Raw genomic sequence first — 288,358 nt, 5'->3', positions numbered from 1 at the left:
TGCAATCCTCTCACCAATTGTAGGCATTGCAATCATCCCCTCCACTTACTGATAAAGATGTGAAATCCAGAGCACTTAAATGCATGCCCAAGGCTGTGCTGTTAATAAGCTCAGCAGGAATCTGAACCTGGGCAGCTTGGCACCAGGTTGCTCTAAACACACAATCTGCTGCAGCTTTGGATCTCTGGCTATAGGATTCCATGGGAAATGGCCAACGATCTGTGTGTTCTAAAAAAGAACCAGCAAAACTAATTACCTGCATGAAGATCTCAACTTTCAAATGTGCAACATTAGAAAGCAGAGCACATAACCAAAGCCTCATACACAGGACAGCATGACCCTCTAAGAATAATTTAACAGGGCAAAAGCCCCAACGGGCCTTAGGTTCACTCATGCAGTGAATTAAAATTTAGACGCTTTGACTCAGATGTGCAGAAATGGACTTTTAATTCCCCGTGCTCTTGAGCCCCCATTTCCCTCTGCCTGCCCCTTGAAAGGCTTCCAAGCAATCACTTGTGATTTAAAGCAGTCTCCTTCGAGGGAATGCTTAGTGCATTTGAAATTTGTTCCTTTACCATCCACCCTGACGACTTGCTACTGGCTGAGGAGCCCTGATACACAGAAACCTGGAGACAGGATCCCGCAGTTCATGATAACCCTTGAGGTCAAGTGTTCTTTGGCTATATCTGGCTAGTGGCTACTGTGACTGCATAGGTGGACACATATCACAAAACAATCCTATATAAGGCAAGTGTGAGCATATTCTCGTTTGTCTATAAGAAATTTACAGGCATATTATACAACAGGGCATTGAATGAACTACTGAACTGAGACTTCCATGGTATGGCACAGGGTGGTTGGCAGAAGACCCTAAGACAAGGATGGAGGGAAATTAACAGGGGTGGTGGTGGAACACTGTATGAATGAAACTCCCTCATGGACAGTATTGTAAATCATGATGCTTCAAATAAAAATCAAATAAAAACTAACAGTGAGAAGTTCCAAGCTTTGTAGAATCAAGCTCTGCCAACAAGTGGCAACTGGAGTTTAAACAAAGTTTGTAATCCCCCCGCCTGAGTTGCTTTTGTTTTTAAAGTAGAAATTAAAATAAAAGGATCCCCAACAACCCTCTCAAGTGGCTGCTATGATCACAAGAGCCACTGTGTAGAATTATTTTCGAAAATGCAAGAGAGCGCCAAAATTTAGACATTATTATTCCTATTCTAATCAGGATCACAGGCCTGCTGAAGTGCTTGTGTTCTGCTGAAATTTCTATGTGGAAACCTCTCCTGCCTGGAGTGATTTTAAAAGGTAAGACCTTTGGCAGCCAGTTAGTTCATGAGAGTGAAGCCATCTGCATGGAATTCAGGCTTTAATAAAAGTGACTCCAGGAAATTGTTTTGCTTCATGCAAGGACACAAAAGAAGACAGTCACCAAGCAACCCAGATGCCAATCCTGCCAATGTGCTATTTCTCTAGATTTCCCATCCTCTAGAACTGAGAAAAAAAAAAACATTTGTCTTTAAGCCATTTGATACATCATGACAGCCCAAAGTAATTTAATACAAATCATTATTTTATTTTTAAAAGAGGAAAAATAAGCATGCTGCGAAACCCAAACCAATTATTATATCCTGCTAAGGAAATCTGTACTGCTATCTCAGTTATTCTACATTAACAAGACGAAATTACAAAGGGTAGACAGTGGATTAGAGGACCAAAGGAGTATTTCTTGGGTCTTACAAAGGAAAAAAAGAATAATTTACGAAATAATCATTACACATCAATTCCTAGATAATTAGAACACACTTTGTAACACAAGATGTTCAAATATTCATGACAAAATATATTTGTTAATAATGCAAACAATATGAAAGAAAAAAGTAAAGGAAAATGCCTGCTCCAGAAGTAGATGGGGAAGATAGGTGAGAGAAAAGAGGGCATCAGGGAAAGTGACAAGGTATTGGGAACATTGGTGGTGGGAAATGCACACTGATGAATGGTTTGTACATTGTATGGCTGTAATTCAATCATGAACAACTTTATCTGTGGAAAAAATACTGGAGTATGAACAACTTGTAACCATAGTATTTAAATAAAAAATGTAAAAATAAAAATAAAGAATGCAAACAATATCTTGATTTCAGCAAAATATTTAACATTCCCCCAAAGTGTACCTGAGATGATAATGGTGAAATACAGTGTGATTAAATTTCTGTTTGAAAAACTTCCCCTAAGAAGAGTTGAATATGTGTTCAGAGTTAGCTTGAAAGAGGGAGGTGGAAAATACTGTCCTTGGAACTAATTTGGAGCACATTTTTGACAATGATTGATGCTCTGAAAGGGAAATTCTTTGCATATAATGACACCAGAGAACAATTCAACTTTGAAGAGACACACTCCAAAAGGGTGTGGCAGACAGGCAACTTTAGCCCTGGACAGGAAGCTACATACCCAGACACAACATTATGTTCTGCTCAACTGCAACACACACACACACACACACACACACACACACACACACACACACACTCTATTATGTTCGGCCAAACTGCAACCATGCAAAGGATAATTATTATTCACCTCTCCTATGAATTAAGGAAGCTGGACATTAGAGTGGTTAAGTGAATTATGCTAGGTTGCAGGATCAATCAGCAACACAACTGGACTTTCAGCCCTGGCTTTCTTACTTGCAGGTCTGTCTCCTGATTTCCTGCTCCCTTTTATGAACACATAGCTGCTGTTGACTGTCTTCACTCCCAACATTGCACAAATCTTTGCTGACACTTTTCTCAGACATTTTTCTCTTTTGCATTTCTTTTATTTCTTCTTTCTTCTCTCCTTTCTTCATTGCTTTCTTTTTTCCTTTCCTAGATCTCTCTTCCTTCCTCCTTCCTTCCTTCTTTTTTCTCTTTTTTCCTCTTTCCCTTCCTCACTTTGTCCTCTTTCTCTCTATCTTCTCCCTCCCTCCTTATCTCCTTCCTTTCCTCCTTTCTCCTTTTTTCCTTATGTCCTCTTTTCTTTTATCTGCTCTTTTATTTATTTATTTTTATTTTAGGCATCATGATTTACAAAACAATACAGAAAAGTGTTGGAATAGATAAGTAAGAGGCACAGAAAGATTTGACCAACTGTGGTGTTTATTGGGGAGGGCTCCCAGGTGAGGTCTGACTGTTCACCAAGACTACCAGAGCCAAGCCAGCCTGAAGCCTGCAGTAAGGTTATATAGCTGCATCTGGTGAGAAAGAGTATAGAGGCTGATAAGGTATATGCTGAGTGTTTTTGGCTAAATTGTAAATTCTCCATTGACCCTGCAAATATTTCTGTTGGGGGTTCACCATGGTCAGTCCTCATAATTTATGTCTGGACAAATATCCTGTTTTTCTTTCTAGGCTTTTTTTTTTTTTAACCCTTGTCTGGTGTCTTTTCTGACTGACTTTTCTGGTGGGGGTGGGTCCTGCCTGATTTTTAGCCACTGCAAGCCTTACAATTACTAAGCTTCATGCATAACGCAATCAGCACCACTCCTCTTAGAGTGTCCACTTTTCTCCACCATTGTCCCAATGCCCCCCCCCCATCTTTGCTCCCTGGTGGTGTAAGTCCTATTCTTAACCTGATTCCCAGTAGTTGACTTCTGCCTAGTTTCTTGTCTAAGCTGGTTTAGTTCCACTAACCTCCTTTAAGAAAAAAGCTATCTCTTTTAAGATGGGCTGATTCCTGCTCCAGAAAATTATGTTTATGTTTTCCCAAAGACAAAATGACTAGATATCCCAAAACACTGCTGGGAGTGACCCATAATTTACTGTTGATCCCATTTGAAATGCCATTGGGACAAATAATTAGCCCAAAGAATGTGGGGAAAAAAAATCTGTCTTTGTATAAAGTGGTTTATAAGGCACCTATGTCTGTGTATAAGGTAGATACATAAGGCAGTAGAGAGGACATAAGGAAGGCCTAGTGGGAGAGAAAGAAGAAAAAAGAAAGTCTCCACTTCTGAACTTTACAGTTGAAAACTGCTGGATCAATCATATTCTGCCCAATAGCAGTCTGAAAGCGTGACCTCTTTCACCTAACACTCATGCACCATCAGATATCTAATAACCTCTATTTTCAATACTTGACACCAGAACCCGAATATTATCATTCACATCTTATGCGTGCTCTTTTATCTTCACAACAGTTCTGTCTCTGAGTGGAAGAAAAAAATATTATTATCCCATTTAAAAAAAAAAAGTCTTCAAGTCAGAGAATGTCAGTTATCAAATGTGAAAAGAATTAAATTTCCTAGCCTCTAAATCTGGAGTCCCTGGCTTCCAGCTTGCTCTAATCTCAGGAGGCTCCTTTTGAGCATTGCTAGAAAAAAATAATAAAATCATCCCTCTTCTTACCAGGGTCTTTTTGCAGAAATACAAATTTGCACCCTACAGGTAGGAGGAGGATGAGTTAAATGGATATAAATTATTCTTCTTTTAAATTATAAAGGAAAGGGGAAAAGAATAAGAACAAAACCTCCCACCACTTCAAATGTAGCTATCAACAGCTTTATGCTAAGAGAAACATTTACATGCAATTACAGAGACAAAGGTCTTGACAGCAGGATCCTGCAGCCAGACCAGCATAGGAGGCAGTCTAATGGGTCCTTGAAGATAATGACCATAATCAAAGATAGCCACTTAGTGCTGTCTAATCCCCAAGCTCTATACATAGGAATAGTATGTGTTTTCCCTTGTTTACTTAGTCTCCAACCCTAAGAGATAACTATTTTTACCACCCCATTTTACAGATGAGAAAAAAATTCTTTAAGTTCACCTTCTGTTTGTGGGCCACACTCAGTAGTGCTCAGGGTTACTCCTGCTCTGTGTTGTTCATGAATCACTACTTGTGGGGTTTGCAGACTGCACATATTCTAAGGGATGGAATTCAGATCTGTCACCTGCAAAACAAGCATCCTATCCGCTATACTATCTCTCCAGCCCTACTTTCATTCTTAATCTCCAGAACACCACCAAAGGATTGTTTGCTTAGTATCATTTTATAGATAATAAACCAAGAATCAAAAATGTTATGAATACACTATGTAACACAGGTGGACTCCAGCTAGTGCTAGGGAGCAAGTTTTTCAGCAATACAGAGCATGTCTTCACACCCTCCTGCATTCTGACCATCCATCATAAAGCAGTTAAAATTGGAACCTAAAGGCGACACTATACAAATACACCCAAGACTGGCTCGTGTAGTACCCCTGTGAAAAAAGGCCAGCATCAAACCCTGAGGAAATCAAGAGTTAGTAATTCAAAATGTAGACATGAGTTTATCACAAAAGCAACCTTAACCGTCAGGGGGTGAAAAAAAGTGGGAGCAATTTCACAAGAAGGGAGTATTTAAAAGAAAAACAGAGAATGGATGGCTTTTGAAAGGTAAAGTTATGGCAACGGGTAATAAATCCTGAACATAAATTAAGGCTGAAAAGATTTTTGAACCTGGGCAGCGTTATTCTGGATACACTACCACCATCTTGTGGTTAGAACAAAGAAACTCACAGGCCTTTGCTAAGGGGTTAAAACAAAGTTGCATAACAAATCTCTAGACCCTGGAATTTCTTTCACTATAACAACATTGGCTATTTTTGCTTTGTTTGGCCACATCCAGTGGTGTATAAAGGCAACACTCAGATCTACTCAGAGTCATTCTACAGGCTCAAGGGCTCTGAACTGAACTAAAAAGAGTTGCATGCAAGACAAGTGTTAGCACCCTAGGCTATCTCTCTGGAACAATGGATAGCAATTTTGACCATAAAAAAAAATTCCCAGTAGCACCACAAAGCAGTACTGCATTCTCAGACCCTTCCATGAAACCATCTATCCAGTAGGCAAAAAATTACTGAGAGGGGCCCCTAGGCCTCCAGGAAATTTTTGAGAAGTCCTTTCCCTACCAAAAATGTGCCTTGGGAAATCATAGAAGGCAAAATGTAAAATAAGCTTTAACCCTGATATTCCTCGGAAATCTCACACACACACACACACACACACACACACACACACACACACACACACACACACACACATATATATATACATATACATATATGAATGTTGATTTTAAAAATAAAGTCTTACATTGCTCTGTTTTCAGAGACATCATCTCTATGATTTAAACAATACCATATCAGGCAATTTATCACAATTTAAAGATGTCCTCTTGAGGTTTGTGTTGTATGAATTCTGAAATCAGTTGTAAAATAATGTGTGAAGTTTCAAAAAATAACTAAGAGATGAATAAAATATGAATTGAAACTGCAGAGGAACTGGGGGTTTTGGAAAGGTGAGTATGCTGGAAAGGCCAAAGCATGGAGAATCAGGAGTCAATCAAGTAAAGGGTCCATTCACTTTCAAATGACATCTGAAGACTTGATGTTTCAGCAGTGAAGAAATGCTGAAAATAGAAACTCCACAAGCCCAAGTTGCCCAAAGACTGCTTATTCTTTTTTGTACACACACACACACACACACACACACACACACACACACACACACACACACACACACACACACACACACACACACACACACAAAGAGACATTTTCATCTTCTCTTGGGCTGAGTCCAGGAATTCATTCCATATAGCTGAGAATAGTTCTGTATGTAATTTTCCTACAAGGTCTCTGGTCCTGGTCATAGCAGGATGATTCACTTGTCAATGTTTCGGGGCTTCGCATTTTGCAGGAAGTGGGTGTACAGATGAGTTTTTCTCCTGCCTTATCCAAAAGCTGCTTTACTCAATTTCTTACTTTTGAGTATTTTTATGAGACATTTGGAGGAACATTTTGTGTGTCAGCATTAATTTCATTGATTTTAAATGTCAATTAATCAAATCTATTATAAACATGCTGAAAAGATGTGTGTACATTAATCTTTATCCACATTCTAAATTATTCTTATTATTTACTTTTTTTGAAGGAAAGGATGTAACACTTGCCAAAGTTATTTCAAATTCAGTTTGAAGAAATGAACAAACCAGATTATCCTTCTTAAATATCTTTTAAATGAAAGTAAGCAATTTTATATCTGGTTACTACATTGTAGATGACAAATATTTTTATTTGTATACTGTTTATCTTTTAACTTTATGGTAAAAATAGCTGATATAGAGTACAAGAAGTAGAGGAATTGCATGTATGGTCAAGAATCAAATATTCTCCCTGATAGCCCCAAATTAATGGTTTCCTTTTTTGCTTATTTGTTTGTTTTTGATTTTGTTTCTTGTTTTTGGCCCACACCTAGCAGTTCTCAGATTTATTTATTAAATAATTATAAATCTGTATTTATTCCTGGCTCTGTGCTTTTAGAAGTGATTCCTTATGGTACTCAGGGACCATATGTGGTAGTGGGTATTCAAACCTGAGTCATGATCTCTGCAGTCACAGGCAAGGGAAATGGCTTACCTCCTTTGTAATATTTTCAGTATCTGGTTTTGAAAGCCTCTGCTACTAGACAATTTTGTTAACAAAGACTATTTTCTACTCATGATATCATTAAGAAATCATTAGAGGGGCCAGAGAGATAACATGGAGGTGAGCATTTGCCTTACATGCAGAAGGATGGTGGTTTGAATCCCGGTATCCATATGATTCCCTGAGCCTGCCGGAGTGATTTCTGAGTGTAGAGCCAGAAGTCACCCCTGAGCACTGCCAGGTGTGACCCAAGAACCAAAAAAAAAAAAAAAAAAAAAAACCAAGAAAAGAAAAAGAAATTATTAGAGCATCTGTCCATGCCTGGGTGAGAGCAGGGAGGCTTCTGTCCTAGTCCCCTCCACCAAGCTCAAACGAGGCATCCTTTCCAACCTCTGGGTTCCGGTACCATCACTGTTCATCTTTTCTTTGGGACCAACCAGGTTAGTATCGAGGAGAGAATAGGGAACCTCATGCCTTAATTCCTTCCATCAAATTCAAGCAGGGCTGTCATTTTGGATCTTTCCCAGCATCTTTCCTTTCTTCCCATCAGTTCCCATTTTCCCAAACCTCGAGTCCTTGTGAAGTCTTTTCAATTTATTTCATAAACTTCCTGTCATATTGAATCTAGTAGTTCTTTCAACACCCTGCGAATCCAGCACTCTAAAGCACTAAATGCAAAGATCAATGGAGAAGCTAAAGAAGACACCCATTTTGGGGAATACGGAGAGAAATTCTAGCAAATTTCCAAATCCACTCAAACGCTCGAACCTTACAGATGAGGACCTAAAATCAACACCCAATGGTTTAGCAATGAAAATCAAGAGTCACTAGCTTGAGAAATTAAGAAATCTATAGATGAACAATTCAACCAACTCAAAGAAGAACTCTCTTAAAAAATGAGAGAATCCATACAAATGAAACTCAAGAAACTAAAAAGCATGTTAGCAAGCCATAATAGTAAAATTACTATTATGGTGAAGAATTGCATTGAAGAACTTGAAGACAAATTACAAGCCAGCTGGGACAAAGAAGTTAAAAAAGAAAGGAGAGAGAAAACCCTGGGAAAAAATGTAAGGTACTTAATGAACAAAGACAGGAAATAATAATCGAATTATAGGAATTCCAGAAGGAAGAAAACAGAAAAGGGAAAGGACAAGTAGTGAGGGAGATCATAGCAGAGAATTCCCTGCCCTCAGGAAAGAGGTTTCTCTACAATTCCAAGAGGCAAAAAGAGTGTCAAACAAAATTACCGTAACAGAACAATAGCAAGACATTTAATAATTCAAATGTCAAAAAACAAAGAGAGAGGTCAACTCTTTAAAGCAGTAAGGAAGAAAAAAAACCTCAAGTATAAGGGAAACAATGTAAGAATCAAACCAGATCTTCCATTTGAAACAATCCAGGCAAGAAAAGAGTGCAATGACATATTCAAACTACTGAATTAAAGAAACTTTCAACCTAGAATCTACTACCCAGCAAAACTCTCATTTACATGGGAAGGAGGGATAAAAAATTTTCAGACAAAAAAAGAACTCACAATATTTGTGCTAAACAAACTGACCCTAAACTAGCTACTCAAAGAAAAATCACACAAATTAAACCCCCAATTGTAACAACGACCCTACACAATATAGTGGTAAACAGCCCTTTCTGTCAATAATTTCCTTAAATGTTAATGGATCTTAGACTCAGAAGAAAGGGCTCAATTTATGATAATGTCACGACAAAAATTCTAATCCATTCATTTTTTACTTGAATATGCCTGATAATATAATCTAATGTTATGTCCACAATGCAGCTGCATAGCATGAACTCCTGTTACAGAACTAATTCATTGAGTATGTTATTGTAATATGTTTTCAATTGTAGGTATTTTACCATGATAATATGATGCATAATGATTTTAGATTGCTTTTAGGAAAGGAAACTGGATGCTCATGACCCACTAGACAATACTTCATGATTTAGACTCCTCTTACAGTCCTCATTACCATAATCACTTAATTTTCTAGACTTGAAAATTATGAATACAAGAATGCTCTATACAAAATCGAACCCACACAGCCTTTGTTCAGATCAATCCTTAGTGTCTATGTATACACATGAGTGTATGTGTTGGCCATCTCAATGTTTGTCTAAATTCTGTCTGCAATATGCATAATGTCTGTCTATATGTTGTATATTGTCCTTACCCCTGTTATATATGACCCCTCCTTATCCCTTTGCTTACCACCTTTCAAACTCATTTCTAGCCCTCCACTCTCTCAACCCCCCATTAACCCTTTTTACCCTCAGTTCCAGCCAGTTGCGAACCAGCTCCCAAAGTGAAAAGACAAGTTCTCAGCCTGAAAAGAAGCTGACACTGCTGCTGCTGCTGCTGCTGCTGAATTACTCTCAGTGGTCCCTTTTCCCCCATCTACCTTTGCTGTGTACTGTTACTCACTATCAGATTCAGTTTCTGAGAAGACCCTGGCTCGAAAACATATCCTGATATGTGACTACTGGGAGCCATATTTTTAGACTCGACAAAACCAAATCACAAGTTGAATCTGCGTGCTGTATTTTACCTCCCCCTAATCTATTTCAAAAGACTTAAAGGGGATATGTATATCTCCTTTGAAGCTTTGTGTTTTGTGCTTTGTGTTTTGTGCTTTGTGTTTCCTTAATAGGTGTAGCCCCTATTACTATCTTTTTACGTAGTGGCAATTTTCCCCATTTTTGGGATCAGTTTTGTAGGGAATTCTAGTAGATAAGTTTCTTTAGTGTTTTGTATTCATGCTAGAACCAGGTTATAGGTATTGCTAAGCTTGTTATCTTTGCCCCCATATGGACCAATAGTACTAGTGGCATTGTTCCTTTTTGTATGGACACATTAAACTGAAGAAATCTTGTGTGTGCAAATAAGTTCTTATCTAATAAAGATAGGAACACATAAATGTTATACTTCAGTGGGGTCTTTTATTCTGAAGACTTGTCATAGTGACTAAGGCTTTGGAAGTTGGGCATTGACCATTCACCCCTGAACCTTGGATCCCATCTATGAAACAACCATGTTTTTCTACACCAAAACTAGGAATTGGACTTCTACCAGGGTAAGCCCTATTGCTGACCTGGCATCAACTTACTCCAGAGTGGGTTCTTATAATACCCTGATGAGTTGGTAACAGCAGCAACCTGCTTTTAGGGCAGAGATCTCTGTATTGCCACCTAATAATGATGTGAAACAAGAAGACCCTGACATAAACATAAGATCTATACAGAAACCAGGATTTCTAACTACAGAAACCTGACAGCAACACCTATATTGTGAAGAGCTTTTACAGGGACCACAAATAAAGACTTTGGAGTTGGACGTCTTAGTATTCCTGGAGCCTGGAGTTGTTCTTATGCCAGGATATTTTATGGGTAAGGTCTCCCTACTTTTAGGCCAAAAGATTTTACTTCCCATATTTTGCTGTGCCTATATAAACAACATCAACTGCCACACACACACACACACACACACACACACACACACACCTTTTATATTATATTTTTTTATCTCTTATCTTTGTGTGTGTGTGTGTGTGTGTGTGTGTGTGTGTGGTTTTTGGGTCACACCGGCCAGTGCTCAGGGGTTATTCCTGGCTCCAGGCTCAGAAATTGCTCCTGGCAGGCACGGGGAACCATATGGGACACCGGGATTTGAACCGATGACCTCCTGCATGAAAGGCAAATGCCTTACCTCCATACTATCTCTTCAGCCCCTTATCTCTTATCTTTAAAATAAAAAGAGCCTGCTAAACCTTCTGCTATTGTATTAATGACTTTATTGGAGATACAAGAGTTTTCACATATATACTTGGCTACTGAAATTTTTCTTCTTTCTTTTTTCATCTTTTTTATTTTTATTTTATTTATATTTTTTAATAATTTTGCTTTTCCTCATCTTGAAATAAATGTATTATGATCATTTATGTCAACTGTGTGATGCATTCTTTTTAAATAAAAATTATATTAAAAAGATCATTAGATTTCTCCTTGAATTGTTTCAAAGGCCTGAGCCAAACTGCGCGCACGCACACACACACACACACACACACACACACACAAACACAGAAACACAGAATTAATGGTCTAAATACAAGTACAGTCACTTTCTTAGAATAAGACTTATATGCCTGTTTGCCTCTCCCTGAGAGGTTACAGGCTCCTCTATAAAACTTCAAGCATGATTAATAGAAATGATATTCAATGAAAAATTTCATTTTATCAATAGGTACCAAGAAGGTGTCTTCCTCTAAGTAGATACTACCAAGTAGTAAACACTTGGGTGACAGAATATAATAGGAATCAAATAAACATCTCAGGTATGTGTTTTCATTGCTATAGTATATATGTACAATATATGATATATTGTTATAATATGTATAAATTATATATTATATTTATGTGTATTATAATGTATACATACATGTATAGATATGGATAGTGTGTATATAATGTGTATTTATATTCACACATACATATATATATTTATATACAGTGTCTCAAGAGTAATTGAGATCTCATTGTTTACAGATAAAAGCTACATTTCCAGAGATAGGCTGAGAAATCCAGTGACATATAGTCACAATTATCTAAGAGTCTAAGATTATCAGGTCAAATGATATGTAAAATATTAAGGAAAGAGATACTTCAAAGAATATTTTGATAAAACAAAAAAAAATCAGTAATAATAAATTAAAAATTTGTTGGGTTCTTAACAAGAAAAAAATCTAATTCCATCAAAAAATGGGGAGAAGAAAAGAACAGGCACTTTCTCCAAGAAAAAATACAAATAGCCAAAAGGCATATAAAAAATGCTCCATATCACTAATCATCAAGGAGATGCAAATCAAAACAACAAAGAGGTACCATCTCACACCATAGAGACTGGCACACATCACAAAGAACAGTAATCAGTGCTGGTGGGGGATGTGGAGAGAAAGGAACTCTCATTCACTGCTGGTGGCTATGCCATCTAGTCCAGCCTTAAAGAAAATAATGTGGAGATTCCTCAAAAAATTGGAAATTGAGATCCCATATAATCCAGTTATACTGGATATACCCTAGGAGAACAAAGACACAATACAAAAATGCTCTCTGTATACTTGTATTCATTGTAGCACTATTTACAATAACCAGAATATGGGTGGGGGAACAGTTGTCAAGAGAGATAAAGTCATAAAATCTTCCTATAGATGGATGGACATGGAAACTATTATGCTAAGTGAAATAAGTGAGAGGGAGACAGACACAGAATAGTCTCACTCTTCTATGAGATTTAAGAAAAATAGACATTATTTTAATAATTCCCAGAGACAATAGAGATGAGTGCTAGAAGGACCTGCTCATATGGAGCTTACCACAAAGAGTGGTGAGTGCAGTTAGAGAAATAACTATATTAACATCTATCATGACAATGTTAATGAATGACAAGTAGAATGACTGTCTCAAATAAAGGCAGGGGGTGGGCAAGGAGGGAGGTAGGGGACATTGGTGGTGGGAATGCTGTATGCTGAAGTACTATCATTGAATTATATTCTTATGTACGCAGAATGTCCATTTTGTACTCTGCCCTTTTGCATACCCCTTCATAAGATCATATTTCTCTTTAACTTCCTTAACTCCTATCATCATTACTCCTTATTTACCCTTTCTAACTTAAGTATTGTAGAGTCCTAAGTCACAGAACAAAGTGGTGCCCTGGAGTTAACACCCACCCAACTATTTTAAAAGGCATAAAAAGGACACTTATGTCTTTTCAACATTTTATGGGTGTTTTCTTTGAGGGGTATTTTTTTATGACAGCAACCCAACTACAAGCATGTCTGTAATCATAGTGCTTAGATAAAGATATTATTCAGAGTGGAAATGAAATAAAATAAAACCTGTTGAACATGATGCAAGTAGTAGAATACAGGTTGACACAACCTGGATTTGTTATCAGCACCACATAACCCTTCAGCAACTGGGAAATTTTAGACAATTGAAAAATTTAAAAATATAGCAATATAAAGAATAAGTAAAGTATTAGCCAGGTTCAGGCCAGGGAGGTAACAGTAACACAGTTACTGTGCTTGCCTTGCACATAGCTGACCCAAGTTCTGTCCATAGTACCACATATGATCCCCAAACCTTGCCAGGAGTAATCCTTCAACACAGAGACAATATTAAGCTTCAGCTGAGCACACCTAAGTGTGAATCATAAACCTAAAAAAAATTAAGTCATTTCAAAAAATTAGATATAGCTATGAGTACAAGAAATTATCACTGGCTTCTCAGGATATATGCTAAATAAAAATTGCTATAATTCATAAACTTAAATTATCTCAACAATAAGTTACTATTTTCTATCAAGCTAGAAAAGATTAAAATACAATATAAAGTCCCTACTGTCCAGAAGAAATTATACCTTTTATATTATAATGGCTCTACCACTGCAAAAGCACTGATACAATATTTATCAAAGGTCTTAAAATAGCCTTTGACCTAGCAATTTCAGTTTTAAATTACCACTGAAGGAAATAATCAAAAATAGAGAAAATTTTATGTGCAAATATGCTCATTATAGTATTATTCATTATAGTAGCAAAGGAAACAATAAAAATGTTCAATAAAAACTGCTGAAATAAATAACAGCCATACAAATATGCACAATGTGGACTGTTACACTATCATTAAAAATCACACTTACAGGGAATTTTGAATAATATAGAAAATGCTTATGATGCACAAAGTAAAATAATATATAAAGCTATTTATGTGGCATAACTTGTTTGCTCTTTTTTATTTTATTTTATTTTATTTTTTTGGTTTCTGGGTCAAACCCAGTGATGCTCAGGGTTTACTGCTGGCTATGCGCTCAGAAATCACTCCTGGCTTGGGCAACCATATGGGACACTGGGGGATTAAACTGTGGTCCATCCTACATTAGCTGCTTGCAAGGCAAACACATGACTATTGCAACACTGCTCAGGACCCTGTTTGCTCTTTTTAAAGTGAGATTGTATGCAGAGGAAAAGGATAAAATACCAAAACATGAACAATTTGTGAGTTTACAGCAGATTTTTATTTAATTCTTTATATAACTTGTTTCCTGATTTTTCATGAGTATGTATTAATTTAATAGTTAAAGAGAATATTCATTTCAATTACTTTCCATAAAGGTTGCATAGAGCATTCATCAGGCTCAGAGCTCAATATCTGGCATTGCATATGCCACCCATAACATCAGTGGTTGATGCCCCAGTCCTGCATGCCTGAACAGCACTGCTGACCTGAAAAGCAGAATCATTGGGCTTGAGCACTGAAATGTCAAGTGACACCAGGAGTGGCTCAAGAGGAGGCCCCTTCCCCAAACACACACACACACACACACACACACACACACACACACACACACACACACACAAACAGACAGACATCAATAAAGTACCTTCCCTAGCATGACATTCAAGTTCCTGGAAAGGTCCTTCCAATTACTCTCTTCCATCCCTGATTGTTTGCAAAACACAAAAAAGCATTTCCATATCGCTCTGCTTTTCTTCTTAAATTTCCTACTGCCCAAGTCCTTACAGAACTTAAAAGCTAGTACTCCTAGCTAACATTCTATGAAGTCCCAGTAAGAAGTGGCTGTTGTCTCATTCTTGTGGTTGTAATATGCCATTTACCAAGTTAAAAAATATTGATTTTTGTTCCTGTTTCAACATCTTAAAAACTTTGAAAATATATGTCTTTAACTCCATGTATCATTCTTACATTTTATAAACACTAAACATAAATGAAAAAGGAAGGAAGGAAGAAGGAAGGAAGGAAAGGAGGAAGGAGGAGGAAGGAAGGAAGGAAGGAAGGAAGGAAGGAAGGAAGGAAGGAAGGAAGGAAGGAAGGAAGGAAGGAAGGAAGGAAGGAAGGAAGGAAGGAAAGAAAGAAGGAAGGAAGGGAGGGAGGGAGGGAGGGAGGGAGGGAGGGAGGGAGGAAGGGAGGTAGAGAGGGAGGGAGAAAGGGAGGAAGGGAGAGAGGAAGGAAAGGAGGGAGGGAGGAAGGATGGGAGGGAGGGAGGAAGAAAAGAGAAAAAGGAAGGAAGAGAGGGGAAGAAAGAACACATGAAAGTCTTTCTAAGGGTTAAGTCATCTGGTAATTCTTTCACATATTTAGGTGCATACATGCTGCAGATAACACAAAAAAGCATCGTTCTGTGTACCACTAAGACAAGTTGAGCTATAATTGCCTTATAATAAAACTGATTTTTTTTCTAGTTGAAACAACAAATTTGTGATCCTGGTTTACAGTAAATGGCTTTATACAAAGAATATCCACATTCTATTTTATTATTAAAACCCATTCCAATAAAAGATATGCTGAAAAATTATTGCAATTTCTACTAATTAAAAACTAATTAAGTCATTTGCTGAATAATACATGTACCCTACTTGCATTATCTAGGAGCATGCTCTTCACTTACAAATATTTGTCTCCATTTCATTAAAGTAATTAAACTGCTCCAAGTACAGTTATTTTTACAAGCATTTTATAACCAACTCTCAATTTTCCATACCAATGGAGAAGCATAATTAAAATATTTAAAACTGAATAACAGATAATTCAGAACCTCCCCATAGCTTTCCTCCTCCAGTCAAAAAAACAACAAAAACAACTGACTTGAGTCTTACTTCTATTCTCTCACTCCCACTCTAGTCGCCTGAACAAAAAATAATTGCACATAAACAGTACAATCAAATTCCTGTGCACGCAGGTCTCCTTCCCACCCCTATCTTTTTCCACCCCTCCCTATCTCTTAATGCATGTGATAAGGGCAAAATAAGGGATGATGGAGTTTATTCTCTCAGGGAAGAGGGATCATCCCAAATCAGCAGCAGAATTAATTGCAATCTCTCTCTCTCTCTCTCTCTCTCTCTCTTTCTCCCACCACATAGCCCATAGTTTCTCCCTAATAATTATGACAGTTCCTTAAATTCCTAGAAAAATAATACTGCATAAAGCACAAAAAATTTAGTATCAGAATAATAATGGAGATGCTGAGTGAAGGTGTCAGCAGCATGTGTGGTAGGGTAGCGGCTGCAACGTTGTTTGCTGTTTTAAAATGAGGGGAATTGTGTGCATCCTGTGCAGGATGGGAGGGAACATCATTATGAAGGGGCAGAGAATAAATATAAGTTGGATGCATCTAATTACATATATTGAGGAACGTGACAAGAAAACATATATTGTAAATGGGATTGACAATCCATTTACTATAATAGGCACTTTGTCAGGGATAAACAGAATAGTGTTCTTATAACACTTTAATGCCTGTTTTCACCCTAAATGAAGTTGATTGCCTGGTGGAGATAAATAGGGATGTTCAGAGAAAGCATCAACTGAGGCAAAGGGTCCTGCAGAGCAGACAGCCAGGAACAGACGTGGTAGGAAGACAGGAGGGTGGTCAGAATGCAGACAGGTGCTGGGTCCAGAAAGGATGAATCCCACTACATGGAAGCTACGAACTTGACAGAAAATAGGTAAGAAACAGATAGATTATGATAGATACATAGAATGTTAAGTGTGAGAAGTAGACAAATATATCAATAAGTATATGTACAGGAAGGATAATATTTGGGACCCCTCCCTAGCATGCAAGATGTGTCATACAAACGTGCTAAGGCTTCAGGTCCCCCCAATCTTTGCTTTCTAAGTGTAAAGACACAAAACAGTTTGAGAGATAGGAGGGAGGACAGAGAGTTTTCACTCTTGCTTTGTTTCTTTTTTTAACACGCTTCAGAGATGGCCCCCAAATGTATTCCCAAGGTTTAAAATGAATTTCACTCAGACTTTCCATGTTAAATGCCATCTCCTTTATTCTAGCCTTTCCCTGCTTAAATTCCTTACTTTAAATTCTATTGGATTTTAATCGGAGACTATCTGATGAAAGGCTCTGAATTTAGTTTAGAATGTAGCATATACAGCAGCTAAATGAGAGAGTGGACAACTGAATCACATAATGGAATATAAAAGAGATTATAAAAGGAATAAATCTGTAGCAAATAGAGGGGCTCTCTTTCCCCCCTCCTTCTTTCTCTCTCCTACTCCTCTTCTTTTTCCTCCTCCTTCCTCTCTTTTCTCTCTTTCCTCCCTTTCATCATTCAGTCTGGTTCCACATAGACTTGCATCTTGAAGAATGGTGTCTGGTAATATGTGGGCTTATCCAGATTCTCTATGAATTTTAATCCTACTCTCATATGCCAGACAAATTATTGATCATTCATAACACAGTTCTCCACCACATGACTCAAGTAAGGTGAGCGATGGTGAAGATGGGACTCAGTTCTCATGAAGCTTTAGGGAATACATATGAGATCAGAAAAAGAAACCAGAAATACTCCTCTCTTTTCCTCTTCCTCCTCCTCTTCCCCCCCACCCTCTCTCTTTCATTTAGTAATTCAACATCTGTTCTAGGGAGAGCACCCATAACTAATGTCTACATCTTCCTTAGCAGACTGTTTCCTTAAGAAATTCCATTGTTGTTCTAACCTGGTCAAAGAATCCTTGCCAAAACAGACTTTCACTTTGGCATTGTCCTCACCCTCCTGCTCACATCCACATTCAAGTCGTCTTGACTCATTCTCTCCAATCTACTCTCCTCTATAACCTGATCTCCTTTTTCCAGACTGCATCCTAATTTTTGCCACAATACTCTTTTTTTATTTATTTAAACACCTTGATTACATACATGATTGTGTTTGGGTTTCAGTCATGTAAAGAACACCACCCATCACCAGTGCAACATTCCCATCACCAATGTCCCAAGTCTCCCTCCTCCCCACCCGACCCCGCCTGTACTCTAAACAGGCTCTCCATTTCCCTCATACATTCTCATTATTAGGACAGTTCAAAATGTAGTTATTTCTCTAACTAAACTCATCACTCTTTGTGGTGAGCTTCCTGAGGTGAGCTGGAATTTCCAGCTCTTTTCTCTTTTGTGTCTGAAAATTATTATTGCAAGAATGTCTTTCATTTTTCTTAAAACCCATAGATGAGTGAGACCATTCTGTGTTTTTCTCTCTCTCTCTGACTTATTTCACTCAGCATAATAGATTCCGTGTACATCCATGTATAGGAAAATTTCATGACTTCATCTCTCCTGACAGCTGCATAATATTCCATTGTGTATATGTACCACAGTTTCTTTAGCCATTCGTCTGTTGAAGGGCATCTTGGTTGTTTCCAGAGTCTTGCTATGGTAAATAGTGCTGCAATGAATATAGGTGTAAGGAAGGGGGTTTTGTATTGTATTTTTGTGTTCCTAGGGTATATTCCTAGGAGTGGTATAGCTGGATCATATGGGAGCTCGATTTCAAGTTTTTGGAGGAATCTCCATATCGCTTTCCATAAAGGTTGAACTAGACGGCATTTCCACCAGCAGTGGATAAGAGTTCCTTTCTCTCCACATCCCCGCCAACACTGTTTATTCTCATTCTTTGTGATGTGTGCCATTCTCTGTGGTGTGAGGTGGTATCTCATCATTGTTTTGATTTGCATCTCCCTGATGATTAGTGATGTGGAGCACTTTTTCATGTGTCTTTTGGCCATTTGTATTTCTTCTTTGTCAAAGTGTCTGTTCATTTCTTCTCCCCATTTTTTGATGAGGTTAGATGTTTTTTTCTTGTAAAGTTCTGTCAGTGCCTTGTATATTTTGGAGATTAGCCCCTTATCTGATGGGTATTGGGTGAATAGTTTCTCCCATTCAGTGGGTGGCTCTTGTATCCTGGGCACTATTTCCTTTGAGGTGCAGAAGCTTCTCAGCTTAATATATTCCCATCTGTTAATCTCTGCTTTCACTTGCTTGGAGAGTGCAGTTTCCTCCTTGAAGATGCCTGTAATGTCCTGGAGTGTCTTGCCTATGTGCTGTTCTATATATCTTATGGTTCTGGGGCTGATATCGAGGTCTTTCATCCATTTGGATTTTACCTTCGTACATCATGTTAGCTGGGGGTCTAAGTTCAATTTTTTGCAAGCAGCTATCCAATTGTGCCAACACCATTTGTTGAAGAGGCTTTCCCTGCTCCATTTAGGGTTTCCTGCTCCTTTATCAAAAATTAGGTGATTGTATGTCTGGGGAACATTTTCTGAGTATTCAAGCCTATTCCACTGATCTGAGGACGTGTCCTTATTCCAATACCATGCTGTTTTGATAACTATTGCTTTGTAGTACAGTTTAAAGTTGGGGAAAGTAATTCCTCCCATATTCTTTTTCCCAATGATTGCTTTAGCTATTCGAGAGTGTTTATTGTTCCAAATGAATTTCAAAAGTGCCTGATCCACTTCTTTGAAGAATGTCATGGGTATCTTTAGAGGGATAGCTTTAAATCTGTATAATGCCTTGGGGAGTATTGCCATTTTGATGATGTTAATCCTGCCAATCCACGAGCAGGGTATGCGTTTCCATTTCCGCATGTCCTCTCTTATTTCTTGGAGCAGAGTTTTATAATTTTCTTTGTATAGGTCCTTCACATTTTTAGTCAAGTTGATTCCAAGATATTTGAGTTTGTGTAGCACTATTGTTGCCACAATACTCTTTCCTGGACCAGAGCAATAGTCCCCTAACTGTGGTCACAACTTCACTATTATTCACATATATCCATTCTCTAGTCCAGCAAGCCTAATACTCCCTTGATGAGGACAATGCATTGTGAATAAAATTTCCACTGAAGTGCATGATTGAATCTATCATTTTCCTTGAACTTCATCTTCCTCCCTCTGGCCTCCAGCTTGATTTATGTCCTCTAAGTACCCACACTCTTTGCCATCTTATGATCATTATACCTTCTCATTATTTTTCTGTTGAATGTTTCTTGATCATACTTTCTTTAAATTTATGCCTAAATAGATTATCTTCTTCATGTGTGAGACTTCAAAGAAACACAGCAAGATAGCAATAAAGTGTCAAAGACAACACAACAGAAGATTAGTACACACAACTGAGCTTGGGGAGGCTGAATAAGAGGTTTGGAGGGAAGTAGGTACACTGGTGATGGTGTGATGTTGGAATTTATGTATACCGGGAAGTTATCATTTACAAAATTATAAATTACTGAACTTAAATCAATAGAATAGAGGTAGAGTAGGTGAGGGCTATTTTTCTTAAATGAACATATAAATAAGTCTTATCAAGCCAAACACATGTTCCAAAACAACTCAACTTAGAATCAGTAAAAATGTAGAAAATCTTATTAGAAAGAGAAATGTCCCATAAATTTTATTTCTACTGAAAAAGTTCTTAATTTCAGATTATTAGCCCCAGGTAGTCAAGTCCAGAAAGTGCCATGCATGTTTGCCTACCAGGAAGACAGGAAAGAGGAAGGGGTCTGTGCTCAAGAGGCCCTGATGTAGGCAAGCTCCAGGTCAAATATAGGAACTTGGGGAAGAAGATATCTCAGAAATGGGGGTTGTGGGGGTTGTTAAATGCTGCACAGACTGAGAGCCTTTCTAATGGGGAAGGACCTGGATAGGACACTGGGAGCCTGACTGATCCATAACAAGCAGCTGAGACAAGGGGGGGAAAAAGTGGAACCAACACTCTCACAGACCAAAGCCCCAAAGAGCAAGCCTTTTATGTTTCAGTGACAGTGATTTTGGACAAATTATAATTTCCTAAGTCTCAATGTTTCTCTATGTAAAGAACACAATAATTTCTGCTACCAGGAATTACTGGTGGTTTAAATCCAATAATAAGTGTGAAAATACAGATACTAGAAACATAACCAAATATAGAACAATTATATCCTCATTATAGGTAATCATTGAGGACCTACCATGTGCCAACCACTGGGCAAAGTACTTTAGTCATTAGATTGTGTAAATCTTCCAAAAATTAGTTCAATGTCTATTTTATAGTTAGAATTCCAGGGAAACAAATGTCTTTGCCCAGAAGAAGACAGGGAGAAGGCTTATGAGTGAGTAGCTGAATACAGAAAATGTTTCCATTCCCATCTATCTTTCAAACACTGATGCAGAGAAGTGGCAGAGAGTCACAGGGAGGCTGGATGAATACTGTAGCAGTCAACAGCCCCTTCTGGGGTCAGTTTAACAAGCATAATCCTTTGATTTCAATTTGCACACTCTGCTTGAGGCAGACAAATAACTAGAAATCCTGTCAAGAGTCCTAGTAGTCCTCACTGTGGATGGCAGAAGAGCTCAGCTAGGTGCTAGTAGCCAGAGGAATGGGGATCACCATCAGAGTTGGCCATGGAATGCTTATGATGACCTGAAGGACAGGCTCTCCCTCTGGGTCCTCAGCTAGAACTCCATAAAGTAGGGAGTCAATGCATTCCATGCCAGTTGTGGGAGATTTCAACTTCAGGTGGTGATTAGCTACAGGAACAGGAATCCTCATTATTAGTCCTTCTAGCCTGTTCGTGCAACAGCCCTTGGCAATCCAGAGGAAAGATTTCCTGGGTGGAGATTAAATCTTGGGAAGGAGATTGTCCCAGTTGGAAATAGATTAACAGAGCTGGCCAGCCCTAAGCAACATTAAAGAAAACCAGTGAAGGCTATAAGCAGTGAGAATGTCCAGAAGAGAGATAGAGAGAGAGAGAGAGATTCTTATTAAATTTACTTGAGTGCAGGGGAGCACTAACAAGAGCCAGTTCTATAGAGTTCTATAGTCCCAGTATCCCAGAATAGCTGGGAGAAGAGATCAAGGAAGAATTGAGGTGAAGCCAAGGTATGCATCACAGCCTCTGGTGAAGTCAGTGAGGTATGCTGAAGGATCTGAAAATTATTTGAAGCTAGCACAGGAAATAGGAAGGAGTTTTAGGTGTTAGGTGTTATTGATAGGTTCTGGCCCCTAATCCATCTGGGTTATAAAATTCAGGAGAGGAAAGAAGAAAAGACAAAAAAAATGAAGGCATGAAGAAAGAAGGCAATTCCTAAATTAAAGAAAGTCCCATAGTCTATGAAATTTTATGACTAAGTCCTGCATATATATGCATATAAAAGATCAATTTATTCTGTTGCTCAAGTTTTAAATATGTATAGTTTTAGAGTAATACTGTCAAACTTTTGGGTAAGTCTACTCTTCATTATAGCTTTAATTCTTGTAATAAAGCAGAGGAAAAGGGTTTAAAATTAAACGCACATGATGAAAAACTCAAAAATTTTCAAGTCAAATTTCATTAACTGATAAAGGTCTACCCTGAGCCCTAGGCAAGGGCAGTGGAAGGGATTTGGTTAAATTGTGAGATTAAAGACATTTTGAATAATTGAGGCCACATTAGAAGGAGACACTTTAGTTTGAATGACATGCCAAGGTCAGAAGACTGAAGAGCTAAGTCCTTATCCAAAAACACCAAGTTAACCTTTTGAACAGGAAAAATTCAAGCTATTGTGGCCTTGAACTTCAATGACTGATAAACAAGAAACAGACAATATAAATTGGTAATCTACCTGTTTATACATAGATTTATCTTTCCTTTGCTTAAGGAATCTGACCAGTAGAGTCTTGAATATTTTAAGGTGTTCTGTATAAGGTAATGCGTTATCTTGACAGTTTATTAGCAACAAAGTCAAGAAGGTCAAAACTGAAGACTCCTTCTATAATTTTATTTCTGCTCTGCTTACATCTTAATAAAAGGTGTCTCCTGCAACAGTAAACAGAAACCAATCTGCATTTGCAGGTTCAGAAAAGGTGCTTTAAAATATATTATAAGCAGAGAATGATATGAGTTTATTGGGACCTGCATTACTCAATGCTCTTTGGACCTTGGCAAAATACAAAGCAGTCTATTTTTTTTCTCCAGGCTAGACATTAAAAAGTCTAGACAAAACTAAACACATTAAAGCAATGATAAGTTTTGCTGTTGATGATTATACTATTATTACTAAGAAATGGCAACATATACATAAGCTTCTAGTGCTTCCCTCCATTAGTTGAAGCCATATTGGATGAAGTCATGAGTGTCAGAGCAGGCTGTGTCTGAATATTTCATTCTCTCATGCCATCATACTCTAAATGAGGACCTTGGTTTCATTAAACATAGAAATTGAATATCCACAGACAAAGTTGGTGGTTTTTAATCTTCAAGCTTACTATAATAAGCACCATGATGGATAATATAGCCTTCATTCCCATTCCCCCTCCACTAGGTATGAATGGAGCTTTCTATTTTGAAATCTATACCCTGCCCACTGCAACTTTCAGACCAGGCCAGCTGTCTGATGTGGAACATGTAGGAAAGAAATTTTGTTCTGACCTCAATTCCCTGTTCCAGGTGGGATATGACACAATTCAAGTCATTGAAATTATACACAACAGTTTTAGGGACATCTAAAGAGAAATATGTTTTCTATTTCCCCAAATCCTCTAGAGGGAACTAAAGCTATAATACTTGTTATAGTACCTGCAGAGTACTCTACTAGGTAAAGTGCTTGCTTTGATGCAACCAGCATGGATTTAATCCCCAACATCCCTATTGATTCCCTAAGCTCCACAAGGAGTGATCCTTAATTCCTGAGCGCCTCAGGTGTGGCCCCAATACAAAACAAAGAATCTCTAAATGATTCCCAAAGAAGGATTTCTAAAGAATGCAGGCATCAGATAGAGACAAAGATGATAAATTATTCCTGGAGATAGGTAGAAAAGAAGAGAGAGGAAAAGAAACATTATTTTAATAACTCTATGGGCTGCTGAATCACACTAGTCACAAATACAATTACATAAGCTAGTAAATTCTTTTACTTAGGTGAATTCAATAAGGGTTTTCTGTCCTTTTCTGTTGATCACACCCTGTGTGAGGTGATCGGTCAAGTGTTCTTTATTTATTTCAGAGATGAGAAGATTAAAGATAGAAGGTCTTATGTAAAATGAGGGCACAGAGCAAGTAACTTATGAAACCAAGGCTCAAATTGGCACCCTCAGATTCCACGTCCAGTGCACATTATTGCCACATGCTATTCCCATAATGTCTTTCCAGAAATCGCTTTCAGATTTATTATTCCCACGAAGTCTGAATCTGAACACCCTTATATTATACCAGCAAAGTTTAAAACTACAAGTGTTGATTTTTTTAATTTGCTATTAAAAAGTAATAGTATGCTTTTTTATTGTAAGAATTTATTCAAGAGACAAAATTGATTAACATAATGAGGTAAGCTAACATAACAAAATATAGCGACATAACATAACATATAATATAATTGATATAATAATAATACATGTAAGTCAAAGAAAGTTTCTGATTAAAAACATATTTTTTTCCATAATGGCTTACATATCTTTCACAGTAGTATTTTAGATACATAATAACATTGAGTCAGGGGAATACCCATCACCAACTGTGTCCTCCCCCCATTCCAGTTCCCTTTCTACAACCCATATACCCCACCATCACCCCCCGGGGCTGCTAGAGTAGGTGGACCCCTCTTTGTCTGGCTTACTATTAGTGATCTCATATCTGTTTAGTCCTGGAACCCTCGTTTCCCCTTCTATTTAAGAGGCAGAGCTAGAAAAATTGAGTTATGTGGTTTTGTTTGAAGGCAAGAAAAGCAACAGAATGGGGTACAAAATAAGAGAAAGAGAAAAAAAGAAGTCAAAAGTCAAAAGTCAAATACGCTGAAAATGGGCTGAGTCTCTCTAGAGGCTTCCAACCTCAGTTTGAGAGAGGATGTGAAAAAGGTAATTGAAGTACCACAATACAGAAAAAATTATCGAATTAAATAACCGGTGAGCACTACAGCAATAAAGATAGGCACCACACAATAGTCTCGGTTCTGAAATCAACTCATGCTCAAATGCAATAAGAAAGAAAAAAGACAAAACAAAATAAAATAAAATAATATTGGAGACATCAACCGTAATCTCCACACCAAAATAAAGACGTCAAAAGAACCAGCAATATAATGTAGCACCACTTCCTCCTGCAAAGACATATTAAACAAAGGGGAAATTGTACTTAATAAAACAAGCTCTTATCTACTAGGGATAAGAACTCATACTTGTTTACAACACAGGGACATCTCCCACCTTGAATGTATGTCATGTGGAAACAACTTAGGGTCCAGGGAACTAGACACTGGCCGTTCAGCCTTAACTCCTGGATCCCAGACATAGATACGACAGAATTCTACGCAACAGCTCAAGGAACCAAATCCCCTCCAGGGCATTTACAACGCTGCTCTGACACCAACATGAGCCAGTCCTAAATTGATAACCTGACAATGAGGAAATGGGAACAACTTGATCTAAGAGCAAGTTGTCCTCCCTCATCAGCTATCAATAAGACAAAATCAGAAAACAAGTCACCCTTTGATATGTGCAAAAGCCAAGATCGCTATATACTGGTTGTTGCAACCAAGACTGGACAGTACACATCCAGGGACCAACAACAACAACAACAGCAACAAAAAGCTCTAGCCTAGCTTTTGGAATACGATCTGTTCAACAAACAAGAGCTCCAATTCCAGAAGGTTGAATGAGACAACCGCAACTGAACGTGTCTTCCGGAAACATAATAGTATGCTTTTTAACACAAAGTTCATACCTGGCAATGTTCAGAAAGCAGAACCAGCAGTATTTGGGGCCAGTGGTGGGGTGGGGTAAGGCATGTTATACAACTTAGGTCTTACAAATACTTAGTATATGATTTATCACTTGAGTTATTTTCCCTATCCCTTAACAGTAATTTTTCATTTTAATCTTTTACAGCGTTTTAAAATGCTGTAGGGTGTTGAATGCTATGTTACTGAAACTCAATCATGTACAACTTTGCAACTGTTAAAATCCAATTGTATTGGGCCCGGAGCAGTGGCACAAGCGGTAAGGTGTTTGCCTTGTGTGCTCTAGCCTAGGATGGACTGCGGTTCTATCCCCCTGGTGTCCCATGTGGTCCCCCAAGCCAGGAGCGGTTTCTGAGCACATAGCCAGGAGTAACCCTTGAGCATCACTGGGTGTGGCCCAAAACACCCCCACCAAAAAAATTGTATTATGAGCAGTCTTATAAATCATGTTGTTTAAATAAAGTAGTAAAACATAAAATTCTGGAAAAAAATTTTATTTTTAATTACACATCATGAAGTTTTGTAAACTGTTCTGTAAACTTTAGCAGTTTTGTAAGCATTAAATAATGTTTCTGGAGTACAAAATTGCTACCACCATACCCACTACAAAGAATCTGCATCATTCCACCAAGGTCTCTGGAATTGAATCACCACCTACTTGTGACCACATTGTACAGCCTTCTAACAGGACCATTCATATCAGCACTATCAACACCAACCTGAAAACATAAGTATTAGTTAGATGGTCTTATTGGACATACTATAAAAATATATTAAGAGAGAATGTCTAGTATAGCTCATTAACAGCAGTTCACAAAGTAGGGCAGACAGTGTAGAGTTGTAAATATAACTTCTGCCCTTAAGAGACAGTGTTCCATTGGGAGGAGAGACAATGTGATCCTTTCTCCCTTTGCTACCTCTTCCCCTTTAGGGGGGAACCCTATGGGATATCAGGGCTCAAACCCAGGTTAGCCACATGCAAGGCAAATGCCCTTCCTGCTGTGTTATCACTCAGTTAGACCTTTTAGGTTGCTGTGCCCCTGGCCTAAGTGAAACTGTTTTTATTCCTGTGCTGAGCAATTATGTGTGAATCAGGAATTTTCCTATTTCTCATAAAGAGAAATTAGAGAGTTGAGCTTCAGGGTTATATTTATATTCAGAGTATATTCAGGATTATGATTATATAAATGTAAGTTCAGGCAGAAATACAGAAAGAAGCAGGTTGGTAGAAAGTAAGGTGATTCATTTTCTAAAGACTTATCGTGGGTTTCCAAAGAGTAAACATTAATTGAACCAAATGAGAAAAAAAATCAAACCATCTAGCAATAAATTATTAATTTAAAATGTGATTTTATTAAAACTAATTCATGGGGCCGGGCGGTGGCGCTGGAGGTAAGGTGCCTGCCTTACCTGCGCTAGCCTAGGAGACGGACCGCAGTTCGATCCCCCGGCGTCCCATATGGTCCCCCAAGCCAGGAGCGACTTCTGAGCGCATAGCCAGGAGTAACCCCTGAGCGTTACCGGGTGTGGCCCAAAAACCAAAAAAAAAAAAAAAAAACTAATTCATAACTCAGTTTCATAAAACTAATTTCTAACTGTTACAGAAGACTGGAAATTAGGCAGTTATAAACAAAGAAGGGCTTATCCTTTTCCTCCCACTTAAAATCTGGACTTCTTGCCTACATGGTGAGAAAGTCAAAAATAGTGCTTAAGAGTTCTAGTATTAAAACAGACCTTGATTCTATAATCCATTCCAGTCTTTGCTAACTATGTAACCCTATGAGTAAATCATTGAACTTATTTTAAACAATTTTCTCATTTATAAAATGGGTTTTTGTAAGGATTAAGATAATACATGTCAGTACTTAAGACAGTGTTAAATGTAAGTATTAAATATTAGATAGTATTTATTTTAATTCATACACTAACTATCCTTCAAAACTTTGATGCATTCTTAATTGCAGCCCCATCTTTCCCTGGCATCCAATGAACCCTTATTATTTGACTTACAGCTGCCACTGGAGATATGAGTCTCTCCTAAATGCTCTGGCAGTCACAGTATTAACTCTTCACTGTCCAGGACCAATCCTTCTTAGATTGCCCTGCAGACACTCAGTAGTATCATGCCTCCACATCATGGTCTTATCTTGTTTCTAGCTTATCTGGGCAGTCTTAAAATTAGAAATACATTAGAGTACTCTAGAAATATACAATCCTGGTGAACCAAACTATCTTCCCAAATGGTTGTCAATGGGAACAAATGTAAAGGGCCAGAATCATATGGACCATTTTCTTTTTTTTTTTTTTTTTTTGTCACACCAGGCAGTGCTCAGGGGTTATTCCTGGCTCCAGGCTCAGAAATTGCTCCTGGCAGGCACGGGGGACCATATGGGACGCCGGGATTTGAACCGATGACCTCCTGCATGAAAGGCAAACGCTTTACCTCCATGCTATCTCTCCAGCCCCATATGGACCATTTTCATAAAAAAAAAAAAAATAAATAACAGGGGACCCAAGATAGTGAAATGTATAAAACAAAGCTCAGAGTCTCAGTGACCAGAGAAATAGTACCTTCCCTGTGGCAGACCTTGGTTCAATCCATAATCCATCACTCCATATAGACCCCTGAACCCACAAGAATGGTATCTAGGAGCAGAGCCAGAAGGAAGCCCCAATCTTAGCCAGATGTATGCCCAAAACAAAATAAAAATAAAAGATTCAGAGTCTCATGAACTCCTATGTTGGTTTTGTCTAAAAACCTTTACTGTAATACAAGCTCAGGTAACTTCTTACATAATTTAAGTTGGTTAGGAAACAGAAGAAATTAAAATAAAAAACATTATAATAATTATATAGTTATTAATAAGAAAAATAAATAAAAGAACATTCCAGTACCACAGAGGTATCAAAAGTAAAAAAAAAAAAAGAAAACTACCATCATATTATCCCAGGAGGCCAGAGGATCAAAGGTATTTGTAATTTTTAAAACTAAGATAAGAACAATAAAATGCCTTTGAGAAAGCATTCAGTCTTGAGAGAGAAGAGTGTGGATTGATGGACACTTATGACACAGAGGGCAACAAAGAGACTGTTTCTCCAAAATTATGGAAAACTATAATGCAAATTTAGCTGCTGCAGAAAAGAATTGCTGCTACTAGAATGAAGAGGTTTTTCTTCAGGGCACTTAGAGAGAAAAAAGAAAAAAAAAAGAAGCCCCATCTTCCTCCTCTGGTCTATCTGTCTCTCTATGTCCTCTACTGACAAATCCTACTCAGAAATGAGCTGGCAAATGAGGGAGGGAGTGAGGAATGGGAAGAAAATAGAAGGAAAAGAAAGGGAAGGGAAGGATAGATAACAGGGTAAAATGGGAAAGTAAACCCATTTTTATTACCAGAAGCTGTTTGCTCTAAATCCTAATGTAGTCCTCGATAACTCTATTGAAAAGAAGACTCCTTTAGCCTAAGAGGCATATAAATATAGAAGGAAAAGATGGTTTATTTGACCCTTTCCTCTAAATTCTCACTCAAATATTAAAATCCTCATGTAATGCTTCTCTAGTAGAAAAAAGAACATCATTCAAATAGAGAGAGAGAGAGAGAAATAAAGTTTCTTCCTCCTCCTATCAAGACTCATCTCTATGGAATACAGGCCCATTTTTACCTGAAACTTGCTGGGCACACAAAATAGAAGGGAAAACTTCCCAGGATGAGTAATGAGCTTCCAATAGATTGAAATTACCCTAAATGTTCTTTCTTTCCCCACTACAATTACATAGCCACAAGGAATAATTCCCTAATGTGCATGAACATCCCAGAGGAAGCCTTTATGGAATCATAATTTCCATCCTTCATCCTGTTCAATAAATCTACTTTAAACCTAAAGGATTGAGAGATGAGTATAAAAAAGGAGCATAATCACCAGGAACATATGAAGTGGCTCATACAGAATGCTAAACTGACCCCAAAAAACAACTTTTGTATAAGACTGAGGTCATTCCTTGTTTAACTGATATATCTTCCTGCCTACATCACTAGGATTCATTAATCAATGAATCACTTGCTAGTGGTCCATTTAATACAACTCTTGCAATATTAGCTGTACTTAACTACTTAACTTATCTTCACCCTCTATGCTATTTCCCTTTGTTCTAGCAAAATTGATGATTGAAATGTTTACGTATATTTTATTTCCATTTATTTGTTTAAAATTTTATCTTAGTTTCCCTCCAATTTTTAGGCAGAATATTTTAAGCTCTTTAAACCTTCTACAAGAAAGCAGAGATAAATCAAGAGAACGAAAGAGAAGAATAAAGGCATTCTGGGACATGTTCCCCCACCTCTATTTAGAAAATCTGCTCCACCCATCCTAATTAGTTGTTGATGGGCAGATAAATGTAAGATCAGTCTTGTGCATCAATCCATGTGTAAAAGAGCAAGTCAATAGGATATCTGAAAGGATAAAAGGTGATCAAAGCTAGGTAATCATTGGATTACCTTGAAGGATCTTGGTCACCAGAGATTTTCACTCTCCTAAGATTAAAGCTAACACTGACCTCCTATTAACTGTCACACTGTCTCCAGAAAACAAGGCATACTAACTATAGGGTTAAAGTCTACCAGGCCTCACATGAGAACAATGTGTGCTATTTAGAGACAGGTCCATCTTCCAAAGATTTCATACTGCTTTTTTCCTCTCCACCATCCCACAGGACAGAAATAACACCTTTTACTACAATCAGGATTGCTGCCACAAGGGATACTCTAAATTACCAGATCTGAGTCTCAGTGACATTTAAAGGAAAATAAAAACATATCTAAAAGCTCCAGAGAAGACAAGATTACAAATATATATATTTATATATATGAATATATATATACATACACACACACACACACACACACCAGACAAAGTAGTACTTCCAGAGGAAACAGATGACAATTGACAACTATTTATACCAAAAGCAATTTCATGAAATTCAAGTACAGTTTACAGGCACACACTAAAATTCTAGAATTGAGGGCCTAGAGTTATTGCACAGCAGGAAAGGCACTTGCACTGTGCACAGCTTCACTGGTTTCTATTCCGAGCATCTTATATGGTCCCCAAACACCCCTAAGAGTAATCTCTGAGTGTAGAACCAGGAGTAACCCATGAGCATTGCCAGGTGACACAAAAACAAGCCAAAGAAAAGGAAACAATTTAGAACTAACAGCAGTGGATTCTCAAATGAAATATTTCAGTGAGTTAATTGACAGGAAACACTAAGAATCAAATTAGGGTTCTGGAAGTCCAATTCAAACAATACAAGTAAGGAGAAGGACACTGTCAGAAAAACTTTGAAGAAGAAACTCAGAGGAATTAAGTATCAAAGTATAATGGCGAGACTAATCATTAACTTATAAATAAAGTTTCCAGGGGCCGGGGCTGTGGAACAACGGTTGGGCATTTGCCTTGCATGCAGCTGACCTAGGACTGATCGAGTTTTGATCCCCGGCATCCCATATGGTTCCTCAAGCCAGGAGTGATTTCTAAGCGCATAGCCACTAGTAACCCCTGAGCGTGACTGGGTGTGGCCCAAAAAACAAAGAGTAAACAAACAAACAAAAAAAAACCCAAAGCTTCAAGCAAATTCCAAGTTTTCAGATTAAATAGATAAAAATAAATATCACCCTGAGCACAACTTTCTAAAATTCCTGAACTCCAAGTATAGTAAAAATTGACTCCCACAACAACAAAAATGTTTTCTACTCAGAATTGTTATAACAGATTGATTTCATCACATTGCAAATTTTAAAATATTGGAATATTAGTAATCCTTAGCACACTTCTGGTGCCACTGCAAAGAGTATAACCTGATATTCTGAATGTTGCATTTTAAAACATCTAATCCCATAGATAAAGAGATTAGAACTTTGAAAGAAGTAATTTTTAATACAGAATCATAAAATGCTCATGATATATATGTATATGTCATATATATGTATGATATATATCATGATATATATGTAAGGATACTATGTATAGTATTCTTCAATAATATGGAAGTATCACTTAAAAACTTTATTTTTTTTAAATAATCTTTATTTAAGCACCATGATTACAAACATATTTGTAGTTGGGTTCCAGTCATAAACAGAACACCCCTCCTTCACCAATGCAACATTCCCACCACCAATGGCCCCTTCTTCCTTCTCCCCAACCCATGCCTGTATTCGAGACAGGCATTCTACTTCTCTCACTCATTAACATTGCTAATGATAGTTGCTAATGTAGTTATTTATCTAACTGCACTCACCACATATCATATCATAAGCCTGGGTTAGATGTGGAAGATTATAAGAGTACAAGAATTTATAATTTTTTCCAGGTTCTCATGTTTCATAGCATAGAATTTCACAAAGTAGCTTATGGTTACCCTTTGAATCTGCAATATCTGTAGTGATCTCCCCCTTTTCATTTCTAATTTGGTTTATTAAGTTTCTCTCTGTGTGTTTCTTTGTGAGTTTTGCTAGTGGTTTATCAATTTTGTTCAGTTTTTCAAAGAACCAACTTTTGCTTTCATTGATCTTTCAGGTCATTTTTTGGATTTCCACTTCATTGATTTCTGTCCAAGCTATGTTATTTCCTTCTGCCTACCTATTTTTGGTTTCTTTTATTGATCATTTTCTAATTTTATAAGCTGGTCATTAAGCTTTTTATATAGGCCCCTTCTTCTTTTCTGCTGTGTGCTTGCAAAGTTATATATTTTCTTCTTAGTACTACTTTTGCTGTGTCCCACTAATTCTGATAATTTGTATCTTTGTTCTCATTTGCTTCCAGGAATCTATTGATTTCCTCTTCAATTTAATCTCTGACCTACTGGTTTTTCAGTAGTGAGCTGTTTAAATCCAGGTGTTAAAGTTTTTCTTCTGTGTCCCTTTGTAGTTCTTGTGGTGCCTACAGAAGGTAGTCTGTATGATTTCTATCCTCTTGACTTTATGAAGATAGTTTTATGGGCCAGTATGTGGTCTATCCTGGAAAACAACCCATGTGCATTGGAGAAGTTTTCTGGGGATGGAGTGCCCAATATATATCTACTAGTTCACTTTATTCCATTTCTCTTTTCAGAGCTTTTATATTTTCGTTGGGTTTTCTGTCAAGGGGCGACCTGGCAGAGTTAAGGTATCCCACTATTATTGTGTTGCTATAGATGTCTTCTTTCAGATTTGTCAACAATTATATTAAATATTTTGCTGGTCGCTCATTGGGTGTGTATATGTTTAGGAGTGTGATTTCTTCCTGTTTTGCATATCCCTTGATGAGTACAAAATGTCCATCTTTGTCCCTTATAACTTTTCTGAGTCTGAAGTTTGTGTCATCTGATATGAATATGGCCACTTCAGCTTTTTAAGGGAGTTGTTTGCTTGGATGATTTTCCACCAGCCTTTGATTTTGAGTCAGTTTGTTTTGATTATTCAAATGTATTTCTTGTAGGCAGCAGAATGTTGGATTCGGCTTTTTGATCCACTTTGCCACTCTGTCTCTCTTAATAGCTGCATTCAGTCCATTGATATTGAGAGAGATAATAGTCTTGGGATTTACTGTCATCTTTGTGTCGAAGTTTGGTGTGTCTGTTGGTCATTCTTGTCCTAAAGTAGATCTTTCAGTTTTTTATTAAGACTGATTTGAACCTGTCAAGTTTCTGAAATGGTGTTTATCTGTGAAACTATGCACACTTCTTTCCAACCTGAAAGTGAGTCTTGCTGGGTGCAGTATTCTAGGGAAAGCATTCATTTCATTGAGTTTTTCACTATATCCCACCACTGCCTTCTGGCCTTGAGGGTTTCTTGTAACAAATCTGTGGTAAATCTTAGTTTAGGCATGTTCCTTAGAATGTATTTTTCCCCATTTTGATCTTTCTGCTTTCAGTATTCTATCCTTATCTGTGGGATTTGTCATTTTTATTAGGATGTGTCTTACGGTGCTTTGCTTCATGTCTCTTTTAGCTGGAACTCCAGACATTTGGTTGCATGCAATCTAGCTCTGGGAGATTCTCCGCAATGATGTCCTTGACTGTTGATTCTTCCTGGGGGTTTTCTTCCTGTGTCTATGGGACTCCAATGATTCTTATGTTGTTTCTGTTGAGTTTATCAAAGACTTCTATTTTTCATCTGTTCACATTCTTTGAGTATGTTTTCCATTGTCTGATCATTTGCTTTAAGACTCTATTCCAGTCTTTTGTTATACATCTCATCTTCCAGCCACTGATTCTATCCTCAGCTGCTGTTACCCTGTTGGAGAGACTTTCCATTGCTCCTTTGGCTCAACCCTTTGTGATCTGGACAGCTCACCTCTGAAAAGAGCCCTAAGGGAACAATGGGCAGAGAGGATCTAAGTTCAGGCCACAGGACAGCAGAGAGGCAAAATACAAGACATCTGCTTGTGTCTGTTAGAGCAGCACACAGCAGCACTCAGCTACACCCTGTCACTTAAAAACCTTAAATGGCCAGATTTACCAGTTAACATAGAATTATGCTACATGTTCTAATTTTAAATCAGTGAAAAAAATTACACTCAAGTATAAAATGTCCTAAACTTTTTCAACAAAACTCAGAGGGAGGGGCCAGAGCAATAGCACAGCAGTAGGGTATTTGCATTGCACGCAGCAGACCCAGGACAAACCTGGGTTCAATCCAGGCACCCCATGTTGTTCCCCCAAAATCAGGAGCAATTTCTGAGCACATAGCCAGGAGGTAACCTCTGTGTGTCACTGGGTGTGACTCCAAAACAAACAAAACAAAAACCCCTGTGAGGTAGAGTAAAAGAAAATAAACTTTTAATAATCTCATAGGTCTAAGGCTTTGAGTTTTAAAAAAAAAAAGTGAAGAAATCGCTTACTGCTGGTGGGAATGCATCTGGTTCAGATTTTATGTAAAACAATATGAAGATTCTTCAACAAATGTAAATTGAGTTCCCATATGATCCAGCTATACCACTCCTAAGGATATACGTTAGAACACAAAAACCCGATACAAAAATGCCTTCTGCACACCTATATTCATTACAACAATATTGACAATAGCCAGAAACTGGAAACAAACCAGATGCCCAACAACAGATCAGTGGCTAAAGAAACTGTGGTACATATACACAATAGAACACTATGCAGTGTCAGGATAAATAAGTCATGAAATTTTCCTATACACAGGTGGACTTGGAAACTATTATACTGAGTGAAATTAGTCGGAGGGAGAGAAATAGACACAGAATAGTCTCATTCAAAAAAAAAAAAAAAGAAAAAGAATAGTCTCATTCTGTGACTCCACCCTGGATTTAGGTGTATCTACCTGAGACCCACCCATTTTTGGGAGGGGTCTTGGGAAGCAGATATTACTTTATCTTTACCTGCAAGACCCCGCCCATTCCTGGGAGTGGTCTTAGGAAGGGGAGATAAGGCCTTGGGGCCAAGGGAAGAGGCCTTTTTGGTCTTTGGCCAGGATGGAGAGGAATTGGCATTTACCTGGATTGAAAGCTATGGCTAAGGGAGAAGCGAGAATGCAGGGCTGAATGCATAAATGGTTAGCAGCCACATCTGTTTGCTACGGCTGAATAAAGATGTTATCTCTCTGGAAGCCTGCCCGTGAGTGAGTTCAATACCCGTCACCTTCCTGGACCCAGACCCGCAGGTTAATGTGGGATGGAACCACATGGCTGGGGCCTAAGGACAAAGGCCTCCATCTCCACCATCCAAGCCCATCTTAAGGGCTGTAACTCTACATCATTCATCTATAGCAGGGGTCTCAAACTTGTGGCCCACAGGCCATTTGTGGCCCTCCATACATCCTCCTGCAGCCGGCCTTCAAATATCGCAGTATTTGCGATTATTCGCTTACTGAATAATCGCAATAAAAATCAGCCAGGAGTAACACATGAGCAACCAAAAACCAAAAAAAAAAAAAAATCGCATTAAACATCCACAAACCCCGAGCAGATCCATTCGGGGTATGCAAATGTTTAATGCAATTTTTTGCGATATTTTTTCTTACTAATGCGATTTTTTATTGCGAATATTCGGTAAGCGAAATTCCTTATGCGGCCCTGCCTCACCCTGACTTTGCCTCGTGTGGCTCCCAGGTAAATTGAGTTTGAGACGCCTGATCTATAGGGTTTAAGAAAAATAAAAGACAGTGTTGTAATAAAAACCCAGAGACTATAGAGATGAGGGCTGGAAAAACCAGACCATGATATAAAGCTTACCACAAAGAATGGTGAGTTTAGTTAGAGAAATAACTACACAACAACCATCATGACAATGGTAGTAAGTGAGAGATATAGGATGCCTGTCTCGAATACAGGAAGAGGGTGGGGAAAAGAAAAATGGGGCCATTGGTGTTAGAAATGTTGCACTGATAAAGGGAGGTATTCTTTTTAATAACTAAAACCCAACTGCAAACATGTTTGTAATCATGGTACTTAAATAAACATATTAATTTTTTAAAAAGTGAAGGTATTAAAGTCTGAATTTATGGGACCAGAGAGTTAATACAGAAGATAAGGCCTTGCATGCACTTAACCCAGGTTTGATCCCTGGCACCACATATGACAGTGATCCCTGAGTACAGAGCCAGGAGTGAGACCTGGCATCACTGCCTACGTGCCTCCCCTGACCCCCACTAAAAGAAAATGTTTGACCCAAGTTGGTGATGGGAATGTTGCACTGGTGATGGGGGGTGTTCTTTACATGACTGAAACCCAAACACAATCATGTATGTAATCAAGGTGTTTAAATAAAAAAAAAATTATTACAAAATACAAAAAAATAAAAATAAAAATAAAGAATTGTGTGACTGAAAAAAAAAGAAAATGTTTGATAAAAATTATTCTATTATTTTAGTGAGTAATGAGGCAAAATAAAATTTTTATTATAGCACAGTGATTTACAGTTATTCATGTTTGAGTTTTAGACATACAATGTCAAGTAAAAGGTAAGTAAACAGGGATCAAAGAGATAGAACAGAGGGCAGGGTGCTTGCATTGTATGGACAATCAAGGTTTGATTCCCAGGTACTATATATATATAAATATATAAATATAGTGCCTGGGAATAATATATTTTATATACTTATATATAAGCTTGAGTTTCAAACATATTCAAACTTCCAAAATAACAAACCAGTTAAAAGAGATATAATTTTAAAAAACATTTTAGCTATTGAAATATTTTTAATATTTATTTTAATTTATCTATTGACTTTTGGACCATATATCTTTCTCCTTGCTTTTTTTCATGACTGCTCTAGACTAGATTACAATATAAACATTTGATCTTATCTTCTAAATCTAATTAGAGCTCATTTTGAGGAAAAGTACAACAATCAAATAGACAAAGACAACAAAACATGAGATCTGGTCTGTGGGGGGATAAGGTGAGAAAATAGAGAATGGGAAAAGAAGGGGTGAATTTTGAAGGTGTCAATCTGATGGAAAGTTTGGTGTATACATAAAACTCTATCCTTAATGGTATGGCAAATCACAGTGCCTACATTTTTGAAAAAAATTTAAAAAGGAAAAATTAAAAATTCACACAAGCTTTCCTATAAACCCTTATGGGGTGGTTAACATGTGTTGAACCTTCATACACCAAGAATCCCACAAAATTTTGTTGGGAGAGCATCGAACTATGCCCAGAGGTGCTCAGGAGTGAACTCTGGTGGTGCTAAATAACTAGGAATTCAAAGAGGGCCAGATGCTTTCAAAGCAAACACCTTAAACCATGTAACATCTCTCTAAACCATTTTTGAATTATTATTCATATATATTTTTATAAAAAATATTTTCTACCCACTCAGATAGTTGCTATTTCTATTGCTCAACCTTAGTTCCTAAAGAACATTTCATCCTGAATCCATCCTGGGCATTTCTTACAGAGTTGTTCTGCTGATGATTTCTTCTAACACTCTTACTTCTGAGGGAAAAAAAAGTCTTCATTTTTGCCTTCACTCCTGGTGAACATTTTCACTGGACACAGATTTTAGGTTGATGGTTCATTTCTTTCAGGATTTGAAGTTGATTCACTCTCTTCTGGCCTGCGTGGATTTTGATGAAAAATCCACAGTCATTCTAATCACTGCTTTCCTGCAAGTAATGTATCACTTTTCTCTCCCTGCCTTCACGACATTATTTTTTATATCCAGTTTAATCTATGAAGTTTTAGTTTAACTCTGATGTATGTACATGCAACTTTCATTTGGGTTTTTATTCTATTTAAGTTTCACTGAGATTTCTGAGACTGTAAATATGTGTATTTCCAAAATATCTGGCAAGTTTCAGTTATTATTTTTTAAAACATGTTTCTGTTTCTATATCTTTCTCTCTTGGTCTAGGACTCCCTCACGTGTGATAAGCCTTAGAATATTGTTCCATGGGTCTCTAAGGTAATATGAAATAGTTCTGTCTTTCATTTTCTTGTTTCTCAGATGATATCATCTCCTTCCTTGTTTCTCCATATTCTCCACAATGTTACAATTTTAATATATAGTTCTTGCTATCCTATTCTCCTATGTATTTGAAGTTTGTCTAAACATCCTGGAGGACAGTTTCCACAGGTGCTTAACAACTTTTATAATTACAACATATGATGTATTTCTGAGCCATATATTTACTATCTTTTCCCTTGAGAACTTGTCACATTTTCTTAGTTCTTTGTATATCAAGTGACTTGACAAGAAGAATATCTTATCTTGTGGACTCGGGGTCCTATAACAATCCTAAGTGTTGGTTATGATGTGGAAATGAAATACTTATACACTGAAGCTCATATTGGTAAAAGGGTATAAACACTAGAAAAAAGTTGACAGTGTCTTTTAAAGATAAACATCTACTATATAACCAACCAATTCACTCCTACATATTTACCCAAGAGAAATGAAAGCATATGAACATAAAATCTTCTACATATTACTAACTTTTTCTTTTTTTCCAGAACCTGTAACAAATATCCATAATATATCATTAGATAAAATTTTGGTAAATCTGTACAATGGCCAAAAAAATAACTGAACTACTGTTATACACATAATTTGCATAAATGTCAAAATTATTTTGCCGCTTGAAAGAAATAAAGGCAAAAATGGTTATTTACCTTATAGCCCTATTCAGATACATTTTTTAAAAGTCTCAATATAATTTATATGAACAAAAACCAAAAGTTTATCTGATCTCAGAAATAAAGGAAAGGGTGGAGCACAGGAATAAAAAGGACTTTGGCAGGTGATAGGAAAGATATCTTGTTTGAAAATTTTTATGAACGAATATAGAGATAATTGATAGGTATTAAAAGTGACTGAATAGAACCACTTTAAGCCTGTGTAATTATGTGAGCCAACTGTCCGTCATTAAGTTTTATAAGTAAAATAGAGGCCTCAGTCAGGTAAATTAACATAAAGCAAAGCAAGAAAGATGGAAAATTAATAAGTATTCACTGACTGTATGTCTGAATTTTCTCATCAAAAGATAGAAATTAAAATTCGGGTTGTTTTTTTTTTGTTTTTTTTTTTTTTTGTCATACCCAGAATGCTAAGGAGTTATTATTCCTGGCTCTGCACTCAGGAATTTCTCCTAGAGGTGCTTAAGGAACTGTATGGGACCCTGCGGATTCGAACTCGGGTCTCCTGTGTGCAAAGAAGCTCCATACCCATTATACTACTGCTGTTCCAAAAATCAAAATTTTTTATAAATTAATAATAAAATATTTAAACAAATATATATAGATATATATTGGAAAATAAAAGGAAAGTGAAAGCATGGAACATTACAAACTATTAAAAAGGCAAGAGATTTTCTGTAATAATAAGCCACTATTTATAAAAAGATACTACACTACCAAAATAATACAGCTGACAAATATGTAAATAAATAAGCATTTGAAATTCAAATTAAAATAAAAATATATTAAGACAATTCAAACTGCCAATTTAAAAAAGAGCAGGGGCCAAAGAGGTGGTACAATATATAAGATGTTCTGCTGGACTCTGGCATGGGGTCCCCCAACGAGGCCGATGCAAGGGTGGGTAAGGGTCTCTTCCAGCCTGTAGCCTCTAAGGCTAGACTTGGGGGGCGGGAGGAAGACTGCGAGTCACAGACCACTCTCAGGGAAGCATTGCCAGAGCAATAGACTTCATTTATTGAACGTAGGAACAAGGCTTTTAAAGGAAAACTTTAAGCAGGAAACAATGTGGGTAATACAGCTAAGGCATTACAGCAATAAGATGGTATGTGAAGTCAACAGACACAAGGTACATGGCATCATTGATTCAGGTGGTATGCAAAGATAGTGGTGACAATCCGCATGGCCATCATTAAATCAGGAAGTTGTAAAAATAGCGGTTGCAATATTTATGGCACTATTAGGCTAGATATTCTGTCCTGGATGTCTTTCTCCTTAGCTTATCCTGCACTCATAACAACTGGAAACACAAGTCTCTGCACTCAGAACAACTGGAAACACAGAGACTTTCTTTTATATTCAAGGCCAGCTTGCAGAATTCACCTTATTTCTCGGCTTCTTTCCCCACAGTGTTCATCTTGCAAAGAGACATTCCAGGAGTGATCACTGAGCACAGAATCACTGACAATGTGATCAAAATCCCCTTTCCCCACCAAAAAAAAAATGCCAGTTACTTAGAGAATATTCATAGTCTAATAAATGAGTATTTTAAGTACTAAATGCTTTAACTATATTAACAATATAGCTCAAAATTGAGAATATCTATGTTTTTATTATGTTCAAGAAATATTTACCCTCCCAATTAAGCTGAACTTAGTTTTTTTAATTACTTAATTTAAATACCATAGTTTACAATGCTGTTTATAATATAGTTGTTTTTTTTCAAAGTTACAAAGTTATTCATGATTCACTTTCAGTCATATAGTATACAACACCCTTCACCAGTGCATATTTCCCAACCCCAATATCCCCAGTATTCCTCCCTCCCTATCCCGTACCCTCTCCCCTACCTGCCTCTATAGCAGATATTTTCTTCTCTCTCTTCCTTATTTTTTTAGACAATGTTGCTTGCAATATTGTTACTGGAGGTATATCATGCATCTCACTTTATCTCCTTTCATCATTCAGTTCTTGTCCAGAGTTATCCTTTCATGTTAGGAAGTTTGCCACAAATAGTGTGGGAAGAGAAGGGACTGCTATGTCAATGATAGTAAGAAATGAACTTAGATTTTTTTAAAAATACATTCAATAAAAGTTGACCGGCTACATTTGTGTGCATTTTAAATTACAAATAAAATATAAAGTGGCTCACTGAAGTAGCTCCAGGACTTTTGGAAGGCTCAAATGATCACCTAGCAATGATTCTGATATATTATTTGTAGAAAGAAAGCTTGGGATCAAATCCCACACTGCTTGTTGCTGTGACTTGGGGTGTTTCACAATCCTCTGAGATCCCGACTCCTACAGATAGCTTCTACTTATAAGTTATAAAATGACTTCTTGCCCAAACTTTCATGAAAGCTATCACTAGAAATAAAGCCAACTATGGTCATGACAATAAAAGAATTTTTCAAATTATATTTCTCTCTTTGAGAAACTGCTTCGGAAAAGAAGAAATCAAAATGCCGTCATGCAAAGGTTGTGCACTGCTAGGGAATTAGAAAATAGAATTAGGAATGTCTTTCTCTGTTAAGGTCTACCTGAATGTGCATGGAAAGGTCTCTTTAAAGAAATGTAGTATGAGCCATACATACTTGGGTAGCAGGAACTGTAGCAACTTACAATGATAACTTGTTATCAACTTATAAGGAGAAAAGTCTCCCAGATAGGAGCTACTTAAATATTTGATGACTAATAAATTAAATGTTAATTAAATACTTCAGCAATTTTCTTCCCTGACCAGCATATAATTAACATTTAATTTGTGATAAAATATTTAAAGTTATGAAATATCCTATGACATCTAAAATGTCTCCATTGTCAAAGCATCTTGAGACAATGTGTCAAGGGTACAAGAGGTTAGACTGGCATTTAAAACTCAGGAGACAGAACATAAAAAGTGCCTTTTGTGACTTTCTCACAAAAAGAAATTGCGAATGAGATCAAGAGAATTTCATTTTCCAGCTGAGTCTAACCCAGGCGCTTATAACTAAGTTTTCTAAGGGAATATAGAATAAATTAAACTAAGAATGAGAAACTCTTCTAATTTTAAAAGTAGAATGTCATGAAAGTTGCAACCACTTTAATAGTAAATGGGAAACATGATTAAAGGTTAGTTTTGGGAAATGTACATTCACTTTGGCCTCCTTAAATTGAAAATACCTCTGAGAAATAAATGAGGAGGAAAAGTGAACAAAGTGTAGTCTAGTAAAAACAATGAGTGATATGATGACATCCTACCCTTTAGTCTGCCCCCAAGCAACTTTCTGGAGTCCCAGAGAGAAATATAATTCCCCAAAGGTTTTAAGATAATCCTAGAAAGTGACTGGGATTATAAATGGCTAGGTTTGGTCTAGAAGGACAAAGAGAGTTTGTCAAAACATGTAGCCATGGGGCCAGAGCAATAGCACAGTGAGTGGTAGGGCATTTGCCTTGACGCAGCTGACCCAGGATGGACCTCGGTTTGATTCCTGGCATCCTATATGGCCCCCCAAGTAGGAGCGATTTCTGAGTGCACAGCCAGGAGTAACCCCTGAAACAATCAAACAAACAAAAACATGTAGCCAGTAAGGAGTAAAAGATTTTGTATAAATTGGGCTATAGCCAGTTAGACATAAATATATGTGTCATACTTGTTCAGTCTTTTAACTACATTCTTAGTCCTTTAAATAACATCATACAGAAGTAGACCCCAAAAAGCAATTCTCAGGTGAATAACCAGTAGAGGTATGTGATAAACCAGGCTTACAATCACCTAAAAGAAAGCTTTCCTTACACAGCCTCAACATGAAAGGAAATGGTGGCGGTACCATTTACAAAGATCATGATTGAGGACTCTAGACTACCTTTCCTTTTATTCTGTGTGCCTGAATAGTATTCAACATAGGCCTAGTACAGTGATTCAAAGTATAATGAGTGTTCTGTCAGAGGTGAGATAAAGATAACTCATCTATCAGACCCAGATTTCAACCTTCACATAGTCTGGTCCCAAGTGGTTCCCAATCCCCTAAATCTGTTATAAAAGGCATTGACGGACAGCCTAACAAAAATTTTTGATGTATGCTTGCTCTTCCACATCATCTTTTAAAGATATTAATTCTAAACCACAGCTTATCCCCAAGGAATACTTTCTTCTCAGTACAACATATGCCAATCATGGAAATGGGTATTCCAGTTCTCAATAATTAATTGAGGAGTAAATGGGAGTTTAGTTCTTCCCAAAGATATATGAGGAGAGTCTACTAGAACTTTCTCAACTATGAAGAGGGAGAATTTGAGAAAGAGTGATATCATAATCCTTTGAGCTTCCTTTTTTGTTTTTTACCAATTTTATTCAGAGGCTATGATTTAAAATACTGTTCATGATAGTTTTATACATGCATAAATTTCAGCTCCACTACAGGAGTGTCTACTTCCCTCCATCAATGTCCCAAAGACAATTCCCATTCACTTTCCCACTCACATCAACTCAGTTTTGTAGATAAACTTTCATGTTCTATTTTAGGTATAAGAGAAGGCACTCTGGAACAGTGGCAGCCATACTGACACCACAGGAGAATTCATTTCGAGAAGGCACCTTGTCTTCCAAGGTGAAAAACAAGGAAGGATGGAAGAAACAGACATGTCTAAAAGTAGTGAATGACTGATTTAATCTACTTCAAAATGCTCTACTTCTGAATTTCTCAAACCATGTTTCCCTTTTCATATCTGCTCTTCCAAAACTAAGTCTTTATTTTATTGCTGCTATCCCTATTGATTTAACTTTTAAATCACTCTCCCACCTTCAGAATCAGGATACTACTTGGTTCACACTCCAGATTATTTTATTGAGTGCCATAAAATACCCTGGTGTTTGGAGGTCACACATAGGACTATTTCTAGTTATGAAGATCTAAATCAGTTCCTGGTACATGCTACACATGTGTTCTACTATGTTCGCTATTTACCATGCCCATCAATACAAAAAATATTTATAGTATCTATTTATTGTGTGCTGAGCACTATGCTTGGTGCTACAGTAAAAATCATATTGATGCTTTCACTTTAAGAAATTGATACTTTTGAATCAATGCATAAATTATGATAACTCCTATATTAATAGTGAATCCATCAAGATGTGACTTTCTTTTAGTGCTCTCAACTCCTATTCCATCCTCTCCCCTTGCAAGTCATTTCATTCCCTTCAAGTTTCAGGTCCAGAGGCATCCACTATTGGAAATATAATCGATTTAGCAAGAAACATCTACAAACTCTCAAACTGATGACTTCGGTAAATAGCCTAATTTTGCTTTTTTACCTTCTGAATGTCTGAAGAAATTCAATTTCTAACTCTTTCCATCAAAGTAGGTCACTCAGTTGTTTTGATTTCCTGTATTCCCAGGTTTTGACCAGTCTCCTACTTCACCTTGACTTGGTTCTCATGACTGACACTACTACCATTTCTCGCCTTGATCATTCATCAGCGTCACAAGAACACTGGCTGTTTAGCCCCATAATAAATCAGTCATCCAGAACTCTGATATATAACAGATAGGGAGGAACATGCTTGCACCTATCAAGGATAGGGAGGCACATGCCTGTAAACAATGTTCAACATACTGATAAAACTATATGGCAAGGAACAAGTTACTTTCCATTGGAACAATGATGGGACAATACAAAGAGAATTAAAATAGTGACATATGCATCCAAAAAAAATGTATGCAGAGGCTTATCAATATACTCAAATTTATAAGAGACCAAAGAATGGTCAACAATGGGGAAAACAATGTATGTAGGGGGGAATGTAAAATAAAATATGAGGAAAAATTCATGTGATGTATAATCATAGAAAACATTAAACAAGAATGAAGGAATACATTACACTTTTTCAGACGAGGAACATTTTCTCTTTTGTTTTTAGCCTATCTATGGAAAACTCAGTAGCTGAGCTAAAAACAATGAACTGCTTTGGCAGTGTCAAGCACTGGGTGGATAAACAGCAGCATTAGAGCTCTCATTTGTCAGTGATTCCTGAATCACACAAGAGCCTGTGCAGCAACATTAGATGTGGCGATAGCTGAAAGTTTTCTTACAATGTCAGAAGATGGTTATGTGTTGGAACGGCTTCTGACCATGCCATTTAACTCTCTGACGAGCCCACCACAATGACAAAGCTCTCCATCTCCCTAGACTGGCAGGGAACATCAGTGTCGTACATAATTATCATCCTCAGAGAAAAGAGTCCATTAATGATCCAGGGTGAAACTAGGTCTGAATACTAATGAAATGGTGGCCTTCTAGGATATTAATTAGGGGTGACACTTTCAGGGCAGGCTTGACTTTTCTTCCTAGGATTCTAGTGGATGTGAGTAAAATGTCGATTAGAGTAAGGAGGAAAAGAAGAAACAGTGAAAGAAAATAAACCACAGAAATCAAGTTAGAAAAGTTTCTGTTCTAATATCCAAAATAGTAATTCATGCCCTACAACTTAGGTGCCATCTGTCCTCTCCTGATGTGAATTCTAATAAAACTAATCATGTCCTTCTTCCTAAAGTTCTTTTGGGCACTCTAAAACTCTCTGCTAATATATTCTCTAGCTTATATTTTAATCATTTATCTAGAGTTTTCACTGTACAGAGGAACAAAGATTTTTCACCTCTTTCAGATTATCACCTCAGTGTTCTTCAGTATTTTCACACCTGTGACCAGCACTAGTCTGTGGACTATCATTTGAAAACCACTACCCTCAGAGATTTTTCTATCTACTCTGGTAGAGATTGACTTATTTTCTTTCCTTTTTTTTTTTTTTTTTTTTTTTGGTTTTTGGGCTAGACCCAGTGATGCTCAGGAGTTACTCCTGGCTATGCACTCAGAAATCACTCCTGGGTTGGGGGACCATATAGGAAGTCAGGAAATTAAACCATGGTAAGAATTGAAGATATATATGTGTAGATAGAAATTGGGGGAAACTTCTCATTAGAAAATCTGCTTTTGTGAGAAAAGCTCACATATTGCTAAGAATTCACAAGTCCATTTCGATAGGGTCACTTGGCCCAGGGTCCTGAAAGGAGATCTATCGGTCCAGCAACTCAGATGGTAATTTGATAACTTGCTTCTGATAAATAGAAGATTATTATTAAAGCATATTCCAATAAACTAGAGTTCCTATTTGCCTCAGGATGAATGTTTTTAATTTTGAATGCTACTCTGAATTGCTTATCGTGAAAATGTTTAATAATGCAATGTGGCTGCAATATAGAAACAACACACAGAGAGGGGCAGAGGCTGAATAATTGACTGGGAAAAGCCTTTCAGCTACATACCAGCAGGAGCACACCAGTCAGTAAAGGAAACATGGCAGTGGAGAGTTGAAGAAAATAGCCCAAGAAAAACAAGAAGAATCAAAGCTTGAGTCACACAGAGAAAAGGAATTTCTGTACCTTTGTCTTTTAATTCCTCAGAGAAGGCCAAGAAAGCCACCCTTTCCTCAGGCTCTTGTACTGAACCACAGAAAGGTTGGCTGACTTTTTCTGGTTGGGCCCCAAAGCCTACTATTGTGTGGGCAGTTCCCCCCCCCACACACACACACACACAAAATAAATTTAAAAAATTCCCTTGCTATCTTGAAGGCATAAGACTTTAAGTTCAACCCCTTAATTTACCCCATGTGTACTGCCTTTGTGATATCCAGCACCCCAACAGTGTTCAATCTTCAGTGAACTGCAAGGAAGCATAAATACTGCAAATGAAAGTCTGGGACTGCTGGCAAATAATGACCTAATGTGCACGTAGGATGTTCAGTAACAACTTTGTCATCTTTGGCTTACAGAACCCTCCTTTCTCCCATTTTATTTATATTAACCACATATCAAAGGAGATCATGTGGGAGGAGGTTTTGGGCCTCCCCCTCCCTTCTCTCTCCTTTGTTATAGATATTGAAATAACTGGCAGTGGCTCTCCCACACTCCACAACCTAGTGTGTAACCCCTGCTAAGTACCACAGCCAAATGTACAAGCTCTGCAACTAAGTATGTGAGACCAATAGCAACCACAAAGAAAAGGAGGAAGGGTAGGGGGACTGCAATAAATACAATTGTATGTATTCTCTCCTTTGACGTTTAGGTTTTCATAAATAATATGGAAATAACTATGCCTTTTGTAAGCCAAAGAAGACCATTTAAAATTGCTACTAACTGTCACATGAGCCCAGAGTTTCGGGACAGCATAAAAAACATAAAAGGAATTATCACCCCTAAGGCCCTTTGCTAGAACAATTACACAAATTCACCAACTTGTCTAGTAGGGAAGACTGGGTAGACAGGGATGTATTTTCTTTGTAAAGAGCCTCTGGAAAAAGCATCTCTGCATGACAGTGAATAACCATGTTGGTTCTCTATGGGAATTAAGTAGCTGCACTATATGAATCTATAATTCCAGGGAGGTGACAGCCCCGTCACCCCAAAGGGTAGAAGCTTTAGAGAGGCAAAGTCACTATTAATCCCTATGAGGCTTCCAACAAAGAATATGCTGGCAGCTGTAACAAGCCCAGGGGCTACTGGCTTGAAGTTTTAGGTCTTTACTACAGAAACAAGAGTTTTCTTGTGCCCTTTTGTGACTCTCGGGATTGATGATGCTTATTTCATCTCTTTCTGTGAAGAACTGAATCCTGCCTCAGTTGAAGGTCTATCCAAGCACAAGGACTAGGCAAGGATCCTGTTGTTATTTTTGACCTAAGAATTGGGGAATACAGAGGGAAGTCAGCTCAAGAAAGTGCAACTCAAGGGTTTCAGGTCAATACAGTGACAAGTTCAGAGCCAAATGTGACAAATTAGCAAAACTCCAAAGACAAAATTTGTTTGCTAAAATGTTTGAGAGATTTTCTCCAGAGATAAGGACACAAAGTCAAATTCCTGAAGAAGAAGTTCAGGATCCAGAAAGATAACGAAACAGGATATAGGCTTGTGAGTTTAATAACAAACTTCTTAAGCTAAATAAACTACCAAACTCTTTATAAAGTTTTCTTCTCAACATCACTTCTAGTACAAAAGGGAGGCAGCTCACACTACAGGGTGTGACAATAAGTAATATCAAACTAATCTTTTCAGCATCTGACCATCTGTAAGATTGAAAAAAAAAGTAATTTTTTTAGATGTTGAGAAACAAGCAGCATACAAAATAAAGTGGAAGAAATTAAGATAAACCTATCCTATGATCCCCTTGGCTTTCTATATGACAGCAATTTCTGAGCCATAGTGCAGAGAGGTAAACTCATGCAGAGCACAATAGGGGTATAATTTGGATCTAGCTTGGAGTTTAAGACCTCAGGAAGTTTGGTATTTATGGAACCATGTACAAAGAAGAGAACTTCACAGAGGGGGAGATAAAGAAGTCAGCAAAGGTATCTTCTTAACACTTGGAATAATGATGAAGTTGTATATATACAGAATGAAGCATGAAGAGGAATAACAGCTACAGGAGATGGAGACTGTGCATAGAATGGAGACACAAAGTTTATAGAGATCATTTGGTGTTTCAACCAGTCAATTTTAAAACCTCCCTGCACACTAGAAGAATCAATAAATAAGTTGCCTTATTCTAGTTATAGAGTAAAACCTTCTATAGAAATATCCTAACACAGCTTTAAAATGAGCCTTGAAGCATCAAACAGATCATCCACTAAATTAGAACAAACCCTAAAACTTTTTAAAGGCAACAAAGTAGGTTTTTTTTTTTTAAATGTAGCATCTATAGTGCCTGGTACACAAAACTGGCAGACATGAAAAATAAGAAAATATGATGCAAGCCAAAAAGATATCACAAAGGTTAAGACACTTTGCACACAGCTGACCCAGTTTGATCCGAAGTGTTCCCCAAGTAAGCCCCATGCACTGCTAGGTGTGGCCCAAAGTAAAAAAAAAAAATGTTATTTAAGAAAAACAATCAATAAAATCACTTGTAAGATCTTACAATTAGAAACCTATATAAATAACTATAAATGCTATAATAGGTTCTTAAAATATAAATAGAATTATGCATACATAAGACTCTAAGTAATAGGTAGATCCAAAATAAAAGAATTAAATAAAATTACTTAAAATAGAGCTGAAAGTAAGTAAAATATGAACTAAATAGAACTAATAATTACTGGATGATGAAATATTAAAAATTAATGAAAATAGCATCAGGATGATAAAAACTATCCAAACTGAAATACAAAGTAAAGGAAGGAAAAGAAGGGTGCTAGAAAAGTGAATCAAAACACCTCAATGAACACTAAGAAGACTTGACAACAGCGATGACCTGCTTACAGGACAGGACTCTCTCCATTGCCCTTTAATTGTGAGGTGAAACTAGAGGACACTCCACACCATCCTGACTGCAATGTAGGATTTGCAGATTCCAGGATCTTAAATATAGAAACATGATACCAACAACAGAGACTGTGTAAAAAATAAAAGTGTATTGGCACTACAGACAATGACTTGGACAAATAGTTTGCCTGGAGCCTAGTCTTATGCCAGGAAACTTCAGGGGTAGGGTCTCCTTGTATTTAGGCCAGTGCTTTTCCTTTCCATGTCCCTCATATTTTGGTGGGCCTATGCAAACAATAATTGCCACTCTAACACCGTTTTTACTGTGCTCCTTTGACTCTAATCCTTAAAAAAAAAACCACTTAAACTTTTGAGGTTAACTTAAACTAATATGCATGTGCATGGAAATGTAAAAAAATACTATGCTTTCAATGTTTAAGAAGTTACATAAGTTTTATGGCTTCAGATTGCTTTGTGTACTGCTAAGAAATATTATAATGTACTACAATCTGGGGACTTGAGGGACAAAGTAATTGTACATGGGTTCTGTTTTATTTTTCTTAATGTTCTTTGGCTGAAAGTTCAAAATTAAGTTATCAGCAAGGGGACTTCTGAGAATTCTGTTTATGGATGATTGTCCTTCCACTATAACTTTACCTTGTCGTCTTTCTTTGCATCTTTGTTTAATTTAATTTTTTAATTTAAAAAATTAAAAAAAAACACCTCAATGACCTTATGGGACTATAAAAACTGTCAGTATAAATTATTGGGTTTCCAGTGAGTAAGAGATAATGTGACAAAAAGAGAAAGAACGATAAAAAGGGGAAGAGAATGGGGCCAGAGAGATAGTGAAGTGATAGGGCATTTGCCTTGCATGCAGCTGACCCCAGGATGGACCTGGGTTCAATCCCCAGCGTTCCATATGGTCTCCCAAGTCAGGAGTAATTTCTGAGCACATAGCCAGGAGTAACCCCTGAGAGTCACAGGGTGTGCTGGGAATAAATAAAAAAGGAGTAAGAGGGAGAAAGAGAAACAGAAATGCAAAGCAACCCTCAGGCAATCCCTGGTGCTATTTGATCAGTAATATGTCCCAGGGCCTCAGATTGAACCACTGAACAAATAGGCTAGGAATAGCCAGGAGTGAGGCTTCATCTTTTTGTACCATATAAGAGCCCCTCCAAAAAGAAAAGAAAATTAGGCACCACTGTTGCCAATACAAATATTGAGTAAGAGATTTCAGATCGCTGCTGTATTTTATAATAGTGTTTATGGTAAAGAAAGACTCAAAATTTCAGTGAAGCATTGAATCTATTATATACAAATTCTGATTTTTTAATTATGTAAAACTTATTTTTCTATAATAATATAATACAATGTTATTCAATAAATATATATATTAAGTATTCCTTTAAAAAGTAAGCAGATATGTTAAGTCATAAAATGCCAAAAATCACTCATTAAAAATAGAGTAAGTGGGACTGGTGGACATAGTACAGGGTTATGGTAAATAAACTATAAGTTGCCTTGCCACCATATATGGTCCTCTGAACACCACCAAAAATTATCTCTGAACACAGAGACAGGAGTAAACTCTGTGTACAGCTGGATGTGGCCCAATAAACAAACAAACTATAAAGAAAGATGGGGAACAAAGATGTCAGGGTATAGTTAAATGACTAAGAGAGATTTTTATTTAATATAATGTCCAGTTTAAGCCCTGGTGCCAACATATATGCATAGTACCATGCCAATAACTCTGCTCTTTGCGCCTAGCAGCTCTGTTAACTTCAAGTTGAATCAATTCCTAAATATTGCAACCTTAACAAAAATACCAATATATTGTTTTCTGTGTTAAGGCAGTTTAGTTATAAAGTTCTTTTGGGAGTATAAGTATAAGAATTCAGAAAAATCTAGATAACTAGATATCCATTGGAAAACAAAATAAAATTTTTCTCATTTACACACCAAAGGTAATTTCAATGTTTGTCATATACTTACTTATTAGCAAATAGAATAATCTGAGAACTTAAAGATTAAAAGAAAAAGAACTAAGATATAAATAAGAACATTCTTTTGAATTTGAAAAGAAAATTTTTTCTAGATTACCTAAGTTTCAAAAGCAATAGAAGTTTATCTATTTGGCTATATACTATATACTTTTTTAAAAGAAATTTTTACATTAAAACATAATAAATACAAATGAATATATTGGGTAAAGTAAAATTTACATTAAAAATTTCAATACTCTTGTAAACATATGTTCCCTCAACTGAAAACTAATAAAAATAATAATATGATCTATTTTTAAAAAAGGCAATGTGAAAATTAAGTACTGTTTTTAAATTTCTTGTACACATGGAAATGTAAAACAGTACTTTGCCTTCAATGTTTAAGGAGTTACATAAGTTTTATGGCTTTAGATTGCTTTGTGTGTTGCTAAGAAATATTATGTATTACAATCTGGGGAATTGAGGGACAAAGTAATTGTTACATGGGTTCTGTCTTATTTTTCTTAATGTTCTTTGGCTGAAAGTTCAAAGTTAAGATATCAGCAATGGGACTACTGAGAATTCTGTTTATGGGTGATTGTCCTTCCACTGTAACTTTACCTTGTCCTCTTTCTTTGCATCTTTGTTCTCATAATTAAAATTAAAAAATTAGAAAAAGTAAACCATGTAGTATAAAAATACTATCATGGTAAATAGAAGCATAAAAATTTCTTGTACATAAAAAGAATACATAATATCTTTAAAAATGTATTCATAGTAAAGTTTCTTTAAAAGCATTCTAGCACATAGAGCCAGAGCAATAGTTTAGACTGGGGTCTCAAACTCAATTTACCTGGGGGCCGCAGGAGGCAAAGTCGGGGTGAGGCAGTGCCGCATAAGAGATTTCGTTTGTCGAATATTAGCAATAAAAAATCGCATTAGTAAGAAAAAAAAAACCCACAAAAAATCGCATTAAACATTTGCATACCCAAACGGAATTGCTTGGGTTATGCGAATGTTTAATGCAATTTTTTTCTTACTAACGCGATTTTTATTGCGATTATTTGGTAAGTGAATAATCGCGAATACTGCGATATTTGAAGGCCGGCCACGGGCCACAAAATGTTCTACGGAAGGCCGCAAACGGCCCGTGGGCCGCGAGTTTGAGACCCCTGGTTTAGACAGTAGGGTAGAGCACTTGACTTACCTAGAGCTAACCTGGGTTCAGTCCCTGGGACCCAAAATGCACCAAAAGAGATCCCTGAGCACAGAGCCAGGAGTAACCCCTGAGCATAGCCAGGTGTGGCACCAAAACAAAACATTCTAGCATAAAAAATCTAAAACTTTCTGAATAAAATGAAGGCAACGGTTACTAACAAATAAATTCACAATAAGAAAGTCTTCTCTAAAATATTAAAATATATATTTTAAGTTAAGATATGAGAAAACACTTGTTTATAATTCTCAACTGACACATGGGTTAATGGCAACTTCTAGTAAAAGTATACCTGTATTTATCCAACCTGCATTTTTTTAACTATTATTAGTGACACCTGTTTTTAACTGGAAACATTTTACCAACCCTTTTTATAATCAGGAATAGTTGAAAAATAATTGTTTCATCCTCCCCATATTTTTTAGTCAGAGAAAAGTTAATCTTGTATTTGCCTTCTCTAATGATACAGAACATTGGGGTGGACAGGTAGAGCTCTGCCCTGTAACTCCAGTCCAAAAAGGCTTTCAAATGCTGACACATAGTGCTGTATACTTGAGCATATCAAGTTTAAAAAACTCTTGAGAGTCATCAAAACAAATAACTTAAATTTTTAGGCTTCTCAAATCTCATACAACAATGGAAGATAATTCAATATCAGTGGCAGGTTAAGATGGAAAAAGATGATAAAACATACTGTACGTCAGGCTTTTATATAACAATGGGCTGCAAGCCAAATCCAGTCAATAGCCAGCCCTATTTTTAAAAACGAACTTTTGTTGAAACATAGCCAGGATCATTCATTTCTATATTGTTTATGGATGCTTTTTATGGTACAAGGGCAGAGTTGAGTGGCTGCATGGAAACTGATCCATTAAGCCTAAAATATTTACTATTGACTCTTCACAAGGAAGTGTGGCAAGTACTGCTCTAAAGATCTTTGAACTTTGCAAAATTCTGGGCATGTTTAGTGCTGTGAATGGGCCCTCATGGTTACCTTCTCCTAATACAGTGAATCAGCAACACAAAAAACTCAGAATTCTGATATAAAGAGAGTCAACCAGCCTGCATTGTCTCAGAAAACCTGTGCCTTCAGATGTACCAACTAACTACAAGATATCCAGGATTGGTTCCTGTACTCCTACAGTTCTGAGACAAGTGTAGTGTGATCCTGAGGACTAGTTGAACTCTGAAATATGGGCTTAATTAATTGATTAACCTCTATATCCAAGCAAAATAAGATTCACAAACACTCTTCTCTCAAAAGGATTTGCCTATCCTACATGGAGTAAATTCCAATCACAACAAATGTAGATGTGGGTCTTCAGGAATGTGAGAACTCTAAAAATTCGATACCTAGGATATATGCCCAGTGTGTTCTGGCTAAGGCAGAAAAACTATTCCTATTTCTCTTCTTCATGCCTAAGCTTCACATAGAGTTAGATACTAACACTCCTCTACCACAGGGACCCTCAATTCCTCCCACACCAATCTCTAAACTCATGTTCACTCTCCAATTGTGTCTGGTCTCTGAGACACAAAGCCTCTATAAAGGTTATGTTATATGGGGCTCATTCAACAACTAAACAGGTCTTGCCTTCATTCCATCTACTGGATCTCCATATGAAGAAGAAAGAAACTCATCTGGGCCATATAATTTACTTCCCCAGATATTCATGTAGTCTTATATCCATGGGTGAGGAACACTCTTAAGGGTTTCCTTACCTGTACTATAACAAAGGGCCCTTGTGTCCACTATAGGATTACATTGAATTGGGACACTCAGTTCTATGAAAGTGTTCTCACAGTGTGACCTGCTTTGTATAAAAGTCTTAGGAAGTGTTGTTGATGTATATTCACTTTAAGAGTAGTTTAGTTTTTGTTTTATTATTATTATAATAATTTTTATTTTGACCAAAGTGGATTAACAGTAATCTTTCACAGTAATATTTTAGGTACATATTAACATTGAATCAGGGGAATTTCCATCACCAAAGTTGTCCTCCCTTCACCCCCGTTCCCAGCTTGCATTCCATATCCCCCTCCCTTACACCCCAGGCTGCTAGTATAAGTGGTCCCCTCTGTGTCTAGCTTGTTGTAGATTGGGCATCAATTCTGTTGTCATTGGCTTTGTGTTTAAGTCCAATCATTTTTATTACTACTTAGTGATCATACAACTGTTTGGTCTTGGTACCCTCCATTATTTCCTCCTCAATTTGAGCGGCAGAACAAGATGGTTCAAGTTACGTGGTTCTGTTTGAAGAAAATAAAAGAAATAAAATGGGGTAAAAATCAAACAAGCTGAAAATGGGCAGTCCTTAGAGGCTCCAAACATCAGTTTGAGAGAAGAAAGGGAAAAAGGAAGAGAAACACCACAACAATACAAAAAGAAAAATCAAACAAAAAATCCAATGAGGACTACAGCAAAAAAGACAAGCACCACATAATAATCACGGTCCTGAAATAAAAACAAAACAGAGCACAAAAAATGAAAACAACAACAATAACAAAACCAAAAATTATTTTGTTCTGCTTTTTTTTTCTGTATAGGCTCAGTAAATTAATTGTAATTGGGGAAATTAGAAAGGGAATTCCCTTGCCCTAAGAGATGCAGGGTTTCTCCGCCCTTGAAGTATACTATCATGGGAATAACTACAGAATCCTTGTATGTTCATTTGCTCTCCCCTAGGTCCTTTTGTGTTGGATGGAAGACTTTTGCTTCGTCATGGGTGATAAAATCAGCCCTCTGTATCTAGAGATCTTGGTATCTGCACAGTTCAAAGAATGGAGCCTATGATGAAGTCTTTCTTTACGGTTCTAGAGTTCTGTTCCTTCTCATTCCCTTTGTTTTTTGTGATCTAACAACTTAAAAAAATAAATACCCCACTCGATTAGTGCACTCCTACTCATCTTTCATTTATTTTCCTCAAATATCCCTAACTAGTATAAATATGCTGATTAAGATTTTACTCCATTACATCTTTCATTCACTTGAAGAAAGGCTGATTATGGGGAGCATACTTAGAACCAGCTACTACTCAAAGTGTTTCAGCCCAAGAGTCTCACTGGGTGGCATTCTTCAGCTGGGTTATCTAGCAATTAGATTACACCAAAAAGGAGTGCAATATAATATATGTCGTCAAACAGACTTACTTTATTCTCATCTCCAGGATCAAATACCAAGTCACCTTCCTCCAAAACCTGTGACTGGAAAATACCACTTAAAACTTTAAGGTCTTTCACAGCAATAAACCAGAAAACCAATAGTAAATGTACTCCACTAATAATATATATTTGGGTTCATGTAGTATATCCGTAGCTCATCTATGCATGTGAATTTCTCGGTCTCTTTTCCACCCTCCAACATCCTTCCTCATATATCCGTCAGCCCACATCATTTGCTAACCCCCTCTATAACACTATCTTTAAGCTTTCCTAATTTCATAAACTTGGGTAAGTTTTAAAATGTGAAACTAAGCTCCTGCCTAGTTAAAACACTAGAACCAACTTAACTTAACTTAGAACTAACTTATATTACAAATTCTTCCTTTCCTGACAGAGTTCTTGGATGAGTTATTATGTTGAAATTCACCTTTATTGTCAATAAAGCAAATTTTACCTCTGACCCCCTCAGGGCTGGAGAAACTGTATTCTTCCTCTTATACTTGGTAGATGGAGAATATCTGATCACCAATAGTTTGTCAAGTCTTTCCTCTGGCCATCTCTTTCCAGTCTCCTAAGCCCCATAATCACATTAGACCTAAGTCTTCATTCCTTTCTGTCATTGCCTATTACAACTATACTGTCAAGGAGCAAGAAGGCTTTTTCAGCAAAAAATATTCCCAATACTAACTTGGTCCTTTTAATGCACTAAACTTTAAATTTAAAATCCATATGTTGAAACCCAAGCTCCAATATTGCTATATTTTAGGAGAAATGCCTTTTGGGAAGTAATTAAGATTAAAAGAGATCATAAGGGTGAGCTCTTGTGTGATAGGGTTGGTATTCTTAGAAAAGAAAGAGAAGACATGAAAAGCATCATGGCAGCATGGTTCTTTTTGTTTTCTCTCTCTCTTTCAATTTACAACTAATCAAGAACCAACCAACAATAACAACAAAAGTGCTAATGCAGTACAGAGATACAAGAAAGCCAATTATCTGTGTAGCTAAAAATGGGTGGACAAGATTGAAGAGAAGGCTGTAGTGAGAGCAACAGTACATAAAGCAAAGGCAGTAACAACAAAAGAGGACAGCAGCTCCAGCAGTGAGGCAGGATGATCTCTCTGGCAATGGTAAAGAGGTGAGTCGGAGTCTATGTGAGCAAAATGGCTGCAGTTGTCGAGACCTGTTGCTCTATCTGCAGAAAAGATATCGCATTGACTGTGGGAGGAAAAAGGAAATGTCAGTGTACAAAGAAATATGTCTTAAGGGAAGTGTCTTTCTGCCATTTGCCACAGAATTCTGTCACATGAATGTTTGAGATTTCTACACACACACACACACACACACACACACACACACACACACACACACACACACACACACACACACAGTCGTCCTCCAGGGCCTTGGTTTGCACAAAGTATCAAGTACTCAGAACATCTCCTTTCACTGTTACTCCTTTTCTTTTTTGCCAGCTTTTATATTCCAATTCCCAACCTTAGTAGTTAGTCAGCTGGTTTTAAAAATAATAAAACTTGTGACATAGCACCATCTTCTGGAAAACAAAAAGAAAACTCATAATTACCAACCTGTTGAACAGTTAGAATCAAAGTAAACAAAGATTTCTATAAATAAAGCATTTCTTATTTTAAGTGCAATTGCAGAACCACATTTCATATAATGCCAAGTACTGCTAGGAGTAATCCCTGATTACACTGATAGGGCTAGAATGATAGCACATCAGTAGGGCATTTGCCTTGCATGTGGCTGACTCAGGATGATCCCAGGAAAATCCCAGAGTTCCATATGGTTTCCTGAGGCAGGAGCGATTTCTGAGCACAGAGCCATGAGTAACCCCTGAGAATCACTGGTGTGTCCCCTAAACAAAAGAAAATAACAAAAAATAAATAAAAATTAAAAGGTATGGTAAGTAAAGATCTACAAAGAACTTCCTATTGAATTACTAGAAGACTTCTCAGCAGATATTCAATAGGAAAATAAAATTATATTAAAAATTTAAAAGATATCGAGCGATTAGAGTAAACAAAGCCCAGCCAGTAGACTTGGAAGTCCTGTTCCTTCTGACTGTCCAAGTTGGCCAAGGTTTTCCCACAGTTCCTGCTTGTGGCATGTGAGACTTCTCTTTATAGATGGAGAAAATGAGGCAACAGAGAGGTGGACACGATGATGATGAGGTGACTGCTAGGAAAGTGGATACAAGGAGACCCCTATGCACACACTCTCTTTCCACCTCTGTTCTGCCTAAACCTTCCCTCTTGAATCTAAACTCCAGATCCCTGAAAGTGAGAGTAAGCTTGGTCCTTTCCCTGCCAGCCCTTCTCCCCAAGTTCCAGGGGAGTCCCTGGACCTGTTTCTAGATCTATCTCCCCCTCCCACAGCCCAGGATGAAAACCAAAAATCACATATGGTTCTAATTACCACTGAGACACTTTTTTTTTTAATTTTTATTTTGATCATAGTGGCTTACATATCTTTCACAGTAGTATTTTAGGTGCATATTAACATTGAATCAGGGGAATACCCACCACCAAATTTGTCCTCCCCGCTTCCCCGTTCCCTTTCTGCAACCCATATCCCCCACCATCACCCCCCCCCAGGCTGCTAGAGTAGGTGGTCCCCTCTTTTTCTAGCTTACTATCAGTGATTATACATCTGTTTGGTCCTGGTGCCCTCCCTTGTCTCTCCCTCTATTTGAGAGGCTAAGCTAGATAAATCAAGTTATGTGGTTTTGTTTGAGGGAAAGAAAAGCAATAGAATGGGATCAAGATTAAGCAAAATAATAATAATAATAATAATAATATGCTGAAAATGAACGGAGTCCTTCTAGTGGCTATCAGCCTCAGTTTGAGAGAGGACTTGAAAAAGGTAATTGAAACACCATAACAATACAAAAATAAATTTCAAATTAAATATCCAGTGAGCCCTACAACAATAAAGAGAAGCACCACACAATAGTCCCGGTTCTGAATTCAAATCATGCCAGAGTGCAAAAAGAGAAAGAGAAAGATAAGATAAAATAATATAAAATTAAAAAGGAGACATCAACTTCAATATCTACACCAAAATAAGGACGTCAAAAAAAAACAATCAATAAATAAATATATATGTGGAAAAATGATTATTTTGTGCTTTTCTTTTCCTTTTTTTTCCCTTTTCCCCCTACATAGACACAGTAACTATTGGGGATATTGTAGAGGGAATTCCCTTGGCCTAGGAGATACAGGGTTTCTCCATCCCTGAAGTATACTCTTGTGGGGTTAACTATAGACTCCTTGCATGATCATTTACTCTCCCCTTGGTGCTTTTGTGGTGTATGGAAGACTTCTGCTTCATCATGGATGGTAAAATTAGTCCTCTGTATCTAGAGATCTTGGTGACTGTGCAGCTCAAGGAATGGAGCTAATGATGAAGGCTTTCTTTGTGGTTCTAGCAGTTATGCTTCTTCAGTGTCGTTTTAATCTATCTTCTGTAGTTGGTGGTATTGGTCATTATGTTCCTCCTAGGATGGAGCCTGGGACAGTCTTTCATTATATTTCTGGAAGACCCGTTCACTTGCGGTTGAGACGAACACTCTTAAACCTTCCATAAAGTACAGTGTGCATGGCTTTGTGTATACAACTGTGTGCAGTAATGTGTATCTAGGTAGACAAAATGTGGACAGCCACATACAGTGGACCATAAAAAGAACATCAACCTCATATAAGTATATCATTTATGAATTTTGGGGGAGTAAAAAAATTTAAAAGACATATTTTTGTTGTTTTGATTTGCATCTCCCTGATGTAGAATATTTTTTCATGTACCTTTTGGTCATCTCTATTTTGTTTTTCAAGAAGTTTATGCTCATTTCTTCTCCCCATTATCTGGATGGTATTAGATGCATTTTTATTCCCTTGTTAAAAAAAGTATCTTTTTTATTAGATATTAACCCCAAAGTTTCTTAATTTAATGTAGCCCCATGTGTTAATCTTTGCTTTTGACTTGCTTGGTCAGTGTTGTTTCATCTTTGTGGATACCTATAGTTTCAATAACATGAAGAGTTTTGCCTACATTTTCTTACAATGTACCTTATGGTTTCAGGTCTGATATCAAGGACCTTAATTCATTTTTATTTGACTTTTGTGAGTCTAGCATACATCAAAAAGAACAACCAATACTAGTGCCAATGTAGAAAGAAAGTGCTAGTGTGAATGTTGACTGATCCAGCCATTGTGAAAGAAAAAAAATAAAACCTAGAAATTGAGCTCCCACACAATTGAGCAATGCCACTCCTTGATATATATAACCTAGGAACACAGAAACACAATACAAAAAGCCCTCTGTATGCCTATGTTGATCGCAGCACTATTTAAAATAGCACAATCTGGAAACAACCCAGGTGCCTGACAACAGATAAGAGACTAAAGAAACTATATTATATGTACACCATGGAATACTACTATGCAATTGTTTGGAAAATTAAGTCAGGGAATTTGCTTATACATGGATGAATATGTATAGAGAGTACTATGATCATCAAAAGGAGTAAGAAAAGGATAGACATAGAATTATCACACTCAATTGTAGGATATTAAATATTTATAGTATGTTATTATACCCAGAAACAATAAAGATAAAGGCCAGGAGGACCAGAATATGGTAGGAAGCTTGACACAAATAACGGGGAAGTGCAGTTAGGGCAGAGAAGAGACAATGATAGTTCTAAATAATCACTCTGGACAAACACTGGATGCCGAAAAGAAATGAAGTGATACGCAAATAATCAGATCTATCAAGTAAGACCCCACAGACCAGAAGAAAATGAGGAATATAGTAAAAAAAATTAATGCAACTCTATGAAAACCTCACCAAGAATAATTTATTCAGCTGTATTATCACTTAGATTGAAGAAATAAAAAGTGTTATGGATAAGCAGCAGCATATAAATTTCATAGCCTTGAAACTAGTTTTTCAAGAAGCACAAGAAGGGCTTACTTAAAAGATAAAATTGACTTTAAGTATACATATAACTATACATTCATTTATCTCTTTAATCTCACTCAATTTAAATGGCCTGAATTCACCAACCAAGAAACACAGGATGGCAGAATGAATCAGAAAACTTAATCCAACTTTCTGATACCTACAAAAACCACATTTGAACACTCAAGGTAAACATGGGCTCAGGTTCAAAAGGCTAGAATATAATCTTATAGGCAAACAATTCCCGTAGAAATGAAGGATGGTCATTCTGACAACACAGAATTTAAAATTTAAAAGTTTATAAGGTACAGGGAAGGTCATTTCTTGATGGTCTTGAGAGCTATACATCAAATAGAACTTACATATGTATCTAATGATGCACCATCAAAATACCAGAACTTATAAACTTACAACAATAGAGACAGAACAAGGGTCAAGGTATGTACATTAATTGTGGTTGATCAACCATATGGTCCCTCAAACACCACTAAAAGTTACCTTTAACACAGTTAAGACTAATCTCTGAGCACAACCAGGAAATGGCAATATATATATAAAATAAATTGTATAACTTAACAACTGAAAACAGCAAATCAAAGACTTCATCAAAATGAATAGTGAGTACATAGAAAGGTTCTCAACTTCACTAATTATCAGTGGAATTCAAATCAAAAGCAAAGCTCACACCTGTTATCATCAAGATGTGATAATGGTTATTATCAACAAGAAATAAACAACAGGTGCTGGCAATAATGTGGTGAAAAGGGAGGCACATACATTTTTTGTTGGAATGCAAGTTGGCCAGGCCACTATGGAAATTCATATGATAATTTCACAAAAGTTTAAAACAGGTGTACCATAAAGTTCAAAAATTCACATGCTCAGAGGAAATCAAATTTAGATTTCAAAAAGATATATGCAGAGCATATTTATCACAACATTGTTCATAATAGCTGAGATATGGAAACAACTCAAATGCCCATTAACAGCTGAGTGGATAAAATTGTTTTGAATACATATATAATAGAATGTTATTCAGGCATGAGAAAGAGCATTTCTTTCATTTGTGACAATATACACGGACTATTAACCCATTATCTAAGCAAAATAAGGCAAACAGAAAGGCAATGATGGTATGGTATCATTTAGTTGTGGAATCTCAGGGCAGAGAGATACCATAAGTAGCATGTGATCCCTGGGCACCATCAGGGTGGTCTTGGGCTGGAGTGATAGTACAATGGTTAGGGTATTTACCTCACATGTGACTGACCAGAACTTAATCCCCAGCATCCCATATGGTCTCCCAAGCACCACCAGGAGTAATTTCTGAGTTCAGAGCCCAGAAACTGAGTACCACTTATTGGCTCCAACCCCCCACCCCAAATCAAAACAATAACCTCAGGTTGGCACCCATAACTGTAGGAGACCTGAGCACCACAACATCTTCTAGTCCTGGTGTTACTTAGTCCAATTGTCCAAGTATCAATAGAATTAACCCCAAAGCCCCCTGAGTACTGCTTGGGCTATAACAAAATAGATTAATTAATAAACATTAAGGACTAAATTAAAATTAAACATATAAAAGGGAGAATATTATAATGGTTACCAGAGGAAAGCTTGGTAGGACAAGATAGGGCAAAGGTACAAACTTGAAACAAATAGTAAATAAGCCACAGAAGACTGAATATAAGCAGTGCTGTACTACTATGATGCAATATGATAAATGATGCTAGGTTGGCAATATATTAAAATAAATAAAATGCCGTGGTATCAATTTACTTCTAAAAGTTACACAATGTTACAGGACAAACTTAATTAATAGGGGTATGAGGTCAAGTGATTTTCAGAAGCCCCCAGAGTTTCTCTTTGAATGGGCAAGGATGCAACATTTTGTAGGCTCTATGACTCTGTCAGTGCCCACATATCTACCAGAACCACACTCAGTAGTGTTTAGATGCATCAGGGCTTCATTGGTGATGCCCAAGAGTCTGCCTGTGCCAAAAATGGAATAGAGGTTGTCTGTATATTAAAGCATAAGCATGTACCTTAATTCCTGTACTACAACTCAGACCTAGTCAATTTATTTTTTGAAAGAGCTCTATATTAAAACTCTACATACTATATTAATAGTGAAAAAAGAACTTTTTTTCTAAGGCAGGAAGAGAGGCTTCATCTGAAACCAACCTTACTGACACTTTGCTCTTGGCCTTCTAATTTCCAAAACTATAAGAAAATTAATTGGTTGTTTAAAACACGTGGTGCAACAATTTTGTTGAAGCAGCTTGAGTAGATTAACACTCTCAAATAGGATGAACATGTCACTAGCTTCTGAAATACTGCAAATAATAATCATGGACGTCTATTCCCAGTTACTGTCCCTTCACCAGGAGGCTCCCAGCTGACTGTATCTAAGTCTCAAGTACCTTAATGATAAACATCACTTATTGAACCCAAAGCAATCGATACCACACTATCAGCCTAGTCCTGTCCAAAGTCTTAGTTGGTAATGTCAGCTTAGAAGATCCATTAAGTCATCCTCAAAAGGACCCAACTCAAGCCTAGAAATTCTAAAAATCTTTCCTGAAAAATAAAGATGAACTCTAGGTCAGAGCAATAGTACAGTAGATAGGGCTTTACCCTTTCACACAACCAACCCGGGTTCCATCCTCAGCATCTCATAAATGTCCCTGAGTTTGCCAGTAATTTCCAATTGCAAAGCAGGAGTAACCCCTGAGCAATACAGGCAGGTATGGCCCCCAAACAAAACAAAACAAATAAAACAGATAAAACTCTGCAGAGCTCTTATTCTGAATTATGACCTTTATTTACAATTTAAAGGTATCTTTCCTGGAGCCAAAATGATGGAACAGAGCTTAAAACACTATCCTTGTACTTGCCGACCCGAATTTGGTCTCTAACACCACATACTGTCTCCCTAGCACCATGAGGAGTGACTCTGATAGAGAACCAAAAATAAGCCTGGGGGCCCGGAGAGATAGCGGCGTTTGCCTTGCAAGCAGCCGATCCAGGACCAAAGGTGGTTGGTTCGAATCCCGATGTCCCATATGGATCCCGTGCCTGCCAGGAGCTATTTCTGAGCAGACAGCCAGGAGTAACCCCTGAGCAACGCTGTGTGTGGCCCAAAAACAAACAAACAAAAAAACAAAACAAAACAAAACAAAAAAAATAAGCCTGGTTACAACCAGATATGGCCTTCAAATAAACCAGAATTAAGAAAAAAAGTAAAGTATTTTTCCTTGCCAGAAAAATAGTGTACACTTTTATATACCTTTGTTATATCATCCCAGGCCCCTTGAGCACCAAATATAGCCTCCACAAAAGCATAAATAAATAAATAAATAAATAAATAAATAAATAAATAAATAAATAGTCTTTTTCAATATGCATCTCTGTGTTTCTCATTCTTTTCTTGTCTTTAATCCCTATTATTCTCTATTACCTATTTTTGAGGTTTATTTTGTGTCTTTTTTTCTCTGACTTTCTTTTCTTTCACCTCTAAATTGAAATACACTTTTTATTATTTTCAAGTGTATAAGATTTGCTTTTTATTAATCTGATAAGTGTGTCAAATGTCATATAAAAACAAAAATACATATAATTGGTTTAATTCTCGACTATTCTTTGTTTAAGTGAATGTCTTCAACTAGTGCTATAGACCAACATGTGTGGTACCACAAGCAAACAATTTAATCACTCGGATCACTTAATTCCGAAGTTGTAACACTAAAGATCAGAGTAGATGGCCAGAGTCTTTCTCATGGAAAAGACAGAAAGCAGCTGCCAAAGTTGCCACTGTTTGCTGCCCTTGGCTAGGAGATCTTTGATAGGTAAAAAACATGAAGAAAGATAAAACTGGATTTCAGACTATTCTGAATCAGTTTTTAGGTCTATAAATTGAACTGACACCCACTGGGGAATTAAAAGTTTATTTTGATCCACAATTTTTTGTTGTTGAAAAACAAAAAAATGGGTTAGAATTGGATAAGGCCTAAGATTACCTCAAATTTAGAATTACTAAAGTAATTTGGAGAATTATTGACCAGCAGGTCTTGATTATTTAGTATAAACATGATGACTTTGTAGTATCATAAATCTCAAGGAGACAATTGGGTGAATTTATTTTTTATTTTATGCCTAGCACTAGGAAGACAGGTGAAGGAAGGCTGCAATTGAAGATCACAGAAGCCAAATACGTGTAGATGAAAGATGTAGAGCATGATATTCTGCCTTGTGTTCCCATAGCTGTTAAGTTGAAGCCAATATATGTCTCTCTTAACTCTTTCATTTATGAGTGACAAAACTAAATTGGGGAAGGGACCCCCAAACAGTGATCAGGGGCATAGTGACCAGTTCTTTTGATTCTCCACCACATAATTGGTAATTGAATTATAGGACCTAAGGATACAGTACTTTCAGGGTACTGAGGTGCCAGTAATTACATACCCAGAACTTCCAGGACCACATTCAGCCTCAATATGATGATGCTAGGGGGACCATGTAATGCTGGAGATCAAATACTGTAGGTAAAATACAATGCATGTGTTTTAAACTCTGCATTATCTCTCTTGTTCCCCAAAACACTAAACTTAAATAAGAATCAGTTCAAAAAAAAAAAAAAGAGAAGCATTTATTCTCTACTCTAATTGAGTATGCAAAAGTGGTAAACAACAGAGAAGAGTAGTATGTGAAATACATATATTATCTAAAATTTGTTAACAAATATATTAAACGCTTAGAAAATATAGATAATTCTAATGAACACGTTTAATAAATCTATCATCAAAATCATCTACTTCCTACATGTAATCAAGGTTAAAATTACTGAGACATTTTACTATTTCTCTTATTGTCTTCCAACTCTGGTATGTAATTTATAATTTGAGGACATTTCAATTTAGATTAGTCAACTTCATGTGCTTGGTACCACATGTGCTAGACAGAAGACAACCCTCTAGATATGGGTAAAGGATATCCCTAAAGAGGCTGGTCAACCAAACCTCAATCACAGACTCAAGAACAGTGTGTTCCCAAATACATCTATTTAACTGCCTCTTGTGAACATAAATGCCCCAAGATTTGTAAGGTCACTATTAACAGCTGCATATTTACTCATACCTTGTAGAAGCTCTTCTTTTCCCGTGTACAGCATGGTCATTCTGTCACAAAGCTTAATTACACTGGATTACCATTCCTGGATTAGCAAACTTTTTTAGCTAGTCTCTCAGTACCTGTGGCTGGATCTCTCCTGAGGTGATCTTCATAGGACTTCTCTAATACTGTTCCAACTCTGTTCCTCCATTCCATACTTAGAACTTGGTTCACTATGGTTACCTGTTTTCTACTTCATGAATAGGTGCACCATCTAGAACTCACACTTGTTCTGATGTTGACTCTCAATCATAGCTCTTTCACGCAACTTCTTTGTCCTTGAAAAATAATTTCTGTCACCAAACTCCAACAACAGCAAAAAACTATAAGCCAAGCCAAGGAGATAGCAAGTGCTCCATTCCAGTAAGTTCAGGGCACCACATTGCCACATGGCTCCTAGAATATCACAGTGTGTGTGTATTGGGTAGTGAGGTGGGACTGGGGTGGGGTCCCCTGCTGTTTTCTGATAATAAAGAGCCCATGTGCATCACTCCCCAGAATCCTCACAATGTCACAATGGGTCATTGGGTTGGTTAGTCAAGTATCACTGGGGTGAGGCCCAAGAGATAGCATGGAGGTAAGGCTTTAGCTTTGCATGCATAAGGACGGTGATTTGAATCCCAGCATCTCATATGGTTCCCCGAGTCTGCCAGGAGCTATTTCTGAGCGTAGAGCCAGGAGTAACCCCTGAACACTGCCGGGTGTGATCCCCCCCCAAAAAAAAATGTATCACTGGGTTGTGATGGCTGAAAGCACCTTTTAGGAGTCCCTCCTCCCAAAAGAATAAGTAGGAAAATCTAAAACACATATTTGCAGAAAATGTATAAGGCAAAGACACTGTAACTGGAGCTAAGATTTAAATTCTAATTCTACCATTAGGCTCATCAACTTACTTAACCTTTCAATGCCTTAATTTTATCATCTTCAAACTGTGGGAAGACGAGGACTTACTTCCCAGGCTCGTGCTGCAAATTAGATTTACAAACATGTGACATTCACATTCACAAACATGTGACAATACCAGGAGAGTCCCTATGAATTGGGTATCATGAAAGGTTCCATCAAATAAGGTAATTATTGTGATTGATGTAAAATAAAGAGTATAAATAGGGATTGGATTCTACAAAAGTGACTTTGAAAAATTAGGCCAATACTGATTACATGGAGAAAGTTGACGGGTCAAAAAAAAAAGTATCTAATCAAGTTACCTAGAGAAACAATAAAGAATTTTGTTGCAGACAAACATTGTGGAAAAACTAGAACCTACTACCATCTCTCACTGTATTTAATCCACACTTTGACAGTAAATAAGAAGAAAAACAAACTACAGGCCCTGAAAGATGGTACTACAGTAGGGTTCCTGCTGTCCTTCAGGATCCAATTTGATTCCCAGCACTGCATATGCCCCTGAGCCACACCAGAAATGATCCCTCAGGGCAGGGCCAGGTGTAAACCCTGAGTAAACCCTGTAAACCCCATCCGCATCATCCCCTAAAGCGGGGGTCTCAAACTCAATTTACCCGGGGGCCGCAGGAGGCAAAGTCGGGGTGAGGCAGGGCCGCATAAGGAATTTCACACAAAAAAAGTCCTCAAACATCATTATTAACAGTTTTAATTATTTCTTCTGAACATGAATAGAACATTGAGTGAAGATCATGAACAGTTCTTCTGAACATGGCATCTTTTGCCTATTCCTTGCTGCCAGAGACTTGATAGTGCTTCTTCTCACAAATCTGAATCACATTTGGCTTTAGAGAGGAAGCAGTTGAGACCCTCAGTATGGCTTGAAGATGATCATCATTAAGTCTAGACCTGTACTTTGACTTATTGAAGTTCAATGTGGAGAATAACTTTTCACACAAATATGTGCTCCCAAAAAGGCACATGGTGCGCTTGAATTCGGGAAAGCTCAGGGAAGCTGGGGGGGGGGGGCAATTCTCTCAAAAATTGCCCATGCATGTCTGATTTTCCACTAATCTCCCTGAACTTGGCTTTGAGATCAAAGTTGTATTGCAGGTCAATGAGCTCCATTTGAAGTACAGGAGGGGCATCTTGCACATCAAAGGAAAAGGGGTCCACAAAAATATGGAAAGTGGCTCTGTGCTTTTTGAAGTCTGCAAATCTGTGATCAAATTCCTTCTCTAGCTTAAAAATAGCATCAACCTATTTCTCACCACTGAATGGTATGCCTGCATCCACAAGTTCCTTTCATGCTGGGAAATGGCAAAGGTTTGTCTGAGAGAGCTGGGATTTCCATAACACAAGTTTTGTGGAGAATGCTCTCACGTTGTCATAGGCATTACTGATAAGCTGCCCGGGCCTTGTAACATCTTGTTTAGTACATTCAGCTTATGTGTGATGTCAACAAGAAAAGCTAAGTCCATAAGCCATTTGTGATTACTCAACTCAGAAACAGCATTCCCATCCTTCTCCATGAAGGCTTTCACTTCTCTCAACTCAAAAACTCTTTTCAGGACATTTCCCCTGCTGAGCCAACGTACCTTGGTGAAATAGAGCACATCTCCATATTCTGACTCCATTTCTTCTAAAAAAGCACGGAACCTCCTGTGCTTTAAGCCCCTGGATCTGATTTGGTTGATGCATTTCACAACAACAGACATCACATTGTCACACGGCAGGCATTTACTGCAAAGGGCCTGCTGATGGATAATGCAGTGAAGAGCAATGCTTTCTCTACACCCTCCTCTTCAAGTTTTTTTTTTTTTTGAACAAGTGCCACCAGTCCATTTTTCCTCCGTCATTGATGGCGATCCATCACTTATTATTCCAACAAACATCTTCCATGGCAAACCTGCATTCTCAATGGCATCACACAGATGCCGAAATAGCTCATTAGCAGTGGTCTGGCCATGCATCGGAATTATTGTGAGCAGCTACCCTGTCAATTCAAAATTGCAATCAACACCACGGGCATAAATTGTGAGCTGTGCAGTGTCTGTTATATCTGTGCCCTCGTCAAGAGCAACTGAGTATGCATCAAAATATTTGGCTTTTTCACACAGTTGATGATAAATGTCACTTGACATGTCAGAAATGCGCTCTGCCACAGTATTGGCAGAAAGGCTGATTTTGCTAAACTGACCTTTTCCGGACAGATAATACTTGCAGCCTGTAACACGCATCTTTTAACAAACTCTCCTTTTGTGAATGGTTTACTTAGCAATCATCTCACTAACCATGTAACTAGCTTCGACTGATGCAACATTCTTTTTGGTTGCTTTCTTGAAGAAATCTTGTTGCCTCTTTAGACATGCTTTAAGACTGGCAACTCGCTTGGCTCTCTCATTTCCTTGATATTTTGCACATTCCTCAGCATGTTTAGTTGAATAATGGCGTTGTATTCCTTATGCACTGCAACTTTCTCGGAGCAAATAAGACAGGTGGGGATGCCCCTGTGCTCAACAAAGAAATACTGCATCTCCCACTTTTCCTGAAATTGTCTGTGCTCGTCATCAATCTTTCTCTTCACTGCAGGCTTTGATGAAGTCATGATGAAGGTATGACAAAATCTTATTCTGTAATAAACATCTCTCCCTTCTCTCCCTTAGGTCTCCGATAATGCAAGGGACAGCTGACAAGAGCAGTGGAAATGACGTCTGTGCTAGGAGCAAAGTATTCGCGATTATTCGCTTACCAAATATTCGCAATAAAAAATCACATTAGTAAGAAAAAAATTGCAAAAATCGCATTAAACATTTGCATACCCCGAACGAAACTTCTCGGGGTATGCGAATGTTTAATGTGATTTTTTTCTTACTAATGCTATTTTTATTGCGATTATTTGGTAAGCGATTAATCGCGAATACTGTGATATTTGAAGGCCCGCTGCGGGCCACAAAATGTTGTACGGAGGGCCGTAAATGGCCCGTGGGAAGCGAGTTTGCCCTAAAGGAAGCATCAGAAAACTGCTCACGGATCTTCAGGAAGCAGAAAGAGTTAGCCTCAGCCCCAGGTGCAATTTGTTTCCAAATCCTCCAACTCAAGTTCTCAGCCACAGCAGGAGGCCTTGGGACAGCATGACCTTGGAACAGTTTCTGTTCCATCTGCTCCAAGGGCTAAGACTTCAAATGGCGTGGAACTTCTCCGTGTCCAACTCTAAATCCATAACTTAAAAGGAAAGAAACTTGGAGGTTTATCAAGTTCCAGCTGAACTAAAATGCCACGTGAAAAAAAATCTTTCACAAAGTGTTAGTTATTATTATTCTTCCTGCTATGAGCTTGTGTTGTCATTATGTATATTGGCCATACTACCTTCCCCAAGAGTTTAAGGTGAGGGTGTCTTCGTCTGACCTCTTTATGACATATAGGAGGTGTCAGAGACATGTATTTGGTTTCACATTACAACCCAATAGTGGTCAAGAGAGATTTTATTGGTACACAGAAAAGTGCCAAAACTGGTGACAAGGCTGTAAAAACCAAGGGCAGGTCTTTGTAGTTTTATTTCCTCAACACCACAAGGTGGCAGCACCAAGTTCAGTGCTGGCAATCAAGAGCAAATATTAAATATAAATATTACTCGCTTTCTAATATCAGGTACATACCAATGAAACAAAAAAAGTAGTGTTCTGTGACTGAAATTTTAGTTTTTACCGGAGGTTTGTAGTAGCAATATCATTTCAACCCATCACATCTCATATTCCTGCAGAACTCGAATACTTTATTTCTAAGGGATGCAGTTTCAACAATTTACAGCAAGTGTCACCCCAGAGCTACAAAAACCATGATGCATGAGAGAAAGTATTAAGAAAAAAGTCCAAGGCGACAGTGTAAAACATGTCAGGTAAAACTGTTGACAGTTTTAACCCAGACAAGATAGTCTAAAAGACAAAAGAAATCCATTTTTCTATTTCATGCTGACAATGAAGTAACAATTTATTTAGTACAGTATTTCTCTCCACTCTACCTTAACTTCACTGCCCATCCATCCATTAGGAAATATCTTTAGGACATCTATACACTAAAATGTTGGCGAGGGACAGAATGTTCAAATAGTTTCCAAATTTTGGAAACTATTTGAACATTCTGTCCCTCGCCAACATTTTAGTCATTTTCTATTATACTTACTACTCAGATTGTGAATGAATTTTAGGAGGATATGCTTCTTCTTTGCTCTTTTGCAGAATCAACAGTGATAATGCATCTTAATGTTATACACAAGCTTTCAGATCATTCAGATACTAAAGATCAAACATATAAAAGATAATTCAGACAATAGCCTTATATTGTTTTAAAGATTTAAATTCCAATTCTACCATTATGCTCTTGTAATCCTCAAGTATTTTTTATAACTGTAGTCTTTAAAACATATAACTCCATCATACAATGAATGGGAGATAGAGATAGATTTTGAAAGTGTAGAGCTTCTTTGAAAGGGCTAGAGAGAGAAATCAAGTGACAAAGCACATGAATAGTGAGTTCAGACCCCAAATTCAATTCTCAACATCACAGACACCACCTAATCCCATTGCACGCCAGCCCATTTGGCCCCCAGCACTATTAGGTCCTAAGCACCACTGCTGTGGCCTTATCAAAATTTTAATTAAAAATAAAAATAAACTTGAGTTACCTCATCTTTTATTCTTTCTTTCATGTAGAACTAGGATGGAGAAGTGAAATCAACTGGCCAAGGCTAAACAGAAGATCTCTTGAGTACAATATCCTAAATCCAGAATCCAGTCCATCACACACTCTTCTATAGTTAAGAGGAACCAAAATCAAATATACATGTCAGCATAACTGAGTAATGTCCCTTTCTAGTATGTTTTTAACTGAGAAAAAATAATCACCTTTCAGTAACTTCACTAGCCATAAAACTATCTGTTCATCTTAACAATATCATAGAAAGATAAAGCATAGAACTTGCTAATCAATGGAGAGACTGATATGATGATACTCCTAGGGAAGTTTCACTAACACTGATGTATACTACAATCTCCAGAATATGTTTCTTTGAAGGGAGAAATGTTGTTGCTCTAACACCTTCAGCAAGTAGGAAAGTACAAGGCACATAGAAAAGGCCCAATATTCAATGAAGAAAGGGATCAAATCTTAGAAAAATTTAAGAGAGCACAACATTGTGGTGTCATTTTATAATTTTTTTAATAAAATGTTTAAGTTTGTCACAATATCAGTGGATAAATATCTTCCATTTTACGTCTTAGTCCATTCAACAAAATGAACTATGGAATAAGAAACTGAGTCATTTCATAGTAGGTATACCTGCCTTTACTCTGTGTCTGTTATTTCCCTAAACATTTATAAATTCAAAATCACATATTAACGTTGTTCAAAATCTTTCTCTAAGTCAAAGACATATCCAATGTCAAAATTTCCCCACCAAAACTATTTAGGCTTTGTCCTTTAGAAATACTATTCTTGGGGCCGGAGAGATAGCATGGAGGTAAGGCGTTTGCCTTTCATGCAGAAGGTCATTGGTTCGAATCCCGGCATCCCATATGGTCCCCTGAGCCTGCCAGGAGCGATTTCTGAGCATGTAAATAGGAGTAACCCCTGAGCGCTACCGGGTGTGAAACCCCCCCCCCCCATAAAAAAGAAATACTATCCTTTTATTTTAAGGAGAATATTGGAGCAGGATTAATGATAGAATGTTTCTGTTTTGGGACTATATCCTATCCTATGCCACCTCATTATCAATTGTTCCAGAAATAGCCATCCCAGACCATGTAATATTTTAACTACTGCTCAGACCAGAAGCTGGAACACACACTAGGATCCCATAAGACATCAGGCAGATTATCTGGTGATGGCTCCATTGGGTTCCATGGCACCTAACAGGTAGACTAAGATATCAATGTTATGGCTAATCTGAGACAAATCTGGTGTCCAGCTCTATTATTGACAACATATTTTCTGATGATTAACTCCCCAGCTATTTGCTTCAATCTAAGAAGTATCTCTCAAACAGGAATGCTCCTTTGTACTCCATTTGTGTGACTCTCCATTCCTCAGCTCTAATCTATATTATTAAAAGATGCTAAATAGCATCTAAAGTTAGTTTCTCTTCCATTTGTCCTTCTGTAACATACTTCTCATCTTATCCTTTATTCTCTATTTTCAAATCTTATGGCTATCCAGTTCCCAAGGAATAAAATCTAAAAACTTAGCAAAGCATCAAAAGCTTTGCTACATTTCAACCCTTTTTCTTTCTAACATGTTGGTTCCTCTACTTTTTTTTCAACTTTTTCCAATTTTATTGAGATAAAATTGACAAGTAGCATTGTATTAGTTTAAGGAGTACAACATAATAATTTAACATATATATTTGATGTGTTTACAACTGTCACAGTAAATTTATGTAAGATCCATGGAGTTACAATGTTCTTTCCTTGAGTGAAAAATTTAAATATTTTCACTCCTAGTAATTTTCAAATATGCTATATATATAGTTAACTATAGTGATGTTAAGCAGTTACTTTCATAGAATGTATTAATTTTTTAAACTGGTGATATGTGCCTTTGATCACCTTTATCCTTTCCACACACACCCTCATGCCTTGTCTCTGTCAACCATAATATGATTTGTTTCTTGAGTCTATTAGTGTCCCCATTGAGTGAGATCATCTGTATATTTGTATCTGGCTATTTCTAATCCTTAACTGAAGACAACCATGCACAACACTGCCCTCTATTTCTTCTAATTGCTAGGAATTCTAGAGCCCCACCCAAATTCCATTTATGATTTAGTTTTTGGCCTGGGATGTGCTTTTTTCCCTCAGCTAATGTTTGGGGATATTCATTACTCTGATTACTACTCTGTGCTCAGTTTTAAAAAGCCACATGAATATTCCTGACATTATTGCCAGTGGCATAGGTTTCAATCTTTTTAAAAAATAATTTTGAAAAACGTGAAAAATCTAAACATATATGCTTTAATCAAAGTTTGCCATATCTAATTTTATAGCCAAAACAATTCATAATAAATTCATTATATTGCTAGTTGCAAAATAAAAAATATATATACAAATGTCCTCTTATTGCAGAATGCTTAAAACAGTCGTTTCTATACTTTTCATTTGAGGGGGTCTCATAAGCAGTGTTCAAGAGACCCTGAAAAGGGGACCTCAGGGTTCTTAGCCAGCTCGACCAGCAGTTTAATGCTTGGCCCATGTCATGCCTCAGATTACTCTAGTGGTGCTTGGGCATTTGGGGCTACATCTGGTGATGGTCAGGAGATCATGTGGGCCAGAAATTGACCCCAGGACCGTCATATGCAAAGCATGTGCCTTTACCTCTATACTATCTATCTGGTCCTGAACTACTTTTTTCCAACTTTCTCTTTTTATTTACAAGCTCAATTCATATATATAAATATATATATGTCTGTATGTTTAACATATATTACCTGAAATAAATTTTTATGATGCAATATATAAAATCCACTCATTTTTAAATGCCAACTGTTTCCTACTATACCTACCCATAATTGTCTATAAGCCATAGTTTGAAAATAATTAGATCACACTGGTGAAGGCAGGTGTTCTTTTCATGACTGTAATCATACAACTATAATCATATTTGTAATCATGGTGTTTAAATAAAAATAATTAAAAAAAAGAAAATAATTAGATAAAATAAAACAATGCAATGCAACATTATGTATAATCATATTTATTAAAAGAAGAAAGTTAATATAGAAGGTATCATGATGAGTGAAGTGAATAAAGGTAAAATAATAATTTATCTCACTCAGATGCGGACTATAAAGAAACAGGGTAATGAATTAAACAATACTCAGTTATAACAGACCATGAAAGTCTGTCTACAGACTTATTTTTAAGTGGCTTTGAGGGTGAGAGGATGACAGCAGTGGAGGGATTTTGGTACTCTGGTGATGCAACAACATTGTATTCCCAAAACATTAATATGAGTAATATTTTAAATTATGGTGTCTAAGTAAAAAAATAAGACATTACTGATATAATATCACGCATAGGGCTGGGGCAATGGCACAGCAATAGGGCATTTGCCTTGCGCATGGCTGACCCAGGATGGACCGAGGTTTGATCCCCCAGCATCCATTATGGTCCCCAAGCCAGGAGCAATTTCTGAGCACATAGACAGGAGTAACCCCTGAACACCATCGCGTATGGCCCCCTAAAAGAAACCACATCACACAGTAAAAGAAAATAATCATCTATAGTCCATTTATTTATTTAATCTGGGGACCATACTCAGCAGTGCTCAGGGCTATTGGCAGGCCTTATTGAATTATATGGGATACTGGCAATCAAACCCAGCAAGAGTCCTGTCTTTATTTCTATAGTCTGTGCCATCTTTTCAACCTCCATAGTCAACTTAAAATTTATTTTATTTTATTTACTTAAAGAAAATACAATACTTAGTTAAAATAGCTGAGCATAATATATCTGTTTCCAGATAAGTAAAAGCAAAGTTATTGAAAAATTAAATTAAATGGAAGAGGAGAAAAAGGAAAGAAAAAATAAAAATACAAGTTCATTTCTAAAAATTATTGTGTCACCAATGAAGCCATTAATACAGTGGCAGAAGGTTTAGTAAACTATTGTTGTTATATGTCCAGACTGTTAAAATTTGGTGTTCCTTTAAGGATGATAGCATCAAACAAATAAAGTTGTTCCGAAATTCAGAGCTACAAATTTTAGAGGCATATACTCAGCTGATAGGCCTTCTCCTTGAAGAAGGCCAGGTTAGAAATGGCAATTGCATTTGTTGGCATGGTTACATCTACCAGGCTTTCTAGAAAAGAAGGAAAATATAGGGGAAGGTACCTGCACTCACTCAAAAAAAACAGAAACAAATATTCAAAAATCCCTTCCTCACTTATATTTATTGCAGCACTATTTACAATAGCCAGACTCTGAAACAACCAAGATGCCCTTCAACAGATGAGTGGCTAAAGAAATTGTGGTACATATACACAATGGAATATTATGCAGGCATCAGGAGAGATGAAGTCATAAAATTTTCCTATACATGGATGTACATGAAATCTATTATGCTATGTGAAATAAGTCAGAGGGAGAGAGATAGACACAGAATAGTCTCACTTATCTATGGGTTTTAAGAAAATTAAGGACATTATTATTATTATTATTATTATTATTATCATTTTTATTATTATTATTATTGTAATAATCTTCAGAGACAGTAGAGATGAGGGCTGGAAGGACCGGCTCACAATATGAAGCTCACCACAAAGAGTAATGGTGCAGTTAGGGAAATAACTACACTAACAACTATCATGACAATGAGTGAGAGAAGTACAATGCTTGTCTCAAATACAAGCAAGGGTTAGGAAGGAGGGGGGACACTGGTGGTGGTAATGTTGCACGAATGGAGGGGGGGGTGTTATGTTTATGACTGAAACCCAACTACAATCATGCTTGTAATCATGGTGCTTAAATAAAGATTTAATAAAGATTTAAATTTAATAATTTAATAAAGGTATATATATAAACTCTGGTGATAGCAGCCCAACAAATAGTAAACTTAAAGTGTGGTCAGATCAGTGTCCCTGCAGGAAATCATAAAGGGTCAATGATGAGGAAGACCATCGATGAATCGGTGATTCTGGGTGGAGGAAGCAAGTATGGCTTCAGCAGTGCTGGGGCTTGACCCACCCTTTCCTCCTGAGATGGTCAACTTTGTGCTGTGTGGGCCAGTGCAGCCATAATCTTTCACGGCTCGGCTTGATCTTGTTCAAAGAAAGTGTGAGTCTATGAAGCTGGCCCTGTTCGATCATAGCAATTATATTAAATTTTTAAACAAGTATGCATTGGGGTGGTTCTCTGGGGTTGTTCCTTATATCCAAACTTTTCATAATATTAAGAAAACAATTTTAATTAACACTGAGTTACATGATTTTGCATGTTTTGTCCATGTGCTTGCACCCTCTGAAGAGAAATCAGATAAGCAAGGTAGTTCAGGAATAAAACTTTATCATAAAGGATGTTTTATGGACAAAAAGGAGGAAGCAAGGGAGACAGAACCTCAACTGACTCCAGTTTTACTGAATCTTTTATGATCATATTCAATTGCATGCAGACCATGAGTTTGAATCCTAAGGAGCAGGAGATTTTTTCCCCAAGAAGTATGGTTCCACCATTTCAGATGCCTAAAGAGTCCTGGAATTGCTGTGGGAACAATAAAGAATGCAGGTAAGTATATCATTGACATGCTAATATATTATAATTAGGATAAAACGTGGAAAGTCATGCAGTGAAGAAAGGTGATTGTGCAGTTGTCTCTAGATGCCATCTTGGATTTTTTTGGGATTGACAGATGTGAAACCCACATTCTGAGATCTGCCAGAGTGTCAGAAGAACCCATGTGAGATTTTATTGACAGCAAGCTAGTTCCATGTCTCAACTTCTCACTTCTCTTCAAAAGTAATGTCATACCACACCCACAACCAAAGTGCTGAAATCCCTCCATCTCCATCTGTTGGGCTCCCTACACTCTTTGTCAATCTGTCTAATATTTCTGCCATAGTTACTTACAGGGAGCAGAATAACATAAGATTATGCACAATCATTGTTAATTGCAAGGTGTAATTATTTGTTATTTATTTTTGGATCACATCTGGCTATGCTCAGGGCTTGCTCCTGGCTTTGTTCTCAGAGGTCATTCCTGGCAGTATTCAGAGTACAATATGGAGTGCCAGGGCTTGAAATCAGGCCAGCTACATGCAAGACAATTACCCTACCCTTGTACTATCTCTCTTATCTCAAGTGTCTTCCTTGTATTTCACAACCACATAATGATCATAAATACTGTGTGATTAATACTGCAAATGTACTTCAAATCTACGTGTAAAGGCAGATATTTAAATATCTATTTTTAAGGAGGTGATTGCTGAGTGATTAAAGATGTATTTCCTGCAAAAGTCAAGGAAGGGGAGAACTAGTTTGACTGGAGCAGATACTAAAATAGGAGGCAAGAACCCTGCCAATCACTATGGATCCTGTATGTTATGCCAAAAAGCTCAACAGTTCACTGAATCCTAGAGGTTGCACATCCTTATTGTCTGTGCAGTTTTCAAAACTACAAGTACTAGCCCACTTTTAGTAACACTGACTAGTTGATCTTTACTAAAATCTACCATTTGAAAAATTTTATTCCACCTCTTTCTGTATATAACAAGGGATATAAAAGAATTGCACTAAATGGAGGTATGATATCACATTTTTTATGCTGCAACAGTATAAGGAATGATCAGGAAGTGGACAGATTGAATTAAGTAAGTCCAACTAAAGAGATCATTATGATAGTCCAAGTACATAAGAAAGAAACACAAACTAACAGATAAAACAGTTGGCATGAAGAGGCGGGAAAGAATATTGAAATGTCAAGTTGACAGACTGGAGGCAGTGTCTTCTATGAAAGCAGAGGTAATATGTGGAGGTGCTGGGAGGATAACCTCTCCCTTCATCCTGCAGCCTTTTTAAATTAACAACTTTGCGGTGCTAACAGAGTTACACTTTCCACTTCCCTTACTCTACCTTGCTTCAGACTTTCCAACTCACTAATAACTCTAAGCTACATTTCTTGCTTAGAAGCCACAGTTTCCTGTGGGGGTGAAGAATAAGGCCATGGAAGTAGAGGGGAATTAAGGATGACTGCCTTTCTCTAACACCTCTGGAAAAATAATACTTACCTCATGGAGTTGAAGTGAGAATAAATAAGATAATGTATGGATGGTGTCTGGCAGATGGCATGCTGTCTATAAATCACTTTTTTTCTGGACTTGATTAACCCCTTAGCCCTTCTCTTATCTGACCAAAATTCTCAATCCAATCCTTTTTCCTCTCTTAAACTTATTTTAAGTTTCCTAGTGCAAGACTGAAATGACAAGTTTTCACTCCCTTTTTCAGACTAGATAAATTTTAATCATATGGAATAAAGTAGGTGCTAGGTCATAGATTCCCCCACTCCACCCCCGGTGAGGCTGTGTTTCATCAACTGAGAAGAAATTCTCTTTCCTGATAATCCACCTTGAAATTTAGCATTCTTTTCACCCTTATCCTTTATGAAAAAAAAAAAGTGTTAGCAGCAACACATCTGAAGAAGTACCCATCTAAAAGTTAATTTCTTTTCAGTGCTTTGCACTGAAACTAAGAAATGCTACACCTTAAAAAAAAAAAAAAAAAGCTGCAGAGGTCTCTTTTAAAGTTGTTCTTTTTATAAAGTGCAATCACAAATCAATGCATTGTTAATGAAGAGTTTTCTGCTGTAGGCTTGTACAGTAATGCAGAGGGTTCAGACTTGCTCAGGACTCCACTCTTGGGGGAGGGTGGCAGAGAGTTAACACAATGGGGACTTTCAGCTCAATTTACTGAAGAACACAGATGCCAGATCAGTAGTTTCCCACTCCACTGCAATGTAAACTCTACTTGTTATGGGAACTGGGGAAAGGGTCTACTGAATTACATTATTTAAAATGTCTCTTAATTTTAAAGTTATCATAAAATACACCTTGCCTTCAGCTGCTGTAAGCAAAAGCATCAACATATTTATGGAGGCTAGAGAGAAAGATTAAGGTGTCTACCCTACATGTACCAAGCTGGGTTCAAACCTGGCAATATATATGATTCCCTGAGCCTCACAGGACATGACCCACACCTCTCAGTTCCTCCCCAAAGAACTCATTCATTTATATAAAAATCAAAACTCAGATTGCCAACATTTAAAGTTTGGTCTCAGATTTGACACTCATTGTCACTTCATTGCTTGGACCTCTTTTCCTCCTCTGTAAAACAATTATAGTGCATACCCGAGAATTGGTTCAGAAAATAATTGGTGATGAGAATGTTGCACTGGTGAAGGGAGGCGGGTGTTCTTTTTATGACTGAAACCCAACTACAGTCAGGTGCTTAAATATTTTGTTTGTTTTTGTTTTGGGGTCACACCTGGCAGCACACCAGGGGTTCCTTCTGGTTCTATGCTCAGAAATTGCTCCTGGCAGATTTGGGGACCATATGGGATGCGGGAATTTGAACCACCGTTCTTCTGCATGAAAGGCAAATGCCTTACCTCCCTGCTGTCTCTCCAACCCCAAATAAAGATTTTTTTAAAAAGCATTGGCAAGGCCATGTTCCCTCCACAGTGCAAGGGAAAGCTAATCTTCCATTTGTCTCTTCTCATTCCAAATGGCTGTGAACATTCCTCAGTCACTGGATATGCATCCCCAATAAATCAATGAATGCTTCAGAAAAATAGACTTAAAATCCTTAGAACATCTGAAACATAGTTCCTGATCCATGGCTACTGTTCACCAGAAAGCTCAAGGCTGGCTTGACCCATGCACCCACCAAGGAATGATCTGTTCTATCACAGAGATTGTGGTACTGACTACTAATGGGTTGTAGTGTACCTAAGACCCACCCATTTCTGGGAGGGGTCTTGGGAACTGAATATTAGGTGTAACCTTACCTGCAAGACCCTCCCATTCCTGGGAGAGGTCTTGGAAAAGTTAGATAAGGCTGGGACCGAGGGAATTCGGCCTTTTTGGCAGTTTCCTTTGGCCCTGAAGATGGCTGAAGTGAGTTAAGACGCAGGGCTAGCCAAGAATGGCTGAATGCTTGAAAGGTTATGAGTAGGCCACCCACACACGTGGTGGATAGGGCATGAATAAAATTGTTGCTTCCTGACGCCTGCCTGTGAGTGAGTGATTACGCCGATTACTTGGGCCTGGAACCCGCTGGCTAAATGGGGATGCGGAGCCACATGGCCTGGGATGGCAGAAAGAAATCTATCGCCATCCACCACCATCCAGCCCCATCCTTAATTATGTAATGCAAGAATGGGTCAACTATGTCCACAGTCACACAGAAATCACATAAACAGAGATAAACTTTAAAAAACAAGTAAGCTACCTACACACAATTAAGGAATAATACAAATCAGCATTTCTAGTTTTTTATTTTTTTTAAACTTGAAGTAGTGTTGCATAATTTTACCAGCATGTGTTCCTGGCATCCAGACTTAATAATGACATAAATATATATACATATATGATATATGTAATTATATATACATAATATAATTCAAGAAACCTGTCAGCCAGGGTCAAGTAACTCTTGGTAGAAACTAGTTGCTGTTAACCTCTGGTGTAGTATTAATTCTATAAACTACTACAGCCCACCTAACTCAATTCTCATGTACTTAGCCTCTGTAAACATTTGAGATTGAAATATGAATAAAAAGGTGATTTTATGCATGGGAAACTATCAAGAACTTTGTAAATCAGGGCTGGTGTGATACACAGCTGAGAGGGTGCTTGCCTTCAACAATTCTGTATATCATAAGAATTCAATGTTAATAGTTTAAAAATGAACAAAAACCAAAATCAAAAAATCAGTAAGGATTTATTCCAAATCAAAGGGTCTTGGGCTCAGAAAATCAGTTGTCTGTAAAGTCAAAGGAGTGAGCATGCTTGAATTTGATGACTAGCTGAAGGGAAGAAAATTGTCAACAGCAAGTGTGGGAAGCTCAGATCTTCTGTAAGTCCCTACACTGGAATTTTCCTTTACTGCATCCAATAAATGATTTATGAAATAAAATCTGACCTATATTTTAAAGAAATATGTCATTTTACATATATGAATACTTCTCTGATCAAGTAAAAATATTATCATTTTATAGCTGAACATAAGGCACAGAAGAGTTCAAAATAAAGCTCAAAATATCTAAACCACTTGCTATTTTCCCCCAATAGTTTGCAATAGCACTTTTCTCCAAACTCACAACTACTTGAAGAGAGTTCTTTGCCTCTTTCAGAGCTTCGTCCCTAAAAGCATGTCCTCAAATTCACATGCTCTCAAAATAGATCTGACTACTGTGTTAATAGTAGTGGGACAACTAGAGCCATTTATGCAAGTATGGTTGGGAAAACACATCCTCTTGGGCCAGAGTGATAGCACAGCAGGTAGGGAGGGCATTTGCCTTGCACATGACAGACCTGAGTTCTATCCCAGGCATCCCATATGATCCCTTGAGCCTGCCAAAAGTAATTTCTTAGTAGAGAGACATGAGTAACCCCTGAGAGCCACCATGTGTGGCCCCAAAACAAACAAGCAAAAAAACCCACATCTTTTTGCAGTTCTTTGCCCTGAACTTGAGATGGTGTCAATACTTAATTTTTTTAAATTTAGGCACTGCAGTTTACAGTATTGTAAGTGGTAGGGTTTCATGCATACTATATTTCAACACCATATCCTTCACCACTGTCTCAGAACACCACTCCCTTTTCCTACCTCCTCCTTCACCTAGCCGCCTTTCCATGATAAACTCATTTCCTAGATTCTGTTGCTTTTGGGCATTTGTTATTTCCTCATTGTGTTATATTCCATATGACTGTCAAGAATTTTATGGGGCCGGCGAGGTGGCGCTAGAGGTAAGGTGTCTGCCTTGCGAGCCCTAGCCAAGGAAGGACTGCAGTTAGATCCCCCGGTGTCCCATATGGTCCCCCCTAAGCCAGGGGCATTTCTGAGCGTTTAGTAACTGTAACCACCCTGTTGTGGCAACATATGATCTCTATAAGTTACCAACTGTGTGACTTTGAGCAAATTACTTCCTTTATCTAGCCTCAGTTTCCTCATCTAAAAAATGCCATTATACCAAACTTATAAGTGCACTACTCTAATCAAATGGGATTCATGCCAAGTGATATACTTGCTGTCTAACATACAGGTGTTCTAAATGTGTTTTCCATCTTTTTAACTCTCCTCAGTTACTTAAAATTGATAGTAATTAGACATGAATCTGTTATTTTAGAATAAAAATAGGAATATGAGACGATTTGGCAGACATAATAATTACTGAGTCTTCTTGCTCTTAAACAAAGTCTTGAAGAACTATTTTATTTGCATCAGCACTCAAATAATACATATAGCAAGAAGAGTTGGATTGCTGAGTAGGTTGTAAATGATTTAGCTGCTGTCTAGAACTTTAAAGTTTCAGAAGTATAACCAATGACTGATACTGAGTGTTCCTTTAAATGTGAATGGATATAGTCTTATTCACTGCTTTATTTCATTTAGTCCTCACAATTATGATCGCATTACCTTCATTTTGTAGTTGAAAGTAAGTCCTAGGGAATTTTTTAAACTGGTTTCCATCTGTGTACAAATAAATGAGCCTAATGATTTTTAAGTACTAAATTAAACGCTTCTGTAAATATGACAAATTTGGGAGCAATTTGTGGGTGGTAGAGAAATGGGGTTGAACATAATTTTAAGCTAAATTACCTAATTAAGATATCAACCTGTTAATCAAATATAAACTAAACACAGGGTTAAATACACAATAGGCATTTAGATGTATTTTTTTATTTAATAATTTTTCTATTGATATGTCTTATGATTAAGTCAGAAGTTTGTACCCTCAGCTTTAGCAGAAACTGGAAAATAACCTATTCACATGGGAACTAGAAGGACAAGCTATAAATAACTATATAAACATAGACTTTATTAGCCATCTTTCCTCTAGATTCTCATATTTTTCTGTAATATGTGTATTATTTTTCTGTCACCAATGGTGCTTTGAAGGAGTAGAATCAGAAGGCAAAATAAGGTGAGGAATATCACTCGAGGTAGAGAGCTTGCTTTGCATTTTTGAGAACCTGGATTTGAATGCCAGTTTACAATATATATATATGGAAGAAGATAAGGCAAAAATGAGCAAAAAACCTGTACCTCAGATCTCCATATATTGGCTACTGACTCAGGAGAACATACTGAGAAAAACAATTGGCAAAATACTGTCTGGTCAAATTGCTTAACCACTCAGCACAATACCATTTCTGGTTATGTAATGATTTGATGACATCTATTACACAAAATTATAATTAGTTGAATGAATTAATGATGGAATGCATTTTTGGAGGAATATTTGGGCCACACTCAGCTTTGCTCAGGGCTTACTCCATGCTCTGTGCTCAGGGATCAGTCAATCCTGGCAGGATTCAGGAGGCAATAGGGGATGCAAGGAATCTAACACAGATTGGCTTCCTGCAAAAAGTTTCTTATAAGTTCCTGCCACAAATTTTGTATTTACAAACAATTAATAGATATTTTGTGTACATTTCATGCTAATCCAATGTTCTTCCAAATCACCACATGTTGCTTGTTATTTCTATAGTTAATACACACACACACACACACACACACACACACACACACACACACACACACACATTTAGCCTCATTAATGTGATTTTTAGATGCCAAATGCCCAGATGTCATTTGCCTCTTGGGAATAGCTCTGATCAGTAATCTCTGTGATTTTTTTTATATTTGATTATTGCTTTCAACACATGAGAAAAAGAGGCCAATCAGATTATTTTATTTCATCAATTTAACACACTCTTCGTGGAATTTCTCTGAGTAAAACAGTGTGCTAATTATTCTAGCCACAATGAAAATATAGAGAAGACAATGCTGTCTCCTTGAACTTGCACAAACATCCATTTGTATACTTAAGTTATGTGTTTATATACGTACACTGATTTTTAAAAATGCACACTTGTAACTCACAGAAGGTCACTACATAGTATTGCTTCTAAAAATAAAACAAAATGCATAAACAGAAGGGAGATTATCCCCCCACGCCTTGAATAATTACTGATTATTTTGAAAAGTAGTGTCTAGCATTTCTAGCTCTGACCAAGATGTCAATACAGCCTCTTCTAAGATCTTCCCTGCAATAAAAACAAATACAAAAGCCCTACCTGAACATAATAAACAAGCATAGGAAAACTGAACAGTAGAAAGAGATTTTATAGGACTTGTTACTTTCCCAGGGAACGAACTGAGGGTTGGGTTCCTAAGTTTGTACCTCAGAAGAAGACACAGTATAAACTCTACTTCTATCAAATAAATTCTAGTGGAATCCAGCAGAAAAAAAACGAACCCCCAGGTGATTCCCATTGGATGCTTCAATAAAGGTAATGGCAGCTAAAATAATACTTAAAAGTGTTTAGTCTCATTATATCTTATCCATAATGTTTAGGAATTTTTTTTTACAAAAAGAATTAACCAGCCCAGGAACCAGGAAAATTACAACTTAAATGAGAAAAGACCATCAATTGAATGGAATTTATCAATTACCCGGCAAGAGTTTTAAAGCAGATATAGTGAATATTATTTCATCAATACTTATGAAATATCTTAAAACCAACTAAAAATTAGAAAAGCTGAGTATAAAGGAATGAAATTGGACTATGCTATAATGTGGATGAACATAAAAGACATGCCAAGTGAATTAAACCAGTTATACCCACACAAGCCCACATGCTTTGTATGAAAGTATTTATATTAACTATTCACAGAAGGCAAAAATATAAAGACAAAAAGTAGTTTGTGTTTGCCTGGGGCAGAAGGTGGTATATGAAATAAGGAATTAGTGTTGCTACAAGCTTCTGTTGTGGGTGATGAAAGCATTTTAAAATTAGATTATGGTGATGCTGTGTAACTATGTAACCACATTTAAAATTTAAATTGTACATTTAGAGTGTAGAACTTCACATTATAACAAATAACTAAGTTTATGTTAATCTTTTTATTTTTAAAATAATAAAATACAATCTATCAAACAAAATAATACCTACGTAAAATTTAAAAAGTTTACTAAGTACGTTCAGTAATAAAGTGGGAATGCCAACGAACAGAAATCAGCAAAACTGGACAGATTAATAGAATTCATCCAGAACAACTGAGAGAAAATAGACGGGAAACTGAACAGTATCTGAGCCCTGTGAAACAACAATAAAAGATGCATCATCTGAGTCCCAGAAAGAAATAAAAGAGTGGAGCCAAAAGAGTATTTTAAGAAACAATGGCTGTATACTTTCCAATTTCTCAAGTGTTGAAAGAACTGTCAACCATGAGAACTATATCTAGAAAGGGATAAAAAGGAAATAAAGGCATCCTCTGACAAAAGACAAATAGACCTTGTTACAAGAAAGCCTATCCTTACAAACAGGCGGAAAAAAGTCCTTCAAACAGAAAGAAAATAATATAGTAAGGAGCCTAGAACCATTGCAAAGAAGAATAATAAAAATATCCAGAAATGAAGATACGTACAATTCAATTTTTAAAATAAGTTTTAGAATTATTTGAAGACTAAAATACAATATTATGACTTCATAAAAATACACTGTAGGGTAGAAAAGTAAAATGGTAAATATATAATTTTAATACAATTTTATAATTATAAAATTATATATATAAGAAGTTTTTATATATTCCTCAAGTGGTAAGATGTTATAAGTAGACTGTAGCATGCTACTTATGCTTATTCTAATGTCTAAACACAAAAATATATACAGCTCATTTTTAATAAACTTATTTATTATTATTTTATATTTTTAATAAATATATCAGTAAGGTTTCTGGAAATCTTGTTCAATTAACTCAGAAAAATAAAAATAAAAGAAATTTAATAAAGGTATACTACAAAATGAAGTGAAGTAGTGGAACTATACCCTAAACATTTTAATTGTGTTAAATTTAAATGATATAAACATACCAATTAAAATACATATTTGTATACCAAATACAAAAACATTATTCAACAATTTATCTTTTGGTTTTGGGGGCCACACCTTATGATGCTCAGGGCTTACTCCTGGCTGTTCTCAGGCTTCACTTCTGGTGGTAATCAGGGGAGTATATGAGGTACTGGGGATTAAACCAATATCGGTTACATGAAAGCTAAGTGCCTTAACCCTACACCATCTCTGACCCTAAGTCAACAATATGCTATTTCATTTCAAATATTTCAAACATGCAAGTAGGAGTATGTGATGGAAAAGCATATAATACAAGTATAAAATTTTAAAACACAGCAGGAACCAAGAGAAAGCTCAAGTGATAGAGCATAAGCCTAGCACATGTCAGATCCTATGTACTATTCCTAGCATTACAGAAGACCCCTTTCCCCAAGCAATTTTAAGTTTAGCCTGAGTAGACCTGTAGCTTAGCACTATCTTGCCCAAGCAGCACTGTACTACTGGATTTAGAATCAAGTTATCAGACCTGCACTTCTAGGTGGAACACTGCTGTGAAGGACCCTATGAAGAAAAAGTAGGCCGGAAAGGGGGAAACCGCTTAACTCTGCTGGAACTCAGATGCCAGCACCTATCTCTGTCTCCTGTGCAGTTCTGCATTCTTGGCCTGATTTCATCCTGTGTGTGGCTTCATCTGCACATGGCTAGCCTTGCCTAGAACCTGATTTCATCCAGTGTATGGCTTCATCTGCACATGGCTAGCCTTCCCTGGAGCCTTCCCTGGAGCTGAGTTGATACACCCAGAGAGGGAGGAACCAGAGGAGCGGCCGCACACTTCATTTAACCAATGAATACAACCACAACACGTAGAAAACCCACAATACAAGTGTGACAATACAAGCGCCAGACATAGAGAATGAAGAGAGCAACTCAGATGACCAGAACATGGCCAACCATCTATAAGTCTCTTAGATAAGGAGTTTAGAGTCAAAATATGAAAGATGTTCAAAGAACTCAAATAAAGTATGAAAGAGAACACTAATAAGAATCAAGAGAATATGAAGGCAAAAATGAGAAAACTCCAAACTGAAATTTCAGGTCAAATAACAGGTCTCAAACACTCAGTAGATGAACTGAAGAAAAACATGGATGAGCTTTCCCACGGGTTAACAGCAGCTGAGGATAGAATTAGTACACTGGAAGATGAGATGAATAACAACTCCATACAGCAGAAGAGACTTAAAGCAAATGATCAAACAATGGAAAAAATTACTCAAAGAATGGGAACAAATGAAAATAGAAGTCTATGATAAACTCAACAGAAACAATTTATGAATCATTGGAGTCCCAGGGACCCAGAAAGAAAATTTCCAGGAAGAATCAACTATCAAGAACATCATTAAAGAGAAACTACCACAGCTAAAGAATACATGCGATCAAATCCTGCATGCCCAGAGTACCAACTAAAAGAGACTCCAGAAAAAACACCCTGAGACACATTGTAGTCACAATGACGAATCCCACAGTTAGACACAGAATTCTGAAAGCAGCAAGATTGAAAAGAGAATTACATTCAAGGGAACATCCTTGAGATTTACTGCAGACCTGTCACCTGAAACACTCAAGGAGAGTAAGCAGTGGTGGGACATAGTGACGAAACTCAATGAAATAAATGCTTCGCCTAGAATACTGCACCCAGCAAAACTCATTTTCAGGTTTGAAGAAACAATACATGGTTTCACAGACAAACAGCTCAGAAACTTCACAGACTCAAAACCAATCTTAAAAGAAAAACTGAAAGACCTACTTTAAGACAAGACTGACCAACAGACACACCAAACTTTGATATAAAGATGGCACTAAATCCCAGGACAATTCCTTCTCTCAATGTCAATGGACTAAATGCACCAGTTAAGAGACACAGAGTGGCTAAATGGATTAAAAAACTCAATCCAATTTTCTGCTGCCTACAAGAAACACACCTTAATAGTCAGAACAAACATACACTCAAAATAAAAGGCTGGAGGAAAATCATCCAAGCAAACAACACCCATAAAAAAGCTGGAGTGGCCATACTAATATCAGATGATGCAAACTTTATACTCAGGAAAGTTGTAAGGGATAAAGATGGACATTTTGTATTAATCAAGGGATATGGACAGCAGGAAGAAATCACTCTCCTAAAAATATATGCACCAAATAAGGGGCCAGCAAAATATTTAATACAATTGTTGACAAATCCATCCCCAGAAACCAGGATACACATTCTTCTCTAATGTACATGGGACATTCTCCAGGATAGACTACATGCTAGCACACAAAACATACCTCCATAATACCAAGAGGACATAAATTTTGCAGGCTACCTTAGCTGACCACAAGGCCCTAAAATTATATGTGAACTACAAAGGGACACAGAAGAAAAACTTTAATACCTGGAAGTTAAATAGCCTAATACTGAATAACCAGTGAGTCCGAGATGAAATCAAAGAGGAAATCAAAACCTTCCTCGAAACAAATGACAATGGAGGCACAAACTATCAGAACCTATGGGACACAGCAAAAGCGGTCGTGAGAGGAAAATTTATAGCTTTGCAAGCACACATCAGGAAAGAAGAGGCATACCTGAACAGCTTAATGATGAGCTCATAGAATTAGAAAGTGCTCAACAAAAGGAACCAAAAAAAGGGAGACATAAGAAAATAAAGCTGTGAGCAGAAATCAATGAAGTGGAAAGCCAAAAAACAATCTGAAAGATCAACGAAAGCAGAAGTTGGTTCTTAGAAAAAATAAACAAGATTGATAGACAACTGGCAAAACTAACAAAGAAAGAGAGAGAGAAACTTGATAACTCGTATTAGGAATGAAAAAGGAGAGATCACTACTGATATGGCAGAGATTCAAAGGTAATCAGAAACTACTTTGAGAAACTCTATGCCACTAAAAATGAGAACCTGGAAGAAATAGATATATTCTTGGACTCTTATAATCTTTCACAGATGAATGAAGAGGATGTAGCATATCTAAGCACTCCCATCACTATTGAGAAAATTAAGACAGTAATCAAATGTCTGCCCAAAAACAAAAGCCCAGGCCCAGATGGATTCACTAATGAATTCTTTCAAACCTTTCAAGAGGAACTACTACCAATCCTGGGAATACTCTTTCATAACATCGAAAAAAACAGGAACACTTCCAAATAGCTTTTATGAAGCCAACATCACCTTGATACCTAAACCAGGCAGAGATGTTACAAAAAAAAAAGAAAATTACAGACCATTATTGCTGATGAACACAGATGCAAAAATCCTCAACAAAATCATGGCAAATAGGATTCAATGCCTCATTAAGAAGATCATCCACTAGGATCAAGTAGGTTTCATCCCAGGAATGCAAGGCTGGTTTAACATCTGTAAATCTATCAACATAATACACAACATCAACAACAACAAGAAAAATAAAAATCACATAATCTTATCAATAGACACAGACAAAGCATTTGATAAGGTCCAACACCCATCCTTGATCAAAACTCTCAGCAAGATGGGACTGGAAGGAACCTTTCTCAATATAGTTAAGGCCATCTACCACAAGCCAGAAGCAAATATTGTCCTCAATGGAGGAAAAACTAAAAGCCTTCCCTCTAAATTCTGGCACAAGACAAGGCTGTCCTCTCTCACCACTCCTATTCAACATAGCACTGGAAGTACTTGGTATAGCGATTAGGTAAGAAAAAGATATCAAGGAAATCCAGATAGGAAAGGAAGAAGTCAAGCTCTCGCTGTTTGCAGGTTACATGATACTCTACTTAGAAAACCCTAAAGACTCTACCAAAAAGCTTCTAGAAATAATAAACTCATATAGCAATGTGGCAGGTTACAAAATTAAGACACAAAAATCAATGGCCTTTCTATACATCAATAATAATAGGGAAGAAATGGACATTAAGAAAGCAACCCCCGCCCAAAAAAAAAAAAACCCCAAAAAAAGAGAACAACCCCATTCACAATAGTGCCACACAAACTCAAATATCTTGGAATCAACTTAACTAAAAATGTGAAGGACCTATACAAAGAAAACTATAAAACTCTGCTATAAGAAACGAGAGAGGACACGTGGAAATGGAAGCACATGCCCTGCTCATGGATTGGCAGGATTAACATCATCAAAATTGCAATACTCCCCAAAGCATTGTACAGATTTAATGCGATCCCTCAAAAGATAACCATGACATTCTTCAAAGAAATGGATCAGGCACTTTTGAAATTCATTTGGAACAATAAACACCCTAAAATAGCTAAAACAATCATTGGGAAAAAGAATATAGGAGGAATTACTTTCCCCAAGTTTAAACTGTACTACAAAGCAGTAGTTCTCAAAACAGTGTGGTATTGGAATAAAGACAGGACCTCAGATCAGTGGAATAGACTTAAATACTCAGAGAATGTTCCCCAGACATACAATCACCTAATTTTTGATAAAGAAGCAAGAAATCCTAAATGGAGCAAAGAAAGCCTCTTCAACAAGTGGTATTGGCACAACTGGCTAGCCACTTGCAAAAAATTGAACTTAGACCCCCCCCCCAGTTAACATCATGTACGATGGTAAAATCCAAATGGATTAAAGACCTCGGTATCAGACCCAAAACCATAAGATATATAGAACAACACGTAGGTAAAACACTCCAGGACATTGAGACTAAAGGCATCTTCAAGGAGGAAACTGCACTCTCCAAGCAAGTGAAAGCAGAGATTAACAGATGGGAATATATTAAGCTGAGAAGCTTCTGCACCTCAAAGGAAATAGCGCCCAGGATACAAGAGCAACCCACTGAGTGGGAGAAACTATTCACCCAATACCCATCAGATAAGGGGCTAATCTCCAAAATATACAAGGCACAGACAGAAATTTACAAGAAAAAAAATATCTAATCCCATCAAAAAATGGGGAGAAGAAATGGACAGACACTTTGACAAAGAAGAAATACAAATGGCCAAAAGACACATGAAAAAATGCTCCATATCACTAATCATCAGGAAGATGCAAATCAAAACAACTATGAGGTACCACCTCACAACACAGAGATTGGCACACATCACAAAGAATGAGAACAAACAGTGTTGGCGGGGATGTGGAGAGAAAGGAACTCTTATCCACTGCTGGTGGGAATGCCGTCTAGTTCAACCTTTATGGAAAGTGATATGGAGATTCCTTCAAAAACTGGAAATCGAGCTCCCATACGATCCAGCTATACCACTCCTAGGAATATACCCTAGGAACACAAAAATACAATACAAAAATCCCTTCCTTACACCTATATTCACTGCAGCACTATTTACCATAGCAAGACTCTGGAAACCAAGATGCCCTTCAACAGACGAATGGCTAAAGAAACTGTGGTACATATACACAATGGAATATTATGCAGCTGTCAGGAGTGATGAAGTCATGAACTTTTCCTATACATGGATGTACAAGGAATCTATTATGCTGAGTGAAATAAGTCAGAGAGAGAAAGATGTAGAATGGTCTCACTCATTTATGGGTTTTAAGAAAAATAAAAGACATTCTTGCAATAATAATTTTCAGACACAAAAGAGAGGAGGGCTGGAAGTTACAGCCTACCTCATGAAGCTCACCAGTTTAGTTAGAGAAATAACTACATTGTGAACTATCCTAACAATGAAGATGTATGAGGGAAATAGAAAGCCTGTCTAGAGTACAGGTGGGGTTAGTGTGGGGAGGAGGGAGATTTGGGACATTGGAGCTGGGAATGTGGCACTGGTGATGGGTGGTGTTCTTTACATTGCTGAAACCTAAACACAATCATGTATGTAATCAAGTTGTTTAAATAAAATATATATTAAAAAAAAGGAAAAAAAGGTAAAGCAGGAGTGGTAAATTAGTAAATTTTAAATATAAAATTGTAATTTTCAGGTGTAGATTTAGAAAATTCTATGTACTTACACATAAAAACTTCAATAATAATAAATTAAGTCCTTAAACATTTAAAGTAACTATTCAACATGATCAACTGAAATTCCAGGTACACATGGGTGGTTCAATATTTGAAAATTACTCAAGTAATATACATATCAATAAACTAATGAAAATATACCACAGGAGCTTGTCAGTAGATAAAAAAATAAATTTGGGAAAATCTACCATCATGTATAATATTTTTCCTCTAATGAGTAAACTTTAAAAAGATTAAAAGTAGGACCAGAGAGACAGTACAGGGATAAGATTTTATTCCATATATTCTACTCAGCTTAATCCCTGGCACCACATATAGTTCCCTGAGACTGCCAGAAATAACTGAACACACTACCAAGAGTAGTAACTGAGCCCAGAGCCTTGAGTATTGAATGGTATAGCTCTAAAACAAATAACAAAAAAAAATCATTTAGAGACATATATAAATATATAAAACATACATGATGGTTAAGTAATTAATGCTTCCCTCCCCAAGGATGAGGACAGAGAAATAATATCACACTCATACTTTGTTTAGCACAGTACCATAAGTCTTGATTATCATAATAAGGCAATAAAAAGAAAAAACACCTCAGAAAAAGAAATAAAATTGTCCTTATTTTTAGATAACATGATTTGTATGTGGAAAATCTAAAGAAATGTATGAAATCTCAAGAAAAACAAAAAACTGGAGAGCTTAGTTCAGATTCAGAGTACTAGGTTAACACAAAAATTGAATCAAATACCTATTAACAACAGCATATGTTATATAACTATGATTTTCATTTCAGACCATGTATGCATGTGCATTTACTTTGTATAAATATACTCTCTGATGGTTTTATCGTTAAAAAATGACGCAATTCTCATAAAATATCCTCATCAACTGAGGTATGTTTACATATAAAATGTAAATATTAAATATTTGCATTTCTCCATAAAAAATAAATTCTCAGGTATAAATCCCACAAAATATATGTAGATATGATCTTCCTAAATTATAAACTCTGCTAGTGAAATAAATCAAGAAAACCTAAGTGGAAAGTCTTTGATTAGATGGCAAGATATTGGAAATGACATTTCTTCCCAACTTAATCTACAGTTCATATAATTCCTATTAAAATAGCAAAATATTTTTATAGAGACAAACCATCTTGTCAAAGTTTTCTGGAAAGACACACACATGTGTAAAGGCAAACAACTGAAAATAAATATAGTAGGAGTCAATTTTCCAGATGCTAAATCTTATTGTTGTAGGGAAGATACAAAGATCTGTAGAACAGCCCTAAGAATTCAGAAGGAGATCCACACAATAACTAATAAATGAATGTTTTCAAAGATGTAAAGCTATTCATTGGAGGAAGCAATATCAATAAATTTCAAATGACACTGGAACAATTACAAATTATATATTCATCTCAGAGAAATGAAAACATTTTCCACGTAAAAACCTGCACAAAATGTTCATAGCAGCTTTACTTGTAATAGCCCTATATTGAAAATACTTTACCTTATTCTATAAACAAATGATAACACTGCAACTTCCTTTCATGAAACACTATTCAGCAATAAAATTGGATGATTGATATGTGCGAAAACTTAGATGTGCCATAACACTGTTCTGAGTGGAAAAAGCCAATGCAGTACACAATGTGTTCATATATAAGACAAAATTATAGAGATGGATAAGCTAGCTAGGAATTTCAGACTTGAAGGAAAGTGTGGTGGCTATGGTATTGAGAATGATAGCACAAGACATGAATCTACATGATAAATTGAATGTAAATGTAACTAAAAAAATGACAAAAAAAAAAAACTGCACAAAAGTGTAAATAATTGCTAAACTCTGAATAAAGTTGATAAACTCTGTAATAGTTATGCAAGATGTTACTAAAGGGAGAAGTTAGACACAGGTTATATGGGAAACTATAATTTTTTATCATTACATATTAATATAAAATGATTGAAAATAAAATAAAACAAAGTAATGTCTAACAATTCAAAAGTACTACCATAGGGGCTGGAGCGGTGGCACAGCAGTAGAGTGTTTTGCCTTACACGTGGCTGACCTAGGACAGATTGCAGTTCAATCCCCTGGTTCCCATACAGTCCCCCAAGCCAGGAGTGATTTCTGAGTGCATAGCCAGTAGAAACCCCTGATATTACTGGGTGTGGCTCCAAAACTAAAAAACAAATAAACAAAAGAAAACAAAAAAAAAAAAACCAACCATGAAAGTACTACTATCATATCTTTCTAAGAGATCTCTAAGAGATCGCATTATTATACCTATGTCAGGCATTATGCTAGGTGATAAGGGTATAAAAAGGCAATCATGGGGCTAGAGCAATAGCATAGTGGATAAGGTATTTGCCTTGCATGTGGCCAATGAGGTCTCAATCCTTGGCATCCCATCTGGTCAGTCTTCTAGGCCTGCCAGGAGCAATTTCTGAGGACAGAGTCAGGAGTAACTTCTGAGTGCTGCTGGATATGGTCCCCCAAAACAACACAATCACCAATATTTTTTACAAATATTACTTTTATAAACAAGTAAATGCAAAGATAATGTAATATTTGAAAAGTGATAAGTATGAAAACTGGACTCAAACTTTATTTTGTGGTGGGCAGACTAAGTAGGCTAACCCTGCTTTTGCACTTAGGAATCACACCTGGTAGGCTCAGAGGACCATATATGATGCCAGGGGGAAAGAACTCAGGTTAGCCATGTACAAGGCAAATACCCTATCCACTGCACTATTTTTCTGGGCTCTTAATTCAAATTTCTAACAGTAAGGGTAAAAATTTCTCCAATATTGTGAATATTAAAATGATCACAAGTACTATAACAAAAGGGAAATGTTTGTAACAACATGAAGGGAAACACCAAATACATAAACACATTTTTATTAGCATATGATAATTAAAGACAAATTGTTTTATATGAATAAATTTTTATTGAAGTTTAGATAATTAGAAAGAATAAAGAATTGCAAGATAAATGCTCTCTAAACATCTGATAGAATCTTTTGTGTCATAATATTTTCATTTTTCTTTATAAAAAGTATAAACATTCATTTAAATTTTTACAAAGTCAAGAACCATCAAATGAAGAAAAATAAGTAATGTTAAATAAATTCAACTTTTCTGTCATTATTGGAATTGTTAGGCTCTGCGCTTAGCCCTCTTAGAAAAAGAGCATATACAGCAGCTGATGTTTTCTGAGTATTTATAAATATATACTCACGTATATATGTGAAAATCAGGAGGCTACTTATCCCTGCATGACCTTGCTTGCAGGAAAAGAGGGCAAACCGCATAGTGTGAAGAGGGAGTGAGAGAACATCAGCAAAGAAAAGATTCTCTTATCAAAACTTCAAAAATGATATCATAAATAATTTATGACACAATTCTGGCAAGAAATTGTTTGTGGTTGCTTAAGGTGTGAATTCAGGCACACAGTCACCAGTACAAGTAAGTCCAGATCTACACTGCACAAAATGGGAGTTTGTAAAACACCCGATGAAGGCCAGAGCCATCCAAGTCAGGTTAAACACAATGGAGTCTCTTTACAATGATGTAAAATGCATTTGAACAAAATTACAACCCTGAGCTGTGACAAAGGTAGGGCAGACCCTCTCATAAGCATACCTGAAAATAGCTATTTTATCTCTTTAACTGAAATAATCGTTGTGGGCAGAGGAAGGAAGAAAACAAAACAATTCCCATCCTCTGTATAACTGCCTACTACCCTCCACTTGTCATATAAAATAGTGCAGAAGGCTTCAGACACTGCCTTCCTTACAGAATATGATAGTGAGGGTGTCCTGGTGGATAGACTGTCAGTTACTTATAACTGCCATCCTGCTCCTGTGTTACACAAACACCCTCACTCTCCCATGATGGGCCACCTGTAGGGTCAGTGAACACAAATTCTGAATAGGATATAGTGAAAGGGACTGACCAGTCTTTTCTTCCTTAGCCCAATGCCTCTCATGTATTTTTTTTTAAACCCAAAGCTTTCTTTTGAAAGTATTTTCCCAGGAAATAATGAACTAAAATTGTCATGAACCAACAATAGGCCCTAGAAAAACACAGACAGGCAAGATAGGCAATTGGTCAATACAGCAATATTCCAAATATGAAATTCGTGGTTTGGAAAGAGAAATGATATCAATATGAAAGGGTTTCACGAGTTTCTTTTGCCTTTCCCCCACTTCTGAATTTTATTTGTGTAAAAATGATACAAGAACCAGCCTTGTTGGGACTAGCATTAGTGATTTATGCCATGAGCCCTCTGCACAGAGAGGGAGTTGGAGAAGCAGAACATATCATCGGGTTGCTCATTATTATTCCTAAAGACACCTATCTTTTTAAAATAATATCATTATATAAACTGGCACTTTAGTCTTTTTGGAAATAATGAAGTTAGGCGTGAATTAAAGAGCAAGCCCATCTGGACTGCAGTCTTAACTTTCAAGTATTATTCTGCTTTTATATCTTTTTTCCTTGGCTTGGCACATCTTTGTAATCCAGCTTTGTGAATAGAATGGTGGGACATGGCAGTGGCAAAACTAGTCTTCATGATGGAATACTCACTTCAGAGATCTTAGTGGCCAGGAAACCACATTGTCTCCTTTTCTGTGCTTTTTGCTTTTGTTATCAGTGATGTGTTTCTTTTCCAGTACTTGCTTACCCCAGTATCCCCCTTGTCTATGAGCATTACATATATTCCTTCTTTAACACTCTGCTCATATCCTATACCAGGGACCCAGCCCGACTCTGGGCTGGCACCATAACCGGAACAGCACCAATTCTCTCCAGGGTTGCTTGACTGACTGTGTAAGTTTGTGTGTGTAGAGGTCGAGGCTTCCTGCTGACGGAACCATTGCTCCTGGAAACAATTTGGGATGATGACCCTCTGTTGGCTGTCACTACCAGAGTCTTCTGTGACGCTGGGGCCAAATGGTTCCCATTAGCATAGATGGATGGTATAGTAGCATTGCCGGAGTGCAAAGAGAAAGACTGGTGCAAGTCACTGAAGTTATTGAATGATTCTGTGTTTCTATGAATTTTTGGATTATTGCTCCAGTATCGACTGTTGTAGGTATTGGAAGAAGTCAATGTGTTGTTCTCTGAGGAGGATACCTCGGTATGTAATGCTTTGGCTGAAGAACATTTAGGTGGAAGATCATCCTCTCTGAAAGGGAAAAAAAGTAGTTATTGTTAGGCTTGTGTCCCTCACTTTTATTTGGGGATTTCAGTGAAGGCTCTTTTAGCTCTACTCAAGGTTTATTCCTGACTCTATATACTCAGGGACTTTTCTTGCCAGCACCTGGGGGATCATATACAGTACCAGACAGACAGGTCAGCTATGTATAAGACAAGTAACTTTCCTCTCTCCAATCCCTGTTGTTAGGCTTCTGTCCAGGACTATCTTTTACATTGTTGATACTAATATGTCTATGACATACAAATTCTCAGGACAACTCAAACAGAAAGCAAAGAAGATCCTTGAACCTCTGTTCTGACAAGTTATTCCCTTTGAGACATTACACACCAAAATATTTCTCTATTTTCAGTCACAAATAGACAAGGTATTATCTCTTAAAAATAATTTCTCAATATGAATGATATAAAGTGTGTACATGTATATAAACATGTAAATATACATATATATGTATAATTTATTTGTAAATAAAGCTATAACTTTTGGAGCAATATATGTAATTTTTCACTTCAAAAATAGATAATTTTTTTTAAAACTCAAAATAGGAAAATAGTTTATATAGAAATCTCCTGAGGAATTTGCTAAAAGTACTTAGTATATCAAGCTCTGGGTAAAGGAAAATTCAAAACAAAATTTGACTTTTCTTTTGTTGCAGGGGCCCACATCCGGTGATGCTCAGGGGTTACTCCTGGCTGTGCGCCCAGAAATCTCTTCTGGCTTGAGGGAGCATATGGAATGCTGGGGATAGAACTGAAGTCTGTCCTGGGTCAGCCACGTGCAAGGCAAACATCCTACCATTGCACTATCACTTCAGCTGCCAAAATTAGACTCTTCTATTAAAAAGGAAAAAATATTATGCAAACAGAACTGAACCTCAACCCTCAAATCTCCACAATATACCTAAAGGGTCTTTTCTTTCAATTACATTCTGACAATGGTTTCTTAAGATATTAATTTTCCAAGCTTTCTTTTACTCCAAGCCACAATGCTTTGCCCTAGCAGTGTACAGAAATTTTTATGCTATTGTGATATTCCTCTGATTTTAAATTCTCCTCTGTTTTAGATTCTAATGTAAAGCATGTATTCTAAATAAGCTATTCTACAGTGGCAGTACCTAACTGTCTATGTTACATAGAGTGGTAAAAGGATAAGGGAAAATTTTTCACTTGTGTCTTTCTAGTTGAGCAGGAAGATGTTGGATCCTTCTCAGCTCTAATGATCTATTAATGAACATTGGACAGATTTATGAAAAAGTGAGTTATACAACATAACAGAAAATATAATTTTAATCTAATATCTGTGAAATTATAGTCATATGTTTAGAAAAGAAGGCTTAACTACCCAAAAATATATAGACATTGGTTATACAAATCTGATGCACACACCTTATTTCATTAGGAATTTCTTCTTCTTCCTCCTCTTTATTTTTGCTTCTCCAATAGAAGAATACTCCTAAAATTAGTGCAATGCAAAAAATGATAATAACTGCACCCGTGCCAATGGCTCCTGCAATTAGTCCAAAATTCCTGGGTTGTGCTGAAAAATATAGTTAAGTCATATTTAAAGATGAGAGATAGCATACATAAGTCACGAAACTTTATAAATGTAAATTTAAATAATATTCTTAAAATATATAAAAATTGTCTAAATATTTGTATTCATATGAAGTCCAATCTCAACTTTCTGCATTTCCAGAGGCAGGATTGATATATAGTAGATACACAATTACTTACTGGTCAAATGATCAATGAAAGCATTCACAGCAATAGGGGGCCACATCTATAGGAGAGTAGGAAAAAGAAGGTGCCTGTCTAACCTATCAAAGCCCCTCAGAATCCTTGACATTTAGTGAGATGATTTATCACCTCATTCCAGCTAGAAGACTCCATTGCTTTTTCTAATAAAATGAAAATAACCTAGAATTTTCAACCAAAGAGAAATACTTAAAATTCTACCAAAATTGCAATTCTTCCATTACCTTTATGACCCATACACACAACTATTACAAAGATGTAAGGGATTAGGGAAAAGTACAAAATGGTCTTTCAATAGGTATAGGTTATTACAATGGTCTATAATAGCACTCTATAATCAAATTTGATGAGACACTGAGGAAAATTCTATTTTTCTATAACTAAAAAAATCACAGAGGCTAAAATACACTAATAGTGTCATCAAATATTTTACATAAATTACCAAAAGTAAGAAAAAAATCACTTACAGATCTGACAACCTAAAAACAACTCTTAAGTCCTTATATTCACATCCAGAGTAAACATGAACATTTTATAAAGACTTACGGGAAATAACCTGGAGATCCAAAAGACAAGTGCTGGTTCCAATGGCATTAGAAGCCACACATTGGTACAGACCTGAAGACAGAGCACTGATGTTCCGGATGGTGACTGTTCCCTGCACCTGGTCTGTCACAAAAAAAATCAGTAAAGACTTAAGGGAAAAAACAAAGAGCAATAAAAGTCAATAGATAAAAAATATAAACTCTAAAGAGCTGCCATTAATTTTTTTTAGAGTTTTTGACTCCTCATGACATCATATGAAGAATTATTCCAAGTTAAGGGAAAACCTTACAATTTGTTCTACATGTAGTTCTAAATGTTAGTAGCCTTCCCTGAGAAAGTGTGGCTTACATCATTACTAGAGACTTTTTGATAAGTAACACTGAATTTAATTCAAAGGAAATGAAAAAAACACAAAGCTGAACACTGTTCATCTCTATAGAAATGTTCACTTAATAACTGCAGTGGAAAATACTTCCTCTGTGCTTAAGGTTATAAACTCTTACTTCGTTCCAACGACTATTATAACATTGTGTAAATCCAGATCTTATGTAAACAGTCTGCACAACACCCCAGTAAAGAAAATGGCGAGAAAGCTAGAGAAGGGGGTAAAGGTGTGGGGAGCCAGAGACTACAGTGCTACAGCACAAGTCTGGTTGCTGTGAAAGTGAGAGGGAAAAAAAAGGAAAAGTCAGATAAGGTGTGTTTTTCTCACTGTAACACAAATTTAGAGAAGTTTCCACAAGATTGTTAGAGAATTTCTGAGCAAAAACCACTTTAAGGATTAGGCTTCCATTAACTATCCACTGTGTCTAGTCACTGGTTAAGAATAGCATAGAAATCTGCCCAATCCTGGAGGGAGCAGTTGGGGTTATCAGCTGTTTCCCAGAGCTGAGGATCTGAGCAGAGCACATTCAAGGCCACCAAATACATTTTTCAAAAAAATCCAGAGGGCCACATTTTTGCAATAATCAATATTGATGACCTACTTTTACCTTGCAAATAAAAATTAAAGATAATTGTTACTATTTATATCAATACTCTGGTATTATCTCTATTTATACAATAACCATATGAAGTATTGTTAATCCCTTTGAATATGAAGAGACTGAGGCTTTCAATGGGTATTAAGATTACACAGCTATTTATACATAATTAGAATTGGGTGATGACTGTCTCACCTCTAAGCTCAAAGGCTTCACAGTCTTCCTTAAGCAGAACAAAATACATTCAGTCACCCTAAGCACTCAAAATAACTGCAAATCTAAGAGTAAATAGAAAAGTCTTCAACTAACACATGTCTGGCACAATCTGGCCAACACATAGAGCTATTTCCATCCTGAACTGGCTTACTTTTAAATAGCACTAAGGTTTAGTTAGCATTATTCTGATGGACCCCTCAAGTTCTACAAAGATTTGTAGAAGCAGAGAAGAGTGGTGAGCAAATATGTCAGAGACATCACATCCATACACTTACTCATTGAAAAAATATTTATTGTGCAACCTTTCTGCAAGTTATGTAACTTTTAAAGACAAAGCCACGCCCTATATTAATGAGGGTGATAGGCAAACAACCACGTTAAGTAGGATAGGAGTAGTAGAGTATATGGTCTGAAGTAGACATGTAAGTCTATAAAGAGGATGAGTACATTCTGAAGGGGCTCAGGACATTTACAGTACACTGTAGTATAAGGTATGCCTCTTTGTAGATGATTAGAGTGTGGCAACATATGTTTCAAAGGGATAGGAAAATATACCCCTAAAACACAGACATGTAAGAATGGCCTCAAAAGGGCCAGAGCAATAGTATGATGAATAGAGAACTTGTTTGGCAAGGTTCAATCCTGGGCAACACAAGTGGTCCCCGTTACCTCAGAGCAGAGTCAAGAGTAAGACCTGAACACAGCCGAATGTGATCCCCCAAAACAAACAAACAAACAGAATGACCTCAAACATGAGTTGAAGTGATATAGGGCAGTGGGCTGCCTTGCATACAGCATGCAATCACTGGCACCCTCGTTGGTCCTCTGAGCCCTGCCAAAAAAGACTCCTGAGCACAATTCCAGGACTATGCTCTAAGTACTGTCAACAGTGACACCACAACCACCACCACCCAAAAAAATAAAAAACAATATTGAGTGCTTGAAGCTATCTCTCAAACTTCACACAGAATATCCCCCAAACATATATGAAAATTCACTTCAATATATAGGCCAAAAAACAGATTTTTTGTTCTGTTTCTATTTTTTTAACAAAAGAATTTAAAGTGTAAATCCCATGGTAGATGGATATTTTATTTAATAATAACATAATACTAGATGAATTTAAGATATTTGGTTTATACTGTATACACTTAGTAGTACTTAGTTTGTACTGTCTTATTTTCTGTTTTTATTTTTAAACAAGCTCCAGTGCTATAAATATGAGATAAATTTTCAGTGAATTCAGATAATTGGACGATGGAAACTTCATTCACCTCTGGTGTGGTCTATTATTACATAACTCCTTCTTAGAGACCTTCTTATGTGCTTTCTAGTACCCTATATAAGTAAATAAGTGGGGCACTTACCCCACTTACTGAAAATTCTCATTTACTTTTCTTATTAAGATAAGGGACCAAGCTGTCTTATTTATTCTTATATCATTCTCAAAAATTACCCAGTATACAGAAAAGTGACTAATAAAGGAAGTTCCCTTCACTTAAGTGTCTATAAGAATTTTTCACATTTCTCATCTAATTTTTATGAGTTTATATATTTCTATAACTCAAATAATAAAAACCCCTCTGAGAAACTATGCAACCTATGCAATCTGTCCAAGATCACAAAGAACACAATGAGTAGCAGTCAATAAAATCAGGCACTTTCATATACAAAGCTGATAATTACTATATATGTCTTTAAAACCAAAATATTCTGGGGCCAGGAAGAAAGTACAATGGATAGAGCCTTGGATTGCATGAGATTGACTGGGTATTTTATCTCTGGCACCTTATTGGTCATCTGAGCACCCAAGGAATGATTCCTGAATGCTAAGTCAGGAAAAAACCCTGAGCATCTTTTGGTGTAGTCCCCAAGCAAACAAAAACATGAAAATACTAACAGAGTGTGCCTAGACATTTTCTAAACATACAATGCTTCCATGCTTAAACTAAGCCATCTTCCTCACAAACTTTAATATATATCATTGTGACATAAATCAAGAAAATAGTAATCTCTGGATAATTAACCTCACAACTCCACACTCAGTATTGCTGCTTTCTTTGTTTTACCAAGTCCTAAAATTCTAAGAATTTGATTGGCTTACATCAGACCAGAAATTTTCATGACACTTCGATATAGATATAAATAAATTAATACATTTTTAAACAACTGATCTAAGCAGCATTCTGACATGTAGAAAGAGGTAGAATTTAAGAATTCTTGTTTTAAAAAGTTATTTTTGAAATGAAAAATAACTTTTCTTCCTTTTAACTCTTAGATAAAGATACCAAGAGCAGACTACTATAAAGCTGTATTCTCAAATGATACTGACATACTATTATTGATAAAGCAAAATTGGAATTCAATTTGGAAATGAGACAAGCACAGTGATAAGAGAGCACTACAAGAACCCAAACCAAGCTCTTTACACAGTCAATGTCAAACAGAACACAGTCAGAAAGCACTTGTGTTTTCAGCCACAAGCTTAGCCATTTCCAAAATGAAAAAATACAGCTTTCTTACAAAACTGATTAGAAGAGCATTTGTGGAATTCAATAAAATATACTATATATACCTTAAAACTGCCATCACAAGAAAACCCACGCCTGCTTGGGACAGAAAGGCTAATCATTTTTTAAAACACCCTGAAACTCCCAGCACTCCAACCTACCCAATGCAAAGAACAACATGGAAACTAAGGAAGACACCAGCAGCTGGGGATATGGACAGAAATTCTAACAAATTTTCAAGTCCTCCAAAGTGCACAAACCCTATAGATAAGACCTAAAAAATCATCATTTAATGTCCTAGCAATGGAATTCAAAGAATCACTAGCCAAAGAAATTAGAAATCCATAGGCAAACAATTCAACCAAGTCAAAGAAGAACTCTATCAGAAGATGAGAGAATCCATACAAATGGGACTAAGAGAACTAAAAAACATGCTATCAAGTCATAATAGCAAAATTATACACAGAGAAACGCATGAATGAACTTGAAGACAAAATACAAGCCAACAAGAAATCAACAAAGAAATGAGAGAAAAACATTGGAAGAAAATGTAAGATATCTAAAAAAAGACAAAAGATGAATAATAGGAATACCAGAGGGGAGGAAAAGAGGAAAGGGAAAGAACTAGGAGTGAGAAAAATAATAGCTAAGAATTTTTCCACTCTCTGGAAAGAGGCACCTGTACAAATCCAAGAGGCAAAAAAGAGTATCAAACAAAATAGACCCTAACAGATCATTGCTAAGACATAGAGCCATCCAAATGGCAATAAACAAAAAAAGAGATGAATTCTACAAAGCAATAAGGGAGAAAAAAATCTCAAGTATAAAGGAAGAAACATAAGAATCCAACCAGACTTCCCATTTGAAACCATTTAGGCAAGAAGACAATGAATGACATATATAATTACTGAATGAAAGAAACTTCCAACCTAGAGTCCATAACCTGGCAAAACTCTCATTTACATGGGAGGGAGGGATAAAAACTTTCTCAGAGATAAATTACACAACCCAAACTCCCAATTGTAAAAATAAAAAAACAGACACAATATAACAGCAGAACAACCATCTTTGTTGATAATTTCCATAAATGTCAATGGACTAAACTACCCCATTATAAGATACAGAGTAGAGGCTTGTATCAGAAAACAAAGAGCAGATATAACTGCTGCCTCAAGAAACATGCCTACAAGATCAGGATAGATACAGACTTAGAATAAAAGGATGGAAATAAATTATACAAGCCACTGGAGAACAAAAAAAGCTGGGACAGTCACAATTATATCAGATCAAATTTCATTTAGCCTCAAGAAAGTGCTCAGAGACAAACATGGACACTACTTACTGATCATGGGAACATTAGACCAAGAAGTACTAACTCTGATCAACATTTATGCATGAAATCTGGAGTGAGGAAAACATGTAGGCTTTTGCTCACAAACCTGTTAACTTTTCCCATTTTTATGTGCCAATGCAAAAGGGGACAGTGTCATAGGGAGTTACTAGTGTGTATAGTAACACACACTTTCTTATTTGGGAACAAATATATAATGGTCAACTATGTCAACATATGATACATTTTTGATAAATAAAGTAAATTAAAAAATTAAGTTGCCAGCCACATCTTTTAAGGAAAAGTTTTGCAAGAATTATTAAAGAAGATTTTCAAAAGGCAAGGTAAGTATCACAATTATGTATAAATTCTACAAAAATCTGACAATAAATTTCTTCATCTCAATAATTTCACTCAATGTCAGTGGGGATGAACACACAATAAAGAGACAAAGAGTGAAAGGACGTATCATAAATTGAACAGATATCTAGCTTAATAGTCAAGATATACACAGTTTTAAAGTCAAAGGCTGAAAAGCACTCTTACAGGCAAATAATGGCCAAGAAAGCCATACATAATATCAGACAACATAGTCTTCAACTTTCAAAAGATTATTAAGGGAGAAGAATAGCTATTTCTTAACGATCAAGGAATCAATAAATTAATACACACTTCTAAACATATTTGCTTCTATTGCTGATACATTAAAATAGTTAAAAAAAACAATCAGGGGCCATATAGATCGTTGAGAAAACGGAGCACTTGCTTTTAATGCAGCCAACCAAGATTTGATCCATGGTACCCCATTTGGTCCCCAAGGATATCCAGGAGTGATCACTAAGTGTTGAGCCAGAAGTAAGCCTGGAGCATCACCAAGTGCAACCCCAAAACAAACTCTCTCATATATATGTATATAATTCTAAATAACAGCTAAATAATATGAAGGAAAGCACTGACAGTAACAGAACAGAAGCAGGAGACTTCTCTTTCACCATTGGAAAAAAGTTCAACAAAGAAACAACGGCCTTGACAGAAGAAATGGAAGACTTGACTAACAGACAAATATAGGATTCTCATCTCTCAGAAGTTGAGAACACATTCTTCTCTAGTGAACATTGGTCCTCCAAAAGAGACCACATATTGGGTCACAAAACATTTTTCCATAAAATCCATAAAAATGGAAATTAAACTACTAGTGAACAACCAATGTATCAAATAGGAAATCAGAAATGAAATACAGATTCCTGGAAACAATCGTGGATAAAAATACAAGCTATCAGATCATATACAGGAGAAAGCAAAAGTGGTGCTAAGAGGAAAGTTTATACCAATGCAAGTGTTCATTAGAAAGCCAGAATGTGTCACATAAATAATCTAAGCTATAAGCTTAAACTGTAAGCTTAAAAAGCTAGAAAAATAAAATTTAAAATGACCTGAAACAAGCAGAAAAATGAAAATAAACCTAAGATCAGAAATTAATAAAATGGAAACTACAAAAACAACTCAAAATATCAACTAAACCAAGAGTTGATTCACTGGAAGAATAAACAAGAACAACAAAATATTAGGTTCACAAAGAAAAAGAAAGAAAAAGACTCTAGAAAAGTCAATCGTACCTGAAAGGGAATATATCACAACAGATACCACAAAAAAAAAAACAAATGATCATCAGAGGTTACTTTAAATATATTTATGAAGCAAAATTGAAGAACCTAGAGAAATGATACATTTTTGCATTCTTTTTATAAGATATTAATAATTTTTATTAAGTCAAACATAAATAAACCAAGATTAATGAAAATTAATTGTAACATTGACAGGGTATTAATTTGACAAGCTTTTCACATTGGGCAAGTGAGGGCATAGCAATGCTGTAGAAAGCATAGAAACTTTAAAGTGGAATCTTTTGTTTTGTTTTGTTTGTTTGTTTGGTTTTTGGATCACACCCAGCAGTGCTCAGGAGCTACTCCTTGCTCTATGCTCAGAAATCACTCCTGGCCGGCTTGGGGGACCATATGGGTTGCTGGGATTCAAACCATCGTCCTTCTGCATGCAAGGCAAACACCCTACCCTCCATGCTATCTCTCTGGCCCCATGATGTGGAATCTTTTTATGATTGAAACCCAATTACAATCCTGGTGCTTAAATAAAAAAAAGAAAGAGGAGGGAATAAAAAGAGTAACAACAACAAAAAGAAAATATTGAAAGAATAAATTTTGAGTCCACAAAGTGAAACTGCTAGGATTCCTAGGATCTAGGCTGGCTCTTCCAGCTGTCTATAGATATATCACACAGGGCAAGCAAACTGTTATCCCCATAGAGCTTTTCTGAATGTGGTTATAAGGAACCTGAGAAGGTATGTTGACATTGTATGCAGCAAGAAGTACATGCATGTCACAATCTCCAAGCTGCTTCTTTATGTTAGATTTAAGTCCCTTACTATCTCTTCTAGATTATGGCAAATTCGCATATTATGGAACTAGGGGCCTGTACTGGTGCCTGAACTTTCTTCACTAATCATGGAAAATATTGGCCTTATGTCTGCACACTGGAATCCAAGGTGAATTTAGAGTCTGCTTGAGGAGCAGGCAAAAAAAATATTTTTCCCTCACTAACTAAATGTATACCTTGGACCAACAGTTTATCTATGATAAATTAATTTTGTTTCAGCATAAAGACCCTTCCTACTATTGCTCCACTAATTAGAATAAGCACCCCGCAAGTCATACTTATAACCTATCAATGTTATATGAACTGAAAAGATCAATTATTATCAAGGAAATCAAAACATGAATGAAAAGTCTCCCTTCCAAAGCAATTTTCCAGCCCAGACTAGTGAGTTCTTCCCAATAAAAAATTTGGAAAATTGTTAAAAAACAAGATACACTCCCAATTCTTTTCAGGCTCTTAGAAAGTTTAAGATACAGAAATCTTCCCAAACAGCTTCTATGAGGCAAACATTATTCTGATAGTGGATAGAGGAATATGTAGAAAGGGACAGGAAACAATGGGACAATGGTGGGAGGGAAGATGACATTCTGGTGGAAGATGTAATGATGGAATACCTTGTGCACACATCTTATTATTAACAATATTGTAAATCACTACCTTTAAAATTTAAAGAATAAACAAAATAATATGGCAATTCTACAAAGGCATCAACTAAGCTTCAACTTATTATACTGTTTGAGAGAAATCAAAAAGAAGAAAAAGCTGCCTAACCCATTTCAAGGGACATTATATCATATGATACTAAAACTCAACCAGAACAACAAAAGACAAAAATAATAAATATGCTGACATATGATTATAAATGCAAAAATTCTATTCTAATATGAGAATACCAAATGAAGCAATTTATCAAAATATAATCACAATCAAATAGTCTTTCCTCTAGAAGTGCTAGAATATTTTAACATTAGAAAAATTTATTAATGTAATTCACTTGTTAACATTGGGGCTGAATAATTCTTTGTTGTGGGCCATCACATACTTTATAGAAAATTTCACAGGTTCATGCCCTCTACCCATCGCCAGAGCACCATTCTATCAGTTGTGACAATCAAGAAAATCCCCAGATGTTGCTAAATGATTCTGTAATCAGTTGATAACCAATGACATAATCTAGTGAACTCTGTCTCCAGCTTTTTGTTACCACTTAATAGAATCTGGCTATGCTCAGTATATATTAAACTACTACATTTTGTTTCAAGTACCAATATTAAGTATATTTTTCAGTTATAATAGAGTTCAAAGGGACTGTATACCAAAAAAACAACACTAAGTCCACTCTACTATTCCTCTGTATAAAAATGAGGCACAATTCACAGGATCTTGCTTTTATGATCCTACCTTCATTCAAGTCTTGATTATCAATATAAAAATTATGTAAAAACATTTTAGCAATTTTCATTTAGATCACTTTAAACCTCCTAATAATCTATAATCTTGTATAATCTACTCCAATTTTTGGTATTATTTATATGTTTCTAACTGGTCTATCAGTTTTCAATTAAATTCCAAATATTTTTAGGACTCTTAAGAGAAGATGTATTTCTTTTTTTTTTTAATATAATTTTTATTTTGATCATAGTGTCTTACATATTGTTGACAATAACATTTTAGGTACATATTTACATAAAATCAGGGGGGATTCCCATCCCCAAATTGTCCTCCCTACCCCTCCGTTGTTGTCCTACCTCCCATTTCCTCTTCCCTCACCCCCAGGGCGGCTAGAATATGTGGTCCCCTCTGTATCCAACCCACTACTTAGTAGTCTTGCACCTGTTTGGTCTTGATGCCTCCCTTATCTCCCCCTCTAACTGTAGGCAGGACTAGCTAGTTCAAGTTGCGTGGTTTTGCCTGAGAAGGAGAAGATAAATAAACTGGGGTAAGAGTCTAATACTCCCAAAATGGGTGGAATCCTTCTAGAGGCTCTCATCATCGATTTGGGAGATGAAGGAGAGAAAGAAGGTGAAACACTCCACCAGTACCAAAAAAAGTGTCAATTATCCAGTGAGGACTCCAGCTATATCGATAAGCACCACAAAAAAACAGCCGAAAAACAAAGAAAAACAGACAGACAAACAAACAAACAAAAAACAACAAAAACAAGCAAACAAACCAAAAACACGCCATGGTCCTGAAATAAGAAACATGGCATAGCACATAACGAGGGAAAAGAAAAGAATAGAAAAAAATAAGTATAATTGGGGACGACGATTTCAATAATCACACCCAAACAGAGAAATCGACCAAAATAGATAGGTAAATAAAAATAATAATAACAATAATAAATGAAGGTAAAAGATATATATGTATATATATATACACACACACACATATATACATATATATAAAATACTAAGTTTTTGTGCTTTTTGTATTTTTGTTTTTTCCCCTCCTGCCCTGGCACAGTAAATATTGGGGTCATTCGAAAAGGAATTCACATGGCCTAAGAAATATGGGGTTTCTCCGTCCTTGGTGTATACTGTCATGGGATCAGCTCCAGACTTTGCTCAGGATCATTTATTCTCCTGGTGGTGTTTTTTGGCGTGTGGAAGACTTCTGTTCTGTCCAGGGTGATACACTCAGAGCTCTGTGTTTAGAGGTCTCAGTATCTGTACAGATCCTGAGGTAGGACTTATGGTGAGGTCAGTCTTTGTGGTTCTAGAGGTTCTGTTACCTCAGTGTCGTTTTAGTCCATCTTCTGTGGTTGGTGACCTTGGTCTTTGCACTGAACCTAGGATGGCACCTAGGTTAGCGTCTTTCTTTGTGCTTCCAGAAGGCCCATTCTGTTGCAGTTGTCTCTGTCAGACCTTTGGGACTGGGGGTCATGCTTATTGTGCAAGTCATAGTTCAAACCCTAAACTAGGGCTTTTTTATTGGTCCCAAGATGTATACTGTCTGATCGTGGTTCTAGTAGCCAGTCATCTGTAAGTCACGATCTTGGCTTTTGGACCTACCAAAGGGTGCCGAGTCTTCTGGTTTTGTCTTGTCGTTAGCTGGTAAGGTAGGCTAATCTGCTCTAAGGTCAAGTTGTTCACATTTTCCTCTTTGTCAGGATATCATGTTAGAGCTGGTCCTTGTTGTTGACCCCGCAGTATTAAGGCTGTTCCGGATGGAGTTTGTTTCCTGTAGCTGTTGTGAAGAGCTGTGCCGATTCTATGTCTGGGATCCAGGGTTCAAGGCTGGATGAATGGCATCTAATCATCTGAGGTCTAAGTGATTCCACATGACATATTTTCAAGGTAGGAGATACCCCTGTATTGTAAACAACTATGAGTTCCCATCTCTAGTAGATAAGAGCTCTTTTTTTTATATGTAAGGTTTCCCCATTATTTAGTGTGTCTTTGCAGGGGGAGGTGGAGCCACATTGTATTGTTGGTGTGGTTGGGGGTGGACAGAGGGGATAACAGACACAGGTCACATACCCAAAAATGATAAAAAAAATATATAATAATAATAATAATAAAAATAAAATAAAATAAAATAAATAAAAACGTATGTGCTCACAAATGTATATATAGGACCAACATTTAAAAAAATAAATAAATAAATTTAAGAGGAAAAAAAAAAAAAAGAACGAAAATGAGTTAGCGAAGTTTTTAAAGGACCAAAGTGGTGCAAAAGACTACCTTACATTTGGGGGAGAGCAGATAACGAAGTGGTGTATTACAGGTCTTATGCCTATGTTGGAAGTACAGTTTTTCCCATTGTCTTTTGGGTTTTTCTTGTGATGTGTGGGTTCCCAGGCATCTTCCTATCACACCCCCTGACCTTCTTCAGGTTGGTAAAAATTTGCGGCAGGGAGGTCTTGGAAGAGTCCTTGCATTGGGGATACTTTTGGACCTAGGTCCGGTTTCAAGAAACAGTCCATGTTAGGGGGAGTTGGTAGGGAGGGCCTCACAGCATGAGTCCGCAGGGGAGTTGGCTGTCTTTTCTTGCCCGGGACGAGGTGTGGGTTTGACTGGGTGTCCCTTCTCTTGGGTGCTGGGTACTGGTTCGTTGGGGTAGGAGGTCGATCTTGTTGCCTAATAGATTAAGGACTGAGGGTGAAGTGTTTTAATATAGAGGGAGGTGTGGATGGGATTGAGGGGTGGAGGGATAGTTCCAGAGGGGGGAAAGGGTAAGGTGTATGGAAGGGGTAGGGAGGGAGAAAAGAGAAAAATACATTAGAAAGAAAGGGAGAAGAGAAAGGATAGAAAGTAAAGAAAAGAATAGAAAAGAAAAAAATAACCAAGAAAGTGGTGAGAAGAGAGGAGAAAATAGCAAGGGAATGCTGGTTTGCTTGAATGTGTTCAGTGAATACAGCATGTAGTTTGGGTCTGTACGTCGCTGTTACTGCTTCGGTGGTCTGACTGGTCATGTGCTTGAAACCCTAAAAGAAGGTAAACCTAGGGATAAAGTGTATGTTAAAGAGTTTTCTCAGGGCCAACTCGTAGTGCAAACTGGGTATGGTATCTCGTGTGGTATCCCGAGTTGCCATCTTAGCTTGTCCGCCCTTTGTATCCAAGAATGCCTGTGGACAGAAAAGCTGAGAGGTTATTTTAAATATAGTAAGATAGAGGCATTAATACGTAGTTTTATGGGATGTTTCCATTGGAGCCAGTGGTTTGCCTTGGTATTCTTTACCTGTGTTCCTGTATACAATCTCTACATGATTATTATGGGCCATTATTGTAGAAGGTTAATTACGTACCGGTTCTCTCTATGCTGCTGTTCTGGTGTTGCTGTTTTCTTTGTGGTATAATGTGTAGTCGCGAGTTTGTGTTGTTCCTTTTTCATGTGTTTTGGGCACTGTTCCGAGGTATATGTTGACTATTACAGTGGTTGGAGTTTCTACCCTGTTAGACCCTGTTATTTGATTGTTAAGTATTAGTTGTGATTGAGATGTATGTTCTATGTGCTTCAGAATAGTGCTACCATTCTGTGTTTATCTTTTGTCTTCTGACTTACTTCGTTTAACATAACATGATCTAAGTCCATCCACGTTGCTGCAAAATCTGTGATTGTATCATTTCTGACTGCCATGTAATATTCCATTGTGTATAGATACCACATCTTAATGATCCATTCATCTGTTGTTGGACATCGCGGGTGGTTCCAAGATTTGGCTATTATACTGAGTGCTGCGATAAATAGTGGGGTGCACACGTATTTTGGAATGAATGTTCTTCCAACTTGGGGGTATATACCTAGGAGTGCAATTGCTGGGTCAAAAGGGAGCTCAATTCTGAGTTCTTTGAGTACTCTCCAGACTGTTCTCCATAGATGTTGGACTAGGGGGCATTCCCACCAGCAGTGGATGAGAGTTCCCTTCATACCGCATCCACGCCAACAAAGATTGTTCTCAGTATTTTTGATGTGAGCCATCCTCACTGGTGTAAGGTGGTATCTCATTGTTGTCTTGATTTGGATCTCTCTGATGATGAGTGAAGGTGAGCATGTTTTCATGTGTTTGTTAGCCATCCTTCTGTCATCCTCAGAGAAGTGTCTATTCATTTCTTCTCCCCATTTTTTTATGGCTTTGTTTGGTTTTGAGGGGCTCAGTTTTCTGAGTGCTTTGTAAGTTCTAGATATCAGCCCTTTATCTGATATGTCTAGTGAAAAGATTTTTTCCCATTCTGTTAACTGTCTTCTTGCATTAAGTAAGGTTTCTTTCGCCATGCAGAAGCTTTTTAGTTTGATGTAGTCCCATTTGTTTATGTTTGCTGCTAAGGTTCTTGCCATTGGTGCTCCATTCTCAAAGACCTTTTTGATATATAGGTCTTCGAGTGTTCTCCCTATTTTATTCTCAATAAACTTTATAGATTCGGGTCTGATTTCAAGGTCTTTGATCCATTTTGAGTTGACTTTTGTATAAGGAGTGAGGTATGGGTTGATTTTCACTTTCGTACATGTGGTTTTCCAGTTGTGCCAACACCATTTGTTGAATAGGCTTTCTTTGTTCCATTTCAGATTCTTGCCTCTTTTATCAAATATTAGTTGGCTGTATATCTGGGGGTTTATGTCTGGGAATTCTGTCCTGACCCACTGGTCTGAAGTCCTGTCTCTGTTCCAGTACCATGCTGTTTTGATTACTATGGCTTTATAGTATAGTTTCAAGTTAGGTAAGGAGATTCCACCCAGCTTCTTATTTTTCAGTATGTGTTTGGCTATCCTGGGTCTTTTGTGGTTCCAGATGAATTTTGTTAATGATTGTTCTAATTCTTTAAAGAATTGTGTCTGGATTTGGATAGGGATTGCATTAAATCTATATAGGAGTTTGGGTAGGATAGTCATTTTGATTATGTTAATTCTACCTATCCATGAGCATGGGATGTTCTTCCATTTCTTTAGATCGTCTTCAATTTCTTTCTGGAGTGTTTTGAAGTTTTCCTGGTATAGGTCTTTCACTTCTCTTGTAAGGTTGATTCCTAGATACCTGATATTTTTTGATACTATCTTAAATGGAATTGTATTTTTAATCTCTCTCTCCTCAACTTCATTTTTTGTATATAGAAACGCTACTGTCTTTTGTGTATTGACTTTGTATCCAGCCACTTTGCTGTATTGGCTGATTGTTTCTAGGAGTTTTACTGTGGACTCTTTAGGGTTTTTAATGTATATCATCATATCGTCGGCAAATAGAGATAGCTTGTGTTCCTCTTTCCCTATTTGAATTCCTTTGATTCCCTTCTCTTGTCGGATTGCTATTGCTAGGACTTCTAAGGTTATATTGAATAAGAGTGGACAGCCTTGTCTAGTTCCTGACCTTAGTGGGAATGCTTCTAGTTTCTCGCCATTAAGTATAATGTTGGCTGTTGGCTTTTCATATATAGCTGTAACTATCTTGAGAAAAGTTCCTTCTAACCCTATTTTGCTGAGTGTCTTTAACATGAAAGGATGTTGGATTTTGTCAAATGCCTTCTCTGCATCGATTGATATGATCATGTGGTTTTTGTCTTTCGTGTTGTTGATGTGATGTATCAAATTGATTGATTTGCGTATGTTGAACCAACCTTGCATTCCTGGTATGAATCCCACTTGGTCGTGATGTATGATCTTTTTGATGAAGTGCTGAATTCGGTTTGCTAAGATTTTGTTAAGTATCTTTGCATCTATGTTCATTAGTGAGATTGGTCTGTAGTTTTCTTTTTTGGTGGTGTCTTTGCCTTCTTTGGGAATGAGTGTGATATTAGCCTCATAAAAAGAGTTGGGGAGGATTCCTGTTTTTTCTATGGTTTGGAAAAGCCTATGGAAAAGTGGTAGTAAGTCTTCTTGAAATGTTTGATAGAATTCACTTGTAAATCCATCTGGGCCTGGGCTTTTGTTCTTAGGGAGTTTTTTAATTACGTCTTCAATTTCCTCTGAGGTGATTGGTCTGTTTAGGCTTTCTAGATCTTCCTTTTCCAGTCTTGGAAGAGGGTGTTTGTCTAAGAATCTGTCGATTTCTACTGGATTCTCTAGCCTAGTTGAGTATAGTTGTTCATAGTATGATCTCATGATATGTTGTATTTCTTGGGGTTCTGTTGTAATCTCTCCCCTTTCATTTGTGATCCTGTTGATTTGGGTGTTTTCCCTCTTTTTTTTGGTGAGTTTTGCCAATGGTTTGTCTATCTTGTTTATTTTTTTCGAAAAACCAACTCCTGGTCTCATTGATTTTTTGTATTGTTTTCTTGGTTTCGATGTTGTTTACTTCTGCTCTGGTTTTTATTATTTCTTGCCTTCTGGTTGTCGTTGGATTTCTCTGTTGCTGTTGTTCCAATTCTTTGAGGTGATCTTTTAAACTGTTGGTTTTGTTATTTTCCTGTTTCTTGACATAGGCCTCTATTGCTATGAGTTTCCCCCTAATTACTGCTTTTGCTGTGTCCCATAAATTTTGACATGTTGTCTCTTCATTGTCATTTGTCTCAAGGAATCTTTTTATTTCTTCCTTGAGTTGTTCTTTGATCCAGCTGTTGTTGAGCAGGATGTTGTTTAATCTCCAGGTACTAGTTTTTCTCCATTGCTTCTTCTTGACATCAATTTTAACCTCTGTTGCATAGTGATCTGAAAGGGTACTTCTTATGATCCTTACCTTTGTGGTCTTATATAGGTTGGCTTTGTATCCTAATACATGGTCTATTCTGGAGAAGGTTCCATGTGGGTTTGAGAAGAATGTGTATTCTGCTTTCTGGGGATGGAGGGCTCTATATAAATCTATTAGCCCTAAATCTTCTAATTTTTCATTTAGAGCTCTTATTTCTTTGTTATTTTTCTGTTTGGTGGATCTGTCCAGTGGTGATAGTGGAGTATTGAGGTCCCCTACTATTATCACATTTCCCTTCATGTGTTTCTCCAGGTTTGCCAGTAGTTGCCCCACATATTTTGCTGACTCTACATTAGGTGCATAGATATTGATCAGGGTTAGTGTTTCTTGATCTAATGTTCCCCTGATCAGTAAGTAGTGTCCCTCTTTGTCTCTGATCACTTTCTTGAGGTTGAATACAATTTGGTCTGATATAAGAATGGCTGTCCCTGCTCTTTTTTGTTTTCCATTGGCCTGAATAATTACTTTCCATCCTTTTATTCTAAGCCTGTGCTTATCCTGTAGCTGTAGGTGTGTTTCTTGCAGACAGCAGAAGTCCGGTTTATTTTTCCTAACCCAGTTCTCTACTATGTGTCTTTTAAATGGAGAGTTTAGTCCGTTCACATTTAGGGAAATTATTGATAGAGAGGACTGTTGTGCAGTTGTATTGTGTGCAGTGGTTGTTGTTACAATCAGGGGTTTGGATTGTGTAATTCATCTCTGAGTAAGTCGCTTAGGATCGGCTTAGTTTGCACAAATAGTTCAAGTTCGTTCATGTTTGAGAATGTTTTTAGTCTGCCCTCCCATATGAATGATAGTTTTGCTGGGTATTGGACCCTGGGTTGGAAGTTTCTTTCATTCAGTCGTGTAAATATGTCATTCCACTGTCTTCTTGCTTGAATTATTTCAAATGGAAGATCCGGTTTGATTCTTATGTCCTTTCCTTTGTACTTGAGGTTTTTTTTCTCCCTTATTGCTTTTAGGAGTTCCTCTTTCTCTTTGTTTTTTGCCATTTGGATTATTATGTGTCTTGGTGTGGGTTTATTAGGGTCTATTTTATTAGGGACTCTCTTGACTTCCTGGATTTGTCCTGAAGTGTCTTTCCAGAGTGTGGGGAAGTTCTCTGTGATTATCTCCCTGACTACCTGTTCTGCCCCCTTCCCTATTTCCTCCCCTTCTGGTATACCCACAATTCTTAGATTGTTTCTTTTGTCTTTGTTCATTAGATATTGGATTTTTCCTTCCAGTGCTTTGCCTTTTATTTCTTTGTTGGTTTCTTGATCTTTTTTTGATTGTAGTTTTCCTTCGAGTTCTTCGATGTGCTTCTCCAACTCTGTGTTTCTGCTCATAAGACTTGCTACTTTGTCTTTTAAGTCCTTCACTTCTTTTTGTATGGAATCTCTCATGTTCTTTGACATTTCTTCTTTAATTTGGCTGACTCGTTCGTCCATGGATTTCTTATACTCGGCTGCTAGGGTTTCTTTCAATTCTTTTATTAATTCTTGCATTTCCTTCCTCATGACAGCTTTTAGGTCTTCTTCCCGTGGATCTGTGCGTTTTGGTGGACTTGGAAATTTGATAGGGTTTGTCATGGTGTCTCCAGTTATTAGCGATTTCCTTGCTTTACGCATTGTTCTTTGTATTTAATGGTGTATTTTGGAGTGCTGTGGCTTCTAATTTTGGCCTGCTTTGACCCCTTCCTGAAGGTGTTTCTAGAGGGGCCTGTTGGGTGAGTTTGTTGAGCCTAGCCCTTTCTCCTCCCCTTTGCTACCTAGAGTTCAGCCTTCCTGCTGTGGGTCTTTTCCCTTTTCTGCTCCTTATTTCTGTCAGCGGTGCAGTTCCACTCCTGGCCACAATGGTTACTGGCGCTGTTGAGCCTAGCTCTCAATCCCCCCTCCTTTCTCTGGGAGTCAATGGATTTCCGCCCCCTCCAAACCTCCCTTGAAGGAGTTCCCTCAGTCTACCCTTTCAGGCTCTGCCCTCACCCTTGGGGAGTCCCTGATCCACTCCAGGGCCCAAGGGGGTGGATTGCTCTAGGTCACCTGAGAGTCCAGATAGCTGGCCCTATCTCCCCCGACTATTCCGGTTGCTCAACTTGCCTTTCCAGGCGCCCACCCGGGGGAAGGGACTCACCGGGGGGGGGGGGGGGGGAGTCGGTCCTGACGACAAGGAAACAAAGTCTCACCCAAGCCGCACAGGAAACAAAGTCTCCCCCAGGCCGCACAAGGGAGCAAAATCTCACCCAAGCCGCACAGAAAACCCTGTCTCCCCCGAGCCGCACAAGGGAGCAAAACTCTCACCCAAGCCCCACAGGGAACCAAGTTTCTTCCGAGCCGCACAAGGGAGCAAAACACTCACCCAAGCCGCACAGAAAACCCTGTCTCCCCCGAGCCGCACAAGGGAGCAAAACTCTCACCCAAGCCCCACAGGGAACCAAGTTTCCTCCGAGCCGCACAAGGGAGCAAAACACTCACCCAAGCCGCACAGAAAACCCTGTCTCCCCCGAGCCGCACAAGGGAGCAAAACTCTCACCCAAGCCGCACAGGGAACCGAGTTTCCCCCAAGCCGCACAAGGGAGCAAAACTCTCACCCAAGCCGCACAGGGAACCAAGTTTCCCCCAAGCCGCACAAGGGAGCAAAACTCACACCCAAGCCGCACAGAAAACCCTGTCTCCCCCGAGCCGCACAAGGGAGCAAAACTCTCACCCAAGCCGCACAGGGAACCGAGTTTCCCCCAAGCCGCACAAGGGAGCAAAACTCTCACCCAAGCCGCACAGAAAGCCCTGTCTCCCCCGAGCCGCACAAGGGAGCAAAACTCTCACCCAAGCCCCACAGGGAACCAAGTTTCCTCCGAGCCGCACAAGGGAGCAAAACACTCACCCAAGCCGCACAGAAAACCCTGTCTCCCCCGAGCCGCACAAGGGAGCAAAAAAACCCAAGAAGATGTATTTCTTTACCACTAAGTACTTAGTGTTGCCTAAGAAATTATTTTTGTTTTGTTCTAAAAGGAAATCTCCTCAGTGGCAATGGAGGTACCAGACCTATAACTAGTTATTCTTTGTAGGTTGTCTGGTGCTGCAGATTGAACTAAGAGACCTATGCATGCCAGACATACTCTCCTGTCTTCTGAGCAATCTCTCCCAGAACCCAAGATAGACATTCCTTATATAACTGCAATGCAAGTAATAAAGTAAAAAAAATTAACATTGAACCAACAATATTGTCTAATATAATTTACATTCAGATATATCATTATATAAATTGTTCTAATAATATCCACTGTATTTAATTCTTCTCTCCAGATTGTTGATCCAGATTTTTATTCTGAATTTTTCTTTTTGGTATTTTTTCATATGTATGTGGGATTGGGGGGGGGTATCTTTTCTCAATTTGTTACACTCTAGGATTCACTTCCCAGATACACTACTTTTATTTATTTATTTTTTACTACTTTTATTTTTCTTTTCTTTATTTTTTGTTTGTTTTTGAGCCACACCCAAAGGCATTCAGGTGTTACTCCTGGTTCTGTGCTCAGAAATAATCTCTGGAGGGCTGGTGGACCATATTGGATGCCGGAGATCAAAACTGGGTTGCCTGCATGCAAGGCAAATGTCCTACTTGCTGTGCTTGTGCCCTGGCCCCATGTATTTTTTTTAAACTGAAATATTTTTTCCATGTCAATATAAGGTATCTAGCATGTTAAGAGGATACCATTATATCCTGTAATATGATTGTGAGAATGCAACATTCAGGGCTGCTTACCATATATACTCGAGTCTAAGCCAACCTGAGTATAAGTCGACCCTCCCCAATTTTACCCTAAAAACTGGGAAAACTTAGTGACTCAAGTATAAACTGAAATGGAAAAATGCAGCAGCTACTGGTAAGCTTCAAAAATAAAAATATATACCCAAAACACAATACTTGAGGAATCAGTAAATAAGTAAATAAATAAATACATGATTACATTTACAATACATGATTGATATACTGTATACCATTAACATACCACATTAACCTGTAGTATTTAATGGAAACTTAAATAAAGTGAATAAATCATTTAAGACAGTAAAGCATTGTAAATAAATGGTTAAAAATCCTTATACTCCCAAACCCCTTATTATAAGGATTCAGAATTTAAAAACATTTATTTACACGACTTTACTGTCTTAAATAGGTTTTTCACTTAATTAAATGTGCCACTGAATATTGTGGGTTAAATAATTCAATGGCATACAGTTCAGTTCAGCCACCTATCTCTTCAGCTCAGCTGTGACTTGTGGACTAAGCTGAAGCACCGCCCCCTCCAGCAGACGGCAGAATACAACTGGCGACTACATGCATTTCATTCGGTGCACATGCACCAAATCAAATAACCTATATGACCCGAGTATAAGCCGAGTTTGGGTTTTGGGCACAAAATTTTGGCTTATACTCGAGTATATATGGTAATTTCATTTCTTAAAATGAAAACTTTCTAGAAGATGCTATAATTTTCACTCATTTTATTTCATAAAATATTTATAGACTGTTAAATATGTTTCCATTAATATAAAGTTGAGATTGCTGGATTTACATATAGAATACCGTTGACAATACTTTGTCATATAATCTCCACCTCCCCTTCTTACTTTGTGTTTGGTTTTTTTTTTTGAGATGGGCAGGGGGTTCCTTTTAGTTTGTTGGGTGAGCACGCTTTAGTAATTGTGTTTGTACACACATTTGATTTTGGTATGCAAGAGAACACACACATTTGTAGTGTTAGATATCTAAACAGCAGGGCCACCAAGATCATACTTGAGGTATGGGACAATGATAGAGACACAAACTAGAATCCTCACTACTGCAAGTCAAGAACACTGACACTGAGCTATTTTCAGATCCATTTCTCCTCTATTTTTACTTGTTAGTGTGATAAATTCCCAGTCTCCAGGATTTGTGGACTTTTCCTGTTCTCTTTCCTATCTTTCTTTTCTAATTAAACATCAGATTTAAAAAATGATGGTTACCCTATTTTGACCATACTGATACTAGAATATTCAGTTGGGTCTCGAAAAAAATATATTCTCAGTTACAGTTTTTAAGGATTATCTTAGTTAATAACATCAAATAGTTACCAGTTAGATTTTAAACCTTGACCTGAACCGAAAAGATTTTCCATTGATTGTCATTGTAAAAGGAACTTATTTCATAAAGGCAGACATGACTTATTTCATAAAGGCAGACATGACTGAAAACACAAAACTAGTCAAATAGTTTTTACAGTAGTCACAAATACTGTGGTGTTTTTTAATCTAATAAAGTAGAGTACTTTCTGAACCTTAAATCAAAATTTTCCATAATAATTTATTAAATATAGTAAAGAAGCACCATACATACCCTGAGTGGCTGTTGGAGGTAGTTTAAGGGTATTATCTAATTTCTCCCAAAGGTAAGTTGGTCGAGGAATGCCTTCTTCTGAGCTACAGAGAAGGATGACATCACTACCAATATCCTGGGATCCTTGAATTTGGCAGTGTGGGGCAGAAGGGGGAACTATAAAAAATAAAATAAGCAACAAAGTATGCATTTACTATGAGGCAAATGATGGGGGAGCTAAATCAACAACTAGTACACCAGAACTTCCTATTTGACTATTTTTGAGCATAAAAGGGAAGGCACCAAATGGATAAAGCCAGCGAACAGTCAAGTGCTAATCATAGTGGCTGTTGAAATTTTATTTATTTATTGTGTATTCATTTCATGCTAGGCCTATCACTTCCTTTATCTAAAAAGCAAATATGTAAAGGGGATATACCCATTGAAAATACTTTCAAGGTTTCCTATAGTATTGATTTTACTCAGTTTCCTTAAAGAAGAATTCATTTTTTTTGTTTTGGGGCCACACCTGGCGATGCTCAAGTGTTACTCCTGGCTATGCACTTAGAATTTGCTCCTGGCTTGGGGGACCATATGGGATGCTGGAAGATCGAACCAAGGTCCGTCCTAGGTTAGCGTGTGCAAGGCAAATGCCTTACCACTTGCACCACTGCTCTGACCCAAAGAAGAATTCTTTAGATCCTGTGTAGCAAACTGCCCCCAAAAACCTTACTGAATAAACTCACACCAAAATTCACAGTAACATTATTCACAATAAAAAAAAATATGGGAAAAAAAAGAAAAATATGGGGAAAATGCCATGCCAATAATGGAAGTATGGATAAACAAAAAAGGTGTATATATAAAAATAATCTTCAATATTTAAAAGAAAGAAAATTCAGATGCATACCACAGCATGAATGAGCCTTGAGACCGTTATGTTAAGTTAGATAAGCCAGTCATTTAAAAAAGGACAAATAATATTTGATTCCATTTCTGTGAGGTATCTAAAGTGATCTATTTCATAGACACAAAGTAGGATAGTATTTGAAGGAAGAAAAATATTGGTTAATAGATACAGAGTTTTGATTTTGCAAGATAAAGAGTTCTAGAGGCAGGTTGTACAGAATAGACTTAAAACTAGTGAAATAGACACTTAAAACTTGGCTAATACAATGGGAATCTTTCATTAACAATAGTGCAAACCAGTCTGGGGCGAAGTGGGGAGAGAGAGGTAGGAATGGGGATTTCTGGGGGACAATGGTGGCAGAAAAGGTGCACTGGTGAAAGGTGATGTATACATTCTATGACTGAAACCCAACTATGAACAATTCTTTAACCCCGGTGCTTAAATAAAGAAAAATAAAATTTGGCTAATAATTTTTGTTATGAATATTTTACCATAATTAAATATTAGGAGTGGGGAGTCACACTTGTGGTTCCTACGAGCTACTCCTGTACAGTGATCGAGGATCACTCCTGGTAGTGCTCAGGGGACCAGGCAATACAAAAGCTAGAACCTGAGACCCTGACATACAAAGCATGTGCTCATCCCAGTGAGCACTGTTTATCCCTAAATGTTTTTTAAGAGTTCTGGTTTGTATAATAAGAATTTTACATTAATTTAAACTATATTATTGTTTATTGTTTATATAACCTTGGAAAAGGTCCTAAATCTCAATACTGAGACCAAACAAATTTTAAATCAATAACTCAAACAGGATACTTTGAGAGTAAATGATACATTATCAAAATTATCCTATCCTATCCTGAAGAAGTTTAAGAAAAGTAAAAGGCCACTTTTGACAATTTATACTGCTTTTCTCCATCCTTAGGAAATAACGTCATTTAGGAAAAATGCTTTAGAGAGGTATTGGAAATGAAGAAAGGAAACTATGTGTAGGGACAGGGAAAATATAGTCAAGAAGGGGCTGGGAAGATAGGAGACAGGGAAAGCAGCAGAAATCAAGAGCTTTAGGAGGACAGGAAATAATAAAGATGCTTGAGAGTGGAATCCTAAATAGAGCCACATGCCCAACACATTTCCTGTCACTCACCTAAAACAGTAAGGCCAGTGACCCCAATGTTTCTGCCCCCTCTATCTGGAAGGTTGTTGACTAAACACTGGTAGGTGCCTGTATCTGAAAGCTGTGTGTTATTGATAAAGATAGAAACATTGGTGGCAGGCATGGTGCCGGTAAATCCAACCCTCCCATGGAACCGTAGGGCACCATCAAACATCTGTCCACCCTGATACAGAATGACCTGCAAAAGAAAGGAAAATAAATTGGCCACTATTAGAAATACAACAATCTAATATACAGTAGATTTCAATAAAATTTTGATTATTTTATTTCTAATAATAACTGTCACCAACTATTTATTAGAGAATCTGTCCTTAGATGTCCTAGGGTTCTATATTATTTTTATGTATAAGTAAGCTAGTATACTTGGCAAGATAGATGTATATACAATTATATAATACCAGTAATATTAGACAAATCTAGCTTATCATCTGATGTTACTTATTTAATAAAGTCATAATCTTTAGAAAATACTCTCTCATCCACCTGTGTTACTGATGGTCATTTGCTATCAAAATGTTTTGCCTTTTCTGTCTAAGTAGTTTCTGCCATCAGTCGTCTTCAATAAAGGTGTTCCTACATAAAACATTGAGGAGAACCACCATTTTTTCTCTTTATTAATGGAAGACTATTGAAACATCAGATGTTTCAAGCATGTATCACTTAGAAGAACCATTATAGATTTTATAAATAAATATATCACAATAAGTCCACTTATTAAATATTAAATATATCACAATAATTGGACTAAAGTCCAATTCTATGGAAAGATCCTCTATAAATCTATTAATGTCAAAAATACAAGACTAAGGACAGTTTCAGGCTGGGAATCTGGCTTGACAGTAGAGAAAATACCTTATGAGGCTAGATACAAAAATTAAAAAAAAAGGGAAGATAGCCTTTTATAATAATAATGTGAAGTATGTGGTTCACAAATTATTTTATAAAATAAAAATATCTCTACTCATATTCTAGATCCTCTAATTTTTCTCAGATCTATTGTGTTTATATCTTCAGTTTTAATTTCTATTAAATTTTATACCTTTGCTTCAACACAGTCTTGTCTCTTTTAACATTACTTCTAGGTTGGGTTTTGTTTGTTTATTTTTGGAAACACACCAGCCGTGTTCAGGAGTTACTCCTGGCTCTGCACTCAAAACTTATTCCTGGCAGGCTCGGGAGACCGTATGAGATGCTGGGGATTGAACCCAGGTCAGCCGCACACAAGAAAAATGCCATACCCACTGTGCTATCATTCTGACCCTGCCACTATTAGGTTTTATTTTATTTTCCCCCTCACTCTGCAAATATATTTAAGATTTCCTTGACTCTTTCAAATTTAAAGTACTAGAACTTAAAAGAACTACAGAGGTAATTCTGGGTGGCAAAGAGGTACCTGCTCAGGTTGGTTAGCATTGGAGAGAGGAATGACCATCCAAATGACATTGAGATTAAGAAGGGCAGCACTGGTAGTAAAGGTACAGGGAAGGACTGCTGTCTGACCTCGAGCCACTTGAATACTCCCAGGGCTCTCTGAAACCTCCAATGAGGTAGCAATACCTACAGAAAAAAAAAACAAAAAAACAAAACAAAACAAAACAAAAAACAGGAAAGTTAGTTATCAACATACCCAGAAGTTCAGATCCTTTCAGAACAATTTGTCTTTCATATTACCAGTAGTTTGAATTGACATGAGAGTCTCACTAAAAAACTATTGACCAATCACTGAATCAAATAATTAAATTAATTAATTTGTTGGTTACTAACTAAAATAAAAAAATATTAGGTATACTTACCAAAATTTTGTAAGGATAACGTCTCGCACTTGAACATATTTAAAATCAATGAGAATACAAATGTAGGGTTGATAAAAACTTGCGTGTTAATAAAAGACAGAAATAAACCAAAATTTCAAAGTACTATTACAACATCACTATGTAAAATTAAATGCTTATATATAAATCTAGTAATAAATGTAAAGGATTCTATATTCAGAAAACTAAAAATTGCTGATAAAATAAATGAATAAGAATAAATAAAAGGGCAGGTATGAAACGTTCCAAGGAAGATTTAATATTAATTATTAAAATCATTAATCAGTGAGAAATTCAATCTCAACTTAAAATTCTCTCCAAACTGATCTATAGAATCAGAGAAATAACAATCAAAATCTCAAAATCAAAATTTTAGTAGATGCAGAAAAAAATAATCATAAAACACATGAAAAAGTAAATAACTGGAACACAAAAAGATTTAAAAACTTGTTATATAATCTTATTAACTAGATAGTATAGTACCAGTCCAAGGAGAATTAGGTAAAAATAACAGAACTTTTTCAGGCCCACAAACTCATAGCTTTGAGGAAATAACTGGGAGACCCAGCAAAAGTGTTCAAGTACTTAGATAAGCCCCAGCTTGGCACTAAGTGTGTAGTTTCTAAAAAAGCACATATTTCTTCACTTCTTCGCATATCAGTTACATCCTAACTCTATAACATATTAACACAATACATGAATAATACAGAAGCCAAAATAGGAAAGCAGTACAGAACTCTGCCATGCTTAGTGAATGATACTGGCAGCCTTGAAGATATAACACGTATTAAACAGCTACATAACATCTCTAATAAACAATGTAGAGAGTAAATGTTAAAAATGTTTAAGGACCTCAATGTTGCAACAGAAAGGACAATAGTCTCACTCATCTATGGGTTTTAAGAAAAATAAAAGTCATTTTTGCAACAATCCTCAGAGACAAAGAGAGGAAAGCTGGAACATCCAGCTCACTTCATGAAGCTCACCACAAAGAGTGATGAGTGCAGTTATAGAAATAACTACACTGAAAACTACCATAATCATGTGAATGAATGAGGGATTTGAAAAGCCTGTCTAGAGTACAGATGGGGTGAGGTGGGATGGGATGGAGGGAGATTTGGGACATTGGTGGTGGGAATGTTGCACTGGTGAAGGGGTGTGTTCTTTACATGATTGAAGCCTAATCACAATCATATTTGTAATCAAGATGTTTAAATAAAGATATTATAAAAAAAAGAGTACCAGCCAAAAGAGATATGAAGAAAAGCACCCCAAGACACATCCAAGTCACAATGATGAACCCCAGGGAAAGGAATGGAATACTGAAAGCAGGAAGATCAACAAGAGAAATGATATTCAAAGGAACATCCCTAAGATTTACTGAAATTTTGTCACAAGAAACCCTCAAGGCCTGAAGGCCAGTTGTGTCATATAATGACAAAAATCAATAAAATTAACACATCGCCAAGAGTAGTTAACCCAGACAGACTTATATTCAGGTTTGAAAGAAGGATACACAGCTTCATGGATAAGCAATGACTTAGAAACTTTATAGACTCAAACCAGCCTTAAAGGATGAACTCAAAGATCTACTTTAAGATAAGACAGACCACAAGACACACCAAACATCTACTAAAAGATGATACTAAATCCCATGACAATCATCTCTCTCGATGTAAATGAACTAAATACACCAGTTAAAAGACACAAGAAACTGAGACAGAAGATCTGTAGTGGATCCTCTTAGTGACTCAGAAGTACCATTTTTGCACTCAGGACAGTGTGCCCCGAGAAGAGCATAGCCATTCCACTTTGCCCCACAGCCATTCATTTCTTCCAGTAAATAAACCACACTGAAATACATAATAACTACCATGAGATTGCAAAAGGTACAATAAGAAAGCAACACAGAAACCACTCATGCTTAATGACCAAAGATGGTAGTTCAGAAGATCCAATCAATATCAGACAGCTATATAATCTGGTAAGGAAGTTAAAGATGAAATGTTGAGGGTGTTCAAGAAACTCAAAGAAATCATGGAACAGAGAATTATTAAGATTCAAGAAGATATGAGAGTAAAAATGAGAAAACTTCAAACAAAATAACAACTGAAAAACTTGGTAGGCAAAATGAAGTCCTCAAAAGCAGAGTAACAGCTGCTGAGTACAGAATCAGTGAGCTCGAAGATGATTGCATAACATCTCCAAACAGCCACAGAAGATGAAGAAGTCTTAATATAATTGAAGAGCTGAGAAGAGAATTTGGGGATGAATTCAAAAGAAATAAAATAAGAATTGTCAGCATCAGAGAGGTTCAGGAAGACAAGCCCTATGTAGAAAAAAGTGAAAGGTATCATTGCTAAGAAATTACTCAAACAGGAATGTGTGTGTACCCGCATCTTGGATGCTTGGATGCTTGGATGCCTTTTAGGTGGCACCTTATAAAACCCAAATAAATGCACTTCTTGGCACATCCTAGTCACAATGATGAAAACCATAGATAGAGATAGAATAATGAAAGCAGCAAGATCAAAGATGGAAGTCCCATACAAAGGAACACTCTTATGATTTACAGCAGATGTACCAAAGGCAATTTTCCAGAACTGAAAGCAGTTTTAGGATATGGTAAAAAAAAAATGAAATGAATACTTAATCAAAAATACTTTACCCAGGACTGGAGCGATAGCAAAGCAGTAGGGTGTTTGCCTTGTACGCAGCTGCCTAGGACGGACCTCGGTTCAATCACCAGCATCCTATATAGTCTCCCTAGCCAGGAGCGATTTCTGAACGCATAGCCAGGAGTAACCCCTGAGATTCCCTGGGTGTGGCCCAAAAAATAACCTTCACCCAACCAGACTTGTATTCAGATACAGTGCTTCTGCAATTTTATAGAGAAAATTAAGAGAAAAACTTAAGAGAAAAACTGAAGGAGATACTCTACTAAGACAAGACAGACCCAGAAATGCACCAAACTTCCACAGAAAAAAAAGACACAAAATTATATGACAATAATCAATGGACTAAATACACCAATTAAAGAGACACAAAGTGGCAAAATGGATCATAAAATTGAACACAACATTCTGCTATCTGCAAGAAACACATGTTCAATAGTCAGAGTAAACACAGATTCAAAGTCAATCGTTGGATAGCAACCATTCAAGCAAAAACTCCTTTAAAAAAAGCTGGGTTGGCCATACTAATATCAGACCACATAGACTACAGGATTAGAAATGTTACTAGAGATACAGAAGGCCATTTCTTAATAATCAAGAGATATATGTTTACCAGGAAGAAAACATATTCCTAAACATATATGCACTCAATTAGGGGCCAGAAAAATACTTGAACAACTGCTAACAGACTTGAGTAAAGACATCACTAGCAATACAATTGCAGTTGGATAATTCACCATCACTCTGTCACCTCTTGATATATCAACCAGGCTAAAATGTAATAAGAAAATGCAGGTTTTGAAAAACAAAGCTTCAGGAGGGACATGGAATAGAAAGAGCAGAGAAAGAGGATACCTACCAAGAGCCAAATCAATTTAATAAATCAAAAAGTATAATAAGATCAGTAATTGCCTGGGGGTTTGAAAATGGTGCACAGAAAATCGGATGGTTATTTGTCACTATATATTTGTACTAACCTTAAAAATGTATACCACCAAAAGTGGACCTTAATGTAAACTATGGACTCTAGTAACCATGAAGTGTTCATGAAAATTCATTACTCTTTTAATTAGTGATAATCTTAATTGGGAGGGTATGCATCTAAAAGTAGAAGGTATATGGGAAGTTTCTGTATCTTACTCTTAATTAATTTTGCTGTGAACATAAAATTGTTCCAAAACTGCCTTTAAAGTAAAAGAAAAATATTAAAACTTTAGCAGGATATAGTATATGTCAATTACAAATTAACAAATATTGATGAGGATGTAAAGAAAACAGAATTTCACCTATTATTGATGGTAGAAAAGTAAAGAAGCATAGCCACTTTAAAAATTATTTAGTTTCTTAAAAAGTTTAATAGAAAGTTACACCATATAATATACCAATACTGTTTCTATATATCTACCTAAGTAAAATTTAAATGTTTCAAGCAGACCATAAATGTTTCAGAAGCATTATCCATGTCATCCCAGGGGTAAAAATACCAACTGCTATGTAATCAAGATATCCAAATAAAGAGAAAAAAAAAAAAAGAGATGAGGCTACAAAAAAAATAAATAAATAATTTTATCATTAAAAAAAATAAAAATAAAAAAAATACCAACTGCTGAATATAAAAACAAAGTTATGTATATATCATACAAAAATATTCATAAATAAAAGCAATATGCTACATGTAGTCTCAAAAGCATTTCAATAAGTGAAAAAGTCAGATAAAGTCAGATACAAAGGACCAAATACATGACTGCATTTATATAAAATGTAAGTGAATCAAGAACCTCAGGAAGATATACCTAAACAACACAGTAAGTACTGAATAAAGTCTACAACAAATCACAACAAACTTAAAAATGTGTCTATCAAGAAGGCAAGGTGATTGGGGAGATGGTTGTGGGAGGGAACTTGAGGACATTGGTGTAGGGAAGTTAATACTGGTAGTAGGACAGGTGCTGGTATATAGAGTGTCTAAAACTCAGCTATGAAGTTAAATCAAGGAGTCTTAATGATAAAAAAATAATAATATTAAAAAATATATTGAGGCAAAAAAGGAGTAGTGATTAATATAAATAGGTTCACTGGAACATTTTTTGGGGGCCATACCCAGTATGTTCTGTGCTAACAACTTATTCCTGACTTTGCCCTCAGGGATGAGATATGGTGGTGCTCAGGGAACCATAATGGGTGCCAGGAAATCAAATACAGGTAGATAGCATGCAAAAAAAGTATTATACCCACTCTATTCTCTCTCTCTCTCTCTCTCTCTCTCTCTCTCTCTCTCTCTCTCTCTCTCTCTCTCTCTTCTCTCTCTCTCTCTCTCTCTCACTCTTACTCTATATCCATTCCCTCAATAAAATTTTAATGTAATAAACACATATAAAAACTGGATGGCTATGTTGGTTACATAACTATAAATTAATTTAAATTAACTAAATTACAAATGGGTGAATTTTATGGTAGAGGGGAGGGAATGCAAGTGGAAAAAGGAAAATAGGAAGAGAGGAGGAGAAGGTAGAGGAGAGGGGAGATAGATGGAGGGGAAATGGATGGAGGGGAGAAGATAGAGACTTACCAGGAATTAGTTTTCACTAATTGCTAACCTGCCTCTGGGGCTATAGAACATTACACTATGAGATGAACAAGGGATTAAAATAGATCAGGTATATTCAACATGAAGTTATTCTAATTGTAAAAAAAAATACAGTAAATCCCATGCAGTATCTCAAATTATTTTAACTTTGAAACTATCTCATTTCTACCCTCCAAAGTAAAACAATAATATAATCATTGCAATTAATTTTTTAAAAATGTACCATAACACCTCCCTTCTATAGGACTTCATGTTCTTCACAGCCTGATGATATTCTCAGAAATTATATTTGCAGCATGAAGCATTTTATAAAAACAAACCATCTGTGAGAGGATATAAGTACTTAACATCAGAAAAATTGGAAAAAATAACATCAGGGACTATTCTCTACAAAACAAGTGGAAACAAATCTTTGGCATTACAAAGCAGAAAGGGGGGACTACTAAAGAAGTCTATTTGTTACACATATCATGATATATGTCATCAAAAGTTTTTTTGTAGTAGGGTTGAAGTCTTCATCACTTCATTGTCTTGATTATATTCCCAGGAAGAAATGAAGGGAATATGCCCTCTAAAATTACAAAAAACTATGTTTACTGTCCTCCTAAGCAGAATTCATAATTTCATATAAAAATTTAAAAGAAAAATTGGCCAATAAAAATTTAATATAAAATATGCTTTATAATGAAACTCAACCATCAAAGACTTTGTAATATCTTTGCATATCTTTGTAATAATTTTGCATATCTTAGAGTAATTCAATTTAAAAACATAGTTTAAAATTTTAAGAAAAAAGAGCACTTACATCTGAGAAAACTACTTACTTTGGCTTATTGTTTCTAGCTATTTTGTGGACTCTTTAAGGACTTCTATTTTTACTTTACTATGTCATGTACAAAATCAGATAGTTTGACTTTCTCTTTTCCAAGCAAGATCTTTTTTATTTCCTTTTCTTGCCTAATTCCAGTTTCTATGACTTCTAATACTATCTTGAATAAGAGTGGGAACAGTGGCCATCCTTGTCTTGTACTTTATTTCAATGGGAATGCTTTCCATTTTTCACTATTAAGAATAATACAGGTAACTTGCTCTTTAGGCTCATGTTCTCTGTTGAACATGTACCTTAAGGTAGTTTCCTCAAGGTAGTAATCTCTATTTTGCTGAGTTTTTAAAATCATAAATGATGTTGGATCTTGTCCAAAGCTTCCTCTGCATCAATTGATATGAGTATATAATTTTTATCTATTTATTGATATAGTGTATTATGCTAATTTATTTGTTATTCTAAAATATTTTCCATCCCTGAGATTAATCCCACTTGATTGTAGTGTATGATTTTTTTTGATATGCTATTAAATTCAGTTTGCTAAGATTTTGTTGAGTGTTTTTGCATTGATGTTTATCAATATTAGGCTTAAGTTTTCTTCTATTGAAGTCTGCTTTGGGTATCATTGTAATGTTAGCTTCATAGAGTGTAGTAGCAAGAATTAAGGATCAACAGCAGCATGTATCTGAAGGTTTAATAGGGTTACTCACTAGTAAACCCCTATATATGGACTAGGAATTTTAAGATTCTTAATTACTGTTTCAATTTCCTAGCTTGTGATTGGCCTGTTGAGGCTTTCTCCTTCGTCTTTAGTTTTGGGAAATAACATATTTCTAAGAATCTCTAGATTTTATTATTTCATTCCTTCTGCTATTCTTTAGATTCATTTGTTATTGTTCTTCAAGTACTTAAGATATATTGTTGATTTTGTCCTTTACTTATTTTCTAATGTTGGCATGTGTTGCTTTGAGTTCCCACCTAAGCACTGCTTTTGCTGTATTCCATAGATTTTGGTAACTTGTTTCTTCATTATCATTAGTCTCAAGGAGTTTTTTTTTTATCATTTATTCCTTGATTTTCTACTTCATCCTGCTGTTATTTAGCAGCAGGTTGGTCAGTCTCCAGATGCTAAGAGTTTCTCCACATCTTTTGATGGTTAATTTCTATTTCTGTGGTGCTGAGATCTAATAGGATTCCTGGTATGATTTTTATGTGTGATTTAATGTAGGTTCAACTTGATGTCTGAGTATGTAATCTATCTTGGAGAATGTTCATGTACAACAGAGAAGTATGTGCTTTTTACTTTGTGAGAATACAAGGCCACTGAGGAATCTCAATGTTGTTTACCATAACTAGACACATTCCCACCAGCAGTGAATGAGAGTTCCTTTCTCCCCACAATCCTGCCAGCACTGATTGCTCTTATTTTTTGTGATGTGTGCCAGTCTCTGTGGTACATCTAATGGTACCTCATTAATCACCAGGGAGATGCAAATCAAAAAAACAATGAGGTACCATCTCATACCTATTGTTTTGACATTTTACAGGTTATTGTGGAGCTTCAGCCTCCCAGTTACTTAAGAACTGGTCTGTCTAGTTGTTTATACTGGAGGGTTACTGATTCTCTTTTTGAAATTATTTTCCTTACGAGTAATATATAGTATAAGGAAAGGTTCAACTATTTATCCATTTATTTAACTGACATTTATAAATGTATACTGCCTTTATGTGAACTAGAGTTGTGCATTATACAGTTTGGGCATGAATCTACGAAAATAAAATGAAGACCAGGCCTGCCCAGTGCCTGGAATGAGATTTGGAAATTTCCCCCAGGTCTCTGGAGGCAGGGATCAGATTACAAGCAACACATCTGCTTTGCTATATGTGCCTTGAAGGAATATGGATATGTGCCTTCAATATGCAGGTTGAACATGTGTGTACCTACCCCAAGCTCAGAGCTCCAAATCATTTTGATTTGCTAGCCCTCAGTACTCCATGTTCCTTTGACTTGTGGCCCTTGCACTGAGTCTTAATAAATCTATTATTATACTCTCCTCTCTGTGCCCCCTGATCTGCATGGCAACCTAACAACTAAAACATAAAATTATTATATTCTTCTTTCTACTACAATATGAGGCATGTTTCAGTAATAGTTTGGGGTTTTGAGGATTATAACTGACATCAGATTGTTACGACTCCTTAGTCTAGGCTAGGGGAAGAGAGATGGTGTGTAGGAGGGCTTCAGAGTCCCAAGCAGAAGGTAGTCAGTTTGGCATCTGATAGGGCAAGAGAATGTGGCTGAGAAGTCCCCTAACTAAATATTTTAATGTAAAGACTATCCCTGAAATCTCAAGTACTGAGAGAGCTGCAGGAGAAATATTCTAATAAAAACTGCTTGTAAAAATGAGCATTTGAAACTGGACTTGATATCTTAATCTTCTTAGCTGTGTAGTCTTAAATAAGCCATTTAATCTCTGAGTAAGTTTTATAAAAGAAACTAAAGACTGGAGAGAAGAATAAAAACTTTATCACGTCATAAAAGAGGTTGTGAAGGCCATTCTCATTAGTTCAGTGATGAGTATGCCCACCTGTCATGATGGAATAAATTTTGTTAAGCTTTACTCCAATTGTGTGGTCTCATCCTGACTCTGGATCCTAACAACATGTTCACAAATCTAACTAAAAGCTCCTCAATAAACTCAATCTTACCGTCATTTATGCCTGCATCTCCCCAGTGTAGCTGGTTCCTTTTTAGTGGCCCATGCTAGCAAATAAATCAACCAACTATAATGCCTAGATAAGTCTGAAACCTAAAAATCTTTATTAATTCCTCATATTCTCATCTCTAAAACCCAATGCACTTCATCAACCAAATTTAATTTGCTCTTTTTCTGTCTAGTATGCATGTTCCAAATATCAGTCTCTTACTTAGAAACCTCCTACTCATCCTTTATATTAGCTCAAGTGTTACTTCTCAGTGAAAAACCTTCCCTGACTCCATAGCCTAGGCAAGGATCTCATAAAATATTATTCTTTTCATATGAACATTATGCAAACTTTAGTCATACTTTCAGTGTGATTAAGATGATAAATATAAAGTCCATTAAGAACTCCATTACTTAAAGGGAATAATAAAAACTCAATAAATACATGTTGCTGGAGCAACAATTTAATTCCCTTCAATTTTAACTTAATTCCCTTCATTTTCACATGAAAATATTTGAGAAACACAAAGGAAAAAGCTAGCAAAAGTCAAGAGATGGACCTGTGTATTCTTAACTTCCAAGAGAGTCTATTTTCTATTATTCCAAACTCCTCCACAGACCATACTGCCAAAAATAAATGTTATTTATGTAATTCTTAAGGGCACCTAGCATTATCAAGGATCATATGTGAGTGTCAGGGACTGAACCTGAGTCAGGTGCATACAAGGCAATGAATTTACCTCCTACACTATCTCTCTTGTTGATAATATTGCTCCTAAATGATAGGGCTAAAGGGAGGGTTCTTTCATAACAGAACTGAGGATGAGTGAAAGCAAAAAAAAGTAAAAAAGCCCCTCAATTTAACTGTAAATATACCTGCTCTAATTTCAGTATCATATAGCTAGAAATGTTTAACATGAAAAGCAGTTTGTTATATTCTTCAACTACAATATTTTCTATAAAACAAAATATAAAGCCATTCAAAATATATCAGATATTAAGAAAAAAAGATAACAAAGTAAGATTTAAGATGGCCTATCCTGAATAATTTGCACCAAAATCTGGGGGAAAATATCATGACTTCTAAGTCTATAATTTTATAATCAGGAATAAATTGTCTTATTAAGTAGAGCCCTTTGTATGGAAAGAAAGTTTTATTAGATCTGTGTGTGTTAGTTGTCTATCCTATTCCTACCCAACTAACGGGCCTACCTCCTCTGAAGATACCAGGACAAAGAATTCCTGATTATTTCTTAAATGGGTCCAAAGCAAACACAAAAGGCTGGAGCAAGGTCATCTTAGACTCCAAGAAGACTTGGAGTCTTCTTGATGATATGATATATGATATAATGATATACAGCAGAAGGGTCTCCAGTAGAAAGCTAGAATTTAGTTACTGGGGGAACAAGGAGTCATGAGCATTCTGGAAACGATCCCTATACATCTGTGCATAAACTGAGGCTGTCTTTGTTTTTCTTTATGTTTAAACTCATATTGATCACAAAGTTGTATGACCTGTTTAGGTTTTCATGTAGAGAAAGAAGAACTGACATTTGTATAAGTTCAAAAAGCGATGTAGAAAAACTAAAGTGGTTTTGTGATTGTGTCTCATTTCTTAGTTAGCATATAAATCAACTTAGAATAAAGGAAAATTTTCCATAAAAGAGCAAGAAGAAGGAAAATGATTTTCACTTGTTTTTAAATGCCTAATTTGTTTTATACTAAATTTTTTAGTTCAAGTGTTAGAATCTAGATAGGACTTTAAACTTTTAATGCTAAATATTGGATTTTAAATTCACTTAAAATCTTACAATTCACAATATTTACTTGTAAAATGTATTATTTATGATCTGTATTGTCAGATCATAATATTGTACATGATAGTGAGCTTGCCTTGCAAACCATGCTTAGGGGAATACAGAGAGTACAGTGTAAGGCTCTTGGCTTCTGCAGAGCAGACTTCACTTCATCCCCTGGCATCCCACCTGATCCCCTGAGCCCTGCCAGGAATAAGTCCTGAGCACTGCAGGGTGTGACTCCCCAAACAAAAAGCAAACAAGTCTAGATTGGCAGAATTTTTAAATTTTAATCTTTGCATAGCACTTCTATCCAAGACAAACTAAGTGAACTCAAAAAATGTCAAATGTTGGCAATTATATGAGAGGCATTAGTGTAGGACCCTGTTTCTTCTGCGGAGTTAAAATAATAAATAGCAATAATCTACATTCTCTATGGGGTCCCTATTTCTCAAGATTCAATGCAAAATGAAATTCATGTTTTCTTTGGTCAAGAGGCACATGTGAGATAAAAAGAAGCTGAGAGCAAGGACTCCTTAAAATTCTTAAGAACAATCATTCTTAAGAACATAGTCAAAAACAAAGGACCTTTTGCTGTGATCTTCCAGCTTCTGAACTCAGAGGACATGAAACTTCCCCCTGCTGTCTGGCCCTATTTCAGAACCACTTGAAAAGTGTCAAAAAACAAACAAACAAAAATAAAATAAAATAAAAACACCACATCTAGAGGATCTTATAACACTTTGGGAGGCTGATGTTCTCCTTTTGCCCAAAACACTAGAATTGGTAGTCACAAAATTCTTATTGGATGACTCCTATATGAATTTCTTCCTTGTTGTGTTTTGTTTTGTTGGCCTTACTTGAGATATTCAGGGCTAATTCCTGGCTCTGCATTCAGTGATCACTCTTGGTGGGGATTGGGGGACTGTATGGGATGCCTGTGATTGAACATGGGTGGGATGGTTGAAAGCAAGTTTTGCTGCCTGCCATATTAACTCTATGCTCCCTGTCTGTGTGTTGTTTATTGCAAAAAAAAAAATACAATATTTAATTGTTTAACCTATTTACTTTTTTATCAGACTTAAACTGGCTTCAAAAAAATCTTTCACTATATGCTTAATTTCATGAACAAAACTACAGAGTAGCATAATTACAGAGAGATTCTTTAGAGCAAATTATTTTCTCTTGGATACTTCAGCCATGTTTTAGTTAGATGAAATAATTTACTTTGTAATTTATTGCATTTATAAACTCCATCTTAATTAAGAAATAAATTATTTGTGTTGATGATATCAAATTAAACTTTGGTCATCAATATAGTATTCAAAAATAGAGTAAATATCCAATTAGCTTTATTATTGTATCTAACTCATACGTATCACCTACATTAATATATTCATGTCACTGACAAATTACATTTTATAATACACACTTGATAGTATTGGTATATTATATACACTATACAGTATACCTTATTACTGGTATAACAAAGATAATGATGAAATTATGTATCCTATCTTCTGATAAAGTATTGAATATTTATATAGTCTATGTCCCATGATATTATAGTATTATGTTCCCATGGTCTCCTTTAGATATTATTTCACTAACATTTTCATTTCAATCACAGAATTATTTAGGGACCAATGGTATTTTGCTGAATACAGAAGTTATTTTATGACTATAGGTTCAAAGAAAGGTTCAGAGACTAGAATGAAGTAGTGAGGGGACCTAAAGCCTTCAGCAGTCTTGTACTAAACCAGTGCACACATTCTACATTATCACTCTCCACCGTCACATTTTCACTTGATCTCTTCACGCATTGGCATATCTATTATGTAGATTGCATTCAGTAATAGTTTGTATGAACAAGGCCAGAATTCTAGATAGCACAGCGGCATTTGCCTTGCAAGCAGCCGATCCAGGACCAAAGGTGGTTGGTTCGAATCCCGGTGTCCCATATGGCCCCCTGTGCCTGCCAGGAGCTATTTCTGAGCAGACAGCCAGGAGTAACCCCTGAGCAACGCCGGGTGTGGCCCAAAAACCAAACCCCCCCCCCAAAAAAAATACTGCTCTTTATCTCATTCTATCACAAGTCTATCTGTAGTTCCTTACCTCATGGGCTTTCTTTCACAAAGTATAAAGCTAAAACTACTGAAGTTTCCCAATCTAATGACAGCTTATACTCTGAGAAAACAGTGGAAGTGAAAATAAGTGAGCTGGAGAAAGGGGGAAAGGGCTACTGAAAAGGGCATGGAAGGGTGCCCAATTCATTGAGTAGAGAGAACCCATTCTCTACTTCCCTGGGGGCCAAGCAAAGTAACATCTGCTCCTGTTTCTGAAAGATTCCTTTGTTTTACAAATCACAGCTTCAAAGTGGTATTCAAAGGGCTCAAATATAAGTAATGCTAGTAGTTCCTCCATAGGAGACCATTAGAATCCCACCCCACCCACCCTTGTTTTGGCTTTGTAAGATGCCCAGCAGTGAGAGAAACCTAGAAATAACTGATATTACACTTAGAAGAGTCACCAATTTGTATTTTACTTAAGAAACAAGTATTTCGTTCAAATCCTTGAAAGTTTAGGGAATAATATAAATTTTAAAACAAAGCTTAATACCCAAAATAGTATTTGAAAGACTGTCAAAGTTTCAAATATCATAATTTTGAGATAGGGTAGGATTAGGGGAGAGAAATTCTCATGTTTATGGACCATTTTCATTGATTCAGAAATTGTCACTTAATACAGAGGTCATTTGAAACCAAATACAACTTGTAAATGACATCTTTCTCAGAAAAAAAAAATGTAAGATTTCTTGCTCTTTATATTTCTAAAGAATCTTTTGATATCTAGGTTTTTAAACCTGAACAGTACAAGGGTGGAGAAAATATGATTTTCACTTCTGACTTAGTTCTGCTTTCTTTCCTTAACAAATTACAAAACATTTTAGTTCATATTTTATAAGCCTTTCTAACATTGTAAAATAAGCTAAAATACAATTATCAGTCCAATTAGCTACCTGAAGATTTGCATTGAGAAATACTATTGTTTCCAGATGGTAAATGACCAGATAAATGATCTTTTTGTGTTTAGTGTTAAATACAAACAGGGTACTCTGAACTTTACCATTTGGTTGAATGCAATCCCACTTAGCTCTAATGAGCCAGTTCCATTTATTTAATAATAATGTATTCATATGATAAAAGCAGCAAAAACAAGTAGAGTTATTTATGAACAAATAAAGTCATGAGAGCATTAAAAGAATATCATATTCCAAACTAAAATATATAATTTGTTCAGCACTGATATTGTCTCATTCTAAGCCAAACCCTATTTAAATTTGTTTCTTTTTTTTTGTATCTGTACTAGCTTAAATTTTAACTAAAGTATTCTCCAGGAGTATCAACAACAAATGAATCTGAAAACTAGTAGTAAAAGAAATAACCAGAACAAAAATCAATTAGATAGAAATCAAGAAAGCAATTCTAATAGTCACTGAAACCAGGAGCTGGTTCTTCGAAAGAAGAAACAAGATGAACAAACTATTGGATAGAATCATGAGGATAAAAGGAGAAAGTACTCAATAGGATCAGAAACAGAAGGGGAGAAATTGTAACAGAATCCTAAAGAAATCCAAGATACCATCAGAGCTAAATATGAACAATTCAAGTCTATTAAGCTGGAGAACCTAGAAGAAATGTATAGATTCCTAGAAATATGTAATCCCCCATAATTGAATGAGGAGGAATTAGAAAGTCTAAGCAGGCCAATCACAAGCAATGGTATTGAAAGAGTAATAAAGAATAACCCAAGAATACAAGTCCTGTCCCAAATGGGTTTACAGGTGAGTTTTATCAAACCTTCTGGAAATATTGCTGCCATTGATCCTTATAGTCTTCCAAATATACAAAAGACATTAATCCTTCCTAACACTTTTTAAGAAACTAAGATTACACTGATACCCAAAGCTGAAGCCAATAGCAAAAAAAAGAAAATAGAAGAAAAAAAGAAAATGCCAGACCAGTTTTCTTGATGAGTATCGATGCAAAAATCCTCAACAAATTCTTAGCAAACCAAACTGACAGAACATAAAAAAAAATTATACACCAGGATCAAATGAGATTCCTCTTAGGGATGACAGGATAGCTCACTATATGCAAATAAATTAACATAATATACAACAGCATCAAAATGAAAGATTAAAATCATATAATCAAACCAATTAATTCAGAGGAAGCTTGTAACAAGATTCAACACCATTCATGATATAAAAAAAAAAAACATGAAATAGAGATGGAAGGAATCTTCCTCAAGATATAACAGCTATTTATAAAAAGCCCATAGCCAGGGGCTGGAGAGATAGCATGGAGGTAAGACAATTGCCTTGCATGCAGAAGGTTGGTGATTCGAATCCCGACATCCCATATGGTCCCCTGAGCCTGCCAGGAGCGATTTCTGAGCATAGAGCTAAGAGTAATCCCTGAGCGCTGCCATGTGTGACCCCCCCCCCCGCCCAAAAAATAGCCCATAGCCAATATCAATCTTGATAGTAAAAACCTGAAAGCATTTCCACTGAGATCAGGCACAAGGCTGCTCCACTCTTGTTCAATATGGTATTAAAATACCTATCAAGAGCAATCAGGCACGAAAAGGAAATCCAGGGGATCCAAACAGAAAAAGAAATCAAATTATCCCTATTTTCAGATGACATAATATGCAAAAGGGTCCACAAAAACAATCCAGGAAATAGTAAAAAGAGCATAGTGGCTGGCTACAAAGTTAAATACACAAAATTGATTGCAATCCTACCACTGAACATGGTAATTTGTCTGCCACAGTGGCATCCAGGGATAGAATATGGGAGGCTGGGGATGACAGAGTATGGGGGCACTAATGATAGGTGTTGACACTAGTGGTTGAAATATTATATGCCTAAAATTCAACTATCAATAACTTTGTAAACCATAGTTCTTTAAATAAAACTTTTTTATTTTGGTTTTCGCTCCATGCCTAGTGGCAATCTGGGGTTACTCCTGGCTCTGCACTCAGAAATCACTCCTGGAAGGCTCAGGGGACCATATGGGATGCCAGGGATTGAACTTGGATCAGTCCTGGGTTAGTCATTTGCAAGGAAAATACCCTTCTGCTATGTTATCACTCCAGCCCCCAATAAAAATATTTTAACCAGTTGCATTCCTACATATAATTAATCAGAGGAAGGAGAGATAAAAATGTCTATCCCATTTAAGTGTCCAAAAACATCAAGTGCCTAAGAATCAACTTAAAATAAATGAGAGACTTATGCCATGAAAATTTCAAAACACTTAAGAAATTAAAAACCTTGGAAAACAGAATAACATTTCATGCTTGCGTACTAAAAGAATCAATATTGTCATATTGAGCATCTTATTTAAACTGCAATGCATTCTATATCTAAATTTACACAATTCTTCAAAAATTCTGAACAACTAAAAGTTTGTGTGGCATCATAAAAGTTTTACTAGTCAAAACCATATTCAAATATGAGAAACTGGGAGGCACATCATTACCTAACTTAAAGCTATATTACAAAGCCACAGTGATCAAAAAAGCATATGAAATAAAGACAGTCTCACCAATGGAACAGAATAGAATTCCAATATCAGCTAATTTTTTACACAGGAGGTAAGACCATGAAATGAAATTTAAAAAACAAAAGCCTATTCAACAAATGGTTTAGAGAATTGGATAACCAAATGTATGAAATTCCACCTAACACAAAATTCAACTCAAAGTGTGTCAAAGACCTTGAGATCAGACCTGAATCTTTAAAGTACATTGAGTAAAATATTGGTAGAATGCTCCAAAACCTAGACCTCAAAGGAAACTTCAACAATACAATACCTTGACAAAAGCTACAGAATTAAAGCTAAACAAAGGGGATTACATCAAATTAAAAACTTTCTAAATGACAAAAGAAACACAAGATAAACTTAAAAGACTTAGTAGGGGGCTGGAGAGGTAGCACAGCAGTAGGGTGTTTGCCTTGCAAGCAGAGGATCCAGGATGGACTGTGATTCGAATCCTTTCAATCATATGGTACCCATACCTGCCAGGAGTGATTTCTGAGCATAGAGCCAGGAGTAGCCCCTGAGCGCCATTGGGTGTGATCCCCCCACCAACAAAAGACTTAATGGGAAAATTATTTGTACTCAACCCATCAGATAAAAGGTTGACATCCAGGATATATGTAGTGCCCACAAATAACAAAATAATAATAATAATAATAATAAAAATGGACAGAGAAAAAAATGGAGCAAATGAATAGATATTTCTCCAAGGAGAACCAATAAGTTCAAGAAAAAATGCTCACAATCACTTATTATTAGGGAAATCCAAATCAAGACAACAATGAAATACCATCATTACATATATCAAAAATACTGGGAATAGTCTCGGTTGGTGGGTTCTGGTGAAAAAGGAATTCCAATCCATTGTGTGGTTCATCTTTTATCAAAAACTATATGATGGGGGCCGGGCGGTGGCGCTGGAGGTAAGGTGCCTGCCTTGCCTGCGCTAGCCTAGGACGGACCGCGGTTCGATCCCCCGGCGTCCCATATGGTCCCCCAAGAAGCCAGGAGCAACTTCTGAGCGCATAGCCAGGAGTAACCCCTGAGCATCACAGGGTGTGGCCCAAAAACCAAAAAAAAAAAAAAAACTATATGATGATATCTCAATAAATTAAGAATTGAATTTCTATATGATACAGCAATTCCATTTCTGTTTATCAAATCCCAGAATAGAAAAGCATTCATTCAAAAGGACATATCTATATCATTATTCATGGCAGCATTTAGTAAAATAGGAAGGTATGGAATCAATCTAGATATCCAAAGATAGGTAAGTAGATAAAGAATATGTGGTATATGGGACCAGATAGCACAAAGGATAAGGCATTTGCCTTGCATGTGGTAGACTCAGGTTCGATCCCCGACTTTCCATACGGTCCTCCAAGCCTGCCAGAAGTGATTTCTCAGTGCAGAGCCAGGAGTAACCCCTGAGCACTGCTGGGAGTGGGGTGTGAGCCCCAAAACAAGAATATGTGGTATATATACACAATTAGAATACTACACAGATATAAGGAATTATAAAACTATTGCAATTTGCTGCAATATGGATGAAAGAGGACAGTATGTTAAATGTAGTAACATAGAAGAAGGATAAACACAGGATAATACCACTTTTATGTGGTATCTAGAATAACTAAATAAGGAAATGCAATGGTTAAAGGGGGCATGCTTAGGTCAATATTTGGCCCCAGAGTATAGGAATGCAAAAGAAAGTGAGAGGAGTGGAAGAAGAAACAGATGAGAAGCAATGAGGGTATGATTCAAGGGATGAAGGTATATCTATGGTGTTAAGAAATAATAGAGCTAAATGTCAAAACCATACTGAAATCATGAGATCCAAATTTTAACAAAACTTAAAAAGATGCCTTTCAAGATGGCAGGCTGCCTCAAAGAGGGTCCAAGGGACCCTAAAACACTGGGAGGGAAGTATATACTGGTGGAAGGATCAGTCCTGGAATTGTGCGTCTAAAACTCAATTATAAATAACTTGGTAAATCAAAGTGTTTAATAATTATTTTAAATTTAAAGAAATATTCTTCAGTGTTTATGCCCTGAAGAACTAAATGATTTATATTTGGGGAAGAAGGAAGTTTAGTTATGCATCCTGCAAGATGCTCTTAAAAAAATTTAAAAGTGGCTCTTTAAAAAATCTAAGAATCTAAGAATATCTGTTTATTTGCATTTGCCTTGCATGCAGTTGACCAAGAACAGACCCAGGTTCAATCCCCAGCATCCCATGAGCCTTCCAGGAGTGATTTCTGAGTGCATACCCAGAAGAAATCCCTAATAACCACCAAATATGTCCCTAACCTCTTATCCAAAATCTAAAAATTCAAAGGCTGGAATACAGTATAGCAGGTAATTGCATGTGGCCAACCTGGATTCTATCCCTGGCATCCCATATGGTCCCCAAACACGGCTAGGGGTGATTTCTGCATGTAGAACCCAAAGTAACTCCTGAGTATTGTCAGGTGTGGTCCAAAAACAAAAAAATAAAATCTAAGACTTCAAGAAGAGCTAATGTCTCATGATTCTGTACAGTCACAATGCGTCCAAGTAATTTCTATGATCTTCAAAGCCCTGCTTAATATGGATTTAGCTTGTCCTTTTAATCAGTTTTGTCTCACTCTTACTTAGTAGACTTTTCTCGAGTCCAGAAATGCATGAAATTATTTCCTATTTCTTTTTTTTTCCAAATTATTCATATAAAAATATGGAACGCTTCACGAATTTGCGTGTCATCCTTGCGCAGGGGCCATGCTAATCTTCTCTGTATCGTTCCAATTTTAGTATATGTGCTGCCGAATATTTCTATCGTCTATTCCCTTAGCTTGAAAAACACCTACCTCAACATCTGCACTATAGTGCTGACTACCTAACCTTCAGATGCCACGGCATCATAAACCTTTTTAGGGGAATTCAGCCCACCAGAGGTATCCTTAGATTTTCCTGGTGGGGAGAACTGCAATATCCCCCACGGGGTTCCTCAAAAGGCCCGCTGTGGACGCCCTTTTCCCCTGCGTGGATGGTTGAGAAATTTCCGAAGAGATGGTTGGTACTATCTCAGGCAAAATTGTGGCCTCTATCAAATAATTTGGCTCAGAGATTCCAGCACCAAAGATTACTAAGAGAACCCCTTTTATGGATATTTATATAAATCTAAAAATTCAGACAATGTTTGTCTCTTTTTCAAATATGTCCTTGCAGCTGAAGTTTCTGGTAAACAAGGGCAAAATTGACTCTGCTCAGAAAATAGGAAAACACATTTTAGGAGATTTGGTTCCTTCCTGTGCTTGACCCCAAAAACAATGGAGCCCAGCTCAGGAAGATCAAGTTTCTAGATACTTCCTACTTCCTCCTAACCTATATTTTGCATTTAAGGTTGTTTGTTAAAAACTGCCCTGAGTGTTACCTTTCCTTTTACCTTGTTATGGTAAACATCCTTCTCTGCACCTGGGACTGGCTTACCCCTATAAAAACCCATTTGGAAAATAAACTTGTAGCACTCCTGCCAGAAGACGAGTTGACCCTACATACTCTGTGTGGTTTCATTTATTGCATATTTTTCCGTATGTCCGGGCAACCCACTCTCCCGGAAATGAATTCATCAAAATCCCACTGGCGCTGCAAGACAGAAGCTGATTGCAGCATTCAGATAGTGAATTTTTTCTGACTTCAGAAGAATATTGTATTCTATCATTTATTTATTTATTTATTTATTTGTTTATTTATTTATTTATTGTTTGGTTTTGGGTCACACTCGGCAGCGCTCAGGGGTTACTCCTGACTCTACTCTCAGAAGTCGCTCCTGGCAGGCTCGGGGGACCACATCCTATCACTTAAATCAGCATTTTTCAACTACTGTGCTGCGGCACACTAGTGTGCTGTGAGATATTGTCTGGTGTGCCATGGGAAAAATTCCAATTTCATCTGGAACATGTGGCTTCAGCTCACAAATAGATCAATCATTAGATTATTTCATAATAAAGTAATTATAAAATAATTTGTGTTTATTTGATTCCTATTCAAAAGACTTACTTTATATATAGTTAATATAGGCACAGAGTTCAATTTTTTTTAACATTTTTAATGGTGGTGTGCCTTGTGATTTTTTTTCCATGATAAAAGTGTGCCTTTGCACAAAAAAGGTTGAAAAAACACTGATTTAAATGACTCTGCAGCATTTTATACTTGAAACACAAGTAACATTTTAAATTCTCTTATCCTAGGACTTTCTCACAAGATTCTAAATAGAAACTAGATCCCCATGACTTGACACACAGCTAGATAAAGAGTATAAATGTCCAATTATATTTAATATTATCTAAGGATTTCTGTGTCAAATACCATACTGAACACTTTAGATAGGCTTAGTAACAATACAGGAGATGAGATGATTATTAATCAGGTTTCCACATGAGTCCATAAAGGCCCATATATGTTTAAAAAAAAAAAAACTTCTTCAGCTAGAACTGAGGTTTAAAGCAAGGTCTAGTCTGACCCTGGAGTCTTTCTGAAAAGCTTCTCCATAAGCCTGCTGGTAACCAAAAAAAGGTGTGTGTGTGTGTGGGGGGGGGACTTTAGAATCCTAAAGTAGATACTTATATTTGTGAAACTTGGGACACATTACTTAAATACAGTAGTGCTGTGTATTTTTACATTTTTAAGAAAAAGAACAAAAATATCTTCCCTCACAAGATCATTTTGAAAATGTCTATAATAAAGTTCCTGACATACAGGAAGCTTTTAATAAATGACTGAATCTGCTTTCATAAAATAACCCCAAGTAACAATAAGCAGTGAGAAACGAAAGTAGTAATTATGTATTCACCTAGACTCTCATCATTGTCCCAGTGACATAACATTCAAGGAAATAATGATCATATACTTAACTTTTTCACATACAAAAATATTTGAGATTTGTTATTAAAAACTATATAATATTGCACTTAAGTAAATGTCTATAAGAAAACGCCTTTGACATATGTGTTCTATATGATCCAATCCCTGAGTAAAAAGCAAAAAGACTGAGTATTTCTTCTGACATGAGTGAAAATCAAAACTGAAATGTGAAATACAAGTATGAAAAAAATTAATATAAATAATGGGTAAGAAGTAAATGAACCCAGAAACAGTGGCAGGAAGAATAAGCAGAAAAAGAATGGGAGTATAATGAGGATAAAGGCCTATACTGTTGACAAGCATCTGACCCACTGATTGGTGTTATTTCTAAGCAGATTAACCAAATCCCAACTGTTCTACATCAGGCTTTTCCTCTAAATCTGTCTTCTCTTAGACCAGCACAGATAGAACAATGTTAAGTAATCAATTTAAAAAAAAATATGGAGTAGGGTGAATAAATCACTTGTACAAAGCAGAAAAGACTTGACTGGATGATTCAGCTTCTTGTATCTATTCCTACATGAAAATGAAGCTTAAAAATACAAAGGAAGAGAGTAAACTCTTCTATGCAAACTTTTTTTTTTTTTTGGTTTTTCGGGCCACACCCGTTTGATGCTCAGGGGTTACTCCTGGCTAAGCTCAGAAATTGCCCCTGGCTTGGGGGACCATATGGGACACCGGGGATCGAACCGCAGTCCTTCCTTGGCTAGCACTTGCAAGGCAGACACCTTACCTCTAGTGCTGCCTCGCCGGCCCCTTCTGTGAAAACTTTTAAATAAAGCATCCAGCCCTGCTTCTTGGCAGAAGGCGGTGCAGCATTGAAGATCATCACAAGAGGGAGAAGGCGTAAAGTGAGATTGTGTGGGGACTGTTATTTCTGTCCCAGATGCAGGAAGAACTTTAACCCCCGATGCTTCTCCTTATCATAACCTTCTCCATAGCAACTAGAGGACTGCAGTAGCAAGAAATAGATGGGATGATTAAAAATATATATACATATATATGCACTTCTGTATAAATCTTACAAAAAGCTGAATTCAATAATGGTTTCAAACAATTCATACATTCCTCTGAAACATGACATTGTTGTACAACACAAACCACTGGAAGAATAAAGCTAGCATATATATTATTTTATAACTATTATATTGTATATAATTGTTGGTAGCATATACATAGAACTTCACAACAGATTTGATCTCTGAAATAAGAGATCACATTAAAATAAAGTTTTTACAGACCAACTGACTTCTCAATGCCTAATCAGAACCATGGGTTAAGACTGTTAGAGGGTATTTGCCTTACATGTGTATGACCTTCTCAATCTCTGACATCCTATATGGCAGCCCAAGCATCACCAGGAATAATTCCTAAATACAGAGTCAGGCTTAACCCCTGAGCATTGCCAGGTTTTCCCCCACCAAAACAAGCAAAAATAAAACTAAACAAGAAACAAGAGACAAAAAGACTGTTAGAGCAGGAATGTTAAAAGACTGGGAGTCTATGTCCACTGCACATTATACTGCTGATCAAAGTCTAAAATGAAAGAACCGAAAGCATCATTCCCATTGACATGTCAGATTAAAATATCAAGAAGGGACTATAGTCATTCATTGGAGAATACTCCTCCCTTTTAATTAACTTCAATTTGGGAGGGAGGTTTATGGTTTTCTTGGCTACATTTAAAAGTGCTCAGGGATTACTCCTGGCTCAATGCTCTCTACCGGCTGTGCTCAGGTGATCATATGCAATACTGGTGTTTGAATCACTGGGAGTGGTGAGTTGGCCACTTAATATTCATAGTAAGTCTCGCCCCCCCCCCCAGCACCATTTTGTAGAAAGGACATTTAAGAAAAGGAACCTTCTTCTAGTGAGATAAAACTGTCCTTAAATAAATGAGTTCCCTCCACAAAACATGTTCTTTTGAGGAAGAGGCAGTCATAGATCTTCTCCCTGCTTCTATCTCTAATCTCTGGGAGCTGTTCCTATCTCAGAAAGTCTAAATACATGATCAGAGCCTGCAGAAGAATCCTAACATTCCAAATCGGTGGATTTTGAAATTTTCACTGTTGAATCATTTGCCACATCATAAATTATGGGCAGCCTAGCTTCAATTTCACTCAATGATGAATACTTCCTATTGAATCTGTTTATATATTCACCTCTTGCAATGTGAATGGCAAAGGAAAACAATTTCTCTGATTTTTCTTTGTTTTAATACAGAGAAAAAATAGGACACAAAGGATATGTATATAATGGGTTTATTAGAAAAGGAATGGGGAGAAAATATTTTGGAAAAGGGTATTTTGAAATATAATAAATAGCTTAATAAGAACGGGGAATATTAAGAATAAAGAAAAAGACATGGATAGAGCCTTAGGCAATTGAATGTTAAGAGATTCACTTTTAGATCTATAGGTCAATCAACTTTACATCTATTAATTCAGGTAGTCAACCAAGTATCAGATACTGCTAAGTGACAAAGAGCACCAGATTCTTTCAAAAAGAAGCTAAATTTTGCAGAAAAGTAGTAATTATCAGTATTGCTTTGTATCTCCACTTTTCTATCTTTTTTTTTTCCTGAAGCCTTCAAAGCATCTCTCTACCATTCTGGCCTTTTGATCAGTTTGAAAAAATTGAATAGAAATTCCTTCTAAAGTAGAAATCCTGTGCACATCAAATCTTGGAGTTCTAGGTCTCTAGGAACAGTTGCTACTCAAGTTTCCCTATGTTTATCATTTTGCTAGCTGGCAGACACCCTGGTTTTATGCTTTTCTTGAAATCCACAGTTTCAATAGTTTGTACAAGCCAGTAGTAGATATGTATATTAGGGAATTGTTTTCCAATTTCATATATTTTGTACTGTCGATTAAAACTGGGTTGATCACATGTAAGGCAAGGATCAGATTCTCTCTTGTCCAATTTCAAGGCTCTTCAAAATTCTCATTTTTAAATTCAGTCAAACTAAAAATGACTAATCTGTGTTATATGGTTAGAAAAAGGAAAAGAAAATAATATCAAACTAGAATAATCCTTTTACCATGGATTACAGTATTGATTACAAATCGTATGGGAAGGAATATTGGAGAATGAAAACCAGACTAGAGGTGACAATGTGAATAGCAGTAAATCCTGGGAACTTTTATGGTGGTGAGTTAAGTAACTTATCAAAATCATGTATGTTTCCATTAATGTAACCATCTTACTCAAAATATAATAAAATTAATTTTAATAAATGAATATTCCATTAAAAGTAAAATATGAATTGCAAAGTGGTTATCAAACCATCAATCATAAACTTATGCAACAATTATATGTGCATATAATCTGAGATAAAGATAAAATTAGTTTCCTAAATTAAGACACCAACCAACAAATAACATTTAATAAAATTTCATTTAAACAGTATCTAGAGAGTAGGGTATTATTAGAATAAGATTGCCAAATTATGTTTCAAAAGAGGAAACATTTTTTTTCATGGCACAAAAATAGAGAAGTAAAAGGTCACAATCTTCCCTCCTCAAATCAATTTTCTAATGAAAATTTCTCCAAGTTACAATATGGAATACTCTACTCAGCTTACAATATTTATGCCCACTCTAACACAATGTCTCAAATATATACCTGCTGTGTTAACACTAAATACAGAACAAAAGCTGAATCAGATAAAGAAGCTCAATTTCAAATTCACTAGTTCGAGGAGGAGGGACCAAGATAATTCAGTCTTTATAGTGCTCTTGAGTCACCAGGCACAAAATATATACCCAAAACAGAATTAAATGCAGAGTCTTGGCTGAATTTCAACAGAAATTCAATGAATCCATCTGTCCTCTCAGGAGAGGAGCCCAACTGTGCAACTACAGGCCACCACAGTAGCAAACAGGACCTGGAAACTTGGAGGAGTTCTGAACAACTAAGTCTCAATGTTCCAGGAATAAATTTCAGTTGCAAGCTTCTAAGGTAATGAGAAGCAAGAGGGTAACACCATTTCCCACTACCCAGGTTTCCCAGCTACCCAGTTCTCTTTTCACGTTCTCTGAACTATAAAACAAGTGATAGGAATGAATGTTTGGGTTAGAGCCAGAAGGGTCATTGTCTCTTGCTGCTGACACTCTGGCTAGGGGCCCCCATTCCTGAGCCCAGCCCCACCCATCCTAAGTCAATGGCAAAGCAACCAGGGCATTCACTGAAACTTAGCCAAAACAACAGACTGCTCTGCCAGCCCACTCTCATATGCCAGCAAGCAGGACACACTTCTCTAAGTATTCCCAGCTAGCAAGTGGCCAGTGCCAGCTGTGCAGACTTTCAAATCCAGAGAACAAGTACTTTGACTAAGGTCTGAGTGCCCATACTATCCAGATCATGACACAAGTTACCTACCTATCCACATAAAGACCACACAGAACAGAATGGAGAGTGCCATATTTTGGTGACATGACACCCACAAGTGCCCTGAAGCCCTCATAATATATGTACTCAGGCACATGTGATATTTATGATCTAAGCTTAATCCTTAGACTTAAAAGATCTGTCTCACAACTATTCCTAGACAAGCACAAGACCATTCCTTGGCCACTATCCATGTCCTTATATACAAGTGAAAAGGTAGCCAAGACTACCAGAAATTTAATACAACAGGCAGCCCAACAGATCTGTACAATCATGGCATAGACCATTACAGGATAGCAGTGACTCTGCAACAGTGATCACCTTTCAGACCTTCTTTAAAATGTGGCATTCAGTCATGCTGGGAAACACATTTAATAGTTCATTATGCAGCAGCAAAGACCCACTCCAAGTTGGTTTAATAAACCCACCCAAACAAATACAATGTCACACCACAGATACAAGTCTGTTGAATTTTAGCTCTATAATTGAGCCAAGTGTTAGTAAATACAAAACACTCAGTGGCTAAGAAGATCAGCTCACTTAATAGCTGTTATTCAGTACATGACTGTCACTGCCAGGGTGGGCCAGACTTTGACATCTATCAGCTGCTACACTGCCAGCAACTCTAAACCCTGGGTCAGAACCAAGTTTGCTAGACCTTAGCATTGTACCTGCTACAACACACTATGACTACAAATCCATACATACATACATACACATTCATAAGCATCACAATGTTTTATGAAGAGGAGCCCCTGATTGTCCCTCCAACCAGTTCATATTTGCATCTTGAAACTTTACTCTCATGTAGCAACCAGATAGATAGGTGAAGAAAAGGGATCAATATACACATTCTTTCTCTCTTTCTCTCATCTTTCTCTTCTTGATTCATCAGTTGAAAGGATAAAACTAAAAGTCACATCAGTGACCTCAAGGACAAGCGAAAACAACAAAAGGAAAGAAAATAATGTAATTTTTAAGAATTTAATTTTTCAAATTTAATTAAATTGTTTTACATTTTAATTAAAAATTGAAAAGGGAATTTTTAATTAAGATAATATTAGATAATGGAGTAGCAATAAGAAAAGAATTATCATTATACAGTTTCTAGAAGGAGAGGAAAAAGAGGAATAGGAAAAGTTGGTTTTATAAATAATAGCAGGTAACTTCACCAACCTGAAAATGATGATTCCCTGATCCAGGAAGCCCAGCAGGTTCCAAAGAAAATAAAAATAAACAGAAGAACCAGAAGAACACCAAGACACATTGTACTTAAAATGTCAAGAACTGAAGACAGAGACTCCTAAAGGCTATAAGAGTAAAAAACTCCCACAGGTACTGAAAGTGAATTTGTATGTGAAATCCAGAAAAAAACCAGTATGATATACTAAAAGATTTTATTTAAAAAAAAAAACTCTAATTCTGACTCCTTTATCTTGCACATTACTACCAGACTTGAAGTAATGATAACATTTTTAGGCAAACAACAGGCAAAAGCCTTCATTTCCTCTAAATCAGTTCTACAACAAATACAAGGCAACAAAACTTCACTTAGAAGCAGTAAGATACATTTCAAAATAGTAGAAATAATAAGAGCAATAAGGAAGACACATAAGAGCTCAATATTTGGTTGCTTTCAATTTAAAAGGGACAATAAGCTCAGACTTCGGCTGTAACCTTATAACAAAAATAGTTAGAACAAAGAACCAAGAAGAAACAAATAAATATTGAGACTAGAAATAGACCCTTATCAAAGTGCAAGCAGAGACACTGTGGCAATGCAAAAGAAACAACAAATTGTAAAAACAATCAATTGTAAAATCAATTTTACAATCAATTGTAAAAACAGTCATAGAAATATAGCAATAGTTCTTTTATGTCATTAATTTCCCAAGTTGTCAATGAATTAGACTCCCTAATTGTTTCTGGGTATAGGAAAGAAGGATAAGATTCCTGCTTAAAGAGACCAAACAAGACCCCCATATAGTGGACTCTCGGTAGGCCCCTGAAATCATTAGGAGAGGCCATCCCCAGATGTGGGAGATGAAAGCTTATGGAATGGCACACTGGCTTCCTGTAGGCAGAACCCACACCCTGCTTCCCCCCAGGCCAATAAACACTGCACTTACACAAAAATTATCAATCTGGTGGTCTAGTGACCTTCACTTCCCTTTGTTTAAACTTCCCATGTGTCCTATTGGTCAAACCTCTGTAAACTTCCTGCACATCCTACGGGCCAGGCCTCTGTATAAGGACACTACTCTCACCTACAATAAAAGAGCCATCTTCCTGAAGTTTCTCCCAGGCTTGGTCATGAACTTGCCCAGAATCCAGTATATCCCAACACCTAGTCAAAAGGCATAGAGTACCTAGATATTTCCAGAAACAAAACAAAACATTTTGATACATAGAGAAGTGAAATTTCATGATAAATGCAAATAAATTCATGGTAAATACTCAGAGTAAAAGGCAAGAAAACATCATAGCGGTTAAAGAAAGATCATGATGGCCATACTTGTACCAAGCAAAATAAAGTTTAAAAGGCAGTAAGAAATGGGGATGAATACGATATATTTATTAAAGGATCAATACAAAAAGAGGAATTAACTCCTATCAACCATATCAGTATTTACCAAATAGAGTCAAACAAGTTCTTAAAGCAACTACAAACACATCTGAGGACAGATACTAACAAAAAAATAACAGAACTTAATACCCCACACTGTGATGGAGTTGGTGGTGAAACATTGAACAGTGGTATTTTGTTTTTGTTTTTGTTTTTTTTTTTTTTGGTTTTTGGGCCACACCCGGTGACGCTCAGGGGTTACTCCTGGCTATGCGCTCAGAAGTCGCTCCTGGCTTGGGGGACCATATGGGACGCCGGGGGATCGAACCGCGGTCCGTCTCCTAGGCTAGCGCAGGTAAGGCAGGCACCTTACCTCGAGCGCCACCGCCCGGCCCCGAACAGTGGTATTTTGAATAACATTGTAAACCACAGTGCTTAAATAGAGTAAGTTTATTTACAAATTGAGAACTATCATCCTGATACTATCTTGAAATAGTTAAAACAGTTACAAGTGCACAGTGTAGAAAAATGTGTATTTGGTTTGATGGGTTGAGAGCTCTGTACAGTTCTATGAAAAAAAAGTTTTTATTGTTGTTGTTGTTTTAATTTGTTTGGTTTTAGTCTTCCCATGTGGTTCTCAGGGATTCAGAACCTCACTGATGATTCTTGGCTCAATGCAGAGTCCACATATTTAATGCCATTTGGGTTCTTTTATTTGATTTATAATCTTTGATATTATTACAATTAGTTAGAAATATCATAAACCATACTAGTTTAAGATGGCAAACATAGTTGATAAATGATATGTATATTCTGACAGCTCTTTCCCTATCACTCTCCATATTTTTTTCCTACTACTTACTGACACTGTATCCTATTAGACCATTAATAACTCTACAATAGACCTTAGCCATTTCTGGAAAGGAATCACCATTCTATTTTTAAATTTTTTTTAAATTTAAACACCATGGTTACAAGGTTGTTCTATATAACCAATTAAGAACATTGGCAATTCATGGAAAAGGTAACAATATCAGTATTTTCAAGTGTCTGGAAGAAATTAATTCCAACACTCATGATGACTTTGAAAAGTTTAAGACGTCAGTATGAGGAAATAACTTCAGATGTGACTGTATTGCTATTAATCTCATGATAAAAGCTAAATGTAGATAGATGCTTCTCAAGCATGATCAGATAATGTGGCTTCCTGACATTTAATCTACTTTTGGGAAGGATGCTGTGAATAATGACAAAAAAAGATGGTTTAGAATATGGACATAGAATAAAAGCATAGTGGCTAAAGCAATAATAATTAGTATTTAAGAGAATTGCACCAATTTTGAAATAACTTCTATTGTGAGTCAGATATTGTCAATTGGTTATCCCATGTTACAGAAAATCAAAAGAAGAACCAACCAACGTAACAAACATAATTACTATTTTATTTTCAAAAATTGCCAGAGCTTAACTTTTAACAACTCCAATACTAATAAGTCAGGGGACAATAAGGTAAAAGACCCTCGACCAACAAAAAGACTGACTTACTGAAGGCTCTGAGAATAGTTTTCACTTTTTAGCCAATAAAGTTTTGTAAAGTATTTTATTAGTAGGCCAAAGTTAGTACAGAAGTAAGCCTTGTTTCTTCAGCATATGGTCCTTCAAACACTGCCAGGAGAGGCCCATAAGTGCAGAATCAAAAGTAAGCTCTGAGTACTTCCGAGAGTAGCCCAAAAGCCAAAGCAAAAGGCTTGTCATTATTTAGACAATAATAACTAAATTTATATAATTTCCATTATTTAGATAATAATTTTTGATAGACTAGGTACTTAGGCTTACTCCTTCCTCTATATTCAGGACTCAAACTGAGTCCTTATAAACTATAAGGAAAAATTTACAGCTTTAAATGCTTATACAAGAAAATTATATTGTAAGCAAATACATTTTATAATAACTGTTAATGTTATAATCACAAAATTAAGTAACAGTTAAATATTTCTTAAACTGATAGGCCAACAAGAAAAACTATTTACAAAAAGTACAGAAATCTCATTGTAATATTAAAAATTGCCTGTGACTTTATATTTAATGTAAAATATCTGAAGAAATAAAAATGCTAATATGCCTCAATACCTCTGAAAGAAAAGATGCTCTCACATTAATGGAAGTATATTATATAAAAGCCATTCACTGATAAAAATTGGTTTTAGTCCTCTAGCTTAAGACAGAATAAATTAAGTTAGGAGGTGAAGGGGGAGGTGAAGGGACAGTTCAACATGCAAAAATTAATCAAAAGATAAAACATAATAAATGATCATTTATATTTGAGTCAGGAATTGAGGTACAGACTTATTCAAGGGAAATGGCAATTTCCCATAAAACAAAAATATTTGATGTTACCATGCCTTTCTAAAGAAACGATCACTACACAAACTTCCTCTGTACTCTGTTTCCCTGTTTTGTATCACATGGTCTCATCATGAAAGGCAATAGAAATACCCACTAACCTGAGAAGCTCTAAGGGATTTAATCTAGTCTATCACTCCACCCTAGTCCAAGCTTCCTCCAGTTAAACTATAACATAGCAAAACTTCTAATCACCAATTAAAGTTATGTTATTTCCCTAAACACTATCATCGTGCCACAATGTGATGTAGCATAAACAGCTAAAAAAATCTAAAAACACTATGCATTTTCTATTAGAGATATTTAACTGAAAAATTTTTACCAATATATTAATGTATTTTTAATTGTAGAATAATAATGTAGACAAGAAAACACATATAAGACTCATCCATTTTCCCTTTTATAATGTCCCTAAAAAGACAGTAATAAACTATCTCTTAAACTTCAAGGGAGAGGGGATAAAACACCCTTACTATAAATACCTTTCCTATTCCCTTATGGAATTTTTTTCTTCAAACTTAAGATTTACATAGATACACACACACGTACACACACTAGACTTCCTATGACTACAAGGCTTAATGATATTACTTTTCAAATTCCTTTACACAAAGCATTACACATTCACATATTAATCAGCTTCAAGTGATATTGAATTTTAAAATAATAGTTCTAATAAGAAGCTCTATTTTAAACCCATTTTAAATTCTTCATAAGTGTTGTCTCAATCTTTGGAGTATTTATATAAAATAAATATTATTACTAAATAATAATATCCCTATTTCAAAGACGAGAACAGTGTGACATAGAGACACTAAGCAACCTGCCAACTCTGTTAATAAATGACAGAGTTTTATTTAGAAAACAAGATGATGACCACAGATGACAGATTCTTAACCACCATGCTCTCCATTCCTCGTGGGCTTGCTTGTTTTTTACAGTCTTCATTCAGTTCACAAAAAGCATATCTCGATCTCTTCAACAAAATTACTAGTCTCCACTTCACTCCAATTTTAAGGAGTGAAAGTAATTTCTATTACAAAAGATCAGTCAGCTATTAATAGAGGCCTCAGTAGAAAGTGCCTTATCTGCTGGCAGGCTAAAGTAAAGGAACAGCTAGTTTGGTTACCAACTTGAACAGGGGTCAAGTAACCTGAGTTCTTTTCTTTGCCTCTAGAAAGGGCCTCTGCCATCTTTTTTAAACCATTCTTTACTTTCTCTGGGCTACTGTTTCTGTTATATAGTTATAGTCTGACAGGGAAGACATTAGCAAAAATGAACTAGGTTTATAGCAGCTGTGTAGTCCTAAAATCAAAAGTAATAAAATCCAAGAGTGGAAATTCAGAAGGAAAAGGAAATCCTAAGCATTATACACAGTCACTTGCAAATCACCTCTTTTCCTACATTTCTTAGAATCACGGATTTTGATACATAGTTCTAAATCATAGGAAAAGGGACACTCTAATAATTTCAAAGTTCTACTACAGAAATAGTTAAATATTCAAAATTATCTTTACCTACCATGAATACCAGTACTGTTCTTTTATAAAGGAATAAATATAAATCAAAGTTGGCAAATACAGCAGTAAAGAAAAATCCAGAAACACCATGATTGCCATCATTATATCCACCAATTGTGTATTAGAGAAAAAAGCTAGGGAGAGTGGAGACAAATTTTGTGTGTGTGTGTGTGGGGGGTGTTTTTAAAATAATAATTTCTTTATTGGGGCTGGAGAGATAGCACAGCAAGAGTGCCTTTGTCTTGCATGTGGCCGACCTAGGAAAAATGGTGGTTTGATTCTCAGCATCCCATATAGTCCCCCGAGCCTACCAGGAGTAATTTCTGAGTGCAGAACCAAGAATAACCACTGATCAATGCCAGATGTGACCCCAAAACCAATAATAATAATTAATAATAATTTCTTTAAGCACTATGCTTATAAAAATATTCATAGTTGGGTTTCAGTCACAGAAAGTACACTGCCCTTTACCAGTGCAACTTTCCTGCTACCAATACCCCATTTCCCTTCCAGTCCCACCCCCACCTTCTAGCACTGTGGTTTGCACTATTATCAATAGCGGGCAGGGGTGCCATGCTTATCACTCTATCTCCTTTCAGCACCCAGTTCTTGTCCAGAGTGATCAGTTCCAACTATCGCTGTCATGGTAGTTGTTAGTGCAGTTAATGCTCTAACTGCTCTCACTGCTCTTTGTGATAAGCTTCATATCTTGAGCTGGTCCTTCTAGTCCTTAACTCTATTTTCTCTAGATATTACCATACTATCTTTATATATATATATATATATATATGTATGTATGTATGTATGTATCCCATAGATCAGTGGGACTATTCTATGTCTATCCCTCTCCTCTGACTCATTTCACTTAGCATAATAATTCCCATGTCCATCCATGTATAGGAAAATGTCATGACTTCATTTTTCCTAATGACTGCTTAGTATTCCATTGTGTAGCTCTACCACAGTTTCTTTATCCACTCATACTGTTGTCAGGCACCTAGGTTGCTTCCAGATTCTAGCTATTGTAAATAGTGCTGCGATGAACAATAGGAATGCAGAGGGTATTTTGTATTGTGTTTTTGTGTTCCTAAGTATATCCCTAGGAATAGCATTGCTGGATCATATGAGAGCTCAATGTCCAGTGTTTTAAGGAAAATCCTTATTATTTTATATAAAGGTTTGACTAGATGGCATTTCCACCAGCAGTGAATGAGAGTTCCTTTTGCCCTACATCCATGCCAGCACTGGTTGTTCTTTTTCTTTGTGATATGTGCCAGTCACTGTGGTGTGAGATAATACTGCATTGTTGTTTTGATGGAGACAATATTTTGTGACTAAAGTTGGTTTTATATTTCCCTTTCCTTACTTTATCACAATATACTCAGAAATTACTTATAGGAGGATCACAGACAGGAATCTCAAAGTCATGTATTTCACTAGTTTTCAGCTTTTCCTAGTCAATAGAAAAAAGCAAGGATGCTATTAGAGGCAGTGAGATAAAACAAAAACATTAAAAAGGAATACATGCATATTCACTAGAATGACATCAAGAAATATAAGCACCTGATAGTAATGATTGCTACTGGAATGAATTAAAAAATGAAGAATGCTAGATTTAATTGCAGTGAGTAAAAAGCCGAGATAATGACAAGGTCAAACATTGACCTCACAGATTAGTATAAATATTCTATAATAATTCCTCTCCAATACTTATCAGAACAAAGTATTATTATAATAAAAATAAACATACAAATGAAGATAGGGCAGATATTTATTAAGGGCAAGCCTTGTTCTTTGCATTGGGCTAAACACTGTGAAGAACACAAAAGCATAAAATGATATTCTCTAGTTAATAGAGTCATCATCCCATTTCATATGTTCCAAATGCTAACTCCCTTCCTTTCTCCCAAAAATTTTACTTTTGCTGAATGCTACTGGCTACAGAGTCAACTGAAAAATATGTAGGGCAGAGAAGGCCATTTTCCAACAAGTAAAAGTTTGGTACACCATATTTCAGTTGATATTAAAGGCCATTCTTTGGCGGTGCTGTCTGAATCAGATGATATACTGACTAGGCATCTGCTCTTCAACAGATATAAAAGATTGTTCTTTCTTTTAGTATTAAAAAGTATGATTTATGAAGCTATCAATAGTTGAATTTTGGACATATAATGTTCTAGCACCAAAAAAGGAGGGAATCAGTTTTGATGTTCCTTTACTATGAATTATATGTCATGGGTCTGCCCGAATAAGACTCAAGCCCTTAGGTAAGATGATTCAGATTACAAATGCTAATGGTTATCAGAAAAATAAGATAGGGACATAGCTTAACTCGAAAGGGAAAGACTGTGGACTATCTAAATCTTGAGACTGAAAAGGCAGGAAATTAAAACAGCAAGGGGAGAGAAAAAAAAAAGCATAGTCCAGACAAAGGATATAGCAATGAATTCCTCAGAGAAACATGCTAAAAGTTACTTGTAAGAGAACAATAGGTTAGTAATATCACCCCCAAAAAATATGATCTATTCAAAAGGGAGTCTCCCAAAGCTATGTCACTGGTTGCATGTTTGATTAGAGGAGAGCTAGAAGAGCGACTCTTATGAATAATGAGAGATATCTGCTGAAAGAGAACAGATAAGAGAAATCCTGAATCTAAGGGAATTTTGATAATATAGACCAGCTCTGTGTATACAAACACACGAGTGGGTGTTTTAATTTTTGCTGTTATTGTTAAAAAAATAACAATGATATAGAATAAAAATGTTTGACCCAAGAAATGTAGCTTGTTAGTCAATACTTTAAAAAAATCATTGAAATTAGACTAATTAGCAAGTGCTTTGAGAATAAATATTCCTATAATCTGGTCTATTAATACTATATCAAGGAAATCTGAAGCAAAGAAACATCAAAGAAGCAAAAATTTACAAGCATATATGTATCTAGAAGACTACTTAAGTGGTTATTTTTAAAAGCCACATAACAGATAGTCAGCAAAAAAGAAATAGTTCATCAACAAACTATTATACAGCTGTTGATTAAATGCTTTTCTAAATGTTTTTATTTATTTAGGCAGTTAAATTTCAAAGTGATTCATGACTGGATTCCAGGCATAATATATTTCAATATCAATCCTTTCACCAGTGTTAACTTCCTTCCACAATACCCCTACATTTGCCTCCCACTCACCAGTCTGCCTTTATAACTTTTGGCACTATAGTTTACATTACTGTTACTGACAGGGTTTCATACATAACACTTTACTATTTTTTAGCACTCCCTCCTCCTCCCAGTTGAACACTTTTCTCCATCACAGTTGTTATCCCCTCCTTGTCCTGTGCCCCTCTCCACAAGTGGCATGTTTTTTACTGAATACAGGTTTTCATGTTCTTTGTTTCCACTGTCTTTGGGCATTCATTATTTCACTATTATGTTTCTTTATATTCCATACATGACTAACATCTAACTAACTTCACTCAGCATAATACTCTTCAGGTCCCTCCATATAGCAGCAAATTGCATAATTTTAAATGTTAATATTAATTGTGTATTAAATATTAATATTAAATTGTGCATATATATCATAGTTTATGAAATCATCTATTTTTAGGTTGACAGGTTGTTTCTAGACTTTGACTACTGGAGACAGGGCTTCAAAAAACTAAAACAGCACAAATGTCTTTTCTTCATTTTGTTTTTAGACTATTTAGGTATATTCCAAGTAAAATTTCTGGATCAAAAGGAAGCTCCATTCTAGTTACTTAAGGAATGCCATGCTTTTTTTCCAAAACGTTTGTTGTACTAGTTGACAGTCCCACCAGCAGTGAATGAGAGATTCTTTTCCTCATATCCACACCAATACTAATCCCAATTATATATAAATTACTGAATTTGAAATTTTTCTTTTTCTAGTCACTATTCTTTATCCTTCCATTTCATGAGTGCTACTGAAAATAATTTTTCTATATAGAAAAGAGAGGTTAAAAATAATTTACTCCAGTTGTTGTACTCTAAAAAAGCTCCTAGTGGAAGGGACCATTTATTAAAAGAGGAACTATAGGTAGAGTAAAGGTGGAAGATATTTAGGGTCCAATTTTAGATATCAAGGTTGAAAGTTCTGGGGGAATAAGCAATAAAAATGTTCTATAGGAGCCTGAAATACAGGTAAGGAGTAAATTCAAGAAATCATAAACAAGCGGATCACCAAACTCATTAAGCTGAACAAAAGTATCACCCAAATAAAAGACAATTATAACATTAGAACTTCAAGGAACACCTATATATCAGAAGTCAACTGAGGTAGAATAACAAGAAAAACAGTAAAAAAAAAAAAGAATAATTAGTAGGGTAAAATAACTATCTGAGAAGGGAGAAAAGTTATTTAGGAAAGAATAATTATAGAAATAACAAGGTAAAACCTTAACATTTACATCAAAATACTTTGAAATATGGAGGCCAATCATGTGGAGTTACCAATGAGAGGATGTCTTAAGTAGGTTTTATGAAAGCAGGTGACAAAGCATAGTAGATATGGCCACAGTGCTGTTACACAGGAGGACTACAGAATTAGAATAAATAACACAATCTTAGGAGAGTCAGAGGCTCCCTTTTTACCTATAAACTAATGTGTCTAAAGCACATCCATCAGGATTCTCTAAGACATATATTTAACTGGGATGAATAAATGAACAAATTGAACTGATAAAACACAACAAAAATAATTTGAGATTCAAAAATATGCTACCTGCAGAAAGAAAAGGATGATGAGAAGACTAAGGCCAATTCCGTAAAAGGCACAGCACCAGAACATGAAGTGATTTGTAAAAATAGATGTAATTGATGAGGCTGGAGTGGTGATGCAAACGGTAAGGCTGTCTTGCCCCCGCTAGCCTAGGATGAACTTTGGTTCGATCTCCCAGCGTCCCATATAGTTCCCCAAGCCAGGATCGATTTCTGAGAGCATAGCCAGAAGTAATCCCTGAGCGTCACCGGGTGTGATTCCCCCCCAAAAAAACAACAACAACAACAACAAACAAAAAAAGTAGATGTAAGTAAAAGTTAAGCTATAATTCTGAAACATTTAAACAACTTTAAATCAATAGAACTTTTATTTAAATAAACCAGGATTTAAACATGGATTCAAGGATCCAACATGAGACATCTATAGCAAAATCACAGGAGGCAAAACATTAATACTAAGCATCTTTAATTAACCTCTTAAGTCATTCTGCATGCTAAAATTTAAGGAACAATGTATGTCCTAACATTCAGTAATTTGGACTTTTTTATGTTCAGTAGTTTGTCTCTCAGAGAACAGAACACTAAAGCAAACATAATTAAAATCTGCCCAGAATTCATAAATTACCTGACAAACATATAATAAATGAAAGGACTAATAATTATTCTTTTTACTTACATAAACCCATTTTGATTATGTTGTACCATAATTTAAACAAGGTTTTGCAAAAGCACTGGGAGAGCCAAGGTGATCATTTTGCTAGTGGGTATTAAAGAGATCCATGAACATGAGGGGTGAGGGGCCAAGTAAACCATGTAAACAAAAGTTCTATTTGGTTAAACTGAAGAATTAAAATGAAATCATGCGAACTAAAAGTAATTTCAAAAGCTATCAGCATTACCTTTCTTTTGGAAAATTACTGTATATGTATTTATTTATATGCAGAAACCAAGTCAATGTTTATATATGTATATATATATACAGTTATGTATATACACACACAAAGAATCAATGTTTTCTTCCTTAGGGAGGCTACAATTTTAATTACTACTCCCTAATTAGTATTGACTTAATTGACTAATGACAGTCTCATGATGAGCCTCTCTTCTAAGCACAATGAGCTTCATTATGCACAGAACCCTCATGTCTTCGGTGTTCTGTGGCTATGCAATAGCTTTTCAGTCTCAAAATGTTAGTGCCAGAAATATTTTTGATGAGCCATCTTGCTCAGCCTTCAAAATACTCATGTTAAAAAACCCCAAACTTTCTCCCACCCCATACATGAATCTAAAGAATCTGCATACTTTCTTTAGCTACTACGTGTAGTAGTCTGTACCTTAGGAAGAATGGTATTCAGGTATTACTTTGAAATCATTTAAATAAAATGCAAAACCAATGGAAAAGTAAAATATTGGATGTATTAATATCTAATTCTGGGGGTATACTAGAGCATTTGAAAAGCAGATATTATAAATGTAGGAAATAAGTGAAAATAGAGGTGGATAAAAATAGGTATAAACTGAAAAGAAAAGGATTAGGATAGAAAACTTCCCTCAAATATGTTACAGGAATAAGAATGGGGTTTAAAACACATGCTGAAAGTGAGTGCATATATTTTAGCAAATACATGATTTATTTACAGGAAAAAAATAAAGGCAAATGGAGACGTCTAAACAAAGAATTTCATACTTTTAATTCAAGATTTTTTCAAATTATGAACATATAACTAAAATTAAGATCATCTTCAAAACAATTTCATACATAAAATTTGTACCCAACTTGCAGAGACTAACAGAAGCTAAACAAATTCATTCTCGATTTTGAATTTCTAATAAGGAAATACCTACACTTGTATGAGCAAATCATACCAGTGTTAGAGCCTACATTTATTTTGTTCCCCAAATCCCATAACTCAATAGCTAGCTTCAAAATACATTAGTTAACTGCTCCTTACTGTTTATAAAACACAATATGTCATAAATGATCTGTTAATATTATCATGCATACACATAACACTAAGAGGTATGTGTCCCATCAAATTAGAGCATTCAAGGGCTAAATTATAACTAGATCTCTGAAGAGTAAGACCCTTAAATTCTATGTTATAAAATCATTTGCAAATTTGATGAAACTCATAGATCAATCCTCCTCCCAGAAAAGTACCATACAAGTATATCTGGTGAAAGAATTGGGAGATATCCCAATGTAGAAGCATTCAGCTAAAATAGCTCCTAAGTATAGCTCCTAAGTGGTCATGATGAGATATAACAGACATCATGTAAGGCACACCATGGGGTTCCATTCCTTAACTAACTGTGAGAGGAAAGGGGACCTAGAAACATAAAAAAAAAAAAAGAAAAAAATATGATTAAAAGAAAAACTGTTGAATAGCTGATATTTCATAAGATATAAACAAAAATTTTCTCTCCTATTTTCCACTCCATTACTTTTTGACCCCAAATTAAGGTTAATAAGTATAATTACTGGACCAAATCAATAATAGTACAAAAGTGAAGACACTTTGCCTTCCATGCAGCTGATCCCGGTTCAGTCCCTGGGATTCCATATGGTCCTCAGAGACCCACCTGGAGTGCAGAGTAAGGAGGAAACACTGAGCACTGCCAGGTCTGATCCCCTAAATCAAACAAAATAATCATCATCATCTTACTAAAAACTTTTTAAATGCTTTTAAAGAAGTGGTTGTAATTCTTGGGAAAAACATTCTAAGTTAGCATATGTAGTGGTATAATTAATATATAAATTTAGTGATGTAGTCTTTTTTGTTGTAGGGTTTTTTGGGGGGAGTGGGTCCTAAAAGATGGTGCTCAAGGTTTATTCCTGGCTCCTGGTGGGCTCAGGGGACTATATGGGATGCTAAAGATTGAATCCTGGTCAAACACATGTAAGACAAGAAACCTACCTGTAGTACTATCTCTCTGGCACCTGAGGTAGCCTTCAAAATGTAACATATGTAATAGAAAGAAAAAGGTGAGCAGGAGGAAAGAGATTGAGATTGGGTGTCAAGACTTCTGAAAGGCAGTGGGCAAAAGTGTTGCCGGGCATGCCTAACTTTACATTCAGTTTGTGCCAGCAATGATTTTATTTATTCAAAGTTTAGAGGCCATGTGCCCCTGTATTGGGCACTATAATCTAAATGTGACCCTGATAGAAACCTATTCTATAAACAAGTAAATAGGCAAGCAAGTAAATATATTTGTTGTGACAATGAATGAAACAAGGATTCGTTCCTATGTTGCTGCATATTCTCACAATAAGAAAACTTTCTATTAACCAGTTTACTGTGATGCAAGCAGGACATTACCAGTAACAAAGTATGTTTGTGCATATATAATGTTTTGAATATATCTTAGGAAAAAAAAGCACATTAGACAAAGTTGTCTTATGAGAAGATTACTCTAATTTCACAGATAAAATCATCGCAGATATTATGATTCTTTTCTCCCAAAATATAACATGTGGCCATTATGTGAAGCTTTAAAAATTGTATCACTATAACCTAAAAATCATTCATTACTAGGACAGAGAGATAATATATATTGTAAGGCACTTGCCGTACCTGAGGCTTACCCAAGTGTGATCCCTGGTACCATATATGGTATCCCTAAGCACAGAACCACGCGTAAGCCCTAAGTACAAGCAGGTATAGGCCCCAAACCAAAAAATTGACAAAATAATCACTATTAACTATAAAGAATTATGAAATGAAAGGTTATAAACCAATTATATTATTAGGCTAGAAAAAGAGACTGCAATGATTATATGGTGAAATCTGAGTATTAAAATCCCAAAGTTCTGGGGCCGGAGAGATAACATTGAGGTAAGGTTGTTTGCCTTGTATGAAAGTCAGTGGTTCAAATCCCAGCATCCCATATGGTCTCCCAAACCTGCCAGGGGCGATTTCTGAGCATAGATCCAGGAGTAACCCCTGAGCGCTGCCGGGTGTGACCCAAAAACCAAAAAAAAAAAAAAAAAAAAAAGAAAAAAAAATCCTAAAGTTCTGTTTATGACTGAAAGCCAACTACAATCATGCTTGTAATTATGGTACTTAAATAAAGATTTTATAAAATAAAAAAAATCCCAAAGTTTTGTAAAGGTCATTTGAATATTTTTTTTTTTGTTTTTTTTGGGTCACACCCGGCGGTGCTCAGGGGTTACTCCTGGCTGCCTGCTCAGAAATAGCTCCTGGCAGGCACAGGGGACCATATGGGACACCGGGATTCGAACCAACCACCTTTGGTCCTGAATCGGCTGCTTGCAAGGCAAACACCGCTGTGCTATCTCTCCGGGCCCCATTTGAATATTTTTAAATAGAATTTGCACATATATTGTACACATGTAATAAGATATATAAGGTATGGATATTATTTCTAAAGAAGAACATATGAACTATTTTTGCAATGTGGATTTGGAGTATTCTAGGACTAGGAAAACTAACGCACTGCTGGATGATAGAGGGAAAAAGAAGATGGATCACATCTCTGTGTGCTGAAAACTCTCAGGTTTCTGTTCATTCTTTCTCCCAGGTCCTCTGCCTGCTTCTACATCTAGTATTATACCAGGAAAGAAGAGCCAGCCTCACAAGAAACTAATGTAGGAGGATTCTCCTATAAAGAGATACCTTAGACAATAAAGTACAGAACAAATCAGAAAAGAAACTATGTTTCATCAAGAAAATAAATAAGACATTGAAGAAAAATCCGCAATAAAATCATCCTTTGAACTTGTGCCCAAAAGGAGATCTGATGTCAGCTTTTTCATAATTAAAGAAGATATTAAAACAGAGCAACCACTTACTTTATCTTTCAATTACTTTGAGCAAGACTTAACTAAAGATAGGAAACTTGTGATCCCCATATACCAAAGGCATCTTTCCCAAAGTATAGCCCTGCATTAAAAAAAAACTCGAAGTACTTATTTAGCTACCCATTTTTAAGTGGCACTTGAAAAATGAACACCATCAAGCTTTCTAAAAATAAAGCAAATCAGCTTTGTTTTCCTTGTCAGAGACTTGCACAGTGCATCCACCCACTGTGTGCTTCTTTAACTGCTAGAGTGGTAGAGATAGAGACATACATAAAGGATAAACAGATAAAGATAAAAAAACTCATCTCAAAGTCACCATGTAAATAGCCATAGCTTCTATCCATTAATTAGTGAGCAATTTTTCATTATCTGCTCCTTGCCTCCCAGGGGAAAGTGAATGCAAGAAAAATATGGGGTGTGTGGCCTATATTTCTGAAATGCTTTTTATTTGGTTGGAGGGAAAAAATAATCATTATAAAACAAAGTAAAAGGAACAGATAACATTATATAACTAAGTGTTAAGTGGTATTATAATTTTTAAGCCAAAACCTGTGTGCTTCTTATGCTTGCAACAGTGATCGAAAAGAACTTTTACTAGGACCACAGAGGACTTTGGAGTTAGACAACTTAGTGTGTCTGGAGCCTGTAATTGGTTTTATGGTAGGATGCTTCATGGGTTGGGTCTCCCTGTTTTCAGCCAAAGGGTTTTTCCTTTCTATTTTACCCATCTTTTGCTGTGCCTATGCAAAACAAAACAAACAAACTAACAAAAAACCTGCCTCACACACACACCCTTTTTTTCTTTTATTCTTTTTTGTTTTAAATCTTTTAAATCGGGGCTCCCGCCTTTTTCATAGAACCTTGTGACAGGACACAGATTACTTTATTTTACCACATACTTCTGCATTTTTCTATAAAACTAAGAAGGAAAAAAAAGGAAAGGCTGGGAGCCAGGGGATAAGTGGTCTCAGATGCATTGGTGGGGAAAAAATAAGGACAGAACTAAATAACCAAGCCAAAGTCAACAACAGTAGAATTAAGAGACCCAAACTTTAACAATCTAAACTTAAATAGGCATATTATACTAGCAGGCGAAGGAGGCAAAGACTTGGTGGTATAGGATGCACTCTGAGTCCATTGGTGGAGGGAGGTTGACACTGGTGGTGAGTAAGGCCCTGACTCACTGTATATCTGAAATTCAACAATAAAGGACTTTGTAGATCACAATAGTTTCAATAAAATAAAATTCAGAAAAACAAAACAAAACAAAACCTGTGTGCTTGTGAATTTTGGGAAAAAAAAAGTAGGGAGGGGAATTTACAAGGCAGTACAGTTTGAGTTGAACCATGTGAATAGATTGAACTTCTACCAGCTAAAAAGTTTTCATGTCTGAATGTAAGAAGGAGAATTATAAGCAAACCATTTTTTATGGCTAAACAAAAATCTGAAAAGTCTTCTGGCAAAAATGAGGTTAATAAGGAGAGTAGCCTACTTTGGAAAGCAGTTGAAAAGGACAAAAAGGGGCAGAATCAAACTGAACAATATGGAAATCCAGGCCATGCATTGCAAGCAGCCATGGTAGTCTCCCATAGAAAAGATGGCTTAAAAAGCAGCACATGAAAGAAACTAGTGTAAAAGGTACTTCTGCAAAGATCAAACTCGGGTGCCCAAGAAACGAGAAATAAAATTATTTAACAGAAATTAATTTTTATTTGGGGTCTTTCTTTTCACTATAAAGTAAAAAATTTCACTTAATTCTGTTAGTTATTTAGATGTTTCTGGTTTCCTCTTTCTGAAAAGTTGCATCTAATTCTCCAGGAGTAAAAATGCTACATTTAAAGATTGAGGGGTCAGAAATAGTAGAGATCATTATTTGTCTTAGTCTGAAGCTGTTCCAGCCACCAGCAGGTTTCCCCAGATCCCCTCCCAATCCCTTCCAAGTTTGGCTCTCTCTTGGCTGCATCCATGTCCCTTCTGGGCATATGGGCATATTCTTGCTTCTCCCTAGCTACCTCTCCCAAGGGAAGTTGGCAGAGTTACTTCAGTTCAATCAATCCTCACATGCTGGACACAGAGAATATCTCTGTCATACTTTTCTAAAGCAAAAAATGGTTTAAAAACTTCCAAAGAATTCCCTTTATACCTACCTAATCTTCAAAAGACTAGCGCTTGACTCCTTTGAAGTATACTGTGTTTATTTTTTCTAAAAAAATAAGTCAATTAACCAAACTGGCAAAAAGAAGGTAATAATAAGCAGAATGAGAGTCAACAGGGAAGGATACTGATTAATATCTTAAATCAATACTACATCAAACTTAAGATGTAAAGGGGCCTAAATTGGGTAAAGGTATTTGGGAATGGAAACTACAAAGTTTACAAGTATAAAAATGAAAACCTGACAGAAATGTTCAACAAAGGTTGAAGATACTGAACAGGAAAGGAAATAAATTCAACTCATGGTTTCCAGAGTTTGAGTTTAGCCAACTTGCAGCATTACAAAAACAGAAATCAGTTTAGAGTGGAAAGGTTTTGAATTTGGTTTGGGTTACAGTCACACAGATAAAGTTCAGGTAATGCTTTTACATGTTTTTTTTTAAAAGGATTTAAGTATTATTCTAAGAGTTAGTTGGAACTTCTGAACTGTTTCTCAGTTGTATATATATTACTATGGTTTTCAAATACTATCAAATTTCAAAGATCTACTGTTTTATGAAATAAAGCACAACAAATCTTTTTAGAAGTTTACTCTAAAATAAATATTTTTCTTTAAAAGCATGGATATTTAGCTTCAAAAGAGCCCCAAAATAACACTGTGGTGTCTCTCAGCAGGATTGAGACAGCTGAAGTAGAATGGACAGGGATAAGGCTGACAAAAAGGAATGTCATTTCAGCTTTATATAGCTTCTCAGAGCCTACAAACAAATCTTAGTATTCTTGGAACTGACAGAGGACTGATACCTACGCCCATAGAGTAACCTGCCCAGATCAGGACAAGATACAATATAAGAAAGTAAAAAATAAATGGAATAATTAATATATACAGCTGACATTGTAAATTCTATTGAAATGGAAAGAAAAATTCGTAATAAACATTATTATGGTTAGTTTTAGTTGGATTGGCAAAGTTCAGCAAGTGAACATTCAATAACAGAAAATAAAATTAAAAAGAAAACCTTATATTTATGTGTGCATACATCAAAAATTTCATGATTATGCCATAGCAATTTGAAGCAGCAAAATCCATGTGCCTGTATTATTATATATGAGCTAGACAGCTAAAGTCTGACTCTGGGAAGCCATTACTAAATTTGTAGAAGCTATAGTTTAATGCTTGTAAAGTATAATTCAAAATAACAGCAACAGTTTCATAGAGAAGAGGATCTCACACACTAAAAGCAAATTAAGGAGTCCTAGCTCCTGGCATAGTAAATATATAAGTATTTTGTTGTTGTTTGTTTTGTTTTGTTTTTTGACCCATCACCCGGTGACACTCAGGGGTTACTCATTGGCTGTGCACTCAAAAATCGCTCCTCACTTGGGGGACCATATGGGATGCTGGGGATGGAACCCAGGTCCATCCTGGATCAGCCGCATACAAAGCAAATGCCCTACCGCTGCACTATCACTCAGGCCCCAAACTATGGGTATAAAGAATCTTCTCAGCATAGTGGTGGGATAAAATACAGGTTATGTCATAAATGGACAGTCAATGGCCTTCAGGGGATACAAGAATCTAGGTAAACAGGTATGAGAACTTATAAAACATCACAACCATGTTCTACAATGGGAACAAAAACATCACAACCATGTTCTACAATGGGAACAGTATTACCTCTCATTTAGGTTGTGTGTGTGTGTGTGTGTGTGTGTGTCTGTGTGTGTGTGTGTTTAATGAGACAAGACCAAACTGATGCTCAGGGCTTACTCCTGGATCTATGCTCAGGAATCACTCCTGGTGGGGCTCAGGAGACAATATATGGTGCCAGAGATAGAATCCAGGTCAGCTATGTTGAGGCAAGAACCTTATTGGCTGTACTTTTAGGCCTGCAATCCCTTTACTTTCTTTGGGGTTTTTTGGCCACACCCGGTGATGCTCAGGAGTTACTCCTGGCTACTCACTCAGAAATTACTCCTGGCTTGGGGGACCATATGGGACACCAGGATCAAACCCAGGTCTGTTCTGGGTCAGCCAAATGCAAGGCAAAGGCCCTACTGCTGCTCTATCACTCTTGCCCGAATCCCTCTACTTTTAATATCTCTTTTGCCTTCAGCTCTTTCTGCTAGTTCTCCCACCCCCAACCTTACTTGTTTGGTTTTCTCTTTGCTCTGACACAGCAGGAGCTGGATTTGTCATATGCAGAGATAAGCAGGCCTCTCTTGCCCACCAGCATTTGCCAAGCTCTGAAGTGGCCTGGCAAACATAAATGAGTCCTGATGTGAATAGAGTAAAGCATGGACAGCCCCTTGAATTAAGTATTCCAAGCTTACAGCACTGGGCACACACCCAGAAGCTAAACACATTAAATGTGTCCAGGATAAATCCCCTCAAAACTGTAGGGAAGGTTGTTTCTGTCAACTGCTTGAGCATAACGGAATTTAGTGATACTAGGATTCTGAAAGAAGATTAAGCAACAGAATGAAATAAAGACCGAACTAATTTCTTTAAACTAACTTGTGTGAGTTCCCACAGAGCTGGTAAATTTGAAATTCAAACACAAGATGAGTCACCTTGATATTTCAAGTTTCTTCCATTTTTGAAGTCCTATGGTTCAGTCGCCAACTATTCTACATGCAGTGTATAAAATTAAACAAAAAAAAAACAACTAATTGAAAATATAAGAGATATAAGTAGCAGTAAACAAATGGAATAGAGAAGTCAGTTGGACCTAAAAAATTCAGGACTTAAGTCTGGAGAGAGAGAGAGAGAGAGGGGGAGAGAGAGAGAGAGAGAGAGAGAGAGAGAGAGAGAGAGAGAGAGAGCGAGAGAGAGAGAGACAGAGACAGAGCGAGAGACAGAGAGACAGAGAGAGAGAGAGAGACAGAAAGAGAGACAGAGAGACAGAGACAGAGAGAGACAGAGAGACAGAGACAGAGACAGACAGAGAGACAGAGAGAGAAACAGAGAGAGACAGAGACAGACAGAGAGACAGAGAGACAAGAACAAGAGACAGAGAGACAAGAGAGACAGCGACAGCAGCACAGAAAGATAACAGACTGAAAAACATACTTTGAATGTGGGAGACCTAAATCTGGCACCAGATGGTCCCCTAAACACAGCCCAGAAAAATCCATAAGAAGAGATTAGCCACTGAGCATCACTAGGTGCATCCAAAAACAAAACCAAAATGTATGATGTAGACAGGGAAACAAGATAGGAGCAAAGGCATGCACAGAACAGCTACAGCACAGATGAACAAACACAAAACATTTTTGGGCAAAGAAGATACTAGCTAGCTGACAATAGGGTTCATGCCAAAGAGCTCTAAGTAATAATATGGATCACTAACTGTAATATCTTCTCTTATCTCACTTTGTGATAAGAACATATTTGGCTATTCAAATGAACAAACTTTTTTTCATATATAACTGTTTTTCATAGTCCCGCTAGGAATTTTCTAAGTGTAGAGAGGAATAAGTCTGGCTCTCCTTTGTTATGTTAATAGAGCACTGGGAAAGTACCTAGAATTGGGTAGTTGCCAGTGACAATCAATTAAATGATTTGAAAATTGGGACTTCTAGCTCCACCCCCCTTCACCTCCAGACAGGAGACTAGAACAGTTGATAATGATTTCATCAAGCATGCCTATGTAATAAGGCTCCACATAAAACTCTACAGGATTCAAGTCATATAGTTTCTGAATTTCTGAATGAGCAAATACAGGGGCAGGGAGAGTAGTATACTTATACAAGGAAGGGTAAAGAAAAGTCCTGTGCCCTTCCCCCTACCCTATCGTACGCAATTCAGCTATCTGAATTTTTCATCTGCATCCTTTATCCTTTTATAATAAACCAATAAATGGGTTTCCTGAGTTCTGTGAGCCCTTCCAGGAAATAAAACTAAGGAAGGGAAATCATGAGCTACTCCTATCTAGTCATTTTGTCAGAAGGACAAGAATCAGTACAGCTTGTGAAGGGACTCTGAAATAGTGGGCAGTCTTGGGGAAAACCCTTTGTGTGTGAAGTTGGACACTGTTCTAAACACATAATGTCAAAATTGAACTGAATTGCATGTTGGTGTGAGGAAGCTTTTTCACCACACACCCTCACTACAATCCTGGGCCCAGGAACCCATTCAGTCTCCTTTCAGGGAACCTTGAATAATTGAATAAAAAAAAAAAAATCTATCATTATGGACAATGCTAGATGCCTTTACTAACTATCTTTACTAAAAGATCTGCATAAAACTAAAAAAGATATTTTGTGATTATGAAATAGGTACTATAAAATATCTCATGTTTTGTAAAAGCATTTCGTGGTCACAGGCTGAATTGGAGTAGATATTCACTTTATGAAGATCAGATTAAAAATTAATGCAATAGATGAGATATTGATAATGATATCATTAGTTGGTTAGCAATTACAAGGAATACAAGTCAAAGATGGAAATAAAGACAGGAGAACCTTTGGTCTTTCCAATAAGTCCCTTCCTACACATGTAGGGTAGTTACATGGCTCCTATGAGAGTGAGAGGAGAGGTTCACTGCAATTGTGTCTGGGTATCCCAGCACAGTGGGTCCCTGCATTCCATAAAGAAAAAAACCACATAGTTTTAACTGAGTTTCCAAAAGAGAGCTAGCTCCACACACTTCCTTCCGCTTTATATTTTATTTTACTTCTTTCCTTTCTTTTTTTTTTGAAATAAATTATTGAATTAGCATGAGGTACATTTACAGAGTTTTTCATGATTAAGTTCAGACACACAATGAACAATATCCTTTACCAATGCACGTTTCCTGCCACCAATATTCCCAGTTTCGCTCCTGTCCTTCCTCCTGGCTGCCTGTTGCCAGACATTTTTCTTCTCTCTGTCTCCTCTCTCTTCCTCTCTTCTGTCTTTCTCTTTTCTCTCTCTCCTCTACCATTCTCTCTTCTTTTTATTTTTTAGACACTGAGGTCTAGGGATTGTTACTGAAGGGGTAACATGCATATCACTTTATAGCACCCAGTTCTTATCCATACTGATCATTTCCAACTATCATGGTCATAGGGGTCTCTTTTCTGTCCTACCTTCACTCCACTACTATTTGTGGCAAGCATCTTACCACAGGGTGGTCCTCCTATCTTTCATCTCTGTTGTTCTGAATTAGTATTACCATACTAAATTTTATTTTTACTTATCCCATAAATGAGAAAGACCATTCTATGTCTATCCCTCTCCCTCTGACTCATTTCTCTTAGCATAATACTCTCCGCATCGATCCTATATGAGTAAATTGACTTATTTTTCATAACATTTGAAAAATGACTTCATTTTTCTAACAGCTGCATAGTATTCCATTGTTTACTATTAGAAGACACCCTGCTTTTACCCAAAACAAAGGTGTTCCCTCAACTTTTTCACCAACCTATGACTTGTAAAAGTCCACTTGGAATTCATTTGACCCTCACCCTCCTGGTGAATTTGTACTGGTAAAATAAAAAGAGGTTTCCCTTTGGCTTGGCACACAGAGTGAGACCATGAGGTGAAAAGTCAATGATTCTCTCCTGACAAGCTTAGATTATTAATTCTTTGTGGATACCCTGTTTCAGACCTGTTCCCATGAGGCTGGAATTATGGCATGTAGGGTGATTTTACGGTCTACCACTGTTTTTTCCACTCATCTGTTCTCGGGCACTTGGGTTGTCTCCAAATTTTGGCTATTGTGAATACTGCTACAATGAACACATGAATACAGAGGCTTACCTGATCAGTTACATGCAATAAAATGTGAACTCAGACCTCTCTTTATCATTATGTACAAAAATCTAATAAAAATGGATTTAAGACCTTGAAATCAAACCTAACACCAGAAGCTAGAGGAAAATGTAGGTAGAAATATCTATGACATTAAATCAAAAGGCATCTTCAAGGATGAAACACCACTGACCAAGCAAGTAGAATCAAAGATAAACAAATAAAACTACACTAAACTAAGCATCTTTTGCACCTCAAAGAAAATGGTGACTATGATTCAAAGACTGCCCACAGGTTAGGAGAAGCTATTCACCAAACACCCTCTTGATAAGAGGTTAATATCTAAGATATATGTACATATATATGTATATATACATATATATGGCACTTGTAAAGCTTAGAAAGTAAAAAAAATCTAACCCCATACAAAAATGTAGAGATGAACAAAAATTTCCTCAAAGAAGAAACACAGATAGCCAAAAGGTACTTGAAAAAAAAAAACTGCTCATATCACTAATAATCAGGGAGACACAAATTAAACAACAATGAGATATCATCTCATATCACAGAGACTGACACACATCAAGATAAGAACAAATAGTGCAGGTGTGGATGCGGAGAGAAAGGAACTCCACTGATGGTAGAAATGTCAACTGGTCCAGCCTTTTTGGAAAACAATATAGACATTCCTCAAAAATATTGAGCTCCCATATGACCCACCAATACCTCTCCTTAAAATACAACCTAAAGGCCCCAAAATATTTTGCTTCATACTTTAAATTGGATTTCCTCATTTCCCCCATCCCACTTTCAAGCAGCTTAGTGACAAAAACCTATAGGTTTTCATTACACTGGAGAATCCATGTATTCTCTGTCACTCTATGATCTTCTGTCTCTATCACTTCTTAAATTAATCTCAGTTTAAAAAAAATAAAAGCTTATTTTTCAAGTTAGCTAGTTTCCATGGTGATAAGAAGGCAACAAGATAAAAGAAAAATGTTTCTAACTAACTTAAACATTTCTGTTTCCACCGGTTTACCTAAAAGAGTAAACCATTAATCTCATCTCTCAAAATAAGTCTGCAAATAGTTCAATCCTCCTTCTAAGACTAATATGTAGTGCAATCCTCATCCTAATTGCTCTAATTACATGAAGAACATAATGAGATACAGCAGCAGATGGCTACAGATTGAATTTGATGGAGGAGAAATTCTCCTCTCCTCTTGTTAAAGAAACTTTGCCTTGTAAATGAAAAAAGTAAATCACACTATTCACAAAGCCAACTGCATATTTTTATAAAAAAGATTCCCACTTCTATTTTCTTCAATAGAGATTTTCCTTTTTTAAAAAATCAGCCATTTCAAGTATGTTTCTATTATTACATATTAGGAAGATAAATGTATTCTGCATACCTCTGCTGAACAATGCATTTGCTCACAGAAAGCAGTCAGGAATTAGTCTAATAAATCATCTTCTAAAGCTGCCTCTAGTGGCAGGACCAAGAATACAGTGGTATGGTGTTTTGTTTGCCTTGCATGCAGTCTACATGAGTTCAATTCCCAGCTTCCCATAAGGTATCCTGAGCACATCCAAAAGTAATTACTGAGTCTAGGAGGAGTTGTCCCTGAACATTGCCAGGTGTGGCTAAAAGATAGATAGATAGATAGATAGATAGATAGATAGATAGATAGATAGATAGATAGATAGATAGATAGATAGATAGATAGATAGATAGATAGATAGATAGATAGAGAGAGAGAGAGAGAGAGAGAGATAGATAGATAGAGAGATAGATAGATAGATAGATAGATAGATAGATAGATAGATAGATAGATAGATAGATAGATAGATAGATAGATAGATAGATAGATAGATAGATAGAGATAGATAGAAAATCTTTAAAAAAAACAACTCCTGTATTTGTTCTATTACATACAAAATTGGGATAGTGGGATGGGCTTCGATTTGGGTTTATAATAACAAAATCTAAAATCTCAGCTTTCCACAGAAGAAGGGTAGCCTCAGCTTTTACCAGAAAAATAACAAACCTCATACTTTCAACCAGGGGTCCTCAAACTTTTTAAACAGGGGTCCAGTTCACTGTCCCTCAGACCATTGGAGGGTCTGACTTTAGTAAAAACAAAACTTATGAATGAATTCTTATGCATACTGCATATATCTTATTTTGCAATGAAGAAACAAAACAGATACAATATGTGGCCCGCGGGCCATAGTTTGATGACCACTGCTTTTAACCAACCATGTTAATCACTCATCACTTCAAAAGCATGCCTAAAGATACTACATGCTCCTTAAAAGTAAGCTTGTTCTCCTACTTGTAGAGGGTAAGGGCAACTGAGTCACCATCTGCCAGTCAGTGTCCAGGAGGCCTAGGAGTTTCTCCTGCAATTTTCATTCAGCCATCCCTATAGCTCAAGCATGGGAACAAGGATGTGGTGGTGCATGAGTCTTACAGTGCTAGAGATCACTTGGGTCACTTTGGTGGTGCTTGGGGTCCCAAGGCTACACCCTACAAAGCTCAGGAGAATATGGTACAATACCAGGAACTAAACTGGGGTTGATGACATGTAAGACATGCTTCTTAACTAACCCTTATTATATTATTCCAACTATTTTTAACTATTTGTAATAATAGACTCAAACTTTAGTACTATGTTTTTAATTACTTTTATGCTATTTTATGAACTATTTAACAATATCTCATATACAAGACCCAAAAGCATGGCCTCCCTCAATTACCATGATCATTGTCCTTTTAGCTACCTTCCAATACCTCATAGAGGAATCTACCGCTGCTGCTATGGACTAAAAAAAAGCAAAGCATGTGCCTGAGAGAGAGTTCAGCAGGAAATGTGCTTGCTCTGCAAACATCTAATCTGGGTTTGGGTGTGTGTGTGTGTGTGTGTGTGTGTGTGCATCTAATCTGGGTTGATTTGAGTTTGTGTGTGTGTGTGTGTGTGTGTGTGCATCTAATCTGGGTTGATTTGAGTTTGGGTGTGTGTGTGTGTGTGTGTGTGTGTGTGTGTGTGTGTGTGCATCTAATCTGGGTTGATTTGAGTTTGGGTGTGTGTGTGTGTGTGTGTGTGTGTGTGTGTGTGTGTGTGTGTGTGAGATTTTTCTTTTTATTAAATCAGACGGGATACAGATTAAAAAAGTTGTTGATAGCCAGGTTTCAGTCACACCATTCCAATACCCATCACTTCACAAGTGTTATTTCTTCTACTGATCTGAGTTTGACCATTGGCACCACATAAAGTCTCCCAAGCACCATCAGGCATGAGCCCTGAGCACTGCCAGGTAGTGGTAGAAGAGGAGAAGGGAGGAGACGGGAGGGGAGAGAAGGGGCAGGGAGAAGAGGGGCATGAAAGGGAGGGGCATGAGGGGAAGACAGGAAGGGGAGAGGAGGGGAGACAAAAGGGGTGGAGTGAGAGGGAGGGGTAGAGAAGGGAGAGGACAGGGAGGAGAGGGGAAGGGAGGAGAGGCGTGAGTAGTGGAGGGGAAGGGAAAGAAGGGGAATTGAGGGAAGGGGTAGGAACTTGGAGGAAGGGGAGGGAAGGAGAGGAGAGATTGAAAACTGGATTTAAGTAGCACCTCATCTGCAAAGTTGTTTCTCACTTCAGTTCTAAAATCAGCTGTAGCTATATTATTAGAATTATTTTGAATTTTTAACACTTTAATATTTAATATAAGTAGTAAAGCTAAAGTTTAACTAGACTTCTTTTTTTGGTGCTTTTTTGTGGGGACAATGGGAAGGTTGTTTTTAATCATATCCAGTAGTGCTCTGGGAAAACTCCTCGCTCTGTGCTCAGGGATCACTCCTGGCAGGCGTGGGGGGACTATACAGTGTATCAGATCGAACCAGGTTTGGTAGGATATAAGGCAAGCACCTGTTGGACCATCTCTCTGGCAACATAATTTTACATTTTTATTGTATTTCACTTTATTTTAGGCAGAGTGGTTTACAAAATTTTTATTAGTAGGGTTTCATACATGAAATATTACAGCACTACATCCCAAAATGATTCATAACATCACTGTTACAGTGTTCTGCCCCTATACCACCATGTTCTTCCCTCCATCCTTTAAGCTTTTTACTGAAAATCAACTCCCAATTTCTGTTGCCTCTGGGCATTTATTCCCCTGCTATGATTCTTTATATCATAAATAAGAGAAAGCTCATTCTCTATCTGCACTTCTCTTTTTGACTAACTTCACTTATTACAATACTTTCCAAACCCATCTGCATAGCAGCATGTTTTATTTCACTTTTTTCTTATAGCCCAGTTGCTAGATTATTAATGGTTATCAAAGATTCCCTTGCTCCTGCCATCCCAGAATGTAACATTCCAAAAGGGAGAGACAGAAATTTCTAATCTCTGAAAGAAAAGTTATTACATTTTATCAGCAGTTCTGATATAACACTGCATAGACACTGATACTAAAAGAAAATTCAGAGAACAAGTGTTTTCATGTACCTATTCTCCCAAATAAGCAAGTGTGTAAGTAACATAAAATGAATAAAAGGAATTTGTGATAACTGACTTAGTTCTGGGATGGATCCAGTATTTTTTATATTATCAAGTCATGTTAATAATTAAACGTGATTTGCTTAACCTCTAAGTAAGTCACTTTAATACTCAACTACAATTACTTAAACTTTATTCTAGTTTTTATTTACTCATCTTCAAAGTGATTCAATCTGAAATTTTCATAAAGAATATTTAAAAGAAGAAAAATTATGAAAAATCTTTTATGAAACCCTTTTTTCTGTGTCAAGGTCACTAAAGATACTTGAGAACCTGTTTACCAAGTAACAAATTCATTTCCCAATTGTGTGGTATGTCAGGAAAACAGACTAATTAACAGAATCAGGGAGGAGTGGCAACACCCTGGAACACTGTTCCTCACCGGGCTTTTTGAACCCTGTTTATAAATGCCCATGCTTCATCCTCCCACCCTCTACTTTCCTCAAAACTGATTCAGGGACTGGATGACAGTACAATGGGTAGGTGATTTCCCTGCACATGGCCTACCTGGATTCCATCCCTAGCATACAATATAGTCCCCCAAGCCTGCCAGGAATAAGGAGGATGGGTCCTCCTGCCATTATTCAGTTGAATGTCTGGATTTATGATGGAAACATGCTCTGCACCCCAACATGTTGGGACTTCTGTGAGCTATATTTTCCAGAAAGAGAGTGTCCAGCTGCTAATCTGACCTGTGCACCCCTGCTGGATCTCTGTTTCTAATCCTCTAGCCTGATGGCCACCCTCTAGCTTCTACTGGGTAATCTTTCCCCTGCTGGCTGGATTTATTCTGTGTGTGTGTGTGGCACTAGGAATTAAATGTGAATCCTCCAGGCCTTCTTTTGTGTCATGTTCTTCTGAACAAAACCAAATTGGAACAAATGCCCACATATGTGGATGGTAGAACATAACCCTGGCTTAGATTCAGAGTGGTATTCAAAGTTAGCCCTCAATGCTAAGCTTACAGTATTGTCTTCTGAACCCTAGCAACCCTGAAGCTTGAAGAAAAAGAAGGAATTCCAAGTTACCCAGTCTTTATTTTTTAGGATATGGTAACTTCAAGATTTCCTCTTAAAAAGGTAATATTTAAAAAGGGGGTGGGAGTGGAGCAATAGCACAGTGGGTAGGACATTTGCCTTGCAAGTGGGCAACCCGGGTTCAATTCCTGGCATCCCATATGGTCCCCCAAGCACTTCCAGAAATGACCGTGAATGCAGAGCCAGGAGTAACCTCTGAGCACCACTGGTTGTGCCCCCCAAAATAAAAAGGGTGACATCTGTTGAAATTTACAGTGTGATGACATACCTCAGCATTTTCACTGATATAAAGAACACATAATTATTACAAGATTGTAAGCTGTGAATCCTATATTCAAGTGAAAACTACCAGGACTTACAAGAAAATAATTGAATTAAAATTTCTGCATAAAAAAATAATTCTGACTGCAGAGCCAGGAGTATCACCTGAGTGCACTAGGTCTGACCCAAAAATCAAAACACAACAACAAAACTAAGCAAACAAACAACCAAAAAAAAAAAACCCTTTGATTGGAGCTCTACATTCTCTCAAGCACAGCTTTTGGATTTTCTTTTTTAAGTGCTTAGTAACTGTGTTTAGTATACCTGGGTGGTGTTCTGTGGACCATATATAGTGCCAGGGATTGTACCAAGATTAGCTGCAAACAATCTATGTACTAGATCTCCAGCTCCACCCATACCTTTTGAAAAAACATGCTCTCAATATAAGATCTGAAAAACTCATTCACTAATAAATTATTATAAATTACCTTATGAAACAAAACTATTTGAAGTTAACAGACATGAGGCTTTAGAACAAAAATTTCAGACCAGGGAGAGGTTCAATGTTCTGGATCATGTGCTTTGCATGCAGAAAGCCTCAGCTGGATCACCATACTGCATGGTCCCTTGGGCACTGCCAGGAGAGGAGCAGAGCTAGAGTTGCTATTATGTCCTACACAGTGCACTTACCCCCTAAAAAATACCAAAAATTCTATGTTAGGATAGGAGCAAGAAAAAAAAGTGGATAGAACTATATCAACCCAGATATAAAATTGCTTTCAAGAAGAAAAATTAATGTCCTTATCTTAGAGTCTAAGACTTAGACCATTTCTATCATCTTACTAAAACTACTCTTCTCTTCTTCACATCTTCGTTAATATATCTCTATTACAACTGATCAACAGTTTCTTTTCCTTGGCATTCAGCTATATCATAACAAATAATAACAAAATTATATTAAGCATCAAATTTGCCTTGGTAGTGAATTAATTCTAAAATCTCAGCAACTTTAAGCAGAGCTTATTTTGTTCACAGTATGCTCTCTGAATCTAGAACCTGTCTTCTAAATAGTGATTCAATCACATATGAGTCCAAGGACACATGACAGAGCTTTGACTTCTATTTATTTGTTGTTGTTGTTGTTGTTGTTTTGGGCCACAGGCGTTCAGGAGTTACTTCTGGCTCTGCGCTCAGAAATCACTCTGGCTTGGGGAACCATATGAGTTGCCAGGGAGTGAACCCTCATCTGTCCTGAGTCAGCTGCATGCAGGGCAAACACCCTTCCGCTGTGCTACCACTCCGGCCCCAGAGCTTTGACTTCTAAAATGGCACCTGATCACCTTCTCTTAGAACGAGTAAGTTCATGGTCCAACCCAACTTCTAAAAGATAAATAAGCTATAGATTTGTCCAGCTCTCAAGATAAAATGGAATGTGTTAAGGGGAATATGAAGCACAATTTGTCACAATAAAGTTTTCTTTAATAATAACTAACCTAGAAGAACTTCTCTAAACTTGCATCTCTAATATCTATAACCACTATCCAAGATTAGTATAAATATTATTATTAACACATTAACATACAAGTAAACTGAGGTCCAAAGTAGACAAATTATTTACCAAAGCTAGTAAGTGACTGACCTCAAATTCAATTTTCAGCAGCAGGCTACAGAGACCCTAGGACATACTGCTTCTCAAATATATGATAGGCAGGGCACTAGCTAGCAACATTCTGCTAAGTTTACTGATCAGTTTACTGATTTTGGCTATTCCAAAAAAAATGATTAAGATTCTTTAGTCTTTAAAAAAGGAAAATAAGAGGTGGTAAAGAAAAATGTAAGTGAAAGTATTTTTCGGTGCTTACTCTAATCCAGGCACCATTTGGATACTGCACACATAGAGGTTATCTAAACATTAAAACCCTCCCCACCCTTCCCTAGGCAAGCATTATTAGTCCAGTTATACAAATAAGAAAACCACACTCAGAGAGATGAATATACTTGATTAGAATATAACACAGAACCAGAATTTAAATCCAAATCAAATGAATTTGGGCCCCAAGCTTAAGGAATTCCCATTGTGTCTCACTGCCATCTTCGGGAAATGTAAGTCTACAAATCACCCACCAGGGAAAGTTGTGGAACCTCACACCTTTGTATTATTGCCTATAACTAAATATAATTTTAGTGGTTAAATCCTCATTTAAGGGAGAAGCAGAAATTTGTCTTTGCATTTTTGATTTGAGGTCTTGGGGAAAGGTCCACTCCTCTCTACAATTTTAGGGTTATTGCACAACGGCAATAAGAAAGCCTTGGCTTTCTCAGCTCTCTTTCTACTGTCCTTCAAGAAGTCTACAAGATTATTTTTCCTGATTCTGTCACTTATATGATTCCAAATGCAGACAATTGACTCTTCTCTGCATTATGCTGAGGTGTCTCTGTTCCCTCCCCTGATAATAAAAAAAGGGAAAATTGTCAGAGGAACTCAGGGAATATCAGGAACAGAAAACACTCTAGTTAATATATCATGATGTCACCTGTTACATAAAAAAAGGCCTTTGACAAAAGCAGATGAAAATTAAATGGGTTACAATAGACCATGAATTATACAACATTTAAGAAAAAGATGTTTAGGAATTAGTCAGATCAATATACAAGCTTAGTGGATATACTTGGTAAGGGTGTTTGTGTGATCGAGATCTATAGACCTTTAATCAAGATCTAAAGAATCTGTACCTTTTTAATCTTAATGAATCAAAAAGAGAAAGATGAAAGGGAAAAAATAATAAAAGAGAAACAAAAACTTATCAACCTATAATCCAAAGAGGTCAGAACAGAGGCTGATTTTCAAAGCTGATATTCAAACAAAAGAGACTAAGAAGGGACAGATAAACTTAAGTTTTAGTATCAACAAGACAATAATTAAACAAATGCATCCAAAAATATGATTTCCTAAGGTCCTCTAACAATAAAGATGAAGTTCTCCCCTTTACTGAAGAAAAAGAAGGGGTAAAATGTGATGATTATTCCCCAAACTCTGAGCTGTAAGAAACCGTGTCACCTAACACACTTGATTCAGAAACAACTTGATTCTGAGCTCTACAGAGCTCCAGGAAAGAGATTTCAGGATGTGTCAAATAAGACAAAAAGCCATTGTACCAAGGCATTTACACTGATCCCTGCCACAGCCTAAAAAGTACATGCTAAGTTTTCTCATAATTTTGTCTAAACTTTTGTCTGAGAGTTAAAAGATAATAATAATTATATGTAGATATAATAATAAATTTTAGGTATTCCCAGAGGCATTAAAAGATATGCTGAACCACAATGAAATGCAGATCTTGAAGTCACATAAAGTAACACATTAAAATTTAAGACTCTTCAAAATTCAATCTTAGTTTCAAAGCAGTATTTCAAACCAAAAGGCACCATGGGAATTGAGGAAGAGAAAGGGGATAACAATATTCTTTCTGCATTAAAAAAATATTGAAGGAGGAAGAGAGGAGGCAAATCTATTCATTTGTAATTTACATATATACATATACATATATGTCTTTCTTTTTCAATACTGGAACAAAAGTATAATTTCTCTTGCTGTTTACTGCATGATTGTTACAATCTTTTTAATATTAAGGTGAAAAGCTACATTTCTGCTCTGGACTCCCAGAAGTCCTAGACTCAATTTAAGTTGGTTGCTGGTTTTCTTTTCCCCTTCAATCACATTGTACAAAAACAAATTCACTTTTTCCAAAACTACTCTGATCATTTTTTCTCAAATTCTGACATTCCAAAGTACCCAGAACAAGAACCTGTAAGACATTCATCCCAATACTTTCACTGTCTAAAAATGAGCAAAGACTTTCCGTTCTAATTTCCTTTTTTGTGTCTTCTTATATATACATACAGAGAGAGGGTTTTATTTTATTTAAATAATGTGATTTAAAAAATTGTTCATAAAGAAGTTTTAGGACTATAATATTCCAACACCAATCCTACCACCAGTGTATATCCTTCCTCCAATGTTCCCAGTTCCCTACCACCCCACAAACCTGCCCCCTTAGTAGATACAAACAAATGTACCTCATATTGCTTGTTACAATAAAATGGAACAAAGAATTATGAGGAAACAGATGAGCAAAATTCAAATTGTTATCCCTGTTATATCTCACAATGGTGTAACGAAAGTCACTGTCTAAGGATTTAATGAACTGGTTGGTGCGAACTGAACTTCGTTTCTGTATTCGTTCATTGAGCTTGTTGGGCTTCTATGCAATTTTCCCATGGTCTTTTCCTTAATCCCCTCTACCAGTCTTTCAGTTCACACTCTCATCATTCCCAGTGAATCCCTGTACCAGTTTCTTAACCCATATGTCCCTTCTCATCTGTCTCCTTCCAATTCATTCTGTTCTTCAGTACCAAAGAGATTCCTCTCTAGTACTAATTTGATCATGCCACACCCTACAATAAAGTCACAGGATGAAGGGATAGCTTTCCTTTTCACATAAAAAGTATGTTTCTTAAGGACTAGAGTGAGAGTACAGTGGGTGGTGTGCTTGCCATCTATATGACAGACTCAGGTTTGATCCCTGATCTGATCCTCAAAACCCACCAGGAAGTGATCCTGAATACAGAGCCCTGAGCACTGCTGGGTATTGTTCAAAAAATCAAAAATAAAAAAATAAAAAATAATTTCTTAGCCTAACAGAAAGGCCATCCATGCATCTCCCACCACTTTCTATATCGCAATTACTCTAATTAATTAAACCAAAACAATTTGCAAATGATTCTGTTCACTGAGCCACTTCTAATTTTGCATTTTTTTTTCTTTCCTTTTGGCGTTCTCTCTGCCTGAAATGCTCGTCTCTTGTCTGCAAATCACAGATCAAAACTCCATTTGGAAATGGGTCCAAGATGGCCAGGTTACTTCACTCCTCCCATAATCACAGCAAATCTACACCAGACCTTAAATTCTCCTACCCTGAAACAAACCTGAAACCCCTGTGGACAAAGCATCCACAGTAAGAGACAAAAGGAGAGTATCTGGGCAGACTGGAGACAGCGAGCGGCCCTTTCCAAAAGAAATTAAAAAAAAAAAAAAAAAACCTCACCAGGAAATTTTCTAAGGTTTGAAACTTTAACCTGGAGAGCAGGAAGAAAGTTGGGCCCAACACCCATCTCCCCAGAGATCCCCTATGATCCTATACTTAAAATACTGGAAGCAAAGTGATAACAAACTATAGAATATAAATAGGCTAGACAGCGTCATTGGTAGGTGTGAAATCTTGGCAACTTCTCCCAGTCTTGCTGACTGCAGTGTTGATGGATGTCATATTGTATCTCATTTTCCACAGTAACAGATTCAAAGAGCAAATTCCTGAGGAGACTCCACCAACCTGCAGTAAAGAACCAAAGTAGCTATGGGCAGACAGATTATTTTAAAAGTCTAGCAACAGACTGAGTGCTTACTACTAGCAACAGAAAGATATACAAAGATATAGATAATAATAACAGAAAGATATAGATAATAAGCACTTCATGACCCTCCCAATTATAACCAGTTAGCAAGAGACCTACTTTCTACTGTGTTCCCTTTTCAGACCGAAAACAACCAGACTGCTCCCAGCCTGGCATGCATATTTTGTCACCGGAAGGACTGAGGTCTCCTCTTGAATCTATCCTGGATGGGTTCCCCAACCACCCCGCATGTTTGCATGACCAAGGCAGTCTGGTGGCTGCTGGGAAGCTTGACTTTAAATTTCTGGTTGCTTTCAAATTCCTTGAAACATGGCCTTTAAGTGCCCCAAGATACTTATAATAGCAATGTACTAGTCACTCCCAGGCCTATTCAGATTCATTACCACAGTAAGAGCCAAACAATCTTGAATGTGAATCTCCAATCACATTCAACACTACTATGACAGGAGGTACCAGGTGCTCATAATCACAAACTTCTAGGTCTGTTACATTTTCCCGTACACTCTTAAAACATAAGAAATACTTTGGAGCCAGACCAACTAATACCAATGGATTAAGACAATGGGCTACAAAGAACTCCTAATATGTTGCAACTATGAAAACTACTTGGAGAAGACTTCAAAGTGGCAATACTAGTGATGTCTCACAGAAATAGGATTCATAAGAGAGAATTTCAATAATGACCAAGTATGATGTTCATCTTCATTATAATGATGTTAACATCATACTTACTCATAGATTAGAAAGATTAACATCATTAAAATGGCAGTATTCTCAAAAGTATTATAATGTAGTTCCTATAAGAATACCCATAAAGTTTTTCAAATAAATAGGTCAGACACTTCTGAAATGCATATGGAACAATAATCTTCATGAAAAACTAAAGCAATCATTAGGAAAAAGAAGATGGAAGGGAGAAGGTATCACCTTTGCCAACTACAAACTGAACTACAAAACTGTAGTAATTAAAATGGCATGGTATTGGAATAAATATGGACTCTTAGATCAGTGAAATAGAACTGAATATACTAAGACATATCCCCAGGTATATGATAAGCTAATTTTTCATAAAGGAGAAAAATGTAAAGTAGAATAAGGAAAACCTCTTTAAAAAGTGGAGCTGAGAAACTTGCTAAGCTACATATAAGAAAATGAACTCAGACCTCTTCCTGTCACCAAACACATGTCAGCTCAAAGTGGATTAAGAATTTCAATATCAGACCTAAAATTATAAAGTATATAGAAGAAAACACAGACAGAACTCTTCGTGACACTGAAGGTATCTTCAAGGATGAAACACTACTGACAAAGTAGAAGCAAAGATTAACAAATAAGACATTAAGTTAAGAAGCTTCTGCACCTCACAGGAAACAAGGACTAGAATACAAAGAATGCCCATGGTTTGGGAGAAACTATTCACCTAATAGCCATCTGATGAGAGGTTAATATCTAAAAAATATAAGGCACTAGTATGGCTTAACAAGAAAATAACATCTAATCATATCAGAAAATGGGGAGAAGAGATGAACTGATTATTTCCTCAAAGAAGAAATACAGATAGCCAAAAGGCACATGAAAAAAAAATACATCAAATGCAAATAAAAACTACAGTGAGAGGGGCCAGAACAGTGGTGCAGTGGTAGGGCATTTGCTTTGTACTGGCTGATCTAGGATGGACCGAGGTTCGATCCCCCAGCTTCCCATATGGTCCCCCAAGCCAGAGTGATTTCTGAGTGCATAGCCAGGAGTAACCCCTGAGTGTCACCGGGTGTGGCTCAAAAACAAACAAACAAAAAAAAAAAACAAAAAATAAACAAAAAACTACAGTGAGATACTCTCTCATGTCACAGAGACTGGCACACATCAAAAAGAACAAAGCTACCAGTGATAGTATGAATGTGAAAGGGACTCATACTCACTTCTGGTGAGAATGTCAACTAGTCATTGGTTTTTAAATATGGTTATTGGTTTTAAAATATAGACATTCATCATAAAACTAGAAGATGAGTTCCCATAGGACCCAGTAATACAGCTCCTGGAGAACTATTCACAATTCCCAGAATTGGAAACAACCCAAGAATCCGAGAACAGATGAGTGGATAAAGAAACTGTAGTATATCTACAAAATGAAATACTATGCAGCTGTTAGGGAAAATGAAGTCATGAAATTTGCTTATATGTGGCTGGATATGGTATTATACTTAGAAAATGAGTATTATGAGTATTATGCTAAAAAAATTAGTCAAAAGGAGAGGGACATAGAATCATCACATTCATTTGTGAGATATAAATAAAAGATAGTACGGTATTGATACCCAAAGAATTTTCATAGAGAGGAGGAACAAAAGGACCAGTTCATAGAAGGAAATTTGCCACAAATAGTGGGAGATTGCAGTTAGAGCAGAAAAAGGGACCATTATGACAATGACAGTTTTAATTATCAGTCTGGACAAGAACTGGGTGCTGTAAGGAGATAAAGTGATATGCATAATACAGCTTCAGCAACAATATTAAACCATACTGGTTTGGGAGGGGGAAGGGGAGAGAGAGAGAGCGAGAGGGTGAGAGAGAGAGTGTGTGTCTGCCTCAGAGGTTGGCTGGGTGGAGGGATACTGGGAACACTATTAGGGGGAAATGTGCACTGGTGAAGAGTGTTGTATATTGTATGACTGAAACTCAACAATTTTTATATCATTTTTATGTTGCTGATTTATAGTTTCATTCTATTTTGGTTGGAGAAGAACAATTGTATATTTATTGGCACTTTTTGCTTGATTATTTATTTGGGGCTACATCCAACAGTGCTCAGGGACTACTTCTGGCTCTCTATTGAGGACAGCTTCTGGTCACACTCAGGGGATCAAGCAGTGACAGGAAACAAATCTAGGCTTCTTACTCACAAAACACTATACCAGCCTGTTGAGCTATCTCCGTGACTACTCAGAAAATATTCTGAATCAAGTTCTTAAAGTAACAAAACATAATTCATTTCTTTAATAACTTAAGTATCTCAATTTCTACTTGATTTTATTACATTATATATTTATATATCATTTTTACTTAATTATATATTTAATTTTATATATGTTTATATATTATATTAGTACATTTTTTTCAAGTTTTTAATACAGATACAAGTGAGAAACTTGTGGTAGTTTATATTTTATGTTTTATGGGAAAACTACACTTAATCTTAGCCAAAAGGCCAAGAAGCAATTGTTTTATTGGAAAACTAAAAAAATATTTTCCTACAGTTTTAGCATTATGACACTATTTTTAATATGTCAAATAAGTAGAGGCAGTATCCTATTTTTACAGAGGAGGAAACTACAGTTCTAAATGAGTATGAAATTCTCCCAATGTACACAGCTGGAAAGTAGAGAGACCATTATGGGTCAGTAGTGAAAGACACTTCTGTTTGCATGAACTCAAATGTCTCACACATCAGTGAGAATATAGAAGCTAAAGGCAAAGAAAATGCAATTTTACAAAAAAGAAAAAAAAACTATTCTAAGGTCTCCTTTCATCCACATTTCTCAGTAGAGCAAATGACTATGGGGAAAAGGGTCATTCTAGATCAGGAATGTTAGTTGGAACACCATGTTAAAGTTAAGGTGAATGGATCAGTAAATGTAAGCATTATTTTATTCCACTAAATGTTCATCTACTAAACTGCTAACCCATATTTGAGCCATTACATAAATACATGAACCAGAAAAACTAGACCACTGAGTATTCAGACTATTTTAATCCATTAATTCCGTTTGTAGTGATATAAATATAAACTTCTTGCACATTTTGATATATAAAAGGTATTATAAATAGACACATGGCTGAGTTCTGCAAATAGAATGTAAAATAAAAATTTTAACCAGGAGAGTCAACCGTGAAAGTTATTTCATTTATTCATTCCAGAAGATGAGAACTTCCCTTCTCCAGAAAATTGTTGAGAACAAGCTGCCTCTCACAATATACACCCTAAGTCAATGACATGGGGGTAAGCCATGGGAATGAGGATTGTGTGTTAAAAATCTGACTTTGAAGATGCAAGCATTCTAATAACTCCAAGGTCCCTGTTTCTGATGCCCTATTTGGTGACACAGTGTTAAAATCCTATTTGGCCTACTCAGTGAAGGTATCCCAGGCCCAATGATGTTGAACAATGTTTAGAGTTCATTACCCAGAAAACTAAAGAGCTTCAATTCAGGGACACTAGGCAGAGAGCCCAACAACAGCAGCCTTGAAAAAGACAATAAAGAAAAAAAATTAGGAGTAATCACTGGGCATGTGACTCTTGGCAAGTTGCCAGGAAGGGCTGGGTAATCTGTGAGCAGAGAATCCACATCTTTCTACCAAGAAGGCTCAGATAGAAGAACTCAGATCCTTCATAAGCTAATAATCAATGAGATTGTCCAAAGGAAAGAAATGAATAAACAACCAAACCTCTCGTATATTCTACACATAAATATGATCAACAGCAATATTTTAACTGGGATTTAAAACTTCTATATTAAATGATTCTCTAATATATAAACTTTGTACCACATATATAACTACTCCAATGTATCTCATTTAGTCAAAACAAAGGACAGAAGTCAGTTAAGCATGTCAATCAACATTAACTGTGTATAAAATCAGACACTACACCAAGTTAGTATAAATGAGTAAAATATTTTTGAGCATGTTACAGTAACAGGAACTGAGACAGAAAAAATAATACCAATATAATATAGTGATCGCTGGTACAGTATATAACAACATATGAAGATCCCTGACAGAGTTAATAGACAAACAGCGAAATAAGCAAACATTGATGCTTACGAGGATCAAAGGGCAGAGTTAAACACTAACTGTAGAGAAATAATCAAGTCTGGATGTTCAAATGAGGTCACAAGTTACAAAGGGAATCTGACTTGTCCAGAGTCATGCATTTTAGAAGCAAGGCCTGGACTGGAATTCAGACTTTTGGTACTTTCCAGAAAAGCTTTTGAAATCACAGAAAAATAGTGCAACTTCCAGGCTTCTGAAGATAAATGATATAGCTTTCCAAAAATACAAATTCTAAAAATAAATACAAATTCTAATTAATGAAATGGAGTTGGAGGGTGGGGTATGAACAGAACACTTCATGCCACCAAGGACAGGTGACCTGAAGAACCAGGAATGTATTAGTGCATGTACTAAGTCTATTGAACCAGAAAAATTGAAAACTACTTCATTTGTAAATTACTGCAAATATTCCCTTCAGAGCAGCTATTTGTTTTAGTGGTGTAACATAGCATAGTTCTATACTGTTCTCCTATAGCAGGGAGATATTTTAGCACTTGTGCTAAAAATGGGGTGAGGTTTTGCAAATAAGATCTGAGACTGCTGAAATTAAGTCATGTTACAACATAAATGTGTATGCTTCCGGCAGAATTATCAAGCACTTTCTTCAGCTGTGGCATCATGAAATGCAAAGTAATACCCAAAAAATAAATATAAAACTCTACTAAAAATAATTTTTAAGCTAAAATGCATGCAGTTGTGATTATGAGGTAACAAGACAAGTGCTACAAATAAATCACTTATTCACAAATGACTTTCGAAAAGAGTAAGAAGGCAAATAAGGCAAAAACAGATATGGTCCACTCTTGCCGAGAAAAGAAAATATACATACAAATAACTAAAACTGACCAATGCTATAAAACAGTGCTCTTCAATATGTGGCCCACAGGTTAATATTAAACCATTAATTGCTTATTATTGGCCCACAGAATAGTGTAAACCCTCTAAAAATCTTTAAAACAATTTAACAGTCATTTTAGGTCTATAGAATCTAATACCTTAAGAATTAGGTTTACAATTTGTGTTTTTAGTGTATCTATCACAATTCATTTCTCAAAATTTCACATCTTATAAAATTATTTGGTCCACAAATAGATTGAGAACCAAAACAATAAAGTTACAACTATAGGTGATACTACATTCTATTCTATTCTACACATGTACCAAAGATAACCCATGGGATTTTAGAAAGAAGTTCCAGATGCCCCTGAGTTGCAAAGAATAAGAAAGGAATTTACCAGCACTAGCAAAAGAGAAAGGCGTCCAAGGCAGAAGAAGAGTAGGAGTCTGCCTGAAGTCTGGGATCATAAAGGTGAATAGCCAGCATAGGGCATAAACTTTGAGGCACAGTATTGAGTTGATGTATATAAAGTTAAGCTATAATATTTCTAAAAGAGAGTTGTAAGACTTTACTGTTTGTTTAGGCTTTGGACCTTATTCAAAACACCACAGGGAACCACTGAACACATACATAATCATAAGCATTCATAAGCAAGGCATATATTTATGTTTTCATTAAAATTATTCTGGCAACAGAAAAGTAGACTGGTTTAAAGGGACCTGAGATATAAGCTAATTGTCTTGCATGCAGCCAATCCAGGTTCAAACTCCAGCATCCTACATGACACTCTTGAACACATCAGGAGTCAATTCCTGAGTACAGACACTGGATTAACCCTTGAGTATTTAAGGATGTGGCCCAAATATGGAGGAGGGGGGAAATGAAGATAGAGTTCATGATCAACATTCTGGGATAATCTATTGGGAAGTAAAGAGAACATGTATTATATTAGGAAAGAGAGAAAAGAAAATGGCTTAGAGAAATGTCTTAAATGTACAAAGTATAACAAAAAAGTAAAATAGTACTAAAATAGTCCTTTTCAATATGACTCATTATTAATTATACAGTTGTTCACTTTTATCAATAAGTGGCCTGATTATACAAGGTCTATAAGATTAAGGTAAGTGGTCTACTGCAGGATACATGTCAATATAAAATGAAAAATTCTAAAATAAAAATATGAATGCTCAGTAAATTAAAGTACAATGAGTATTGATAAGATATTGGGGAGATATGTGGCAAAAATTTTAAATTCTTATATATAGTTAGAGAAGAATAAATAAGAATTGTTATCAGCATATTTACTATGCACATTTACAAAGCATCATTTTAGATCTTTGGAAGATATAAATGGGAGTAGAAAACTTCTTACAAGTCTTTACTTAGAGTTGGTGCAAACAATAATTTTAAGCCACAGAGCATCCAAAATAGTTAATTCAATATATGTTAGGCTGAGAATCATTTCAATCCATAGAAATTCTAGGGGTTAGAAAAACTCAGGAGTTTATGGGGTAAAAGAAGAAAGATCTCTGGAATCAAAGAAATAAGTGTTCCTGAAATTTCTCAGGAAAAATTTGATCCCATCAAATAAAAGCTGTAGCTTTAAGTTACATCTCTGCAATTACCAAGTCTCCAGGGGCATTATAGGACTTCTAATCAAATGCAGATTCTAGGAAAATTCAAAATTCTGCTCTTCCCAAGAGTCAATATCATAGGTTTAGCGAGTTTGTGACAATCCTAAGTTCTAAGGGAATCAAGAATCAAGAAAGTGAGAAGCAATAATGGCATGAAAGTAGAGATCATTTTTAGTGAAATGTATTGGAAAATGTAACTTGTTGTTAGGTGAAATCAAAGTGTTTCAAATATTGCTCTATCAATGAAATTTATTCCCAACTAGACACAGTGCATTCACACAAGGAAAACCATTTATCATCACACCATTCTGGAAAAGGCCCATGTTCATAGCTGGTATTCTGCCACTGTCAGCCCACATAATAGCCACTGGCCATATTTTATGCTACATGATTTACTATACTGGTCTATCTTTATAACAACTTCTACTGTGTTCTAATTATGAAGTAGGACAAATGGCTCTTTCCATGCCTCTACACTGCATATACAAGTGGAAAGCTCAGCAATTAACCTGTGGTTTTAGTTATTCATCAATATAAGAGTTAATATAAAAAAGTTTAATTTAACTAAGAGTAATGAGTTTTAGTCTAACATCATGAACTTCCGCTTCTTCATTTCATTTTATAATACTATAGAATTAACTATGTCTGCATAAAATAATACTGGATATGAGATGAGTATTCACATATTACAGAAAAAAACATGAAAGCCATTTTGTTATAGTTTTAGAAAAGAAAACATGAAACTCCTATGAGTGCTGTCATTTTGTTATTAAAAAGCAAAATTCTCAACTGGTGCCTACCATTGCAAGACACTATTGGAAACCAACTAAAAACAAAAGGGTATAATTATCTACAAGTTCTGCAAAAGACAGAGACCAGAACTGCTTAATACCAACAGTGCATGGAGGTAAGCAGAGGAGAAAGCTCTCCATTTAACGTCTCCAAGGTCCTCTGAAAATCCTGTACAATGCAACTGCATGGAAAGCAATGAATAAGATTCATTGATAATAGTGACTACATCATGGCTGGCTGAACATTCAGTCCACAAACAGAAGGCTTCTTGTATTAGCTTGAATCAACCATAGGAAAGTCTTTGCAAAAAGACTGTTACATTCAAATGGAAATCAGTACTTTCCAACAAGAATGGACAATTAAGCAATTCCGTAAACTGGCACTAAGGAAGAGCAGGGAACTGCAGCAGAAACTATCACAAAGAACATATACTCTAAAATGTAAAATAAATAATACTAAGCAGTCAGCATTTTAAAGTTTCACGTGTTAGCTATCGATCCTCAGAAGCAGTTTTCTCTCAACTCTCCCCTTGCTTTTACTACATTTACTTTACAAATCTAAATCACATTCTAAAATTACAAGGCATAGTAGATCTAGATAGTATATCTTAAAACATTTAATGTAAAAGTACAAGCTTATTTATTCATACATCACTGAAATCTACATTTTAAAAGAATTTTCCAAAAGATTAACAGCTTCTGTCACATTCCTCTCCAAAACTCGCAGGACAGTAGTCCTCCTCACCCCCACTCTAAACAGCAACAAAATTCTGCTCTATCTAACCTATGATTCAGACTTTGTGAGTTTGGTCCTGGCACTGTATCAAGCTGACAGGCTTTTAAATAAGTTACAATCACTCCATGGCCACCTTGGAAGTGGGAGGAAAGTTCTAGGGAAAAGGACAGACTCTTAAAATTAATCCCAAACATAAAATAGTTCTCAAATGTACAAGCAATAAAAAAGTATCAATCTGATCCAAATTTTAAATGATTATGGTTCAAATGAAATTGTCAAAAGTAAAGAAACACCGGGTAGAGCCCAACACTCTCCCAAAAGAACACACACACACACACACACACACACATAAACTTCTACATATATGTTCATAGTAATATTCATGACTGTAAAATGTTAGAAGTCCAAAATCATCAACTGCTAAATAGAAAGAGATTTAGTATCTGTCCATGTAATAATATCTAGCAAACAAAAATGTATTTCTATATGTTAAATAGGTGAAGCTCAGAAATTTCAAACAAAGTAAACAAAAGGACACCTTCTGTTTTGATTCCACTGAAATGAAAAATCAAGAATTATAAGCTCCATGGAGATATGATTGATTTTAAATAATTCTATACTTAAGGTCTATAGTCTTTGTGGACCACTGATTAAAAAACACAGAACTAGAAGTACCCAGTTCTAGAAAAGAGTTGTAGAGAACAAAGTGACTGCTAATGGTTCAAGTTTTCTGTTTAGACTGATAATGTTTTAAAGTTAGGTTATAGAGGAGCCGGAGAGGTGGCGCTAGAGGTAAGGTGTCTGTCTTGCAAGCGCTAGCCAAGGAAGGACCAAGGTTCGATCCCCCGGCATTCCATATGGTCCCCCCAAGTCAGGGGCAATTGTTGAGCGCTTAGCCAAGAGTAACCCCTGAGCATCAAATGAGTGTGGCCCCTAAAACCAAAAAAAAAAAAAAAAAGTTAGGTTATAGTGATGAATGTAACACTATGAATGTAATAAACACTAGCATAGTTAAACCATCAATTTCACATTAAATAAATTTTATAATGTGCATATCATCTCAGTTAAAAAATGTTTTGCCTGGAGATGACCTATGAAAGTTTTAAAAAAGGAAACTGAACAGTTTTAAAGATCACTAGAAAGAAATGATGTAGGACAGGAAATGAAAGAAAGAAAGCTAGAATAGACTCGGGAATTATAAAATATTTGGAAACGGGCAAGAAGAGATGCTTGTCTTGTGCATATATGACAAGTTTCAGTTACCCCTGAGCCTGACAAGAGTAATTTCTTAGTGCAAGAGTAAGCCCTAAGCACTGTAGGGTGTGACCCCCAAACCAATCAATTTTGAAACAGAGGCTTGGCAAACAGCATTTGAGATTAAGGGTGCCTGGTGGGATCCCAGTTCACTTCCTGACATCACATGGCCACCATATGTCACTCCGGGAGATCCCAGGCTGTGCTGTGGCACTGGTTGTCCCTGGATCTAAACTGCATTGCATTGTCAACCCTAGCATTGAACCATCCAATCCAGTTAGTCAAATACTGACAAGAGTATCACTAGTGCTCTTGGGCACTATTTGAGAGTCCTTCCTCCCCAAAATGAAACTTGTAAACAAAAAGCATTAAATAAAGTTATAGAAAATGGGTTTGGGAATTAAAATCAAAAGACATTCTGGTTATTATACAGATTTTAAATCTTATGCTAAAAGGAACAATAGATCATTAAAGGATTTTAAGCTGGTGAGATAATACGATCTATTTTATAAATATCCTAGCAATTGTAGGATGAAGATTCACTAGGGTAAGAGTACTTACATTAATTACCTATATAATTATTTTTAAAATGCTTTTAAATAAAATGTTATACAGTAACTATATGTTAAAAGCATAATGCAATGCTCCTCTGGTTAATCATGGCATTATTTGATCACTTAGTCCTCTATCCCATAAGCCCCCTCCCATATGAATCTTTTTCTGCTTTGAAGAGGTTGTTATAAAGGACTATAAACTAAAGAGAGGAAAACCAAGAGATTAGAGTCTAATTAGGAAACTAGAGTAACCATCCAAAGGGCAATGACCAGAATCTAAAATAATCATACATAATTCTTAAAAGGGGAAAGAAGATCCAGAAAGTTCTGAAAAGAACTTTCTGAAAATGTATATAATTCACAGAACTGAGGAAGAAAAAGAATAAAGGATGTCATTTGGGCTTTTGAAGTGGGTGAAAAAGAATAATTTCACAGATAAAAGAAAATGTGCAAGAAGTACATTCTCAATAAAATTTGATGCCTAATAATTCCCAAAACTAAATTTGTACACTTTCTCAAAATCCAAACCTGTTACCAGTGACTGGACTTTGGCATCTCAGTACAGCCATCTGGCACTTGACTCAAACTTGGGGATCAGTTTCAATAATATTCCCTGGCCCCACTTCTAATTTAAAGCTAAGTGTCACGGTTCTAATTCCTACCTTTATTTCATACCCACCATGTTTCTCTTTTGCTAAGTTTCATGGCACTACTATCGGTCTTTGATTGCACCAATAATTTCTACTACTATCCTTGACTCCTCCAATCCATTCTACATAAAAAGATTTTTTTAAAATGTAAAACCCTTTTAATGAGTTTCCACTGTACCAAAAGTATAAAGACAGGAAGCATATCTTGTTATAGTCATCTTGGAACACTCAATGCCTAATGCTTAGTACATGGAAAGAATGAAAGAAAAATGGTATCTAGGACAAGAATTTAAGTGCATATCAGTCTCATTTCAAGTGTCACTGAGACCTCCAAGTAGATTGATCTTCCTGGCAAGTGGCAATATAGGCCTAGATCCTAAGTGACATATGGTTTGAATACTTCATGACTACCATAAATAGAGTTATCTATGGTAAATATGTCGAAGATTAATTTAGATAATCACAAACTAAGTTAATAAAGCTTATAGCAAAAGCTTCAGCTTCAGCTTCTTAAAAAAGATTAAAGTGTCCTAATCTGAACTTTTGAAACACTAGGTCAGGTCTCGATTGGTATTTCAAGGACAAGAAAAATCATTTATTTAGCTCATCTAGCTCTAGATATGTGGTAGGAGTTTTAAAGGAAACAATTTAATAGAAAAACCTACTATTTGGCTACTATCTCCAAAATTTATTTTCACATTTCTACCCCTAATGTCTTCAACAATTTCCAAATTGCTTTTTGAATCAGCTAACTCAAAAATCATTCTGACTTATAGATAGTACACCTAAAGTAATGCCTCTGAGTCTGCACTCTAGGCTCTTCTTAAATCCGGAAATGAAACTGAGTTCAAGGTTTAAGAAATATATACAAAAATTACCTCCTACTCTATAATACTGACTAAAAGAACAGTTACCATCAAAAAATTACTATCAGGAGTTTTTGTTAGTACACCTAAAGTAATGCCTCTGAGTCTGCACTCTAGGCTCTTCTTAAATCCGGAAATGAAACTGAGCTCATGGTTTAAGAAATATATACAAAAATTGGGGCCGGGCCGGTGGCGCTAGAGGTAAAGTGCCTGCCTTGCCTGCGCTAGCCTAGGACGGACCGTGGTTCGATCCCCCGGTGTCCCATATGGTCCCCCAAGCCAGGAGTGACTTCTGAGTGCATAGCCAGGAGTAACCCCTGAGCGTTACCGGGTGTGGCCCAAAAACCAAAAAAAAAAAAAAAGAAATATATACAAAAATTACCTCCTACTCTATAATACTGACTAAAAGAACAGTTACCATCAAAAAGTTACTATCAGGAGTTTTTTAATACAATAATAAATAGATCATAATTTACTGTGGGCTCTCTATGGCACTGTGAAAAGATTTAATATAAAAACACTATGCATGACAAAAGGGGGGAGGTATGGGATGCATGCTTGGAACAGGGGTGGAGGGAGGACAACACTGGTGGTCGGAATGGCCCTAATTCATTGTCACTATGTGCTTTAAATATTACTATGAACGACTTGTAATTCATTTTGATCACAATAAAAATTATTAAAAAAATAAAAACACTATACATGACAAATACTATTACACACTTTCAAAGTTTCTAATAAGTAACAATAACTACAAATATAGATGTATGAGAGAGTAATTACAGTTTCCAAAACCATTTTTCCTCCTTATTGGAATTTCCCATTATTGGTGTTTCTTAACTACTGTATAAAATCATTAAAGATCAATAGATAACGATAGCATGAGTCTCTTCTAATTTTATGTAAATATATAAGATTTTTTTAAAATGTTTTAACTTTAAAAACAGAACATTTTGAGAGCCTCTGTCTACAGATCCAGGGAGCATTATGACAAGTAAGATGAATAGGTTTAAAAGCTAATTAGTTTATTTGTTTTTCAGGTGATCATAAGCAAAAGCCTAGTGAATTGGATGTTCCTAAAGTTTTAAAGTGATTTATGTTTGACTGTGCATAAATTACTTTAGATTCATGAAGAACAGGCTAAACAAAATACAAAAGCTATTGAAATGCAAGTCAATAAGCCCCAAAGCATTAGATACTATACATCCAACTCAAAATGATTTTTACCACTTTGAATATTGCATTCTCATCAAATTTTTTGGTTTTTGTTTTTGTTTCGGATTTTTTTGCTTTCTTTTGGGGGGCCACACCTGATGATGCTCAGGGGTTACTCCTGGCTATGCACTCAGAAATCACTCCTGGATTGGGGGACCATATGGGACACCGGGGATGGAACTAAGGTCCGTCCTGAGTCAGCTGTGTGCAAGGCAAACACCCGACCACTGTGCTGTCATTCCTGTCAACACTCAGGAAGAATATGGGATGCCAAGGATAGAACATGGGTTGGCTGCATGAAAAGCAAATATCCTACCCACTTTTCTGGCCTAAAGTTGGAGGATTTTTTGTTTTGAGGGCACATCTGGTAACACTTAGGGGTAACTGGCTCTGCTTTAGAAAATTACTTCTGGTGGCACATGAAAGATCATATTGGATGTTGGGGACTGAATCTGGGTTGGACAATGTAAGCAGTGTAAGCAGCCTACCCATTGTACTACCACTCCAGACTTTTTTTTTGGGGCGGGGGGATATTTTGGGCCATACCTGGTGACACTCAGGGGTTACTCCTAGCTATGCACTCAGAAATTGCTCCTGGCTTGGGGGACTATACGGGATGCCGGGAGATAGAATGGAGGTCCATCCTGGGTCAGGCACATGCAAGGCAAGGCAAATGCCCTACCACTATGTCATCGCTCCGGCCCTAGCCAGGGATTTTCATTTTATATGACTAGCATCAAAATATAGCAAAATATCTAGTAAAAAGTTACTGTACTTAACAAGCCCTAAATTACAAGTCAAAACATTGGATTTACTAGCCCTAGATAACATGTACAATTTTTATGTGTTTGGTTTTTTTGGGGGTTTTTTTGGGGGGGGCTTGTTTTGTTTTGTTTTGGTTTTGGTTTTTGTGTCACACCCAGCCGTGCTCGGAGGTTATTCCTGGCTCTACACTAGGAATTCGCATAGGAATCAAGAATGCATATTTTGCGTACATGGATCCCCATTTGATCCTAGTCCTACCTGGCTGCAAGAGGACCATCAGGGTGGTGGTTCCAAGAACTACTACAAAAGCCTGAAAAGCTACAATTCTCCAGTCCTAGATTCAGGACTAGTCTCTGGGCTTCCTAAGCACTGCTTAGAGTATGAATAAATATAACAAGTAATTATGATAGTAAATATAAAAAATCTAAAAATAAATCTTAAAAGCAGTCAGATAAAAGGGAACATCTGCATAGAAATTATTATAGTGACTAAAGACATATTAGAAAGTCACATAAACTGCTAAACAATATCTTCATAGTACTAAGGGAGAAGAAAAATAGCCAGTTCAGGAATACTATATTCAGAAAAAAATCATTCAAAAGTATTTTTCAGATAAAGGAATATAAGAATATTTGTCATGAGCATTCTTGCACAATAAAAAATGCCAAAGAAAATATTCTAAACATTTTCCCTACTTTTTGGTATTCAGGACTTACTCCTGGCAGATCTATACTCAGGGATCATACTTTTTTTGGTGCTCAAGGCACCCATATGCAGTACCAGGGATCAAAATGGGATCAGTCATATGCAAGCCATGCACTTTAACTCCTATACTATCTCCAAACCCCACGAAATTTCTTCATGAAAACAGAATCTTCCTGAGTAAATAAAAGCACCAAAACAATTATCTCTAAGTAAATATTAAATAAAGTTTATTTCTCTTAATATATGCTAACATAATAAACTGCCTTTGAGTTTACAGAGGCAATTTATAATCAGGAATTGATAATCATAACAATACAGAATTTGTATATGCCTAACACTTGAAAGTACATAACCAAAATTAATAGAATACAAAACAGAAATACATAATTAGAAAAAAAAAGTTAACAATAAAATTAAGGGAGCCAGAAAGATAGCATGGAGGTAGGGTGTTTTGCCTTGCATGCAGAAGGATGGTGGTTCAAATCCTGGCATCCCATATGGTCCCCCGAGCCTGCCAGGAGTGATTTCTGAGTACAGAGCCAGAAGTAACCCCTGAGCACTGCTGGGTGTGACCCAAAAACCAAAACAAATAAAATAAAATTCAGGATTAGGCAATGTTATCACTCATGATGGTATCACATCCACTGGCTGCTGAGTTTATATATTTAAAAGTGTACATGGTACATTTACAAACATAGTAAGTATATACATTTTATATAAAAATAATTCTTAATATACTTAAAAGAAAAAAATCACAAATAGTTGTTTCTGGCCCAAAATAATTAAATTGGAAATCAGTGATAGCAGTATATCTCAGAAAACCTCCAAATACTTGGAAATTAATAAAATACTTTGAAGAAGTCAATTATAAAAGATATCACATGTAAATATGATATTACTTTGAATTGAATTCATATAAAAATGTCAACATATGAAGGATAGGAAAAACAGTGTTTAGAGGAAAATAATAGTCATACATGTATATAATGAAGAAAAGGGGTGCCTATATTTAGTTACTTAAGTTCCACCAAAATATGCTAAAAAGCAAATTAAAAATAATAAAGTAAAAATAATTAACTATGAAAATAAAATCTTTGAAATAAAATATTCTAACAACTGTATATTTTCATTTTAATAAAATGAGCTTTTTCCTTACCTCACAACATACCCCAAAATTAATCCAAAATAGATTATCAATCTAAATCTAAATTTTAATATAAAAAGTTTCCTATATTTTAAAATATCTTCAAATTTGGGGCAAAAATTTCTTAAGACACACAAAACAAAACACTGAAAAAAATTTTAACTTTCAAAATCAAAATTCCTGCTCTTCAAAAGACTCCACTAGTAAAGTAAAAGGCAACTACAGAGTGAAGAAGAATAAATATTCACTACCTAAATTCTTTATCATATGATAAAGACATGGAATCTAGAAAATGAAAATAACTTTCAAACACAGTAATAAGTATAATAACTGATTTTTCCCGCAGCTGGTCCCCAAGATTATGCTACAGTTACTCTCCATCACTGCAGCTAGGATAGGACAGACCCACCATACATGAAGTAGACATGCCACAGAAACTGGCACTGTCCAAAGGTCAGGCAGGAGTCAAAAGCTTTTATCAAAGCAGCAGCGCTAATGATTCTGCAAGATAATCACCCCCTTATTAAGAGAGCCCCAGGATGGAAGAAGATCTGACTGTGACATCTGTCACCCATTGATCGCCAGAGTTGATTCAGCGGATCTGGCTGGTAGGCAGGTGTCCACTTCCTCCCTCGACTGCTCCATCTGCATCACTCTTGAAGCTGAGTGTTCTATCAAAGAGGACTGCCTTCCCCAAATAGAAGGGTTCTTCAGGATATCTGAGTCTTTGTGCTCCCCTGTTAGAACCCTCAAACAAGCTCTCAATGGTGCTCCACCTAAGATCTCCCAGACAATGGGAGGGATGCTGATAATGAAGTGCAAAAGACATATCCCCAAACTACAAAAAGAACAATGATAAAGCAGCACATATCTCCACCTTGGTAGTAGGTGAAAATTGTAATCCTGAGGACTCAATCAGAAATAGCCATCATATAATCTCTCTGAAAAGCACTTCAGAGTAGAAATGCTTAGGTGTTTAAAGAACTTAAAAGAACAAGGGAACAGACAGCCATTAAAACAGAAATGAGAAAATGAAAAACAGAAATTTTTAAAAATCTGAAAAATGTGGTAGGTGAAATGAAAAACTCTCTAAAAGGCTTCACCAGTAGAGTAATAATAGCTGCTATGGACAGATGATAGAAACAAACAAACAAAGATCAGGTGTAGAAAACCTCCAGACAGGGGCCGGAAAGGTGGCGCTAGAGATAAGGTGTCTGCCTTGCAAGAGATAGCCTAGGAGTGATTGTGGTTCGATACCCAGGTCTCTTATGGACCCCCAATCAGGGGGCGATTTCTGAGCGCATAGCCAGGAGTAGCCCCTGAGCGTCAAAAGGGTCTAGCCCCCCCCAAAAAAATGAAACCCTCCAAACAACAAAAGAAGATTGGATAAAAGTCTCAAAATAAACTGCTGACAAGAATGTTCAACTGGCAACACACAGCTTAGATCTTCAGTGACATAAGACCCCACTGAGAGAAATGAGTTTTCACAAATTTACTTATAATGCAGGGTTTTTTTCCCTATAATTCTATTACCATTTAGTTGTACCAAGCAATAGTAAGTCAATTAATCATACCTGCCAAGAGGTTGGAATTAGAGAGATTCAGAAACTGCTGACTAGGGTGGTTGGAATGTTATATGGGTGGCGAGATAGGTATTGGAATTCTGAATAGCAGATATAACTGAGTATTCTGAACAATTCTGTAACCCACAGTGTCAAAAATAAGAAACTTTATTAGAAAAATAAGATACTAAAGAAATTTCAACATTTTAAAATAACAGTAACCTAGACGCAAAAAAAGAGACTTGATGCTACATTTTCTATACAGGAAGCAATGACATAAAACGAAAACTAAAGGAATTGAAATAACTGAGACCCAGAAGTGGAGCTGAGATTTATCTAAGTCAGCAGATGACATCTATTTGCACTCGTTAGCACTGCCTAGCATGTGCTACACCACCCCCTCGAGTCATTTACATTTTTTTAAAGCATGTATTTCTAAATTTAGGAAGTTAGGCTAATCAGGGTGGAAAAGCCCATCTGTTTGACGTTCACTCCAGCTGCTGCAGATTCTGAAATGTAATTTGAGTATTTTCTTGTTTGTTTCATCTTACTCAGTCTGGAATACAAGGACTGACAGAAGTATAAAAGTCACTAAGGGCAGGGCATCCAGGATATATTATTACAGCTCTCATGGTCATCATTATTATTAGGATCAGATGGCACCTCAGTTGTACTTTAATAATCCAACCACAATTACACAAATACATACATGTTCTAAATACAAATTTGTGTACACTCGTGACATATACATTTTTTCCCGTGTACTATTCTGTCGGGACAATAAAATAATAGACAAAGACCCCAGGAAAAGATGATTGTATGACCATGGAGAAGTAAAAATTAATTTGAATAAGACCCCAAAAAAGCAACTAAAGTAGGAGCCAGAGCTATAGCACAGCAGTAGGGCATTTGCCTTGCATGCGGCAGTTCAGGACAGATCTGGTTCGATCCCCAGTGAACCATATGGTTTCCCTAGACAGGAGCGATTTCTGAGCACATAGTCTGGACTTGCAGTCGTCGGCAACCTTTTTTTTCAACTGAGCCAAATCTCGCCAAAACCACGATTGAAATTTATTTTGAGAGCCGAACCTGGCACGCACTGACAGAGGCTAGGAGCAGAGTCCTGGAGCAGCTGCCTGGCACACAGAAGAGCCAAATTAAAAGTGTAAAGAGCCACATGTGGCTCGCAAGCCGCAGGTTGCCGACCACTGGTCTGGAGTAACTCCTGAGCATCACAGGGTATGCCCTAAAAAAAAAAAAAAAAAAAAACTAAAAGAAGCAACTAAAGTATTACTTGTATTTTATTATTTATATTATTATTTTACATACCTTCTCAAAAAAGGCTTTAACTGGATCTTGATTCCAATTATTTTACTTGTGTGCTATATAATTTTGAAATATCACTTTACTTCTATGGGTTACACAACGTCCAAGAATAGAGTCAGGTGGGAAAGGAGTCATATCTGAGCAAGAGGAGAGAATAGAAGACAGACTGATGACTGATTAATGCTCTTTCTGAAACTACAGTTCAGGGATAGTGGCACCATACCCATTTTCACATGCAAGCCTTGATGAGTACCAAGAAGTTTTCTCCTGGTTAAAAATTATCAAAATTAAATGCAGAAAAATCATTAAATATTTATTCATACATTTTCATAGATCTTTAAAGTGTATTAGTCATATGTAATGAAAACCAAATACTTATTTACTAAATGGTGAAAAAAGTCAGAAAGTAAATTGAAAGATTGCACCAGCACCAGTAACCGAACTCCCCCTGGGAAATTCCTAATACCTCTCTGGCATCAACTTGCGCCAGTTTTGATATGACATCCTGACAACAGGGAAATGGCAACAACTTAATCTAAGAGCAGGTCACCCCATCTCATCACCTAATGGTAAGATAAAATCGGAAGACATGTTCATCCTTTGATCTGTGCAAAAACCAAGATTGCTAACTACAGAAAACTGACTTTGACAAACTATGACTGGGCAGAACTTATCCTGGGACCAATAAGAAAGACCTTAGCCTAGGCTTCAACCTAGGACTTGTACAAAAACCAAGATCTCTAATACCCAAGTCTGACTTTGACAACTGAGACTGAGCAGAACTTCTGGAACCATAATGAAAGACTTTATCCTAGGGTTCATCCTAGGATCTATGCAAAAAACAAGACCACTAATTACTAATTAATCAGTAACCATGATGGAACAGAACTTCTAGAATCATAAAAAAAGACTCTATCCTAGACTTCATCCTATGACCTCTAAAAATACCAAGATCTCTAGCTACAGAGGCCTAATTTCATCACCCACAACTGAGCAGAAAGTTTCCTAGCACCATAAAATGATCTTAGGCTGTGATAATGAGCATGTATGAGCCTGTTGTTGTTCCCATGACAGTATGGTTCAAGGGCAGAGAAATTCTGTATCTCTTGGGCCAAGGGAACTCCCTTTCTAATTTGCCCAATACTTATTGTGCCTATGCAAAAAAAAAAAAAAAAGCATAAAACCTTGCCACACCAACACTCCTTCCCCTTTTTTTCTTTTCTTCTTTTTATTTTTTGTCACTCTCATTGTTTTTATTTTGTTGGTTTTTTGTTGCTGTTGTACTTTTTTTGTAATTGCTGATTTTGTTGGGTTTTTTTGTTTGGTTTTCTTGTTATTTTTTTTCTTTTTTCCCTTTCTACTTTTAAATTGATATGTATAGCCTCTAGACGAACTCCTCCTGGTTTTTTTTTTTTTTTCAACAGAACCACATAACTTGAATCATCTTGTTCTGCCTCATAAATTGAGGAGAAGGGATTTTAATGGATGGTACCAGGACCAAACAGTCATATCAACATTGAGTGGAAATAACAAATGATTAGACTTAAACACCAAATCCAAAGTCATTGACAACAGAATCGATACCCAGTCTACAACAAGCTATACACAGAGGGGACCAGTTACACTAGCAGTCTGGGTGAGATGGTGAATGAGTGTCCTATGGGATGCATGTTGGGAACAGGGGTGGAGGGAGGACAACACAGGTGGTAGAAATGGCCCTGATTCATTGTTACTATGTACCTTAAATAGTACTGAGAAATATTCGTCGTAATTCACTTTGGTCACAATAAAAATTATTTTAAAAAAAGAAAAAGATTATATAAGGTGATCTTTATTACTAATGATAAACATTAAATCTAATTATTGCCAAAATTCAAACTAAATAAAATATTTAAAACTCCTAAGGGGCAGGAGCGATGGCACAGCAGTAGGGCATTTGCCTTGCATGCGGCTGATCTAGGATGGACTGCAGGTCTATACTCCGGTATCCCATATGGTCCCCCAAGCCAGGAGAGATTTCTGAGTACATAGCCAAGAGTAAACCCTGAGTATCACCAGGTATGGCCCAAAAATAAAAAATTAATATTTAAATTTAAATATAAAAAAATTCCCCTAACTAGTTTCCTAAGCAGGCTGACCAATGCAAAGCCCTCTACTATCCCATAAGTATATAATGATCTTGCTTACAGAACTTTTGACATTACAACTTGAATAGTAAAACACACTAGGCCAATAATATATTAGTCCTTACTGAAGTTCATACATAATCCATCAAAATCCCACAAAAGTAGCTGTGGGAACAAGAAACACCAGAATTAAAGTCACAAAGCAGCAAAAAAATTCCAGCCAAACAATACATTCCTTAAACCAGAGTGAGAGACTCTATGTGATTACACAAGGTTCCCAAATTGGAAGGGAGTATCGATGACAGGGAAAGAAGAAACCACCATCCACTGAGTTTACCCGGAGTCTACCTGGCAGTGGAAGTTGAGAGATGCTAATAGTGTTATTGCAAAGATACAGCCCAGATTACCACAGGCACCATGGGAAAATAGCACAGAATCCCACCATAAGAAATGGGCAAAGATAGGAGCCCTGAAGTCTCAATTGGGAATATTTACTTATATAATCTCTGGAAAAGATTTCAGAGAGGAAATGTACAGGATATTTAATGAGTTCAAACAGTCAATGGAACATGTGGTCAATAATAAAACAGGAAGACATGAGAACAGAAATAAGGAGACTACAAGCAGAAATTTCAGAACTAAAATATTTGGTAAATGAAATGAAAACAAAACACAATGGAATGCATTAACAGTAGAGTCAGAGAAGCTGTGGCCAAAATCAATGCGCTCCAAGATGAGATGAAGGAAACTTAAAGAAAACAACAGAAGATGGAATGAATGAATGAATTAATTAATGAATAAATAAATAGCAGACAAGAGAACTTTGGGATGAACTCAAGAGGAGCAACATAAGAAGCATCAGCATTCATGGCCAGAAAGGCAACCCCAATAAAAAAGCAACAGTCAAAGACACTGCTGAGAAGTTCCCAGGGTTGGACTGTATATATGCACAGATCCAGGAGGACTGAAAGGTAACAGCTAAAAATGACCCATTTTGCCTTGCACATGGCAGATCCTGGTCAGATCCCCAGCATCCTACATGGGCCCCAGAGATTTCCAGGAACAAAATCTGAGCTCATAGCCAGGAGTAACCACTGAGGGACGCCAGGTATGTCCCCAAAACTAAAAGACCAAATGAAAAGACTCCTAATCAGAATGACATCATAGAAGGCTAAATGTAGCAAGATCAAAGAAGAAATTGCATACAAAGAAAAATTATTCCAAAGACCTATCAAATGAAATTTTCTGAGGCCACAGACAATAGTGGTACATAAATTTTTATAAGCCTTCAATGAAATGAAAACATCATCAAGAATACTTTAACCAATTGGAATCTCACTTAGCCTTGGAAGGAACAATACACAATTTCACGAATAAACAACTCAGAAACTTCATAAACTTTACAAGATAAAATAAAGGGGCTCTTTTTTGTTTGTTTGTTTGTTTGTTTTGTTTTTTGTTTTTGGGTCATACCCGGCAGTGCTCAGCTCAGGGATTACTCCTGGTTCTGTGCTTAGAATATCACCCCTAGAAGGCTTGGAGGACCATATGGGATGCCAGGATTCGAACTGCTGTCCATACTGTGTTGGTTTCATGCAAGGCAAACGCTTTACTGCCGTGCTATCATTCCGGCCCCTAAAGGGACTATTTTAAGGAAAAATGAACCCCCACAAACACACCTAACTTCTAAAGAAAGATGTTACAAAAATCTCTCTCAATGTCAGCCCACTAAGAGGCACAGAATGGCATAATGTATTTTAAAAAATTTAACCCACATCCCCTTGAGCTTTGCCCACCAAGATCTCTTCTGCTCCAGGTGGTTTTTCACGTACATCCAGGAGCAACAAGAGGACACCCTAAAAAATAAATTTGAGAGCTTGTTCTGAGGGAAGACTGATAGGATGTTAAAGCTGACCGCACCAGATTCCCTGGTGATATGCCCCACACAGAAAAACCTGCAGATGGATGGAGATCAAGTAACTGGACCCCCACCCCAGTTCCTAGGGGAGGTGAACGGCCATTCCCTAAGGACCTGCCAGCACACCATGACTGCAGGGACCTTCACTCAGAGGCCAGGTTCCTGCCAGAAGGACTACAGTGAGGACTTCACAGGCATATTTTGTAGAAATGCCTACCTAGCTCAAAACGCCTTACTCTTCTGAATTTGAACCTCTCCCTTATTTCCCCTTCTTCCCTTTCCTGTAAGAAAGGGTCCACAATGGTGTGTTGACGGTGGCTTATGGGGGTGTCGCTTTTCGATCACCTTACCAGTGTCAGCAGCAGGACTGAGTTTCCACCCAGCAATGGCTGAGGCACATAACTGGCGGGCTGGTTGTAGTTTTTATTATTGCTGTTAATATCTTTGCTGTGCTGAATTTACACATTTTTAATAAAAATTTTTAAAAAAACATGCTGGGAATAGGGGTGGAGGGAGGACAAAACTAGTGGTGGAAATGGCCCTGATATATTGTCACCATTTACCTTAAATATTACTGTTACTATGAAAGATTTGTAATTCACTTTGGTCACAATAAAAATTATTTAAAAAAATGTTTTAAATAAAACAAAAATAAAGCCCTCTTAGATCACTTGAAGATGATAAAAAAAAACTATGAAGACAAGATGAAGACATCTTGAGAATTAGTAAGTAATTTTTCATTTATCTGTCTGATTCTATCATGTTTTTTAACATGATAACTTAAAATTTAACACCTTTGTAATTACCTTGCTTTTTATTTTATTTACACTTAAAATATACCCTCTTAACAATGGTACAAGTTAAACTGTTCTTTTTTTGGTTTGTTTTTTGGTTTTTGTTTTTTTTTTTCTTTTTGGTTTTTGGGTCACACCCGGCAGCACTCAAAGGTTACTCCTGGCTCTACGCTCAGAAATCGCTCCTGGCAGGCTCAAGGAACCATATATATATATATACATATATATATGTGAGACGCCAAGATTCGAACCACCATCCTTCTGCATACAAGGCAAATGCCTTACCTCCATACTATCTCTCCAGCTCCGTTAAATTGTTCTTAACTAGAAGTAGTTTTGGAAATTTTATTTCATTTGTTTGTCATTTCCCTTGTAATGATTCCTAGTCACAAAGCACTGTGTTGCAAAATGTTCCACACACATGGAGCTTTTTTGTGAGAGGGTTCCAGAGCCTTCCAGTCATGCAGCTTTGCCCATAAATGAAACTGTGCTTTGGAACATCCCAGCACCTCCTTTTCCCATTCAGAGCCATTACTCCCTATGCAATAAACTGTAATGTTTGGAACTGGAAAAAAAAAATTTTTTTTTGTGGTTTTTGGGTCACACCCGGCAGTGCTCAGGGGTTTTTCCTGGCTCCATGCTCAGAAATTGCTCCTGGCAGGCACAGGGGACCATATGGGGCGCCGGGATTTGAACCGATGACCTCCTGCATGAAAGGCAAACGCCTTACCTCCATGCTATCTCTCCGGCCCCCGGAGATGAGCAATACTCATCTGCTTGAAGAAACACACTTGAATAGTCAGAGCAAACACAGACTCAAAGTCAAAGTTGAAAGACAATTATTCAAGCAAACAGCAACCATAGAACATGAATCATTTTATTCTGCCTCATATTTCTATGGTTTACTACAAATTGAGGGAAAAAAAGTGGATGGATGGTATTGAGGTAAAGCAGTCTCATGAGTACTGAGTGGAAATAAAAAAAATATCAGGCCTAAATACCCAACACAAAGCCAATGACAATAGAATCAAGAGACCCAAACTACAACAAGCTATATACAAAAGGGACCTTGTTACACTAGCAGTTCAGGGGGCTAAGGATAAAGATTTGAGATGCATTCTGGAAACAGTAGCAGAAGGAGGTCAATATTGGTGGTGGGAATTGCCCTAATTCACGGTCACTATGTGCCTTAAATATAACTGTGAAAGACTTGTAATTCACATTGTTCTCCATTAAAAAAAATTGAAAAATGACAAACCAAAGGAGTCCAAACCAAGCAGCACACAGAAAATTAAAAGTCTGCCTTCTAAGATCAATCACAAGACTAGGTTTCCAACTCTCACTACTTCTATTCAATATGGTTCTGGAAGTACTTTCCATAACATTTAGGCGAGAACAAGATATTAAGGATAAGATAGGATAGAAAGAAGCCAAGCTCTCAATATTTGCAGAGGCTCAATGCTATATTTAGAAAACCCTACATAATCTACAAAAAAGCTCCTAGGAACAATAGATCTGTAAAGTGACAGGGTATAGAGTTAATATGCAAAAAGTTCAGACCTTTTGCAAATAATGAAGAGAGAGATTTTTAAAAAGCAATCCCATTCTCAGCTGAGTCTCAGAAAATCAAGTACTTCAGAATCAGCTAAGTAAATAGGTAGAAGATCTTTACAAAGAAAACTACAAAACACTACTTCAGGAAATAGAAGGGGACATGGGGAAATGAAAACACATGCCCTGCTCATGGAATGGGAGGACTAATATCATCAATATGGAAATACTCTCCAAATCATTGTACATATTCAATGTAGTCCTATAAGGATAACCATGACATTTTTCAAAGAAAGAGATAAAACACTTCTTAAATTCATATGATATAATACATGCCCCAGAGAACAGTGAATAATGTACATGATACCCTTTCAGTAACAGTATTAAAAACCACATTACCTGAAGGAAAAGAAAAGGTGTCTGCTGTAGAGGCAGGCTAGGGGTGGGAGTGGGAGGGAAACTTGAGACATTGGTGACAGAAAATTTACACTGGTGATAGGATGGATGTTCAAATTTAGTATGAGCAAAAATCATAAACAGTTTTCTAACTGCTATCTCACTGTGATTCAGTAAACAAAAACTAAAAGATGACCTAAAGAACAAAACATTTTCTAGGTTCATAAATCTTTTCTGAATATCTTCCTCACATAAGGTACTGTGGCACAGGCATTGATTGATGACTATGGAAGTCAAATTACTGAAAGTTTGTATTACAGCTCTTAGCAATAGGAAGTCAATTAGAAATAAAAATATCAAAAACAGTGCTCTCTTCGGCAGCACATATACTAAAATTGGAACAATACAGAGAATATTAGCATGGTCCCTGCGCAAGGATGACATGCAAATTCGTGAAGCATTCCATATTTTTCCAAAAATTAAAAAATTTTAAAAAACTGGTCTATTTCCTCATATGAAATCCAGCTTGTCTAATACAAACAGAGGCACAGCACAGGCTGTCATCATATACAATTAGATACCTAGGGAACACCGGTGAAAAATTAAAAGGTGTGGGCCGGAGAGAATCCTGGCATCTCATATGGTCCCCCAAACCTGCCAGGAGCAATTTCTGAACATAGAGCCAGGGGTAACCCCTGAGCGCTGCCAGGTGTGACTCAAAAAAAAAGAAACAAAAAAAAAGAAAAATTAAAAGGTTGGGGCCAGAGCGAAAGCGCAGTGATAGGGAATTTGCCTTCGATCCCCTTCATCCCATATGTTCCCCCAAGCCAGGAGCAATTTCTGAGCACAAAGCCAGAAGTAATCCATGAAAGTCATTGGGTGTGGCCCAAAAACAAAACAAAACAAAGAAATTAAAAGGTTGTAATGTTAAAAGGGCTTATGATAAGTAGATATAACTTCTTATAAGTCATTTCTGTATCAGATATATATTTTCACAACCTGTAGCTTTTACAAGGAAAAAATCAGTGAGTTCAAAAATTTAGTGCCATCTCACTTTTTACAGCTTTAGGTGCTATTAGGCTATTTTTTTCCCTACTGTTGACTACTGCCTCATTATATCCTCAATACCTATAACTGTTTGGGACACAAAGAAGTATTAGCTGAATAAAATGGTATTTTAAAACGTAGTATTGTGGAGCCAGAGTGATAGAACAGCGGGTAGTGTGCTTCTCTTGCACACAGCCAACCTGAGTTAGATCCCCAGCACTATATATGGTTCCCCAAGCCAGCCAGGAGTGATGTCTGAATGCAGAGCCAGAATTCACCCGAGTACCACCAGGTTCGGCACAAAAAAAAAAAAAAAAAAAAAAAAAACAATATAGTATTTCAATTGTAAAGGTTGTGGGAGAGGAAGGGTTGCAGATGCTTGTTTACTCACTTCGCCCTGATCTAAGATCATATTGTTATATCCATTCATTCAATGAGACAGGTTTTGCCTGCCTTGATTTCTAGAAGAAAAAGATTCAGTTTCAACAAAGCAAGACATTTTGGAACTAGTAGATTACCCAGGAGAAACAGGGAAGAGGAATGGGGTAAGGGAAATAGAAGAAGGGAAAAGCAAAGATAGTAAGGGAGGGAAAAAGAGAATTTGAGGGGGAGAGAGAGAGAAAAGATAGAGAAAGAGAGAGAGAAAAAGAGAGAGAGAGAACACAGAAGTCAAGCAGTCAGATTTGGCAGAAAGGTCGAACGAGGACATTTAATAACAGGATAAGTAGCCACAATGGAGACGCAGAGAGAAGATAAAGAGACATGACTGACTATTCTGTGTTCAAAGTTTCTCCATGTGGAAACTGTCCAGAAATATGTTGATACAAATAAAGTCACAGTATGCATATTAGTGACCAAATAAAATGGTCATTTTATGGTTAACTAATCAGTCAAGCTGTCATTATTAGTTCTTTTTAAAATCTTTAGAACTCTAACGGGAAAAGCCAATTTTCAGCAGAAGAGAACATTGTAAATATAGAATTATTGACTGTGCAGGAAAATGTTTAGAATGCTGAAGCAAATAGCTCAATGTGTACAGATTACATGCATAATAGAGCTTCAAATGAGTTACCATAGCTACAAAAAGATAATTAATTTTGAGGAAACAAAAGAAAAGAGATATCATTAGGACAGTTCTCAAAGAGCTGAAATAATAAATGTGGCATCTAAATTTAACTCACATCACTTCCTAACAGGACCCAGCAATGCTCCTTTCCACGTGATGGCATCTGCCCCTCGATGCTTGTCCAAATCCAAATCCGTCCTGCAAAGCTCCTTTAGTTCCCGCCTGTCCCTTTAAGTCTCTTTGAACTTCAATTTCACTGAAAGTCTGGACTAAATAGTTAAACTTCCTGGTTATTAAATCAAAAGTTCTTAAGCAATGATTATATAGCAGGCAGTGACAAGGGTAAAGAAGGAAAAGGAGGTCCAACAAAGATACTATGTGTGGATTACAGAAAACTGGGATAGGCTAAAGCTAAACATCTTTTGGAAAGGAAGGAAAGGAAAAAGTCAAGTCAAGCAGAATACACTTGAGAGCACAGAGGGCATAGGGCATCATCGCACATGTATCACTAAGGGTAAGCATTATTTCCAGTGGAGCAGGGGGTTCAAGTTGAAGCAGTAGTATTTTCTTGTTCTCTTTTTCCTGAACGAAGGAGATAAATATGGAAAAAAAAAAAAGGCAGAATCGTAACCTTGTTTAACTCTTTCTGATCATCAATTTTCTTATGAAATGGAAGAATAAAAGGGAGTACTTTCAATAGGTAGTAAATAATTATACATATATGTATATGTACATATAGCTTCTATATTGGACTAGTATCACGTGGGTAATTCAAAAATTTTTTCTCCTTTCCCTCCTCAAAAACTAAATTCCAGGAAGGCTAAAATGAAGGATTTCCTACTTCTCACTTATCATCTGCAGTGCCCAATGCAACTAACAAGCACAATGTTTTGTTCACAAGAAATCTCTAAGAGATATTACAGTGTTCAATTATGTAACAGTCTTTACTTTGAATTTGATAACATGTCAGTTTTCTATCATGTCTACTTATTTGACCAAAATAATTCTAAAATTTCACATTTTTAGCATTCATGGCCAGTATATTACCCAACAGGCATAAAAACAAATGTTTAACATTCCAGCAAGGAGGAAGGTAGATGTGGGGAGAAGGAGGGAGTGAGGAGAGGACTAGAGAAATCAGATAAAAATAAAGATTAAGAAACATTAAGGTGTCAGCAAGGGATTTCTTCTGAGAATTCTGTTTATGGGTGATTGTTTTCCCACTAAAACTTTACCTTGTTCTCTTTCTTTGCATCTTTGTTCTCATAATAAAAAAAAATAAAAATTAAAGAGAACTAAAAAAAAAGAAATATGAGAAAGGGATTATGGTTGATATTTGCCATTTAAAAACAAAGCCTAAAATGGTACTCATAGATTAAAAATACCACTGTGACTTGCTTACCTACTTTATAGTTAAGTAAAATACAAAATACTTTAGCTCATAATGTGACATTGTGACATCATTCATTGGTGGGGACTGTTCGTCCACTAAAAGTGCTAGATTTCTAGGGAGAGGGCTTCAATGATTTTTGCCCTGTAAAGGGGATAATAGGTCAAGCAAGTCTGGGGATCTCTGGGTTAGACCCGAAAATAGAGCCCACACTGCAAGTTTTTGTTTAAAGAACAAAAATATAAACACTTATTGATTTTCTGAACCTAATACAGTATTAGGTGCCTTATATAAGATTTTATATTTGGGGATCAGAGTAAATAATACAGCAAGTAGGGCACTGCCTAGCATGTAGCTGACCTGGGTCAATCCTCAGCATCCCATCCCCAAGCCCGCTAGGACTAATTCCTGAGCACGAAGCCAAAAGTAAACCCAAAGTACCTCGGGTATGTCCCCCCACCCAAAAAAAAAGATTTCATATCTTCCAGGCATCTAACTCCAGGTACTCAAGTTCATTCCATATAATTGCACCATCAAGTTTCTTCACTTGGAAACAGGACTGTCATTAACCTATTATCAGGGCTGAATTTGAGAATGAAGGGGAAAGAAGAGAAAATGCTTAGGCAATGTGTGGTACCAATAATGTAAATTTAGTTCCAGACTGGAAACTGGTAACATTACAAGTAGAAAAAATGTGTCCCTCAGAGAAGCATCCGGAAGGAGTGGCAGAAACAAAACTGAAGCTCATCAGAGCTGGCACAAAGGGCTAGATAAGTTGGCTTGCCATCCATTGGCACATGTGCCCAAAGCCTATTCAACTCCAGTGTTCCAAGATGTTTAACCACATTCAGTTCACTGTGGATAACTTAGAATTTTTTTTTAAAAAAAACAGGCTGTCAAATTCAAGTATTTTTTTAAAGCACTCCAAGTGATCAAGCAAATAAAGAGGCTTTTCTTGAAAGAAAAGATCTTGTATTGAGATTCAATCAACCACTATAGTATGGTTCTTGCATTTGCTTACTACACACTTGCTGCCCTGTTGGTACATTAGCTTCAGTTTAAAACTAGGCCAAAGCTAGATTGGTGCATCTGGCCAGATGAGAACTTGAAATCCTGTGCGACTTTGCACAAACTTCTGGAACAAATGTTATCAAGAGAAGGCAATAAGTGTATTTATATTCCTGGATTAGTAAGCAGGAATATGCAAATAATGTATTTTCTTTTAAATTAATATGTGTTCTATCTTTCTCTTTATCTGTCAGTAACTAGGGAGATGATAAATTTAGTCCAGACTGGACATCTAAAATTGATCTAGTAATCTGGACAGCCTCTTAAAGTGACCTTCAAAGTGTCTCTTTTCAATGGCTGAGATAGATATGCAGTCCTTCATATCTTTTCCCCTTATCCTGATTTTTTTTCAAGATTAAATCTGGAGTTGGAGCACATGACCTGCAGATAAAAGGCCTAGCTTCAATTTGGGGAATCTCATGGTCATCCAATAACCACCAAGTGTAACCTCGGAACTCAGAACCAGGCATAGCTCCCAAGCACATTGGATGTGGCTCCAAAAGCAATAAACGAAGATATGACTGCATAAATGACAGAATTTTCGATTATTCCAATGCAAAAAGACCATCCACAAAAAGTGAAAGTATAAATAAAAATAAAGGAGACTACATTAAACTGTGAAGCTTCTGCATCTCAAAGTAGATGATGACCAATTTGCATGGACTTCTCAAAGAACAGGAGAAATTATTTACCCAATACTTATCTGATAAAGAAAAGATACATAATGCACTGGAGAGTTTGACAAGAAAAATCATCCAAACCAACAGAAAAAAAAATATGGGGAGAAGAGATGAACAGAAACATCTTCAAAGAAAAAATAGATAAAGGCAAAAGGCATATGAATAAAAAAAAGCTCCATTTCATTAACCATCAGGAAAATAAAAATTAAAAAATAAGATATCTCACACACACATCAAAAAGAACAACCAGGGTTGACACAGATACAAGGAGAGAGGGACTCTCATTATTACTGGTGGGAATGCTGACTGGTCCAGTATTCTTGGGAAAAATATAGATATTCTTCAATAAACTAGAAGTTGAGTTTTGATACTACCCAGAAATACCACTCCTGGGAAGATACAAAAAAAGCACACACACACAATGAAGGAAAAGCATTTGCACTTCTATGTTTACTACAACACTATTCACAATAGCCAGAATCTAGAAATAATAAAGTGCCCAAGAACAGATTAGTAGATAAACAAAGGTACATCTACACAATGGAATACTATGCAGCCATTAGAAAAAAATGAAGTTATAAAATTTGTTTACACATGGATAGGTGTGGAGAGTATTATGCTGAGCTAGAGGGGGAGGGACAGGCACATAATGATGAAACTCATTTGAGGGATTTTTTTTTTAATGACAGCAAAGGTGGAGGACTTGTTTTATGGTAGGCAGCTTGCCACATCACGGGGAGGGAATGCAATTAAGATAGAGAAAGGAGGGCCCGGAGAGATAGCACAGCGGCGTTTGCCTTACAAGCAGCCAATCCAGGACCAAAGGTGGTTGGTTCGAATCCCGGTGTCCCATATGGTCCCCCGTGCCTGCCAGGAGCTATTTCTGAGCACACAGCCAGGAGTAACCCCTGAGCAACGCTGGGTGTGGCCCAAAAACAAAACAAAACAAAACAAGATAGAGAAAGGACCACTATACAATGATAGTTGAAATGACTACTCTGGATAAAAAAAAAAAATGGTGCTAAAAGAAAATCAAGTGATATGTGTGTTATGCTTTCTGTAACAGTATTGCAAACAATGGCACCTAAAAGGAAAAAAGTGGGGAGGGGAATGAAAAATAGTGCCTGCCATTGAGGAGGTATTGAGGAGGTATTGAGGAGTACAGGAGGAAAACTGGGGACACTAGTGGTAAAGGGATAGGTTTGGAAACATTATATGACTGAAATTCAACCTTCAAAATCTTTTATTTCTGTATCTTTTATTTCTGTGTGATTCAATAAAAAGGGAAAGAAAAATAAATAGCACCCAAAGACAAAAAGGCACAACACTGCATATGCTGTCATTAGCCAGGCCCATGGAAGTCAGAGCTTCACCAGGCATAACTTTAGCTGAAAAGGAAGACATGTTCTTTCTTGAGCTTGCTAATACACTGAAGGACTTCAAAGCACACATCTTCACTAACTCTAAATATGTTCTCTTAGTCAGACATGCATACATGCATATCTATAGTGCTATGTTGTTGTTTTTTGCTTTAACTTCTATTTCATTCCAGTTAGTGTTTTCTGAAATAGAAAACTACTCTGCCCTCCCAAGGACAAAGAAAAGCTATTTCACTCCTCTCTTTTCAGACTGACAACTCTAAAACCCAATGAATTCATTGCCTGGGTCCCAAAAAACTAAAATAGCATGAAGTTTCACCCTTATGCAGGCAGGATCTACAATCCTTTTGTCAGCATGAATAAGTTACAGATGACTGACCTTTGTCCACTTTCACCTTAAAAGATTTTTAAAGTGGTGAAATCTCTAGGGGGAAATGAAGCAGGTAGGCAGGAAAAGGTCTTCCTCTCCTCCATAGGAATGAGTTTTGGGGAATAATAAAGGTTTTTAAAACATAAAAAAAAACTAATAGATAAAATTTGAAGACGTTACTCTCCTACATAGCCCGAAGGCTACCAGGGACCTTGTGGATACTGGAAATAAACCTGGTAAGAGAAGGTTCAGCAGGAATAAGAGCAAGGAAAGGAAGGTCAAAGCTCAACTGATCCCAATATTTCCCCCAGCAACCAAAATTGGACTCAACTAGACAGAAACCCCATTTGGGGCAGGTTAGAAGAAACCCTATATAAAGCAACTTGGAGCAAAGGAGACTTTCAAATGTGCTCCCTAAACCCATGTGTTGTTGCTGCGTACATGTGTGCTGCAGGCCCAAGTATGTGGTGCCTGAGCATATACCTGTATTCCCCCCTCTTGAGATGTTTACTTTCCTGATTTCATGCTGGGTTGTGCCCTAGGAATCTCTCCACCTTGGAGAACCCAACATTCTCTCCAGAGTTGCTCACTTCCTTATTATGTCCTTCCTCATCCTCAAAACCTTCCAGTAAAATCTTTTTGTACCTCAATGAAAAGTGGAAATATAGGTAGAAAAATAGTACTTTACAATAAAAAAAATCCAATCACAAGAAAAAATGGAGGGAAGAGAAAATTCCTCAAAAAAGAAATATGGATGGCCAAAAGGCACATGAAAAAGTACTTTGCATCACTTGTCATCAGAGAGATGCAAATAAACACAACAATGAGATATCATCTCACACCACAGAGACTGGCACACACCACAAGAATAAGAACAGTCAATACTTGTATAGATATGGGGAGACTGAACTCATATTCACTGTTGGTGGAAATGGTAATTTGTCCAACGTCTCTGGAAAATACTATGAACAGTCCTAAATAATCTAGAAATTAAGCTTCCATTTGACCCAGAAACTCCACTTCTTGGAATACACACCAAAAGCCTAAAACCAAAAATAAAGAAAAGACTTTTGTTCCCTATTAGATTACATGAAATGCTATCCACAACAGCCAAAATACGGGAAAAACCCAAGTGCCCAAGAATAGATGACTGGGGAAAAAAAAAGATGACATATACATGGAATATTATTTGGTCATAAGATAAGATGCTGAGTTGGGGCCAGAGTGATAGCACAGCAGTAGGGCCTTTGTCCTTGCACATGGCCAATCTAGGACAGACCTTAATTCAATCCCCCGCTGTTCCAATGGTCCCCCAAGCCAAGACCGATTTCTGAGCGCATAGCCAGGAGTAACCCCTCAGCGTCACCAGGTGTGACCCCCCCAAAAAAAAGATGCTGAGACATGCAATATGCTGCTACATGAATGGATCTAGGTAGTATCATGCTGAATGGTTAGTCAGAAAGAGAGAGACCAATACCGATTGATCTCTCTAATATGAGATAATGATGAAATAATAAATACCCAGAGAGATTTGGGAGATTTGGGACATTGGTATTGGGAATGTTGCACTGGTGATGGGTAGTGTTCTTTACATGACTGAAACCCAAACACAATCATGTATGTAATAAATTTGTTTAAAAAAAAATTTTAAAAAAAGACAATGGAAACAAAAAAAAGGAAACTAGTACTAGTAGGAAACATGCCATTTGAGGGAGCTGAGGGAATAAGAAAGGAAAGGGGCAATGTCTACAATGGAGGGAAGCATTCAACCAGGAGGAATAGGTGGTGATGCAAGGTGGTAAAGTGTGGTGTGCAAAACCTTGTCATCAGCAGTACTGTAAACTATAGCACAAAATATAGTCTCCTAGAAGCAGATTAGTGAATATGAGGCAGATTTCTGGGGCACTGGTGGAAGTGGACACCAATGAAGGAAAAGCTGTTGAAAAATTGTATGCCTAAAACCCAAATATGACAGCTTTGTAATTTCCAAGTGATTAAATTTTTACAATGTAACAAAAAATCAATTGCACATATAACAAACTTTATATAAAATATACTCAACTCCTGAAAATACGTTTTAGTTGAAACTTCCTTGTACCAAACAGAAGCTGGAGGGGTTGCGATACAAACAATAAGAAATGCTATCATAAGGGGAAGAAAAAAAAAAAAAAGAAGAGGAGTTAGGGCCAGAGAGATAGGATGGAGGTAAGGCATTTGCCTTTCATGCAGAAGGTCATTGGTTCAAATCCTGACATCCCATATGGTCCTCCAAGCCTGTCAGGAGCGATTTCATAGTCAGGAGTAACCCCTGAGCACTGCCGAGTGTGACCCAAAAACCAAAAAAAAAAAAAAAAAAGAAGAGGAGGAGAGGAAGAAGAGGAAGCAAAAAAGAAGAGGAAAAGAGGAGAAGAGGAAGAAGGAAAAGAGAAGGAAAAGAAGACATGAAAAGGGGGCCTGGCAGTGGCGCTAGAGGTAAGGTGCCTGCCTTGCCTGCGCTAGCCTTGGACGGACCGCGGTTTGATCCCCCGGCGTCCCAAGCCAGGAGTGACTCCTGAGTGCATAGCCAGGAGTAACCCCTGAGCGTCACCAGGTGTGGCCCAAAAACCAAAAAAAAAAAAAAGGAAGACATGAAAAGAGGAAGGGGAAGAAGAAAATGGAGAAGAGGAGAAAGATAAAGTAGAAGGGGAGGAAGAAGAGAAAGAAGAAAAAAAGAAAAATGGCCTGAAGATTTATTTTTAATTTCTTTTCTTATAATAGTGTTTTTGTTAAAGCACCATGATTATAAACATGTCTGTAGTTGGGCTTCAGTTAAAAAAAAAATAGGGGCCAGAGAGAGAGCATGGAGGTAAGGCGTTTGCCTTTCATGCAGAAGGACGGTGGTTCAAATCCCAGCATCCCATATGGTCCCCCGTGCCTGCCAGGGGTGCTTTCTGAGCATAGAGCCAGGAGTAACCCCTGAGAGCTGCCGGGTGTGACCCAAAAACCAAAATAAATAAAAAATAAAAATAAAAAAATAAATTAATAAAATAAATGATATCATAAATCTACATCTAATCTGAGTTCCAGATAGTGGTGATATTAACTGTAAACAAGATGACCATGACATAAATGACAAAGGAGACAGATGAAATAATAAGATGGAAAGGGGGTGAGGGGTAATGCAGTAAAGAGGTGAGTATTATTTAAGAATGAAGTCAAATTTCACAGCACTCTGTTTTGGACCCTTTAGATTGACCCCAACACTGCTAATCACACTTATTATCACTTACCACATGTGAGAACCTGAACCAGATATTAAAGATAAAATAGTAAACATCAACATCATGGATTAAATGAAGTGTAATACTACTTTATGAATTTAACAAAAAATGAACATAAATATAAACAAATAAACCATTACAAAGACTGTAAGTTTTAGTTCTTAACTCCAATTTTAGCACATGTATATACAAAATCAATTACAGGTGAACTATCAGACAACACATCAAGTGGAATTATAACAACTTCTAAAAGATGAAAGAATATTGTCAAGACAGCAGTTTTGTTTTTGTATTTTAGGTATAGGGGAAGTTGGGACCAACCCAACAGTGCTCAGGAGTCACCCTTGATGGTGTTCTGAGAGTAAGTGTAAACCAAACTGATAACAGGAATTGAATTGAGGTAGGCTGCATGCAAGGTAAATCCCTTAATGGTTAAGGCTAACCCCTAGTATCTCTCTGGCACAGGTACAGAATTCTTAACCAACTCAAAAAGTGCAGTCAAAGAGAGATATCATAACAGCCAATTGGAATTTGATCTCCAGCTTCCCATAGGGTCCCCTCCCCACCCACCAACAGGAATAATTTACTGAGTGCAGAACCAGGAGTAGCCTATGAGTACCATCAGGTATGGCCCAAAAACAAAAACAAAATTTTAAAAAGTGTGGTCAAGAAGGGAGTAAAAATTTGTGAAATCTGAAATAAAATTAAGAACTGTTCTTTGTAAAGCAAAACAAAACAAAACATAAGAGAACTAAAAGTCAAATCATAGAGTAAAAGAAGTTTTTGCATCAATATAACAAAGTTCCAGTAGTCCAACTAACTTTTTTTATTCTATATGATTCAGGGAGAAAAAGACACACCAACTCTCTTAATATTAGAAATTGGCAAAATCTAAGGTAAGCTTTATATATATAAGCATATATATGCTACAGATACAAATATTCATCCATAAAAGAAATGAAAATCTAATATATGTTACAACATGACTGAACCTTAAAAACTTTGTGCTAAGTGAAATAAGCCACACATAAAGAAAAAAATTTGTATAATTCCTCTTTTATGAAGTTCCTGGTCTAAGAAATATCAAAGACAGAAAACAGATCAGATGTATCAGGATCTCAAGGGAGAACTGAGAAATTACTGCTTAACATTGATAGCTTCTGACTGAAGGTAACGTAAAGGTTTAGGACATAATGATAATAAGCCAAAGATATATCCCATAACAACCACCATGTTCACTCCTTGGCCAGCTCCATAGATTCATTTTTTTCTCAAAAGAGATACAAATCACTCCATGAAAAATCATGTGTACAATGGTCTCATAGCTAAAAAATTTGGGCACTCTCAAGAGGAGGGGCAACCAATACCCTATCCTGCTAAAGTCTCAGCAGCTACACACACAACCCATAATCACAGACACACCAATGCCCCAAATTCACTGACTCACCACTAAAATCCACATTAAAGCCTAATGAACCAAAACTCCAGGTATGATGTATTTGGGCTAAGAATTCTAGGATTTTCTCAGATTCTTCTAGAGTCTTCTCTTTCCATTTGCTCAAGATTGTTTTAAATTCCATTACCACTTAGTTGTACATATGCAATATAAAGAAAATTATTTCATACCTGTGCCAAGGGGTCAGTCTGAGGTAGGTAGGAAATGGTAGCAAGTTGTAAAACTACACAAGTTATAAAACTAGTGATGTCACATGGAATATCAGAAACAAATGTGTTATGAACAATTATGTAAGCCACAGTGTTGAAATAAATGCATACAATTTTTAAATAATGAAAATGGCTGCATGTAGCACTGTAAAATTGCTTAGTTATGAATTGTGCAACTGGAAATGATCATATTAGGTACTTTTTTAACACAATTCTTTTTCATATTTTGGAGGTTTACTTCCAGGTTACAGTCAGGAGGCCTAAGGCCACATTGATTATTCTCAGCCATTGGGGCTGGTACCTGCATGCTAGTTATGTATACTAATTGTTACACTACTGCCCAGTCTTCATACTTCTTTAAAATAATGCCAAGATATAAATAATATTAAACTGTTCACTTTAAATGTATTATATAAGTTAATTTTTTAATTTTCTTTTTTTTTAATTTATTTATTTTTTTGATCATAGTGGCTTACATATTGTTGACAATGATATTTTAGGTACATATTTACATAAAATCAGGGGGGATTCCCATCACCAAGTTGTCCTCCCTACACCTCCGTTTTTGTCCTACCACCCATATCCTCTTCCCTCACCCCCAGGGTAGCTAGGATGTGTGGTCTCCTCTGTATCTAGCCTACTGCATAGTAGTCTTGCACCAATTTGGTCCTGGTGTCTCCCTTGTTTCCCCCTCTAATTGGGGGGGGGGGGCAGGACTAGCTAGTTCAAGTTACGTGGTTTTGTTTAAAGGAGAGAAAAGTAATAAACTGGGGTAAAAGTCTAATACGCCGAAAATAAGTAGAATTCTTCCAGAGGCTCTCAACATTGGTTTGAGAAATGAAGGAGAGAAAAAAGGTGAAACATTCCACCAGTACAAAAAGAAGTGTCAAATATCCCGTGAGGACTCCAACAATAAGCACAAGCACCAAAAAACAAACAAACAAACAAACAAAAACAAAAAAACAAAACAAAACAAACAAAAAAATAAAAACCCACAAAAACAAACACAAAACAAAACAAAACAAGCAAACAAACAAACAAAAAAATGCCATGGTCTTGATATAGGAAACATGGAATAGCATACAAAGGAAGAACAGAAAGGAAGAGAAAGAATAAGTATAACTGGGGACAACTTCAATTATCACACCCATACAGAGAAATTGACCAAAAATAGATAGGTAAATAAAAATAATAATAATAAATGAAAATAAAATAATATATATATAAAAAAAATAATGATTTGTGCTTTTTGTTGTTTTTTTTTTCCCTCCTGCCCAGGCACAGTAAATATTGGGGTCATTCGAAAAGGAATTCACTTGGCCTAAGAGATATGGGGTTTCTCCGCCCTTGGAGTGTATTGTCATGGGATCAACTATAGACTCTGTTCAGGATCATTTACTCTCCCGGTGGTGCTTTTGTGGTGTTTGTAAGACCTCTGCTCTGTCCTGGGTGATACTATCAGGCCTCTGTGTCTAGGGATCTCAGTATCTGCACAGATCCTGCGGTGGGAGTTATGATGAAGTCAGTCTTTGTGGTTCTAGAAGTTCTGTTCCATCAGTGTCATTTTAATTCATCTTCTGTGGTTGGTGATCTTGGTCTTTGCACTGAAGCTAGGATGGCACCTAGGACAGTGTCTTTCTTTGTGCTTCCAGAAGCCCCATTCCGTTACAATGGTCTTTTTTGGGTCACACCCGGCAGTGCTCAGGCGTTATTCCTGGCTCCAGGCTCAGAAATTGCTCCTGGCAGGCACGGGGGAACCATATGGGACGCCGGGATTCGAACCGATGACCTCCTGTATGAAAGGCAAATGCTTTACCTCCATGCTCTCTCTCCGGCCCCAATTTTTTAATTTTCTATGTTAACTCCCTCCACCATCCCTATTTTTTAAATGCTTACACACATGATGAGCTCACCTATTCACCCATCAAAGTGGCTAAAGTAAAATAAATTGGCAATACTTTGCTCTCATAAGGACATACAGGAAAGTAAAGTCAAATGCTTCTAAAGGGCTAAAGGTCAGCACAATCACAGTGGAAAATGGTAATGTTAACTAAAATGAATCATACAATTTGTATGTACCTAAAAGAAATGTACTTTGATATGCATTACATTTAAGAGAATTTTCTCAGCAGAATAATTCAGTTTAAGCCCAAACTGGAACCAACCTAATGCCTCTCACCAATAGGATGAATAAATCACTATTGGGGCCAGAGCAATAGCACAGCAGTAGGGTGTTTGCCTTGCACATGGCTGACCCAGGATGGACCTCGGTTCAATCCCTGCCATCGCATATGGTTCCCCAAGCGAGGAGCAATTTCTGAGCACACATGTGGGAGACTGCTGTAGCCTGCACAAAATGGATGCTATCAACCTTAGCCTCTATCTCTGTGGATAGTTCCACTGAGCTGCATACGTGACTGCCGGCAGGTTCCTAGCCCATGAGCAAATAGGCAATCTTGCTATAACATAGCCCCTTGTACTAACCACAGGGCCATGAGACCAGAGACAAGATAATATTTCCTTATATGTCTCTGATTCCGGTCAAGCTAAAGGTTACTAGGATCAGTCATTCAGTCATTGAGTCATGCCTCCCCCTTTTCCTTTTCCCACCTCCTTTGGGCTGTGCTTAACAAGGCACACTCTATCCTTTTTCCCTTTTTGGCCAAAATACCTGTAGTAAGCATATAATTGGTGAGAAGCTTGTTTGAATTGACCAATGCTTGTATGCCCCATAAGTTTAATGTTTAGTACCTTTACTCATTTTTGGTTATGTGCCTATGCTTGGAATATAATTGGATAAGAGATGGTTTGAAATGACCAATAGTTTTTGAGACATACTTCCCCTTGTGTAAAAAATATATATAAGTGCTTGCCTGCTTAATAAATTGCCTTTGATCAGATAAAAGACTTAGGCCTTCTTTCTAACGTCTACAGATTTTTCCCATAGATATTTCGGATCGGGTCGGCTTCAGTGAACCCACGAATAAGTTGCGGCATTCATCCCCTTCACCCTGCTGGCCGGGGTCCCCAGAAAGCCGCACACACAGCCAGGTGTAACCCCTGAACAACAACAGGCGTAGCCCAAAAAACAAAAATAAAAAATCACTGTTATGTGTGAAAAACTATAGTGCAATGAAAAGCTATACTGCATAAAAGTCAAGTGGCTAAGCTACATGAAGCAATGAGGATAAACTATATAATGATTACTTTAATCTAGATACATACTAAATATAATAATTTTGTGTGCACTAAAAGTTTCAAAGATGGCAAACTAATTTATGATGTTAAAGTTATAAAATGTTAACTATGAGATCAGAGATATGGTACAGAGATTAAGGCACATGGCACTCCACATGGGTTCCATACAATAAGACCTCTAGTGTATCAGTGGATAGAGCCCTGGTGGTCTTCCAGCACTGCAGGGCCAACATAACGTCACATCCTTAAACTCTAACACCCTAAAACCCTAACTGCCTGAGTACCACTGGAAGGGACCTGGGGGTGAGGGAAGAAAGATTAGAGTAGATAGGACTTATATTCAATAGTTCTTTTATTGAATATTTATAGATCAACTATAAAATGTGGCAATTCTACAGTTTGTATATATTTCACTTAAAAATTTAGTTCTTGCTACAACCGTTTTCTTTAATGGATGTAGAAACTTTGAGATACATGAGAACCAAAAAAAAAACCAAATGACTAAATTAATGTTTTTCAGTGGAATGAACAAGTACAAATTGAAGAAAGGCAGCAAGCAGAAACAGTTTTCAATGGCTTTTCACTATCTTTTAATATGTTTCAGAAAGTAAACGGTTGAGATACTGAATTAAACATTTCAAAGTGGGAGCACGAGTCAAATGCACATTTACTTCATAGAACAAAAGAAACTGGATTTTTCACATACTTTAGGAATGAAGAATGCTATGCTTTATTAAAATATTTAGGAGAAAATTCACACAAATATCTCATTTTCACAGATAAAATTTCAACGTTTTGCCTTATGATTTTATCACCCATGACAAAGCTGAAAGTATCCAGACACCATAGAAGGACGTTGGGGAGAGTAAAAGAGCATGTACAGAGCCTATAGTTATTCCCATGACAGTATAATTTTTTTTTTGCCTATGCAAGAAATAAAAAGGAGCAGTACAAATTAATTTTTTTAGTTTTGTTATTGTTGTTGTTTTTTTTTGTGCTTTGTTTTGTTTTTATTTCAGGACCGTGGTTATTGTGTGACTGTTATCTATATTGCTGTGGTGCTTTCTGAGATTTTTGTTTGATTTTTTTATCTTATTTTTTATATTGTTGATATGTTTTTTCTTCCTTTTCCCTTTCGTCTCTTAAATTGATAGATATAGCTTCTAGAAAGACTCCTCCCATTTTTTGCTTGTTTAATTTTAGACCCTTTTTTTAAAATTATTTTTTTTTCTTTCCTTCAAACAGAACCACACAACTTGAATAATCTTTTCTGCCTCACAAATGGAGGGGGAAATAATGGAGGGTACCAAGACCAAACAGTCGTATGAACATTAAGTAGAAATAAAAAAATAATCAGACATAAACACCAAATCCAAAGCCAACGACAACAGAATCAATACCGAATTTACAACATACTAGACACAGATAGGACCACTTATACTAGTAGCCCGGGGGCAAAAGAGGGGGATATGGGATGCATGCTGATAACAGAGGTGGATGGAGGACACATTGGTGTTGGGAACAGCCCTGATTCCATATCACTATGTACCTAAAATATTACTGTGAAAGATTTGTAATCCACTTTGATTAAAATAAAATATATATCAGTGAACAAAAAAATTAAGTGAACCACACTAGAAATACAGCATAATATAGAAAATAGGCTAGACAAGATGCTTTTCAACAGATGAATGGTTAAAGAAACTGTGGTACATATACACAATGGAATATATGCAGCCGTCAGGAGAGATGAAGTCATAAAATTTTCCTATACATGGATGTACATGGAATCTATTATTCTGAGTTAAATAAGTCAGAGGGAGAGAGACAGATGCAGAATAGTCTCACTCATCTATGGGTTTTAAGAAAAACAAACATTTTTGCAATAATACTCAGGCATAAAGAGAGGAGGGCTGGAAGGTCCAGCTCACGACATGAAGCTCACCACAAAGTGAGTGCAGTTAGAGAAATAACTACACTGAAATATCATAATAATGTGAATGAAGGAGGGAAGTGGAAAGCCCGTCCTGAGTACAGGTGGGGGGTTGGAGGGAGATTTGGGACATTGGTGGTGGGAATGTTGCACCAGTGAAGGGGGTATTCTTTACATAACTGAAACCCAACTACAATCATATTTGTAATCAAGGTGTTTAAATAAAGATATCAATAAAAATAAAAGAAAAAGAAAATAGGTTAGAATAGAGTAAAAAAAAACTAAAAATATGGAAGATTTGATAGTCACGGTCTAGTACATTCTGTGAGGCTGCTATAAAGCAATGATCTAAATTTCATCCATTCACTCAACAAAGTTTACACCTGCAATGTGCACAGCATAAACCATTCATCCTGTGGAGCATTCGAGCAGGAGGAATAGGACAAAACACTGCAATTTGCAGGTGCCACAAAAAAAAAAAAAAGGGAAAAAAAGACAAACAACAGGTGCTAGAGGGGCTAGAGAAACTGTATGAGAAAAAGAGTAGTCTCCAGGGAAACAGGTTTGAGCTGGGTCTGGCAGGTACCAGGGTAGCAGTGTAGACATCAAGAGAAGGCAAGAGCCTTCTGCTAAACCAAATGTGGGTGCAAGTGTGAGCCACAAAGCCAAAGAGGCAGAGGAGAAAGTAAGTGAGTGAGTGAGTGAGTGAGTGAGTGAGTGAGTGAGTGAGTGAGTGAGTGAGTGAGTGAGTGAGTGTTAGTAGAATGGAAACATGCTGTGTTTAGTGAGAAGAAAGGAATCTATACAAGACTCTAGGAGGCACTCTGGAACCTAGGGAGATATTCTATATTATTTTTAGAGTTTGCAATTGCTACTGTCCAGGAAATAACAGAACATAATAAAAACATGTACTTGACAGAAATTAAATCTGGCAGGGAGTAAGAAGATAGATCAAAGAGAAGAAAGGCATCATAAAGATCAACTATAAAATTAACAGAATCGAAATAAACTGGTAAGGATACAAATCAATGAAGATAGTGAGAAAAGAAGGGCTAGTATGGAGCTCAGAATGTAGAGAGAATAAGTACATTAGAAATGCACATGTTTTGCCTAGAAACATGCCATACGAGGGTGCAATTTACATAGAAATTCAGTAGAAAATACAATCATTCTACCTGAGATTTAGAATTCAAATACATATCTATTAATTTGGTTTTTACAATATAGAATTAATATAGATCTGATATTAATACAGAAGGTATACCTTATTAAATATTAAGTTACTTATACTTATTATATACCTTTATATATAACATCTGTATCTTGTCTGATAAATATATATAACTTATGCAAAGTTTCATAAATAAAATCATATATTTTCATAATATCTGGCACATATGGCAAAGAAAGGGAAATAAAGGCTTTATGAAGTTCAATCTAAACAAAAAACGTTTAATTACTTCACCTGCCATGGGAAGAATAACTGCAATAAAAGGAGTGGGAAAAGAGTTGCACAATCAATTTAGAAAAAAGGTTGGCATACCAACACTTTATCAAGAGCATCTGAGCTAAAAATTCAAAAGAAAAAATTGAAGATTGCGAATTATTTTGTGGTCAGGGCGTCCTATATCATCAGTATATGCAATATTTGTTAAAATTGAAGGAGTAAGCAGATTTGATTTATTTTAATGCAGGCAGATGGCTTTGTCATGAAAATTATGAAGAGATTTACTGAGTGGCTTCAACAGATCAAGGACATTATGGAATTAAAGGGATCTACTGACCCAGTGTCCTGTGCCTCACAGCATTGCACTTTCATGTTAATGAGAAACAACAAAGCAACTACCTCCAACACTCCTGTACCCCATCCCTAAATTCAATGTAAATGGGAAAGGTAAGAACACAATAAATTTTTCTAAATAAATATAAAGAAATGGTAAGACAGAAACTGGAAATACAGATTGATAAAAGAGGAGGCAATTAAAACATGTCTGGATTGAACATAATGAAGTCATGAATAAAGAAGAATTAAATGTCACAATTTCAGAAAACATTTTCTTGAAAATGAATCATGTCTAAGTTTCTATTACTATTTTGGAGAAGAAAACTCAAAGAACTTCTCTATTAGTGTGTCTTCGCTTCAGAAAAAAAAATTTAACAATCTGTAAACAAATTACACATACCAAGATAACACAGTAGGCGTGAGTTTACGAATCAGAATTGTTTTGAAAAGTTCTGCCAACTCTGTCCATTTTGGAGACCACCTGGCTTTGCATAAAAACATTCCACGGAAATGTGAAAAGAACAGCTGGGAAATGCTATCAATGGCATACTTGAAAGCCAAGTCTAAGAATCACTAGATTAGAAAACTGGAAAAGAACAGCAGATTATCATTTGCAAATGAAAGCAGGCCCGGAGAAGTACATAATTTATCCAAGGTCACCTCCATTGGTACTCCCTGCTGAAAACTCTGACCTCCTGAGTAACGAGGGCTGATTAATTGCAGCTTTTTGCTATGAAGAAAGCATTTCCTATAAATTCAGCACTATGCTACATGCTTTAAAAGTGTATAATTTTAGGAGCCAAAGGGATAATTCAAAGGGCTAAGAAGATGCATTGCATAGGGAGTGACCCCAAACAGAGAGCCAGAGTAGCCCCTTTGAACACTGCCAGATATAGACCAACACTCACCGCCCCCGAAAGATGTCATTTCATTAACTTAGTTTTCACTTAACAGATGTTTGCTTGGACACATTTTTAAAATGGATTTACAACACTGTGTGTTTAAAGACTACACAGTTCTGTGCCGTTTTAATTTAGTACTTTGCAATTAATACAGAAGGCCATCTCCACTCAGATAATCAGACTCAAGGTCAGGACATTCTGACATTCCAAACTTCTAGCACAAATAAATGATAAGTCAGAAACTGAAATATTTTATATCTGACTATTCAAAGCTGAACCTTCACACAATGTTATTATTTTCCTCAAATGTGAAAGGTATGCAATACAAATAATTCACTTTGGGTAAGCTAAATTACAGAAATACATACACAACTTTCTAAATTAGTGAACTAAAAAGTTCACTGTTCTTAATATCAAAAAATCAGAAACTCAATGTATACCACCAATGAAAAAAACCTCTAAGTAAATTATGCTAAAAAATACAAGTCAATAAAAAAATTATTGTTGTAAAGGATATTGTCGTCTAACAAATAAAGTAAGGTGCTTGTATTAAATTGTTTAAAAAAATAAGTTTTAAGGCCTGGTATAATGTTAGGTTATACCTTATTTTACCTTAAACAAAGATCACCCCTGGTTCCTTTGTATGTTTGTTTACAACTTGGATTTACCCCAAAACTTTTTACTTGTAAATCTAGGTGGGATTAGCTCAGTGTAGACTGAGCTATCTGTCCTTATTCTGTCCTTATTGCCCCTACCAGAGATAGACTGTACTCAATAAAAACTGCAGTTGTGCCAGGCAGCTTGGTATATAGATGAGGTAGAACACTGCCAGACAATACTTGTTTCACACTCAGCCTGATTTGGATTTTTTCATGCACTATTCTGATTCAGCCTCATTCACCTGGGCTTGGAGATAAGGTACATGATGTGATTTTACAGTATAGGGCTTTGAGTAGAGCATATACCGTATGTTTGAGGTCATGGTTCCAATCCCCAGCACTGCAAAAAAAATGTCAAACATGTATGGTATTTTAAAAACATACGTGTAATCTATTATTTATGGCCAGAACAAAAGATCTGGGTAGATGGATATGAGTCAATTCTTAAATACTTCAGTTCTGATTTTGTGCCTGGGATGGTTTGTTTTGCAATTAATTAAAATATAATATATAATACATATGTAATGATATAATGCAAAATTAAGTTCATCAATAATAAGCTCATTATTTCATTCTTTTGCAGTATATTACGAATTTAAATATGGTCAAAAGGCCCATGGGGTCAAGACTCTCCAACCCCTGTAGAAAGTCCATGAGTTGAAAGCTATTTTCTTGGAAATTTCATTCGAAAACTTTGGGTTGTTTCGGAGGCTTGGGTGTCATACCTAGAAGCTTTCAGAATCTACTCCTGGTTCAGTGCTTGGGGTCCATGTGCTATCAGGGATCAAACCCAGCACTTCAATACTATAGCAAAAGCATGTACTCAGCCTAATCTTTTTTAGCCCTGAAAGCTATTTTCTTAGTAGAGATAATATAAAACTTACTTATTTTTAACCTATGTTGACATTTGTATTGATGATGGAGTACAATGGGGAGTCCTTACAGAAAAGCAAGGGGGTAAAAGCGGGTAAACATGCTGACAATATCACTTTGCAGGGCAGTAACACGAAAATATACCTACAGTCACTAGTCTTAAGCAAAATTAACTCACAGTTAAAGAAAAAATTCAGTTCCATTAAAGAATGTCTTTGATGACGAAGCAATAACAGAATTTTATAAAATCCTGGCCTTTGAAACATCTTTATTGGGAGGAATGAATAGCATAAAAACATCACTTATACTAATAAAGACTCATATGAAAAATCTGTCAAAAAGTCCCTGGCACAAGTACTAAAGCTCAAAGTCACGTAAACTAATTGCTCTTTTTTTTTCATGAATCAGCAGTTTTACTTGAAAGAATAACATTTATTCAGATTTATGTAAATGTAAAAGATTTTTCTCAGAAATGAACAAAATAAGACTTAACACTTTAGGTAAAATAATTGTCAACTGACTGTCATTGCTGAAATTCGAGCAAATAATCAAATTTTGAAGATTTGTACCTGACACTGTGAATTTAACAGCTTTCCATTATTTAAAAACTGTCCAGATAAGATCAATAATTATATTAACAATAGATTATGCAATTTAATGTCAGCATTGTTAATGTCTGCCTGTGTGTCAACATAACAATGTATGATGTCAACAAAAATGGTGTATTAGATCCACCTGAAGATAAATCAACAGATTTTAAAATAACAGCATAAATATTGACTAAAATGGTTTTCAGTTCCTCATTGAAACCAACTTTTAAGACCTGCCACTCATCAACTTTTGATAGACTATCCAATAATATTCAAAATTACTTTAAAACAATACTAACTCCTTCCTTTTTTATTTGTCTGTATGAGACCATGTTGTCCTCGATATAACAAAACATGAGACAAAACATCAGAATAAAGTGAACACAGAAGCAGAAAGGAAAGAAGATGATAGTTGAAGAACTTCTAACCCAAGACTCCTACATGCAAAGTATGTACTCAACTCATTTGATTCATCTGGCCCTGGTACTTTTTGCTCTTAGAAAACTTTTTCATTTGTCACTAAAACATGCTGTTTATATCAACATATGATGAACGTATTTATATTTTTAAACTAGTATTTTTTCATTTTTTTACTTTTAATTTGTAATATGGTAAATACCAATAGACACAATCACATAAACAAAAGTTGTTTGTAGTATTCAATAATTTAAAATTCCAATAATATTTAAGCTTGAATGTTATAAAGAATTCGAGCCTTTTTAGTTTGCATTTTTTTGAAAGGCACACCTGGTTGTACTCAAGACATACACTCCTGGCTCTGTGCTCAGGAATCACTCACTACTGGTGAACTGGTGAAAGGAAGGGTGTTGGACATTTTATCACTGAAACTCTAACATGAACAATTTTATAACTGTGCATCTCACATTGACTCAAAAAATACTTTATAAAAGACTTAAAACACAAAAATTAAATAAAAATATAAAGCAATCCATTCTTAGCTGTTTCTCAGAAAATCAAGTACCTAGGAATCAACTATCTAAAGAGGTGAAAGATCTGTACGAAGAAAACTACAAAACACTACTTCAAGAAATAAAAGACAACACACGATATGGAAGCATCCCTTGCTCATAGATTGGGAGATCTAATCAAAATGACAATAATTCCAAAGCATTATTTCAGTACATTCTCTATAAGAATATCCAGGATGTTTTTCAAAAAAAAATAAATTAAACGCTCCTGAATTTCATATGGAACAATAAACCCCACTTTGGAAAAAAGTAGATGGGAGGTATCCCCTTCCCCAATGCAAACTATACTACAAAGCAGTAGTAATTAAAAACAATATATTACCAAAAAGAAGAAAGATCCTTATATCAATGGAATATAGTGGATTATCATGAAACAGACCCTCAGGGATATGATCAGTTAATCCTTAATAAAGAAGCAAAACTATGAAGTGGAGCAAGAAAAGATTCTCCAATAAGTAGTTTAGGAAAACTGGTCAGCTACAAACAAAAATTAAACTCAGACCTCTTTCTAATACCAAGCACAAAAGTCACATCAAAACGAATTAAAGACCTTGATATCAGACCTAAATTCATAAGCACCATAGGGGAGAACTTATGCAGAAATTTCTATAATATTGAAGCTAAAGGTATCTTCAAGGATGAAACACCACTGAACAAGCAAATGGAAGCAAAGATAGACAAATGGGCTACATAAAATTAAGATGCTTCTACACCTCAAAGGAAATGATGACCAGGATAAAAAGATAGCACACAAAGCAAAATAAATTATCTACCCAACATTCATCTGATAAGAAGCTAGTATAAAAATATATAAGGCACTGTAAGAACTTTACAAAATAAAAATCCAACCCTATAAAAAAAACACAGAGAGGAACAGAAACTTCCTCAAAGAAACAAATCAAAGCAGCAATGAAGTATTACACATGTCAGAGACTAGCACACATCAGAAAAAATATTATCTGTGTTAGCCTTTCTGGAAAACAACATGAACATTACTTAAAAGCTAGGAATTGTGCTTCCATTTAAACCAGAAATTCCACTTCTAGGAATTATGCCAAGCCCCCCCACACACAAAAAAATGGAGAAAAGACATTTGCTCCCCTATGTTGCTTGCAGCACTATCAAAAACAGCCAATATATGGAAACAATTCAAGTGTCTAAGAATAGACTATTGGATTAAAAAACTATGGTACATATACACAATAGAGTATTACTTTACCATAAAAATATGCTTAGTCATGCAATTTACTGCTACATGGAGGGAGGAAACTGAAGAGTATCATGCTGAGAGAAGTTAGTAAGAAAGATAGAGACCAGCACAGAATAATCATTCTCAGGTGAGGGATATAAAGAAATATAATGGTAGAATAACGAATACCTAAAGAAACACTGAAAACAAAGAATGTGGAAACAGATATTCATTAAGAAACATCTACTTGAAAGGGTTGGGTACAGGGAAGGGGGGATGCCTATGGTGCAAGTGGAATAGAAGTGACTCTGAAAGGTGGTTAGATGTTATGTATGGAACCCTATCAGCAGCAGTGCTATAAACCACAGTGAAACATTTTTATTTAAAAAAAATCACCTCATAGAAGACTGGTAAGTGGAAGGCAAACAGGGATGAGGGGGGATTGGTGGCACTGAATACTGACTATGGGATTGGTGTTGAAAAAAATGTATGCATGAAACTCAATCACGAATTACTTTGTAATTTCACGGTGGCTAAATTTTAAATATGTATATAAATATTTTAAATGTTAAAATATAAAATATGGTAATTTTACATTGGTGATGGGAATGTTGCACTGGTGACGGGTGGTGTTCTTTACATGACTGAAACACAAACACAATCATGTATGTAATCAAGGTGTTTAAATAAAAAAAGAAAAAAAAGAAAAAATATGGTAATTTTTAAATTACCATTTAATTTTATTACCTAAACACATATTATCAGGAGAAGACAGAAAGTTTTAGAAGCACTATTATGTGCTTGAGTGAGGAGTTCTAACATAAACACCTCAAAATTGAGAATACAAACATGAGTGGCTGGAGAGATAATATAACAAGTAAAGTGCTAGCCTGATGTAGGAGTCAGCCAGGATTAGATCTCTAGCAATGCATATTGACTCATACACCACTAGGAAAGACCCCAGAGCACAGAACAGGAGTAATCTCTGAGTACCTGCAGGTATGTCTGGTACAAAAAACATGCAAAAGTATTTTTTAATATTTTTATTGTGACCAGAGTGACTTACAAAACTTTCACAGTAATATTTAAGGTACCTAGTGACAATGAATCATACCAACTGTGGAAATGGAAAACTTCAAATTACTAGATATATTCTCATAAGTTCAATGTCATTCTCCAGAATAATCTTCAGAAATCCCTTAGGAAATCTTTATTTTAAAATGAAAACCTTCAACATTTGGGGATTACAAATATACTTAGAATCAATTTTAAAATATTTGTAACAAGACCCTCTTCTTGCTCCTCACTTCCCTATGCTGTGTGCAGCTTCTCACTGGGCTACCATGGAGAGACTCCATACCTGCAGCCCACCGGTCAAACCCACAACATGCCCCTATGGATCTATAATGCTGACATGGCCTCTTTTGTCATCTAGGTGCAGTGCATCAAGAGCTCAGTTTCTCTTCCTGCCTCATTGCCCCTATGCCATGTGTGACTCCCCTGAGTCCCCTCAATCAAGGAAGCCACCATACAACCACCAGCCTATGAAACCCAAAATCGCAAGGATGTGACCATGTGATAATTTTACCCCTTCAGCCCACTAAGTGTTGCTGGCTCTGATACCTTGATTGCCTCAAATACCTCCATGATTAACCTTTATGCAAATAGAACTATTAGATATTCAAAATATACCACACCAGTGCCCAAATTCTAAGATAACTTCTGAGTCTGCTTGGTTGACTCCAGGGTTGCTGTGTTGTTTTCTATCAATCCTCAAAACTGGCAGAGGGAATAATTATAGCTAAAAATAACTAGCTGTATTTATCTTACAATAACATGATGAAGCTAATGGAAAAATATACCTCTCCAAGGCATATATATATAAGGAGAAAACAGTCAAGGGTCATCACTAAAGGATGTAAGAATGAAAAAAATAATATTTTATATGAGGAACTGCTGTGAACAGAAAGTTCTATAAATTGCAAATTGTTTCCACTGAAATAAAATTAAACAATTTGGTTAATTTTTAACTTCTTATTCCATGTTTTCAAATATTGAATTAGGTTTGCTCTTCAAGCCTTTGTTCTGAACACATTTTCTGATCTTTTGTCTCTTTCTTTGCTTGCTTATTTCCACTCTAAAGAAGGTTGCATTTCCTCTTAACCACATATTCTTCCTTTCATCTTCTCTCATATCTTTCTAAGCATGTTTCATTCAATAAAGCTACCTTTTTTCATTAAAATTTAAAAAAGCAAAATAAAATAATGGATTAAGGATGCCTTTAAAACTAACATAGCAGTTGCCCCACTACATTTGAGTAATATTCACACAGTCACAATGTGAATTACCAATTCATTTCTAAGCATTATAAACATAAACTTCAGGGGCCAAAGCAGTGGTGCAGCGGTAGGGCATTTGCCTTGCAGCACTAACCTAGGATGAACCTTGGTTCGATCCCCCGGCATCCCATATGGTCCCCCAAGCCAGGAGCAATTTCTGAGTGCATAGCCAGAAGTAACCCCTAAGTGTCAATGGGTGTGGCCCAAAAACAAAAAAACCATAAACTTCAGTCTTCTAGCCCAAGCTTCAACCCTGATATTTTCATTCATCCCTAATCCATTCTCATTCATAGTTGAGATTAGACTGGTTCTCTGATCATTCTTCTGGAAAAAGAAAAAAAATACAATACAAGAATTTCTCAATTTGGAATTTCTGGGATATCTAATTGTTTACTGACAACACATTTCTAAAGAAAACTATGCATCTCATCCTGCCAGTTTATTTCTGAAGATAAAAATGTAAAATAAACAAAAATCAAAAGTAAACTTCTACAGATTTGTTATTGAATTGACTTACATTTGCATCAGCAAAATGGTATTAGTTTACTTTAATTCTATTTTATAAACAAATATTAGTGATCTCCTATAATACAAGGTAAGGGACAGTCTTTGCATCTATGTAACATTTGATAAAGATCATAATAAACTATATCTGAAAATTCTCAATTCTGCCATTTGTAAAATCAGGAAACAGATTTAATCTCTGGTAAACTGCTAAATACTTTGAAAATAGTTGAACAGAGATGAGTGGAAATATGATCTGAAGAATGTTCTCAAGAGGAGCCTGAACAGTGGTGCAAGCAGTAGGGCATATGCCTTGAATGTGCTAACCTAAGAAGGACCAAGATTTGATCCCCCGGTGTTACAAATGGTCTCCCAATCCAGGAGTAATTTCTGAGTGCATAGCCAGGAATAATCCCTAAATGTCACCAGGTGTGGCCCAAAAACAAAACACAACAAAACAAAAAAGAATGCTCTACCAGTGGTCCTCAAACTATGGCCCACGGGCCACATATTGTATTTGTATCTATTTTGTTTCTTCATTGCAAAATAAGATATATGTAGTGTGCATAACAATTCGTTCATAAGTTTTGTTTTTACTATAGTCAGACCCTCCAATGGTCTGAGAGACAGTGAACTAGCCCCCTGTTTAAAAAGTTTGAGGACCCCTGCGAGTCTAAGAAATGGTGAGCTGTGTGAGCAACCAAGAAGTCCTCAGGAAGGGGGAAGGGGACATTGAGGTTTCTGAACCAAAGTGTCTAAACTACCTCAATTCCAGCAAATCTACCTCTGACTAATGTCAAGAAGCAAACTTGTGATAACTATTAGTATATATAACAATGGATTCAAGACCCCTGTTCTAAATATAAGTTGTATATGAGAATTTTAGTAGGAATGTAACTATTTTTCCCCATTTTGTCCAACTCAGCTGATGCTTCCAATCTTTTTCTGTACAACTCTCTACAACTAAAGAATTCTGTGCACCGGCATATCACCTTGTTTGACACTGAATCACATGGCTTAAGTATGAAGATTCAAATGAGACTTTCATTATAAATGCTTTCACTGTCAAAGTGTGAAAACACATTTGAAAATGTGCCACATACTGTTACTGGGGGAAAAAGATTTTACCCATTGCATCATTACCTTGGGAAGGTCTGACAACAGTTCTAAACATAACATTTTAAAAGCATTTGGTGATTTAATATTTTAGTGCATATTGAATATCAAACATATTAAGCTTAATTGCTCTAAAATTTTCATCTGTCACCTTTCATGAAGGTCAAACTACAGACATTTTTAGTAAAATTTATATCCTTTCAAAACATTAAATGGAAGAGAGTAAATGTTTTAATAAATGTTCATAATGATTCTATGTAAACACATAGTTCTTTTTATTTTCACTTCATATTATTGGTTGTTTTCTTTCTTTTTATTCACCTCTCAGACCCAAGAAACTTTTCCACTATTCCAAGGACTCCCAAGTTGCACAAGAGGCAGAAGTATGCAAAAGTCAACTTTCCCATTCAAATTCCTTTTGAAGTTACTCTCTATGGAGAATTAAACGTTATAAAAATTTCCTGTCATATTTTTATTCAAAAAATATAAGACTCTATTTCTATCTTCAATGCATTATCCATTGGAAATATGTTAACACAACCAGTGATTACTTTGATAATCTCTATGTCACAAAACAAGAGAACCTGGAAGAAATGGATAAATTCTTAGACTCCTATAACCTCATAAGGTTGAATCAAGATGATTTGGATACCCAACCTGACCTATCACGATATTGAGGATATTAGAATGGTAACCAAAATGCTTCTCAAACACAAAAGGCAGACCCAGATAAATTCACAGTAAATTCTTACAAACCTTTAAAGAGGACCTACTGCCAATCATTTTTAAGCTTTTCCAGGAAATGAAAGCAATATTGAACATGGGGCATTCCCATCATCAGTGTTGTCCTCCCTCCAACCCTGTTCCTAGCATGTATCCCATTCCCCCTCCTTTGCCCACTGGGCAAAGTATAAGTGGTCCCCTCTGTGTCTAGCTTGTTGTAGACTGGATATCGATTCTCTCTTATCCTTAGGTTTGGGTTTGGTGTTTAAGTCTGATCGTTTTTTATTTCTACTCAATGTTTATACAACTGTTTGGTCTTGGTACCATCCATTTTTTTCTCCTCAATTTATGAGGCAGAACAAGATGATTCAAGTTATGTGGTTCTGTTTGAAGAGAAAGAGAAACGGAAACACTTCCAGTTTCTATGAAGCTAATGTTACCCTGACAGCAAAATCAGAGACACCACAAAAAAAGGGAGAAATACAGGTATATATTCTTAATATAAAAACATAAAGATATAAAGATCCTCAACAAAATACTAGCAAATGCAATCCAACTACTTATCAAAACGATACACTATGACCAAGTAGGATTCATACAAGACATATAAAAATTGTTTAACATAAGTAATTCAAACAACATAATATACCATATCAATAATAGGAGATAAAAGTCATATGATCATATCACTAGATGATGCAGAGAAAGCATCTGTCAATATCCAGTGCCCAGTTATAATAAAAACTCTCAACAAGATGGAAAATGAAGGAACTTTCCGCAATATAATAAAAGTTATTTACCACAATCTCAGAGCAAACATTATACTCAAGAAAAGGTAAAGTTCTTTCCTCTAAGATCTAGCACAAGATAAGGTTGCCCACTCTCACCCTCTCACCACTCCTATTCAATATAGTACTTAAATTACTTGCAAGTAGGCAGAAAAGTGCTAACAAGGGCATCCACATAGGAAAGGAAAAAGTCAAACTCTTATTATTTACAGATGGCATAATACTGTATTTAGAAAACTCTAAAGGCTACAAAAAAGTTTCCAGACTTAAGTGGCAGCTACAAAATTAATACACAAAATCCATGTCTTTTCTATATAGAAATAATGAAAGAGAAGAAAGAGCTATTAAAAAAATAATCACATTCACAATTGTGCCTCAGAAAGTCAAGTACCTTGGAATCAACTAATATGAAAGACCTACAGGAAAAAAATACAAAACATGCTTCAAAAATAAAAGAGGACACAAGGAAATGAAAACACATACCCTCTTCATGGAGCAGGAGGATTAACACCATTAAAATGTCAATAATCGGGCTGGAGAGATAGCATGGAGGAAGGTGTTTGCCTTTCATGCAGAAGGTCATTGGTTCGAATCCCAGTGTCCCATATGGTCCCCCATGCCTGCCAGGAGCAATTTCTGAGCATGGAGCCAGGAATAACCCCTGAGCACTGCCAGGTGTGACCCAAAAAACACAAAAAAAATGGCAATAATCCCCAAAGAACTGAACAGATTTAATTTTATATATTATATATAAATATATGTATATATTCTATATATAATAGAATATATAAATATATGTTATTTATTAAATATATTTAAATCATGTCTAATTTATAATAAGTTATATAATTAAAGAAATAGATCAAATGCTTCTCAAATTTGCATGACATATTAAATCCCCAAAAATAGTTAAAGCTATCTTTGGGAACAAGAAGATGGAAGGCATCACTTTCCCCAACTTCAAACTGTACCATAAAATGATAGTAATTAAAACAATGTGGTATTGGAATATAAGCATACCCTTAGATCAATGAAATAGACTTGTATATACTGAGATAAATCCTCAAGTATATGATTAATTTATCTTTGATAAAGGGGCAAGAAAAATGAAGTAGAGCAAAGAAAGCCTCTTCAACAAGTAGTACTAGGAATGCTGGTAACTACATGTGAATAAAGGACTCAGATCTCTTTTTAAAAATGTGTATGAATTCAAATCAAAATGGATTAAATATATTTATATTAGACCTGAATCCATTAGGTGCACAGAGAAAATGTAGGACAAATTCTCTATGACATTAAAACTAAAGGCATCTTCAAGGATGACACATTCTGACCAAGGAAGTGGAAACAAGGATAAGTAAATAGGACTATGTTAAACTAAGAAGCATTTTTTCATTTTTCAAAGGAAATGGTGACCAGAATACAAAGACTCTTATGGATAGAGAAAAAGTTTTCACCCAATAACTACTGATAAGGGGTTAATACCTAAGATATATAAGGCATTAGTAGAACTTAACAAGAAAAAAATTATCTAACTCCATCATAAAATGGAGAGAAGAGATGGGCAGAAACGTTCTCAAAGAAGAAATACAAATAGACATAAGGCACATGAAAAAATGTTCCACATCATTCATTAACAATGAGATATCTCACACCACAGAGACTGACGCACATCTTTAAGATCAAGAACAACCAGTGCTGGGTCAGATGTGGAGAGAATGGGACTTACATTCACTGCTGGTGGGAATGTTGATTGGTGCATTCTTTTTGAACAATCTTCAAAAAAAAAAAAAAGGACTAGAACTCCCATATGACTCAGAAATACAGTTTCTGGGAATATGTCCTAGGAGCCCATAAACAACATGCAAATAAACATCTGCACTCCTGTGTTCATTGCAACACTACTCACAATAGCCAGAATCTGGAAACAACCCTAAATTCCTAAAAACAAATAAGGGAACAAAGAAACAATGTAATACTATGCAACTTTTAGGAAAAATAAAGTGATGAAATGTGCTTATACATGGATGGATACAGAGAGCAAAATGAGTTAGAGGGAGAAGGATAGTTATAGAATGACTGCACTCATTTGTGGTATATATATTTTAAAAAGATGCTTTTTTTGTAGTAATAATACCCAAAGACAATGGAGATAAGGGCCAGGAGGACCAATCCTTGGTAGGAAGCCTGCCAATATAAGTGAGCGTGGAGTTGTTAGAACAGAGAAGGAACTGCCATCATAATGACAGTTGGAAATGATCACTCTGGAGAAGAAATTGGTGTTGAAAGAAGGTAAAGTGATATGCAGGATAACCCCTCAGTAACAATATTACAAAGCAATATTGTCTAAAAGGGAAAAAAGAAAGAAAGAGAAGAAAAATGGATGTCATGGAGGAAGACAATGTGGAGGAGGGAGGGAGGGCAGGGACAGAGGGCAAAGGAAAATTGGGGACACTGGAAAAACAATGGGTGTTCGGTATTATATGACTGAAACTCATAAACATCTTTGCAAAAAAAACAAAAACAACAAAACACTATAAAAACTTGGGGCCAGAGCAATAGTACAGCAGGTAGGGTATTTGCCTTGCACGCAGTAAACTAGGCTTCCATTCCTGGCATCTCTTTTATTTATTTATTTAAATAAAATCTTTATTTAAGCACCATGATTACAAGCATGATTGTAGTTGGGTTTTATTAATATACAGAACACCCTGCTTCACCAGTGCAACATTACCACAACCAATGTCCTCCCTTCCTCCCTCCCTCCTTCTCAACCCCTGCCTGTATTCAAGACAGGCATTCGACTTCTCTCACTCATCAGGATTGTCATGATAGTTGTCAGTGTAATTTTCCTAACTGCACTCACCATTCTTTGTGGTGAGCTTCATATTGTGAGCTGGTCCTTCTGGCCCTATTGTCTCTGGGTATTATTACAATAATGTCCTTAATTTTTCTTAAAACCCTTAGATGAGTGAGACTATTCTGTATGTCTCTCTCCCCCTCTGACTTATTTCACTGAGCATAATAGATTCTATGTATATCCATGTATAGGAGAATTTCATGATTTCATCTCTCCTGATGGCTGCATCATATTCCATTGTGTATATGTTATTAAAATATGTTATTGGAATAAAGACAGATCCTCAGACCAGTGGAATAGACTTGAGTATTCAGAGAATGTTCCCCAGGCATACAATCAACTAATCTTTAATAAATGGGCAAGAAATCCAAAATGGAGCAAGGAAAGCCTTTTCAATGAATGGTGTTGGCACAACTTGCAAAAAAAAGCAAACTCAGACCCCCATCTAACACCATGCACAAAAGTCAAATCCAAATAGATTAAAGACCTTGATATGAGGTCTGAAACCATAAAATATATAGAACAACACGTTGGTGAAACACTCCATGACACTGCAACTAAAAGCATTGTCAAGGGTGAAGCATCACTCTCCAAACAAGTCGAAATAGAGATAAACAGATGGAACTATATTAAGCTGTGAAGCTTCTGCACCTCAAAGGAAATACTACTTAGAATACAAAAGCCACCCACAGAATGGGAGAAACTTATTCACCCAATTCCCATCAGATAAGGAGCTGATATCGAAAAAATACAAGGTACTGACAGAACTTAACAAGAAAAAAATATAACCCCATTATAAAATGGGGAGAAGAAATGAACACTTTGTCAAAGAAGAAATATAAATGGCCAAAATGCACATGAAAAAGTGTTCCACATCACTAACCCATCACGGAGATGCAAATCCAAACAACAATGATGTAGCATCTCACACTACAGAGACTGGCACACCTCACAAAGAACAAAAGCAATCAGTGCTGGTGGGGATGTGGAGAGAAAGAAACTCTTATTCACTGCTGGTGGGTATGCCATCTAGTCCAACCTTTATGGAATACAATATGGAGACACCTCAAAAAACTGGAAATTGAGCTCCCATACTATCCAGCTATACCACTCCTAGAGATATACCCTAGAAACACAAAAATACGATACAAAAATCCCTTCCTCACACCTATATTCATTGCAGCGCTATTCACAATAGCCAGACTCTGGAAACAACCAAGATGCCCTTCAACAGATGAATGGCTAAAGAAACTGTGGTACATCCCTGGCATCTCATGTGGTTCTCCGAGCTCACCAGGAGTGATCCCTGAGCACAGAGCCAGAAAAGGAAGCAATCCCTGAGCACAGCCGGGTTTGGCCCAAAAGAAAAAAAAAAAAAAAACCTATCAATACAATATAAAATTAAACAAAAAGAATAACTGGATAAGGAAATGCAATGAACAGCTACAAAAAAAATTGAACACAGACCCCTTTCTAACACCATTTCCAACACCTGTTAATATTTAAAAGGGAAATGCCTAGAATATTCTAAATTATAAGGAGGAAAAAAGAGAAACAGCATATGCAAAAGTGAAATCAAAATTAAAAACCTTGATAAACAGACCTAAATCCCTAAGAATCAAGAGAAAGCAAAGGGTACCCATGGTGTTAAGGAATGATAGAACTTGACAATAAAGAGACTTATAATAAAGCCTATCGTATTTTATCCAAACCATAGCATCAACAATACTGAAATCATAAAACCTAAACTTTTAACAACCAGACTTGAAATGATGCCTGTCAGGATAGCAGACAGGGGTGTGTGGAGAGAACACTGGTAAAGGAAGTTGACACTGGCGGCAGGATTGATATTGGAACACTATGATAAAATCCAACTATGACTAACTTTGTAAATTACAGTGCTTTAATGAAACAAAATTTTAAAAATTAAAAAGTGTTTTAAAGAAAGAGATGTAGAATGTGACATAAAAGATATAAGAAGGCCAGGTAGCAACAAGATTCAAAGGCAACACAACAAGAAAATTAGATTGAGGCCCAGTTTGAAAAGGAGGGGCACTAGGGTTCTTTACAGAGAAAGGTGGGTACACTGTTGGACAGGTGTGGTATTGGAAGTATGTGCTTGAGAAACCATTAAAATAGTATCATAAACCAAAGAATCTCTATGAAAAAAAATGTTTTTGGTGTTTGGGGCCACACCCAGTGACCCTCAGAGGTTACGCCTGGCTCGGTGCTCAGAAATCGCTCCTGGCTCAGGGACACCAGGGGATCAAACTGGGGTCCATATTGGGTTAGACCCATGCAAGGCAAACGCCCTATTGCTGTGCCACTGTTCCAGGCCCTATAAAAAATGTTCAATAACAAATGTTTTAAAAAAGGAAAAGGAAGCTGAACCATCCTCAATTCAATTCTGATCATCCAAGACCTAATCAAGCATAAATTTTCACCATTAATTTTTCTATCATGACTAACATTTACAAGGTGGCATCTATTAAGTATTCCTAGCATTATATCTCATGTGTGCGAGGTACCAGCCTGTCTTAAAACCAAAACTCCTATAGAGCTGATGGCAAAGTCTGTGCATCTTTGAATTCCACCAACACCCTTGTCCACCAGACACACAGATGCACAATTACTACTCAGAAAATTTGATGATTATTTGTTGAAAATAATCAACACAGTTTTGGAGGAGAAAATGCCTCTAATTTCCTAGATTATCTCTGAGATAAAGTAGATTATCAAGAAGTCTAAAATGTCCTCGGAAGTTTTTAAAGCCCCTAATATGATGTAGAAATGGTTTTGTTGAAGAGAGAAAAAAAGAGCAAAATTCGACAGCCTTGTAAGACTCACTATTGTGAATTACATCAACTCTTTAAACACTATCTAATAATTCAAGGACAATACAAAAAATAATAATTACAAACAGTGGCACTGATTATAAAAAAGCTTAACATATTTTATCTAAAATTTTGGTTATTCTTATAGTAATATTTAGACTACCTTCAGTTATGTCCAGAGGATTAAATAAAAACCCATTTATTCTTTTTTATTTCAGACATGAAGGAACAAGAACAGGAAAAATCAACACCGGCCCTCTCAAACTCGCAAGCAGACGAAAGTAATTTTAAAGCACAAGTCATATATGTATCAGTCAAATATTATCCATACATTTTATCTACTGAAAAGTATACCTAGTGAACTGCGGGAAAGCTATCTGTAATTTTGATGGTTTTTCTCACAGCATCTACTGGAAAAAAATTTATTTTCCTCCTCCCTTACCTTAACAAAATGAATTTATGCAGTTGGAGTAGGCAAAAAATAAAGTTACTTCAAGATCTAAGACCAAATATCAGTTCAAATGAGGTCCTAGAACCGTGGGAGGCATACTGACAATTCCAGAAATAAACAGAGCCAGCCATTGTTTATTCGTCAATCACTGAACCTTTTTAAATAAATAAATCCTGGAGAATAAATCTTTATAAATCTCATCAATCAATTAAATGGGACGGGGGGGGGGGGGAATTCGATTCCACCAAACAATACACTGGCAAAAAAAAAAAAAAAGAGGGGCATTTCTGGAGAAATAAATGAAAACTCTTCTTACAAACCAAACTATTTTTTAAAAGGGAAAGCAAAAACATAAGCATGGAAAACTAAATTTTAAATTTCATTTACATTAATAACCCACGTTTATTTTCTTTGTTCTAACATTAGAATATTTGGGAGAGGGAGCATTTTTTCTAATAAAATTTTCTAATAAAACCAATTTTAAAAATACCTCAAGGGAAGAAAAAAACCGTCAGGGGAAGAAATAAAATAAAATAAAATAAAAACCAGAGCTCTTTTTAATTTTTCTCAAGTATTGCTTTCGAATAGGCTGTAGGAACCTTGCATGGCTTATTCTCAAGGGAAAAAAAAAAACTCTCACTGTCCTCTGCTTTGAAAAAGTCAGAAGCAAAAAAAAAAAAAAAAAAAAAACTCCTAAACTTTTTCATCCAACCACTTTTCCTTCCAAATCCTGGTTCTCCAAGAAAACATCTCCGGCTTCTCCTGGAGCTCCGGCTTTTGCTAGGAACTTGGGGAACGGATCCCCCAAAAACAGTTTCTAACGCTCCCCTTGCAGCAACTGGAGTTCGTTATCTGGAAGCCAGTGAGCACGGTGGCTGGGCCAGGGCGCGATGAACGGATCAAGGGCCTCTGAACCGGGAGCACCTGCACGGCGGGGCACACCTGGGCAGGGGGAAAGGGGGCGCCGGGTACTGGGGTGTCCCGCGGCGCAAAGGGGTGCTATGCAAGGTGAGCATCCGCTTGTAGCGCTGGACCAAGTTGGGCAGCGGAAAGTCAGGCTGGCAGGGCCCTGGAAGAGGTTTTCGGGGTACTCACCGTGCAGAGACACCAGCAGCAGCAGAGGCGCCAGAGGGGAGCCCCAAGAAGTCATGCCGGGGGCCGGAGGGAGGAGCGCGCGCCCGCCCGCCTGGCTCCGCGTCCCGGCAGCGAGCGAGCGAGCGAGCGAGCGAGCGACCTGGCGCCGAGGAACTCGCGCGGCCGTGGCCCCGGGACCGGCCGGCCGCTCGCGCGCCTCCTGGGGAGCCACTCCCACCCCCAACTCCTGCCAAGTGGCTCCCGCAGCCGCCCCGCGCCGCCCACTCGCCCCGAAACGTCGCCCCGGCAACCGCGGCTCCAGCGCGACGCCTGGCGGCCCACCCGCGGAGCAGAGGCAGCGCGGCGCGCAGCTGCTCCGTTAGGGCCCCGGCCACTTGCGCGCCGCGACGCCCGCGTCCCTGTCGCCTCCCCCGGGGCTCGGCCCTGCTCCCGGAGGCCTTGGGAGTGGGAGCTCTCGGAAGCAGAGCTTCGCAGGTGCTGATTCCCAAGCCCTGGGAGTTCTCTTGGATGGCAACGTTCAATCGATTTTTCTGTTGGCCTCTCTCCTCTCTCTCTCTCCTCTTCTCTTCTCTTCCCTTAACTCTCTTCTCTCTTTTCTCTTTTCTTCTCTCTCTTTTCTTTCTCTTCTGTCTCTCTGTTTCTCTCTTCTCCCTTTTCTCTCTTCTCCTTTCCCTTATCTCTTGTCTTTTTCTTTCTCTTTCTCTCCTCTCTTCTCTCTTCTTTTTTTTCTCTTTTCTCTCTTCTCTTTTCCCTTATCTCTCTCTTCTCTCTTCTTTCTCTTCTCTCTCTGTTTCGCTCTTCTCTCCTCTCCTCTCTCCTCTTCTTTCTCTTCTGTTTCTCTCTTCTCTCTTCTCTCTTCTCTCTTCTCTCTCTTCTCTCTCTTCACCTTTCTCTTCTCTCTTCTCTCCACACCTCTCTCTTCTCTCCGCTCCTCTCTCTTCTCTGTTTTCTCTCTTCTCTGTCCTCTCCTCTCTCCTCTCTTCTGTCTCTTCTCTCTTCCCTCTCTTCTCTCCTCTCTCACCTCTCTTCTCTCTCTTGTCTCTCTTCTCTCTCCTCTCTCTCTCCTCTCTTCTCTTTTCTCTCCTCTCCTCTCTCTTCTCTCTTCCCTCTCTTCTCTCTCTCACTCTCGTCCTGACGACCCTCTGGAACTCTGGAAAGCTCTCTACATTTATTTAGATCAACTTGAAAAATACTTCTAAAATGAAAACAGTATCTAAGATGTTGAAATTATAAATCTACCTACTCTGAAAGAATCAGACCTACAGCAGTAAAAAATCAATCCAGTGTGTCCAATTTAGTTTTTGGGTTTTTGTTGTTGTTGTTGTTGTTTGTTTTTTGTTTGTTTGTTTTTGGTGGTGATAATGTTTTGACTAGCCTTTCCTTGAAAAAGAGACTTGGGGACCAAATTCTTCATTAGATCCCTGATTCCTCCCACTTCCTTTTCCAGACAATAAAACTATAAACTTTAGAACGCATACTTATTTCTTCTTGTAAAACGTTGTCCTAGCTATCTTAAATCCATTTCAAGTGTGGCAATTTGTGTGTGTGTGTGTGTGTGTGTGTGTGTGTGTGTGTGAGAGAGAGAGAGAGAGAGAGAGAGAGAGAGAGAGTCTTTACTTTGGCTGGGTGGAGAGGCAGAAATGTTTGTTTCTTGTATTTTTTTGTTTGGGAAGAGATGCTTTCTTGATATATCAAATTATTTTACAAAGTTATCAACATGTTTATCAAACTTACCCATTATTCTTTGTCCATCAAGGTCACTGCTGCCTCAAGGCCATTCTCACTACTACAGGCTCCAATCTTACCTTTTAAAGTTGGGGCTTATCTACTCCGGAAATGAAGACCACCAGTTTGGCAATTTCCAGTTTTTCTACAGTGGTAGAGCTTCAGGATTTCTGAGCCCTTTCGAAAATTTTGCTTCCGTCTGGCAGATACTATCCTTCCAGAGAAACTCGGAAATAAAAATAGGCACACAAAAGAAAAGCAAATCTGCAAAACATCTCTATACATTTAAACAAACATTGAAAAAGATTTATGAAATGAAAACACTATCAAGATGATGAAATTATAAATGTCCTACTTCTTCTTTGGAAACGTTGACATAATAAGTAAAATAAGGAGCACATTCAGAAATGTCAATCAGCTTTGACAAGAATGCCCTGAATATATTGGTTGTGAATTAGAGATGGTTCAACTTTTGTTATCTACTTGCAGTTTGCTAAAAATCATTTACCAGATCTTCAATGGCACGAAAAGATTATGATGGAATCAACTTAGTGTATTTCTACCTTGTCAGACAGGAAGTGTTGACTTATTAAGAGAACAGAGTTCTCACAACATGGTGAGGCATACCTTTTAATAGAAAGAGAAGTGTGACTTCTGAAGACAAAGTGATGTCCATCAGATTTTAAGAGGCAATATGGTTTCCCAGGAGCAAGGGGCCAGGGGTAGATGGTAGAGGATGGACTCAAAAGAAATTAACTCAGTACTTAAAACTCCCAGTGCTATGCACTGAAGCTTCCAATAGAATATTCTTGAAGGTAAGGGGATAAAAACAGAGATGTGCTTTTTTTAATTCAGAGTTAAGACGGTTAAATCCTACTGCCATGTATTTTGAGTAACTTTTGTGTACAAGTAAGGATGAGATTTTCCAGTTCTTTTATTCTAATCTGCTTTTTGAGCACAGTAGGGTTTCTTTAAGTCTCTTCAGTTTTCCTAGTGCTAATGCAACAGACATCCTACATTTGTATAATTCTTTAGAAATTTCAAAGTGCTTTCACATATGTTATTATCTGATTTGATCTTCACAGCAACCCCAGGAGGTAGGTGAAGCAGGTATTCTTACTCCCTCTTCACATAGATATTTATAAAATCAGAAAAGATCAAGAAATACTTTTAGTATTTCATATACCAACAGGAGGAACTGGAACCAAGGATTCTGACATTCACCTCTAAGTTTTTAACACACATTAATGACTTTTTATTTTATCTATACACAACACGCAAAGAAATTCATGCCATGCTATCTTCAAACTCTCTGTAGGGAGCTTTGTAATTGCATCCTCTACATTTATCCTGTCTTCTGCCACCTTCCCACTCCTTCCCACATTCACCTCCAGCCCATATAGCTGTAAAATTCAGGTGAGATTGCCCTAACTAACCCCACATTGAGAGAAGCAATTTGACCAAGGAGAAATGGAGAGGCAAGTGACTAGAATTAGTTTATTATAGTAATCTTGGCTCAGAACCTATTTTAGAACTGATTTTATAATAATCTTGGCTCAGGAAGTTGAAAATATATCAAGTTCTAAATATCTAAGTATGGACCATTCAAGTTCAAATTTTAATCCTAGACCAGCTTCTTCTCTCCATCAAAGTGATGAACCATTTCTTTTTAGAATCGATTCTTCTGCATTTAAGAAGGAAATGTTTATTTTATGACTGGTTTGGGGGTGTCATACTTAAGGAAGGAAAATAGTGGGGGATTATTATGCCTTCCAATGTTAAATGTAAATTACATTTCAATTAATTATACTAAAATGTTCAATTGAATCCCTCTCCATTCTTGTGTGTAATTAAGGGTAAATGCATAATTTTGGAGGATGCTTGCCTCTAAAATGTTTTGTAATAACATAATTTATAAAGTTTTAAAAATACCTTTCTAATCTTATTTGAGTCAATAATTCATTCTTTAATGAATTTATTCCAATTGCTTCCTTCCCGATCTGTTCTCAGAAGGATCAATTCAAATGACCTTAAATAAGCAAAATACATATACCTCAAGTTCATTGAGATTGTCCTTTTCCTAGATTTTTACTTTATTTTTTGCAAATCTAAATTTCTTTTGATCTTTTATTTTTTCAATTTATCACAGAAAAACTTTCACTGACCATGGTCTAAAAGAGTGAAAAAGACACTCCCTGCTTTTGATTTGTTTCGTTGCAAAGACAAAGACATACATCTAGTTATTGATGACATAAATCAATACTATCTAATATTTATATCTAGTATGTCACTAACATTTGTTGTAGTGTTTACACACAGTTGTGGTATACCTGATTGACTTTTGTTGGGATGTCAAAATCTAAAACAGCAGTGATTACAAACACAAAGCCATTTGAACTCATTCCACACGTGGGGTCAGTTCTACAAATCACATCCATGGCTTAGTGCCTTTAAATCAGGCATTCCTCTACTGAAAAAACTTCTCATGTTACTTAAAAAGATTTTTCGTGGTAGGTGGGGGGAGTCCACCGGTAGCTGTAACACTCAGGCATTATTCCTGGTTCTGTGTTCAGAAATCATTCCTGGCAACCTCCATTGACCATGGAATGTCAAGGATCAAACACCGGTCGAATGCATGCAAGATATATGCCTACCCAGTATGCTATCATTCTGGCTTTTTAATAAGATGTTTTTAAATAACTTTCCATACAGAGCGATAGTTTGTTGAATAGGGCTTTTGCCTTGTAGGCTTCCAACCCAGTATCAATCCCCAGCATCCCATATAGTTATTCACAAGCCTAGTAGGAACAATTTCTGAGTGAGAGCCAGGAGGAACCTCTGAACACCACCAGTTGTGACTTAAAACAACAAAAAAGAATAAATAAATAAAATAATTTATATTTATAAATATAATAAATGCTTAATAATATAGCATTTTTCTTAGGACTCCATCACTCATATAATCTATATTTTACATTATATTCTTGCTTAGTGTCTTACTTTCCCCAATAAAAAAAAAGTGAAGATTGGGATCTTTTTTTTTTGCATTTTTTTTATTTTTATTGTGATCATAATGGCTTACATATCTTTCACAATAGTATTTTAGGTACATATTAACATTGAATCAGAGGAATACCCATCACCAAATTTGTCCTCCCCCAATCCCTTTTCCCTTTCTGCAACCCATATACCCCACCATCACCCCCTAGGCTGCTAGAGTAGGTGGACCCCTCTTTGTCTATCTTACTATTAGTGGTCATATATATGTTTGGTCCTGGTACCCTCCCTTGATTCCCCCTTTATTTAAGAGGCAGGCTAGATAAATCGAGTTATGTGATTTTGTTTGAAGGAAAGAAAAGCAATAGAATGGGGTACAAAATAAGAAAAAAGAAATAAAAAAAAAGAAGTCAAATACTTTGAAAATGGGCAGGGACCTTCTAGGGGCTTTCAAGCTCAGTTTGAGAGAGGACATGAAAAAGGTAATTGAAAACATCACAACAATACAGAAAGAAATATCAAATTAAATATCCAGTGAGCACTACAGCAATAAAGACAAGCACCACACAATAATCTCGGTTCTGAAATCAAATCATGCAGGAGTGCAAAAAGAAAGAGAAAGATAAGATAAAATAAAATAAAATGAAATAAAATAAAATTGGAGATAACAACTTCAATATCTACACCAAAATAAAGACATCAAAAAATCGATCAATCAATAAAAAAATGAAAAGATGATTATTTTGTGTTTTTTTTTCTTTTTCCCCCTGCATAGGCACATTAAGTATTGGGATATTATAGAGGGAATTCCCTTGGCTTAGGAGTTACAGGGTTTCTCCACCCCTGAAGTATACTGTCATGGGATTAACTGTAGACTCCTTGCATGATCATTTGCTCTCCCCTCGGTGCTTTTGTGATGTATGGAAGACTTCTGCTTTGTCTTGGATGGTAAAATCAGACCTCTGTATCTAAAGATCTTGGTGACTGTGCAGCTCAAGGAATGGAGCTTATGATGGAGTCTTTCTTTTTGGTTCTAGGAGTTCTTCTTCAGTGTCGTTTTAATCCATCTTCTGTAATTGGTGGTCTTGGTCATTATGTTGCTCCTAGGATGGAGCCTGGGAGTCTTTCGTTCTGTTTCCGGAAGACGCGTTCAGTTGTGGTTGTCTCAGTCAGACCTCTGGAGTTAGAAATTTTGTTTGAACAGATCGTAGACCAAAAGCTAGGATAGAGCTTTTCGTTGTTGTTGTTGTTGTTGTTGTTGTTGTTGTTGTTGTTGTTGGTCCCGGGATGCATACTGTCCAGTCCCGGTTGTAACAACCAGTCATCTGTATATAGCTATCTTGGCTTTTGCTCAGGTCAAAGGGTGACATGTTGAAGATTGGGATCTTATCCTGTTTTATTCACTGCTGGATTTTCAATTCCTTTAATAGTAGTGGGCATATAGTAGACATAATAAACATTTCAAATAATGAATTGTGAATGAAACAAATTTCAAGAAGTTTCACAGAATTTATATCAGCTGAGCCTTCATGTTATTAAACAAATATAAAAATAATACAAATATGCATGTTCAAACACATTGAATAATAAAAAGGCACCCTTAATTCAAAATCTAAGTAAATCATAAAGGAAACTAAAAGGACTTTATAAAAAAAATAATGAAGGTATTTGTATTAGGAACTATATAATGTAGAAAGACTTAATCTTAAATGTCTATTTAAGAAAAGATGAAAGACTAAGCAAAATGAAGTAAGACAAAACTAAAGTTTGAAAAAGAACATAAAATTGATCTAAAGAACATGTAAAACATAAAATATTAAACAAACTTTATAATGAAAAAGATCAAAATAGTCAAAAGTTGATCCTTGGAAAGCTTTAATTAAACTAATGAGAGCAAGATATGTGGCTCAGAGTTTGCCTATGTGAGGCCATACACAAAAACTCCAGCATTACTCCACATCAACCAGCAAGACCTCTCTGCCAATTTGCTGGATACAATTCATGGCACACAAAAAAATTGTCACCCCAAACACACCACAGCCAAATGTTGGAGCAATCAATTATGGAACTCCTAGCACCATAGCAATACTAAAAAAATTAATTTATTAGCATATCTCTGGTGAAACAAGTTTTGAATGAAAGAGATGTTCAATTATATCAATTTTTATTAGTTTTTGTTTCTTGGGGGGCCACATCTGGTAATGCTCTAGAGTCATTCCTGGCTCTGCACTTAGCATTTAAATTACTCCCAAGCAGATGTTGGGGATCAAACCAGGTTTGCCTCATTATAAGGCAAGTGCCCTACCTGCTGTCCTATTTTCCCAGTCCCAGATATATCAGAATTTAAAAATAAATAAATAAATACCAGATATATCAGAATTTAAAAGGTGTCATTACTACAAAAAATATAAATTTAAAAGATGCCATGGACTCTAAAATAGATTACATGTGGTTAACCTAGGTTTGATCCTTAACACCCACCCCTAGCCCTCTAGGAGTGGTCGCTAAGCATAGTCAGGTGTGATCTAAAAAAACAAGAACAGAAACAAATTTTTAAAAATTAGGAAAATAGTAAATAATTTGAAGTTGTCTACCAAGCATTTTGGGAACGGGTTAATCCTTAGTCAGCTAGGCCAGTGCTTCAGTGCTAGGACCTGACAATGAGTTGCTGATTGGACCTTGTGGTATAAGGACCAACAAGGCAACCCCAGCCTTCAGAGACAAAACTTGTTATGCCTTGGGGGTTGAGGGGAGAATGATGCCAAGGACTAAATCCAGGTTAGGTACATACAAAGCATGTACAATAGCCCTGTATTATCTATACGCTTATATCCCTAGTCCATTATTCCATTAAGTTTGACACTTGAAAAAATGAAACAAATTCTAGAAAAATATTACTTGCTCATATTTAAAATATTAAAAATGTTTAAATTTATTTAAAATATACAGAAATTTTGAATAGCTTCATATAACAAAAAGAATTGAAGCCATGGTATTAAATCTTCCAAAGAATGAAATTATATATCCAGAGAACTTTATCAGCAAGGTTTATCAAAAGTTAAGTAAACAAAAGTATTTATCATCTACAACTTACTAATATTACTAATAATAAAAATATAAGAACAAGACATGAAGAGAACCTGAAACTTCAGACAGTTGGTCTCTTCGGTGACAGATATAATCAGTGCATTAATCAGAACCATTTACATTTTAGATTAAATTTTAATTCTTATTTATGACATATTTATTGTGAGGCACCATATTAATAGCCAGGCACTATGTTATGTACTTTAGATTATAGTCTCATTTAAATCCTGACAATAGATCATCATTTTAAAGATGTCTCTTGAGACCAAACTAGGATCATTTTGAAGAGTAAGACTCAAATTCTGGGAGAAGTAAACTGATGGACAGGGAAGGAACCATAATATGACATTACTCACATAATATTTTATTAATTTGTGGACCGGAGCAGTGGCCCAAGCAGTAAGGCATCTTGCCCATGCTAGCCTAGGATAAACCACAGTTCAATCCCCCAGTGTCCCATATGGTCCCCCAAGTCAGGAGCAATTTCTGAGTGCATAGCCAAAAGTCAGCCCTTAGCTTCACTGGGTGAAACCCAAAAACAAAAAAAAAATTAACTTTAAATAACCTTGCTCTCCTGCACATAAGTTTAAAACTGCAATTTATACACTTATATTTTGGATTTTGGGGTCACACCCAATGGTGTTTAAAGATTACTCCTGCTTCTGCCCTCAAGTATTACTCCTGGTATATTCAAGGACCCTATGTAGTGCCAAGATTGAACTCGGGTTGAACATATACAGAGAAAACATCGTATTCGTTATACTATCACTCCAACCCCTATGTGTCCATATTTTATTAATTTCTTACAACTACCCAATTTTCCAGATGAGTATTTGTTAAGATTCAAGGATTTTAAATTACTTAGTCAAGATCATATGGCTCAAAGGAGACACTCCACACAGTGTTTTTCTACTATCCTAATACTTCTATTTCTATTAGTAACTCGACTGACCATTTTTAAATGATAATATTTTTCTAGATTTTATTTATTTATTTTAAATTTTTGTATTTTGACTTCAGGGACACACCTGGCAATACTCAGGAGTTAGTCCTAGCTTTACACTCAGGAACCACTCCTGGTTGTGCTTGGGGGATCATATGGAGTACTGGAGATCAAACCCAGGTTGGCTGTATACAATGCAAGTGCCTTACTATCTCTCAGGCCTCAACTTTATCTAGCTTTAAATACTTTGTTTATATTATAGCCCATTGTCTGAATCTATTCATGAAATCTTATTGGGTTTTTTAATTTATTTTGTTTTGATTTTTGGTTTGGTTTGAATTTTAGACAACACCTGGTGGTACTCATGGGTTATTCCTGACTCTGCACTCAGAAATTATTCCTGAAAAACTCAGGGTACCATATGGGTCACCAGGGATCAAACCTGGATCAGCTGTGTGTAAGGTAAATTCCCTACCTGCTGTGCTGTCTCCAGACCCTTATGAAATTTACTCTTTTTTTCTGTCATTTTTTAAGGAAAAAAGACAGGGTGGGGGGAAGAGAAGTAGAAAGCAAGAAAGAAGAGGAGGAGGATGAATCATGAAGAGAAGAAAGAGAAAAAGGAAGAGGAAGAAGGAGGAAGATGAGAAAAAGGAAGAAGAGGAAGAGGTGGAGCATGAAATCTACTTTTAAGAGATTAAAATTAAACAGGTATCATTCCACTTAGAAAGTTAATCTGAAATCTTATATTCACTGAGATTGAACACTAAATAATGTTATAGTTTTATAAGCTATTAATAATAAAATCAGTAATAACTGATAAAACGAGATTCAAGCTAAAAACCGTTTTCTGTTTCTAAGGTAACCTAATGGGAAAAAAGGATACTTTGGTTCCAATAAATTGGTTCACAACTTCAATATAAGTTTGAGAAAAATCCATATATATTAATGATTACCAAAAGTCCACATATTAATACCATGAGAGAAAAGTATAATGTCCAACCTTTTAGGGCACCATTTTCAGCTCAACTTTTCAGATCTTTTCAGACCTACTTCTTCTTTAAGCCTTTGCATTAATCTAGTTCCATTTCTTCTCATACTTGCATCACCAAGGCATTAACCAAGTGCCTCTCTTCCTAGATTACAGACAGAAACATGATAACAATGACATGTGACTTGGAAGCACAGAGGTATCAGCTTTATGGCAACTCTGAATGACAGTCCTTCCTGGAATTCTCCAGTATTTCTATTGCCACTAACTGTGGCATCACCAGAAGAGGATTCTGCAATCTCCTCACATAGTACTCCAAAACAAAAATATAACTTTTGCATTCAAGCTTCCACAGAATAAAAGTTTTATTCAATTACAACTCTGTGTGCGTGTGTGTGTTTTTCATTTTACACTTGTTTTTTAATTATCTTTATTTAAACACCAGGATTACAAATATGACTGTAGTTGTATGATTTCAGTCATGTAAAGAGCACCCCCATCACCAGTACAACATTCCCACCACCAATGTCCCAAATCTCCCTCCTCCCCACCCCACCCACACCTGTACTCGAGACAGGCTTTCTATTTCCCTCATTCATTCACATTGTTAGGATAGTTCTCATTGTAGATTTTTTTTTGTTTTTTTTTTTTTTTGGTTTTGTTTTTGTTTGTTGGCTTTTTTTTTTTGGTTTTAGGGTCACACCCGGCAGCGCTCAGGAATTACTCCTGGCTCTATGCTCAGAAATCGCCTCTGGCAGGCACAAGGGACCATCTGGGATGCCGGAATTCGAACCACCGTCCTTCTGCATGAAAGGCAAACGCCTTACCTCCATGCTATTTCTCCAGCCCCGTGTGTGTGTGTGTGTGTGTGTGTGTGTGTGTGTGTGTGTGTGTGTGTGTGTGTATTTTTTTGTTTGGGGCCATTCTTAGTGATGCTCAAACGTTACTTCTGGCTCAGGACTTAGGTAGCACCCCAGTGGTGATTAAAAAATCATGCAGTATCGGGAAATGAACCTCAACCTCTGTTGCAAAGCAAGTGCTCCAGCCTTTGAGCTATCTCTCCTGTTCCTCAACTATCTTTTTTTTTAGTGAACTTTTGGAAACAAATTCTTGAAACCAATCATCTTTAAAAAATAGGAAGATGAATATAATTTCTATTTCATAGGCCGTTAATTCAATGAGGTAATACATGTGCAAATATTCACTATGTTGTTGGACAAGTAATAGCCCTGGCAAGTAATATCAACTCTTAATATCACTTTATTAGATTATTATGTTATTTATTTTTATTTATTATTTATATACTTTCATTAGTGGTTTTGTTTGCAAGTCTGCAATTATATGAGTAAAATATTTCCACCAGCATTTTAATTATTAGGTTTTAGGTTATGCATTTATAAAAGTGCTGAAATTTATGGTCATGTTATATGGTTATATCTCCTCACCACCACCAAAGTGTTCATGAACCCCAACTCATGTTTCTAGGTCACCACCAGTCCACTACTCCCCAGTCATCCACCAAGCTCTTTTATTGCATTGTATTTTGCAGCTACCAACATAAGCTTTCATTCCTTTGGTTCTTAGAATGAAGATACTTCCATAGAATAAAATGAACAGATCTCCCCATAGAGGTTACAGGCAGAGATGTATTAACAAAAATTTTTGCCTCACAACCAATCCTCCTGGTTCTATTTTTCATCAATTATACATCAAAAAAGCATTAAAATACCACAACAAGAAACCAGAGAGATAGTATAACTGGTGAAACTGTTGCCTTGCATGCAGCAAACCCAAGTTCAATCCCTGGTATCCCATATGGTTCCCTGAGCCAAAAAGGAGTGATTCCTGAGTACAGAGCCAGGTGTAATGCATGAGTGTCACAGGATGGATCCAAAAACAAAACAAAAAATGATGTGAAAGTGTCAAACAAATCATGTAAAACTGTGCAGTCACACTGTGAAGCTAATAAAATGATTGGGCTAATAAATTGACTAGCTAGACAGAATTCTGCAGGTCAGTTGTTGAAGCCATCTCTAATCTTGTCCTAACTGTGCTTTAGTGCCATCTGGTGGCACTTCAAACTGAAACTACTTACTAATAGTTTTTGGATTCTGTATTGACAAACTTCCAGGACAGTCTTACCTGGGTTAAGTGAGTGATTACTTATTTCACCTTAATGCAAGAATATTAGGGCATACAAGATCATAACATCATCCTCTGCTTTCCAAGACAGAATCTCCTGCCTTCTAAGGAGTAACTTAAGCTCACTTCATCCATCACATCCTTCCTTAGAAAGTAAACACTTTAGCTCTCATCTCCTTTACCCCCTACATTGACACGGAGCTGAACATGGCTAAGGAAGTATCAATCGCACTAAGTGTTAATTCTCGGGACATATCACACTGGAGTTTTGTCAAGTTTGTACACTATGTATTAATTCTCGAGACATATCATACTGGAGTTTTGTCAAGTTTGTACACTGTTCCCAGGATCTGTCCAAGGTACTGTTGTTACATTAAGAACAAAATAAAAATGTATTTGCTCTTGTAAAATTTCAAGTTTAATGAAAAAGGCAGAAATTTAGCACATCAATATACAAACAAATGTGGCAGCACTTTGGAATGAATAAAGGGTACTGATGTTAAGTAAGCTATATATTTTTACATAGCAAAGAGAACTGGAAAATTTTCCCTTGGGAGAAATGTCTGCCAAGACTGAAGTTTGACTAGACAAAGGAAAAGTAAATTTCTGACACCAGCAATAGAATTTATAATAGATATATTTTGAAACATTAACACTCTGCACTTTCGTTTCTTTTTCTAAATCTTGTTTTCCTATATTTTCTTTCTTTTACATCAAGCCACAGTTTTGTGTATGTAGAAGGATAAAACATGTACATTGTGGTAAAGATCATTCTTCTGCTTTGAGAATAATGGTTGCTTCTTTGAGTTATAGCAAAGTCACATTGTACCAGACTTCAAAAAAAAAAGGACCTGGGATATATCTCAATGGTAGAACTATGTTTCATATGTATGAGGGCCCAAGTTTGATTCCTGGCACCAAGAGAGACAGATACAGAGTGAGACACATGGAGGGACAGAGACAAAGATAGAAAGGATTGAAGTCACAGAACATCCTAACCCTAGCAATAGGGACAGACAAACTTTTCAAAGAGGATTTAAAGAAAGGAGAGTTAAAGACCAGAGAGTCAAATTGGTATATCTCCACTAGTCCTAGAGTATATAGCAGTTTCAAGAGTCTCTGCACTGATATGTGAAAGGTATATGGTTTCACAGAGCCGCACATGCAATATTATAATGGTGTCCAAAAGGATACATTAGTTATCATGTTCTTGGTTGAAGAAAAGGAGAAAATTCTGATATGCCAAGAAAAATCATGAGTAAAACAAACCCTGAAGTTGAAGAGAATTCTACAAATAGAAGACAATATCAGAAAAAATGGTCTATATTTTTCTCTAAAATCTTTATTGTTTTACTTTTTACACTTATATCTTTAATCATTTCATAATTAAAATACAAGCTTTAATTTTGTATACAGTATGGGATAGAGAAGGACAGTTAACAGCACCATTTACTAAAAAGACCTGCAGTACATTACTAAACTACAGTGTAGTCCATAAGTGAAATTTTTTGTTTTTGTTTTTTTTGTTTGTTTGTTTTGTTTTTTTTTTGTTTTTGGGTCACACCCAGCAGCGCTCAGGGATTAATCCTGCCTCTACGCTTAGAAATCGCTCCTGGCAGGCTCCGGGGACCATATGGAACGCAGGGATTCGAACCACCGACCTTCTGCATGCGAGGCAAGCGCCCTACCTCCATGCTATCTCTCCGACCCCTAGTGAAGTTTTTATTTCTAAAAAATAACAAAGGATGTTTTTTCTCAGCCTCCTTCTGGATTCCAGTGCCATTACTGATTGTCTGCCCCTAGGGCCCAACCAGATTTGTGCCGAGGAGGGAGCAGGGTAACTCACTTCTTAATCCCTCCCACCAAACATGATCAGGACTGTCTTTGGGGGCTTTCCTTAGCTTCCTTCTGGGTTCCAGCGCTATCGCTGATCTTCTGCCACCTGTAACAGGTCTGTGTCTGGGAGGAAACGAAGAAACCCCTTTCTTCCCATCAGCCCTCCTTTTCCCAAACACAGCAGACTCAAATCCAGGACCCTCACATGTTTGAAGCCCATATCCTACCAGAGTCACATTTTTAGCCCCCCAAGTTTCACTTTAAAGAACACTCAAGTCGATCTCTTGCTCACTTCTTTTACTGCAGTTCTCAATAAATCTTCATTAGTAGATAATTTTCTTATCTTCATTTCTGGAAATGTGTAGGCGAGCTCTGACTCTACATGTGAAATGCTCAGCCCATTTCTTCAATTTTCTGTCCCTTACATTTTTAATTATTTATATCTTTTATTTTATTATTAGTTTTGTTGAGAGCAATGTGAATTACAGGTCTCTTACTGTCCCTTACATTTTTAAAACTATAAAAATAACTTGAAGGGGAGACCTGCTATTTGTTGAAGTAAGTCCCCGTAAGAATCATGAGACCACAGAGAATATCACGTTTAGAAATGTTCAGCTTTGCTTCTCAACCATCTTTAGTAGTATTGCAACTTAGCTAATGCCCTATTGAGAAAACTAGACATGTATATGAAGTGCTACATTTCTTTTCTAATCCAGTCCTTCATGACCAATAAAAACATTATAGATTTCTTTTTCTCTCAGCAGAATCACTCCACCCGGGCCAAATCAGATCCCCAGGCTAAGTCCACACTTGGCAAAATGTCTCCAGGGAAAGAAATGGCTTGTTTTCATCCACCTGACTCAGAATGTTTCTATCCTCTTTGGAATATTTGTACCATAAACTCAATTTTATAGTTCATTTGATATATTTAGAAATATTTGTGACTTTTCTAGCTGATACAACAGAAACTCACACCTGGCACTAGCTAGTATGTTATACTTATAAGTAGAGTCAAAGCATTCAGTTCTTTAGACTACCTTGTGGAGATCCTATTAGCAGTCAGTCTTCAGTAACACTCATCAAAGAAGCTATCATATCTTGAGAGAGTAATATAGCTCTAAATCCAAAGCACAGTCTCAACAACACTGAAAACATGAGATCTAAGCTGCAACCACAAAATTTTGTAGAGTCAAGGTGGCAAGCAGGGGGAGGGAGGTTAAGGAAGAAGAAGGCTATGGTAGAATAGGAACATGGATGGTGGGACTGATATTGAAATGTTATATGTCTTACACTCAACTATCAATAATTGTATACATCACATTGAAATTTTAAAATATTTTAAAAAATAAGACACTATAACAAAACTGGGGTTGAGATGTATTATCTGTGATTCTTACAATTTTTCTCAACTCTATGAGAAAAATTAAACCCATTATTACTGTGCCTTCCCAGTATCACAGAGAAAAGAAAAGCATCTATAGAATACTAATTCCAGTAATGAATCTCTCACTGTATATGTCATCTTTAGGGAAAAGGAGCCTCCCCAGAATTTCTCAGGAGCTCAGAGCTATTCCCAGGATCCACTAGGACTAGTGGCTCAATGCTACCACAATGCTCTGACCTTGTATCGAAAAGTATTACCAGGGCCACCAAAGCAGAGTTCGGGAGCTTTCAAGGCTATAATCCAGTAACCTGGACTCCTTAGCACCACAGGTCTAATCATAAATTCTCTTTGCACATCATTTATTCAAATCATGTCACTTTTCCACTTCAATATAAAAAGGTGGTTTGTACTGTAATATTTGTCATCTGCCCTCAAGAAAAAAAAGAGAAAATGGATATTAGGTGGGGAGTAAGCAATCTCTACTCTCTATTCTTAATCTTTATTCTTAGCCGTTCTTTTAAATTTTTTATTATCTAACTAATAAATTCCTCTCTAAAATTGTATAAGAGAAAATTGTTTTCTGCCCTAAGTATCTTATCAAAACCCTGATAATTATGCTATTTCATATTTGTATGCAAAAACCTTCACTTCTCCATCTTTAGGAATCCTTTATCAATGCAATGGAAATTGTTTTACTGGCAACTAAGGTAGAAATCACTCAGTCATTGCCTCAAATAAAAATATTTTAGTAAGCTATGTCTTTGCTGGTTCCTGAATCCTGACCTTGAATCAAAGATTTTGGCTAAACTGTTTTTAAGAAATCTCATTTTTTAAAGCAATTTTAAATGTTTTAAGTAGAACATATTATTTTAAAAGAGTTTTGTAATATGTCACATGATCAAAACCAGTTTATCCATATTAAAGAAAGCACAGTGGGTGACCAGAGATATAGAACAGAGATTAAGGTGTATGCTTTGCATGCATCCAACCCCTATTGAACCCCAGCAATTCATGGTCCCCCAATCATGATAGGCTGTAGCCTGAAGACCTCCAAATATCCCTGGGGTGTTTCAGATATTTCCAACATTATAGGACTGTGGGCCTCTTAAGAACAATTTGAGATGGGATTTAAGAAAAATAAAAGACAGTATGGTAATAATATCCAGAGACAATGGGGATGAGGTTTGATAGGACCAGCCCATGATATGAAGCTTAGCGCAAAGATTGGTGAGGGCAGTTGGAGAAATAACTACACCAGCAACTATCATGACAATGTTACTGAGTGAGAAAAATAGAATGCCTGTCTAGAAGACAAGAGGGGGTGGAAGAGGAGAGAGATGGGGGCATTGGTAGTGGGAAGGTTGCACTGGTGAAGGGGGGGGGTGTCCTTAGTTATGACTAAAATGAATTACAAACATGTTTGTAAGCATGGTGCTTAAATAAATTAATTTTCAAAATACAAAAAAAGAACAATTTGAGAAACTTCACACCCTCCATTAGAAAAATAGATCACAATTTAAGAGTCTAAATTAGAGCACATAAAAAGATACTTTTGGTGACAATAATTAGTTCCTGTATCTTTGACAAGAGGGAGAAGAGGCTTAAGTTTTAATAGGAAGGACTATTTAATAGGAAGGTTACCACAACTAAAGAGTAAAAAAATGTTACCATAAAAAACTGAGCAAAATTCAGGCTTGTCAAAGAAGGCATGGCATCTCTTTCTAGAAAGGAAGTAAGATGTATGCATGATACCCCTTCAGTAATAGTATTGTAAATCAATGTGTCTAAAAGGAAAAAGATGGAGGGGGCAAAGAAATGAAACTGCCATAGTGGCGGCAAGTTATAGTGTGAAAGGAACAGGAGGAAAATTTGACAGGAAATGAACACTAGTGAAAGAGTGGGTATTGGAACATTGAACAACTAAATCTCAATAGTCAACAACTTTTTTAATGTATAATTTTTATTTAAACACCATAGTTACAAACAAGTTTGTAATTGGGTTTCAGCCATAAAATTTATACCCACCTTCACCAGTGCAATTTTCCTGCCAACATTGTCTTCCATTTCTCTCCCTCATCCTCCCCTGCCTGTCTTGAAGACAGGCACTGTATTTCTCTCTCAATCACTATCATGGTAGTTGTTAGTGTAGTTATTTCTCTAACTGCACTTACCACTCTTTGTGTTAAGCTGATTATCGTGGGCTGGTCCTTCCATCTTTATTGTCCCTCATCTTTATTGTCTCTAGATATTATTTACTGTCTTTTATTTTTCTTAAATCACACATGAGTTAAACTATTCTGTGTTTATCTCTTCCTCTGACTTATTTCAGTGAACAAAGTAGTCTCTATATTCATCCATGTATAAGCAAATTTTTTCTAACAGCTGCATAGTATTCCATTATACAACAGTTTCTTTAGCCACTCATTTGTTGTTGGGCATCTGAGTTATTTCCAGATTCTGGCTATTGTAAATTGCACAGCTATGAACATAGGAGTACAGAGGACATTATTGTATTGTGTTTTTGTAGTCCTAGGGTATATACCTAGAAGTGCTATTGCTGGATCACAGCAATATCCAATTTTTTGAGGAATCTCCATACTGTTTTTTATAAAGGCTGGACTAGATGGCCTTCCCACCAGCAGTAAATGAGAGTTCCCTTCTCCCTACATTTATGGCAGCAGTGGTTGTTCTTGTTCTTCGTGACGTGTGCTAGTCTCGTCAACATCTTTTAAACTATGTATCTCACAGTGCTTGAATAAAAATTAATGAATTAAAACTATTTTTCTAGAAATTCTCTTATTTAAGAGTAAAAAAAAAATACTGAACAACAGCAGCTCTCTGAGATTGTAATCGCAATAAATATTTTATAAACTTTAAAACTCCTAACAAATGCAGTTGTTATTTATCAGAAGATATGATCTCCAATAATAAAACCTAGGTTTCTTCAATGGTTATTATTCAGAGAGTTGTTAGAAAATAGGTTATATGGACTGGGAATACAGCTCAAAAGTCTAGTGTGTATGCATTGCCGATAGGAGGCTTGGATTTACCATACAGATTGCCCCAAGCACAGATAGGAGAGACCCCTCAGTATCTTCCCTAAGCATTTCAACTATGCCTTATCCCACCAAAAAAAATAAATAAATAAAGTAGGTGAGTATTAGGAAAACAAGATGAAGCAAAGGGAGAAAAAGAAGAAAAGAAATCACATATTTGTCACCAATTAAAAAGGTGCCACTTTGTTAACAGTTGCTCGCTGTTTGAGGAGAAATTTTTTCACTTCTCTGATTCTGTTGTCATAGCAATGAAAACTGAGATCTATTTCTTCCCAGCAACTGAAATTACATACAGAAATGATTCATGAAACTATAAGACGAGCTCTGGAAGAAAGGGTAGGAGGAAGAACAACTGTTGAGCTTATGCCAGGTGCTAGGCATAAACTTTGAAATAACTATGGAAATATCTTCACTTTACAAAGAAAAAATCAGTTTACATACATACATACATAGACACATTGGGATTCAAAATTGTTTTCGATTTTAATGCTCATGAAATACTCTCTATGTAATAGTACTTCCAAATAAAAATAATAGAATAGGAGCAGAGTAATAGTATAAGGGTTAAGATTTGGCTTAACTGCACATTTTTCTTTCTCTTCTGAAATTTAAAAGCAAAACTAAAATTATTTTAACAGAAAGAACTTTCCTGTTTAGATAAGGGATGAATGTATACAGGGTTGCTAACAGTTATATCAATATCTCAAACAACATATTAAAATATTGTCCCAGATATAAAAAATATTAGATATCTGGAAATGAAGAAAATACAAAGTAAAGAAGGTCGAAACAGTAAAGCAGCAGTCCAAACAACGTATTAATGCAAAATTAAACAAGTTTAAAATAATCTGAAAATGATACCATGATATCCTAGCTAGAAACAAATATTATCCAGGTAGCTTTCTTTAGAATTTTTTGCTTAATATTTTGAATACATTTATATACTGGATAGACACCCTTTATTTGATGTGTTGAGTGCAAATATTTTCTCCCATCTACCTGTCTTTTAGTTTTAGTCAGCATTTCTTTTGCCATTTGTTCCAAGATCAATCCCACAACCAAGGTAAAATTTCCTTCCCCTTTGTCCCATTTTCCCACACCTTCCCAAGCCACTCTTCTTGGGAGGCACAAAATAATATTTTCCCCGCCCTAAAAATAATATGTTTTATATTGTTTGTTAGCAGGTAATAAAAAATTTTCAAATAAAATTTGTGAAAACTAATGTATCTTGAAGTGAGGTCCTTAGATCATTGTCAGAATGTTTGCTAAGCAATTTGTTGCTAATTGATTATTTATTTTGTTTTTGAATATCAGTTGGTTTTCCGTGTTTGAGTGGGGAAGCTGGGTCATTGACAATGCAGCAGTTATGGGTGGTGGGTGCAGCAGGTGTGGCTTCTGCAGGGCAGGATTGCTATTTTCATTTCGTGACCATGAATTTTTATAGATTGTAATACATCTCTTTCTAGAAAAGATCAAACCCATGGAGCTGCCCGAATGCATATATGGTGACTACATTTGTGGAGTGGTTTTGGCTGCCAGGGCTTTCATAAGTATTAGAAGGTGGGGATAGGAGGCCTATACTCACTTCAAAAAAGTCCTGGAGGAACCAGAGAGGTGGCGCTAGAGGTAAGGTGTCTGCCTTGCAAGAGCTAGTCAAGGAAGGACAGCAGTTCGATCCCCCAGCGTCCCATATGGTCTCCCCAAGCCAGGGGCAATTTCTGAGCGCTTAGTCAGGAGTAACCCCTGAGCATCAAACGGTTGTGCCCCCCCACCCCCCAAAAAAAGTCCTGGAGATTAACAACCAAATTTTAAAAGGTACCTGTAAAGATGGCAGACTGGAAGAAGGAGTTATGGGAAGGAATCTGTGAACATTGCGGTATGGAAGTTGACACTATTGGTGCGATTGGTGCTGGAACACTGTATGTATAAAAAATTAACTATAAACCATTTTGTAAATCATAATGCTTTAATAAAAATATTAACCTAGGAGCTGGAGCAGTGGCACAAGTGTTAGGGCAAGTTTGCCTTGCACTGCTAACCTGGGACAGAGCACAGTTCCATTCCCCAGTGTCCCATCTGGTCCCCCAAGCCAGGAGCGATTTCTAAGCACATAGCCAAGAGTAACCCCTGAGCGACACCAGGTGTGGCCCGAAAACAAACAAACAAATATATATATATATATATATATATATATATATATATATATATATATATATTAACCTAAAATTAATAAACAAAACAAATATCTGGATAGATTTGATAAACCATCTTTGATAATTGGAAATTTGAGGGCCTGAAAACACCTTGTTTAAAAACTGGAAATTCTCACAGATACACATTGGTACCCCAGTCTTGCAGCTGGTAGGTTGGAGGTGCTTTTGGAGGGGATGGGGCAAGTATCCCACCTTGCTAAAGATTGTAAAGATGCACATACACATCCCAGAACAACAACCACACCAATGGACCAACATCATCACTTTTCCACTGATCTGCAAAGACACCTAACTGCCCCAAACTCCATGGATGCCTGGTTTTGGGCTGAGAACTCAGGTCCTCTTAGAGTCAGAACAGGCAGCTTCTCCAAACCCTATATCTTTCACTTCTGGAAGCAGTGGCAGCTACATTTACAACCGACAGTCACCACCATGTAAGCTCACTGGCTCAGCCCCCAAGGATACGGAGCATGTGGCAGTACAACGTATAAATTTTTTTCAAATCTGAAAAACGGTATAAATAGAAGCCACCTAAGTTTAGCAAACAAAACCAATATACAGAATTTTCTACTAGCAATAAATAGCTCAGTAAACCTTCAGACAGTGAGTTTAGGACCTCGTTGTGAGAAATGACAATTTTCACAAATTTTATTTTAGTAGTAATTTTTTTCTTGATAATTCCATTACCATTGCATTGTGAAACATGTTAAATAAATAATTTATACCTTTCAAGGGGCAGGTTTGAGGGAGGGTTGGAAACTGGAGACAATGATAGAGGGATGGTTGCTAGAACAATAAATATCAAAAATAACTGTATTATGAGCAACTTCGTAAGCCATCGTATTTAAATAAATAATAAACTTTAAGACAAAAAAAAAACCCTGAAATTTCTGGATATAGCTAATATAAAACTCGGTTCACTCGACGAGCTACACAGATTAAATAAACTTCAAAAGTCGGACCTTAGCGACACTATTATTTCTAAAATCTTAAAAATCCTGACAGAAAAATTGTCAAAATCTTACCTATCTTGATGTAAACAAAATAAAAACTATCAGTATAGTATATCTCTGCAAAATCTGAAAAAAATTAAAGGTCTTTACTTGTTTAACTGTGACATCATGTGGGCTGGAGAGATAGCACAGCAGTGTTTGCCTTGCAAGCAGCCGATCCAGGACCTAAGGTGGTTGGTTCGAATCCCGGCGTCCCATACGGTCCTCCGTGCCTGCCAGGGGCTATTTCTGAGCAGATAGCCAAGAGTAACTCCTGAGCACCGCTGGGTATGGCCCCAAAACAAACAAAAAACAAAAAACAAAAAACTGTGACATCATGAATCTGAAAATTTTTAGGATGAAACGCCAGAAACATCATGAAAAGATGATGAAGATGGAAGTGATAATAATGGTAAGAAAGATTAAGAGGAAGCTGGTCCAGTATAAGCATATTATAAAGTCTTTAAGAAGAAGGATAAAAAGATGCAGGCTCATAACTAGGAGGAGAACTGTGTGTCTTGTACTTAATGAAAGAAGAAAATTGAAGATAAGGATAATAATGACTATTCTGAAGAAGGGGAGGAAGATTGAGAGGGAAAAGATCTTTGAGAGTAAAAGAGAAACCAGATGCTGAAGATGATTGAGAAGATGACTACAGAGAAATCATTCTATGGCCAGATTCCCTAATGTTCTTGGGTATGCAATAGAATAATCATTTCTTTAGTGTTTTTTTTCATGTACAATGGTTACCCCTATATATGATAACATGTAACTTTTAATAGGTAAAGCATTTTACTATGTTTGCCTTATTATGAGTAAGATATGTAAGTCAAATTTTCCATTGACCTCATTTTGAAATTCCCAGAGAATTTATTTTAAAAAGTGACTCTTCTAATATTAGTTATTACTTTTAACCCACAATTAAAATATTATCACTTAAAAATAGTAAGTAATACATGTGACTGAAGAGATAGTTCAGGGGGTAAGGCACTTGCCTTGCATTTAACTTATCTGGGTTTAATTATCAGCACCCCATATAATTCTCTGAGCACTGCCAGGTATTATGATCACAGAGCAAGGAGCACTGTTGTGTTTGGCAAAAAATTAGTTAAAACAAAGATTTAAAAGTGAAATTAATACATTTTTTGTTTGTTTTTTGTTTTTGGGCCACACCCGGCGGTGCTCAGGGGTTACTCCTGGCTGTCTGCTCAGAAATAGCTCCTGGCAGGCACGGGGGGGACCATATGGGACACCGGGATTCGAACCAACCACCTTTGGTCCTGGATCGGCTGCTTGCAAGGCAAACACCACTGTGCTATCTCTCCGGGCCCGAAATTAATACATTTAAACAATCAAAAGTTCCCAGTAGAACTATCCTACTGTTGTATAAACACTCAATATTATCTCTGCTCTCATTCTCAAAGTTATAAGCAACTAGGCAACTTTGCATATTCTGAGACATTTGGAGAATTCAGAGATATCTTTACTTCTCAGTTCCTGAAAAGCAAGTGGTTTGTTCTCTATAACCAATGGATCAAAGCATAACTGCCTAACTATGATAAGACCAGATATGCTATAATATAGTATACACTATTCTTTATTGACATAAAGAAACTTCAATAATAATATACTTCAAGGGTGGAGAAGCCCTGTATCTCTTAGGGAAAGAAAATTTCTTTTCGAATGACCCCAATATTTACTGTGCATCTGCAGGAGGGAAAAAAAAAAAGCACAAAACAATTTTTATTATCATTTACTTATCTACTTTTTGTTGATTTCATTGTTGTGGTTTGGCTATTGAAGTGGATGTCTCCACTTATATTTATTTATTTATTTATTTATTTTCTTCTTTTCTTTTCTTTTTTTTTTTTTTTTTTTTTTTTGGTTTTTGGGCCACACCTGGCGATGCTCAGGGGTTACTCCTAGTTGTCTGCTCAGAAAGAGCTCCTGGCAGGCACGAGGGACCATATGGGACACCGGGATTCGAACCAACCACCTTTGGTTCTGGATCAGCTGCTTGCAAGGCAAACGCCGCTGTGCTATCTCTCCGGGCCCTTCTTTTCTTTTCTTATGTGCTCTGCCACATTTTTTTTATCTCAATACCATGGCTTTTATATGGTGCTTACCCTTTGTTTTTGGAATGCTCACTGGTTATTTTATTTGACAGTTCTTTATGTAATGTTGTGGTGTTTCACTTTCTTTTTCCCCTTCGTCTCTCAAACCAAGGATGAAAGCCTCTAGAAGGAATCTGCCCATTTCCGGATTATCTGATTCTTTTTTTCTTTTTTTTCTCCAGGTTATTACTTTTCTCTTCTTCAAACAAAAAAAAAAAAAACTTGAACTATCTAATCCCGCCTCCCAATTTGGAGGTGGGGGGAGTAAGGGAGGTACCAAGATCAAATAGGTGTAAGACCACTAAGTAGTAAGCTAGGCACAGAGGGGACCACTTATTCTAGCAGCCCTGGGGGTAAGGGAAGAGGATATGGGAAGAAGGACGGGAATGGAGGTGGAGGGAGGACAATTCGGTGATGGGAATTCCCCTGATTTTATGTTAATATGTACCTAAATTATTATTGTCAATGATATGTAAGCCACTATGATTAAAATAAAATTATATGTAATAAAAAACTTATTAAAATAAAACATTCATACTTCTGGAAAAAGCTTATCAGATGTTCTTAGGTGATCATAGGGAAGCTGCAATCACTGATGGAACTCTAAAAAAGAATAAAAAAAGAAGCATAACTAAGAATACTAACTTATGTTGATGGTCAACATAAGTTGACAAAAGAATAGTCTAATGAGAAATATGATGAAGGCAGAAGATACAGCCCCACCCTTTTCTGAAAAATTACATTCACATGTTTAAAATTTTATTAGAAAGCAAGAGCATCTTAAACTACATAGACTAAATGGATATGAGTTTGAAATCAACATATCAATCCTGTTCTCTCGAAGCTGTAATCTTGGTTACAACTATACCAAATCTCTACACCAATATGGGGTAACTAACTTACCAAAATCTTGATTTGCAAACATGGACTTTCTATTTATTTAGGTCTTCTTTAATTTACTCAGAAAATATAAATTGTGTGTAAATGTGTTTGAGTGTGTGTGTGTGTGTGTGTGAGAGAGAGAGAGAGAGAGAGAGAGAGAGAGAGAGAGAGAGAGAGAGAGAGAGAGAGATGGGGAGGAGACCTTGGAGATTCTTGGAGATACTTGGAGTATCTTGGAGATACTCGGTTAATTGGGTCAACAGTTTGATTTGGAAGCTGAAGATGAGATGTTGCTTGTGCCCTGTGGTGTCAGTGATCACCCTGATGACTCAAATGGTGCTCAGGCCCTTCAAGACTACACCTACCAATGCTCAAAGTACCATATGTTGTGGAGACTAAGCTGAGAACAGCTACATGTAAGGCATGATCTTTAACCCCTGTTCTAAATCTCTATCCCAGGAAATACAAATCTTTGCCTGGAATTGCAAATAAGAGACTAGTAAGACTGGGGTGACAATACAGCAGCTAAATTAATTAGTTAGTTAGTTGTTAGTTAGTCAGTCAGTCAGTCAATCAATCAGTCAGTCAGTCAGTCAGTCAGATAGTTAGTTAGTTAATTAGTTGACACAACTAACCCAGATTTGACCCTGGCATTTCATAAGGTCCCCTGAACATTGTCAACAGTAATCCTTGAGTACAGAGCCAGGTGTAATCCCTGAGTACCCCCGGTATAGTTCAATAACAAAATTAAATAAATAAAAAAAGAATTTAAAAAAATAAGAGAATAAAACTTATGTGACACTTTCCCATTTCCCTAAAACTTTGTTAGATTCAGTGTACATATGTTCAATAAGATTTCTTTGTTTTCTTGCAATTAACCTATTATTCTTAATTTGACTTGAAAGGATTTCTGCAACCAAATGAGTTAAGGCTAAAATATTAGTCAGGTCCCCCATGCCTGCCAGGAGCTATTTCTGAGCAGACAGCCAGGAGTAACCCCTCAGCACAGCCGGGTGTGACCCAAAAACCAAAAAAAAAATATATATATATATATATATATATTAGTCAATTACAAAAATTAATATCATTTTAAAGAAGTCAAAAAAAGTATTGAAAAGTTTGTTCCTAAAAGATAGAGTTGAGATTTGAACTAGTGCTTAAATGACTCTGAGGTAAATCTTTATTAATGATTGGATTAAACTCTTTCCCAAAGTACCTTTAAGAGGTAAATTAACTGATGGATGTACTAAATGATTTATTATCAACTTGTAAATTTGCCTTCTTGAGTAATTTTTCTTAAGTTTGCCATTTAAATTTATTTTACATTTGGCTCTCTGTATATTTATTTGTCTCTCAACCCCTAGAACATCCTTTTCTTTTAGTGTTTGAAACTTTGATTTTTTACATCCTGGCTATAATTGGAAGAATGGCTGCATATTCTTAAATATTAAGTATTTATTTGTATATCCCAAAAGCACATTAGCTTTAAACAACAACACAATTCTGTGATACCTCTCATCTTTCCCAAAAAATTATTGACATTTGCAAATCACAGCTTTATACCAATCAATATGACAGTTTGGAAAATCTAAACACTATCTACACGATTTCAATAGACACATTTTCTTCTCTTCTTTCTTACTAACAGTAGGAAGTCTTCTCCAACAACCAATAATACTGAAAAGACAAAGCCCAGAGAGGAGGGCAGAAGCTGGAGATGGTATATTTTTAGTCATTTTGATTAAATTATGGAGATGCGAAGTTGATAACTTATTGAAGGGGAACAGGAAAGTTTATGTAAATGTTTGCAGATGAATAATTAATGTGCCTTTCCAACATTACTAGGCCTCTAATTAAACCCACTGCAAAACAAAGCAAGAACCAAAGAGCACAATTATTACACCAGCTAATTATAATGTTCCTATCCTAAGTAACATTTGAAAGTTCATGCTTAATTTGCATCTTTACAAGAAGATAGACCATACCTAATGTGATAGCTTTTTTAATCCCAGTTTCAATTATTTCTCTCAGACCAAAAATGTATTAATATATTAATGAATTTTCTTTCCATCAAAATTTTATCCAGAAAGATTATGGTTTTATTAATTTACATTGCTTTTTGAAAATGCTACATTAATTATCATCATGAGGACATTGCTGTCTCTCAACTCAATAAAAGTGTGTATGGGGGGGAGCAAAGTAGTTTTTATTAAAACTTATTTAGAAAAATAGAGAGGTAAGATCAAGAAAGAACACAAACTTCTCCAAAGTGAAAATAAGCAATGAGAAATGGAGACACATAAGCGAGATACATGTTCAAGGAAGAACAAGGGCTTGAAGAGCTGAATACTCAATCTTAGAAACACTAATCACTTAATTAATAAGCAACTATGAATAACATGAATAATATTTGACTGTCATAAGACATATCTCTTTCATGTTGCATACCTTAATATAACTTTTATTCACTTGTCATATTTATAGTCTCATTTGCAATTTTATTTTGCTACTTTATAATTTCCTTTTCCACTTCCACTTTTATTTGTATTTTACCTACCTGATTTTCCTTTTCTTCATAATCTCACTCTTTATTTTCTTTTCCCTATCTTTTATTGCTACTTTTTATGTATTCTTTCACCCAGTCTCTACCTTCATACACTATTTAATATCTTTTTCTCATGACCATGGTTGTAATACCTGGGTGAACTCACAAGAGCATGGTCAGTTTCTACAAACTCCAATGTCATAGTATACTTGGTAGAATTCTTTATGTCTATTTATTATTGTCACATAAAAATACTGTACCCTGTTAAGTTATTTCAAAATCTATTTTCAAATTGAGGCATAAAACTCTTTGGCTTTAAAGCATATTACAAAGAAACAGTAATGTAAAGAATATGGTATAGGAACAAAATGAGAAACACTCCTGAAGATACTGTTGAAGGGAAGTTAACACTGGTATTGGAATACAATATGCTTGAATATTAACTATGAATAACTTTGTAAATCACAGTAACTTCATGAAAAATGTTTTAACTTTTAAATAAAGTGTTTGCCTGCTAGCAAACCCTCATTGCCTGGTTTAGAAGCACAAAAGCATGCAGTCCAGAGCACAGCTTGATAATCAATCTAGGAGAAGCTCCCATTTTAATTAAATTGATTAGCAAATTTAATTCCATCTGCAATCTTAATTCTCCTTGGGCATGCACCCAAGAATTCTCGGGTTCTGGGAACTTAGATACATCTATGTTCAGAAGACATTTTACCTGCCACAATTACATCCTCAAGAGCATAAAATACAATGAGTAGAAACTAGGATAATTTAGAGAAGTATGCATCACCAGTACTCCTAGTTTTCTTTCCAGAAAAAACACTATACTAATTATTGGCTTCTCTTTGTTCATAGAAAATAGACTGCTTTACCTGATTAGTAAATTGGGAAAAAAATAATTTGAGCATGTTAACTCAGAGATGGTTATAGGAAACAAGCATTTCAGTGCCTCTCCAAAGACTCTTTCCCCCGTCTCCCAGCATAAGCAAGTATCGGAAGGAAGGTTAGAGACAAAGCTTACCTGAAATCTGGGTTTCCTTCATGGGTGGAGAGGAAAAGAGTCTGCTAATTCTATGACTCAACATTAGAAAGTCTGTTTAGCTCATATATTAGCAAATTATTCCATTTGGTTTCTAACATTAGCAAAGGCGATTCTTTAGTACCATCTCTTCTTAGACCTTTTAACTTCTCAAACTGATGTGGAAAAATAATACTCTTCACTCTTACTATTGTCCTTGCTGCTGCCATGACTGGAGGTACTATACTTGGTTATGGTTCTAAGGTTTATTAATTGGCAGTGTTTCCAGGATCACACTTCATGGAAATGTCAGAAAATCAAACGATGGCCCCATATTTGCAAGGCAGGTGCTAGAAAGAGTAATACTTTTCTTTCCAAAAGGACCATACTCTCTGTTCTTCACAGGGCTAAGGGCCATCCTGGCAATGCTACTGCCTAGTCATATGGGCTTGATAGATCAGTGCTTGGGCTAGTGATACTCGGGGCCTCAGGAATGCATCCGATGGGGCTGGAGATCAGAAGCATAACGAGCCAGAAATTGAAGTTAAGATCTCACACATGCTAGGCACATGCTATATGATTTGTATTTTCTTCTGGCATGAAAGAGTAATAATTTCAATAAAACTTTGCCATAGACCTCAAGATGATGCACTTAATTATATGATAATATTTATTTTTTCAGGATGTATTATTTTTATAAGTGATTATTTTCTGAGGAAAAACTCCTATGGTAAACAATATTGTATTAGAAATTATGAAAACTACAGATTATATTTTGGGGGCCACACCCAGTGACGCTCAGGGGTTACTCTTGGTTATGCGCTCAGAAGTCACTCCTGGCTTGGGGGACCATATGGGACGCTGCGCTGGCCCTACAGATTATATTCTATTAATATATATTAGGTGTAGTAAGTGTTATATTATCTAGGTCTGAATACTAAATCTACCATTTAAATATTTTGTGATGGTCTCTTTTTTTTTTTTTAATTTTTATTTTGATCATAGTGGCTTACATAATGTTGACAATAATATTCTAGGTACATATTTACATAAAATCAGGGGGGATTCCCATCCCTAAATTGTCCTCCCTACACCTCCGTTTTTTGTCCTACCTCCCATTTCTTCTTCCCTCACCCCCAGGGTGGCTAGAATATGTGATCCCCTCTGTATCTGACCTACTACTTAGTAGTCTTGCATCAGTTTGGTCTTGGTGCCTCCCTTATTTCCCCCTCTAAGTGGGGGCAGGGCTAGCAGTTCAAGTTAGGTGGTTTTGCCTGAAAAGGAGAAAATGAGTAAACTGGGGTAAGAGTCTAATATCCCAAAAATGGGCAGAATCCTTCTAGAGGTTCTCCTCATCGATTTGGATAATGTAGGAGAAAAAGAAGGTGAAACACCCCATCAGTACCAAAAGAAGTGTCAAATATCCAGTGAGGACTCCAGTTATATCGATAAGCACCACAAAAAACTGATAAAAAATACAAACAAAAACAAACAAACATATGAACAACAAAAAAAAAAAACTCGCCGCGGTCTTGAAATAAGAGACATGGTGTAGCACATAACGAAAGAAAAGAAAGGAAAAAAATAAAAAATAAAAAAAAATAATAAAAAAAATAGAAACACACACACACACACACACACACAAAAAGAATAATTGGGGACAACAATTTCAGTAATCACATCCAAACCGAGAAATCGACCAAAATAGCTAGGTAAATAAAATTAATAATAACAATAATAAATGAAGGTAATGTATATATATATATATATATATAAATATATATATATATTTATATATGTATAAATATCCAAGGTTTTGTGGTTTTTGCATTTTTGTTTTTTCCCTCTGCTCTGGCACAGTAAATATTGGGGTCATTCGAAACGGAATTCACTTGCCCTATGAGCTATGGGGATTCTCCGTCCTTGGAGTATACTGTCATGGGATCAGTTCTAGGCTTTGCTCAGGATCATTACTCTCCCGGTGGTGTTTTTTCTTTTTTCTTTTTCTTTTTTTTTTTTTTTTTGTTTGTTTTTTTGTGTGTGGAAGACTTCTGCTTTGTCCAGGGTGATACATTCAGAGCTCTGTGTTGAGTGGTCTCAGTATCTGTACAACTCCTGAGGTGGGCCTTATGGTGAAGTCAGTCTTTGTGAGTCTAGAGGTTCTGTTGCCTCAGTGCCAATTGGATCCGTCTTCTGTGGTGGGTGATCTTGGTCTTTGCACTGAACCTAGGATGGCATCTAGGATAGTGTCCTTCTTTGTGCTTCCAGAAGCCCCTTTCCGTTACAGTTGTCTCTGCCAGACCTTTGGTACTGGGGGTCATGCTTATTGTGCCGGTCTTAGTTCAGAGCCTAGACTAGGGCTTTTTGATTGGTCCCAAGATGTATACAGTCTGGTCGTGGTTCTAGCAGCCAGTCCCCTGTAAATCACGATCTTGGCTTTTGGACCTACCAAAGGGTGCCACGTCTTCTGGTTTAGTCTTGTCGTTAGCTGGTAGAGTAGGCTAAACTGCTCTAAGGTCAAGTTGTTCACATTTTCCTCATTGTCGGGATATCATGTTAGAGCTGGCCCTTGTTGTTGACCCTGCAGTATTGAGGCCGTCCCAGATGGAGTTTGTTTCTTGCAGCTGTTGTGAAGAGCTGTGCCGTTTCTATGCCTGGGAACCAGGGTTCTAGGCTGCATGAATGGAATCCGATCACCTGAGGTCTAAGTTGATTCCACATGACATATTTTCAAGGTAGGAGATATCCCTGTATTGTAAACAACTATGAGCTCCTATCTCTAGTAGGTAAGAGCTCCAACTACCCCTTCACCCCTCAATCCCATCCAGATCTCCCACCATAATGAAACTCTCCACCCTCAGTCCTTAATCTTTTAGGCATCAAGATTGACCTCCTAACCAACGAACCAGTACCCAGCACCCAGGGGAGGGGACACCCAGCCGAACCCACACCTCATCTCCTGCAAGAAAAGACAGCCAACTCCCCTGTGGACTCATGCTGCGAGACCCTCCCTACCAACTCCCCATAAAGTGGACTGTTTCTTGAAACCGGACTTAGATCCAATAGTATCCCCAATGCAAGAACTCTTCCAAGACCTCCCTGCCGCAAAATTTTTACCAATCTGAAAAGGTCAGGGGGTGTGATTGGAAGATGCCTACAAACCCACACACCACAAGAAAAATCCAAAAGACAATGGGAAAAACTGTACTTCCAACATAGGAATAAGACCTGTAATACACTACCTCTTTACCTGTTCTCCCCCAATTGTAAAGTAGTCTGTTGCACCACTTTGGTCCTTTAAAAACTTCGCTAACTCATTTTATCTTATTATTTTTTTTTGTAATTTATTTAACTAATTAATTTTTTTAAATGTTTGTCCTACATATATGTTTGTGGGCACATATACTTTTATTTCTTTTTTTTTTATCGTTTTTGGGTATGCAATCTATTGCTGTTACCCACTCTGTCCACCCCAAATACACCGACAATATAATGGAGCACCACTTCCCCATGCAAAGGCACACTAAATAAAGGGGAAATCTTACATACAAAAAAAAAAGAGCTCTTATCTACTAGAGATAGGAACTCATAGTTGTTTATAATACAGGGATATCTCCTACCTTGAAAATATGTCATGTGGAATCAACTTAGACCTCAGGTGATTAGATACCATTCATCCAGCCTTGAACCCTGGATCCCAGACATATAAACGGCACAGCTCTTCACAACAGCTGCAAGAAACAAACTCCATCTGGGACAGCCTTAATACTGCAGGGTCAACAACAAGGGCCAGCTCTAACATGATATCCCGACAATGAGGAAAATGTGAACAACTTGACCTTAGAGCAGTTTAGCCTACATTACCAGCTAACGACAAGACAAAACCAGAAGACGTGGCACCCTTTGGTAGGTCCAAAAAGCCAAGATCGTGATTTACAGATGACTGGCTGCTAGAACCACGACCAGACTGTATACATCTTGGGACCAATAAAAAAGCCCTAGTCTAGGGCTTGAGCTAAGACCTGCACAATAAGCATGATCCCCAGTTCCAAAGGTCCGGCAGAGACAATTGTAACGGAAAGGGGATTCTGGAAGCACAAAGAAAGACGCTATTCTAGATGCCATCCTAGGTTCAGTGCAAAGACCAAGACCACCAACCACAGAAGATGGATTAAAATGGCACTGAGGTAACGGAACCTCTAGATTCACAAAGACTGACTTCACCATAAGTCCTACCTCAGGATCTGTACAGATACTGAGACCTCTAAACACAGAGCTCTGACTGTATTACCCTGGACAGAGCAGAAGTCTTCCACACACCAAAAAAAAAAAAAAAAAACAAAAAAAAACAAAAAAAAAACACCACCGGGAGAGTAATGATCCTGAGCAAAGAGCTGATCCCATGACACTATACTCCAAGGACGGAGAAACCCCATATCGCATAGGGCAAGTGAATTCCTTTTCGAATAACCCCAATATTTACTGTGCCAGGGCAGGAGAGAAAAAAAACCAAAAAATACAAAAAACACAAAACCTTGGACATTTATATATATATATATCTTACCTTCATTTATTATCGTTATTATTATTTTTATTTACCTAGCTATTTTGGTCGATTTCTCTGTTTGGATGTGATTATTGAAATTGTTGTCCCCAATTAGTCTTATTTTTTTTTTCTCTCTTCCTTTCTCTTCTTTTGTTTTGTGCTACGCCATGTTTCTTATTTCAAGACCACGGCGTGTTTTTTTTTTGTTGTTGTTGTTGTCGTTGTTTTTTCTTTTTTGTTTGTTTGTTTCTTATTTTTTTTTAATATTTTTTATCTGTTTTTTGTGGTGCCTATCGATATAACCGGAGTCCTCACTGGATATTTGACACTTCCTTTGGTACTGGTGGAGTGTTTCACCTTCTTGTTCTCATTCACTTCCCAAATTGATGATGAGAACCTCTAGAAGGATTCTACCCATTTTCGGGGTATTAGACCCTTACCCCAGATTATTTACTTTCTCTTTTTCAGGCAAAACCACGTAACTTGAACTAGCTAGCCCTGCCCCCACTTACAGGGGGAAATAAGGGAGGCAGCAAGACCAAACTGATGCAAGACTACTAAGTAGTAGGTTAGATACAGAGGGGACCATATATTCTAACTGCCCTGAGGGTGAGGGAAGAGGAAATGGGAGGTAGGACAAAAACGGAGGGTTAGGGAGGACAATTTGGGGATGGGAAGCCCCCCTGATTTTATGTAAATATGTACCTAAAATATTATTGTCAACAATATGTAAGCCACTATGATCAAAATAAAAATTATATTAAAAAAAAAAAAAAGATTTCCCCTTTATTTAGTGTGCCATTGCAGGGGGAAGTGAGGCTCCGTTATATTGTCGGTGTATTTGGGGTGGACAGAGTGGGTAACATAAATAGGTTACGTACCCAAATACGATTGAAAAAAAAATTGCATGTGCCCACAAATGTATATGTAGGGCAAACATTTAAAAAAAATAAACAATAATAATAAAAAAAGGAAATATAATGAGTTAGTGAAGTTTTTAAAGGACCAAAGTGGTGCAAAAGACTACTTTACATTTGGGGGAGAACAGGTAAAGAGGTGGTGTATTACAGGTCTTATGCCTATGTTGGAAGTACTGTTTATCCCCTTGTCTTTTGGATTTTTCTCGTGGTGTGTGGGTTCCCAGGCATCTTCCAATCTCACCCCCTGACCTTCTTCGGATTGGTATAAATTTGCAGCAGGGAGGTCTTGGAAGAGTTCTTGCATTGGGGATACTATTGGATCTAAGTCCGGTTTCAAGAAACAGTCCACTTTATGGGGAGTTGGTAGGGAGGGTCTCACAGCATGAGTCCACAGGGGAGTTGGCTGTCTTTTCTTGCAGGAGATGAGGTGTGGGTTCGGCTGGGTGTCCCCTCCCCTGGGTGCTGGGTACTGGTTCGTTGGTTAGGAGGTCAATCTTGATGCCTAAAAGATTAAGGACTGAGGGTGGAGAGTTTCATTATGGTGGGAGATCTGGATGGGATTGAGGGGTGAAGGGGTAGTTGGATTTCCGGGGGGGAGAAAGGGGAAGGTATATGGGAGGGGTATGAAGAAAGAGAAAAGAGAAAATATCGTAGAAAGAAAGGGGGAAGAGAAAGGGAAAAAAGTAAAGAGAAGAATAGAAGAGAAAAAGAGAAAAGAAAAGAAGAAAAAAGGAAAAAGGAAAAAATATATATAAAAAATATATATATTTAAAAAATAATAATAATAAAGAAAAAAACTAAAGTAGTGAGAAGAAAGGAGAGAATAACAAGGGAATTTTGGTTTGGCTGAATGTGTTCGATGGCTAGAGTCTGTAGTTTAGGTCTGTACGTCGCGGGTACTGCTTTGGTGGTCTGACTGGTCACGTGCTTCAATTCCTAAAAGAAGGTTTAACCTAGAGATAAAGTGTATGTTAAAGAGTTTTCTCGTGGCCATCTCGTAGTGCAAGCAAGGTACGGTATCTCGTGTGGTGTCCCGAGTTGCCATCTTAGTTTGTCCGCCCTTTGTATCTAATGGCGCCTGTGGACAGAAAAGCTGAGAGGTTATTTAATATATAGTAAGGTAAAGGGAGTAAAACGTAGTGTTATGGTATGTTGCCATCGCATTCCGTGATTTCCCGTGGTGTTCTATACTTGTGTTCCTGTTAACGATCTCTAAGGGGTTATTGTGGACCTTTGTTGTAGTAGTCTGATTACATACCTGTTCTCTCTATGTTACTGTTTTCTTTGCGGTATAATGTGCAGTCAAGAGTTTGCGTTATTCCTTCTTCATGTATTTTGGACACTGCTTCCATGTATATGTTGACTATTACAGTGTTCGTAGTTTCTACCCTGTTAAACCCTGTTATCTGATTCTTAGGTATTAGTTATGTATAAAATATATGTTCTAGGTGTTTCAGAATAGTGCTACCATTCTGTGTTTATCTTTTGTCTTCTGACTTACTTCGTTTAACATAACATGATCTAGGTCCATCCACGTTGCTGCAAAGTCTGTGATTGTATCATTTCTAACTGCCATGTAATATTCCATTGTGTATATGTACCACATCTTAATGATCCATTCATCTGTTGTTGGACATCTAGGTTGGTTCCAAGATTTGGCTATTATACTGAGTGCTGCGATAAATAGTGGGGTGCATACGTATTTTGGAATGAATGTCCTTCCAACTTGTGGGTATATGCCTAGGAGAGCAATTGCGGGGTCAAATGGCAGCTCGATTCTGAGTTCTTTGAGGACTCTCCAGACTTTCCTCCATAGGTGTTGGACTAGGGGGCATTCCCACCAGCAGTGGATGAGAGTTCCTTTCATACCGCATCCCCGCCAACAAAGGTTGTTTCTGTCATTTTTGATGTGAGCCATCCTCACTGGTGTAAGGTGGTATCTCATTGTTGTCTTGATTTGGATCTCCCTGATGATGAGTGAAGGTGAGCATGTTTTCATGTGTTTGTTGGCCATCCTTCTGTCTTCCTCAGAGAAGTGTCTATTCATTTCATCTCCCCATTTTTTATAGCTTTGTTTGGTTTTGGGGGGCTCAGCTTTCTGAGTGCTTTGTATGTTCTAGATATTAGCCCTTTATCTGATATGTCGAGTGAAAAAAATTTTTTCCCATTCTGTTAGCTGTCTTCTTGCATTAAGTAGGGTTTCTTTTGCCATGCAGAAGCTTTTTAGTTTGATGTAGTCCCATTTGTTTATATTTGATGCTAACGTTCTTGCCATTGGTGCTCCATTCTCAAAGACCTTTTTGATATATAGGTCTTCGAGTGTTCTGCCTATTTTATTCTCGATAAACTTTATAGATTCGGGTCTGATTTCAAGGTCTTTGGTCCATTTTGAGTTGATTTTTGTATAAGGAGTAAGGTATGGGTTGATTTTCACTTTCGTACATGTGGTTTTCCAGTTGTACCAACACCATTTGTTGAATAGGCTTTCTTTGTTCCACTTCAGATTCTTGCCTCTTTTATCAAATATTAGTTGGCTATATATCTGGGGGTTTATGTCTGGGAATTCTGTTCTGATCCACTGGTCTGAGGTCCTGTCTCTGTTCCAGTACCATGCTGTTTTGATTACTATGGCTTTATAATATAGTTTCAAGTTAGGTAAGGAGATGCCTCCCAGCTTCTTGTTTTTCAGTATTTGTTTGGCTATCCTGGGTCTTTTGTGGTTCCAGATGAATTTTGTGAATGATTGTTCTAATTCTTTGAAGAATTGTGTCTGGATTTGGATAGGGATAGCATTAAATCTATATAGGAGTTTGGGTAGGATAGTCATTTTGATTATGTTAATTCTACCTATCCATGAGCATGGGATGTTCTTCCATTTCATTAGATCGCCTTCAATTTCTTTCTGAAGTATTTTGAAATTTCCCTGGTATAGGTCTTTCACTTCTCTTGTAAGGTTGATTCCTTGATACTTGATATTTTTTGATACTATCTTAAATGGAATTGTATTTTTAATCTCTCTCTCCTCAGCTTCATTGTTTGTATATAGAAACGCTACTGTCTTTTGTGTATTGACCTTGTATCCAGCCACTTTGCTGTATTGGTTAATTGTTTCTAGGAGTTTTACTGTGGACTCTTTAGGGTTTTCGATGTATATCATCATATCATCGGCAAATAGAGACAGCTTGTGTTCCTCTTTCCCAATTTGAATTCCTTTGATTTCCTTCTCTTGTCGGATTGCTATTGCTAGGACTTCTAAGGTTATATTGAATAAGAGTGGAGAGAGTGGACAGCCTTGCCTAGTTCCTGATCTTAGTGGGAATGCTTCTAGTTTCTCACCATTGAGTATAATGTTGGCCGTAGGCTTTTCATATATAGCTGTGACTATCTTGAGGAACGTTCCTTCTAATCCTATTTTGTTGAGTGTTTTTAACATGAAAGGATGTTGGATTTTGTCAAACGCCTTCTCTGCATCGATTGATATGATCATGTGGTTTTTGTCTTTCATGTTGTTGATGTGGTGTATAATGTTGATTGATTTGCGTATGTTGAACCAGCCTTGCATTCCTGGAATGAATCCCACTTGATCGTGATGTATGATCTTCTTGATAAAGTGCTGGATTCGGTTTGCTAAGATTTTATTGAGTATCTTTGCATCTATGTTCATTAGTGAGATTGGTCTGTAGTTTTCTTTTTTGGTAGTGTCTTTGCCTTCTTTGGGAATGAGTGTGATATTAGCCTCATAAAAGGAGTTGGGAAGGATTCCTGTTTTTTCTATGGTTTGGAAGAGCCTATGGAAAAGTGGTAGTAACTCTTCTTGGAATGTTTGATAGAATTCACCTGTAAATCCATCTGGGCCTGGGCTTTTGTTCTTAGGGAGTTTTTTAATTACATCTTCAATTTCCTCTGAGGTGATTGGTCTATTTAGGATCTCTAGATCTTCCTTTTCCAGTCTTGGAAGAGGGTGTTTTTCCAAGAATCTATAGATTTCTACTGTGTTCTCTAGCCTAGTTGAGTATAGTTGTTCATAGTATGATCTCATGATATGTTGTATTTCTTGGGGTTCTGTTGCAATATCTCCCCTTTCATTCGTGATCCTACTGATTTGGGTGTTTTCTCTCTTTTTTTTGGTGAGTTTTGCCAATGGTTTGTCTATCTTGTTTATTTTTTCGAAGAACCAACTCCTGGTCTCATTGATTTTTTGTATTGTTTTCTTAGTTTCTATGTTGTTTATTTCTGCTCTAGTTTTTATTATTTCTTGCCTTCTGGATGTGGTTGGATTTCTCTGTTGCTGTTGTTCCAATTCTTTGAGGTGATCTTTTAAACTGTTGGTTTTGTTATTTTCCTGTTTCTTGACATAGGCCTGTATTGCTATGAGTTTCCCCCTAATTACTGCTTTTGCTGAGTCCCATAAATTTTGACATGTTGTCTCTTCATTGTCATTTGTCTCAAGGAATCTTTTTATTTCTTCCTTGAGTTGTTCTTTGATCCAGCTGTTGTTGAGCAGCATGTTGTTTAATCTCCAGGTATTAGTTTTTCTCCATTGCTTCCTCTTGACATCGATTTTGAGCTCTGTTGCATAGTGATCTGAGAGGGTACTTCTAATGATCCTTACCTTTGTGGTCTTATATAGGTTGGCTTTGTATCCTAAAACATGGTCTATTCTGGAGAAGGTTCCATGTGGGCTTGAGAAGAATGTGTATTCTACTTTCTGGGGGTGGAGGGCTCTATATAAGTCTATTAGCCCTAAATCTTCTAATTTTTCATTCAGAGCTCTTATTTCTTTGCTATTTTTCTGTTTGGTGGATCTGTCCAGTGGTGATAGTGGAGTGTTGAGGTCCCCTGCTATATCACATTTCCCTTCATGTGTTTCTCCAGGTTTGCCAGCAGTTGTCTCACATATTTTGCTGATTCTACATTAGGTGCATAGATATTGACCAGGGTTAGTGTTTCTTGATCTAATGTTCCCCTGATCAGTAAGTAGTGACCCTCTTTGTCTCTGACCACTTTCTTGAGGTTGAATGCAATTTGGTCTGATATGAGAATGGCTGTCCCTGCTCTTTTTTGTTTTCCATTAGCCTGAATAATTACTTTCCATCCTTTGATTCTTAGCCTATGCTTATCCTGTAGCTGTAGGTGTGTTTCTTGTAGACAGCAGAAGTCCGGTTTATTTTTCCTAATCCAGTTCTCTACTATGTGTCTTTTAATTGGAGAGTTTAGTCCATTAACATTTAGGGAGATTATTGAGAGAGAGGACTGTTGTGTGGTTGTGTTGTGTAGGGTGGCTTTTGTTACAATCGGGGGTTTGGATTGTGTAATTCATCTCTGAGTAGGTCGTTTAGGATCGGTTTTGTTTGGACAAATAGTTCTAGTTCGGTCTTGTTTGAAAATGTTTTCAGTCTGTTCTCCCATATGAATGATAATTTTGCCGGATATTGGACTCTAGGTTGGAAGTTTCTTTCGTTCAGTCGTTTAAATATGTCGTTCCACTGTCTCCTTGCTTGGATTATTTCGATTGGGAGATCTGGCTTGATTCTTATGTCCCTACCTTTGTACTTGAGGTTTTTTTTCTCTCTTATTGCCTTAAGAAGTTCCTCTTTCTCTTTGTTTTTTGCCATTTGGATTACTATATGTCTTGGTGTAGTTTTATTAGGATCTATTTTACCAGGAACTCTCTTGATTTCCTGGATTTGCCCTGAAGTTTCATTCCAAAGGGTGGGGAAGTTCTCTGCTATTATGTCTCTGACTACTTGTTCTTCTCCTTTCCCTATTTCCTCCCCTTCTGGTATACCCACGATTCTTAGATTGTTTCTTTTGTCCTTGTTCATTAGGTATTGGACTTTTCCTTCCAGTGCTTTGCCTTTTATTTCTTTGTTGGTTTCTTGGTCATTTTTTGTTTGCAGTTTTCCTTCGAGTTCTTCGATGTGCTTCTCCAACTCTGTGTTTCTGCTAGTAAGGCTTGTTACTTTGTCTGTTAATTCCTTCACTTCTTTTTGTATGGACTCTCTCATACTCTTTAACATTTCTTCTTTAATTTGGGTGATTTGTTCCTCCATAGCTGTTTTATACTCGGTAGCTAAAGTTTCTCTCATTTCTTTAATTAGTTCTTGCGTTTCCTTCTTCATTGCTGCTTTTAGGTTGCTTTCCCATAGATCTGTGTGTTTTGGCGGACTTGGAAACTTAAGGTTTGTCTCCCTATCTTCAGATCTTAGGATTCTCTTTGATTTACCCATATTTCCTTGTGTTTATTGCTGTGCTTTAGAGTGCTGTTTCTTCCACTTTCAGCCTGTTTTGATCCTCTGTGGTGTGGGAATGGGTCCCCTCCCTGAGGGTGGATCTAGTGGTACTGTTGGGTGGGCTTGTTGCAGTTTAGCTCCTCTTGTGCTCCTTCTGTGGTCTGATTCGTTGCTTTGCCTTATTGTTGCCAGCTATTTCTGGGAGGTAGGAGATTCTCGACGGGGGGCGGGGCACGTTCACGCTGTCTGCGTGAGTGACCGTAACTTCTCTACCTTCCCGTGGGCAAAGGAGCCCCAGCAGGAGGAGGGCAGCCGTTCGCGGGGTCGGAGTGGGTGGGCGGACCTTCCCTACCTTCCCGGGGACACGGGAACCCCAGCAGGAGCGAAGCAGCCCTTCGCGTGGTCAAGGCACGCGAGCGGGGCTTCCTTACCTTCCCGGGGGCAAAGGGACCCCAGCCGGAGGTATGGAGCCGTTCGCGCGGTCGGGGCTGGCGGGCGGGGCGTCCTTACTCTGTCTGGGGCTAGGGGACCCCAGCCGGAGAAATGGAGCCGTTCGCGCGGTCGGGGCTGGCGGGAGGGGCGCCCTTACCGTGCCGGGGGCTAGGGGGCCCCAGCCGGAGAAATGGAGCCGTTTGCGCGGTCGGGGCTGGCGGGCGGGGTGTCCTTACTCTCTCTGGGGTTAGGGGACCCCAGCCGGAGAAATGGAGCCGTTCGCGCGGTCGGGGCTG

At 36.7% G+C, this 288,358-nt stretch overlaps 1 protein-coding gene and 2 non-coding genes across 3 annotated transcripts; 1 reads left to right on the top strand and 2 right to left on the bottom strand.

Annotated features, from left to right (window-relative positions):
* Positions 1-95,376: 95,376 nt before the first annotated feature.
* On the bottom strand, positions 95,377-248,185 carry IGSF11 (immunoglobulin superfamily member 11). Its single transcript, XM_049785916.1, has 7 exons — positions 248,004-248,185; positions 124,432-124,595; positions 123,009-123,216; positions 120,973-121,128; positions 100,003-100,125; positions 99,088-99,238; positions 95,377-97,672 (listed from the first exon to the last, which is right to left on the bottom strand). Exons 1-7 carry the CDS (start codon positions 248,056-248,058, stop codon positions 97,231-97,233), a joined length of 1,299 nt encoding a protein of 432 aa, XP_049641873.1. The 5' UTR covers positions 248,059-248,185; the 3' UTR covers positions 95,377-97,230.
* On the bottom strand, positions 143,755-143,859 carry LOC126026649 (U6 spliceosomal RNA). Its single transcript, XR_007501872.1, has one exon. It is a non-coding gene; the product is annotated as a U6 spliceosomal RNA (small nuclear RNA).
* Positions 211,618-211,724, top strand: LOC126026646 (U6 spliceosomal RNA). The gene has a single exon (XR_007501869.1). It is a non-coding gene; the product is annotated as a U6 spliceosomal RNA (small nuclear RNA).
* Positions 248,186-288,358: the final 40,173 nt, after the last annotated feature.

Source organism: Suncus etruscus, chromosome 13 (assembly GCF_024139225.1).
Source record: "Suncus etruscus isolate mSunEtr1 chromosome 13, mSunEtr1.pri.cur, whole genome shotgun sequence".
Taxonomy (NCBI): Eukaryota; Metazoa; Chordata; class Mammalia; order Eulipotyphla; family Soricidae; genus Suncus; species Suncus etruscus.
Note: the sequence above shows the minus strand (reverse complement) of the source record. Positions and strands in the feature narration are given on the sequence as shown.

Coding starts and splice junctions, on each gene's coding strand:
- IGSF11 (XM_049785916.1), bottom strand. CDS start 248,058: ATGACTTCTTGGGGCTCCCCTCTGGCGCCTCTGCTGCTGCTGGTGTCT. Junction 100,126..120,972: donor ACCTCCAACAGCCACTCAGG/GTATGTATGGTG, acceptor TTTTTGTGACAG/ACCAGGTGCAGGGAACAGTC. Junction 99,239..100,002: donor GGATCTCCAGGTTATTTCCC/GTAAGTCTTTAT, acceptor TATATTTTTCAG/CACAACCCAGGAATTTTGGA.